The 288,358-nt window shown below is 42.1% G+C and overlaps 3 protein-coding genes across 7 annotated transcripts; all 3 read left to right on the plus strand.

The window, feature by feature from the left end:
- Nucleotides 1-47,224: 47,224 nt before the first annotated feature.
- On the plus strand, nt 47,225-207,015 carry LOC119646766 (diuretic hormone receptor). Of its 4 annotated transcripts, XM_038047345.1 has the most exons (13): nt 47,225-47,572; nt 133,531-133,774; nt 142,784-142,982; nt 143,215-143,308; nt 153,053-153,146; nt 153,336-153,416; nt 161,954-162,027; nt 162,149-162,259; nt 162,782-162,967; nt 163,088-163,212; nt 191,080-191,145; nt 206,499-206,658; nt 206,887-207,015. In XM_038047345.1, the coding sequence occupies exons 1-13, from the start codon at nt 47,552-47,554 to the stop codon at nt 206,911-206,913; spliced, it is 1,482 nt and encodes a 493-aa protein (XP_037903273.1). In that variant the 5' UTR covers nt 47,225-47,551; the 3' UTR covers nt 206,914-207,015. The 4 variants fall into 4 exon arrangements, with proteins under 4 accessions (XP_037903273.1, XP_037903274.1, XP_037903276.1 ...); XM_038047346.1 differs by lacking the exon at nt 191,080-191,145; XM_038047348.1 differs by lacking the exons at nt 206,499-206,658; nt 206,887-207,015 and adding an exon at nt 191,204-191,415.
- LOC119646767 (PI-stichotoxin-Hcr2e-like) lies at nt 171,612-172,230 on the plus strand. The gene is made up of 2 exons (XM_038047350.1): nt 171,612-171,796; nt 171,855-172,230. Exons 1-2 carry the CDS (start codon nt 171,727-171,729, stop codon nt 172,151-172,153), a joined length of 369 nt encoding a protein of 122 aa, XP_037903278.1. The 5' UTR covers nt 171,612-171,726; the 3' UTR covers nt 172,154-172,230.
- Nucleotides 207,016-261,385: 54,370 nt separating the features above from the next.
- LOC119646675 lies at nt 261,386-271,495 on the plus strand. Of its 2 annotated transcripts, XM_038047207.1 has the most exons (4): nt 261,386-261,593; nt 261,671-261,744; nt 261,799-261,844; nt 271,110-271,495. In XM_038047207.1, the coding sequence occupies exons 1-4, from the start codon at nt 261,401-261,403 to the stop codon at nt 271,355-271,357; spliced, it is 561 nt and encodes a 186-aa protein (XP_037903135.1). In that variant the 5' UTR covers nt 261,386-261,400; the 3' UTR covers nt 271,358-271,495. The 2 variants fall into 2 exon arrangements, with proteins under 2 accessions (XP_037903135.1, XP_037903134.1); XM_038047206.1 differs by having other exon boundaries at nt 261,671-261,844.
- The last annotated feature ends 16,863 nt before the right edge of the window (nt 271,496-288,358 follow it).

A 288,358-nucleotide genomic window follows, 5' to 3' on the forward strand; every position in this document is an offset into this window, starting at 1 on the left:
CAACAGGAAACAGCGCTACAACTACAATTCGGCATTCTCATTTGCAGAATATAAGGCACCAAAACGGTTCCTCTTCCCTCCCTCTTTCTAGTTCAATTGAAGAAAAAAATCAAAATATAAGTGAATGCCGAAATGCTGTAGACAGCATTGAAAGGCGTTGTGGTTATCTTCATTATCCAAATTGAATGCCGCCTCGCTGCCGAAACAACTGTTTGTATCAAGACTAGCGTACTCCAACACGTCCAACGAAATGGCCTATATCAGAACCAAAGCAACTCAACTTTCTCACCTCTATCATGTGTGAAGCTGACGAAGGATGGCTCTCCTGATCGAGTGATAGCTTCCTTCAAAGTGACATATCCCCACGACTTCGATACTATCGTCCAATCTTCCTTTTGGCCACAGGGGCAAGCGTTATCAGAGGACTAAGCTTCGTAAAAATTTTCGTCGCGTCCGCCTGCCTCGCTGAACTTAAATGATTCCGAGCTCTATACACTCTTTTATCAAAATGTAAGGTCTAAGGACCAAGTTGGCGGATTTCAAACTATATGCCTTCAACATCATGTCATCTGCATTTCTGAAACCTGGCTGGATGAGAGGATTTTAGATTCTAAGCTCTTCGAAGATTACTCGGTCTTTTGTAGTGACAGAGACTGCACTGCACTTAGCAAGACAACTGGCGGAGGCTCCCTCATAGCTGTTAAGTCCCCTCTCCGTGCCAAAATCATCTTTTCCTCATCCTCCTCCATCTGCGCTTCTGTCACCATACGAGTCATTCCATCAAATGGATGCCCTTTTATCATATCGTGTGTATATTTTCCCTGCCTCAGCCAGCCTTCTCTGTACGAGGATTTCTTCGACAGATTATTAGAGGTCCTAATTGTTTTGTTTCCTTCATTTCCTTTTTCCGTGCTCTCCTGGCCCATTACTCTTGGCCTTCCCTGAATCCCTAATAACACCACCCACCCTTCCCTTCCTCTATCCACTTTCATGGACACCTGTGGCGCCTTCCAGTTTAACCTTCTCTCCATTTACGTGTGAGCAAGCACTCAACACCTTTTATACTATTTTATCTGATCTTCTTCCTTGTTATATTCCCTCCACTCCTAAGTGCTTACGCTCTTACCGAGCCTGGTTCACCACTGAAGTCAACAAACCATTACGTCGAAAACAGATTGCGAGGAAGAAGTTCCTGTCTTCTTGAACCTATGCTAGTTTAGTTTTTTTTCAAATTTCTACGCTGCTCGGTCAAATCCTTAATACGTTAGTCCAGAAACGAATATTAGACCAGTGTGGAAGACGCATTAAAGCGCGGACACCTCAAACCTTTCTGGCCCGACATTCGCAACTCCGACGAAGTTCAAGTAGGATTTCCGGTGACTTCAACTCTTAAGTCCTCCAGTAGGGAAGTAGAGAGAATAACACAAGAGCCGAAACCTAGAAGAGGCTTTTGCTTAGTTGATTTTGGCAAGTGAAGGTTCCGGAAAGGGGGTCTTCGTTAATCGTAGACTTTGTCAGCCCTTTTCTGCTACGTGACACGTCCTGGCACGTTAGCGGGGACTATTTCTGTAGTAACTAGCAATCAATTATCTTCGAACTATGGAGATAGCCACACGGCAGGCAAACAGCATAGCCAAAGCCGACAAGGCCATCAGGCTGCTCTGTAAAACCATTGGACTAGCAACCTTCATGTTAATTCGCTAGTTTAGCCTACCAAGGTATATGGCCGTCCGTGTCACAATATATTGTCAACGCACATGCATGATGCGTCCAAAACTGGGAGTTGCACTTTCCCTGTAGAAGACCTAACTTGTGAAGAAATTGTGAAGTTGCCACCGAGCTAAACGAAGTGGGCTGTGTGTTGGTGCTAAGGCCAGTAAATGAGCCATCCTCCTATAGGCCCATATGACTTATAGACACTATGGGGGAAATATTCGAGCGGGTAAACTATTATATAATTGGTTGTTTTTGGTTGGTCAGAAGTAAGGATGCCTTTTAGCTTGACCAGATCCACCATTGATGCCATCAAATTGGTTATTGGCTTGACCGCGAACATGATTCACGGAAAGTGTACTTCCTGGAAATACTGCGTGTTGGTAATCTAGAACACGGGACATGCAGTCAATTCGACTAGTTCCCACGACCTTCGCTAGTGTTGATAGCTATTTAGCAGAAAGGAGATTTATATGGAAAACATTATCTCTGTGAAGTCCCACAGAGGTCTGTCTAGGCCCACTATTGTGGAAAATCATGTACAACATATATTGTGGTTTCCGATTCGGAAGGGGTCGTGGTGGTGAGTTACTCTGATGATACAGCATTAGCTCTAATCGCAAAGTATCTGGAGGATGCTGAGTTAAACACTCGCAAAGCAATCAGCGCGGTTAAGGCTTAGTTAGAATGCGCGAGACTTGCGGAGCAGAAAACTCGGGTCCATATTTCTAAGAGCGGAAAGCGAAATTACGTCCACATTAGAATTGGCAATCATATCATCACTTCCATTCCATTAAATATTTGGGAATGCGGATAGACACGAGGTTAAGTTTTAAACAACATGGGCAGTATGCTTGTGATAAGCATTCACAATAAACTTGAAATCTACTGATAGCCGGGGTGGTCAGCTCGATCTTGCGTTATGCGGCCCCAATTGAGTTAAGGGCATTTCACATTACTAGCAATGCTTATAAACTGAGTGTGGTCTATACGAAGACAAGACATTTGTCTTCTCAGCAATGATGCAGGGTGACGTCTTGGATAAGATGACGAGCTTATATAATCTGAAGTCTCTCTCTTTTTGACCGCAGAAGAAGAATGCCAAAAGGGAGAGATCTGTAAATAGATGGCAGGAGCGTTGAGAGCGCTGGAAAGACAGCGTGGAGAAATTGATTTTAATCTCACCCAGTTTCTTACGAGGCATTGAGGATATCGCTAGGACATATATTGGTTTAAATTGACAATCGTCCAAACTGCGAGCGAGTCCTCGAAAACCCTGAACACGTATTTTTCTATTGTCAGAGATTCATGAACGAGCGAAAAAACCAAGAGGAGACTACAGGTGAAGCGCTGATATTGGGAAACGTGGTGAAGGGAATGATAGCATCCCCGGAGGATTGGGATGCAATCAATACGAAGATCGCATCGATCCAAGGTAAACTGCGCAAATAAAAATAAATAGGTCTGAAAGGTTGTTGTTATTAAAGGCGTTAACCCCGCCCCGTGATGGTGGTGGTACCACGAGTCAGTTGTGGGTGTCAGAGTAGTTATAGTGGATAAAAATCCCTGGTGTATGCAGGCCAGTGTCTTTTGATCACTCCTCAAAAAAAAAATGCTGCACAGCCGCAGCACTAAGTACTCACGTCTTTTATTAGATCCGTTGTACCCATTGTATTATCCCCACCTATTCAACGTGAATGTATGAATCTGAGGTAGTGAGTATGGAAGTTTTTCGTTGAAGAAAGCTTTCCCGAGGTGACTTCGTCTAAAGTTTAAGTAGTCCAGGGGCAGTTTCATATGAACCATCTCCATCTCTTCCTCATATAGCCCACCCCGCCTTTTTCAAGCCTTGTTTCAAGAAGTAGAGAACCACTTAAGATTATAGTTTTTATGGAGATACAACCTGGAATATTTTCTAAAAACTGTTAATTCTGGAATTGATTGTGAGCCTTGGCAGGCGATCAGGACGCTTCATCATTTTGGCGAGGACAACGCTTTTGATGAAGCAATGCAATAGGTGATGATAACTTATAGGACTTATAGGTGATGATAACTTTTGGTGCGGCCAAGGAGCTGATTCAAAAGGATTCTGAGATGCCCTCAACAAAGTGGTCCGTCAACCGGCCGGAATTACCGTCTAAGGCCAATTTCATTAAAAAGCACAGCTAATACCGATTCGAAGTCGACTCTAGCCTGGGTCCGGAAATTTCCCCCGAATCCGAAATTTTCTAGAGAGCCCCAAACAGACATTTCAATGAAAAAGGGTTACTATGGAAGCCCATCTAATTTACTCCACAGATCCATACAATTTTTTTTCCGGGTCTGGATTTTTTCTCTAAAGCCCCGATCGCAACTGCTCGGAGGATACTAGCTCCTTCCAACTTTAATTATGTGCGGACGAAATGGAACTTGGTTGACTGGGTGGAATCAGACTTCCTTTTGTCATTGGAATTGCAGCAAGCGGAAGTCGCGCTCAACTCTCTTGTGAAGACATCCGCAAGTGAAAGGACGATTGAGCAGCGCTTTGATTCCATTTGAGCAATGACATTCTTTAATTTTAGGGAAATGTAATTTAGTGGGCCTCATTGATCATTGCCGAGTGGGGTACCTGCCCTACAACAAATGGTTAAAAGATGGTTAAGAGGGTGCACCGAATGTACTCCCTCCCCCCAACTGATTATATATTTGAGAAAGTGGGGATTGATCTTGACGATCATTCCTTTCTTCCACACTTTGGGAAGGTCTCAGATTTTTGTACGAATGGAAGTAGCAGATCTGTAGTAACTGCAGGAGCAGCGATAAATAATTCTACTGGGAAATCATCGAGTTTTATTCCGTTTGAGTATATTGATGGCCGAAATGATTTCAATTTTGCTTGGAGGAAGCTCTTTCGTGATGCGGTATGCCCTTCTGAAATCATTGCGTTCTGCAGTATCTTCCCCTTCCCTGGCCAGCGCAATAGCAAATTCTCTCTTGTCAAGGCATTATGAAATCGGAAAACGATATAGACGCACGTGGAGATTTGTTCCGACTTTAACGCGTACCTCGTGGCCCTCTGAATATTCGTGGCTGTCGAGGTGAGTTCCATCAGATAATCACATAAACTTGGTTGGATGGGATAAGATGTTGAAGGATGCTTGGCAGCAGGCCGAGTTGATCGGTTAGAGTAGAAGTGAATTGTATGACATCATAATCCTCATTTCGGAATATTGTTTGAAGCAGCAGTGGGAAGCTTCATGCCTCTTGCCTTCCCTACAAAAAAAGAAAAGAGATAATCTAACTTTTCTTATTTGAAGCCCGAAATGTCACCGGATGGGAGTTAGCGATGACAGGGGAGACAGCCTTATTTTACATTTCTAATCTAACTCTTCTCACCAATCAACCTCCAATTGTGAACTGGAAAACAAGCGAGGTCTTTAGTCTGGAGGCAATGACAAATGGCCAGGAACGAAATTGATGGCTGATATTCTCTCTATCTGACAATCCAAAAAAGTTTTTAATCACAGTAGAGTATTAAGATACTTTACTATCACTTTTTTACCTTAGCAATTGCTTAGTATTGGTCGCCTTTATAGCGAAGGCGGTTTAATATGAACCCCCACGAAGATGGAGCTATTGAATGTACTGAACAATTGACAAATTTGAATGGCTCAAGTCTGCTTGGACCTAAGGGCAGCCTGAACAAATTACCCGTCAAAACGCCGCTGATTGCCTTGCCCCTGCTAACCGTGAAGAAGCTGTATTATGGGAACAGTGATAGATCCTTCAGATCGTACTGCGCTGATTCCTTTTTGGCCTGGTTATTTTCGTTAGAGCCTTGCGGGAGTTTCTTTTTGGTTGCGGTTATGCCAATATTGCCGAAAGGGTCATTATGAGGTCAATGTTCGATACATTGAGCATATAGCTCGGGAGTTGTGTTCCTTAGTTCCGGCTGTTGTTGGCCGCACACAATAAATTATTTTTTTCTCAACCACGAAACCTTGCATCGAGCTGATCAATAGTAGGAGTAACATGATTGGTGTATGATATCTTTAGGAGTTGACTTCCGAAAAGTAACTAGCAAGGAGTTGAAGAAAAGCTGGTAGTAACGGTGGGACAGTTCTTAAACAGGTCACTGGTTCCATAGGCGGATGCTGATTATTGAGAAATGTATTGAATAAAAGCAGTAAATTATCTCTTAATACACTTTTTTACGGGGCATGGTGGTTGTATGAATTATTTCGATCACATTCGATCCCGGGGCATGAGGAGGTTGGAAGATTTATGTTAAAACAAATTGGCATCGCGATCACAATAACAAAAATTATACAGTTCTTACGAAAAACAAACCATATTTTGTTGAGGATGCTGGGAGACAACGTCAAACCGCACAGGTGAAACGGGAAGAATAAAGATAGGAGAATACAACTTTGAGACCGTTGATAATTTCTTCTATCTAGGGTCGAAAATCACAACCGATAACAGCTACGATGATGAAATCCGCGCACGGTTGTTGTCAGCCAACAGAGCCTATTTCAGCTTACAAAAACTGTTCCGCTCGAAACGTCTCACCATAGGGTCAAAGCTCTTACTGTAGAAGACTATGATCTTGCCAGTCCTCATGTATTCCTCGGAAACTTGGGTTCTTAGCAAGAAAAATTACGAACTTTTGGCTGCGTTCGAGAGAAGAATCCTTCGAAGAATTTTTGGCCCCCTACATGAGGATGGACGATTCCATAGCCTACACAATGACGAAATCTATGAGCGATATCATGACCGTGGGGTTGTGGATAAAATCCGGCTCAATAGGTTACGGTGGGCGGGTCACTTAATCCGTATGGATGAGGATGATCCAGCCCGGAAAGTCTATAAGGGCAATATTTATGGTAGAAAAAGAAGACGAGGCAGACCCTGCCTAAGATGGAGCAATGGCGTAGGCCAGGACGCCAGACAGCTTTTACGGATATCGAATTGGTGGACCTCGGCGGAAAACCGGGATGTCTAGAGTTGCTTATTAAGGCAGGCCTAGACCGGATACCGGTTGTTGCGCCGTTGATGATGATGATGATGATGATGCTGGGAGTCTTGAGTCCGTACCCACTTGATGACGGACCGGACCACTTGGGAAGCAACTTACTGCCTCCACGGACTCATCTTTTTTGGGTTAAACACCCAAGTTTTCCAAAAAAATTGACTCATGGTCACGTTGCTCCCAGGGCAGAGGTGAGGCAGCGTCTGATGGGTCGCCTCTGCCCTGAACGAAACCGTCAGTCAACTTTTTTTAATAAACCATATACCATGAAATATTATTTTTTTACAAATACCTTAAGAAGGCTGATTATTGGTGCAAAATCAGTTGGCATGGAAAGGCAAGAAATATTTTTTATTGATTAGAACAATAAAATTATCACTCTTTTGAAAAGACATCTAACATACTTAATATCTATAGAACGTATTTACGGAAGCAAGGCCTCACTCAATGCGCCTTTAGGTAATATTTTCTACTAATAAAATCAAACATAAAAATATCATAAGAGAACAGCTAAGAAAAAACTCATGTATCGAATTACCGATTTGGATACACAACACCAAGTCTGAGCCTAAGCGCAAACAAAAGCTTCGACATTTTGGATACTCCTCTTCAACCTTATCAGATAGACACCAAATGAACACTCAAACAAGTAGACAAAAAGCGAAAGGCTCGCATCTGCTAACAATACAAACCTGAACCAGTATAAGACCAAACGGAAACTTTCACAAAGGGGCTTGTTTGTCAAGGAGATTAATTTCTAGGAAAATCCTTTCATTCCGCAACAAAGCTGAGGAGTGTCGAAAAGCATGCTACGACTGTTTGCAAATTGGAGCCGCGTTAACCCCTAAACATTGCTAACATGTTAAGCGGGGTCGAGTCTAAGGAAGATAAATATCAATCAGATAAGCGACTTAGAAGGGAATTCATGCTAATCAGATACAAGATATTGTGGTACAACAGGACACTTGTTGAGTTAGAAACTATTATTCTTCAATGTTAGCGATACTATGCAGGAAGTGGAAAATCAATTCAGTGCCTATGTATTTTGCATGCTTTGTTTCTTCGTTTAAATTTGGATTAGACTGCAATGAGATGACTTGGTTGATGAGATGGAAATATTCTGAATTTGACGCAATGAATATATACCAGTTTTCGATTGACTAGAATATTGAATTAAAAATTGTTTCCTGTCTTGCCTGAGGATAAAAACGAGTTTATATTGGGGTATGATATAATTGAAAACTTCTCGAAATTACTATCGTGCGAGCATAGCGTGTCTACCATACCTAAGCGTTATTATTGCCGATTCGCTAAGAATTCCTCCCCGGTCTTCCCAACAACGCCATCGAGTTAGGCAAATTGATGAACATCTTCAATGTTTTGTCCATTAATGCAAGGGAGACTACGTTGCCCAATCAGACCGAGAACCTGGGTTTGGTTGGTGTTTATTAAGTATTCATCCCGACTTTGCTTGCCTCCTTCTACAAATCCAGATTTATTTGGCCAAAGTTCATGACTCGGTGTGAGAACAAACAGATATTATCAGGGTAGTAGAGGTTTTTGAGGAAAAATTTAATGGAGCATTGAATACCTCCATGTCTTCCAGAGAAGGCAGCACGCAGAACGTCACTGAGGATGAGAAAGAGTAGTAAAGGCGATAGAATACAGCTCTGACGAACTCCGCTTTGAACTTCAAATTTTTTTACCGCGATGCAGCACGTGGTATGATTTCGAGAAGGCTTTCGGCAGCGTCAACGGGGAGCTTATCTTGAGTGTTCTACGCAGAAGGGCATTCCGGAGAAGCTAATAGCGTATGGAAGTGTGAAATGTCAGCCGTAAGTTTGTAACATTCGTTGTTGGCATTCCCTTCAATTCCAGCCTGACAGCTATGAAAGTTACGCGATCTGCCTGTGTGATTTTCTTCAAAGCTTTACAATTAAAAAAAAACCAGTTTATATTAAATTTTCACAAAAGATATGATTCATATATATCATATCAAATGTTCATTATTGGGACGAGATGAGGATTTATGATAACGATGTACAAACCTGACATGGTCACAAAATATAATTTATAATTCCACTTGTCTAGAAAGCATCTTGGAACCTTATACTGTATTATAGATGGCGAAGATTTCAGAAGGTCAGAAGAAAGCGTTGACGATATGTAGATTGAACAAATAGGAGGGGTGCTATTTCATAGCACCTCGGCCTCATTTCTCCTTTTTGCTTGTGCATCTATGCAGACGTTTTACCTATCTTAATCGTACATCACCAGAGCAACCTGCTGGTTTTGCTAGTGCTATTGGGTGTCAAAACATTAATTTAATTAACAATAATTAATAATTAAAACTTGGAGATAATATGCTTCATATTATATTTTATACTACTGCCAACTCTGGGATAAACTTAAGGGGGGTTTTTACTCAATTTCCCTAAAAATATGGAAATATACTGTTATTAACTTAATTTGAGCTGATATCGATATGGAGAGGATACACACCATACAGAGGCAGCTTCATGATTTCAGATTTTTCGGTTGGTTAGTTTCTGAGAATGGGTCCGTTAAACAAATCATTACTTTCCACCCCTCCCACTCCCCGCCTTTGTAATGAATGTCTAAACTAAGACCAGTTTGGAAAAGAACTCATCGAGACCTTTCATTTGATACTCCACATGACTACATTTGGTGGAAAAATTTTTAAACCCCCCTCTTACATGTATGGGGAACCCCCACCCCTAAATCTCAAAGTATTATAGAAGGATACCACTCACTGCATATTAGGGGGTTCACAATTCCCATCTTCTCACCACATTTCGCGTCAATCGGTATAGCCGTTTCTGAGAAAAGTGCGGGTGACAAACAAACAGACAGGCAGACATTGAACCGATTTTAATAAGGTTTTGTTTTGCAAACAAAACCTTAAAAATAGCTGGTCACCAGAACACACATGTCAATTATATTGGTTACTACTGGCAAGCTTTATTAGCATATATGTCGTCATACATGCCTTGGGTGTCATAAATTTACCTGAAATGCGAAACTTTGACCTCCTGTAACTTTGTTAATAATAGTCGGATTGCCTTCAAACTTTTCAGGACTATGTCATATATTATTGTCTAGGCTGATGTTTTGTAGTCCTGGGATGAACTTAAGGGGGGTTTCCGGTAAATTTCCAAAAAATATGCTAATATACAATTATTAACTTTATTTGTGCAGATATCAGAATGGGATGATATTGAGGTCTTGGCTTTATATAGTTGCATCACTGTGATTTTTTTCAGATTTTTCGATTGGTTAGGTTCTGAGAACGAGACCTGTTTTACTTTTTGGAGCATACATTTTCTGCCCTTCCTCCCCAAGGTTTCACTCAATATCGGAAAAGTGCTAATTGAGTTCTTTTATTTGATACCCTACATGACTATGCTCTGTGAAAAAACAATTTATACCCTCCTTTCGTATGTATGGGCAGAATTCAACACAAAACGGCGGACTCCCTGTATGTAAAGGGACATACAGATCACATGTTCTTACCAAATTTCGTAACAATTAGTTCAGTGATTTCTGAGTAAATCGGGTGTGACAGACAGGCATTGAACCGATTATAAGAAGGTTTTGTGCTGTATTTAAGTTTATGAAATGTCGACATAAGAGTTTCAAAGTGAGTATAGCTCAGAGGGCCTCCAGTATACCATATTAGATTCAATGGAGGAAAAGGAACCTTCAACTTCAAGTGAACTTAGTTGTAGATCTGATGGAAGATAGGAATACCAGATTCTTTTAGATTCGGGCCGACATAATCCACTTCAGTCTCCCGATTAGGTCTTCTTCAGGTTACTTCCTCCATGTTCTGTTGTATCGGTCCTGGGTCTCGTCCCGAAATCATCTCTTCTAATTCCTACTTTCGAACAGAGATCAACTTGTCTGATCAGTTAAGTCTGGCTATCGATTTAGAAATTTTTTGGCTACATGCCCGTGTACCCAAATTTCTACCGAAATAAGGCACCTGTGTCCGCATGAAATTTCCAGTAGGGGCTAACCGCAAATAACCAGGTTGTGTTTACACAAAACCTTAAAAAGGAAAGGAGTTTAAAAGAATGGTTAAATTAACGTCCGATCCGGTTACGGCTATGCGAATCAAGTCGGACTGCGGAACTACTGGCACAATATACGCTGCCCGGTTACAAATGGAGAATCACCGTGAGAAACATATTCTTTTTGTGCGCTGGGTTCAATTGCTCTACCACGATCTGAAAAATAACGTTGGAAGTGTGGTGGGTGGATCAAAACCGTGAAAAAGAAACGAACAAGATCTCCTTATTTTCTCACCATATCATCAAATGGACAGAACGTCTTTAATAGTAAAGTCAAGCTTTTTGGTTGGCATTGATAATTGAATAATTGAGGGCATTGATCAATTTGAATACTTGAGAGAGCCTTAGCACATTTCTTGTAATTAGAAGCTTTGGCATTCAAACTTGCCTATATGTAGCAGTATAGATTCTCTTGCTAGAGTTTCTTTTCACATCTGTGTAGGTTTAAACATATTGTGACAATCACTTTGGGAAAATAATGTGTGATGTCAATGTAAATCGTAGTAATGACAATTAGTCGGGACACGAAAATTATATAACAGTAGGGCGAATATTTAGTTAGGATAATTGTGAACAGATAGCTCTGATGCCAGCAAGGAGATCAAAGGCGCAAAGTAGTTTTTGAGTAAAGTGGAATGTCCCGCGGGGTATAAAAGGGCCGGAAGTTCACCCATGAAGTCAGTCTAGTTCTCGAGTTAGAACAGGTCGTGTCAGTTATAAATACGCCTCGAATTGTACTCGTTGAAGGAATCGTTCTATAATTAATTATGCAGTATGGTGGTATAATTTAGTGTAAAATAAACGCTTATATTAAAGTTATAGAACGGGGTTTTGTCTAGTGCTACGCAACCCAGTGATACAAGTTTGCGTAAAGCAAGTAACGTAACAAATGGTGACAGCGGTGGGATTACGTAAAGAAGTGACGTAACAATATGTTAGCTATCTAAGTGATTTAGATAGTCGGTAGTTAACAACACCTTTTCTCAGCTTAGACATCTTATTGGGAATTCTTCAGGAATTTGTTCTCTTCAGCTTTTCATCACTACTACAAAGCCATCATTCATGCGCTAACCTAATTAAATTCCGACGGGATCGAGTATAATATTATTAGAGTTCTTCGCATTAACTTGTTGCTCCTTCTCTCGGACCAGGTTTTTATTTCAAACCTTAATGTAAAATAATCTTATATATGGGTAACAGTACTCCTCATTATAATTTATACAGCGCTCTCTTTTAATTTATACACTTCTCCCTAATTCCATATTATTTATCAAATACAATTATTTAGAGTAATAAAATTGGATTCTCGAGATTTTTTTGAAGGATTTGCCAGTTTATTCAACAATAAAGATACATTCTAACTTCGTTTTCAAAAAGCTTTACAAGGTTATACACACTTACTGAATCTAGTATTCAAATTGCGTAAACATGGAAAAGTCCAATTCTCGGTGTCAAGCTAGCTCTTATCTTGTTGAAAATGACACAAAGTCCTAGATTCAAGCATAATCTCATTGTATTTCTGTTTGTTTGTATTGTCCATAACGAAAAATCCCACTTGAACACATTTCAAAGCAAGCAAAGTGTGAGAACCTCACAATGCAACGAGGCATTTTATGCTTTACACACATTCAGTGAGTGTCACGTTGGAAATCCTTCTACACCATAGATCCTATTACACTGCAAAATCCAACAGAATATGCTGAGAGGAAGTGGTAGTTTCAGATTGCCTTCTTCAATTCTTTGGCTTCGGATTCCAAGGGATTGCCACTCGACGTCTTCATAAATCTCCTCTTTCCAGTGAACGGTTGCTTTCTTCGTTGTGCAGTTGAGATACTCACAAGTACTGAGTGATGAAATAAAGAAAACATGAAAATCCATAAAGTTATGAGCACAATTGACGGGATGTAAACTTGATTTTTCTTTGCACCATCAATACAATGTTTCATGTAGAGATGCGGATTTCAGAATTTGCATGTTTGACCACCAAAATTCATATTCCATTATAATTAACCTATAGCAGGGACAAATTTGGGGATGTCTACTCTACTTTACCTGTTTACTAACTATTCAGACCTAGAAAGACTGGGTCGGGCTTCCGTAATGGACAGCACGGTGTCGAAACCGCTAGTCGTGGGGCGGTTCGACGTCTAGGCGCCACGACGACCAGGAGCGTTGCTCCGCCTGCTGCAGTTGTTACGCCATAATTTGTGGCAACCACTTAAGGAAGTTCGCGTAGGCAGTGGATGAAATGGACTGAAGAAATGAACCTATTCATCGTCCGCTCCTACCACGAAATAACGGCGGGGGCAGGTATAATGTTTTACTGCCCTTTGTTGTATCAAATATTCCTCGAGCATTTCCCGCAATTCGCGCACGTGACTGTGCAGCGAGTCGCAGATCAGTACCGCCGGGCCATCATCAGGGAGCTCATCGGGGAAAGTTTTAGTACTCACCGAAGCACTTTTCTCCACCATCGAGCTGAAGTTTCTGCTGATGTTCGGGACGAATTCCAAAGGTCGTGTACATAATTCTCGAAAATGGATCCTTTGCATAGACCAGGTATACCCAGGCTCTATGCACCTCCAGCAACTCCGAGAGTTCTATCTGAAACCAATGATGAGATTGCACCTTGGCTGTGTGCTGATACGTCACTTCTGTAACTATAATCACTTGTGTATTGTGGTGCAGTTACGGCTGTCAGATTGCACGGTAAGAAGATTCGCTTTCGCGTTGTTGGTTTGAGTGACCGGAGAGATCCACCATCGAAAATGGACATTGCTAGACTGATTCAGATCACTGGCAATACCAGCAGACGGGTGTGAAATAAAGTGCAAAGTGTTTATAGGAACTATGCCATCCTCAGTCAGCCTACCCGTAGTTGAAATTCTGGACACACTAAAGCAGAACCTTTCTGTCATTTGCAGTCGATTACGACGGTATCGCGAAAGTCACTCCAGACGTGTCCAGAATGCAAATTAAGCCAGGGTCCAGCGGAGTTTTTTCAGATCACTCAAAGAATCCCAACAGAGCATCCAGACAGAACAGTTTTCGATGACCGAAGCGAGAGACTGTTGGGGTGGGCTTTGGGGGTTACCCGCCCAGCTTGCTGAGTGGTTCACCGCGAAAGGCGCCCGTCATCCCACTACGTCTGGCACGAATTTTGCATATGTTACCGAAGAGAAAGTTCGACAAGCCATAAACAGCTCGAAGAACTGCAGGAGCCCAGGTCTGGATCTGGTGCAGAATTTCTAGTATAAAAAATTACCAGTATAGACAGTCGGTTGGCACATAGCATAAATGGGGTCATGAGTCGGCCGGAGGAATTTTCACCCTTCCTCACTGCGGGAATTACCTACCTTGTCCCAAAAAAGGATACGGTGCAGGGCCCCGCGGATACAAGACCGGTTGCTTGCTTACCAATCCTTTACAAATTAATAACGCCCATTATTAGTGGAAGGGTCAATGCCCACCTCGAGACTAACAACATTCTACCCCTAGGTTAAGGGGTTGCGACTCGATCGTTACAGGACAAGCAACTAGAGGCCAAAAAAACCTATTTAGTTGCTATATCGATTATGCCAGGGCTTCCGACAGCGTCCTGCATACCTGGCTAATCGATGTCCTACATCTGTATCGTATTGATCGCAAACTAATAAAGTTCTTGACGACAGTCATGGAAGGGTGGCATACCACCTTATCAGTGCCTTCATATGAGGGTGCTAATGCCTCAGAGCCCATCCGTATACGGAGAGGCGTCTTCCAGGGGGATTCGTTGAGTCCCTCTTGGTTTTGCATGGTACTGAACCCCCTTTCATGGCTACTGAATGATGCTAGAGGACACGGTTTCCCAATCAAATATGGCCTACGTGCTAAGTGTGAGCTGACACACTTGATGTACTTAGAGGACATCAAGCAGAATGCTGGTACTGATGACAAGCTTAGAAGTCTGTTGCGAATAATTGACATGTACAGCTGTGATATTCGGATGGAATTTGGATTAGACAAGTGTCGAATCCAAGCCATCCGCAAAGTTCATCACGAAATGCATGCCGGACATAGCATTGGTGACTTCCACATCGCAGCTATGATCGAGACAGACTTCTACAAGTACCTAGGAATTCTACAAGGAACCCATGCTCGAGTTGGTGATCTGAAGGATGCTCTGCTGTCCGAATTTCTGCGATGTGTAAAGCTGGCGGGAAAGAATAGGATAAGCGCATTGAATGTATTCGCTATCCCTTCACTAGCATATGAATTCGGAATATTGTCGGGGATGAAAATGGATCTGAAAATGTCGAGCCATGTCCGGACCACTAAGTCCAAATTCCGAATGCATTATCCAAACTCTGCCGTGGGGCGACGTGGCAGCACAACATCATCGTCAAATCGACTCGTTGCTAGCTTATTTTTACAGCAAAGAGCAGACGAGTCCCTTGCATGCGGCTGTCTGTAAAGCAGACTGTGGGCTGACTCCACTTAACTTGAAGGATCGATCTTTCAATCCTCTGAGTGGGGTGAAGTCAGACCAAGAGCGGATCGATGAATAGAAGTTGAAGGCAAAGCACGGTCAATACGTGAATTGTTCTTATCAGCTATTTGTCGATTTGCATTTGTCGAACAAATGGCTGTGCGCTGAGGAGCTTTTTCCTGAGACGAAGGTATGTGTGGCATTCAGGACGGCGTGGTCGCCGCCCGAGCTTATAAAAATCATAATGAAAGAACGGTTGGAAAATGAACAGTACAGATTGTGTGGTTTGGCGTTAGAGACGTCATTTCCGGCTGCACTGTTATGGCACCGGTGCAATACATCACCAGGCATAATGCTGTCTGTAAGCTGATTGATCATAACCTCGCATACAAGCATGGGCTGATCAGGGAACATGTCTGGTTTACCGATATGAGCCGCAAGCAGTACTTGATAGTTCTGCTTACAGCGTGTATTGGGACCGGCAAGTTCTAACTGATCGCTGTTAGTTGGCCATACGGGTCGCTCCGCGTATATTATTGATGTTGCCTCCCCCATATTAGCAACATTGAACGGAAATACGTCGAAGGTGAACTATGAGTCGCGGGATTAGGAAATCAAAGAAATTTGGCGTCTCGAGCGGATGGTTGTAGTTCCCATAATATTGTCAGCTACAGGTATTGTACCTAAATCCCTCACGGCTTCCCTTGATGTCCTGGGACTCTCAGACAGTCTGGTTTCAAACCATGCAGAAGTACACCATTCTGCATACATGCTCGATATTGCGGGGAGTTCTCGACGGATTCTCCCACTGACCTACACTGGCCGTCACTACCAGCTCCGGTAAGACCGTCCGAGCCTAAATGTTTGGCACTTAGCGCTAGTATTATGTAAAATCCGGCATCTGCCGAGATTGTGACAACTCGGAAAATAATAGTAATATTGGTTAAGGGAAGTCGCACTGCATCCTAGAAGAAATATTGTGTCCCTTTAATGGCTATAGTATACCAGTTAAATATAGTATGTTGTTTAGATCTATAAGTGACAACAACTTTATTATGCTTCCCACTTCTAAGTGTTTCAACGATTTAGAGGTTTCGTCACGCTCCGTATATATCCCTAGCTTCCTCAAGTGATAAATTAACCAGCAATAATGCTTACTCATTCGTTTTGAGTACGTTTTCTTTGGACCATTGTTTCTGAAGCCTGCTTATTCTGCAGTGAAGGATCCATTAGTGTGCCAGATAATCAGTTATTGGTCTAAGCGGTAGGTGATCACGATCCCACTTCAGTCCTGTTGCTTAGCGTGTTCTTCTTATCGAAATTAAACCTCGTTTTCATGTTACTTCTTGCTATCAGTGATTTGGGATACCACCTAGAAAGAATATCAATTTTCCTTCTTTTTAAGCAGCTCCACGCCCCAATGCTACCGGCCATTCTGAAGATTGCCCTCCTTGCCTGTATCTCTATCTGCAGATGTCGATGAGCCAATTCCGGAAAGATCTCTGAGGATCCCATTGGGTATGTTCTCCTTGCTCCACTGATACACACGTAAGTTTGTGTAACCCCCTGGCTGTTATGCTGAGTTTATAGGCTTTATTAATGCAGTGTGTATTCAGTGCAGTATTTTCCGGGTGTATCCCCATTTTTTTTCTGCTATGGACTTCCAAATTATCAAAGATTCTGTCACATATAGTATCCTCATAGTTGCCCCTACAGATTAAAACAATGTCGACAGCGTAACGCTGGGCCTGAATTCCAGTGTTTGTTTCATCTCCTAGGAATTCGCCAACTACAAGTGGCGTTCCACAACTGGTGTTCTTTGTGATCGACGTATCAACGAACGTCTCAAGTCTAAAATTTACCGCAATGTCGTCCGTCCAGTCACTCTCTATGGTTCTGAGTGTTGGCCGACTATAAAAGACAATGAACGGCGTCTTGCGGTAATGGAGACGAAGATGCTACTTTGGACTAGTGGCGTCACACGTTTAGATCACATCCGAAATGAGGATATCCGCGATCGTTATGGGTTTGCACCGATCGTGGAAAAGTTGCGAGAGAGGCGTCTTCGATGGTATGGTCACGCAATTCGTGCAAACGAGAATTCACTTGCAAAGATTGGTCTGAACATCGAAGTCGATGGTAAACGACCAAAAGGCAGACCTAAGCAACGGTGGCTTGATACGCTGGATGGGGATTTGAAAGCCTCGAAATTGCACCCAGATCAGGCATTCGATAGAGCCAAATGGCGCAGCCGATCACGACGAGCCGACCCCGCTTCTGAACGGGACAAAGGCTGAAGAAAAAGAAGAAGAGAATGAGAAAACAATTTACGGGCACACATATATTGGTCCTCTTTGAATGCAACTTTCAGTTCGTTCAAACTTATCCTGAAGTAAATGTTTGTATGTATATCCCGTGGTTCCCTGTCGGTCATATCCGTTTGCATATTTTCTCTCTAGCGTCCAATATCCATTACTCACACACATGGACAGACACATTTCCCGGCCTAATTAAGGACCTCATTTAAAAATGTACTAAATAGAATAACTAAATTAGCAAATAGCAATTCCTTTCGAAATCCCAATGTAATGAATTTTGAATTTCGCTCACCAAATGACCAACTAGGGATTACCCCTAATGAAATTCGATGGCTTAACCTACATATCCACATTTTCCGTAAGAAGATTTGCCTGCCTAACGCGCAAAACACACTTTTTTTGTGTGTCTTAATTGAAGAATGACGAGTCCCTTGATTTGGGGAGTTTAATTCTCCTGCAGACGAATGTATTTTTAATTTGATTAAAGTTGGTTAACATTAATGTGAATTTCATAATTTATTCTGCTTGTTTTGACGTGAATTTAACAAGAAGCGGTGGGCGTTTTTCGTTCACATTTTACCTTGTAGATTTACGATTCAGATGAAAGCGAAGCGATACCTGTTTTCCATGAAGAGATACTTAACCTTGTGATGAAATGATGCATGAACATAAAAATCTGCGTAAAACATTCTCTACTACTTTATTACTTATCTTAACACGGGGGCTAGAAAGGACTGCTCAGGGAAATGAAAAACTTGACAGAATTTTCCATGGCTTTGAGTTGAAAACAAAGTTGTTAAAAGCAAAGTTGGTAAAATTAAAACCTACCTATTGTCCTTGTTCGGTGTATGATTGACATTTCGTTGCGATAGACTCAACCAGTTTACTTCGTATCGAATATCCTGCCTTCAGCTATAAAATATCTTCCCTCATTTCTTACTTAATTGTTAGGGCGTTTTTATCTTTTTTTCCTGAATAAACAGTTTTATTTGAAAGTTTAAACTTATAAAGGAACTGTGTTCATCTTTTGTGAGAAATTTCTGAGAATGAGACCTACTACACTATCAGAAATAAGATCAGCTTCGAAAAGTGCTAAGCACTATATTATATTATATATTCTGCGAAAAAATGGTACACTTACCTTTTGTATGATGGGGGACCTTAAACTTAACGCAAAGTGTTGCGACTCGGTGTATATATAATAAAAGAACTCAAAAACCACATGTTTTCACCAAATTTCGTGACAATAGCTTCAGCCGTTCCGAGTAAATCGATTATAATGGTCGGACAGAGGGAGAGGTAGACAGAAGGACCTGTGAGGAGTTGCCAGATCTCCCATCAGACGCAACCCCAGATGGTGGATCACGGTATACTTACCGATGTGTAAATATGTGTTCATGCAATTTCTTTCCAGACTGTTCATGGTTATGGGAAGGATACCCAGCACATAAAACCACTATGGTAGACGTGAGAAGGAGTAAACTTCCGGCGCAGGGGTTCGGAATCCCATACCTCGACTGAAGTGCCTCGGTGGTGGACAACTTGGAAACCGTGGCATATAATGCAGCAAGTGATTTGGATTTGGAGAAGAAGGTGGCCATGCGAAGTACAGAAAACACCGGTAACAAAAGCAAACAAAGATAAAGGCAGCCAGCAAGTGGTACTCCAGGAACAAGAAAGAGACACATTCAGAAAAAGCTCATTAGCTCTGAGATGTCAATGTCAAAGATTGTAAAGGGTAAGGTACAGGGAAGACCAACACATGCCAAAGGTGAAGCAGCTCTTACTAGGAGTAATCTCGTTGGGACTCATAGAGAACAGAGTCCTGACCCGCAGGAGGGGATCCTCTATGTAATCAATAGGCGCCTAGGAGAAAAGAAAACATCGATAGGCGATTCCCAAAATCGGTATTAAAAGTCCAGCAGAAGGAAAAGATGCACTCAAAGTACGAGCGTCGGCCAGTGTTGCAAAGACCAACGCGAACGAAAACAATGGATGGACTAAAGTCACCAACAAAAAAATGAAAAGAGAAGCAAAAGTATTATTTCGCTCAGGGCAATCTGTCCTACGCGAAGATGCTCAAAAAAGTCTAAGTTAATCCCGACCTGAAAGACCTGGGCGGAAATATGAACCGAATCCGAGGCACGCGGAAAGTGCTGTTCGAATTGAGAACATCCAGCTAATGGCTCTCGACGAAGTGACATCGAATGGAGAAATTTCTACTGCCTTGAAGAAACAATTCAATTTGGAAGAACTTACGGAGGAGTCCATTGTGAGCTCACGAAAAGCCAATGGCAGCACTCAAACGGTCACAACACGAGTACCAGCGGAAACAGTACAGAAGTTGCTGGCGGCGGAAAAAGTTCGGATGGGATGGGTAGTATCATCATTATCATCAACGACGCAACAACCGGGATCCGGTCTAGGCCTACCTTAATAAGGAACTACAGACATCCCCGTTTTGCGCCGCGGTCCACCAATTCGATATTCCTTAAACCTGCCTGGTATTCCGTCTAAGGCAGAGTCTGCCTCGTCTTCTTTTTCTACCATAGATGTTGCCCTTATAGACTTTCCGAGCTTTCCTGACAGTTATGGTATCGCTCATAAATTTCGTCGTTATGTAGGCTACGGAATCGTCCATTCTTGTGTAGAGGGCCAAAAATTCTTCGGAGGATTCTTCTCCTGAACTTTGAATCTATGATGACGCGTTTCGAGCGAAACAGTTTTTGAAAGCTGAAATAGGTTCTGTTGGCACCCAACAATCGTGCGTGAATTTTCGACTCTAGATAGAAGAAATTATCAACGGTCTCAAAGTTGTAGTCTCCTATCTTTATTCTTCCCGTTTGACAAGTGGGATTTGATGTTGTTGGTTGGTTGTTTTTCGGTGCTGACGTTGCCCCCATATATTTTATCTTGCCTTCATTGATGTACAGCCCAAGATGTCATGCCGCCTGCTCGATCTGGATGAAAGCAGTTTGTACGTCTCGGGTGGTTCTTCCCATGATGTCGATATCGTCAGCATAGGCCAGTAGTTGGGTGGACTTAAAGACGATCGTGCACTCGCATTTACGTCAGCATCATGAATGTGTCCGGATAGCTGAGTGGTTAGAGCGCAAGGCTATCGTACGGAAGGTCACGGTTCGAATCTCACTGGTGGCAATGGAATTTGTATCGTGATTTGACGTCAGATACCAGTCGACTCAGCTGTGAATGAGTACCTGAGTCAAATCAGGGTAATAATCTCGGGCGAGCACAATGCTGACCACATTTCCTCCCACAGTATACTGTAGTGTACCGTTACGGTCTTGAATGAAGTGCTCTAACACACTTCAAGGCCCTGATCCAATATGGACTGTTGCGCCAATGATATATTGGCCTCCCTATATATTTTCACATTCATCATGGCTGATAGTTGGCGCTGTTCGATCAGCACGTGGTCAATTTGGTTGAAAGTGGGCCTGTCTGGAGAAGCCCAAGTATGTTTGTGAACCGCTTTTCACCCAAACCAGGTACTTTCAACAGCCATTTGAATAATCGTTATCATTTGTATATTTATGTAAGCTATGGGAGCCAACGCATTGCCTGAATATGGGTTCCGTCCCTACTTGGCTGTTAAAATGCCCAAGTATGGTTTTGATATCATATTTGGGACAGGCTTCGAGGGTTCGTTCTACTGCCTCGTAGAAGGTATCCTTCTCCGACTCTGCAGTCTCCTCTGTAGGGACGTGAACGTTAATGATGCTTATATTTCTAAATTTGCATAACCGTTCGATAACAACAGGTTTCATATTTTTGCTGACTAAGAAACCTACTCCGAGCACATGGTTTACTGGATGGCCACTATAATATATGGTGTAGTGACTCTTCTCCAGGAAACCGGTCCCTGTCCAACACATATCCCACCACACATGTGTAGTATGTCGTTTAATAAAACAGATTTCACCAAAGAGATCCTTTAAATGCCTCATGTTTGGGCACTTCCTGAAGACATGCCTCAGCGACATTGATCGATCATACCAATGTAAAAGGTGTGGGGAAAAAGGCTATATTTCCAGGGACCCCAAATGCCTACTGTGCGAAGTAAAGGAGGGGCGTAATAACCGGCATATTGGCGGAAGTAGTAAATGCCCAGAGTTTAAAAAAGCGGAAGGGGCAATAAGAAAATGAGGTTTATTCTAATAAGCCTCAATCATTGGAGGGTCGCTCAGGAGTTGATAAGAACTGAAATGGAAACTGGAAATCATAAGTGCATAGAAATCGTCACGGTGCCGTATAGGTCATAGTTTGGACCGGTGGAACGACGATATGGGGTTGCGGTTGACAAGCCGGTTAACGAGGCGCTAGGACACGATGGTTTTCCAACAGATGTATACAAACTGGCATTCCAACACCGGCCAGACCTACTGCTCGGCGCATTCAACGCTTGCCTTACAGAGGGCATTTTCTCTGTTCGTGGGAAGATGACGAGGCTTACACTGATCAGCAAATGGAAAGGCGACCCCGAGTTGCCGTCTTCATACCGCCCACTTTGCATGCTTGCTACTGTTAGAAATGTGTTCGAAAAGCTCATCAGAAATAGACTCGCTGAAGCGGTATGGGCTGCCGGGGATTTATCTCCGCGGTTGTTCGGTTTTAGAGCAAAACGAGCGGCGGCACATGGCCGCCAAACTTAACGGGTGGTGCTCCTCGTAACGCTTGACCTTAGAAATGCCTTTAATTCCGAAAGATGGGAAGACATTTTAGGCACACTAGACAATAATTTCCAGGTACCGGACTATCTCTTATGGATATTGAGGGACTATCTGAGGAAATGCTCCCTGTTCTATGAAACGCTTGAGGGTCAGGGGAGGATGGAGGTCACGTCGGGGGTAGCACAGGTATTCATCCTGGGGCCGGACCCCTGGAATGCTACCTATGATAGTCTACTTAAATTCGATATGCCAGAAGACATGCAGATGATATCGCGGCGCTTGTTGCTGCATGCACTGTCAGGCGCAAAGCAGGCTCGGCATATTGATGCGACGGGTAAGAAGATGAATAACTACTCATGGTTTCAACCTTGCACTGGAAAAAAACCGAAGTAGTCATCCTGACTAAAAAGAGTGTGGCGCGGCAGGATTCGCAGCATTCGAAATTTATTTCGAATGTTGCGAGCGAATAGATGGCGCGGATCTATCCACTTTGCGTGACACCAAGGGAGTGGAAGATCGCAGTAATCATGTTTTTCAGACCTGTCACTGAATTTAATTAGTAAGTTGAAAATTGCTAAAGAATATGGAAGTCCTTTTTAAAAATAGAATTTGAGTTGAGTTTACTGTATAGAATTCGCGTTGAGTTTGCTGTATAAAATTCGCATTGAGTTCGCTTAAATATTTCAATAAAAATAATAAGTAATCATAATTACTTAATTGGATTACTTAATTGGTGACCCCGGAACTCGCACCAACAGCATCAACAACTAGGATCCCGAATTCCCAGAACCTGCAAAATTGAAAAACTCAAGCACATCATCATCCCCATCAACAAATCGCAGTCTGCGCAAGCACAATCGCCCAGCAGGCAGCCGCAACAACCGATTGGAGATAAATAAGAGTTCCGCAGCCGCAGCCGCCATCGCTGCCGCAGCCACTTTCGCCGCCGCACTCAACTCCACCATCGCCGACATTGGTGAAGTTCTATTAACGACAAAAATTCGTCCGAACAACACGGCAGAAATAGAACTTCCAAGGACTGAGAAATCCTTCCAAAACATCAGTAGACCGTACGGCAAGCGATTTTCACGCGTTCGCATCTACAGTTGAGTGTGGAGTGCCGTGGTAAACATCACGAAAACGTGTCACATCTCCACATCCCGAGTCGGAGCAGAGGCAAGAAAGAAAAACGCGAGAAAACCTTCTCTACACAGTGTACTGCGCGACACACGTCGGACCCTCACCAGAAGTGGATTTTCACGCGACTTCCCGTACGCACGCCCTCCTGCACAACACCTTTCACGCACCGAACTAGTCATCATTGCCACAACGATCAACAACGGCAACAAACGGACGTCCCCAGCACCGCCAACGCCGCAGCTACAGCCGACAAACAACGAGGAGTTATTCTTAAGAGAAGTTATTATTCATTTATATATAATATATTATTTATTCAGTTAAAAAAAAAAAATAGTAATAAAAAAATTGAAATCGCTGCAAGAGACGGCGTGCAGGTGTTTAGCATCGCGAGTCCTCCATTCTCATTGGTGGTGTTTTTGGTCTGCGCTGGATAGCGTCCGCTTCGTTTTTTCTCGTTTCGTGCGTGCATTTGTGGGTGCGGCCTGCCGTGTCGGTGTAAAGTTCACCGCGTTTCAGAATAAACTCACCGCGTTTGCATTTCAATCTCGTACTTTTCGTGAAACAAGATGTCTTTTGACAATAAAGACGCAGCAGGCCCATCGAACCCGCAAGTGACCGCCCTCGCCGTACGCGTTCCTCCGTTTTGGCGGCGGAACCCCGAACTGTGGTTCGTGCATCTGGAAGCACAGTTCCAAATGTCCGGCATCACATCGGACGCGACCCGTTTCAACTACGCGGTGATCGGCCTGGACGAAGAGTCCATACTTCTGGTGTCCGACGTGGTGAAGTCGACATCGTATGTGCATCGCGGTGCAGGCGCCTGTCGGCAAGCGAGTCGGCAAAATTAGACCACTTGCTGGCAGGTTTAACCTTAGGTGATCGAACTCCCAGCCAATTGCTTCGTGAAATGAGGCAATTGGGTGGGAGTAAGATCGGCGAAGACCTGATCAAGTCGCTCTGGCTGCGTCGGCTCCCGGAGGGCACCCAGGCGATCCTCGCTTGCGTCTCCGGTTCCTTGGAGGAACTGGCAGCGACGGCCGACCAGGTTCAGGAGGTGTACGTACGCCCAACCTTGGCGGCCGTTCAACCACCGTCGGATGAGGTGGGTGAATTGAGGCGCGAGATTGCTGCATTAACAGCCAGTATGGCCGAGATGCGGGCGACGTTGGACGCTCAGCGTTCGGGCGCCAGATCGCGAGCACGCTCGCGGTCTGCCATCCGAAAAGGGCGATCAGGTAGCAGGTCGTCAAGACAGTCCACGGACCCAGGGATTTGCTGGTACCACCGCAGATTCGGGGATAAAGCGACAAGATGTACGCTACCGTGTAGATTCTCTTCTACCGCAAAAAACTAGGTCCGCGGGGGGTTTTGGCGGCGGCCACCCAGAACGCAGCACCACGTCGCCTAACTATTTTTGACCCCCTCAGCAGGCGCAACTACCTCGTCGACACGGGTGCGGAGGTTTCGGTTCTTCCCGTACCCCAGCATCATCAACTTTTCCCTCAACCGCTCAAACTTGCGGCAGCAAATTCCTCCCGCATAAACACGTACGGGTATAGGCAAGTGGACGTGAGTCTTGGCTTGCGTAGGACGTTTTCGTGGCGTTTCATCCTGGCGGATGTCAGCTTCCCCATACTAGGCGCAGACTTCCTGTGTCACTGGATTGCTGGTGGACTTGCAAAACAAGTCTCTTATAGATTCCACGACCAACCTTAATACGTCGGGACATATGGTATCTCACCCAGGCAATAATCTTTCCGTTCTTTTAGAAGACATTACCGACTCTCGTGTTCGGGCACTTCTCCAAAAGTTCAGCCAGATTACTACCAACTGTAGTCTCTCCAAACCAGTGAAGCACAATGTGCAGCACCACATTATCACTACTGGTTCCCCGATCTTCTCGAAGGTGCGTCCTCTACCATCTCAGAAACTGGCAATTGCACGGAAAGAGTTTGAACAACTCGTTCAACAGGGTATCTGCAGGCCCTCAAACAGCTGTTGGTCTTCCCCACTGCATATGGTCCCTAAGCCAAACGGCGAATGGCGCCCATGTGGGGATTACAGAAGGCTAAATGCACAGACTGTTCCTGACCGATATCCAATTCCACTCATCCACGACTTTCCGCATCACCTCGCGAATTGCCGCATCTTTTCGACCTTGGACTTAACCAAGGCTTATCACCAAATTCCAGTAGCTCCTGAAGACATTCCAAAGACGGCAATATGCACACCCTTTGGACTCTTCGAGTTCACCCGGATGACTTTCGGATTGTGCAACGCGGCGCAAACCTTTCAAAGGTTCATTCACTCACTCACTCACTCAGTCCTGCGAAACCTCGAATTCTGTTTCGTATATTTGGATGATGTTTTGGTCGCTTCTTCCACTGAGTCTGAGCACTTAGCCCATCTCGAGTGCATTTTTCAACGTCTCCTTGAGGCCGGTTTAGTCCTAAACGTTGAGAAATGCAAATTCCTTCAACAACAGGTGAGATTCCTCGGCCATTTCATTTCCCCTGAAGGAATACAGCCCGACCCAGACAAGGTGCAAGCAATCACAAGCTTCCCGCGTCCAAAGACAGTGAGGGAGTTGAGGAGGTTCTTGGGCATGCTAAACTTCTACCGTCGTTTCCTGCCCAAGGCCGCCCATCTCCAGTCCATTTTGAACGCGTACTTGTCTGGCCCCAAAACTAAGGACACACGAGAGATCGTGTGGTCTGAAGAGGCTATCTGCGCGTTTGACAAATCTCGTCAACAACTGGCTGACGCTACACTCTTGGCATTCCCTCTGCAAGATGCACCCCTAGCCGTTTTTGTTGATGCCTCTGACATCGCAGTAGGTGCTGCCCTTCACCAAAAGGTGGACCAAGTTTGGCAGCCGTTGAGCTTCTTCTCGAAGCAGTTGAATCCCGCTCAACGGAACTACAGCACCTACGATCGCGAACTGCTCGCCGCATACCTGTCCATCAAATACTTCCGTTTCTCCCTAGAAGGCAGGCCGTTCACAGTGTTCACGGACCATAAGCCTCTCATGTTCGCTTTGAAACAGAAGCCCGACAAAGCGTCCCCTCGTCAGCTTCGACACCTGAGCTTCATAAGCCAGTTTACGTCGGACATCCAGCACGTGTCCGGGAAGGACAACATTGTTGCTGACGCTTTGTCTCGTGTCTCCGAAGTTAACATCCCCGCCTCACTCGATTTCTCGGCTATTGCCAAGGCGCAAGTGGATGACGCAGCACTTCAGAGCCTCAAGTCCAACCCCAAATACAAATTTCGGGAGTTGCCCATCTTCGGCTCAAACCTCTCGCTCTGCTGCGAAGACTCGGAAAAGGGACCTCGGCCATACATTCCGGCCACATTTCGCAAGGAAGTGTTCCACGCAGTTCACGACTTGGCGCACCCCGGCATCAGGACAACAAACCGGTTAGTCACCGGAAAATACTTCTGGCCCTCCATGAACAAGGATATTAATTCCTGGGCCAGAGAGTGCATCGCATGCCAAAAATGTAAGGTCTCCAGGCATGTTAGGAAAGAAGTGGGCTCATTCCCCCGCACTACCAAGCGTTTCCACACCATACACCTCGACATTATAGGGCCTTTGCGAGACTCGCATGGTTATAAGTATTGCCTCACAATCATCGACAGGTTCACGCGGTGGCCTGAGGCAATACCTCTGAAAGACATCACGGCGCAATCATGTGCTGAAGCCCTCTGTCGAGAGTGGATACCTCGCTTTGGCGTCCCTGCAGTGGTCATCACTGACCAGGGAATGCAATTTGAGTCCACCCTTTTCTCCGAGTTAGGCAAACTCCTTGGTTTTAAACGCCAGCGGACTACGGCATACCACCCACAATCCAATGGGATGTTGGAACGTTGGCACCGGACGCTGAAAGCCGCCATTATGGCACGCGACGACCCGTCCTGGACGCAAGTCTTGCCTCTCGTCCTACTCGGCCTTCGTACAACCCGCCGAGAGGAATTTGCTGCCAGCCCCGCGGAGCTGGTTTACGGGGAGAACCCAAGACTCCCAAGCGATCCGGTCTTCGACAAGAGATCGGGTCTCACGGAGTCGGGGTTGGTGCGTCTGCTGAGGGACAATCTCCGGCGCATCAAGGCGACACCACCCACTCGACACTCGTCCATACCTGCTTGTTCGCCCAAGGAACTGGACACATGCACGCATGTGCTGATCAGGACGGATGCCGTCCGGAAGCCGCTGCAGCCTCCATATGAGGGCCCGTACCGCGTTCTCGAGCGGGGAGAACATTTCTTCCAGCTCGAGATCGGTGGTCACAAAAAGGCGGTCTCTTTGTCCAGGCTGAAACCCGCGTGCGCCCCGAAGCAACGTCGTGTCCGCTTTGTGGATTAACGGCGAACGAAGTTCGGGGATCAGTCGCTGAAACCCCCTAGGTTTCATCTGGGGGCGGAGTGATGTGGCGCGGCAGGATTCGCAGCATTCGAAATTTATTTCGAATGTTGCGAGCGAATAGATGGCGCGGATCTATCCACTTTGCGTGACACCAAGGGAGTGGAAGATCGCAGTAATCATGTTTTTCAGACCTGTCACTGAATTTAATTAGTAAGTTGAAAATTGCTAAAGAATATGGAAGTCCTTTTTAAAAATAGAATTTGAGTTGAGTTTACTGTATAGAATTCGCGTTGAGTTTGCTGTATAAAATTCGCATTGAGTTCGCTTAAATATTTCAATAAAAATAATAAGTAATCATAATTACTTAATTGGATTACTTAAAGAGAATTCCGACCCTACGGTACCTCGGGCCAACTCTTGATTCAAATGTGAGCTTTTTTAAGCAAACCAAAGCAGCAGCGAAGAAGGCTGCAACTGGAGTTTCGTCGTTAAATAGGCTAAGGGCAAATATTGGGGATCCAACGTCTAGCAGACGACGTCTCCTGATGATGTTTAGGATCTGCGAGATCCTAAGTCCTCATCCACTTGATGGTGGACCGGACTAAATGAGGAGCAACTCACTCCTTCGTTTTTTAGTCCATGGATCCCTAGTTTGGAGCGTAGCACCCCAAGCATTAAAAATCGAAAAAAATCAAAATCATCAAAAATCACCTGTTGGCACTTTCAGTCAGGCTGCTCCCAGGGCAGAGGTGAGGCAGCGTCTGATGAGTTTCCTTTGCCCTGGACGGAACCGTCAGTCAAATTTTTGATTTTTTTCGGTCTCCTGATGAGTTCAACGCAATCTGCTCTGCTCTACGGCGCAGAGGTTTGGGCTAACGCTTTTGGCAAGGAGGTATATCGTAAGGGTTCCGCGCAAATACAGAGACGGGGAGTTTTGCGGGTGGCGTCTGCGTACTGTTGGCAAAATGAAATCAGAGGCAGGTGGAGTGCGCGGCTCATTGGCAACTTAGGTCCGTGGCTGAATCGGAAGCATGGTGAGACTGAATATTTCCTTGCCCAGTTTCCAAGTGGGCATGGAGGTTGTCAGTCTTACTTACACAAGATTTTAAAGGCACGATCTCCGGATTGTGAGTTTAGCAGTGGCGTTGTGGACGTCACCCATCACACTTTTTTTTGTGGAAGGTGGGATGGGATTTGTCAGCAGCTCTATTTCAACACAAGGGATCTCTCTCCAGACAACATTGTCGAGGGGATGCTCACTGCTAAGAAGATAGAGTTCGACCGGTGGAGGAGTCGGATGGCAGGGGTTCCTCGAACTGATAGTTCCCTTCCCCCTCTCCCCTCCTGTTGGTGAAAGGAATTCCCTGATTTGAAGGCTCCGCAAGGCAGGAGAGTCCGAGGACTAGCCCGAAGTAATCTGAAAAGCAGCTCCAGGTTACGTGTCTGACGATGGGGAGGCGTTTAGTTGGTAGTCCGACGACGTACCGTTGCGGGAGTCTAACACTCTGTGTATTCACTTACCCTACCCCCCAAAAAGCACTGTTGGGAATGGTCTTGCATACTAGAAAAGTTAATATACAGTACTATTTTGAAAATGTAGTTTGAGAGCACCCTACTATTAAGAGAATCTTTCTGTCATTACAAGCGACATGAGGGTTGAAAATTAGTCCAATGTTTTCTTCATACGAAAACAACAAAATCTTTCATTTTTTGTGTGGCCAATTTCCGGCTTGCAATGGCCTTCAACGGAATACAAATTGTTGATAAAGTGTGAACTGTGCACGGACCGGACTGTGTTTTACAACAATATAAACACATGTACTGAACAGTCACCAATAGCAGTCATCAGTATCACTTTTCTTACTTCTTAATCAATCTCTTTTATGTAGGCTCCCTGGCGATGAATTTGACGTGGGGTGGCTTCAGTTAACAATTCCCAATTCCTGCCCGTTCAAACTTTTGTTTAGGTGCTTTTGAGAGTCCTCATTCTGCCTTACTGAAAAGCTTTTCCACTGATTTTTTTCAGAAACATTTACACATGGCTCCGTAGTTTCAATATGACGAAGCGCATTCAGAATTTATGAAATTATTGTTTAATTTCCTGTTACTAAGTGATTTTTTTCTTTTGGGGTTGATATATGCTTTTGCCTTTCCTCAAGTAATTTTACCTCTCACTGTTCTTTGTGCGCTGCCACCGTATACCTACCAACGTCCACGAGTCGGGAGAACGGCTTCAGTTAAGTGAGGGTCCTGTTTTCCCAGTCCCGTTTACGCACACGAGACCAGGATTTCCCAAAGGCAAAGTATTTCACCTGAGCGCTGGCCATGAGGTTGTTTACCGAGTTGTGCAATTGAGTAAAGAGAAGTTCCCTCACCATTTTCTCCGAATTTCACTGTTGAGTATATTCACCGGGAGTGCTAATATGTCAATTCCCTTGAAATTAATCGCAATGTGATATCCGTAAAGTGCTTTTTCGTGCATACCTATGCATATGTATGAGTCCCTACTGCAGGTCTGGCACAAAACTTTTTTCCGCTTTTGGCAGACATGGCTGAAACCCAAAAGACCCCAAAGAAAAGGCAAACCATCCCGTCCGTTCGAAATTGCCTGTTTTAAAATTAAAAGTAAACCTTCCGCCATGCTTTCTTTCTAGTTTACATCAGCTTTAAAATCCCAGGACATAGAACACAGCTCACGGGTAAAAATTGTAACGAAAAATACAAACAAAACATGTATCGGGACGAGAACAAGAAAAACATGCTTCAATAACAGAGCGCTTGCAGGCTGTAGGGAAAGAAGGATCCTTGGCAGGAGAGCGCTCGAGAAATAGCGCAGAGCGTATGAAAAATTGGAAGGAATGTCGGTCGAGGTGCTCCTCATATCAGCTCGGCTTCAAGGATATTCGGAGCCTAACATATTCTTGAGTGATACAAATTTACAATTTACATGCAAACTCAATGGATGGCATCATGACGACTACGGTGAGGACGATGACGGCAACGATAAGGACGATGATGATTCATGACAATAAAATGCTTTGTGTTTCGGCGACAGATGCTCTTTTCAGGTAATAAATTATTTATTTTGTTATGATAGTGACATTTCAATGTTAGCATGTAAGTAAGTGTAAGTATCCTTAACGTGTTCGTTTGACATCTCCTTCTTTGATTATACATCAACATTGGTTTCCTGCCAGTCAAAAGCAGAATTCGCAGGAAATATTCCAATTTGAAGGAAATGTGTTCATATGATATGTTTTTTACGCGGATTTTTTTTTTGAATTTTTACATATTAACGACATGATTTCATCAGAGAATTTCAAGACGGATTTTTTTTTCGAATATTTGGATTAGATTCATACATTTCGTTTGCAGTAAGCACGAGTACAGAATTCCCAAGGTAGTCGATTTTATTCTCTTATGGATTCATTAATGATTTTCATGGATATGAGTTGTTGTTTTTGGCATTTAAAAACGGTCGACCTTCAGAAAAAATCTCGGGTACGGTTATAGTGGGGAAGGTTTTCTTATAAAGACAATGGACTTTGGTTTCGTTAAAATGTCAACTCCACTACGGACGGAACTCGGTTGCAAAGGAAGAGAGGAAGTAGGTAGTTAGGTAGTAAGAGGATTGATTGAACATCAATGGATCAATCTACCTATGTTAGTTAATGTATTATGACTTCCTGGAGAATTCAAGGCTTTATATGTGGAATCCGTTTCTGATGAAAATAGTCAAAAATCTGTCACGCCCAAATAATTTTCCTGGTCGCTTTTGAAGTACTAATATTCCAATTTGAAATTAAAGTTCTAAATTTCAAGTTTAAGTCTTCGGCCTTCTGCGACAGAAGGGAAATTTGTCCGTGTGGCGCCTCACTCTGCTTTGCGTGCTACATGGCTGGGGCATTGGGTTTTTAGGGAAGAAAAAAGAAAACAAGTCGGGAAACCGGAAGCTGGGCGCTTCAGGTATGAAAGGTTTTGTTTGCTTCTTGTGTGAGTATATTTGAGTGTAGAACTATCCCATTTGTACGTAGCCCGTTAAGAATATGCATTTAGCATATCAGATTTAGTACTTCGGGTTGTAAATTTACACGGTAAAGACAACTTTGAGCTACTGTAACTTTGTTACTTATAGTGCGATTTTGATCAAACTTGGAGATACTATGCTTCATATTATATTTTATACTACTACCAGCTTTTATAACTATGAGATAAACTTAAGGGGGTTTCACTCAATTTTCCCAAAAATATGGTAATATACTATTATTAACTTAATTTGAATAGATATCGATATGGGGAGTATTTTGGGGCCTGGACATCGTATAGAGGCAGCTTCATGATTTTGTTCAGAGGTTTCGGTTGTGTAGTTTCTGAGAATGGCTCCGTTAAAGAAATCATCGCTTTGTACCCCTCCCACTCCCCGCCTTTGTAACAAATCTCAAAACTAAGATCGGCTTCGAAAAGTACTAAACGAGACCTTTAATTTGATGCCCCAAATGCCTATATTTGGTGAAAAAAAATTGTACACCCCCGTTTTACATGTATGGGGACCCCCACTAAATCTCAACGTAGGAGGATATCACTCACTGCATGTCTGGGGGTCGACAGTTCCCACCTTCTTACCAAATTTCGTATCAATCGGTATAGCCGTTTCTGAGAAAAGTGCCTGTGACAGACAGACAGACAGAGACTTGGAGTGGCGTGTCAGCGAGGAGTACACACACAGCGATCATCAGGCTATCATCTCGCAAAGGAATAATTTGAAGCCATTCAAACGAATAACGATGAGGTGGGTAACGAAGAAATTCGACGCAGAAATGTTCAAGGAGGTACTTCTGGAAGATACATTGTTATCGGGAAGCGCACAAAACAAAGTTTCACAGGTCGTGGAAAAATTGCAGCGGGCATGCGATACCGCTATGCCTCGACGTAGCACTTTCCGAAGACGAAATCTTAATTTTTGGTGGAATTCCGAAATTGAGGAATGCCGGAAAAAGTGCCTCAAAGCTAGGAGACGCTCCCAGCGCAGAAGAAACCGACTTGAGTTCGAGGAGCTACACGTGTAATATAAAAATGCGAGGAAAAAATTGCAAGTAGCTATCGCGAAGAGCAAATCCGAACATTTCAAGCGGATGTGTACTGAAGCTGACTCTGACCCATGAGGTGGCGCATACAGGTCGGTGATGTCATCACTAAAAGGCGAGCGCTCCCCACCGATTACTTGCCCAGAGTTGTTGCAGAATATAGTGAACACTCTTTTCCCAGTGAATGTGAATGGTACAAGCCTGCCTGCAGTACATTTAAATCCCGACGACGTTTCGATAGTGGTAAATGAGGAGGTTCTAGACGCAGCAAAAAGATTGACTGAAAAAAGACTCCAGGACCGGATGGAATCCCTAACATTGCCCTGAAAGTAGCCGCCAGGACAGCACCAGGTATGTTTGCCCAAGTTTCCACGGCATGCCTTAGGGAAGGAGAATTCCCCGAGCAATGGAAGGTACAAAAGCTGATACTCATTCCGAACGCAGGTAAACCATTGGGTGACCCCTCCTCATATAGGCCGATATGTCTGGTCAATACCATTGGCAAACTATTTGAACGAGTAATATATAACAGACTGCTCGCTGTTGCGTAAAAAATGCGTTCAATAGTGCAAAATGGAAAAAAATCATCGAGGCACTCGACAAGATACAGGCCCCGAAGTACATTGTACGCATTGTGGTCGAGTTTCTCCTTGGGAGAAGACTTTACTGCAACTCGGACGATGGGCTAAAGATATTCCCGACAACTTGCTGAGTGCCACAGGATTCTGTCCTGGGTCCCTTGCTGTGGTTAGTTATGTACGGTGGAGTGTTGACGCTACGCGTACCGGACAACGTGACAACTATTGGCTTCGCCGATGATATCGGAATAACAGTGGTTGCAAAGCACCAAGACGAGATCGAGATCTATGCAAATGAAGTGAAATGGGAGACAATTCCTGGTTGAGAAATTCTGGCCTTTCACTTGCCGAACATAAAACAGAAGTAGTTCTCATTAGCAAGAGAAGAAAGAACACAACTGTGAAAATCAAAGTTGGCGGAAAAACAATTTACTCCCAACCATCGCTCAAATACTTGGGAGTAATTATTGACAGAAGACTCAACTTCCAAAGACACATTGAGTACGCCGCAACTAAAGCGTCTTCCGTCGCTACAACGATCTCGTGGATACTACCGAACATTGGTGGGCCAAGACAAAGTCGACGTCTTCTGCTCCCCAGGGTAGTCAGCTCCGTGCTACTCTACGCAGCTCCAGTTTGGGCAACTGCTCTGAAGAACAAAGTGAACTGCCCAAAATTGGGAATGGCGTATCGGCTAAGTGCACTCCACGTATGCAGTGCATATCGGACAACATCAGGAGAAGCAGCATATGTACTAGCAGGGATGATCCCCAGAGACATCTTGGCGAAAGAAAGTTGGCGACTCTACGACAAAACGTATGCAGCTGGAGAGTCTAGCGCATTTCGACGACAGCTGGCACGGTGGGAATCTATCGAACGGTGGCAACAGCGATGGGACGAGCCCCAAACTGGTCGTTGGACATACCGCATCATTCCGGATATTCGGAGATGGTTTGAACGAAACCATGGGGAATTAAGCTACGAGTTAACACAATTCTTAAGTGGGCATGGAGGTTATCGTGCTTATTTACATCGATTTGGTCACGACGAATCACCAAGCTGCCCAAGATGTGGTAACGTGGCTGAGAATGCGGAGCATGTCATATTTAATTGCCCCAGGTTCACCGCGCACCGAACAAGAATGGAAGCGGTCGCAGACAGGCGTTTATCACCCGAAAACATTGTGGAGTTTATGCTGGAGTCAACGGATGCCTGGAACCAGGTTGTAAGGAAGAACTACGACGAAAACAAGGAAGGGAGAGAACCATAATGAGCCGCAGTTAAAAGCTGATCCAGCCCCGCGACGCAATACTTGATAGGAGTTCCGTGGGGAGAGTGGAATGAGAAGGAGGTGGTTTTAGCGAGTAGAAGTCCCACATAACTGCGTGGCAGGAGGCAGCAGTAGGTTTTGAACCTTTCCACCTTCCCACACCGAAAAAAAAAAGACAGACAGACGGACAGACGGACAGACGGACAGATGGACAGACGGACAGACGGACAGACGGACAGACGGACAGACGGACAGACGGACAGACGGACAGACGGACAGACGGACAGACGGACAGACGGACAGACGGACAGACGGACAGACGGACAGACGGACAGACGGACAGACGGACAGACGGACAGACGGACAGATGGACAGACGGACAGACAGACAGACGAACAGACAGACAGACAGACATACAAACATTGAACCGATTTGAATAAGGTTTTGTTTTACAAACAAAACCTTAAAAAGAAGAAGTTGACAAATGGAGATATGGTCATTATCCATTCTTGTTCCCGGATAAGTGTTGATAAGGTGTGCGTTAGGAGCAAATAATTGTGCCTCGTGCAGGAGAGCACTCTTACCACTTAAAAAAGTGTCCGGCAATTTCCAGTACTAAACTCAAAAAAAATCGGGAAATTCACGCTAATCGATAAAGGTCTGCGAATCCCTTTTTAAGGTTTTATGTAAAACAAAAAGAAAGTTGCAGGACTGTCTTTATATACTTCTGGTTCAAGAGCCTTTTAACAGAATCTGTGGTATTGGATCAGTCAAGGGGACCAGGATCTTCTTCGATGAAAGATCCTCGAAACCGAGGGCCTGTGTTCTGATGTCAAAATTGTTAGAGGCAACCATGCTGAGACAATTCTGTTCACAGAACCTTGCTGCGGTTAACTTACAATACCAGGTTAATGGTAAGAGGAGAAACATTATAGTTGCCTCTGCCTATTTACCCTATGATTCTTTGTGCCCTTCGCCGACGCAAGAACTAAGGGATCTGGTAGTGTATGCAGAATCAAGTGGCCTTGAACTTTTAGTAGGTTGTGATGCGAACGCTCAGCATATTGGTTGGGACAGTAGCAAATGCAATTCTAGAGAAGAGAAACTGATTGATTTTATCACTTCAGCAGGTCTGATGACCGCGAACGTGGGGTGCGCCCCTACGATTAAATTCTGTTCAATATGGTGGATGTACTCTGGGTACCTGGTCATTGTGGTGTAGAGGGATCGGACCGGAACCAGCAGTTGGGGTGTCGGTAGCATAGCATGCTGCTATCAAAAACTGGGAACAAGCTTCTCACAATGACAGGTGACGAACCCTTAATGCTGCTAAACAGACCAAACATACTGCAAAGTTTATTCTGTCGAAAAGCAGGAAGACTTGCAGAAGTATTGTGGGCATTCTAACTGGCCATAATTCACTGGCTGGGCATATGTTCAGAATAGGAATTATCCAAGATGATACGTGTCCATTCTGTAATGAGTAAGCGGAATCCACGGAACATTTACTTTGTGAGTGCCCCGCTTACGGACGCATCAGACATCAGATTTTTGGTGCTGATGTGCTTCAACTGCAGCGGATAGCATCACATCCACTAACGGAAATCCCGCGATACATAAACGAATCCGGGATATTCCTTTAGCCGGGGGAATCGAGTACAATGGACCACTAAGGTCTGAGTGCTCAAAGGCTTTGCCTCTCCCCCACCTCAAACATACACACACACACACCGACTTAAGTTCTTGGTAGACGAGAGGCTTGATTTTTGGGGAGCCACACATCAACCACAAGAGAGGCAGGTTGGCTCCCAGAGGTTTGTATTCCTCATCAGTCTATTCTGCAGTCTACTCTTTGACCTCAATTTTGATGATGTAGTTACCGAAAGAGTAGTTGCTAAGGAATTCAGCATCTCATAGTCCAATTTTATTACACGAACTGCGTTGAAAGAAAGAAATATAGCGAACGTTCGAGGAAATCAACTGTGAACCAGGACCGTCTGCTTGTCCGTATTAAGTGAAAAGATTCGTTTAAAATGGCGTCTTCATGTCGCAGGTTAGGCCGACAATTTGTACAAGTTGGGAGGCACGATAGACGCGGCTAGAAATGTTTTGCGTTGGACAATATGATTTGTTTTTTAGGTCTTCTTTATGTTACATTATGTTGTTGTATGTGTGGGCATTGAAAATCGATTGCTTATCGACCCACTCGAAAGCGATTAACATTGGAAAGAAGCTGTTACGCAAGATTATGATTCGAAAGAGCACGTTGAATGAAGTGTCAATGGCTAGGCCACCGTGTTATGATTCGGCTAATCAATATTTATGCTCCTCTCGATTAGTTTTTGGAAAACGTTAATACGTCAAACATCAAGTCTTGGATGTAATGAATGCAGCTGTAATTTATTATCGGGATCTATGATACTTGATTCTCGCAACAAATTGGTCGTTGGATTTAGCTGGAATGACGAAGAGTTAGATGGCTGACAACCATGTAAACGCCCTTCAATGAGCTACACAGACCCCTGACTTGAATCCCATCAAACATCTATGCGAAAACGAAAACGCCAGGGAATGTAATTACCAATGTTAATGAGTAAAAGTGGGCGAGACTTGGATGGATCTGGTTTGCTGGCTTGTTGAATATATGCTTCCGCACTGTCACGCCATTATTACTGCTAAACAATATTTGACAAACTATTCATCTTTTAATTTGTAACCTAAAAAAATCGTCCTTTAATTGAGTAACACCATTGACGGAAGCGACAAAAAGTTGTTACTTTATAATAACTTTTCTCAAAAATTTAAATTACATATCGTATTCTATATAAAACGTGCTACAAAATTATATTTAAATATATAATATAAAGATTAAAAATATATTCGTCCTTGAGTGCAAAACATCATTAAAAGGTCTGAGCACGTTTTTTCCGGCACTGTAATAACAGGATAGCCTATTTGCTGGTCTACTGACATCAGAAAAAAACTGAGTCTCATCGACTCTGGAGTTCCAAAAAGAAGCCGGCACAAACAATCCAAGAGCTATCCTTGGAACATTTTCAACGTAATCATCACGGTACACACAGTATAAAAATATCTTTAGAAAAGAAATAAAATATTGTTCTAGGAGGAGGAGGAAATGCTATGAGCAAGATTTAAATGCATTTGTTATGGGACCAAAGAACAGGACGAGGGGATTGTGTGACCCCTTTACGGCCAGACGGCAACAGCTACATTCTGGTGCTAAGTTTTTCAACTTTAAACACGCGAACTTCTAACCCTTAAATAAAGTAGGGAAGGGAACTCAGCTCGTATATGATATAAGACAATTATTTATCAACTTCAAGCCTTAAGTATCGGACCGTCTTTGTGGGACGGACCAGATTTTGGTGAAACCCCCGACACGCTGACCTTCGTAACTGAATGAAATATATAGAACATCAATTTCGAATAGTGATTCCTTAAAACCCTATACCGAAAACATTTTACAGGATTATATCGTATTTTTTCCCTAAATCTAGCAACATATTGAAATTCACCTTTTCCCATTCATACTCATTTGTCGTGCTCTGAACCTATCCGAATACGACTACCCCAGATTACCCTTATAAATTTACGACCTTGTTCATTCCGAAGTGATTCCTAAGTAACATATTTGGATCTTTATCATTGGGGCAGGCATCATTTCCTTTAGTTTTCTCATGATATTCATCAACTAGTGCAGGCCAAATTACGCTTAAAAGAGTCATTGAAGGGTGAAGGTTTTCACATTTCGAACTGAAGCGTTCTTGTTGCTACTATTCCCTTTCATTCATTGTCGGACAACCTCTGGTGCAGTTGGGACAGTATCCACAAGGATAAGGAATGCAAGGCAGCAGTGTGTAGAATGCAACTGACATATTGCTGAAAAGTTCCTTCCTACTCTAGAAATCAATGTTTCTTAGCAACGAATGCCATTGTCGTATATGTATACATGCATTGTCCTTCTGCTAGTTCCTTCAAACTTGACTCTATTCCGGTTGAATCTCGTCGTTCATCCAATTCAGGCGATTCTCTGCATGAATAGCCGCATACTATGTTCAGATTGAACTTCACAATGCGGGTTTTTTGCTGGAGTGTATTCAAGTGGAGCTTTACATGGTTGCAGGGTTACACACTGAAGTTATGACATTCTAAGATGGTAACCTTCTGACGGCCATTGAAAACGATGTGAATGTGCCGAGAAAATGTAGCAAGTCCTGTATCACATATTTTGCTTGGAAGGAATAAACTGCAGCCGCAAACGGAAAATTCCTTATTCTTTATAAGAAGAAATTCAATGGAAGCAATGAAGAGCTTAGTGTCGTAGATATATTGACGTTTTTATAGGATTTATTTCATATTTCGATGAAGGATAAGTTGCAGGTATTATTGTTCTCATGCATGGTATCATTTCAGCTTGAAAGCATTCCTATTCGTTCTAAGTCATAGCCAATGTTACGTCAGCGAAATTTGGCGGAAATTAATTGACTCTAAGGCGCGGGTTATAGCCTTTCTAAAGAATGATCAGATAACAAGGGTTTAATTGTTACCAAACTTAACCGGGGAAAGATCAAAATCGGGTAAATTTTCTTCTGAAATTTAATGGGTATAATAAGCCAGATGGCTCAGCGATTAGAGCACTACATAGGTTGTTGTACGGAAGGTTGCGGTTCCCATTGGTGGTAGTGGGAGCTCACGATCATAAGTGCTGTAATTCCGTTGAGTGAGATTCAGCTGTTTGGAGAAGAAGCTCAGCGGCTCCCAGATTGGATTCACTTTTTGGTGAAGAGCAGCAACTACGGCAACGCCTGAGACATCGACCAATACGGTTAGGGGTGCATCTTGCTGAGGGAATGCTAGAAGTGTAGTATCCACCAGTTGTTACTGGGTGGTCTCAAATGCCTGGAGAGCCTCTGGGAACCACACAATCAATCAAGAGTGTTTGGTTTTTGGACCAGACAAGAAAGCGTTAAGGATCGATGGATGGATGGTGGGCAGCCTTGGGCAAGAAACGACGATAGAGGTTTAACATGTCCGAGAATCTTCTCAGATCCTTAAAAGTTTATGGAAGCTGGAAATCGTTTGCATCTTGACTGGGTCCGGTTGGATGACTTCGGGGGCAATCAGGTGGCCGAGAAATCTCACCTGCGATTGTAGGAATTTGCACTTTTCAACGTTAAGTACTAGACCGGCCTCAAGGAGACGCTGAGAAATGCACTCAAGGTGCTCTAAATGCTCGGACTCAGAGGAAGACGCGACCAGAACATCATCCTAGTACATGAAACAAAAATCAAGGTTTCGCAGCACAGAGTGGATGAATCTTAGAAAGGTTAGCGTGTCGTTACACAGTTCAAAAGTCATCCTAGTGCCTAGTGCATAATGCCTTTTTCGGAATATCTTTAGGAGTTGTAAGGATGTGAATAAGTCGAAAGTGGAGAAAATACGGCAGTTTGCGATAGGGTACGCAAAATTGTGAATGAGTTGGATGGGATATCGGTCTGGAATGGTTAAGCATTTAGACGTCCGTAGTCGCCACAAGGTCGCGATTCACCTTTGGATTTAGGGACCATGTGAAGTGGGGCAGACTAACAACTGTCTGAAGGTTTGCAAATACTCTGCTTAAGAAGTTCTTCGAACTCTTTCTGCGCAACTGCGAACTTCCGCGGTGGTAATGCATGCCCCAGTACTTGCCGAAGGTCCTGACGACCTACTAACCGATCGCTCATTTCGGGAGGCAGATCTAGCCCTTGATCTAGTCCTATTTCCCGACGGGGGCTGTTAATGCTGCCATCATCTGCTGCAGCTAAGCAACCTGGCTTGAGTTGTCGCGAGACACCTCACCAACTATGGGTCGCAAGTGGACCTCGTGAACTTTGTAAGCGATGACGCCTACAGTATCCAGAAACCACGAATCCGCACATGCCAGGATATCCTATGTGTTACAGAAGTATGACTACGAAACTCTTGTTTATCCTCAAGTTCTTTGTATTCCTCGAGTAATTTTGTAGATTGGCGACGAGAAACCATTTGCCAAAGTCGTCAACAGGGTCCTTACTAAATTTCCTATCGACACCAGTGATTACTGCGGATGAGATGGGGGTTGTTTTGTACCTGTGATCATGAATGGTGCGTCGTGGCTGTTGAGATGAAGGCTGTTGTGAATGCTCCACCTGCTGATTGCCGGGCGATTGTACTTGTTCAGACTGTGATTTTGTTAAAGGCGATTTTATAAAATAAAACCTTATTAAAATCGACTCACTGTCTGTCTGTCTGTCTGTCACACGCACTTTTCTCCAAAGCGGCTAAAACGATTCGAACGAAATTTGGTGAACAGATGGGAACTATGGAATCCCACGCATACAGCGAGTGGCATAAATTTAGGTGGAGTTGAAAGGGAGCTCCCTATACATGCAAAGGGAGATTCAAAAATCATTACAGGGTTGCTTAGGATTTACTTGAGCAGGCCACGTACGAATTTGAGATGGAAATTGCCATCAGAAGTGAACCGCGAAAAAATCGTCTCGATGGCACTGGGGTCACAGATTCGACTGGTGGAGCAGCGATATGGGCTCGCCAGGTCATACAATGTACCGCAAGTCAAGCAGACAGTGGCTAGTATATATATATACAGCTGCTACGCCCCAGCGAGTTTGACACTGTCTGAATTCCAGAAAATGCTTGATAACCTTGTTGTCGCAAGGGGCTTGGGCCCTTGAGTGAGGTAACAGAGAATCAAATGCACGGTGCAGTTTATTAGAAGCTTCGGTGCAGATGGACATATTGTTGGTTAACGAAGGTGTTGTTAACGCATTTCAGAAAGGGGGGTTTGGCTCGGTTGTAGACCGGACCTTTGCCAGCCCTGCACCGACGCGTGGTATGTCCTCGTGCACCAGCGAACGCTACACCCGACGCGATCACCACGCTATCTACTTTGATGTATGTGGGGAACTACAGGACAAAGAACCATCATGCCCGAAACCGAGAAGGATTTCAAGCTGGTCTGCAAAAGCTCTCGATTTTAATAAGGTTTTGTTTTACACAAATATTTGGAAAAACGGGGTCGTTTTCGAAATGTTATAAAACTTTAGTTTTAACCTTGAAAATATTAAAATAAATTTTAAGGTTTTGTGGGAAGTTACAAGCTGTGGATGCTGGGTTGAGGAAATATAATATAGTGGAGTGTAATGAAGTCGCTAAGGGGGTCACACATGAGAAAGAATTATGTTGCACCTTAGTAAAGGGATTTTTTCGTTCGAAATGATACGGATGCTGCGAAGAAGTGAACATTACAAATTTGAAACAAGTCGGAATACCTGAAGCTCCGCGCTTCAGGTGAAAGGTTTTGTGTTTATCTTATGTGAGCAACTCACTGTGCACGTTTTTCATTCGTACATACATTTGTAGCTAAGAAAAAAAAAATTTCCACAATATTTTTCCAAACTCTAAGATACATATATGTGTATCCATATCAACAACATAAAAACTGTGTTCATTCTAAATAAGCAAACATTTTCTATTATCGCATTGATAAATTGATCTAACGCATCTTCATGCATTTCCATGTACGTAAATTAAAAACTGCTGCTAACCAGGTACACACATGTCTATTATATTGGTTACTACCAGCACATGCCTCCCTCGAGTAATTGACACTAATGTGAAAATAATTAAAAAAAGCCACAAAAGGAACCTAAAATCTCCCCAAGGACTCCGCCCCTCATATAAGTTCACTTTATATGATGATGATGTAATACATGTCTTAGGAAATGCGAAACTTTAACCTTCCATAACTTTGTTAATAATATTTGGATTGGCTTCGAAATTTTCAAAATTATGTCCTATATTATCGCCTAAGCTGTTGAAACATTTTTGTAATTCTAGCATGAACTTAAGAGGGTATAAATTTCTAAAACATGGTAATATACTGTTATTATCTTCATTTGTCAAGATATCGGAATGGGATGTAGTTTGAGGCCTAGATTTTATTTAGATGCATCACTGTGTTTTTTTTTCATATTTTTCAGTTGGATAGGTTCTGAGAACGAGACCTGTTTCACTTTTTGGGGCTCACATGTTGAGTTTTCACTCTCAAATGTTTTAGTCAATACTAGAAATAATCAGTTTGGGAAAGTACTATTCGAGCCCTGTCATTCGATATCCCCCATAACATTCTTCTCTGAAAAAAAATTTGCACGCCCCTTTCACATGTATGGGGACAAACTGCATGTAAAGGGGCATACAGATCACATGTTTTCAACAAATTTCGTGACAATCGGTTCAGCCGCTTCGGAGTAAATCGGGCGTGACATACTGACAAACGGACAGACGTGGGTCATCGAGTGGGGCAGCAAAGATACTAACGCAAGGGGGCGGTGCTCATTAGAAGCATTCGCCCAGTTGGATGTAGTTCTAGCCAATGAAGGTGAAGGTTTCACTTATCAGAAAGGGGGATCTGGTTTAATTGTAGATCTGACTTTTGTCAGCCTTGCGCTAGTACGTGACATATCCTGGCAGTTAGCAAGCACTTCACGTACAGCGAAAACAAGGCAATCACCTTTAAACTAAGGACGGAGTCACAAGGCAGAAGACTTGCACCCCGGAAGCCGAAATCCAAAAGAACACCAGGATGGTCTGTAAAAGCGATGTGTGTTTAAACTTGCCTAGCAAAGTAGGCACCTCCACGGATAGAGCTTTCAATGTCACACAAAGCATCTCTAAAGCATGCGACGTGTCGATGCCAAGGAGATGCTTATTTCCTACTAGAAGACCCAATTATTGGTGGAATAGTGAACTTGCCAGCCTTCGATCGGTTTGCCACAGAGCCAGACGAACGGCTCAGAGGGCAATAGGTAGTATCAATCAAGGTAAAAAAAAGCATGCCTATAGAGAAGCCTGCAAGAACCTCAAGCTCGCCATCCTGCAGAGTAAGAGGGAATGATTTAAGCAGCTCTGTTCGGAAGTAGACATAAATCCGTGGGGAAGAGCCTATAAAATCGGGACAGGATGATTCAGAGGCCGATCATCACCGCAGATTACGTGCCCCAGCAAGAGCAGCAGAGCTGTTCGAACCGTGCATTTCCGAGGGTATCTTTTCTGCACCATGAAACCGGCAGAAGCTGGTTCTGCTGCCTAAGGCTGGCAAACCTCCAGGGGAACCGTCCTCCTATAGACCCATATATCTTCTAGACACTATGGGGAAAATGTTGGAGCAGGTTATTTATAATAGATTACTCCCCATCGTCGAGAGCCAGGGGGGCCTTTCAGATAGGCAGTATTGGTTCCGTAAAGTCAGATCCACCATTGATGCCATCAAAATGGTGATTGGTTTGGCCGAAAATGCAATTCATAAAAGGGGTACTACCAGCAAATATTGTGTGGTGGTGACACTGAATGTGAGGAATGCATTCAACTCGGCCAATTGAAACCTTATACAAACGTCTCTGGGAACAATGGGTTCTCCCACCTACTTCGCCGTTATTATCGATAGCTCCGCAAGAGTGGACACTCTGGTATAATACCGATGATGGAACCAAGGGATACGTTGTCTCTGTGGGTGTCCCACAGAGCTCTGTACTGGACCCACTATTGTGGAACTTAATCTTCCGGTTCCGGAGAAGGCCACGGTGGTGCGTTACTCCGACGATATAGCACTGGATTTCGTTGCAAAGCATCTGGAGGAGTGTTGTTAAAGCTTGGTTAAAGAGTGCTGGGCTGGCACTCGCGGAGGAAAAGACGGAAGCGGTCCTCATCACTAAGCGCTGCAAGAGAAATTACGCCTGCATTAGAATCGGGAATCGTATTATCACTATTAAGTCGGCCATCAATACTTGAGGATGATGATAGACCAAAAACTCAATTTTAAGCAGCGCATAGAACATACTTGCGAAAAAGCATCCACCAATAATGGCTTTGGCAAGGATGATGCCGAACATAGGAGGACCGCGGCATACTTGCAGGCTGCTGATAGCCAGGATGGTGAGTTCTATCTTATTGCAAGCAATCCCAGTTTGGGGAAAAGCGCTGCATGTTTTAGGCAATGCACATAAACTGAGTACGGTCTACAGAAGAACAGCCTTAAGGGTGTGTTCTGCCTTCAGGACCGTCTCGGGAACCGAGATGATGAACATTGATAACACAAGGTCCACCTTTCCCTTATCGCAGGTGAAAAAAGCCGATAGGGAGAGATCCATAAGCAGATGGCAACAGCGATGGGACCAGTCAGAAAAGGGTCGTTGGACTTACAGGTTGATCTCTTCCATCGGGGAGTGGCTGGAGAGAAAGCATGGGAAGATCAATTATAATCTCACCCAGCTTCTCACCGTCCATGGAGGATACCGTCAATACCTGTACACTTTTAAATTGGACACTTCACCTAATTGTCCGAACTGCAACGGGGTCCCAGAGGACCGAGCGTATGTGTTCTTCCAATGTCCTAGGTTCCTAGAAGAAAAGAGGAATCTAGAGGAAACTCTAGGTGAAGTTCTATCACCGGAAAATTTTGTCTGGAGAATGGTAGCTTGCCAGGAGGACTGGGATGCCATCAATTCCAGGATAAACTGCAAAAGCAGACGAAGTGAGGAAGGCGCGATTACGAACCCGCGGGTAGGCGGAAGGAGACTTAGCTAAAGTAAACTAACTCCGCCTTGTGATGTAACACCTAAGGGTGGTTCTACGGGGTAGGGAGGCAGTCGGAGGTGGTTTTAGTGGGTAAAAATCCCACACTCTGGCGTGCCCAGGCCAAAGTCTTTTGAAAATTTCCACCTCCTTAAACAAAAAAAAAGACAGACGGATAGACAGGTATTGAATCGGTTTTAATAAGGTTTTGTGTCACACAGAAAGAATGAAAATGATCGTTTATAAAAATAATATTTAAAATATGAATATCTTTTTGTGAAATATGAAGGTGAAACCACTGATATTACAAGGCTAGGCCTTAATTAGGATTGGATCGCCACGATCGTGATTTTGCTCGCGTTTAGATTTGGCTTTTTTCTTTAATATTTCATGATTGGCCGCATGGCTTTTACCTCTTTACAGAGACGGGTATTTCATGGAAATGGAGATAAATTCTAGATCAGCGATTTTCAGAGGTATTTAGGGTATGTAAAGAAAAATAAAATCATTTTTGATCGGAGTTGTCTACCTTGCTATTGAAAAGTATCCAATTTGAACGCATTTTCCATCCCATCTTATTTTTTAAGGCAATGAATGTTGTTTTTCTCAGAATACTTCACTATCATGGATAAGTCATATTTTGAATTTGTCTTTTGTGCATTTGAAGTTTTTCTACTCCTCATTGCCAAACCCCTTCCCACCAGATATGTGCGGATATTAAATTTCCAGATGAAATTTGGAATCATGAACCGGAGAATTTATTCTTCTGGAAAATACACAGTTACCGCATGTAAAATGTTAACTCAGCTAAATACGTAATGCAAATTTGGTACATTTGCTTCTAAAGGAGGTCCTCCCTTACACTTCCCACTGGAATCCTACACAATATAATCGAAAGCCTGTAACAATAATTTTGTGGTATTACATCACACTACCTCCCCATTTGTCCTTATTACAGATAACACATTTTACCTCAAATTAGCTGACGCCCGCATCTAAAATTTCATGGGCTCTTTGTCGCTCATTCTTGTGGAAATTCTTCTTCACGACTAACTGGTTACATCCTCTAAGCGCCCCCAATCCTTACTTATTTACTTAATTTCACATTTCTTAAGGTACTACAATTCACACGATACTGTCTCCATTCACCTCCTTCCCAAACCTGCTATAATGTGGTATCAGCACCAATCAATCAGCGCTACCTAGGCTGTAATGGAGCCTTCCCCTTCAGCCCCAGAATCGTATGCATGTAATAAGTCTGATTCGATTTTATTCTGGGGTGATAGGAAGACCGCTCCGTTCTTCATTTTAAGGAAGCATTTACAAAGCAGCCGCCGTAAATTTGTTGAACAAACGTTTTTCTGGAAAAGCTCCACCGCGAAAATCACTCAAGAATTTCACTCAAAAGCAACAGGAGGTTATTCTATTCACCACGATTTCTTGTGTAAATATTAGACAGCGGCGTTGCGAATGGGCGTGTGTTGGCCTATACAAAGTTCTAAAAGCCAAAAAATGTTTCCAAAAGGACTAAGAGATCTGCACTAAGAGAGGTCCTTAAAAAAACGTGAATGGTTCAAAGCGTAGGCTCCCATCTGACTGGGTATAAATATGCTAAAGAACCCTTAGAAGTCTAAAAACAAAGTGACTAATGATATTCAAGGTTTTTATGAAATCAGGATCCTTGAAAGCTAATTGACATCATTTCCCAAAGGAATCACAACTGGCTCAACGGTTCACTCGGGCCGCCACGCCACTGCTTTGAACTTGTCCCCAAAATAAGCTTCCATGGATTCCTCCGCATTGAGCACCGACATCCGACAGACAACAATTCCATTTCAGTCGATGACCCATCTGCAAGGAATTCGGTCTTCTCCTTAGCTGGGAGGAAGTTCACGCGTTTAACGTTCCCGGGAAAGTGCGCCATCACGCGGTGAAAGTTTAGTAACAATCGGAAAACGGTTACAATTGCATTGAATTACTCTATGTGCAAATATTGGTGGTTGTTTCATTGAAAGCATGTGGGGGTGTTTCAGGTGTTTCTTTGAAGAGTTCACATAGTATGTGGTCCTTGTGCAGAAGTGTGCCTAAAGAATTTATAGTGAAACTACAATGGACGACACACAGAGGAAGGTGGTAGAGTTGAATACAATCTGCAAGGCAGCTGTTCCGTGAGCGGTTTCACCACAATGCAAAAGGATACAATGAATGTAAAGGATAGCTTTTGTTGTCGGTGAAGATTTATTTGATATTTCTGTAGATGGATGACGTTAAATTTTAAATATTTCTATTCAAAGATGCCAAATATTTGAATAATAGAAATAAATCACGTCGAACATTTTATTAGAATTTTTGAGATTTTTTTTACTGCTCCACATTTTTCTTCTTAGTGTACAAGTCAGCATCTGCCAAAACCTTCACAATTACGACTCAGTTATTTCAAGACACTTCAAAATATTACAGGTCAAGTTGGATTTAGCGATGATCAGCTGGACCTTAATCCTAGGCCATCCGGTGAGCTGGGGCTCATTTGTACCTTTGAATAACTTAATTGAGGGCGATATAAATAACTTAAGGGTCAGACCGTAATTATCCTTTAGTATGGACACTTTTAGAAAAGTGCTTTGTCATTCCACGTTGAATGTTGATCAAAGATGTTTTCCATGGAGTTATTAATCTTTCAATGGTGAATTAAAAATAAATGAGATTTTTACTTTTGGGCGAACTGGTTTAATGGAAATAACCACTGGTAGATGATGGCAGTGGGGATACCTTAAATGGAGAGAACCAATTGTACTACTACTCCTATGCAACAGGTTCTCTTTTGTTTTATATAATCCCTCAACATTGAATTTTTTGCTCGTAAAGGTACACAACTAATTGAACTTCTGAAAATATTTTCACAAAATATAAGTATTTCCTCGTATGAAGGATTCGCAATCATTTGGTGGACATTCCCTGTGAAAGTAATAGAAGCCAACTTTGATAATTAATCTATAGGGGATGGGATGTATTTGAGAAGATATCAACTGTAAAATGAAAAGTTGTATATTTGTTACAAAATTTATTGACCTTAAATACCTCCACAGCAAAATAATTGGTAGGCTGAACAATTATTCAATAAAAACATCTTTGGCGTTAATTCAGTTCTTTGTCGGGGGCGTCTGAATGCGTGAGCCAAGTGGTCCTCGTTCATTTATGGTATTGCTGTGGTAACAGCTGCTTTCATTAATTCGAGGTTATTTTAAGGACTTTTATTGATCTCATGTTCAACAACTTCCCACGCGCAATAATCTAAACGATTAGTGAACACCCAATTTTCTGTCTTCTTGGCCTTGTTTAAAGGAGCGGAATTTTTTTCAAATGAATATGGTCTTCCGCCATTCATACTACTTACCCAGCATTTTACAACTTTTGCCAGAAGTTGATGAGGAAAGAATGAGAGTGGAGCAACGTGCCCTCCTTGCCTAACTACTCCGAGAACTATCATAATGGACTACTCTCGGGTTGTATTCACTAATGGTGAAAACAATTTCTTTAGAGCAATCTACCAAAACCTACAAAATAGTTTTCGAAAAATATTATAACCACCGTTTTTAAACAATCAGGATTTTTGAAACGCACTGAAAAAGGCGCACACAGTATGTGAGGCAACAAATTTCGCTGAGAAATGTCAATAACCCGATCATTTGGGGTTACTATGTCATCTTCACAGGTTTTTTTTGGATCTGCAAACTAATTCTTATCCAAAGGCGGTGAGGCACGTTTTACGGGCAGACCTTCACCGTAAATTTGTGTAAAACAAAACCTTCTTAAAATCGGTTTACTGTCTGTCTGTCTGTCGCAGGCACGTTCCTCGAAAACGGTTACAGTGATTGGCATCAAATTTGGTAGAAACATGGGAACTGTGAACGCCCACGCATACAGTGAGTTATATCATTCTATGTCGAACTTAAGGGGAGTCCCCATATATGCAAAAATGTAGTGCAATTTTTGTTGCTACCAAATATAGTCATGCGGGGTATAAATTTAGTACGTTCCAAAGCTGGCCTTAGTTTTGACATTTGTCGGAAAGTGAGGGAGTGCGGGGGGTGGAAAGGGATCAATTTTTAGTAGTATACTACTATAATTTTTAGTAGTTGACTGCAAAACCTCGTTAAGTTCATCCTAGAATTACGAATGTCGGCTGTAACACAGAGCATGATTTTACTAACTGATGGTAAGTTTGGTAGAAATCGCACTATTACTAACGAAGTTATAAAGGGTCAAAGTTGTCTCTTCTGTGCAAATTCAAGGCTTTGAATATCAGTATCACACGAAAGTGGATATTCTTTCATAATATATGCATATATTACGTGCTATGCCTACCCAAATGTGTTTATAAAAGAAATACACAAAACCTTTTATACCTGAAACGTCCAGCTTCCGGTTTCCGGACTTGTTGAGAACTAAAGATGCCAAGGAGGAGTGGGAACCACAAACGCCCAGTAAAGATCAAGACAGGACGAATTGAGGATACGATCCGTCGTGGATTTTCCCTCTCGATCACGGCACTCGGGTGTTCATGGTTCTGAATCCACCCCCGGTCGAGTGGTTTATGTTATTTCAAATTTAGCATCGCGGTGATTTTTGCTACATTGCCGCGATATCACCGTGTTGTATTGCTGGTTTTGGTGCGGCCCCAACGTACTGAATTAAGGATACATGAAATTTGGATAATAACATGAGAAGCGCTGAAGCTCCTTACATTCCTGAACTTGGCTAGTATAACACTGCGTGCAAGCGTTGTCGTTACAATTTATGGAGCTGCATTATTTGCGGGCCAACCCTCACGTGAAATTTGGCCATTTCTTCAAATTTTTGGAATAGTTCTTCTCTCTTAGTTGACCTTGATAAACTTCATTGATTATCATAAGGCATTACATAAGTTTCAAAAACTCTTCAGGATTTTTTAAGGGTTATATCGTCCCAAAAAGGTTTTTCCCGAGGTTTTTCTCTGAGCACATTTTTTAATTATAGTCCACAAGTAATATACCAATCGAAAAAGCAACTCTTCGTTAGTATGGAAAACTTGTTCACAATTTTTACAAAATAGTGGCAAGACAAGATTTTTTGGAAGTCCTCCGCGGCAAGCAGTAAAACTCCCTAAGATCACTATCTAGAAGTCTAATCAATTCTTGCATGTAGGTAAAGATTATAACTTTAGATTTTTTTCACTGAATGGCGAGGTTTAGAAAAAAAATTAGTTTTTTCAACAACGGTCTTAAATGTTTAATAAAAAAAATTCTCTTCACCAATTGTTAAAATCATGTGTACTTTACTATATAATTAAATGAAGAAAATGCACTTAAATTTTCACGTCATCGTCATCATCGAATGAAAACTCTTCGAGTTCTAGTTTGAGGTGGGGAGGAGTGTATCCTCTGAGCACTCAGATCGTAGTGGTCAATTATGTTCGACCCTCCTGTCCAACAAAATACATCAGATAGGTTTATGTATTGCAGGATTTCCGTTAGTGGATGTGATGCTACCCATTGCAACTTAATTACATCACCATCAAAGATTCTATATTTGATGCACCCGTAAGCGGGACATTCACATAGAAAATTCTCCGTGGATCTTGTTTCCTCAGAAGAAACACACATCATCTTGTACAATTCTACAATTCCTATGATTAATAAGTACATGTCCAACTAGTGAATTATGGCCAGCCAGAATGCCCACAGTACCCCGGTAAGTTTTCCTGCTTTTCGACAGAATAAACCACCTGTCATTATGGGAAGCTACTGACGCCCCATCGCTGGTTCCGGTCAGGGTATGGGGAAAATTGAACCCTTTTTTGTTAAGGCATCCGAGATTTAATTTCCCTTTACACCACAGTGACCAGGCACCCAGAATATTTTCACTGTATTAAATCTAGAAATAGAATTCAATTGGTTTCTGCATTCCTGAATGATTTCCGTCGTGATCAAAGGACTACTCAACGCCCTCAGGACAGTCTGGATGTCGCTGCAGATTCCGTTATACCTACCCTTCAACCACTCGTTGATAACTTAGGTTGCCGCCCTTTGAATCGCATACACTTCAACCTGAAAAACCTCCTTTTGATTTTTACTCCAAAGGAAGACCCCGACTCGACCGCTCGACCGCGCGCGTTAAGCCGTAAGTCTCCGGACCCGAATGCCGCGATCAAGGAGGGTTTTTTTTTTCCTCTTTTCTATTTTCCAATTTAGTTCGCGTTCTGTTTTTCATTCGATAGGCCGTCGCGAAATCCTAATTAGTGTCGAGTTTAGAATCCGTTGCGGACCCACGCATCGGAATAGACACGTTGGTTTTTAGTAATGAAGCGTGAGGGATCAAAGCGCTCAAAGGACCCCCCCCACATTCCCGAGCCTGGCTAGCACAGAGGCGTGCAAGAACGTGTCGACCGAGTACTTTGATAGAGCTTCAATCTTTGTGGGCGGACCTTCACGGTCAATTTAGCCAATTTGTTTAGATTTTTGGGATAGCTCTGCCCTCTAGGTCGTTATCGGCCACTCAGGATGATCGACCTGATCTCCTATTTCCACTCATATCATTACAATCTGATGGAGATAGTCTAAGAGCCATCTAGAGCTGCGCCGGGTATTGTATTCATGGTACCGGAAATACCCAGACACACAGTTGTTTGCAGTGTGGCTAGTTTACAGTGACAATTTTTTATCTCACCTTAATCCACCACACTATGGACCTATAAGCGAACAGAGGCCAAGGGGCATCTAATCTAGAAAGACACCCAGATATTTCACTTCCTCGGAGAGTTGAAGGGTTGTAACTTTCATCTTTAGGAGGAAAAGTCTAACTGCCAATCAAACTAACGCCACATTGTATTCTTCCACATACCGCTCCAAGATTCTGATTAACAGCTAGTCATTAGCATGGGTGTATATTGACAGATTTTGCTGTTCGCATAATTAGTGAGTCGGTCAGCATACTGCATAGAAGCGGAGGTAGCACGGGACAGCTTTCCGTTGTTTTTGCTGTTAGGTTGCGATCGATACCCACATCACCACTCAACAATCTCTGCACTAGCATAGCATCCACTTATCATCAATACCATGCTCTCCGGCGGGATGACAAAGTTTTTGGGACGGTGCGCATTCAAACGCCCTTTCAATGTCAACGAACACCTTTTAGAGTTGCATCCTCTTTCGTTGAAACCAAAGAATGAAGAACAGACTCACAGGGTTTTCCACGTTGGTGAACATATTGGCTCTCATTTAGTGGGGCGACTTTAAGCGTTTTCACGAATGTGACGGTTCAGCAAGAATGTAATCAAGTTGATCTGTCTGAAGTTTTGTGAGTTTGAATAGTTATCTTTTCCAGGTTTCGATATGAAGACTACCTTAACCTTCTACCAAGAGGTAGGCACTTAATCCAAGCAACATAACCTTTTTAGCTTATCTTAAATATTTCTTAGCAGTCGCTCTAAGTGCTCTATACCCTACATTGCTGGATAGATGCCATCCATGCAAGGTGCTTTCAAATATCAAAGGGCTGGAGCTCTCGCTTTTTCATTGGTAACAACCGCTCTTGCATTGTTCCAATTCCCGTTGCAGCACTTACGTTGCAAGGGTTTGCAGGAACCGGCAACTCTTCCGCTTCTACTTCTCTTACCTGTTCGCCCAGATGGTGTACTTCCAAGAGGGTTTGTACTGATTCCAATCTGGAGTTCGTAAAAGTACTATTCGGTTTTTTAAAACAATCTAACTTGGCCAACTCTTCTTTTTTAAGTACTCTACAAAGCCTTCACGTCTCTATTTCACCTTCAAATACTTAGTTCTGGAAGTTTAACCAGTCATTCTAATTGCCGTTCAAACACGATTCAAAAGTCGCAGTTCGTGGTTCCACCAAGGAACTGTTTTATCACTTCTTCATAGCACTCTAAAAATGTGCAGTTCAGAGTTTCCAATTAATCTTCTGGCGGCAAAGGAGCTCTGAGCCGCCTAGGTAGCTGCACTTCATTGCCAAGAAATTCATTTTACTTCGTCTAATCCGTTTTCCTAGGATTCCGTCAGACTGAATTCTAGGTATCGGCGATCTGTCAACGAAACTTTATATAGCAACCGCCAGTCTGTAATAAACTCTAACACATTTGAAGTGTAAATTGTTAAGTCATTTACTTCACTTCTTCTCGGTCCCAAGTTTGCAGTCATGAGACCGACTGAAGTGATGAATTCAAATAACTTCTTCCCTTAAGATTGCATTTGGAGCATTAACTCCAACAAATATGTTTGGCCTTCGTATCGCAAACTATTAAGAGTATGACACCATCCCCCCTTTTGCATGTAAAATTCAAGATAGAACGATCCTACTTACTGCGTGCAAGGGGTTTCAGAGTTTCTACCTGTCAACCAAATTTCGTACCAATAGGAGTAACTTTTCTGACGTGTTACAGATAGAGAAACAGACATACGGAGAGATAAACAGTAAACCAATTTTGACAATGTTTTGTTGTCAACAAATCTTTAAAAACGGTAAGAGAATTATAAGCAATTATTGCAATTATCCTCTTGTCAGTAACCTGATATTATAGGATCACCAGGTCCTTATTACAGAATTGTTTCAGCATGGTTACTTCTAACAAATTTGACATTAGGATGCCAATGCTCCACCTTCAGCCCTTCGATCTTGTGGATCTACCATCATAGAAGATGTTATCTGATAACTGATTTTGTGAAACTGAACCTTCTGGCCGCAAGACATTAGGGCAATCCTGTAATTTTGCCAGCTTTTCAGGCAGTAGACGCAAAGAAACTTCGGCATGATATTCGTTAATTTGACCAACTTTAACGATTTCCGACACAAGCCTAATTTTTTAAGTGATGAATAACCGCCGCTGGCGGAAGAGTCTTCTGTATCTAGTGCGGGTCTTACCTGGATTACCACCTTGTTCCCAAATCTGACCGAGATTTCGATATTGTGCATTAGATTTGTCTTGATTATTGTAAACTTGGTCTTGTTGCAATGCTCATGACTCCTTACTCAAAGATCTTCACCTTATTTTGCAGTGCCTCCTTGTGTTATCGAATGGGGGTTTGACTTTGTCCGGTTCAGGTTCAGTTTCACTTTATCGGGTCTACTTGGATCCATTTTCAAACTTAAGTATTAGGCCAACTATGTACATATCACCAATTTGTCTTTCTTCCGCTTTTCCAGGTGATGGCGAAGGAGAAGGTTCTTACAGGAAAAATTTAGTTTGGATTCCCTTCCCCCTCTAATGGCTGAAGTTTCACCCGTCCGTGCCTCCTCTTTTCTTCTGAATGATTCAAATAATAACGTCGAGAGCAGACCGGCCTATTCGGGTGTCTAGTTTCTCTCGTTATGCTGTACTCTTTCTGGTTGACTGGGCTGCAAGCACTAAGTACGAGCTTTCCACTGAATCAGAGGGCATACCATCTACAGATTTTCAGGGAGTGAGTGCACGCGCTTATATGGCACTTAGGAATCTGGGAGGGTTTCCTTAAACACAGTCAATCCTCATTATATCATAGACGAAATTTTACGTTGCATTAGGTTAGCACCAGGATAGCACCGATGGGAAGTTAAAAAGAAATAAAAAAAATATCGCCGTCCGATGTTTTTTCTGCCTTAGATGTCGGTAACCCGCAAGCTGTGGGACTTCCACCTCACCGTGAATGTTGACATCACCAGGCCTAACTTTAGGAATACACCAAAGTATATTGGGGACCCCATAGATTGCACTTTTTTGTTTTTGGGATAGATTAGCCCTCGTGATTGACCATAGTCAGCATAAATGATCCATTCCTAACTATCACAGTCATTACAAATGACATGTCGTTGGCATGCATGCATTTCCAGTTCTGTGGGAGGCTAGCTTGGCGATTTATCCTTTTTGAGAGCGCAGATCTTCTAGCTCACAAGATATATTTTTTTTCAGATTTTCTGGTAAACTGTAACATCTAGCATTTATTGCTATATTCTTTTCTCTGGACTCCCTTCTTTTAAGAGAGTTGCTGCCATTTTTGGATTTCGGGCATAAACACATAGTGGAAGGCTGAGTCGTGTATTCTTGTAGTCTGTCGTCCTCACATAACTACTGCTAATCAATATCGATAGAATTGTCATATTGAATCTGCCCCTGTTCCACCTACACTACCTTATTGTAGTGTTCTATGATTTTGTAAATATGTTTCATGCTTTGATGGAGGATCCTGGTAGGTCTTGGGAGGGATTTCAGTTGGCCTGATGCGCATGGGGTCGAAAAGCTCCCAAATCACTATCTAGCGTATCAACTTATTGCCATTTCCGTTGGCCTTCGATGTTTAGGCCTATTTCAGCTAGTGAGTTCCCTTTAGCACAAATTATATGACCGTCTCATCGAAGACGCCTCGCAATTTCTCCACGATGGATGTAACCCAATATTGATAGCAAATGTTGTCAGTTTGAACGTGATCATAATGTACTGTGCTACTGATCCAACGCAACATCTTTTTCTTCGTTACCACGAGGCGGTGTACATTTTTTTGGCACCCAACCGGCAATCAGATTCATAGAAGTTGGCTGGGCGGATCTGAATTTGTGAAATTTATTGATATCTCAACTGCAAATAACGTCAGCTGTGTGGCGTCGCGTCATCTAGGTTGTGTTGAAGCGTGAAGCAATTTAATGGCACAATTCACCATTGATCCGAGATATTTTAATCGCTCAGTTCTGTCAGTGATAGTGATAGTGCCGGTTTCAATGCGTGAGGCGAGCATTTCGCTTCTGGACAAGTTGCTCGAAATCAGTTTGTAAAATGTAACAGGGCGCTTCCTTGATAAACACCACACAGCATGTATCAGTGTCAGTAGTTTTGCAGTTCTTGGTGAACTTGGTCCACAGTTGACAAATCATGATAAAAGATAATTACCGAATTGGACAGTAAGTTTAATTAATTCGGCGGGCTGCCTGTCTTTTTCCATATTGGAGTGGTTGTGTTTTTTGGCAGTTAGACGCCGTTTTATCTTCTTCAACAACCTAGTTGTCAAGCTCAATGAGCCAGCTCTTTGTTTTCTAAAACCGTGAGGTTTTTGCAAATGTCGGCAGTACCTGTGGAAGTGGAGGGCGACAAAATTCTCCGTCGCAGCTCCTTGATGGGTAAGTAAAGCGCCATTCTTTTCATTAGAAGTGCTTCGTGCCCTGTGTGCCCAAGTGTCGGCTTTTGACAACTCGAAGATTTTTCATTTTCTCTGCTTCATGGTTTGTATTCTTATAAATTTGTCAATTGCTCAGCATGTTCTTCATTCCTTGGATATCGTCATTGCAAAGCTTGGTATCTCGGTTGATGAATTGCTTACCAAGAGTGTTGACTTTAAGGGTTGTTTAGGTCGTTTTGTGGCTCGTATTTTGGTTTGATTTCATGTTCCTTCGACACTCGTAATGGTTGGTCGCGTGTATAAGATAGTTTCTCCTCTTTTTTCACGAAATCGTCACCGTAAAATTCGCTGTGGGTTACTGCCTTCCTCCTGTTGTTACAGCGGTGGTTTGATCTGCAGAACAGCAATCAATGGCCGATATTAATTTGCATGGTCTTGTAGGGGACGATGAAGCAACCTTTTAATAAACCGCTTATTGAGAATTAGAAAGTAATAGGTGTTTGCAATTTCAACGCCTACCTCATTTCCAAAGCTTTTACCCCTCAATAGCACCGGTTGCCGTCTGCCTTTTGCCGACATGACAAACCAGAAATGGTAATGCCGGCACCATATCGACTTCGTGGATCACTAAGAAGAATTTATAATAACGTTTACTGCGTTAACATTGTATGTTGAGGCTCCTGCCTCCTGGCTCCATACCTTCGGAGCTCTGTCAGTGAGGATGCCAATATTTAGCACAGAGGCACGATCAACCTATTTCGATTTTTAGAAATGGATAATGATAATAAGCATGAGCTTTTCATTCCATTAGCTAAAAATGAAATTACTATTCCAGTAGCGGACATGCTATATACGTACGGGAAATGTGTATTGCCACGTCATCCAATTTCCAAAATAGATAATCTGATTATTTGCCCCTTTTGCTGAATATTGGCAGAAAATATTTTCCCATCTTCTATAATTGCATAGCAGCACCCACAAAAAGATGCTGATTGAATATACATACATAGGTGATCCCTTTGTCATCACAGTTCCTTTTTCCGGTAACGATTGACAGAGGACTTTCTGAATTCGAAATTCTATTGTATGTACATGGCTTCGGGCGATTTCTATTATAGTGGAAACTTGCTATTCTGTGCACACAACATTCTACATGTATATTTACATTTCTACTATATGACTGAACAAAATCAAACCCATCCCTTCCTATGGTTTGCTCCACTGGGATATTCAGAGAAGCCTGATATTATACTGTGGAGCAGGTGATTGAATAGGGACGATTTTATAGAGTTTCATATTATGAATGAGAAAATGCATATTGTTTGAGAAACTTCCGGATCCTTCCTTCCTAGATAATCAGATATGTCAATGCATGTCCATTTGCTATTCGCTGAAATTTAGGACCGTAGTGTATTTTTGAAATGGTTCATGTTACGAGTGTGAGCAAATATGGCATTATAAATGATTGATGTTATATAATAATAATAATGGTTGGCGCAACAATAAAATTGGGTCTGGGCCATGAAATGTGTTAGAGCACTTTCTTCAACACCGTAACCGTACACTACAGGATTATAGTACCCTGTAGAAGGCAATTTGGTCAGCATTGCGCTCGCCCGAGTTTATTACCCTGATTTTTTTTAGGTACTCATTCACAGCTGAGTCGACTGGTATCCGACGTCAAATCACGACACAATTTCCACTGCTACCCATGGGATTTGAACCGAAACTTTCCGTACGACAGCCTTGTGCTCTAACCACTCACCTATCCTGACATACGTTGGTGTTATATCCTTTAGCTTATTTCATTAGTTTCGATTGGTGAACATATTTCCAATTATCAGAAGTCGGAACTTTCTGCTATCAACAGAACCTCCACTATGATGCAGCCATAAAATCGCTATTACAATAATGTGTAATAGTGCCTTTATCGTCACTTTTGTTCTACCAGTTTAATTTTCTCAATTATCCCTTTCTACTTCACAATGACCATCCCATCCTTCATTTAAATACAATGCTTAATATTTCAACTAATTAATTTTCGTTATAATTTTAAAACAATCCAACAACTGGTTTTTTTTATTTTAATCAATTTTTTTAAAACATATAATTTTTTTTTAAAACAATTCAACAACTGGCCCGTTTCCCTTAAGTTTCACATTCCAATTCCATTTAGACAATTCTAATTTCTATTTTTTCGTAATTTTCCAATAGTGGATGCCAGAATTGACCGGGCCCACCGTTCGTTGACCCTCACAAACGTGCTCATATTGTACATTATTGGAGGCAGGCAGGCGATTGATCGTAGTTGAAGGGAATGACCTGCGGCACACTTCAACACAACAGTGTACGTTACTGTTGACGCTGAGCAGGCATGGATTTTTAAGTTCGAAGCCATGGATTTTCAAGTTCGAAGCCATGGGCCGGGAAAGAAAATTTGTGGGACCGGCTGATCGATTGACAGCGGAACAGCTAAATCGGGGAGTTAAGGTTGTGCAGTGCAAGAGGGTAAAAGTGTTACTAAAGTGAAATGGTCCAAGAAATTCTGTTGACGCTTTTTCCTGGAATCCTCTCGTAAAATAAAGAGGATTTAAGTTGAGAGTAGGACGGCGTACTGGTGGGTGCAGACTCAGGCGGGATGACAAAATCCTGTTTCAGTTGATTATATTTCGTGCAGATGATGAGGTAGCGGTTTCATAGAGATCCTCCTACGTCTTATATTTAACAACGGGCGGCATATTTGAGCAAGTGGGCGCAGGGACATCTCTGAATTCGATGGAAGTTTTCTAAATTGCCGAGGGAAGACTAGCAAAAGATAGATGGATAATATTGAGGCGGACTATTCTGAAAGGACGGATTCGCAGTTTGCTTCATGATAGGATCGTTCATCGAATACACTGAACGCCCATTTTTTACCAATGAGGACCTAGTTAATTTGGTTGATATATGTGTGGCGACTTCCAGGTCTGTTTGTGAATGCACCATTTCTACTGTTGGCGAAGTCAATTAATCGTTGACCGTTATGATTGCATTCTCCCCGATGCCAGCTTTCGTTTCCGATTTTCGACATAAAATTCCGCAACAGTATTTGACATCGTTTGTTGGGAGTGAGTCAAACAATGTCTCCAGGCGTGCATAAAACTCGTCTTTTATTGTATCTTAGTTGATTTCAGTCGGGGCGTCCACGTTGATAATCCAGAGGTTGAAAAAACGAGTCCTGATGCGAATCGGAAACAACCTTTCGTTGATAGATTTGAAGTTGCTGACGTGTGACTTGAGCTGTTTGCCCACTACTCCTTGTGATGCAATGGTTTGCCACTTTTGAAAATTGTGTGCGAATTCATATCGCTTATTTCGTTAACAATCCAATTTGCTTCCTGGATTGCAATGCTCAAAATCTCGACCTGTTGAAGGATAGTCTTGGCGGCCCCCGTTTTGTTCAGGGAACATACATTCCAGGATCCGAAAGAATAGTTCGTTAGACGTTTGCTTGGAAGTCGTTTATCCGTCCAACCCGCGTCAAATGTTCCAGGTTTCTTGACATGGAGTAGTTTTTACATGAATGGGTTGTCGGCCCATCGCAAAATCCTATCCATGGGTGGCTTCGGTGATCGCTGCTTCAGGTGGGTAGGAGCGTGCCAGAGTTCACACAACTATGTTGCAGGTATGGGTACGTAATTCGTAACACCCTACTCTCCGCAGACGCTTAGGTGTAACTGAGTCATTCACGCTACAGCTATCCCTCCCTCTTCCTTTTTTAGCCATGGCTTGGGCGGAGTTTATATTAACTTCATTTACTTGGGCAATTCAGCTCCTTATGTATGCCGGACTGAATAACTCTTATATTTCTTATATCTATAGCGGTTACTTGCCTCCACCTACAATGTGCCGATCGTTTACACTCTCCTTCCCCTCGCACAATATATATGTATCGTGGATCTCCAGTGCAAACCGTGATGAGGTGACGGTTCTCTCTGAACTTTTTTCACATTTTTGACTGATCACATTGGTAGTAGTTTGCGATACGCCCAAAGTATTCCTTGCTTGCCGTAAAACGCAACTAAAAAGGATAGAAATTGGTGGGCTGGATACCTGCAAATTTCGATCAGGGACTACGACCTTTGGATATAGAAAGCAGTTTATGATTGGTTTTTAACGTTTTGTGGAAAGCAAAACTTTATTAAAATCGATTGACTGTCTGCCACACGCACCTTTCTCCAAAACGGATAAACCGATTCGAAAAACATTTGGTGGACAAATGGGAACCATAAATCCCACGCATACAGCGAGTGACATAAATTTAGGTGGAGTTTAAAGGGGGGCTCACCATACATGCAAAGGGTGGATTTCAAAATTATTTTTACGGGATATTGGCGTGTGGTTAGTACTTTCCGAAAAACTGATATTAGTTTCGACGTGAATTGTAAAGTGTGCGAGTAAGGAGTCAAAATGCACAGATTTAAAGTGAAACAGGACTCATTTTCGGAAACTACCAAATCCAAACCCAAACCCCGCTTAGATGAAATCTAGGCCTCAAAATATTCGATATCAGCTCAAATAAATTTACTAAAAGTGTATTACTAACTTTTACAAATTAACTGAACTCCCCCCCCCCTCCCCTTAAGTTCTTCCTAGGAGTACTAAATACACCAACATAGAAGACAGTATCATACATATGCATGACAAGTTTCATGAAAATCCGACTGTTAGTGTCAAAGTTATAACAGTTCAAACTTTTCAATTTTGGACGAATTTACCAGATCCTAAACCATACAAATAAGATTACAGATAATTGACGAAAATAATTGACGTTCGAGGAAAATATTAGAATTCCATTCCTGAAGAATCTACTTCTCCCCAGCCCTTTTGAAGGTTTCGTTTTACGCAAAAAAATTAAAAATCGGTTTACTGTCTGTTTGTCTGTCCGTTACACGCATTTTCTTCGAGACTATTATAGCGATAGACACCAAATTTAGTGAAAAGGTAAGAACTGTGAACGCTCACGCATACAGTCGGCTACATAATTGAACATCGAATTTAAATGGGGTCCTCAAACATGGAAAAGGGTGGTGTTTGTTGTCGGATAGCTAATCCCAGCAAGTTTGGTGGAAAACGCACTACTACTGACAAAGTTATAATAGGTCAATTTGTTGCTTCTTTACAAATTCGATACTGACTGTGGATATTCTTACGTAATGTATGCATATATTGCTTGCTATGTACTAATGGGACAAATGCACACTCAAATGTCTTTATCAAAGAAATACACAAAATCTTTCATACCTGACGCGTCCAGCTTCCGGTTTCTCCACTTGTTGGCATATGTGGACGCTCCTCGACAACGATATAGAGCCGACCAGAATGCTCGCTTTCTTCAGATTGTCCCGACAATAAAAGCTGGACATTCTAGGCCCAATCGAAATTACTTTGTGGCACTCTGGAATATACTGCTTTCCCTCTTGCGGATCTGTGGTTTTATACTAAAGCCTAGTGGTAGTAGACCCGAATCTTACGTTAGATTGTTGCTGATAACTACCGCAAATTGCGTTCTCATGACTTGGGAACTAGTTTTTGATAGGATGTTAGCTGCGAAATATCGGCCAAAGTCAAAGGAGTATCACAATTGTGAGTAGGGCACCAATGGGAATTTCCGATATAGATAAGAAGGATGTTTTCTATGAGAAATTACACATTATCATGCGTTATAGGGGCCTCTACAACCCTTTGCTCGAGTATGTGATGGTAGCAAAATGCCATATCCTATGTCGAGGTAATATGTTAGAGATATTTAAAGTCTCTTTATCGATGATGTTCTCCATGTTGTCTTGGTTGGAGAACGTGGAGAGGTTTTTGCGGAAGATGTCATCTTTCCACTGTCTGAAATCTGGAAATACAACTACCTCAACATTAACATTGACGTTGAAACAATTCTACAAAAATTTTCTTGGCGTGACAACTTCAGAACTATACTCCCCGGATTTACGATCCTTCCTTGCTACTGGTTCAGTCTCCTTCTGTCCTTGGCGTATCCTCCGGTTTGCCATCAAGATAATTAGGCAAATCGCCCAACCCAAACCGGTGCAGATGGTGCCTGTAGCAACGAAAGTGGCTCGTGGCGGACTAGATAGTGTGATAGCGCGGAAGTCACACTCTAATGTTGGGAGTGAGTCTGTGTGACCACAGACCCTTCCAAGCATCCCAACTACGTTGCTAGATTATGCGACTTTGGCCTTGCCGCATTCCTACGTCTTGCATGGTAGAGCATAATCACTTTTATCGCCAAAATGTTCACTGGAATCATCCCCGTCACGAGTAGTACTGCCTAACCGCTTCCGCTTCCGTCTCTGAGAACCTGTAAGTGTCACACAGGTGAATGCATCACACCATTATGGCTACAAGCTATCTTATATGTATATTCGGAAACACTTTTGCAAATGCTTTGATGGCACCAACTACCTTTTTTTATGCATAATCTAGGTGCTCCCTGAAGCTCGGTTTGGAGTCAACCATCAATCCCAGGTATTTTATAGTCGGCTGGGACGAGAAGCACAAGCACGCCATTACACATGACACAGCAGGGGACCAGTGCCGAACCCTGGGGCATCCCAGCTGCGTGTGTTTCCGCCCTGTATCAGAAAATTCCCTTTGTGAGGTAATTCTCGACCGGACTCGCCAAACATCCAGGAACACCTATGTCAGCCAATGTGCACTTACACTCGGATCCAGTTGGGGGAGTTGAATGCGTTTCTGACATCCAGTACTAACACGGCATAACAGCCTTTAGAATTCAGTCCCTTTTTTGTCAGGCTCACCACCGTGCTTATTCCATCCAGCATAAAGTGGATGTATCGGAACGTATACTGGAAGTTCGACAGGCCATTGCCCTTTTTCTCGATTGGTGACAATCTGTTGTAGATGACTCCTACATCATCTTTACTATTGTATCCAACAGGCAGATCGGACTACATAATGTTCGATCTTCAGCTGGCTTGTTAGGTGTTGGAAGCTGCACCAACTGGTTTAGTTTTTCACTGGGCAGGAAATACTTACTTACTGGTCTTTACTGCCAGCTTCGAAGCTCTGTTAAGATGGTATTCTTAACTTGGGTGCCTTATTGACACCGATGCTACGACATACCTTCCGTTCCTCCTCGGTGATTAGAGATTGCATGGCTTCGATGACCTGGACTACCGTTTGCCTTTCGCTGTTTTTGTGGTGAGGAAATAGCGTAGCAATTGCTTTCAGAGGGCACGGGCAGGTCAACGTACAAGAAGCAATCCCTTTTGCTTTTGCGAATCATCTCTTTTAAGTGGCCTTGGAGTTCCCAGCGATCCTCATGTCGAAGATCGCTAACGGGTTTGACATTGATATTGGGGGTTCCTCTATTTTTTTTTAAATTGAGTAAGATTTCAAAATACAACGTCTGGAATGATTTGGTCTTGCTGCTATAAAGAAGTTTTTGTGAATAAGAGTTAAATTTATTCGAGCGTTAGCAACGGCATTTGGAAATTTACTCATTACTTGCCCACAAACCTCTATCGATTTCAGTTGTTTGTTGCTACAAGCAGAGAATACAAATTCTTTGCTCCCAGGAGAGGCACTATGTTGGGATAATTCCTGGATTATATACAGGACTATCATACGCATGCATTCCAAACGTTCTAGACACATCTCAATCCTCCAGACAGTAATGAATATTCTCTTGCCCCACGGAATGGAATAGTCGTTTCTGTGGAACATTGTATTTGCTCCTGTGATGATCTAATATTCTAAAGCTGAGTACCCAATTTTTCGCAACCATGTTCAAACATTTTCTCTTCCATTAAATATTTCGCCTTCATTATTTCTCTCGGTATTACTTTGGTACGTTGCCACAAAATGCATTTTCCACTCGACACTGACATGTTGGCGTAGGAAACTGTTTTACAGCGCAACTTTTATGTCTGCACTAAAACTACTTTTCATTTTAATATCCCGTCATCTGAACAGTGACTCGCACTCGTCATTATGTTTCGTCTCCCAAAGGACTTCCGTTCATTGTCGCAATTGCTATATTCTCTCAACTCATTAACTAGAGGAGTGTCAGCGCAATTCCACCAGACACTTTGAGTGTTTTTCCCGTGGAAAAGAAAAAAATCCATGAAAGTAGATTGCTACAGGTTTACCAACGAATGAGTTCCTGTTTCATTTGCATTCGCACCATTTCTTGAAAAATGCACAACATTAAAGGACAAGAGGGGATGAAATTGCTGAGGAGAGACAATCAAGACTCGAAGCTATCACCAGAGCAAAGTAAATAATTCCGTGAAACCGCAGTAGCACGACGTCTCTGATTGTAAATGGGGCGTTGACTCTGTCCTTGCGCTTGTGTCCGGAAGGCTAGCCGGTCAAGGGGTGGCGAATATAAAGGGTAAACTATTCATTGAATGTGTCTTTCTGGACTCGTAAATACTGAAAATTTATTACTTCGCCTGGAAGTAAGCTTTGGAAGCGGTCACTGACGATTGCGTAGTCTCGCTACTCGTACATGCGGAAGGAGATAAGGTCAGCGATTGCAAAACTAACAGAAAGGAACGTAAAGGGTTTGATTAAGAGGGCGATATCCATTGAACTTTATTTGCTGCTCCCGGTTGGGATGATTGCCATACCATGCTTCTCTGACAGAGTTCAATAGGAGCAAATGTCCCTCCGGATAAATGCTGACCAGTTCTTACCAATTGGGTCTATTCCGACTGAAATAACTTGAAATGGCTTTCAAAATTATTGGAACCGATTATCAAATTGTTGCTTCCGATTGAATTATCAATTTCCTGACCTATCAAACCTTTTGTTGAATGTTCTTTTGGGATTAGCCAGGTTCCACGAAGGGACAATTCTCAAATGACAAAAATATCATTTTTTCCACCATCCATTATTCGCAGCACACAAGGAAAAATGAGTAATGGCATGGGCAAGTAAAGCACTTAAATTCGAGATTTTATGTTGGGCTTCTTTCACCATAACCTCAGGCTGCTTCCAAGCCGACAAGCTTGCGTGGGCTACTCTCAGGAGAACAATTCGAAATTTACAGTTATAGATATCAGTCATAAATTTTATAGGACGATAAAAAAGTATGTACACTCCAGATATCAAGAAATTCGATCAGGAGCACGCTTGTTATGGAATTATGATTCATAGAAAATCAAAAGGAGTGTTTTCAGTAAACTCAACAAGCGAATATATCCTTTTATAGTCCTATTTTATCATTGACCATAGATTTCGCCGTAAAATATATATTAAAACATCACGAAAATAAATCGGAAAGTACAGAGGAATGAAATAAAACCGGCCCATTTTGATGTTTCCTAGTATATTTTATATTTAAGGGAGTGGTATGAGCTTTGATGGAGGGCAGGCCCTCGTGAAGTTATGGTTGGACAAAGTAAATTTAAATGCCAGCAATAAAGAAAGCAATCAGTTAATTGAGTCAATATATTAAATTAACTAAATCGTCTACACAACATGATAAGAAGTAAAGATATGTAGTGAATAATTCTATATGGGGCTGTCAAATCTTCCACTAGGCGCCTTTGTTTGCGCGTTTAAAGGAATGAATAAATGTGCACAGGCACACAAGATATGCGTGAGCGGGCAGGATTGTACACATACCAGGTACATGGAGCAAATCTCACTTCTGGACAAAAAGTGGTTCTGAGGTAGAATACAGAGAAACCCAGTACCGACTTCTTTTTTGGGGGTGGGCTAGTGGACTTACAGTCGTCAATTTCTTTGCAGTGTCTCAGTAGAGGGAATCTTGGCAACTGCGATATCAAATGTTACAAGTGCTAGGAAGCAGAACTGGCTCCATTGATGGATCCGTTCAGAAGAAGTTCAATTCTTTACCGTAGGGTAGATAGGTATCAGTGGCCGCTCCGAGGAGCCCAATTAGCGCTTTGGTGCGCCGTTTTTATGCCACAAACTCCTAAGACCGTGACTGTTGTTATAGGAACAGGGAAGCAGAGTCCATCTGGCTCGGATCTTCAGAGCCAGCTCGTAGCATTCACGAAGGAAAGCAGCTCTCCGACCCTGCAGCTAGAAATCTCACTGAGGTCCCCAAAGAATGGTTTACCCAGTGTCCGCAGCCTGACTCGAGCCAGAACTGGGCAATCGGAGAGAAAGTACCGTATTGAGTAATAAGATGATGGAACTCGGCGAATTTATTGAGAATTGCAGAGTATCCTCTCCGATATCCTTCTCCTACTGTCTTGGTGGACAACCCCTTCCACTATTGACCTCTTTCAAGATCTGGGTGTAATATCCATGACAATCGAGCTTTCAAAATGATTGGTTCTATCCTACGTGCCGGCTAGGATTCTTGAAGCTGTACAAAATAAATTCACTAGCACCCTCTTTTTCAAAAAGAGCCTTCTCCCTTTCCTGTAAAAACGCTGCATTTTCCTTAATGTGGGCACCCATTCGATATTATTTTTCATATTGTCCTCGTAACTATCAAAACGAGCATGAATCCGATGTGAAACTAATATTTACGCAACCGCAAGGCGCGCCCTTATTACTTGGGATCCAGGTCCCTATTAAGAAAGACTTCAACAGTACACTCCACCAAAGGGGGCTTAAAATACAGAGAAGAAGGAAGCTTTCTATGAGCAACTGACTACAATCCAGTAGAGTCTTCCTACATTCCTGGCATTGCGATTGTGTAGGGTGATCTTCATGTCAAGGTAGGCTCTGATAACCCTTTGATGTAGATGAAGGGAAAACATGGTCCTGATGGCCGTAATGTTATCGAAGAGTGGTTTGTGGATTTCTGCAGCTGCCACCGTTTTTTTATAGGCAACGCATTGTTCGAGGACAGAGTTTACCACAAAGCCAGTTGTCGAATCGATCCATAAGAGATGTTGTGAGTTTCGGCTATCTCCCTAATGCTAACAAGACGATTTTTCAGCATAATTTCCTCAATTTTTTCAATGCCGTTGGCAATGGTAGACGAATGGCTTGGATGAGGCAAGTTTTCGATGACCTCAAAATTCGTCTTGAATGTCTTACGCCACCCATTTTCAATAAGTTCATGGCCGTAATTCCATTGGAAACACAAAATTTCGAGCAAACTCGTTGTTTAATTTTCTTTTATAGTATCCATGGATGAAGTGGCTAGTCACCGTAGTATGCGGATATAGGCCCTTCTTCTAAAAGGAAGTGATATCATCATGGTCATCAATCTCCTAACTTTTATTTGCTTGCAAATCTGGGTGGTTCGACGATAAATGTAAGCTAGCAACGAGTAATGATGCATTCTTAAAGAATGCGGGCATGCTTATCACGGAGTTTGGCAAACGGAGAAGCGACTTCACAGACGGAAAAGGACGCCTGGGAGAACCAACAGATCTGTGAATTCCAAAAGCACAGAGAGCAACCGCACCAGGCGCGCAAGTTTTACCAATAAGTCAGCAAGATGAAGCCTTACACACCTCGATGCTCATCCTGCCGAGATACTGAGAGAAATCTCATTTCCGACACAATGGGCATATTGGAGCGATGATTTCATTATTTTGATGATCTCATCGTCATCAACGGCGCAACAACCGATACCCGGTCTAGGCTTGCCTTAATAAGGAACTCTAGACATCCCGGTTTTGCACCGAGGTTCACCAATTCTATATCCCTAAAAGCTGTCCGGCTCAACAACCAAAATATCGGTGAGTTGGAGGTCCCGCCAACTGATGGAATTACAGCCGAATTAATTAAATATGGACGCGACCAACTACACCAACCGGTTCATCAACTGATGCTCAAAATATGGGACAGGGAATCAATGCCTGACAACTGACATTATCTAATCCATGCATGAAAAGGGGAATATCACGTAGTGCAGCAATTATAGAGGTACTATCTATAAGATATTCTCCGACGCTTCAGGCTCCAGGCAAATCAAGAACAGATCATTTTCTTTGTGCTGCAGCAACGGAAAAACTGTTGGAATGTGACCATCAGTTTACACCATATTTTCATCGACTTTAAAGCCGCTAGTTAAAACGTCAGCGCCAAAACTAAAGAACGCACAACATCGAATTGCACTGGTCAAACCAAAACAATAAAAATAGGAGACTTCAACTTTGAGACAGTTGAAAGTTTCTCGTATTTAGGGTCGAAAATCACAACCGATAGCAGTTATGATGATGAACCTCGCGCACGGTTGTTGGCTGTTAAAGAGAGTCTATTTCAGCTTGTAAAAACTGTTTCGCTGGAAACGTCTCAGAATAGGGTCCAAGCTCTTACTGTATAAGACTATGATCTTGCCAGTTCTTATATATTCCTCGGAGACCTGGGTTATTAGCAAGAAAAATTGCGAACTCTTGGCCACATTCGTGAGAAGAGTCATTTTAGGTATGGTAGAAAACGAAGGCGAGGCAGACCCTGCCAGAGGTGGAATGAAGGTGTAGGCGAGACATCTTTAAGGGATATCGAATCGGCGGAGCTCAGCGCACAACCGCGATGTCTGGTTGATTGTATCACTCAACCAGATGGCATCAGTGCCAGGTATATTAGCATACCATCATGATCAACTCCTATCTCGGTACTGCTGATCGAGGACCCAGCTCTTTTTTCCCTGCATCACCTGTCCCCACCAGATCATGAGCTGCTACATTCCAATGGATGTTCACTTGTTAAATGTGGATCATGGTGCTCTATTTTTCACTTTTCGCCACTGCAATGGCTCGATGTCTTCTCATTTTTGTCATCTGGAACTGACAGATATAACTCCTATCTTAAGGTTGTTCTGATGCTGGGTTATTTGTTCATTTCTATTGAACATCTTACTATTTTACTGCGGCTTATTGTCCTGTTGCAGGATCATGTAATATTGTAAATGTGGGAACTGTTTCCGCTACGATGAGTACCAGCTAAATTTCCGCATCATTTCTTTTCTCGCTTCAATTTTACTTCGTTTTTTTGCTTTTCCTGCGCTTCGCTGGTATAAATAATATTGTGGAGAATTCCAAAGGCTCCAGAAGCTTTGAATGATTTCTATGCTGAAAAGGACGAGCTCCGCTGCAGGAAGATTGGAACGTTCGACCTGTAGAATAATATTGCAGTTGACACTGTTATCACCCAATCATTCCGTCGGTCTGCAACCTTGACTGGTCTGAGCACCTATTATTTTGTTTGTTTGAGGCAAACAATTAAATTTTGAGTCGATATATGTTGAGCCAACCACATCCGTAGCAGCTTGTGGCCACGCTGTTCCTTAGGGCAGAGGCATGAGGCACTGTCTGATGAGATTGCCTTTAGCTTGAGATTGAAACCGTGAGCCAGTATTGGGTATTTGCTCAACAAAAAGAGTCGCACTAAATTAGAGTGGTCCGTCATTTGGCAAATGACGGCCTCATTACCACTTTTTTCCCTAAAATGAAGTTTGGAGTCGAAGAAGGATATTTACTTGACTTTCGCCTTCTCTTACATTGTGATTCAAGGATCATACTTTGGTCAACATTTGTAATTAACATGAGAGCGCAGGATTGGCAAAAAACGTCATCCCTGACTATTGCCAACCACAAAAATAGAGCTATTCAATGAAGTGAAAGAATTGGCGGAAATTTCGCTCTTCCAGCGAAACACATCTTAACATGCCTTTCATTGCCTCTTTGCCTCTTTGGTTGTCAGTTTGCGAGTAGACTGAATCCTCGATACTTACGTCTATCAAAAGTTGCCTTATCTGACATCCCTTTCTGTCTCAGTTGCTATTGAGCCTTGACAACTCATGACTTACCTAAAGCAGGACACCGATTGTGTGTAGTGTGAGTCTTTAAAAAGGTTTAGGTGGAGGAGATGAGCAGACCGACAGTTCAAAGAAGGATTTTTTTCAAACAATTCGAAGATGAAAATGTAATAAATGCCAATTTGACTAGACGCAGATATAGAACACAAAATATAGAAACTTGGGGAATTGGAAGAAGAATTGAATATGGAAATTAGATCCACCCTATGACAGCACCGAAAACAGCGGGCATTGCAATGGCTTTCTGATTGCTCCTCACCCTATCGGTCTAGCCGACTGAAAACTTTCTCTTTGGCCACCTTATAGATAAAAATATTAATTATTAAATAATCAGCTCTTCCAAAGTGGTATAAAAAATATGCACTTTGATTTAATGTATGGCGTCAAGAGGTATACCAGATTGACAGGTATTATCAGGAGTCCTCTACTCCTTCATCATTCACTTTAACTAAGCACTTCAAAGGCACAATGTCCTCGTGGCACAATCATCTTCGCAGCTAGGATACAGGAAATAAATCATCCACATGTTATTTATGGAATATGCTAATCGGATAACTCTTTTCCATTCATCCTGGGGAATACAGGATAAATGCACGTACTTATACTTTGTATAACCGAACTTTGATCTGCACGAGCAAGGATACTCTAATCCAAAACAAAACCAACATTTCGAACCAAACGGGACACTGAATAATCTTGATTTCCAAAAACAAAGGATATGACGAATGTTCATTTGAGAAATTGCTAGGATTCGTTTGAATGCCAGCACAGCCACAAGACATGAAATCATAAATAACGAGCCAGCAGGCGCGTCATTTGTAATCTGTCTATGACAAACGATAGGAAAGCAGCAGCAGCCATCGGATTTCAAGTGTTGCTCAAGATTCCTACAATAATTCCAAATGGAAAATCGACGTTTATAAATCCAATTTTTTAATGGAAGAAGACAAAGTTAAAGAGAACTTTCTATCAACGTCAGACATAAGCAGCTATTTTTCACGGGAAACTTCTTCCGTAAAATGATGAAAACTCTCCAGTTCACTTATTTCAAGCTTAGGAGGATAAAGAAAGATGGGAACCGTCGTAAAAAACTTTTTGCTTGGATACATCCGAAACTTGGGTAAGCCATGCATTTTTCAATCTTCCCTTCCGATTGGCCAACCCGTCCCTATTTACCAGCCATGCAAATAATTCATTCTCTTTGAAGCTTACACATAGTATAATCCGCGCAAAAACTGCGCTCGCTCAAATACTAGGTCATCGTTTCTATGCGGTGTTCAACTATACAAAGTACTCGTAAACTTGTCTCCTGGAGGTTGGCAATGAAAAACCTACTTTCGAATTCCCTGTTTGTATTTTAACCGCAGATGCACGCTTCCCTTTTCTGAAAAGGTGCAAATACAAAGATAGGTAAAGTTCTACTTGGAAGCGTTCAGAAAATGCACTTTCCTGGTACCTTTTTATATTTTATCGGATTAGGGGCTTGTGTCGACTGGGAAACTTGCCTTTCGCTGGAAAGATACTTGTTTTATGCTCTTTCAGTCAATAATAGGTAAATCGATTAGTCTTGAAAGAATAAGTGGAATATCGTATACTTAAGTGGAATATAGTGTTCTCAGGAGTTGTGAATAATGGAGCAACTGATTTGCCGGAGAAACTTCTTCCCCGAAGGCCGTTTGATAAAGGTTGATGAGCATCCACTCTTCGGAAAAAATGGGGGTAAAAATAACATTGTCTATTAATATCGGAAACTATTAAACTTGATGCAATTAATATCACACCGTGGGCAGCCTAATGAGTAGAAGATTGGGTAGCAATTCACTCAAAGTATTCCGATTAAATCGTGTAGAAACTTTCCGTGGACACTCAGTAGATTGTGGGAAATAAGTATCCTTGGCTAACGAAATGCATTTACCACTTCGAAAAAACGGAACTGAAGGGATGTGATTTTCAAATACAATTGAAGGACCAGAACATTCTTTCACACCCATTTTGTGGTGCTCAGAGGTGGCGCTGAGGAAGACGGGCGGCAGCCCTGTCGGCTGAACCAAAACCAAGTGGCCGAGGAGAACCTCCATAGTGGTGGCACCGGGAGACGCTGTACTCACTTTGGTTTGCCTGCCGTGATGCAGTAGGCGAATGCTACAAAGGCCTAATTAGGGCGATCAGACCCGAGTCTGCACGGGGACTCATCTGAAGTGGCAAATTGGTCACGAAACCTTACCAGGGGTATACTGGTACCATGGGAACCGGGATAGCCCCTGGACTCTCATACTTCGGGTGAACTCCCGTTGTATGTGAGTCCACCTCGGTTGTTTGCGGTTGGCCGCCTAGTGGGAGTTTCATAGGGGTTGTTGGTGATGCTCAAGCGAGAAGACCCCTTCGGACCTCGGCGTGGTGTTGCGTTTCAATACGGATGCCGTACTCCTTAGTTCGATAGAGATTTAGGTAGATCTTGCATGCACCAGTATGAATGCTAAGCCATGCACTTGGTATAGACTGGTACCGTTGTTGCTTGTCTCAGCGGGGCTCTGATTGTGGTCACAAAATCAATCCGTGTCTTAAGAAGACCGTGGGATTAAGTCGCAAGACAGGTGCTCACGTTAAACCCTCAAAGACTAAACACCCATTTTGTGTGTGGGACTATGATTTTATGTTGCACTAGAACTTGACTTTGACTTGAGGATTTGAAGGGTTCCTGGAAGATGACCATTTGGGCTAACCAGTACTAAGTACGATGGTAAAGCTATCTTAAAATCCGAGGCCGAAAATTTAACGTACTGGTCTACTGGAGTTTGAATTGAGCTCAACCGAAGCGGTTTTTGACGGCTCGAAAATATGGTTGGGATGCTTTGAACCTTCAGCCCCTCAAATACAAAATCCCGAGTTTTGATTGGCGGTACGTTTAGGGCTTGCACAGAAGTGAATTTAGCATTCCTTATTGTATGTGTAAGCATAGCGCTCCTAATGAAAGGACATAGTGGAAATGAGCAACAAGATAATAAGTATAATATCAACTGATGAGTTAGGAAGAACTGCTCCTGTTGATCTTCCTACATTAAATAGGAAGGAAAACTACAGTTTACACCGCGTGCAGAGCCGAATTCGGGGCCACCCGACGAATTACATTTTCAACTTTATTTTTCTTCAAACCGCAGGGGGCTATGAGCATCTCTTCCAATCTCGACATTACCTGATCCTTTTCTTTCCTTATAGTCTAATGATGGAGAAAGCAGATTTGAAAGGGGATCCTCACATTAAATCGAACTCAGCGTATGCACTTCATTATTATTTCACTACATAGTTCACATATATAATTATTATAACTGCAAAAAGAAAAAAAATAAACAATGCCACTTATTCCGAAGACGCTGATCTGGACACGTCAGTCGGTGGGATTTTTATCCACTAAAATTAACTCCGACTACGATCTGCCTCGTGGAACCATCGCAACGTACAAAATCACATGGCGGAATTAGCTCACTCTAGCTTATTCTCCTTTGTTCTATATGCAACGCCCGTAACCGCGCTTCCCTGGTCGATATAACCGATAATAGAGTTGATCGCATGAAATCCTCCTGCACCAAATTTGCTGGTACCAGCACCAAAAGTTGCAAATCTTGGACAACGGAGAAATACGTCCTTTGGGTCCTCTGGAAGTCCGTCGCAATTTAGACAATCGACTGACGTATCTAGTTAAAACTGTACAAGTACTGGCAGTGTCCTCCATGCCCCATTAGAAACTGGGCAAAGTTATAATTGATCTCACGATGCTATTTCTGCAACCATTCTTTGATGGTAAATATCAATCTTTTTGTTTGCCGCTCCCGTCCCGACCATTCAGCGACTTCACATTGCATGTGTTCTTGTATCATCTGCCAAGATGTCAATCAGCATCACACCCAGATGACTAACGGTACATCATCTGAGATAGTCCTAAATGCAGAGCACACCTTTAAGACTTTTTTTCTGTGGAGTATGCGGAGTTTATGAGCGTGAGAAGAGTTCTGCAATGCTTTTCCTTAAACTGGGGCTACGCAGAGCAAGATTCTTGCCTGAGGCTCAACCATATTGCACGTATTCTCCATAACTCAGATGCTTGTCTATTAATACTTCCAAACATTTGATGGTCTGCTTGGAAATGATGGTATGATTCCCAATTTTAATGCAGACGTTATTTCTTTGACGCACACTGATGATAGGGAGTGCTTCCGCTTTTCCCAGCAAGTGTCAGTCCAAAATTTTCCAAGCATTGCTTAACAATGGTATTGTGTGTTGCGTCCGGCGTATTTACATTAACGGAATTCATGTCCGAACAAACAAACTGATTCAACTTTGTTTTTTGTCAATGATTCTAGTTTATTTCCCCGAATACGTATTTCGACAACCATTTGCTGCCTTGAATGCATTTCTCGCGTCTAGGGTGACCATGCAATGTTTGCAGGAACCACGTTTTTCATGAATTCGGCCAAGACAGTAACCAATTTGATCGCATCCATAGTTGGTCTAGCTTTACGGAGGCCATACTGTCGACCTGACCGGCTTCCTTGGCTCTCAACAACCAGGAGCAATCCATTGTTGATTACCCGGTCTAGTGTTTTCACTATAGTGTCCAGAAGACACATGGGTCGGTAGGAGGATTGTTTCTCTTGAAAGCTTAGCGGCAATGCATTCACTGCCTGTTTCGTTATAAACCTGTACTTTTTGATCGAGCCTACCTACCGCTCTTTGAGCCACTCGTCTGGCTCTTCTACTAGGGAATTTACATCTTCGAGATACCCGTCATATGTTTTGATTATACATTATGTTATATGGAGAGTTCTTTCTGTAGAGGCAAATGGACTTCGCGCATGCAGAGCCACTGGCCGCCTGGTTGATGGCCACCGGCCATATTACATTATGCTGGTTTATATAACGTTCACTTACGATGCCTATTGCTATCTCAGATGCTTACGTGGTCTGCTCACGTAAATCCTGAGTGCAATGACTAAGGTTTATTTGAACAAATTTTATTTTTTCATTGCACTCAGAGCCCTTTTAAATTCCAGGCATTTACCACTTTCGGCAATATGCCGGTTTTGCCGTTCCTTCTTTACTTCGGACAACAGGCATTTGGAGGCCCAATTGCATCGCTGGCAATACGGCCTTTCGCTCCACACCGCTAGTGTCCAAAAATGAGGCATTAGAAATACCTCTTTTGTAGAATCTGTTGTATTAAACGGACCCATCCAATCCTGGCTTTTACGTTAATTTCGTTCCACTTGGGTGTCGTTACGCTAGCCGACGTTCGCACTTCGGCCATACGCTTTCCCTTTGCGAGCTTCAGTTCCTTTTTCGGAGATGCCTTTTTGCCTTTTTTCTTGGGCGACTATTGCTTCCCCCTCCTTTTCTCGCACCCTCTTAGTTGACCGTAATTCGACGGCAGGACGATTATGTCTCATTTCGATCTTTTGGAACGCTATTGGGGCAACAGGTTTCGGCTTCTATTTGGAATTTCTTTCTTCCTCATGCAATCTGTTAACAGCTAATAGCTTTCATCACATTCTTGGTGTACATTGTGCTTGTCCTTAATTAACTTGGAAAGCTGAACTATTTGTTGTCTCAAGCTAGGTGAAGGGTAAATATTCCATATCAGGACTCTTTTCCCTATGGGACTACGATGGGATTATCCCTTTTATACGCTCCTTCATCTTTTGCATGCATTGATCTTCCTCAGAGTTAACGAACTTCTCCTGAATACGTCTTTTTCTTGGTCCTTGAGTACCTACTGCTCTCGCTCCTTTTGAATAAATGCTGTTGATGTTGAATAAAATTAACTAGCAATTAAGGCTTGGATTTAGGTATGTAAGGATAAGCAGTGCAGACAAATACTCAGTAAGAAAGAGGATAACTGGTCGATTAAAAGGGAGGAGAGAACTGGTCGATTAAGAGAATTTGCAAATTGGTGGAAGATTTGTAGACTTTTGCGACTTTACTACAAAGCCACATGTATTTGAATTGATTCACAACTACTAATGAATTAAACTACCCACATTACAATCCGCTGAGGTTTTTATCATGCTGCAATCACCGGGGAGCTCCCAAGATCATTAATTCCTCCATTTGGAGTAATCTTGCGTATCTTGAAAGACTGTACGACTCGGTTACATTGTGCGCATCGGAGAATACACTCTCTTTGATTCAGCGGACATCCACTACACAATAGAACCCTACGTTAGGGTAGGATTAACCATGGCTGTCTACATCGAAAGAACCACCCGCGGCCGGAAACTCCATTCCCTAATGAAGATCTTCTTTTAGGCTTAGAGAGCCTCATTAACCGTTCTTCAGTCTCTAATTTAGCTTAGGATCCAGGATCACACCCTCATACATACTTTACATTTGGATAAAGGGACAATCATTTTAAGGCAGTTCTTCTAGAGCCCTGACTTCCTTCGTAGCAAAAGTGTGTACTTCATATCATAGTCATTTTTGAATATGCGGGTATAATGGCAGAGGATCTGCGTTACCTGCTGCTCTTCATTTCATTCCGAGAGTTATCGGTCTATAAGATGAAAATTTGAAACCTTTGTGATTTGGAGCTAGTTTTCACTTATCGTTAGAGCTCGTCTTTATGCCATTCTGATCCTGTTAAGCATAGGATCATTGCCATATTGTGGGATTGATTGTTTTCATTGCGGAAGCAGTTTTTCAAATATCCGCTACAAAAAACAGAGGAGAATCTCGATTTCAGCTAGAATGGGTTTGGAAGCTTTGTTTGTGTGACAACTGCCGCTAACTGAAGAGTCTGCTGCGACCAGTGTGGATTTCACCCAGGTTAGCAGCTTGTCCTTAACTTCCCACGAAAGTTCCTCATTTAATTTCTCCGAATATTCCCACGCTTGTTGGTGTAACAACGCCTATGTCCTCATTCTCAGTAAGCTCTGCCTTCTTTGGCAGTACCTTTCGTTGTGGTCAGCTGGGAGCCTTCCCAGGTTCACGGTGTCCGGGCTGCATGGATCCGTATCTACACACCGGTATTATATCAGTTGCGTCCACATCACCACACCCCCTTCTTCCCTTTCTTCCGCTTCTTCTGGAAAAGGTATAAGAGAAAGTTCTGACAGACAAAGTTTAGCCTGTTGCCCTCTCCTTAGCGGCTGAAATTTTCTTTTATCGAGCCTTCCTCTTCCGTTTTCTAGAAGAATGAGGCAACAGTTTCACTGAGAGGTTGGCCGTATTCTCCGGCCGTTCTTCTCATAAAGCCGTTTTTCTATCTTTTCTGGCTGATCGTGCCGTAAACACTGGATGAATCTGATAAGGTCTCTGAAATTCACCAATGACTTGATTTCTCAAAATCGCGAGTGGATTCGAAGTCTCTGACTCCTTACAACTTGGAGAGTTACAATCCGCTAAATGTGTTTTGGACACCTAATGCAGTATTAAACTACCATAGGCTCCCCGACCATGACCAGGTGGTGTCTGAGGAGAGAGATGAAACGCGACGAACAGTTTGGTCAAACATCTATGTATGTATGTATTTGCACGCACAACTAAATGGGTAGAAAGTATGTACATACCCATGTCTGTACATAAAGGCAAATATTTTCATGATTCCCATATGTACAATGAAATTTGATTCTTTTCTATATTTGAGTTTATCCGATTCTATCATACATATGTACATACTACATAAACAGATAACACAGATTCTTATCTTGATCGTTTCCAGGACCAATTTCGTCTATCTAAGCTTCTTTGGAGATGGACAAACTTCAACTTTTATAATTTTTGTCTCATCTCTTTTCTGAAAAAAAAAAAACTTTTCACCAACATTTTGCGTCATTGCTGAGGGCTCCTTGAAGACAAAAAGATAACTTATATGGCTATCTATCCCAGTGAAAATAAATTGGGAATTCAGCTTGTCTGCAGTAATACCTACACTCGTATGTGAATCTGAACAAAGAAAATAAATGAGATATCATCAAAACATTGCCAAGCCATAACAATTTGATGTTCATTTTGTTCGTCCATCATTTCATTTTATCTTTTACAAAAACCACAAAAGTAATAGAATGAGAAGTATTTTTCCATAAGACGATATCGTAGCCACCCAAATATATATCCATGTATGGTTATGTATCCGTGTAAGCTATAAGAAAAATTTTACCAAATGATTTCGAAAGATACTCGTATGTGGTAATCTTTCTAATACAAGGAGACAGGGAAGGACCATGGACAGTAACAAATGAAATTCACCTAAATTGATGGCGGTAAAGATGTGAAATATACTTCATACATATCCATATATACAGATCAATCTATGCAGGCTTTGCCGTGTTAAAATCAATGATTTATTTGTCTGGATATAGATATGTAGAAACATAGGCACAACAACTATTAATCTTTGAGTTTCGTTTTGTGGCGAAAGTCAAGGGCGGGTGTTGCTAATCAAATCCTTGCAGGATGACCCCCTTTTCCACTTTTCGAGCCTATATAAGGATCAACCAGAACACATGTTGCTCAAAGTGTCAAAATTTATCTCAAAGGAGGATGGAGAACAAGGAAGAAAATGAGCTGAGTTGACATTAGCAGGTTAGATTTCAGGAGGCCTTCAACACAGGAACACTAGTTGTCATTTCTTAATATTCATAATATAGTATTCAATATTTTGGTTGATAATGTAGCCAGGAACAGGGTGATAATTTGTAAAATTGATGCTCTTAATTTTGATAGTATAAATCTGAAGCCCAGCCTGACTCTTAATACCTTCGCTTCCACATCTAGGTTTTGCCAAGAGCCAGTACAGGGGGATGTAGCAGAAAGCGCATCGAAATAATTCTCCTAAATGGCCGCCAGTTCCTTTACTAATTAATTGCCAATACGGTTTCGTCCAAGTTTAGTGCTCACTGTATATCCCGGTACTAACTATATTATTACCCAGGATGGAATTCCCTCGACCGTAAGAGAACTTAAAATAACCGTGAACAATAATATTGTTGTTCCGGGGTTCTCCAAATTTATAGCGACGTCTTGCCCTGCCTTACTCCTTTGTAGTGCTCCCTCTGCCGGGGGCCGTTCCAAGTCCGCTATATTCGAATGCTCCGAAGGATGTTCTAAAACCTAAACGCTTTAATTAATTACTGACACGTTCCCAAGCTCCAATTCCAACCGTTTCGAAGAAAGTGAAAAACACTACTTCAAATTAATTCATTGAATTTCTTGGGAAACAATCACGCTCGAAGGTCCTGTAAACTCGGTAATGCTTTGCACTCGAACTCTAAAAGATGTTTCAATGCTAACCACCTTGTACTAACCAGCGGGTTGTTGTTGTTGTTGGATGATAGTTAATGGGTAGCGAATTCCTTCAAACAATTGCTTATCAGGACATCGAAAAATGTTTGATTGAACTTATCATCATCATCATCATCAACGGCGCAACAACCGGTATCCGGTCTAGGCCTGCCTTAATAAGGAACTCCAGACATCCCGGTTTTGCGCCGAGGTCCACCAATTCGATATCCCTAAAAGCTGTCTGGCGTCCTGACCCACGCCATCGCTCCATCTTAGGCAGGGTCTGCCTCGTCTTCTTTTTCTACCATAGATATTGCCCTTATAGACTTTCCGGGCGCGATCATCCTCATCCATACGGATTAAGTGACCCGCCCACCGTAACCTATTGAGCCGGATTTTATCCACAACCGGACGGTCATGGTATCGCTCATAGATTTCGTCATTGTGTAGGCTACGGAATCGTCCATCCTCATGTAGGGGGCCAAAAATTCTTCGGAGGATTCTTCTCTCGAACGCGGCCAAGAGTTCGAAATTTTTCTTGCTAAGAACCCAAGTTTCCGAGGAATACATGAGGACTGGCAAGATCATAGTCTTGTACAGTAAGAGCTTTGACCCTATGGTGAGACGTTTCGAGCGGAACAGTCTTTGTAAGCTGAAATAGGCTCTGTTGGCTGACAACAACCGTGCGCGGATTTCATCATCGTAGTTGTTATCGGTTGTGATTTTTGACCCTAGATAGGAGAAATTGTCAACGGTCTCAAAGTTGTATTCTCCTATCCTTATTCTTCTTCGTGTTTGACCAGTGCAGTTTGATGTTGTTGGTTGATTCGTCTTCGGTGCTGACGTTGTCACCATATATTTTGTCTTGCCTTCATTGATGTGTAGCCCAAGATCTCGCGCCGCCTGCTCGATCTGGATGAAGGCAGTTTGTACTTCTCGGGTCGTTCTTCCCATGATGTCGATATCGTCAGCATAGGCCAGTAGTTGGGTGGACTTGGAGAGGATCGTACCTCTTGCATTTACCTCGGCATCACGGATCACTTTCTCGAGGGCCAGGTTAAAGAGGACGCATGATAGCGCATCCCCTTGTCGTAGACCGTTGTTGATGTCGAATGGTCTTGAGAGTGATCCTGCTGCTTTTATCTGGTCTCGCACATTGGTCAGGGTCAGCCTAGTCAGTCTTATTAATTTCGTCGGGATACCGAATTCTCTCATGGCCGTGTACAGTTTTACCCTGGCTATGCTATCATAGGCGGCTTTAAAGTCGATGAACAGATGGTGCAACTGTTGTCCATATTCCAACAGTTTTTCCATCGCTTGCCGCAGAGAGAAAATCTGATCTGTTGCTGATTTGCCTGGAGTGAAGCCTCTTTGGTATGGGCCAATGATGTTCTGGGCGTATGGGGCTATCCGGCCTAGTAAGATAGTGGAGAATACCTTATAGATGGTACTCAGCAACGTGATACCTCTATAATTGCTGCACTGTGTGATATCTCCCTTTTTATGTATGAGACAGATAATGCCTCGTTGCCAATCGTCAGGCATTGATTCACTGTCCCATACCTTGAGCACAAGTTGATGAACCACTTGGTGTAACTGGTCGCCTTCATATTTAACCAATTCGGCTGTAATTCCATCGGCTCCTGGCGACTTATGATTTTTTAGCCGATGAATTGCACGGGCTGTTTCTCCTAAACTTGGTGGTGGCAGTATTTGTCCGTCGTCTTCAGTTGGTGGGACCTCCAACTCGCCGATGTTCTGGTTGTTCAGTAGCTCATCAAAGTACTCAATCCATCGCTCTAATATGCCCATTCTGTCGGAAATCAGACTTCCCTCTTTGTCTCGGCAGGATGAGCATCGAGGTGTATAAGGCTTCATCCTGCTGACTTGTTGGTAAAACTTCCGCGCCTGGTGCGGTTGCTCCCTGTACTTTTCTAGTTCATAGACTTGTTGGTTCTCCCAGGCTTCCTTTTTCCGTCTGTGAAGTCGCTTCTCCACTCGTCGGAGTTCGTGATAAGTCTCTGCGCGTGCCCGCGTTCTTTGCGAATGCAACATTACTCGGTATGCGGCATTCTTCCGTTCCGTTGCTAGCTTACATTCATCGTCAAACCAGCCGTTCCGACTCCTTTTGCGACTGGGGCCAAGTATGTTTGTGGTCGTATCCATGATAACGTTCTTCAGGTGATTGTGAAGATCATTTGTTGATGCTTCATCTCCAGATCCTCTGTTGACTGCGATTATTGCAGCATCCATTTCCTTCTTATAGGTGTCACGGAGGGTTGTGTTGTGGATGGCTTCAGTGTTCACTCTCACCTGATTGTCAGAGGGGATTCTAGGTGGTATTGTTATTCGAGCTCGGAGCACCATGCCAACGAGATAGTGATCCGAGTCTATATTGGCCCCCCTATATGTTCTGACATTCATCAAGGTTGAGAGGTGGCGGCGTTCGATCAACACGTGGTCAATTTGGTTGAAAGTGGTCCCGTCTGGAGAGGCCCACGTATGTTTGTGGACCGCTTTCCGCGCAAACCAGGTACTTCCAACAACCATTTCGTGTGACCCTGCTAATTGAATAGTCCGCAGTCCGTTATCATTTGTTTTTTCGTGTAAGCTATGGGAGCCAACGTATCGCCTGAATACGGGCTCCTTCCCTACTTGGCTGTTAAAATCCCCAAGTATGATTTTGATATCATATCTGGGACAGGCTTCGAGGGTTCGTTCTACTGCCTCGTAGAAGGTATCCTTCTCCGACTCTGCAGTCTCCTCTGTAGGGGCGTGAACGTTTATGAGGCTTATATTTCTAAACTTGCCTCGCAAGCGCAGAGTGCATAGCCGTTCGCTTATGTTTTCAAAGCCGATAACAGCAGGTTTCATTTTTTGGCTGACTAAGAAACCTACTCCGAGCACATGGTTTACTGGATGACCGCTATAATATATGGTAGTGGCTCTTCTCCAGGAAACCGGTCCCTGTTCATCGCATCTCTTGCAACGCTGCTATATCAGCCCTATATTGGGACAGGGTATCGGCTAGCTGCTGGTCAGCTTCATCTCTGTACAGGGAGCGCACGTTCCATGAGAAAATGCGCAAATCTTTATTCCGTGTTCGTTGCCGGGTCCGTCGTTTTAAAATCCGTCCTGTCCCAGGCTCCTGTTGTGGCTTCGTAACGAGTTGTTTTCCGTGTAGGGTTGTCAGCCCTACCCAACCCCCAACCTGGAGGACTAGTTGGTACAATTTGTCCCGTTTTTAGGCGTCCGTCTGCAGCTTTTCGTTAAGAAAGAGCTCCCAGCGGTCACCACGTGGAGGTGGAGATAGGGTTTGGTAGTAGAGCTGTTGGTGTTGGTTCAGCAGACATTTCCCAGGTATTATGCTCCATCGTGGGTACCAATCCACGTTTCGCCCTGGGACCTATACTACCCATTTGACCACCAATTGAACTCAATTTATTCCTATTTATAATAACTTCCATTTCCTTGCCCAACCCAAAGACAAATTGTCGCAAGGCATTCTATTTTTGGGCACTTGCCATGGTAGTGGGGTTTCAACACATTCTCGCGCGCATCAATATAATTCCAAGACCTTTTGAAAAGGGCAGTAGTTTGAATAGTCTAGAAACACCTAAGTAGATGTTTGGTCAAAAACATGGTAAACACATGTGGGAGAACCTTGTCAGTAGCAATGTGCAGGATTCACTCACACTAAAACCGCCCCATTTTCTTCTTGACCCCAATTCCCGCAGAACCACCGCTAAACGCATTCATGTTAGTGACTTCTACTTTGATTTCGTTCATATTTCAACTGGTTGGCGTGTTCCAATCTTCATCAATGTGCAAACTTTCCATACTTAGGGTTCTCAAGTACATCCCTGCACTGATGACTGTTGAGAGAAATATAACCCAAAGTGATGTCATCGTATGCCAGAAAGAAATTGCTTCAGGTGGGTTATCTACTTACCTGTGGTTTCACTAGACTCATGTTTCAATATATAAGATTAGGATATGGATCCAATGGGCTTTTCCGGAGTTACACCAAAGTTCCTGCCATTGTTCCATAATGATTTTTCGTTATAATCATACAGTAAGATGCGCTTTCCGTGCCTCGCAAAGATAATGCACCTCATTCATTACAAGATCAATAGAATCACTCCCTAAATGGCTCGCACTTCCTCATCCGCTATTGTTCTACAGGCACTGCAAACTCCCAGCGTATGCCGAACCCACTCTGGTTGATGGTGCTGATCACTGCTATCACCTGGAGAGGAGCCATATATGGCAGAGTGCTTAGGACCACCTCAATCAAGAATAGCACGTAACTGCATTTCGGCTCCATATTATACATCGCCTTTCCCATCTGGGAGGGTTACCCCTTGTCACCTTCTATCGTGTAAAATCTAAGTGCGTTTTGACATTTAGACCAACGCGAATCGTACCTTCCAGGGACTTAATCATCGATTTCCAAGTGACCTGATATTCATCAACCTGGATCACTATATCGTGTGATTGTTTGTACTTGTTCAAAGCCTTATGTCCTCAGTGCCCTTCGCGATTATAACCCCCACCAGGTCGACCATCGTTATCTCCTCCGGGAATCCTTTCTTATACAAAAGCTTGAAAAATTTCTACTTTGAAACGGCTGCTTTTTCAGCCTTTCCTCCGCGTTATATCATACATAGGAATTTCTTTGGAAAGTAACTCTTGATTAGCAGAGGTAAACGGTCAGAAAAACTTTTCCTTGTCGGAGTTCCTTTAATCGAATTGTTGACACCACCATAGTCACCCGTTCACCGAAATCTATATTGTTGCTCTGGGAAACCGCTTGCTTCCTCATTAAACAGGAGCAATCTAAATGATTTTTACGCTGCACGTCAAAGCTTCTCTATATGCCGTGCTTCGAAAACCATTTGATCTTATCCTTAGATTCGATTTATAGTGATAACTAAAAGCGATAGGATCCTAAAATTAAGGGAAGGTCGAAAGATTCCCAAAGACGGCATATGTATCTTAATAGACCACAACGGAAAAAATACTATTCTTTTTATTTTGATTCAAAGAGAGGCTAAAAAGCATACTCCTGACTGAACAAAGCGGACGGTAACTAAAAGATAGTGATTCGAAAGGGTAGGCTAGGTAATTTCTAGAATTTCTCTCGTTTGCCTTTCCGGATTTCCATTCAATCACGGCGCCTTGTTGTTCTCAATGCGTCGCAGGCTTCGCCAGTTTCACTGATAATATCAAGGATGTAAAGTTGAAAGCTTTATATTTTGGAGATGCGCCGCAATACATTATTTTCGCTCACGTGCCTTGTAGGCGTAGAGAGTGCCTTCTCCCTTATTATTTTGGACAACAAACCTGTCCGGATAACTGAGTGATTAGAGCATAAGGCTGTCGTACGGAAGGTCGCGGTTCAAATCTCACTAGTGGCAGCGGAATTTATATCGTGATTTGACGTCGGATACCAGTCGATTCAGCTGTGAATGAGTACTTGAGTCAAATCAGGGTAATAATCTCGGGCGAGCGCAACGCTGACCACATTGCTTCCTACTAGGTCTTGATTGAAGGGCTCTAACACTTCAAGACCCTGATCCAATGGGATTGTTGCGCCAACAATTATTATTACTCTTCGCACTTAGAGCACTCAACACGGTAGCGTCACTCGCCTCTGTTCGGGGTTGAGAAAACTGTCCCCACTTTTTCATCGCCATTTTTTCGGGTTAACACCTTCTTCTCAAGCCAGCATAAAAAGAATGCTAACCGAAATTTTCGGCGAGCCAAGTACAGATATTTTTTTTTCGTCCGGTGTGAACCATCGGTTTTTGCCTTCATTGTCGTTGAGAGGGTCCTAATGGCTACAATAGGGGCAGTGTTCACTCGCCCTAGGCAAGAAGTTCAGTTTAAGTTACTGACGGAAGCCGCTGCTCCGAACCCTTAGGCCTTTGTTTGGCCCATTGTACTATCCCCGTTAATCGGCTATTCAATGGCTTCCCTCTTACGGAGTTTGCAAGGTTTAGCAAATTTGAGAACATTCTCTATGTGCAGAAAATGTGCAGATTCTTCATTAAAGAAAACCTTATCAAGGTGTCTTTATCTGAGATCTGAGGAGACCGGGCATCCACTTGCGAAGGGCTGGGCCGTCTTCTCCCCGTCCTTACATTGGTTGCACGTAGCCGAAACCACCACCCCGATCGTTTCCACATTGTAGTTCAAGGAGCAGTGTCCCGTTAAAAGCTCTGCTAGGGTTTTCACGTCCCACTTGATGAAGGACAATAAAAATGCCGCTTTAGCCACTACAGGTTCTCTCATAAGGATTTGCGGCTGTCGGCAAAAACTGGTTCTGATCCCATCATTGTGGATCGAGACCCTTGGCTAGCTAGTCTGGCAACCTCTTCATTACCAGCGGTGTTTGTGTGCCCTGGCACCCACATTAGGAATATTTCATTCAGTCGGCCACGTTTAAACAGCAACTGATGACAACTCCACACCAACTACTAACCGACTATTCTTCTCTGTTGGTAATTACAACAGGGTGTGTCTTTTCAAAGACGAATTTGGAAATCATATAACCGGCCGACATCAGAGCTACCGGATGTTTATTCAAGAATTTCCGGATGGACGCATGACGCTCCAATGGTATCTAGTCTATCTGAATCATTGGCTGCTTTCCGTTCACCTCAAAATGAAGGAGGGTAGATTTAGGATAGCTTCGAGTGCTGCAGTCGGTGTAGTACTCGTTGCTCTAGTAATGCTTAGGCAAGTGAGCCTTTGAATTTGCCTTAGCAGCTTCCCGCTCTTAGCAAAGTTCAGTCTTGGCCACCAGGCCATGCATGCATACATCAGAATGGGTTTCATTTTGAATGTGTACATCCAGTCAATGTGTTGCGTTGAAAATCCCCAAATCCTGGTCCTACAGCAGCGGAGCAATCTTCAGGATTTCATATATTGTTCCTGAATATGGTGCTTCCACGTTAACTTGGAGTCGAAATGTACTTCTAAATACTTGACTGTGTGTACCAGCTAGATGTTCACCCCTGCTAAGGTGGGCGGCCCAACCTGTCATCTCTAGTGGAAATTGCTAGCCCAACCTTCCTGACGTTCACAGTGAGTTCATTGCGGAGGCACCAACAGTGGATTTCTGGCTGAGTTGCATTCAAGCGGTCACATACTGTGTCGGCAAACTTATCGAAAATTATTACTGGTCGTTTTTCCGTAAATGCTTGTGCGAAGACTTTTTGTTCTGGAGGAGCCATAGTTAAGTATCCATTACGAGGAACCATAACAGTGGGGAAAAAACCCTCTCTATCCCAGCATTGGAAGGACGTAACTGATTACAAGGGTTTCGATTCCATGCTATCTTGCCGCCTCACAGATTGCCGGGGATGAAGTGTAACTGAAGGTGCCTTCGATGGACACTTAGAAATGTGTGTATCCCTTATGAACCGATCTACTAGTCATTGTACTCCTTTTAGTGGAAAAGAAGTCAGACTGATCCGTCGGAAGCTTTTTGTGTCTATGTAGGTAGGTTTAGCTTATTTGGGAATAAATATCACCTTCATATCATGCCAGGTAATTGGCACATAAGCGTGTGCTGGGCATGCACGGTATATATTCCGATACTGTAGACCCAGGGTATCCATTCCCTCTATTACTAGCGTAGGAATGATGCCATCCGGATCAGCAGACTCCAGTGATTCCACTTTGCATGCCAGATTCCATTTTCACAGTTGAGGGCTGTGTGCACCTGTCGTACCCGAAATGAGATTTTGAATGCTGCCTGGGAAGTACACTTCATGCAAATGGTTTGCCATTTCATCATCGCTCTTTAAGCTCCTGGCTACGTTCTTTAACAAGTATCTGCTTCAGCTTTGAGGATGCCTGAAGGGAATTAATCTCTTCGCAAAAGAGTCTCCAAATGCGGGCTCCCCCGTGGTGTTTTACTCTTCTTAGGCGTCTTGAGCTTTCTTCAGAAGCTTCTCTCATGCTATTTATGATCGTCTGGGTTTTTTTCTTAATTCCTGCAATGCATTTGAAGTGCCTCCCAGGGATCGTATCCCGGGCGCTCAGTTCTACTCGCACAATCTGTCTTCCGCGGATTACAGAAAGGAGTGGGTGGAGGTGGATCTATACTCTTTACGAAATCAATGCGCCTGTGATCTCTCCACTCTACGACTAGTACCGTAATGTCAGCGGATGCCACCGTCATATCAGTAACCTCCCATCTGACCATGTTGAAGAAAGTGGCTCCATAACCCAAATTGAGGATCTGCAGATAGGTTCCTATATAGATATTCTAATGGTCTCGATCCTCTCGTATAAATGTTGGAACTTCCCCAACATACGTGATGGACATTGGCATCACATCCTGCATTACGGCCATGCCTTTACTTTTGGCATACTAGATAGCTGTGATGAATATTCTACAGGGAATTTCTTCTGAGAGAGTTATTGACATCTGTTATGTTCAAAATCGAACCTAACTGTCTCAATCGGAAAATATTTACGTTAGCTCGGGCAGCGTTCTAGTTCTCTAAAGTCTTCGAGTAGAATTTATCCACGTATGCTTGTTAATCGACTATCACACATCACTTTCTGCACCTACACCTTACATTCCATCTACATTCTCCTGTCCTGTTGACATGTTTTCTCGATGTATTCCTTAACGAAATGACCCCCAGACTTCTTAGACTTTTCGACTTGCCTTGCTCGCTCTCGCATATGCGTGTGTAAAACAAAACCTTATTAAAATCGGTTTACTGTCTATCTGGCTTCCTTTCAAAAGCTAACATTTCATCCATGATATTTTCGTGTGACAACCGCGCCCCGGGTTCAATTTCCGCCTCTGCTCTGTGTGCGGCAAACCTCGGGTAGTTAAAAACAACATGCTCCGCATTCTCCTGAGTCATCTCGTATGTCGGGCAATATGGCACTCCGGAAGCGATAAAGGTATGCACGGTACCCTCCGTCTCCGCTTAGGAATAGAGTCAGGTCGTAGCTGACTTTACCGTGACTTGAATCATTCCATTTTTTTTCCACTCCAAAATAGCTTGATTTCGTGATAATTCCTGACGATAGGTACAAGACTCGCCGATTGCATATGATGGGTCATAGAGACGTCGACCCCCGTTCGCCAAGATGTATGATAAATGGGGACAATGCCTGCTATCGCACATATTGCTTTGTCTAATGTTGTACGGTAAATGCACGACGTTCGCAATGCACTAAATCGATAGGGGATTGCGATTTGCCTTTTATTTGCTTCTAGGTTTGGTGCCGATATCCACACTGGTGATGCGTAAAGCGAGATAGAACTGAGAACGCTTGAGATAAGGAGGCCACGACTCTTCCTAGGACCGCCTACATTTAGTAATATTCTTGCCAACAATGTTGTAACCCTGGAAGCCTGTTGCTAAATTCTCAAGATGAGACTTGAATTTCAGCGTTTGATCAACCATGACTTCTAGATATTTGAGCGTTGGTTGCGAATATATTATATGTTCGCCAATTGTGATCTTTATCGACGTTTGTTTCCTTCGCTTGGTGATCAAAACTACTTCAGTTTTATGCTCTGCGAGTGTCAGATCAGCGTCTTCTAGCCAAGACTTTATTTCAAAAATTGCCTCGTTCGTTGCGGTTAGTATGATACTTTCTGAAGCCGGTCTGCGTTTTAACATTTGTTGGAAAGGTGACTGGATGACTGGATATTTTGGTGGATATTCAATGTTCAATTAACATAGTTCAATATTATCGTCGTCAACCAAGAGAAACGTTGATCAACTTGGTACTTCCTTCTGTCGCGTCCTCCATCGAAAACGCCAATGGCAATCCACCTATTATGCGTGTTTTTCTTCGACCACCTCGACTATTAAATAAGAATGAATCTCCTCCTAAATGGATCTGATATTGGCCTGAGGTTCATTTCTCAATAATCTATTGTAGGATGACGTGCTGCAATAGCCCAGTGTTCATAGCAGTTTCCGACCATTGAAACACTACAATCGTTGGATATCGATGTCCGGGTACCCTATTGCTGACAGCCAAAAACGTGCGGTACGGGGTTTTCAATGTCCTCATAAGCCTCTCCTGACCATACTCCAATACGCCCCAGGGAAGAGGTTTGGTGCACCTCTGACAAGCCCTCTGTAAGCAAGCGTGACTTCGGAGGCAGGAGGTGTATCAAGGTAAATATGGGAAAAAAGGCTTATAGATAGATAGATACATTGAAGAGAGGGGGAAAGCGGGGGATTATTCCTAGACTGGAAGTTTTCCCGGGAGCTCGAAATAGGAAATAGGCTCGCATGACTTTCAGTCCCGAGTTTTCTTACCTACGACTCTCCTTTAAAGATTCCCTCAAGGCGAAATTGTGATGCTAACTGATAGTTTCAGTGCGAGGAAGGGGTTTTGTTAACTCCTTGTTAGAACATCTGATAAAGAATCTCCTGAAAATATGTTTCGCAAAAAGCAGATTGGTTTCCGTTAAAGACATTTATGCAGTGACCGTAAAGGCATGGGTAACGCTTTCTTGTTTATTTGATTTCGAAACTTACAGGTTGTTATCCTACAAATTTGGTCACTCTTTCCTCCAAAGGGATTGTAACAGAATTCATTGTAGGATGCGATTGTCATGCCTGTATAAATGACGATATCAGTTCGATTAATGTACAGTTATTCATTGATAAATTCGATACAGCAATGGGGGGGGGGGGGGGCAGGAGGTCAGTTGCTAGAGATGTCCAGATAAATCCAGCATTTGGATGCCGAGATAACCACTGTCTTCGTTGAAACGGTGCAATATGCCAGTACGCTAAGAATTTGTTGAGAGAGACGAACTGAATGACCTTGTCGCGAGGCCGGGGCATTTGGAACTTTCAATTGTAACATACCTTGACTGGGCACCGGTTGTAGCGCCGTTGATGATGATGACGATTCATGGGTTCAGCTACAAAAGTTGAAGGAAGTCGAAGCATGTTCACGTCCTAGACTTTCAATCTGAAATCTTTTGTTAGTATCAAGCTAAATTTTGGAAAGAGTAAAGTTAAGGTAGACATAAATTCAAATTTGTTACTTTGATGTTCATTGTCCCGATTTGGATTGTAATGGTATCAATCTTTGACATCATTTAGCTAGAATGGTGAATGAACTGCTGTTGTTTCTATGGTTTTGTGGACCGAAAATTCAATTAAAATCGGTTCATTGACTATTCGTCTCCTGTTACACAAACTTTCTCCGTAACTCTTGAATCTATTCCAGTCAAATTCACTGGGAATACAAAATTTATAAAATCTAACCTCCTGGTTAATTGGTTCAATTTTGATTTGCACATAAAACAGATTCTCAACAAACATAAAGGAAATATAATTTTCCCAATTATCCTGAGTATCGCTCTTGACTGTAAGGGTGTCTCCCACAAATCTATCCACCTTGAAAATATTGTTGAATAGCAACCTCATCATAGTCGATATTGGGAGTTATTTTTTAACAAAATTTTCTAATTTGAATGCACAGAAATAGAAAAGGTTGACTAGGAATCAGTTGTGTAATAAAACATTATTTTTATTGGACATCGTTTCCGAAATTGTTCGCATAGGTAACCTACAAAAACTTCCACTTTACGACAAGTCTTCTATTAATATCAAGACAGATATGAATAAATTACTGCGGGCAATAAATACAATGTTTACTTGCGCTAGCATTAATCTACATACATGAATTTCAATATATATATACATATGAACCTATGTGCATATACGGGTGCTCATGCATATGCATTCATTCGGGGCTCCAGAGAATATATCTATCATACAATATAAATCAATTCTAGGAAACGCTTTGTAGGAAAATGGTTTAGTGATTTACACTAATTCCATGAATAATTTCTCCTTCAGGCGAAACAAGCCTTAATGAAATGTAACAGGTCTTCAATAGATATGTAACCTTGAATGTTAACGCAATTAATTTTCAGATGAATTCAAATTATATGAAATATGTAGGTATTAAATTTCGCTTTATAGTATGTATCAGGGAGGAGACTTGCTTATGACTTCCTAATGTTCGATAGAGGAATATCGGGTCCCTGAAGTGTTTGTTTCATAAGAATACTTGATATTGTATTCTTACAAATATATATATATATATATATTATACAAGGAGATCTCGGAAAAAAATCCACAGAATCTTCTGTTAAGATTCAGTCTTTATTTTATTTGCAACGTTTAAAAACAACTAGAGAAAGGCATCTCCCTTCTCTCCCGTTAAAGAGCGGAAGCCTATTCAAAAAGCTATTATGTCCTGTGAAGAAGGTACTTAGCAGAAGGGGAAGTTTTCCCGCTCTCTAACTCCGTTGAAGAATTGTGGCATGCATCCATTCCGTTAATAAGTTCTGGTACCACAAATTGGGGATATTCTCATATTATAGCGCAGCGAGAAAGGAGGTTATACAAGAAGAAAAAGGAGGACCAGCTGCCAAAGAGTGTATGAGGGGAAAAGAAGACAGGCACTGTTTTTATCCCCGCCAAAAACCTTTAGCATTCGCCACTAGTTAAAAACTTACAGTGCTCCGAAAAGGGATATTTTCGTATCACTAATAAGCTTATACGGGGGGCAATCAATGTTGGGATACGCAAAGAGGTTACAGAAGGGGCCCTTGTGTCCCACGCGTACTCGCGCGGGTGTCGACGATTGTCCTACTAATAATCTTGATAACATGAGCATAGCCCTTTTCGGAGCACCGTAAGCTTTTAATGGAGGAATAACCGCCACGGAGAGGGCGTACCTTCTTTTTCCTCCTACATTTCCTCTTTATTCCCTCAAATTTTTTCATGACGGTTGGACGGTTGGCGAAATTGGCCGTGAAAGACCGCCTGCAAATGTTGAAGCTCCATCAAAATGCTGTGTTGACACGTACATGCACGCCGCTGTGCTAGCCAGGCTCGGGAATGTGGGGAGGTCTTTTGAGCGCTTTGATCCCTCACGTCTCATTGGTACAAAACTAATGTGTCTATACCAATGCGTGAGTCCGCACCTGATCTAAAAATGAGCCAACGGACAAAGGAAGGCGTAACGAAAAAAACCAGAACGCGAGCTAAACCTGGAAAATGAAAAAAAAAACGACTCGACCGCGCGCGTGAACCGTAAGTCTCCGGACCCGAGTGTTGCGATCGAGAGGGAAGATCCACGACGGATCACAGTCCCGACAATTGCTTCCTCTGCTTCAGATTAAGGCTCCTTGACATCCTCAGGCCCTTATTTAGAGGATGTTCCTACTAAGGTTCTGCGGGATCAAGGAGGAAGAGAAAGGGAGGAAGTGCTCAAATTAATAAAAAATTTAACTCGAATTCGTGTTATCCTATATTATAAATTCAGTATGAGCGAAAACAAATCGGGAGAAAAATAATTATGAACCAAGAGCTTAATTTCAACGCTAAAAAAAATAAATCATAAAATAAAATGCTTTAAGAAGGATAAATATAAACAAAAAAACAAAAAGAAAAATATAAAAAAATAAAATGAAAGAAAAATTTTCTCGTTTTTTTTTACACTCAGAACTGGCCGTAGCGTGTATCTTTGTATTTTAAATAAGAAGGAAATTACTTGTCTTAAAATATATGTATACGGAAATAAAAGAAGATACGGAATTTAAAGCACAAATATACCGAAATACTTCTTTTTCCTAGCGACGCACATACGAACGGGGAAATGTCGCGCACAGACTTCGTCCAGAAATTCTTGGAGGCAACAAATGCAATATTCTCTAGATGTCGCACACTTAATGGGGAAGGTCTCTCGCAGCTCGAAACTAAAACTGCACGACAAAATCACTACAAGATTGTTCCAGCGAGAAACTAAGGGAGTTCACATCAGCGGCAGCAAAGCAAGCTCCTCTTCCTATCCACCGCTAGCTTATAAAACTAGTTCCGCGACTTTCCGACTATGTCTTCACGACATACTATTTAGAAGAATTTTGAAAAGAAAACCTACCTGGTAACCAACCAATGCACGAAGCTGAAATTCGGGAGACAATGCAACCACTTCAAACATAAGCGATTGGTCAAAGTCTACTCTAAACGGCAAAGCAAAAACGACGAAATTTTTAAATGCCAGCATTCATTTCTTTTTTCTCTCCAAAATTCATTCGAATGGTGTAATGATATTTATGGGGATAAGAGATCAAGTCGATCCCTTGAGTGGCCGATAACGACCTAGAGGGCAGAGCTATCCCAAAAAGATAAAAAGTGGCAAAATTTGACCGTGAAGGTCCGCCCACAAAGATTGCAGCTCTATCAAAGCTCTCGGTCGACACGTTCTTGCACGCCTCTGTGCTAGCCAGGCTCGGGAATGTGGGGGGGTCCTTTGAGCGCTTTGATCCCTCACGCTTCATTACTAAAAACAACGTGCCTTTTCCGATGCGTGGGTCCGCACCGGATTTTAAAATCGATTTTAGGTAGGAATTCGCGACGGCCTATCGAATGAAAACCAGAACGCGAGCTAAATTGGAAAATAAAAAAAAACCGGCTCGACCGCGCGAGTTATGGTAACGTGGTCGTTACCGGTGAAAAAAAATAAAGAAAAATACAACTTAATTTGAACTAAACCGATTTATTCGAGCATAGCTTTCGCTGGCTGATTGATTATAACAAGTTGCTGTACTTATATTCGATCTACTATTTATATTAAAATTATGCTTATGCAATAGCACGTGTTAAGCTAGGTAATACAAAGTGCAAATTCCGGAAAATGTGTAGTAAGCAATTGTTAAGTTCAATGAAATAACATTAATTGTATTTATGCAAGTAAGTAGTTTGAATTTAGGATGAATGTGCCGACGATGGCTAAACGTTAGGGTAATGATCCCGTAACTCGCGCGTGGAGCCGTTTGTCTCCGGACCCGAGTGCCGCGATCAAGTAGGGGAAGATCCACAACGGATCACCGTCCCGATTGCCGTCCCTTCCGCCTCAGATCTTGTACGAGGCGCGGCCGGTGAGGTTCCCACCCTTCCTCGACATCCTCCAGCCAGTTATTCGTTTAGAGGATGTCCCTTTCATATGAATTCCGCGGGAGTAAGGAGGAACTAAGGGGAGGAAGTCTTCAAACTACTTCATATTATTCACACATTATTTATAAGGGTTCAAGATCATAACAATAAAAAAAAATAAATTGAAAAAAAAAAAAATTATGGTAAAATTTAAAGAAAGAAAAATTCAAAATTCAAAATTCAATTCAAAAAGAAAAAAAAAATATGGTAAAATTCAACTAATAATAATAAAAAAAACAACAAAAAAAAAAGAAAAATAAATGATAGAAAAATGATAACCAGGACTCACCCAGTTCGTCCCTCCGAGCTCGGCTGGCGGCTGGTGTAACAGGTTCTAAAAAAAAAGATTTATATCAAAAGAAAAACAATTAAGTACTATTAATCATTAATAATAACATGTTCGAACTCGCACGTTTCGCAGCCTTATTGTTCCTTTTGTTTTTCTTCTCACAAACTCGCACGTTTCCCAGCCTTATTGTTCCTTTTGTTTTTCTTCTCACAAACTCGCACGTTTCCCAGCCTTATTGTTCCTTTTGTTTTTCTTCTCACAAACTGGTCACTTTCCGAAAAACCACCTCCGAAACATCCAAAAATTCTCCGTCACCACCAAAACTTCTTGACACAGCCCGATGAGCAACCTTCTCTTGATATTCCTCCTCAGAATTTTCCTCCGAATTCTCCGCCAAGACCAAAACTTCTAGCCACCGTCCTCCAGCTCCCAAACCAAACTCCTCTTTCTTCCCGCCAAAAACCTTCTCCCCAGCAACATTCTCGCTGCCTTTGTTCGTGCACCGCTTTTATTCCCGCTACATAGCCTTTCTCACTCGGCAATGTTGCGGCAACATGCGCATGCGCCTGCAGATGCGGCAAATCATTCCCCTCCTGTCAAGATCAATTCGCTTGAATACATTGAATAATGTGCAATCTGCGGCGAACTTTAAGGCAATTGCACACTATTAAATGCATTGTTTAAGCAAATTAATTAAGAAAGAGCCGAATGAAATTCCGCTCCCGTCGCGCAGCCGCGGTCACTACAGGGCAGCTTGGTTTCCGCGACCCGCTCGAGGAAAGAAAGCTGAAGACCAGTGAGGGCCTCACTGCTGATAGCGGCTGAGTGTTGGCGCTTACGAGGAAAGGTAGACCGAGATCCAAACCCACATTAGGCCTTGAGGCCCTTAGCGTGAGCTATGCCCAGGTTACGACCCTCCATGTCCTCCAGCTCGTATTGAACCGTTCCGACTCGACCGATGACCTTCGCCTTCACGAACTTCCGATCCAATTTGGCATTATATCGTTTTGCTGCACTGCTTAAGTTGAAGAGCCGCTTATACACGATATCTCCGACCTGAAATTCACGAGCTCGGGATCGCAAGTTGTAACCCCTTTCCTGTGTCTCTCTTGCCTGGAGGATTCGCCCTTGAACCTCTGCTCTCAGAATAGCAAGTTTATCCTGGGAACAGATCTCCAAGGTCACATCAGGTAAGGCGTTCAGGAGTCGTAAAAGGGCGTAGGTACTCCCATGGGTGACCATGCTTTGCCCAAAAACGACGTGATAGGGTGATGTCCCTATCGAGACGTGTTTCGCTGAACGCAAGGCACAGTTGATGGATGACAACTTGTTATCCCAATCTCTTTGATCAGGACCGATATAAGCGCGTATGGCAGCCAACAGTGAGCGATTTACTCGCTCCGAGGCGCTTGCCTGCGGGGAGTATAAAGCGGTGTAAATGTGTTGAATGCCATACTGGTTCAGAAGATCGTTGAAAGCCACGGATTTGAACTGTACCCCATTATCAGATGTGATCGACTCAGGGATTCCAAACACATGAAAGATTCTCTTCTCCAAGTATTCGGTCAGCACGTTTGCGGTAAACCGTTTAATCGGCTCCACAAATGAAAACTTTGAGAGAGAATCGAGAACGACTATTGCTCCGATATTTCCGGCGCGAGATCTGGGGTATGGGCCGATCAAATCGATATACAAACGTTGAAATACCCGATCGGAGATGAGCGCTTTTCCCATTAGAGGTTGGAGCGTTTGGTTGGGAGCTTTGGACGTCTTGCACGTTTCACAATTGCGGATATAGTCCTTGACCTGTGAAACCATTTTAGGCCAATAAAACCACAACCGCAGTCTACCCAAGGTTTTACCAACCCCCCCATGTGCACTCAAAGGATGATCATGGGCACGGGTGATCACCTCCATCGTCAGCTCCTCCGGAATCCAAAGCTTCCAGGCCTGTTGTTCCTGCATCTCATCTCCTGAAGCATGATTGGTTCGTTTGTATACCAATCCGTCGCATACCTGCAGATCAGGGAGTTTGTTGGAATTCTCCCTAACACGCTCTATTAATTGCAAATAGTTCGCAGACCGAAAATGTGGTGAATTAAAATCCACGTCTGCGTTGTTCCCACTTCTCTCCAGAGCATCCACCTCCGCTGGTGAATACATTCGAGATAGAGAATCCGGGACCAGATGTTGTGATCCCTTTCTGTGTTTAATGATGAACGAGAATCCTTGAAGCTTCAATGCCCACCTGGCCAGTCTGCCGTGAAGGTCGGACTGGTTCATCAGCCATTTGAGCGAAGCGTGGTCAGTTACCACTTCGAATGTGGTGCCTTCAACATACGCTCGGAATTTGCGCACTGCCTCCACCGCTGCCAGACATTCTTGCTCAGTGACAGTGTAGTTTCGCTGAGGCTGTGTAAGCTTCTTCGACATATACGCTATAGGAACTTCATGTCCCTCCTCTGTCTTCTGCATCAGCACCGCTCCTATGCCATGTTGACTTGCGTCACAATGTATGGCGAAAGGCTTGGAGAAGTCGGGGCTGTGCAGAACTGGAGCCGAGGAGAGACTCGTTTTCAGAGCGTCGAAGGCCGAGATAACTTCCTCAGACCAGCAAAACTGACGCTTCTTCTGAAGCATGTCTGTCAACGGTGCAGTCAGCGAAGCGTAATTTGGCACAAATCGCTGATACCACCCACACATCCCAAGAAACCGCCGCAGTTGCCTGACGGTTTTCGGCCGCGGAAAATCTTTGATGGCGTGTACCTTGTCGGGATCGGTACAAATCGTCCCGTTACCGATGATGTGCCCCAAGTATCGAACTTCCTTCATGACAAACTTGCTCTTCCGGATGTTCAACGTCAAGCCAGCGCGTCTCATACAGAGAGCCACTTCGCTTAAGAGCAGCAGGTGCTGGTCGAAGGTCTCTGTAATAAGCAGCAAGTCATCTAAATATACAAAGACTTGATGACGCAAGTGAGCAGGGATGACCTTATCCATCAGTCGCTGCATGGTTTGAGGTGCATTGCAGAGCCCAAACGGCATCGTCACAAACTGATAGAGTGGCCGACCTGGGACGGTGAAGGCAGTCTTATCCTTGGACGCCTCATCCAGAGGAATTTGCCAGAACGCATCCTTCAGATCTAGACTCGTAATGAATCTAGCCTTCGGGAGACGACTGAAAATCCCCTCGATGAGAGGTAAAGGATAAGCGTCCTTCACTGTTACACTATTCACTTTACGTGCATCAAGGCAAAGTCGCACTTTACCAGGTTTCACCACAAGGGTAACTGGTGAAGACCAGGCGCTTTGCGATTCTTCGATGACTCCCAAAGCCAGCATCCTATCAATCTCTTCGTAGAGGAGCTTTTCGATGGCGGGAGAGACTGAGAAGTGTCTCTGTTTAATCGGTTTGTTACCGCCGACATCGATGACGTGTGTCGTGAGACTTGTACGTCCTAAGCCCTCCGACTCGAAAGATGGAAAACTGCCAATGACAGCCTCGAGCCTTGCTCGCTGGTGTGTCGTCAACTGGTGTTGATTGACGTTCTCAACATTTTCGATAGAACAAATGGAAGGTACAAATAAGTCTTGTGCGAGATCGAACTTGCGCACAAAATCAGCTCCAAGGTAAAGATTTTGTGTTAACGACGGGATAAGGAGGAACGACATCGATTCCGTCCGATCACGAAACTTGATGTCAGCTGACACTCTGCCTACTGTCGAGTGGCTAGTCCCGTCAGCTGTCCTGAGATCGATGCGTAATCTCTCCCACTTGTACCGACCGTCGTTAATAATTTTCCGGGCGAAATCCGAAGCTAAGCAACTTACAGTGGCTCCGGTATCAATCAGTCCTGAAACACGCTCACCCAAGACTGTGACATCCGCATACGGGCGAATATCATTATTGGGCCGACTCGTGAGAATGGCAGAGTAGTAAAGACGACGGTTGCGCATTATTCGCATCCAATAGTGGCGTAAGTGAAGAGTTGAGCGCTTCGGTTTTTTCGTCGCCATCTCTGCTACTCCGAAGATCCGTTCTCTGGCCGCTTGATATTGTTGCAGTCTTACGTGCAACGGCCTCAGAACCGAAAGCATCGGTTTCCTTGAAACTATTGGTGGTGGGGTCAAATCCGGGTAGGTCATGTTTAAGTTATCGGACCGCTTCAACACGGTAACTTTCGGAGTTACTGTGGAAGACGTTGTCGTAACGCCTGCGCAGTCACGTGCGTCCAATGCAGGAACGCCCTGATGACTGGGGCTGGGCTCTGGAACTCGACAATTTGGACATACGGGCTTACGAGTGTTCGGGCGCCCGCAACCGAAACAAAAGACTTTGGGATCCTCCCAACAGTCCTCAAACAAATGTCCAATCTGCCGACAATTCCAGCAGACCAAGTCCAAATCACGATCTTGAATCTCAGACTGAGGATTTCCTGAGATGTTCTTTATGTCAACACCCTCTTCAGATTCAGCAGAATAGCTGTGTAATTGGTGAGAGAGCCTGCTTGAGAGACGCTCCTCTAAAATTTCGCTTTGCTGTACTAACTTACGCAGCTCGCGAACCGTACTAGCCGGAAAATAGAGAAGTTGCCTCTGAACGTCGGGTCTCAACCCACGACGTAGCAACTCTACCAATTTGTCTTCCGTTAAGGACTTTTCTAGCCTATTGGCTAGAGAACGCACAGCTTTATAGTAACTGTCGAAATCTTCGGATGGACCTTGCATGCGCTCCCTCATCAGTTGAAGGATATCCCAGTCATCTAGAGAATCCTTAAACTCATGGCGAAGAGCCTCACGAAAAGAGGTCCACTCGATTCGTCCGACAGACTGGTGGTAGTCCCAGTACCAATCTGCTGCTCTGTCTCTGAAAAGGGTGTGTACATAAGTACACAGCAGGCCAAAATCCCCCTGTAAGGTTGTGTTGGTCAAAGCCTCCACGCGGAACAAGAATTGGTTGATGGGCAAAGTTTTCGATGTGCCATCAAAAACCAAGTTCCAGGATGCCAAAATTGAATAAACACGATCCGCTGACATGGTACTAAGCGGTCGTGCCTGGCATCCATCGTCGTCGTTAGAATCAGGAAAATTGTACATATAGTCGAGTCCGGATCTGTCATCATGTCGTTGAATGTTCTCGGATCCGGACTTGTTGTCAAGTCCGTCAAAACCAACGTCACGTCTATGGTCATGTATATAAAAATTATCTTTATTCTGTCCATAGTCACGTCTGTCTTCAAAATGCACTGCACGAGTTGAAGCAGGCTGATGTTGAGCTGCCTGATGCACTGAGTGCGTGTTCGGGTTCGAGTCTCGAAGCGCAACAAATTGCTCTCAAACCAATCCTTCAACTCGTGAAGCGTCTGTCGCCCTAGCATCCCGCGTGGAAGGATCAACCCAACCCACAGGATCTCTCCTCGCCGCCTCATGCCACCGTCAGTCATCACGGCGTGCTGGCAGGTCAAGCTCAGCGGAGCTCCATTGACCTGGAGGTAGCGTGGAAGGAAGACGATAAAGGTCGCGAGACCCGTGATCTCGTTGATGGGACATGTTGGTTAATAAAATTTAAAAAAAATAAAATTGGAATCGACCAAAAGGAAGTCCAAGAGAAAAAAATAAAGAAAAACAAAAGAAACGAAATTATAAGTTGCAAAACCGAAAAGAAGAAAAACGAAGTATATATAAAAAAAGAGTAAAATGAGCAAATCAAGCGAAAAGAAAAAACACGAAGGAAAAAAGAAAAAAAAAAAAATAAGGCTAAGGAAAGGAAATACAAAAAAGTTAACTAATATAATAATCTAAATCGAACGATAAGAAAAGAAAAAAAAAAATAATAATTACGAGGACTCCTCTCTCTCCAAATTTTCAACTCCATATTCAACTCCCGCAGAACTCTCGAATGACTAAAATGCCATCCCAACCTCATAAATTTTCTCATCTGTGTGCAGAACTTCCACACACAGTGTTTTCCAAGAAGAGACAACAATCGAGTTGCTCCCCGTCGTAGAATATTAAATAAAAATAACAAGCAAAAAGGGAACGCGAGAATTCAATCTTCCTCGTCTGGAGTCAGAGAACAAAGTGAAGATGAATCATTGAGGACGGAATGGCACAGCATATAGCCGACTACCTCCGTATTCCATCAAGGATCCATCTGACCCGTCACTTCCTCCCTACGAAGAAGAAAGAATATTTAATTTTCTTTAAAATTCCGAAACGAAGAGATAGTCGTTTCACATAAAGGTAGGGAAGGACACTCCTCAGAAGCTCGGACGGCAATACCTTTCAGCTTATAGCCGCAAAGGCCCGTAGATCCAGAGACTTCTGGGAGGCAATCACCTACGAGACGTTAAGTCTCAAGACAAACACAACAAACGACTAGCTCTTATGGTATTCTACCAAGGATAGAGCAGGAAACTCTACGTTACAAGGTGGGAAAGGAAATTGAGGCTTAGAAACACTTGTTTCCGGGAAAAAGGCGTGAAACCTAAAACTAGAAATCTGAAGACAGGTGTACGTGGAGCCTAGCCGGGAACAATATTGAGAATCTATTGATTCTCTATCCGACACCACCAAACGAAGTTGTGAGCCGGAATAGGCTATCTTCCACATGATTCAGGAAACCTGTAAATAATAATTAAATAGGCTTGAATCCAGGATATGTTGGCCCCACGTTGGGCGCCATTTGTAATGATATTTATGGGGATAAGAGATCAAGTCGATCCCTTGAGTGGCCGATAACGACCTAGGCAGAGCTATCCCAAAAAGATAAAAAGTGGCAAAATTTGACCGTGAAGGTCCGCCCACAAAGATTGCAGCTCTATCAAAGCTCTCGGTCGACACGTTCTTGCACGCCTCTGTGCTAGCCAGGCTCGGGAATGTGGGGGGGTCCTTTGAGCGCTTTGATCCCTCACGCTTCATTACTAAAAACAACGTGCCTTTTCCGATGCGTGGGTCCGCACCGGATTTTAAAATCGATTTTAGGTAGGAATTCGCGACGGCCTATCGAATGAAAACCAGAACGCGAGCTAAATTGGAAAATAAAAAAAAACCGGCTCGACCGCGCGCGTGGAGCCGTTTGTCTCCGGACCCGAGTGCCGCGATCAAGTAGGGGAAGATCCACAACGGATCACCGTCCCGATTGCCGTCCCTTCCGCCTCAGATCTTGTACGAGGCGCGGCCGGTGAGGTTCCCACCCTTCCTCGACATCCTCCAGCCAGTTATTCGTTTAGAGGATGTCCCTTTCATATGAATTCCGCGGGAGTAAGGAGGAACTAAGGGGAGGAAGTCTTCAAACTAGTTCATATTATTCACACATTATTTATAAGGGTTCAAGATCATAACAATAAAAAAAAATAAATTGAAAAAAAAAAATTATGGTAAAATTTAAAGAAAGAAAAATTCAAAATTGTCTCTTGATATTCCTCCTCAGAATTTTCCTCCGAATTCTCCGCCAAGACCAAAACTTCTAGCCACAGCCCGATGAATCACCTTCTCTTGATCTTTTTTCCTCCGAATTCTCCGCCAAGACCAAAACTTCTAGCCACCGTCCTCCAGCTCCCAAACCAAACTCCTCTTTCTTCCCGCCAAAAACCTTCTCCCCAGCAACATTCTCGCTGCCTTTGTTCGTGCACCGCTTTTATTCCCGCTACATAGCCTTTCTCACTCGGCAATGTTGCGGCAACATGCGCATGCGCCTGCAGATGCGGCAAATCATTCCCCTCCTGTCAAGATCAATTCGCTTGAATACATTGAATAATGTGCAATCTGCGGCGAACTTTAAGGCAATTGCACACTATTAAATGCATTGTTTAAGCAAATTAATTAAGAAAGAGCCGAATGAAATTCCGCTCCCGTCGCGCAGCCGCGGTCACTACAATGGAAACATCGATATATCATGACATTTTCGAGACAACTTCCATTTGCTAAGAAAAAATATGATCCAATCCTAAATCTTGGAAGTCTCCTGTCATCCATCGCCTCGGCCACGAAAAAATTTTCAACCCCACAGGCCGTTGATCAGCTGTTCACCCACGAACCGGTCCTCACGCCGCTACGGCTGCTTTGAACTCGATTGAACTCCGAGAGTTCATGTTGCAGCAAAATGCGCGTGCGCTTACGGATGCGGCAAATCATTCCCCTCTGTCAAGATCAATTCGCCCGAAAGTATTCAATAGTGCGAAGCCGCTGTCACTACAATTTTGTTTATTGTGGCCTCTTTAATGATATGTGGATTCCGCATTAGCTGACTGAGCAAAACATGGCTCTCGGAAGAAAATTTTGCTGTTATCTACTCTTCTGCGACAGGAAGGATTCTTTTCTGCATAGAATAGCGACATTGTGATGCAAAGTTGGTATTGTACATGGGCTATAAGCCGATGAGGCTCCAAAACATATGATAAAACAAAGCCTTCACCCGAATAAAGTAATAGTGACTGTCTGGTGTTTTGGAGGTATTACATTTAAGGCTAGGTTATTCATTCAGATCACTTCAAGTTTCTATATAAAACCAATCGATTTTGGAAGAAGATATTAACACTTCTGTATATTTTCAATGCCTATTCTTCTTCTTTTCTTCAGCCTTTGTCCCGTTCAAAAGCGGGGCCGGCTTGTCGTGATCGGTTGCGCCGTTGACGTTGCCACCATATATTTTGTCTTACCTTCATTGATGCGCAGCCCAAGATCTAGCGCCAATTGCCGCCTGCTCGATCTGGATGAATGCAGTTTGCACGTCTCGGGTGGTTCTTTCCATGATGTCGATATCGTCAGCATAGGCCAGTAGTTGGGTGGACTTGAAGAGGATCGTACCTCTTGCATTTACCTCAGCATCACGGATCAGTTACTCGAGGGCCAGGTTAAAGAGGACGCATGCTAGGGCATCCCCTTATCGTAGACCGTTGTTGATGTCGAATTGTCTTGAGAGTGACCCTGCTGCTTTTATCTGGCCTCGCACATTGGCCAGGGTCAGCCTAGTCAGTCTTATTAGTTTCGTCGGGATACCGAACTCTCTCATGCCCATGTACAGTTTTACCCTGGCTATACTATCATTGGCGGCTTTAAAGTCGGTGAAAAGATGGTGCAACTGTTGTCCATATTCCAACAGTTTTTCCATCGCTTGCCGCAGAGAGAAAATCTGATCTGTTGCTGATTTGCCTGAGTGAAGCCATCGCTCCCATGTGCTCATTACATCGGAAATCAGATTTAGCTCTTTGCCTCGGCAGGATGAGGTGTGTAAGGTTTCATCCTGCTGACTTGTTGGTAAAGCTTCCGCGCCTATTGCGGTTACTCATTTTTCTTTTCGAGTTCACAGACCTGTTGGTTCTCCCAGACTTCATTTTCCCGTGCCATGTGCTTGATAGACTCGATCGATTGTGTTCTCTAGTCTTTGCCAGATTGCTACTTTTGCATACTTATTCACTACAAAGGGCGTTGATTGAGCTCTTCTGAATTTTATCTTTGGCCACTTATACCTTTGGAGAAACTTTAGAATTAATGAGCTTCTTCTAAATGGGCCTATATTTTGGCCCTCATTTGGCCGACCCTTTTAATAAATACGGTCGATGTCGAAATCAAGCTTGGTCGTCAGAAGTTCCCTCTCAGTTTATCCGTTACCTTTATTATTGCTGTTGTTCATAGGGTCGTCCTTTGTTTGAACATCTCCTTCTCCAAATCTAAATGACTCGCAACATTAGCTGCAATGGCCACAGCATCCACTGCTGGCAAGGGATGTTGTCATCAAGGGATATCGAGCTTAATTTTTTTTAAAAGTTGAGGTAACGTATCTTCATGACATCTAACTTTCAAAATACAAAATAAATTCACAATGCACCAGGAGCTAGGCGCTCGTATATTCCTACATACTAGATATACAGAACCTGTAATACCTGAAAACTCTGAACTGCACACTTTTAGAGTGCTATGAAGAGGCTTGTCCTATTTCCCGGAGCAAAAGCGATAAAACGGTTCCTTGGTGGAACGGGGAACTGAAAAAACTCAGGAAATCAACCAGGCGACTTCTGAACCTGCTTACAAAAGTAATAAGAACGAAGACTGGTTAAATTTCAGGAACTCACAGCGTGAATATAAGAGGCTCGTTAGGTGTTCGAGACTCCTTTAGAGCGTACTGTGAGGAACTGGAAGGTGAAAGGGAGATTTCAAGGCTGTGCAGAGTCCTCAAAAGGGATGAGTCGGTCAAGTTGGATTCTCTTAGAAAACCCGACGGTACCTTCACGAGCTCCAGACTGGATTCAGTACAGACCCTGCTGGAAGTACACCCGGGAGAACGGGTGAGAGAAGTGACAGGCGGAGAGTTGACGGTTCTTGCAACCCCTTCAACACGAAATTCTTGCAAGGGGAACTGGAACACTGCGAAAGGGGTTGTCATCCATAAAAAGATAAGAGGTGCCATTCTGTCCTTTGAACATTTCAATGCACCTGGCATGGATGTCATCTATCCGGCAATACTAAAGGAGGGTCTGGAGCATTTAGAGCGACCTCTAAGAAATATTTTTCGACGATGTCTTGCTCTAGACTACGTGCCTTCCTCTTGGCAACAGGTTAAGGTAGCCTTCATACCGAAACCTGGGAAAGATGACTATTCTAATCCAAAGAACTTCAGACAGATCAGCTTGACTTCATTCTTGCTGAAAGGTATGGAGATACTGTTGGAGCGTCACATTCGTGAAAACGCACTTAGGTCGCACCTACTTAATGAAAACCAACATTCTTACCAACGTGGAAAGTCCTGTAAGTCTGCTCTTCATTCTTTGGTCACAAATATAGAGGATGCAACTTTGAATGGTGAGTATGCGATGGTGGTGTTCGTGGACATTGAAGGGGCTTTTGACTGTGCGCATTTCCGCCAGAGAGCATGGTGTTGATGATACTTTAATTAAGTGGATCCATGCTATGCTAACGCAGAGATTTCTGTGCGCTGAGGTGGGTGTTGATTGCTATCTGACTTCAGAAGCAACGAAGAGCTGCCCCCAAGGAGATGTGCTTTCGCCACTTCTGTGGAGTATGCTGATCGACTCACTACTATGCGAACTGCAAAATTTGCCAATACACGTTAGCTTTTGCTGATGACGTGGCTGTGCGTGCTGTTGATCGGGATCTTGGAACGGCGTGTAGGAACATATAACGTGCCGTTGATTTGATAGACAGTTAGTGCCTCAGACATGGTCTTTCAAACAAAACTACAAGGGTATTATTCACAAAAAGGAGAAACTGGATGGACTTTGTCTCCCTGAGGTGAGGGGTACTACCCTTCAACTTTCCAAGAAGTGAAATATCTGCGAGTCACTCTTCTTCTTTGGAACAAACATGTGGAGGTAAAGATGGAACGAGCTCTCACAGCTTATGGGCTGTGCAGACGGACCTTTGCTTCGACATGGGGACTCAGGCCTCATGTGGTAATGTGGATATACGTTGCCATCATTAGGCCGATGTTCGTATATGCATCCGCAGTGTGGTGGGTTAAGGTGAGACGAAAAGGTTTTCACCGTAAACTAGCCGCACTGCAAAGAACTGTGTGTCTGGGTATCACTGCGGCCATGAGTACGACATCCGGCGCAGCTCTGAATGCACTATTCAATTGTAACCTCTGGATATATTAATTCAAAGCACTGCAATGAGAGCAGCTCATAGACTAATTCGATTAGATCTATGGAGAAACAATGGATGTGGGGGGCACAGAGCATTGGAAGAGTTACTGAAAGGACTGAGTCCAGTTCTTACAATGCCTTCCGATTCTCGTGTCCCCATACATCTGTCTGGTAGAAGATATGAAATTACTCTGAAGCGTCGAGAGAGCTGGGAAGTCCCAGTAGTGCGTAGTGGGAGATATGGAAGTCTTCTACACCGATGGCTCAAAAACAGAAGAGGGTTCTAGAGCCCTAGTCTACCTCTCGAATAAAACGGGAAGTGGGCTTTTCCTTTCGGACAATATGCAACGGTTTTTCAAGCCGAAGTTTATACGACCCTAAGGGCGGCAAACTGGGTGATTGACGAGCGGTTGAAGGGCAGGCGCATCGCAACCTGCAGTGATAGCCAAGCTACATTGAGGGCGTTGAGTAGTCCTTTGAGCACTTCGAAAATCGTTCAGGAATGCAGAAACCGTTTGAACTCTATCTCTAGATTCAATACGGTGGAACTACTCTGGGTACTTGGTCACTGTGGTGTCTCCCCTACGCCGGGATCGGAACCAACAATTGTAGTATCAGTACTATTGGCTAAGTCTGTTTTCAAAAACTGGGAACAAGCTTCCCACAATGACAGGTGACAGAGCCTAAATACTACTCGATACACCAAACTTTTTCTGCCAGAACCGAAAATGCGTACCGCAAAGTTTATCCTGTCGAAAAGCAGGAGGACTTGCAGGTGTATTGTGGGCATTCTGACAGGGCATAATTTACTAGCTGGGCATATGTTCGGAATAGGAATTACTGAAGATGATACGTGTCCCTCCTGTAATGAGGAAGCGGAATCCACGGAGCATTTCCTGTGTGAATGCTCCGCCTATGGACGCATCAGGCATCAGATCTTTGGTGCCGGTGTTCACCAGTTGCGATGAATAGCATCACATCCACTAACGGAAATCCTGCGGTACGTTAACGAATCCGGAATATTCCGTTAGACGAGGGTGGCAAGAACAAAGGGCCAACACAGCTTGAGTGCTCAGAAGATGAGGCTTCTCCCCTACCACACACATACACACTCACACCTGTAACACTGCTCAGCCCTTGATTTATTAAAAATCCATTAACGTTTCGAATCCTTGTATTCAGTTGATTCTCAATTTCGCTCTAGAGAATCCTTTTTAATCGGGTCTGAAATCATTTTTGCGGAAATATTCCTACATTTTTGAAAAGGTAACTTTTCAAAAAGAACTTAATTCAGGTCAGATATTGTAAAATAGGCCAAAGTAATATTGTCTTTGATGTTTTTTTCAATTTTGAGCTGTTACTGGCTGAAAGTTATGTTCAGACCAGACTTTCATTGCTGTAACATTACCTTAAACACCACCGGAAAGTTGATAATAATCAATAGTTTAGAAAATATGTACTGTTAGTATGTTAGGCCATTTAAGGTTTATAATTGACCAGCATCCCACTCGCACCTAAACTTCGCCGTAATGAATGTTAGTGTGGGATTTCGCTCCAACAAATCGTTCATACAATTTTGATTTCCATCTGATTTCCATGGGAAATTAAACATCCACGCACAATCACACCATATTATGTTTCTAATGTAAAGTGCCAGCGGTTAAACCAGAAAGCTCGATTTTACGACTACCCGCCTACTCCCATGTTTACAACCTTAAAAGAAATTTACTTGACATAATTGCAAGCATCTGTTTCCAAAATTCAACAATATTTAATTACTTTGTCGTACCTGTTTGCCCTTATCAAATTCTAAACTAATTTCGCTTGCGGTTGCCTCTCTGTTTAGGGGAGAAATGGTGCCATGTTGCTGGCTATGCTTCCATAGTAGTGCACCCTTTGTCTTTCGGCCCCCGAGAACTTCGTTATGGCTCTTCATCTTCGGAATTAGCAAGTGTTGTGCGGTCAACATTCCTGACTGCCATAAGTAGACTCTTGCCACTAATTAGTGAAGTACGCAATTATTTAGAATTAGATAAAATTCCAAAAGGCGCTGTCGTAAAAATTATGCCAATTGGATGGAAATGAATTGAAAGGCATTAAAGTGAAAATACTCGAGGGTAATTATACTTTCAGATGGATTTATCTTAGTCCCCGGTCAGGATCCCTCAAGAGCTCTACGGGCTTGATAATGTCCTTCGTCTGAACGCCTCCCTTTTCAAAGGAATCCTATTACTTTTTCGTTCATTCTCATTTTTTCAGAATTTCCTTCCCATTTTGCCGCAAAAAGGATAACACTATAAGTCCCTTGATGAGCTATTCTGACAGAACCATCATGAAACAGTGGAGCCCGAGTACTTTTATAGAGCTTCTTCCAGTTCGCCTTTTGTGGTATCTACATTTGTTCTCGGTCTCAGGTGAGCACCCCAATATCGGATCCGAACATTTTCATTTAATGAATCTGCACCGCTGTATGTACATATTATCACCTGCAGTTTTGTAGTTTAGCACAACTACTGAGTGGGAACCCAATAAAATGGATTTTGTTGTTACATTATCTCATGGTTCCTGCGATCGGCAGAATGTGCCCGCGAAGTTTGCATCCGCTAGAACAGAATTACACCCTTGTAGTTTGCGTTCTCGTCACCACCAGGGAATAGTTTGTATCGGTATCGGGGTACAAAGCATAGTTTCACTCTGAGTTTGTTCAGAGCCTGTCCAACAACAAAGGGACGGGATAGTACTGCGAAAAGGATATTTGCATTGAAATTCTATTGCAAGACAAAGTTCCATGAATAATTTAGGGAAAATGATAAAATATGCAGTGGAGTTACCCGAAGCGAAAGTTTGACCCGAAGGCAACAGAAAAATGGTTGATTTAAAACTTTTGATTCAACATGTTGCAAGTTATTTGAGTTGATTATTCCAATTAATATTAAGTGCTCACTTAAACTTAAATAGAATTTTAATACGTTTCTCACCCTCGGGGGAAAGTTTATTAAATTTCATAATAATTTGCAACTGAAAATGGTGTGTATTATGTCGGGGAACTAGGGCTGCTAGTTTGACTGCGAGGCATTTGTGATGAACTGAAGTAACCAAGTTACGATGGGTTTTATCATAAGAGGTGTAAATGGGGTTTGTTACTGGTAATTTCTTCACCTTGTACTTATCTTTCCTTGAAATAATAAACGTTTTGATTACACATAAGTAGAATAACATGTTCTCCAAGAAAGGACATAGTGATATCACAAAGGCGTACAATGAAGGAACGCTTCCTAATTGTCATGTGTAATGGTTAAATGTGGTTGGCGTTGGTCTAAAGACCATCATGGGTGGTCAAAAACGACCAAGATGGGAGATCTATCCTCAAAATCGAAACAAGTCGGAAAAGCGGAAGCTTGGCCTTTCAGGTATAAAAGGTTTTGTGTTTCTCTATGTGCGGAGCAAAACGTAGTTCTCCATTGGCTGATAGCATTGACTCGATATATTTAAATCGCTCAATTCTGTCAATAGTAGCAACCCGCCCAGAACAGAGCGATTTAAGTAACCTGGGTCAATGCTATCAGCCAATGGAGAACTGAGAATGAAATTGCTTTACGCATTAACGCAACCTGGATGATGTGGCATTCCACAACTGGTCTTGTTTGTGATCGACATATCAGTGAACGTCTCAAATCTTAAATTTACCGCAATGTCGTCTGTCTACCGCTCTCTATAGTTTTGAGTGTTGGCCGACTATAAAAGACAATGAACGCCGTTTTGCGTAGCGTGATACGCTTTGATCACATCCAAAATGAGGATATCCGCGATCGATATGGGGTTGCACCGATCGTGGAAAAACTTCGAGTGAGGCGTTTTCGATGGTGTGGTCACATAATTCATGCTAACGAGAATTCACTTACCAATATTGGTTTGAACATCGAAGTCAATGTCAAGCAACCAAAAAGCCGGCCGAAACAATGGTGGCTTGATATGCTGGATGGGGATTTAAAGGCGGCGATTACATCCTGATCAGGCATTTGATAAAATAAAATTGCGAAATCGATCATGACGAGCCAACCTCCCTTGTGACCGGGACAAAGGCTGAAGAAGATGTGAAGAGCGACGAGTGCATGACAGTTCCGTGTCACATAGCTAAAAAATCCATTGCCCCCTAGTTTTTAGAAAGCGATTTAAAGAGAAGTAAATTCTTCATAAATGCGACTTTAATATTTCACGTGAATGTCAATTATTCCCGTTAATTATGACGTCAGCATCTCATTTGCATGGCTTTTGAAGCAGTTAATTCGGGCAAAATTGCTAAGTTTGAACTGCTATAACATTGGAACGTATATACCAAATATTATCCTCTATGCTGATACAAAATTCGTAAGTCCTAGGATGAATTTAAGGGAGGTTTTCTAGTAAATTTCTAAAAGTTGGTAATATACTATTAGTAAATTTACTTGAACAGATATTGGAATGGGACATATTTCGAGGCCTAGATTTCATCTTAGCGCACCAGTCTGATTTTTTTCGGATTTTTAGGTTCTGTAGTTTCCGAAAATGAGTCCTGTCTCAATTTAAGTCTGTATATTTCATCACAACTAAGCTAATATCAGTTTCGGAAGGTATTGATTGAGACCAGCCAGCCAGGCTCGGAAATGTGGGCGGTCCTTCGAACAGTTCGATTCCACATGTGGTATTGCTAAAAAAGTCACGAGTCCTTTCCGATACGTGGGTCCACACCGGATCCTGAAAAATAAACAAACACGAGGATTCGCGCGAGCTTATCGACAGATCAGCAATAAAACCGAAGTAGTTAGTTAGTTTAGTTTACTAGGGGGAGCCGCAGCTCCGAGCACTCAGGCCTTTGTTAGGCCCATTATACTATCCCCGTAAATCGCCTATTCAATGGCTTCTCGCCTATGCCGTTCACACGCTTTAGCGAATTTGAGAACATTCTCCAGAGACAGAGAGTGTGCAGATTCTTCATAGAAAAAAACGTTTCCAAGATGTCTTCGTCTGAGATGTGACGATGCCGGGCAGCTGACGACGCCGGTTCAAGGAGCAGTGTCTATTTCCTACTTTTTAAGGGATTACAAAAATGCCACTCTGGCGACCCCACACTTTCTCCACTCGGCTGTGTGATTGCAATTGCGCCCTTCATTCACAATTTGACCCGAGTTACCAGAAATCAAAGCACAAACTAGCAGCCACTTTCAGGTAGCTTCATCAGTGCGCACCAAATGAGGAAGTCCATCGTGAAAACCTTGATTATTGAGCCTTAGCTCCAGTCCAGGCTGCAACCTTTTTTTCCGCAGGCATTCCCGGAGGATGGTAAATGATCCCTTTAATATTTTGTCATCTTTTTCAATACAGTGGCGAGAAAAGGGCCTGCAACTTGTGCATATGTCCTCGTCTTTCCCGAATTTATGTTCGCATTCCTATGGGAGGGATTGGCTTCGTTCAGATGTCTCTGTTTGGTTTAATCACTTCCCAGCACGCCGGTGCTAGCATTTGCGAGATGAATGTAAGCAGGCCCTTGTGTGGTGCACAATAAAGCGTTATCCACCATAGATGTATTGACTTACGCACGTTCCGCCGAAGATTCCCTCCTTGCGTCTAATTTCTTTATACATTACCACACTTAATATTGCAGCTACATCCATGTCCTCATTCCCACGTGTCCAGTCCGCATGGCTAAATTTTCATATACGTACAATAAACCAATAGCTTCCCTGTCACCATCCTTCCTTTCTTCTGTTCTTCTTGCATAACTCCACAATATCCAGTTAGTAGCGCAAGAAAAAGGTGGAGAAATGGAGCGTATTTCGTAACTCCGCTCAGGTCTTCATGAAAACTTGCCACCTGCTCTACTGTCAGCCTTTCAATCATTTTTAAAGAAGTAGCGGACTCTCATTTTCGCGCGCTTCTTCAAAAATAGAGCAACATAACTACCGCCAGTATATCTGTCGCAGCCAGGTAAGCATGATGTACAGCACCACATCCGCACTACTGGTTCTCATATCTTCCCGAAGGTACGTCGATTACCATCCCAGAAATTCGCTAATGCTAAGAAACAATTCGACACACCTTTAAAGCGGGATATTTGCAGATCATCAAATAGCTCCTGGTCTTCTCCACTGCACATGATGCGAAAGTACAACGGCCAATGGAGACCACGTTCCGATTCCAGACGTCTCAATGCTCATCATTTCAGACCGCTAACTGCGCGTTTTCACAACCTTGGACTTAGCTAAGTCATACCATCAAATCCCGGCAGCTCTAGTAAATATTCCTGAAATGGCACTCTACGGGCTCTCCGAGTCCACCCGGATGCCTGATCTGTGCAATGCGGCGCAAACTTTTCAGAGGTTCATCCACTCTGGCCTGCGAAATCTTAATTTTTGTGTCGTGTATTTGGATGATGTTTTGGTCGACACTTCTTCAGAGTCTGAGCATTTGCAACATCCCAAATGCATTTTTCCACGTCTCTTTGAAACCGGTTTCGTGCTTAACATTCAAAAGTGCAGATTAACATTCAAAATTGCAAATTGTTGGGAAACCAACCGGATGTAAACAAGGTTCAGGCCGGCATAGACGTTCCACAACCTAAAACTGTCAAGGATCTATGCATGATTGCCTGGTCTACAGAGGAAGTCCTGGTATTTAAGCTAGCCAAACGACAGCTAGCGGACGCTAACTTCTCATATTCCCTCAATCAAATGCACCCCCACCCGTGTTTGTTGTTGCCTCAGACATCGCAGAGGGGCCTGCCCTTCATCATAAGGTGAACCCAATTTGGCAGCCGTTGAACTTCTTTTCTAAGAAATTGAATACAGCTCAACAGAACTATAGCGCCTACGGTCGCGAGCTATTAGCCGCGTACATGGCAATAAAATACTTCCGATACTCCCTAGAAGACAGGCCAGAAACCTGTTACTTTCGCTTTTAAGCAGAAGCCCGACAAAACGTCCCCTCTCCAACTACGGTACCTAAACTTCATAAGCCAGTTTATTTCGGATATCCAACATATGCCCGCAAAGACAATGTAGTTGCAGAGACTTTGTCAAGCATTTCAGAGGTTAAAACCCCTGCCACGGTCGATTTTTCGGTAATCGCCGAAGCACAGAGTGATGACGCAGTGCTTCAGAGCCTCAGGAACAACTCCAAATACAAATTTTGGGAGTTTCCCCTCTTCGGCTCAACCTCCGAAATACCCTGCGAGACCTTTGAAAAAGGACCTAGGCCATATATTCCGAAGTATTTTATGCAGTACACGATCTTGCCAAGGAATTCGGACAACGAATCGGCTGGTCTCAAGCACATATTTCTGGGCCTCAATGAATAAGGATGTTAACTCCTAGGCCAAATAGTGGATCGCGTGCCAGAAATGTAAGCGTTCTCGGAGTTAGCAAACTCCTAGGGTTCAAACGCCCTCGGACGACTGCATACCACCCGCAATCCAAAGGACTCTGAAGGCCGCTATAACGCGCTCCTATCATGAGGAGTTTGCCGCCAGCTCCGCCAAGTTAGTATACGGGGAGAATTTGAGACTCCCCAGCAACTCTAAGTTCGGTAACAGATCAGTCATTTCCACCACTGGGCTCTTGCGCTTGTTCAGGGACACCGTGCCTACATTAAAATCCCCCCCGCCATCCCGTCATTCTGCAATGAAGGCTAGCACCCCCAAGGACCTAGACATTTGCAGGCACGTGTTGGTTCACGTGGATGCTTCTCGAATGGAACCACCATATGAATGGCCTTATGAAGTGTTGAACATGGGGGAGCAATTCTTTTGACTTAATGTCGACGGCAGGCTAAAGACCGTCTCCGTGTCTAGGCTAAAGTCTTTTGTTCCCGGGGCTGAGGTTTCGAAGAAGAAAGATGCACGGCGCGTGCGATTTGATTTGATCGTTCCACTTTAAGAGTTTTTTTGATTTGCATGTTTAGCGACTGTTTGTCACTTTATTTAGGACTTTGAAGATAAGCAAACGCTGGGACGACCAGCTCAGATTACCTTTCCCCCTCCCTGAAAGGAACCGCTCTCGCTGAAAGAATCGCATTCAACCCCGCCAAATGGAGCCTCATTGGCTTACATCGGAGTTGCTAAATATTTGCAGAATATAGTCGAAAATTACTTCTCATGAAGAACTCTCTGGTACCGAACGGATAAGGATTCCAAAGAGTACATTGTCACAGCGGAAGTACTACAGGGCTCAGTGCTGGGTCCCTTTTTGTGCAATGTCATGTATAATAGGGTGGAAAGATTGCTTTAAACCGGAGTGATCTGTTCTTCTTTACACCTCACCTATGTAGACGGAGGCGCCTGCAAACTCTATGAGAAGGAAGCAGATGCAGTTTATCGGCTGATTGCTCTGACGTTTTGCAACGTTTTTAGAACCACCTCAGATGGAGCAATATTGGTGGTGGCGGGCGCGACTCCAGTCGACATTCTGGCGAAAGAAATTAGTGTGCCGTATCATCCAACATGTATGGTGGGGCGCACAAAATTCCGGAACCCGGTAAGGTCAGAGTCGCGTGATGTTGCCAGAAATGGGTGGAGCCCTCGAAGGGTGGACGCACAGGCATTCCCAACATTGGAGTGTGGATTGAGTGGATACGTTGGTTGTTGCAGACAGTGTCTCCACCACTTTGCGGCATGAATTGCCGCATTGCCTTATCTGCGGTGGCATACCGGAAGATGCAGAGCATCTAACGTTTGACTGCACAGGTTTTGCGATGAGGAGAAGGAATCTGCATCAGCCGTTGATGCAGAAGGAGCGTGAGTCCGTAAAGTATAGTTAAGTAAAAGCTGACATCAGAGTAAAACTGTTTTACGGCTTCCTTCCCAATTGCAAAAATGGATAACGAGTTGGTGAAGGATATGAGGAGGAGGGAAGCTCAAAGGATGAGGAACCTTCGCGCCTAAAGGCAAACGCACCCCGCGAAATAACGTCTAAATGGTAGTTCCGCGGGTCTTCGACTGAAGAAACTTGAGGTGGTTCGCGTGGCTCAGCTGGAGCAGACGAGTCTTTCTTTGCCTCACTGAATCGGTCTTCTTTAGAATTACATGAGTGAAAACCATATATATGTAATGATTTAAGTTTTCAAGAATTATTTGTTTTACATAAAAAGCACTGTCCTTTGCTGGAATCAGTTCCGACTGAATAGACCGAAGGGATGAATACCGTAATACTGGCCCCATAATAAGATTTCATTTGAATGGCTTTCTATGCCTTCCAAACAGACCCAATGGTTTTCGTCCAAAGGTTTTCTTTATTGAAAATCGATATTATCATCGCTTAATCTCACCTTCTCCAATTCATCTCTAATTGATATCCCTTTGGAAAGCAATTCTCTTTTTTCTATGTCAGCAATGTCACTTCTTCAATTAATCAATCGGATAAGATCTGACCATTTTCACTTTAATTTCGCGCTTCAATCCTATTCGTTCTTTTATTTATGAGATAATCGAAGCTTTCCATTAATATTTATTACCTTAGTCCGGTTACAGATATTGTGCGCATTATATCCCCACGAAACCGCAAAGAATCCACTTTCGGTATTCGTTTAAACCACTTGAAATACGCGTTCACATACTTATATTATAATTATATATTCCAGCCTTGGTGGGAACTTTCGTAACGAGATACATTTAATATTCTTACCCGGAAGAGCCCTCCAACTCAATTTGAATTGCTGTCAACCTAATTCCATCCCTGCTTAGAGAAGGATCAAAGGAGTCAATCCATCTCGTTTACGGCTAATTAGCCATTCTGTTAAAATCCTCCGTCATCGCATCTAATAAATATATACTCGTACAATATAAACATAACAATTTGCTTAGTCCTTACAAATTGTTGATTATTGCTCGTATTATTTTTGCTGTGGGGCGTACTCGGAAGGAAATCTCGAACCCTCAATTTGCGCCTGAGTTCGCTTATTAATTATTAAAGCTAATGATGGACCCGAGGGATACTCAGCCGCTTCATTTATTATTGGCAGAGGGTTTGTGTTATTTTTCTGTTTACTTCCCGTCGACGTGGGTGCAACCAATCTGTTGACCGGGGATTGTTCATTACAGGAACCGTTTTCTTCTTCTTGTGGATTTTGCCCAAACGTGTACCCTTTTTTATTCGAGATGATTTCATCCGCCTTCAAGAAAGTGGTAGATTTACGAAACCCATTCCTATGAGGTACAAATAGAAATATCTACGGAAATCCCGCTGTTGACTTTATAATTACTTCGCTGCAACAGGAACCCATTATACTTTCAAAGGACCGCTCTGGCCCTTCATTTTGTTGGAGCTTATCCGGTCTGGTGTATATAAATTTTGTTGCTTTGCAGCCTTCCATTGTAAAAATAGTTACCTCAGCCTTAAGGATAACCCAGAGTGAGGAATGGTCGCTGTGTACATGGTGGGAACATTTTTCGGGAAACACTCGTTTGCTTCATTGCTGGGGAAAGAACATGTTCATTAATGTTGGATCCAGGCGGTAGGTCTGAACCTAGTTTCTGGCAGAATTTAATTTGGAAACCCGATTCTGTGGTAGGAAAATCGTATCCTGAAAAGGATCAAGCAAAAGTTTCCTCATTATTTACCCAAAGAATTTATATTGTTTGATTTCAGTATAATTTTATTGACCATTCACTCAATATTAGAACTTCAAATAGGCAAAATTATCGCTAACTCAATAAGGCCATGGCAGGAATATTTTGCAATCCAATAAAAATCTGACTTTTGTGGAATTCTTTCCATCGTTTCTCTCATATCAAAAGTTTTTCCAGCCCGGGAGAATCCCTACTTCTTTCAGCATATTACTATCGCAACCCTTCGAACCATCCCCACTGTATCATATAAAGGTTAAAGCGATATTTTATGGGGATGAGAGTTAATCGACTTTTGGGGGTTTGCTTAGCATATTATTGCAAAGTTTATCATTAAAGGCTAAGACCAGATTTCCTTCGCCAGCAGTTTCAACATAGCCTTATATCCTGCAACTCTTTTTAGCAGGAGAGGATTTTTCTCGAGTGCCAAAAGTTTTAGGTGATGTTATGGACTTAGCTCAGGGTGCCCATTTTCAATATTTTCCCAACCTACAATTCATAAAAAATGCTTTGAAGAAAACTATAAATTAGATGTTTTGCGAATGGTAGCAAAGTAAAATTCAGTCAGATATGCTGCTGACTATTTTCCATTTCTGAAGTCATTCTAAAGGACTTTCTTTTCAGGGGAGTAAACCTTTTTAAGATATTCATAATTCAGAATGAAGAAACTGAACCAGCAATCGAGAGAATCGCAGGGACAACATATTGTACTTCAATGGCTCCCCTCTAGATGTCTTCCCTACTTTTGGAGATGACCATGGGATACTGCAATATTGGGTTTCTGTTACAAAGCTGGCTGCTTCTTCATTACACGTCGGAACAAAATCCAAAATTTGTTTAATCTTCTCGGGAATCCCAGAGACGGGGGCGCAGCAGGTACTTGGAGTACATTAGATCCCTGAAAGCAAATCTCAGATGACGTTGATGTAAATCAGATCATCCGCGAGAAAGACGTCAATGCGGTTACAATTAGTGAACCATATCCGAACCAGTGTGGTGGCATTTGGGTCAAAGATTAAAAGCCGCGCATAAGTTTGCGGAAATAATGGAATACCCGGAACAGAATTTCATCAGTTATAACATATACCGCTGTTATCCTCCACTTAGCACTACATTTACGGTTTGGGCCGAAAATCATAATCGGGAATTCTAAGGCGTGATTTCTTGACTGGGTCAACCCAACAACGAACGTGAATGCATTTTCAGAAAAACGGGTCTGAGGTTTATAGACAGTCTGACATACATACTTTAGCGAGAAGGAGAGTTGCTTGGCATGTTAGTGAGGAGTATGCTAACTGTATTGAGATCAAAGTCAAATTGAGCTCGAAGTAGAGCTGTTGCAAAATGTTAGATGGTTTACGTTTTTCAAGCCCGATATATTCGTAAATCATATCGCCCAAGAAATAGTCGCCCAGATTACTCAGTGGTTAGTGAAAGCATGCCTAGAAGGCGACTGCTCTCTACTAAGTAACCCAACTACTGGTGGAACAACGAAATCCCAACATTGGAAGCTACACGTTTTCGGGCAAGAAGACTTTACCAGAGACATAAAGGAAAATCTAGTTGCGTCCATTGAGAGCAGCTATGCATTCAATCGAGAGACCGCTTAAAAGAGGTGATTCGAGGATTTAAAAGGAACTACTGCAAATAGCTGTGCAATGATGCCCATATAAACCCCGAGACTGGAGCTTGAAGGATAGTAATGAAAGTAGAAAACAAAAGGGGGTTAATTTAACCAGTGTGAGATACCTTCAGTTACTGCGCAGCATGGCTAACAGAATTATGAAACTAGTTGTGAATGCTGGGCCCAACCTATTCACCAATACCTTTTACTCTATTCCCTACTCAGTGGGAAAGCAAAAGTAGGTGTTGTTTCCTTCCTTCTACTTGAAATGTCTTGCACCTGTAAGAGCCGTGGTGCATTCTCGCTGAATGTCAAAAATGCATTGGCTTGGCTGAAATAGGTGTTCATGGATAATTTACTTCACTCTATTTTGCTCCTCTCGGAGAAGGTTCTGTTGCGCGGAATGAATGAATGCCCACGAGAGAACATCGTTACAACAGGGGTACCACAAGGCTCGATACTGCACCCTCTGCTATCGAATGTGATATACGAGTATGATGAAGTTCTGCTATCAGAGGAAACTCCATGGGTGACTTGACTGTGGTTTCTAGAACAAAGTAACCAGAAGATGTGGAGCCACGAAGAACGACGGACAGAGTGTACATGCTAAAGGGCAGTTGATACCACCACGGTGCTTGCAAGAATATTGCTGATTGTTGGCGGGCAAAAATACTGTCAGCGAAGATCATATAAGCAACTCCTTACATGCTGGTTGTTACAAACAATACCTACACTCATCATCATCATCAACGGCGCAACAACCGGTATCCGGTCTAGGCCTGCCTTAATAAGGAACTTCAAACATCCCGCTTTTGCGCTGAGGTCCACTAATTAGATATCCTTAAAAGCTGTCTGGCGTCCTGACCTACGCCATCGCTCTTAGGCAGGATCTGCCTCGTCTTCTTTTTCTACCATAAATATTGCCCTTATAGACTTTCCGGGCTGGATCATCCTCATCCGTACGGGTTAAATGACCCGCCCACCGTAACCTATTGAGCCAGATTGTATCCACAATACTTACATTACTTTGAACTATGTAAATGATTCGCCAAATTACCCTAAATATAGTGGTGCACTGGAGTACCCTTATGATATGAGGTTTCACAAATCGATATTCATAATCAAGCGCTAAAATATGAGCTAGACATTGGGAACGAGCGTGATCCCATAGAGGAGAGGAGACTAGCAGCTTCCTTTGAAATTGTGACAATACAAGATGCGCTGCCGAAGGGGAATTTAAGTTAACAATAATTTGAACTGTCGATTGAATACGTTGACAAAATTATTATTCATATACGTTTACCTTCCTGCTTTCTTCGACTTTCTTTAGCACTGCTAATTGGTTTCTACAGATATGGTGTCTTCCACCCAGGATGTACTTGGTCACTCCCAATTTTATCAAGTTGGACTTCCAATGGTGGAATATGGAGTGATCGTTTGACTTGCAAGTTGAGCGAGAAGAGGAATCGTGCAGTATTCGATGCCCCTATATGGAGCATAGTATTTTACCTCAGTGGTTTCACCGCCTCCCGGACTTTCCGAGTGCTAGCAATTTTTTCCCAATGTTCTGCACCACGTAACTCTAGAAAGCCCTGTTTTTCAGCTATTCTTCTATTCCATGATATGGAATCCACTGATTCCATTTCATGGTATAGTGGCAAGAAAGTTGTCCCCTGTTTTAGGAAGCTTGAGAAGAGCGAATCCTCTTGCTAATAATATGCCAGAAATTTCCTATTGAATTGAGATTTGGACTATTTCGAGGCCAAGGAAGAGAATCTATGCCCAAACTTCCTTTGTGATTTTGGACCTAAAAAATATAAAATGAGAATAGTTTAGAAGATTTGTGAAGAACGCTTACAATCCGAACGCGATTGGAAGGAAAAGAATTGCCTTGAAATGAAGCGTTATTAATATTGTTAATGTATTTTATGGCATTAACGGATGACCTCAAGAAATTTTTCGACCCAACTCCCGTCAACTTTATGCATCCGAATATCATAACAGTGCTGAAAGTCTTACCAGCTTTTCATCTAACTTCCAAGGTGCCATCCAAGTCAAACAAATTAAATTTAGATTCATCCGAAGAGATGACTCGTTTCTTTTTTGTGATGTTTTTTTCTGGTAGGCTTCCGCAACTTTCAATCAAGGTCTTTTGTACTGCACGGACGCTACATGGTTTTAGTAGAGATTTTACCAATTCGCTATGGAATTCAGCTGAAAGTTTACAATAGTCACCTCTGTGCATAACCCCATTAAGTGATTCCCATCCCGTTCCGATCCTCCCCTTTTAAGATCTATTTTGCGTCTCTGTCTGCCACATCGAATTTATTCGGAAACGGTTGAACCAATTTATTGAGAACTTTTGGCCTCCTTTGCATTCAATGAGTGACACCATTTTGCACTGGGTTTAAGCAGAGCTCCCCCTACATACTAAAATGGGTGTAAAATTTTTTTTAGGGAATGGTCATGTGGAGTATCAAGGAGGAGGGCCTACGATTGCAATACAAAAACACGAGGAATAAATTGCAAATAGCTGCCATAAAAAGCAAGTAGCGGACATTTGAAGCCGGCATATATCCAAAACCGGGTCTAATCTAGAGATCGGTAGGTGATTTACGTAACGCCACAAAAATAATATCGCCTTAAAGTGTAATATCAAGTTACATCACCGAGCTCAATCCAAACATTACCAAAAATTACAATTTTAAATTACATAATAATATTACAAAACAGTATCACACTTGCTAATACTGTCGCATCACTTATCATCACCGCATTACCTAATATCACCGTACGATCTAACATCATTGCATTACTTAACTTCACCAAGCTACCTCAAAACACCATATTACCTAACATCACCGCATTACTAACGCAGTGATGATGTTATTGAAGATGTTATTTCGGTGATAGGTGAGATTTTGTAATGTGTGGAGAGAAAACTGAAGTCAGCGGAGGCTTGGAAACAAATCCAAAAGGTATCGCCAGCTATTCATGAACGGACTAAGCAAGAAGAATTCCGGAAAAAGGGCTTAATGACAAGAAAGGTACTTTGCTTACCAGTCGACGAGTTGTGATGGACAGAGCAAGAATGTTTTGCGCAGATCTCAACGGCACCTGTCAGCACCACTGAAGTCGAGGAAGCAATCAAACGAATGAAATCAGTGAAAGCACCAGGACCTCCAACATCCCATCTGAGATCTTGAAAGCGAAGATCTGGGACTCAACACAATGGTTCAGTGAGTTCTTTAATGGGATGATGGAGGAGAGCAGAGCACCGTCTGACTGGCAAGAAAGTCCAGCAGGACTTTCAAATTACCATCCGATTCGCTTGCTGTCCCATAATAATACGAAGGTTTTTGAATGCACTTTTGATAATCGTATTCGCGACATCGTTGAAATAATAGTGAACCAAACTGGGTTTGGCAAGAACAAGTGACATAATACACGCTACACTGTCATTGTGAAATTCCCTGAAAAGAAGCAATCGTTTGAGATTGCTTTTCTGGGTGTAGAGAAGGCATTTTACAGTGCGTCAAAACTCATCCGGTATGCTTGGCGGTAACACCTAGTATCAGAGGAACCAGGAAGTAAAGTTGGAAGTGTGGCAGGTATACTGCTGCTTCATGTCTCCGTTAGTGGTCATCACACCTCGCGGAAAGGGAGAAGAAGATTTTTCTTTGGACCAGTGGCGCAGCACGCTTTGATGACTTCCGAAATAATGATATCCACGATCGATACGCAAGCACATGTGATTCGCACTCACGAGAACTCACTCGCCAAAATTGGTCTAAACATGGAAGTGGCGATGGCAAACGACCAAAAGTCAGTTCGAAACTGTGATGGCTTGATACGCTCGACGGCGATTTGAGAGCCTCGCGACTCCATCTAGGTCAGTAGTTTAACTAATAAAAATAGCGCAACCGATCAACATCGGCTGATTGCGTTTCTGTACGGGGCAAATGCCGAAAAAGAATATATGGAGAAGCAGCATGCGGTTCCTGTAGACATCCTGTCGAACGTAGACCGACGTCTCGATGATTAGAGGGAGTCTTACGCATTTCGACGGCAGCTAGCATGGTATGAATGTATCTCAAAATGGTAAAAGAGGCAAATATGTCGTTGGAAATACCACATCTATCCGAAAATTGGAAGACGAAAAAGAAGTCCCGGGGAATTAAACAACCTGATATAATTGTTGAGTGGACAACGGGGTTATCGTGCATATCTATCATACATCGATTTGTCCCCGACGATCCACTATGGAGCGTATTGTTCATTGCTTCAGCTTCACATCACATCGAACCAGTTTAGAGACCATCGCATAAAGGTGCTTAATAGCAATAAATGCTGTGGATTTCATGCAGGAGTCAACGGATCTTTGGAAGGCATCGCAAGCTATTTACTAAAAGTTTCGGTAGGTCGAATCCCTAAGCAAACAAAAAAGGGGGGAAACCATGGGTTCCACGGGGATACTGGAAGGATAAGAAAGTGGTTTTAATGAGCAGGAGCCCCTCATTACTGCATGACAGGAGCCAGCAGTAGGGTTTGAAATTTTCCACCTTCTAACCATGAAGAAAAAGCAGACATTGAATCGACTTTAATTACGTTTTGTTTTAGGGTGAGGTGGCTCTCAAAAGTCTTATAATTTTATTTCATTCACATGCAGGATGCTCAGTTGATGTCGACCAAATTCTCGCTCAAGTAAGAGAAATTGAACATTCTGGGATCCACGAGGACGTTGGAGAGGATCGGGCGCACATTCCGGAGGATGTTGTCATGAAGTCCGCTTCTGCCGGAGTGTTTTTTCTTCGTAGGAAAATAATTTCCAAATGTTAGGTCGCAAGCCTACGTACATATTTCTATCCTGTCTAGTCACCTTTTACAACTGCAGAAGATACTACTATCCTTTATGCTCAGCTTTACAATCGACAGAATATATTAAGCTTGAATCTTTAATTCAAAGCTCAGAGTATTTTATTATTAGCGCAGAATTAATTATACTACGAAAAAATTAACACTAACTACTGAACTGCATATCAATCGCTCATGTTACGCTATGTGTTCCCTTTTTACTCCTTTGAAGAGCATACTACATAATCTCTTCCTTTTAACTACTAGTTGTTTGCCCACTTTATTACTGATGCGAGTGGGCCTCGGGTTCATTATCACCTCGCTTAATACAATGGAAATAACAAGTCTTTAACATCAGGATAATCATAAATACTAGCACAAACACCGCGACCAGGCTTCGGACCTGTGGCTCAAAAATGAGAGACTGAATGCCTTGACCATCTTTCTATCGTATAAATATTTTTTGAGCGTTCAGGCGGCATTGACTGGTCCTACCAATTTTGCAACCAGACGTGGAACGAACTTTAGATTTTACAAAATGGGAGGATGTACATAAATATTTCCATCTTCCGATGATATATAAAAAGTGACAGTTTCGTGATTCATACCGTAACATAGTGCGATGTAATTTCTGATGATCATTTTATTATAGTATTAGTTATCTAGTCAAGAGAGAAAGAGAGAGAGAAACAAGCTCAATTCTTGCTGTACTCAGCATTTACTAGAGGATTCACACACTTCTTCACAAGCGCAAAAGCAAATCACTATCCAGCGTTTCAATCCACCGTTGCTTCGACCGGCCTTTTGGTGGCTTACTCGATATCGGATGCGGATATCCTCATTTCGGATGCGATCAAGGGATGTCACGCCACACAACGCAAAATCTTCGCCTCCATTACCGCAAGACGCCGTTCATTTTCTTTTATAGTTGGCCAAGACTCAGAACCATAGAGGACGACAGGGCAGATAGCTCAGACACTCCTTTCGAAATTTATCCGCAAATCAATTTCTCTTACAACTTTAGATGTGGGAACTGCTTCCATTTATGCATTCCATTATCATCATATAGTATTTTCTGCGTTTAACTCTTACTCCATCAACTTTTCCTCTGAAGACGCTCTCGTGTTTGTCTTGTGAAAAATCTACCGTTCGTTACAATATTGAATTTGATTGCAGGTTCTATGAAAAGTATTACATTTCTGAATATGGTGGAACATTTTAGCGGTATTGACGCTAATAAACAGCAATCTCCCATACAAAAGTTTTCTTTCTATCATCAGCTCATACTGTTTTCTTATTTGATTACTTCCCTCCAAAAGCAGCAACACAGATGAAATAATCTAAACTTGTATAATAGACTTTCCTCATTTTCCGTGTCCTGTCGAAAACTTTCTGATAGGCTGAGGAGTGGATAGGATTTCAAAGGATTAGCTTGGGAATCTACTTAAGCATGAGAAAGATACTTCTTAGAAGGAATGCTTCGACGACACCTTCAATTATTACTGCTCCAATTAAAAACTGTTATTCGTATAGAATCTTTGGAATTTCCCAAAATTCTTTAGTGTATGGAGATTCAATTTTATCGTCAACATCCCGGGTGATTTTCACTTCATACCAGTGCATCAATTGCCATCGAAATATTTTTCTTTCACATCCCCAGCCAGCTGCTGGGTAATGGAGAGGGTCGGAAATGTATTGGCTTCTATCTCCGTAAATTGATTTTCCTCAGTTTGGCTTGAACGAATTTCCGCTCTGTTTATTTTAAAAGAAAGTTTACCTCATTTTCCCAACCGACTCTGGACGTCGTCACTCACACCCACTGGGGATTGGTTTTATTGTCGCTTGGTGCTATGCTGGAAGCCAGGAGGAAATGTGAGCATGACATTGCTCAGCAGCAGGATGTTCGCTCCTCTTTAAAGCGAAGCACACTCAACTGGTCACAGAAACTTTAGGTCAATTATGGCAACCATCAAGGTGACGCTATCTGCGGCTTTTGCGTAATATAAGGATGGCTGATTCTTTCAAGCTGAAAACTATTTTGAATTACGCTAAAAATCCCTCAGTGTGAAAATCCCTAAGCAACAGCAAAAAACCAACCTTCACCATTTCTGTTGATCTTTTAAAGGTTAATCCTGATGATACCCGCCCGTCTTTGGCTTGAAAAGCCTACATTAGTGCGAAAATAGCTTTATGCTGGGCGGCCATAAGCGTTGCTCTTCGATTGTTGGTCCTTTACCAAACGATTCTACCGTAAATATGTGCACATATAGGCTAACGCGGCACATTTCCCTGCCAAAATGGAAAATGGTAAAAGCAAGCGAAATACCTTCTGGCATAATCGGATCCGCTACATTTCCATATCTACCCGTACGACGATTTCTGAGGGCATACATATGTATACGTTTGAAACAGGATTCGGGTCGCTTGCAGCAAGCCGTAAATAATTCGATTGAGGTATATATATCCAAAATTGTGGATGTCATTGGACACAGATTAATTGGGTATATGCTCACACATGACCGCTTTGAATAGCCGTATTTCCAATGTGTCTGGTGACCCCCAATTACGACGATAATGGGCCATTTAACATATCCTTTCATATGAGAAATTTCGATGCAACAATTTGGAGCCATGCATCCTAAATGGAGAAATGATGTCGTTAATTTGGTGACAAATTTTATGCGCTGTGTAAATCAATATTTACGATTCAATCGGAAAATGGAAATTTTCAAAATCTGAATAACCAGTAAAATGGGAATTTTCATTGCATCTTTTAACTTGCCTTCTACTATATAGAGGCATATGTAAATTGTGACGGTTGAATATGGTTTTAGCCCATCGGTTTTTTATCAGTTCCATGTCTCTCAGTTCATACTGCCCGGCCACATTTGGAGACATTTATGTCCTGCCGCAAAGTTTGCAATTCAAAAAATGATTTAGTTATTGACCAAGCTATTTCTATACATTTGGCCCAACAAAAATATTCCTGCTTATTTTGAAGATGCCCTTGAGGACTCAAGTTTGTTTTAAAGAGCTAAGTTATTTCACGACTTCAATTTGTTAAACTGCTCGCAAAATTTTCGTCATCGTTTATATAAGACACAATTGACCCAAGCAATAATGCCAGAAAAGAACACCGCCCACAGGACCTTTGTCGATTATAGGTCAAAATTTTGCTTGCAATCTGTGAAACTTTGTATAATATTTGCTCCTAGTCTTTGTTGAGTCGTTAGATTATGAACATCAACAGAGGAGATAGATAATAAGTTTTTGTAAAACTTTGATTTTTTGGATTGTCGGTGAAATATCAACCTGGCCTTAATAACCTTCGTGTAAACTCATTCTGTGGACCGTGACATCTAGCAGCAAAAGGCATCATCTCCGCCGGTCCTCGTAAGGAGCCGCGGTCAACCCTTTCCAAATACCTTGACTATGAAGGATATTGTGAGAAACCACTCCACACTAAGTACCTAGGCCTTCCTACCACGTTTATTGAGATTAACGCCCCGTCTATTCTGCACCTGTTGCGTCGCACAACTTCTCTCTATTTCCTCATAGCGCGACAGTGTTTTCTCGGCCAATGAGATGCCTTCGTGTTGCTCCTCATTTGCAACCCACCATGTTAATATTAGCACTACACCTAATTTTTGCCGAATAACAGACGCTCTGTTCTTGCTCACTCCAAGTGTCCAATCAAGCAGCCTGTTCAAATCAAGCTTCCACGTTGACGTCGAACCGAATCCTATGTCCCATGACGGCGGATTCCGCTTCTACTTATGTATATCTTCGACGACAGCAGCAACCAGTTGATCTCTGACGCCTCTCTTGTATGTCAAGCTGACGAATGATGGGACCACAGACCGTATAATAGTTTCCGTCAAGGTAACGTATCCCCACAACCAACCTTCTTTTTACACGCATGGGGTTTTCTTAATGAACCTTACCTGAGAAACATATCAAAAAAATTCCTTTTAGTAGGCCTACCTTGAATACCTACAAAAACAACCCGTTCATTAGCTTTAAACTCTTTTATTAAAATATGAGAAATCTGACAACTAAGCTGTGTTTCAATTTTCAATATTCCTGGTCCTACTAGCACCACCTCGTCTGCATTTCTAAAACCTGATGATCATAAGATTTAGAATTCTGAACTCCTCGAAAGCTACTCGATCTTTTGCTGTAAACCAGATCGCCGAGGATCAAGAATGGTGATGAGCAGAGGCGCTGATACTACTACTGAATACTTCCTTCCATGCCGAACCTCTCTCTTATGCTTATGGCTGTATTACCCTGCACATTTCTTCACCGATGGCAAAACCATTCTTTATTTCTTGTGTATATTTCTCCTGTCTTAGGCCCTCTCACTTGTATAGTACGTGGAGTTCTTCGATAGCTTTTTGGACATTCTAACGGTAGTTTTCCCCTCCTTCAGTGATCATGGTCAATTTAATCTTCCCGTACTCCCTTGGTTTACGGCTCCCAGCCATCCCCAGTAACTCCTTCCACTCTTCTCCTCCCTTATGTACCTTTATGAATACTTGTGTTGTTCTTCAGTCCACCCTTACAAGATATCACTTAAACCTTCTCTCTTAAACCTCTTGATATTGTTCTTTCCTACTTGCTTTTGATGTTTATCACTTAGCTCTTGAATTCGATGCACAAATCGCTCGTGTTAACTTCCATACTATGCGCATCCCTGCTAAGTTAAATTTTCGAAAGACCAATTTCGAAGATCTGAGTTTAGCCCTCGACTAGTAACTAAGGTCTCGTTCTCAGTTCTTTAACTCGTAAGTAACCCTTCGTCTAATGTATAATGATATCATCTCTTTCGACCTTGTTACGCCAACTTCCCCCCCCCCCCCCCCCCATGTCTTTTCCCTCTTACTTATTCTAGTTCATAGCCGGGATCCATAAGAAACTCCGTCGGAAATGCGCTGCAAGGAAAAGCCAGAAACAATATAGATCTTAATTACATTAAAGTTCTGCGAGCTCCAATGAGGTCACTGATATTATAGTCCAGGGGAGGCACTGTATTGGCATGCGGAAACTTCAAATCCTTTTGGTTTTACATCCACAATATCAATAGTCCCACCCAGCTTTCTTCCACTTTCAAGCGTCCTTGCTCTTCTGCAGGCTCGCCACAACTTTCCTCCCCTCCTTCTTCCACCCTCCTCAGACTGGGTGACCCCTACTCCGCATTATATGGACTATATCTCGTTGCCCCTTCCTTAGCCGAATGTCCTATTGGCAACATAACCTCTTTTTCGTAAAAAGGAAAAAGCTTTGGGAGTTGTAATTTTCCTAGTTTATGAAAATATGCTGCCATTACACACTCACTTACTCTACACACAAAAGTGATCATCTACATTCGGAAAGAATTATCCTCCTATTTTTCTCTTCTTCTCTTGTTTAAAAAACTCTGAGAAATGTGTTCACTTTAGCCTCCTTATAGCTAAAGGGCAATGTGGCTTTGTTAAAGGTTGGTCCACTGTAGGATGTGCAGGTCCCCCATACGGATTTTTTAGGGACCTTTGACCCTTTTAATTAAATGGCTCCCTTCCTCCCTCTCCAACCGTTCTTGCAGCGTATCATTTAATAGTTCCTTTTTCCCACCACCTCGTGTACCACGAGAGTCCAATCTGAGTCCACTACCATTCTATTCTTTACCAACGATTTTCCATCTCCCCTGACAATCTCTTGCTTACTGTACCCCGGTGATCTTAAGGTTTGTTTTATATAGCCTCTTCTGTAAACTATGGGTTCCAACTTAGAGGTTGTGATTTGTCGGTAGTAGTAGTAGTTTCCCAAGTGCCCACCATTGAACATTTCGCAAGTGTTGCTTCCACTTTTTCCTTTTTTATGGTCTTTCGTAAAATGTAGCCGTGTCTTTAGTAAGTACTGTCTGCTGGCCGCTGTACCCTCCTACCAAAGTTTCCTCAGTATATTGCTAACGCCTTGACTCATCCCCGAGTGTGTGATCGCGACCCTCTTATTTGGTTCTCTGTTCCTTTCCATGAATACGGGGAGCTCTTCTTTTTGTTTTTTTTTTTGGTGCCTTCGCTTTTATTCTTTGCTATATGAGATTTTTCAGGAATCCCTTTTTCGATAACGGGTCGCTTACTTATTACCTTTGTACTTTTCATCGGCATCGCAACCATCCTACGTATCGTGGCATTGCAACCTGCCATTTTTTGGTTGTGATCGTGGTTGGAGTTGGAGGGAATGACATACATATTATTTTTCTGAAGAGTTGAGTTGAGTTGAGTTGAGTTTAACATACATATACACTTCTGAAATTATTGCGTTCTGGGTTATGCTCCGCTTCCCTGACCAGTGCATGGTCGACGAATTGCGTCCTACTCGAGAAAAGAATATTTTTAATCGATGTTCTCATTCGGATTAATGAGGTCCGATCAGCAAGATAGTTTCGCACTGATGTTGAACTTGGGAAGTCGCAGCTCTACAATTTTGGGAGACGTGACGTGTGCAACACGTAAGCAAAGGTAACCAACCATCAGATGGTGATCTCTTTTCAAGCCAACGTCAGCGTCTCTCTTATTACACACATCCAGAAGATAATTTCTAAATCTACTGCTGGTCGCAAAGTGGTCAATCTGATTGCGCGTACAGTACCGAACCCATCATTTTCGTTACAGTCAGAAAGACCGTGTTTCCTCATCACATGTCTGAGCAAGGTGTTGTCAGATCCCATCTTGGGATCACCCATCACAATCAGAATGTCGTCTTTAGGAAGGCTGCGCTGAACTGTGCGTAATTATTCATATAATAGAATAGCATCCTTCTTCGCATTCCGTGGGGAATGCTTAGATTTCCCATGGTACTTCGTCGCTGTTCAGCTGATGGCGTTAGTGCTAACATTGTTGAATACTCCCTCTATATCCAAGAAGGCAGCTAGGGTATTCTCGTGGATAGCGGTGGAAAGTGCGTCTGAACAAACAGCTGCAAGGTTTCTCTAGACGATTCCTTCCAGGAGCGTTCCTACTTTTTAAGAAAGGATGGACTCCTATGTTCCTTGGATAGAATCTTACTGAGCCTTGCTGGATAGACGACTTGTACTTCTTCAGGCAGTTCTCGTATGGCTGCCAATATTTATGCCTGTAGTAAATGTTGAATATCTCCCAGGCCAGCTTCCTAAGACTGGAGAGATCTTCATTCTACCACGACGCCAATGTCTTCTTGCTGAGACAAAAGATTTTAAAGGCGGTATCAAATCGCTTTTCCAGACCAAACTTCGTCCAAATGATTCCCCTGGAGTCTCTCAAAAGGTTTGGAGACCTCGGCGGCGAGATCTAGACCGAAAAGTATCCAACTATGATCTGAGAAGAATCTCTGATCAAACGCTGTCCAGTTCTCCAACCTAAGAATCCCATTGTCGATTAGTAGGGTGATATAAAGGACCTCCTCCCAACCATCACAATTCTCTGACCTGGGAAAGTGGAAGATCGGTGTACTGCCCTGTTACGCATCGATAGATTTGCATTAATAATAAGAAAGAAGAATGATTCACCTCTTTCGTTGAATTTCTGAGGAACCTATCAACAGGTTGACCTTCTCTGTTGCTGTCGTCCTCGTCAAATGTTGTAGTTCTTCTAGTGGAGCTGATTCGTCATGAGCCATGTAAGCCGAAGAAATATACGCGTTCTCTGCCCCCGCTTGCTCCAGTTTGACCACGACTGCATCGCTGGGATTCAGGTTCGAACACAGAAAAGCGTGCTTTGCCATCTGTTTGTCTGCCAGGCATTTGCTGTTATATTCTTCATCAATCGTCTGGTATTTAACGAGGCCCTTTAACCCCGCTCGATAGTACGAGCCTCTTTATTCTTAGCAGAATATACATGGTCTTCTGGTACTAGATCTTGAGCAGGACTGCAGGACCTTCGCTTCTTACCGATTCCGGTCTTTGTTTTTGAGGGGCTCCCCGGCGTCGACGGATTCGGCAGGTACTCGCTATACCCAGTTTGACGGTAGTGAATTCCAAGCTGGAAACCAATAGTCCGTCTGTCGCCACGCTCCGGGAAGACCCTGCGGTTGGTTTCGGCATAGCGGTGCTAAAGCTGGCACTGATTGTAATGCTCTCGGCGGCTACTGTCTTTTGACTGGATGCCAGCAGCTCATCCATGTCCATGCCTTGGTCCCACGAGTATTCCGAGAAGAATACCCACCCTGACTAGCCCGTCCACCAGGTTAAGGATCTTATTCGAAACTAAAGGTGTCCAAAGTATTCCTAGTTTGGATACTAAAGACTAAGTTCCCCATTGGCCACGCAATCCTCGGCGTATGGTGTTCCACCTTAGCTTGGGGTTCTATTATATTCTCCAGTGCAGGAAGGACGATCCCCGGGCTATTACACGTTTTGAGTCCTTTTTAGGGGGTGTTTTAGAATAAGAATAAAATATATGTATATATGCAGTAGACATTTCGAAAGTGATTCTGGTAGTCCATGTCCTAATTATAAACTAAGAAGATGTGTGAATTACGGATCTAGTGTCATACAATATTGAACAGCGATATTATTTTTTGATTTTGGTTTTGTGTACTTTTCATTTCTAACATTTTTTAAGTACTGCATATTCAAGTGCTTCCAGATTCATGCATCCTTGAGCATATATTTCCGAACCTCAAATTCTGCTACAAACTCAAAAAAGTCTTCCCACTTAAACTTCCGGTGGCCAGGACTGTAGTATGATATGAAATGAAAAATCAAGTAATTTTGCTAAATGAATCCCCAAATCAACTTGGGTAACATCACTTTGAACTTGTTACATCCCATGCAGGATGAACATTTCCAAATAAAAATATCCGCAGAGCCTCCGCTGTTTTTCTTCCATATTTTGTTGAAATTTTCCCCAAGCTTTCTGTTGAGCACTTAAATCTAAAATGAACCAAGCATGATGGAACAACATGTTCGGAAAAGCCATTAGAAATTTATTAGGCTCGACGTCGTTCAGTAAATAACATTTTGCGTGTTAAAAGCTCGTCTCCACATGGACAATTAACAAGGAACATATCAAATAGGCGAAGAGGCGGTACTTTCCGCCTGTTTTCCAACAAACACGATGAATACTTTCCCATGTTTGTGGCAAAGTTTCGCAACTCTGTTGCTGAACACTCCAGAATTTTCCGGTGATGGATTTTGGATTTTCCTCAAAAAGTAAAAGTTTTTGTTTAGCAAGTCAAAAAGTATCAGATTTCCAAAACATAAATTAAATTATGAAGACTTATGGCCACGATAGATGATAAATATTTAAACAGGCGCATTACAAGTCAATACGGGTACTGTGGAATTTTGGATAATTGCTGTCGACGCGAAGGATATCTGATTTGTAACTGACGGAATCGAGGGAGTTTTTTCGCCGAAATCAAACAAGGCAGCTCGCCTTCGTCCTGTGGACTTATCAAACAATTCCGTTATTTCTGGAAACTTTTTTTATAGATCAATTTCAGGGAATTTAAAGAGAAGGCTCTACGCGGATGAGGGTGTACGTATCAAATTACATTGGCGTTCAAGGACTGTAGGTGGTTCCGAATTGTTTGGCCGCAAGGCTATAAAAAACAGCATAAATTGAAAGTGAAAAGATCTCGACCTTCTAACGAATACTAAACAGAAGTTCGCCACTCAAAAGGACATTATTAGGGCTTCATTGGAAACACAAACCTCATTAGTAATTAAATTTAATGTTCTGTATATATTGCCGGGTCTCAGAAGTAGGCAATGCTAAATGGAATGTAAATAGAATACGTTTTGATTGCAAATTGCTTGTTAGGAGATGAAAAAAGAAAATATCACCTGGGTAACACCTGATTCATTAAAATGTTTGAATACGATGACATGCCCAAGAAATCATCCTCCCCATTCGTCGTTACAATATTCACGTGATTGAATTATGAGCGGAAAATATGTTTACAATTTAAAAACGGAAAATTACTTTTCCATACTTAGTTTAAACAATTTCAGTAAAGAAAATTATTCTTTTTCAGACGAATACACTAACTCCCCTGGAAGATCACAACTTACTGACGCATCAGGATCTCTTGGCGGCCCTAAATCAAAGCATTGAGCTAAAATGTCTCCTAAAAAGCCAACTCGAGGAAGCCGACCCCACAGGCGAATACTGTCCGACGTCGTTCGATTCGATATTATGTTGGCCAAGGACACCGAGAGCAACCCTTGCCGTACTACCTTGCCTAGAGGAATTACAAGGAGTTCACTACGATAGTTCACGTAAGTATATACAAAATTTCTTTTTCCTCCGTTTGCACATGCCGGTAGTTCTTCGAACCTGAAGCTTGATGTATTGTTCAAGGACTCCCAAATCTAACCTTCTTGGAATCGACTAATTTCTCCAAAAGTTCTCATGCTAAAACAAGAAGGTTTGAGAATCCAGAAAATCTCAAAACCTACTCACTCGCTCATGGACATTCTTTGCTCTGGACAAACCTTTGAGTGCGTAGAATTTCCTCAAAAATATCCATTCCATAGAGTAGTTCTCTATTAGAGCGCATGGACATTATTCATGATTGTCGAATGGTTTCTGGTGCTCGCATTGAGCACCCCCTTTCTCTGGAAACTTACCCCCTTCTCGTGATTCAAAAATTTAACGAAAGATTTGAAAAGGAATGTCGTAGGAAATTCATTTCACGTTTTCCGCCAGCACGTTCTCGAATTTTGTGGGTTTTATTCTATTATCTTTGGCGTATGTCTGGGATCTCCGATGTCCTTAAAACTTAATTTTGTTTTGCCGGGATTAATTTTTAGTTGATTTTCGAATGGAATTTGAGGTACGTGTCCAGTTTCTCGTTATGTTGTAGGGCTAGATATCCACTTCTGTCCCAAATAAAAATAAACGAAGGGACTGAATCCAATTGACAGGCACTTTATGAGAATACGAGTTTGTTAGAAAATATTTTAACCTGAGAGAAAACCTTCAAAGATATGTCACTAACGAAGCAAACAGAATAACAGCGTCATTTCTGAGTGGATTCTGTGACAATGGTGTCATATTCTCACCTCTAGTATGAACGACACACCAACAAAATTTTATATTTGTAACCTTACACCAATTTATATCCCTGAAAATGGCCAAGTATGTTGAAATGCAAGGACCATGTACATCTTCAAACTTGTCACGTAGCTTAAAATGATTGCCGTAACATTTCAAGAAATAAGAGCTTTAAATCGGCGAATAGGGAGCTGAAACGCATTGGCATGTCAGTACAAACTATACCACCTCCTACAGCTAATAAGAGACAAACCTAGAGCCACGATACAATAAGTTCAATATACTCTTTTGAATAAATAATCCTCGCAGTTCTCGTCATTCTGAATAACTCAATATGCTATACCTTGGGGAAGACGACTCCGCATACCCATTCCCACACGCTCTCTTATAATTCGGTAATAAGATCCACACCGGGTCCTTTCAAGAAGAGCTCCAAGCTAGGGAGGTCTCCAAAGGGGATAACAACGGTCTTGAGTAATCGAGATTCGTCGCGGGACCCGGAAATAGATGCGGATAGTCCCTCTATAGAAATAATCATTTTTGGTGCAAAGCGTGAGAATAAAAGAGACGAAACCGGAGCAGTGTTTCCCCCTCTTACGGAGCGTATAAATGAACTATATGAGCCCATTAAGGAGAGGCAGAATATCCACCAAAACATTCGGGTTTTAGTAAGGGACATTAATCTGTCTTATTTAGGGCACCGAAAAAGAAAAACGCCCAAACACTAAATGGCAAAATCATGCGGAAAACTCGAGTGACCCCTTCTCGTGACAAAGCAAACAAGCGAAATAGGAACGGTACCAGTGCACCCTGGTAGGTAGTTTCTCCACAGTGCAGGAACAGCAAGAACATGAGAAGTCAGAAGCTGGAAGCTTGGCGCTTCAGGTATGAGAGGTTTCGTTGATTTTTTATGAAAGAATATTTGGGTATACGATGTTTCCATTTATACATAGCTCATAGTGTATATACGTTGAATATACCTGATACTGAGTTAAATGTGAAACTGGCATTCTATCCCTTTGGGAGTAGTAATTTGGCGCCCAGAAGACAAATTTGACCTACTATGCTATAGCTACTATTGCTTTTGTTTGCTCTCTCACCGGATAATGGACTTTGGTCAAATTAATAGCAATTTGATTTGAAAAGAGAGGCAAGTAAAGTTCTCAGTCGCACCGGTCATAGCACTCTCCCTATCTGCATTAATGGACAGAGCATCAAAAGCGATCAATTTGTATACCTGGGAAGCGTGGTTTCTGCGGACGGTGGCACCGAACTAGATGTTGCCCGACGCATTAACAACGCTGGATTCGCTTTCGCTGTCTCGTCTAAAATCTGGAAAACCAAAATCAATTTGAGATTGATCTGCATTAGAGTTCTTTCTGTGTTGTTATATGGGAGTGGCACATCGAAAGTGAACTCCACTGTTACCCAAAAGCCCCAATAATAATAATAATGCAGTAGAATCTACTCCCCCAAGATGGGCGACGAGTGGGTCGTCCCAAGGCAATATCTTATGGGCCTCTTCGAAAAGTGACAGCCTCTTGACTGGTACCAGATGAAAGGAAACTTTTGGTGGACGCATAGTACTCATGCGTAAACTACGGTCAAATGACCAACGTGTCCATCATCTTGTTTGAATCCAGGCTGCCGAACCACAGCCTTATTACGAAACCAGACAGTGGTGAACATGAGAATCCGAGATGATGATTGCCAGCAACCTGAAAGCTGACCGAGCTTATGACAAAACTGTTTTTTCCGACCACAATTTTATTACAATCTACCTTGGCAATAATTGATACGACAATCTCACTTTTAGGAAGCTCTGCATTAATTTGTTCATAAGGAAATGTCATAGCAGGACTTTACCAGCACCTTCCTCCTCTTTCGATTAATTTTAGGAAATATCGAATATCGACATATTTATTCAATGAGGCTCCTCTTCCTCCCACATATCCTCTCCAGGGGATGGCCAAATCAAAAAAAAATTCAAATATCGCCATGATGATATGAACAAGTTGGAAACCAGAAGCTCAGAGTTTCAGGTTTTGTGTATATGGAAGAATATTCGAATGCATAGCTGATTCACGTATTCATAATGTATATGCATTTAATATGTCAGGGACACAAGGTACTTAAAGACCAAGAAAGTGGCCCATTCAAGAAAAGCTCCTTACTACAGCATTAAACGCTAAGCGCGAAGGAGTGTTTAAAAGGAGTAATCCGGCCAAGGCTCATAGAGAACAGAGCCCTGACACCGAGGAACTAGCTTACATGCAGCTTGGATAAAAAGTAATTGAGTTGTCCGACTTTATCAAGGACAAACACACGTGCACAAAGTTGTCAAAAACGTGGAAAAGCCATTAAGGCCCTCTATAATAGTGGGAGGTAAAGTGAAAACTAAGGAAAGCAAAAAGGCTGGATGGACCAAGGTCGTTAACAAGAAGGTCAAGAAAAAGGCAAAGGCAAGAATTCGCCCAAAGGCAATTGTTATCTCTAGCAATTGCAATCTGTCTTACGCGGAAATACTGAAAAATGTCAAAGCTAAAAGATCTAGGCGGGAATGTCAGAAAATCTGCAAGACCCAGTAAGGCTGACATTTGTTTGTTGAAAGAATCCAGCTTGGACAAAAATAACGGCTTTCGTAGTCAAGTTAAGAATGTCACAATACGGACCCAAAAACATAAAATCTATACACAGTACAAGGATCTAGACGAGGAGACATCCAGAAGAGGGATCTCCACTGCATTGAAAGAACAATTTTGCTTGGATGCGGATGTAAATATGTGGAAGAGCGCCTATAGAGTTGTGATGGGACGACTCAGAAGCCGGCCATCTCCACAGTTCATGTGCCCTACTCTCCCCCACAAGAGAGGGGCACTGACACATTTTAGAGATCTGTGAATGTGACGGGAATTTCAGTAACGCCATCTATAATATTTTGCTCCCGCTTGCCGAGAGCCAAGATAAAACCACATCAACCATTGATGTTATCAGCTTGGTGACTGGCTCAGCCGGAGATGCAATTCACGGAAAGTATAGTATCAGCAAATATTCCGTGCTGGTAACCCTGGACGTGAGAAATGCATTCAATTCGGCCAGTTGGAATCTAATACAGGAATTTTTGGCGAATATTGGTATTCGCACCTATCTCGCTGCTATTGTCGATAGCAACTTGCAATAACGGAGGCTCTGATATAACGCTGATGTTGAACCCAAGGAGTACGTTATGTATAAACTACTCCAAGCAATCAGCGCAGTTAAGGCTTGGTTAGGGAGCGCTGGAAAGGCACTTGTAGAGGAACGAACGGAATTAAGCGCCGTAAAAGAAACATTATTCGCATTAGAATTGGCAATGATATGGAAAGTCGCCGCCAAAAGAGTCAAACTTTTTGGTATATAGTAGAAGAAAAGTACTATTCTGAAGATCCCATGCAGCTCTCAACCATAAAGAATATTTATTTCCCAAAACGGTAGTTGGAATAGTACTACGTAGTATTCCTAGGGTTTAAAGATTTAGTGGAAGATAATAATAAGAATCTTTCACGGCTTTTGCAGAATAAATTTTTGGAAGCAGCTTTCAATAGTTTCACTGAGGTATCAAACACTTTCTAGTGCTATCTAGAAACAATCAGTTTCGCAAGATTTGTTGAACTTACTACTAGCACCATAGGGTTCCCAGCAGAAAGAACTCTTCTCAGGTAGCATCTAGGGTGATCCCCAACACTGTAGCCAAACTAACTGGTTTTGTGGTTATAGGAGCAGCTGACGCTATACCCGGTCAAGGTCTACGTATCCGAATAATTGCCAGCCCTTCGAAATCAGAACCAACCGAAGACCACAACTCTCCTACCGCCAACGATCGGCCCTCGTCTAATATCAGTCATCATATTAACCCAATATCAGGCCCGACATCCCCCACTCTGGCAAAATTCGCAGGTAAGTGAAATGAAGGGCTGGCAACATAGAAGAGGCTGGAATGTACCAAGGGCTAAGATGACCCCTTGGTGACACGTCCGGATCCCGAGGTTCTCCAGGAAATAGATTTGGCAATCAGAGCTGTGTTAAAATAAAAATAAAGAACACTGCAAAAATATATTGTTCTTTTAATTGATTTACAAACAGCGACAACATACTGAGTAAACCCACAGGAGACTGGGGACTACCCAAACATACTGAGTAAACCTAGAGGATACTGGGGGCTACCCATGCAAACACATAAGCTAGAGAAACTAGCAAAAAATAAATGTACTCTTGCACTTTGGGAAAGAGATTCCAAGGTGCATGGTTGTAGTACACATATAAAATGCTGGCGCAGTCAGCAGGATCGGCTTTCCACATAACAGTAATCATACCTTCCTAGCGGCCATTAAGTCCTTGGTGTTGATAAATACAAAACTGAATTTCTACTAGCACGTAGAATTTGCTTGCGAAAAGGCATTCATCAGGAGTATAGCTCTAGCAACAATGATGTCAAATGTAGAAGGATTTAGGGGATAAAAATTCCACACCCACACCCTCCAGGCTTGTATTTTTTTGTTAGATTTTCTCATTATTATGTCGATGGCATCATGGAGTAGTTTGATTTGCCAATTCCAACTCGGGAGAGAGGATAACAAATGCATGCAGAAGAAAAAGGGAGGTATCTCCTTCCTCTACCCGTTATAAACACGTAGCAGTCGCAACCCCTAAACATTTACGGCGATTTACAGAAGTGATATTTGCATGCAATTAATAATTGCGCAATTATTACCGCGAATTTCAAGGGCATGGGGGTGGAGAAGGGGAAAGACTGAGGATCCCTCCAGTCCCCCTTGGCAAATCGTGACGATATTTGCCTTATTAATAAGCTCATCACAGACATGAAAATTGTCCGTATTTGACGCGCCATAACTTTGTAAGACGAGGTGCGACCGAACCAATTCTTTAACGGACTTGTCTTCATCTTACCCTCCTTAACACTTCTTTTCCCCACACCATTTTAAGGGAGGGCGATGGCCGCAATTTTTTTTCAACAGAGATGGGGGAGGGGGGGGGGAAGGCAACCCGTTTCTTTCCCCATATTCTTCTTCTCCCATCCGGGAGTGGGGTTTCAAATTAAACGCTACCATTATAACACTTAAATAGCGCAATTTTGAGACACCACAACTTTTTAAATGGGGAGACCTTCCTTCTTTTACATATCCCCCTGTAGAAATAGGGCTACAAATTCAAACCATGATGACATACAACAAGTCGGAAAACCGGAAGCTCGGCGCCCCAAGTATGAAAGGTTTTGTTTTTTCTGTGAGTATATTTGAGTACAGAACTATCCCATTTGTACGTATCCCGTAATGTACATATATGCATTTAGCCTGTCAGACTAACCACTTTAGTATATTTATTTTTAGTACTTTGAGTTGCAGTAAATTTAAATAGTAAAGACAACTTTAAGCTGTAACTTTGTTAGTAAGAGCATAATTTGGGGATAATATGCTCCATACTATAATCTATATTACTACATATTGTTATAGCTCTAGAATAGAGGGTTTCTACCAATTTCCCCAAAAATACAGTAATATACTATTATTAACTTAATTTGAGCAGATATCGATATAGAGAGTATTTTGAGGGCTGGATACTGTATAGAGGCAGCGTTAGGATATTTTTTTTCAGATTTTTCGTCTGGGTAGTTTCTGAGAATATGTCCGTTAAAAAAATCCTCACTTTCGACCCCCCTTACTTCTCGCATTTCCAACAAATATCAAAACTAAGACTGGCATCAACAAGTAGTAATCAAGATCTTTTATTTGATACTCACTATAACTATATTCGGTGGAAAAATGTTGCAACCCACTTTTGCATGTGTGAAGACTCCCCTTAATCTCAAAGAAGAAAGATGTTACTCACAACACGTCTAGGCATTTACAGTTCCCACCTTCTAACCATTTCGTGTCAATCGGTATAGCAGTTTCTGAGAAAAGTGCGTGTGACAGATAAACAGACAAACAAACGAACAGACAGCCCTACCTTAAAGAAGGGGTTTTCCCGGAAAAGTGGAGGAAACAGAAGCTTGTGCTAATCCCGAAGCGAAATAAACCTTTGGGTGATCCTTCGTTTTATAGATCCATTTGCCTATTAAACGGTGTTGGAAAACTTTTCGAACCGGTCATTTACAATAGGCTTGTACTGATCACAGAAAGGAAGGGTGGCCTCTCAGATAGACAGTTCGGATTCCAAAAGACAAGATATACTATCACTGCCATCAGTACGGTGGTGAAAATTGCTGGGGAAGCAGTAGAGGCCAATAAATCTTACGCGATAGATACAAATAAGCAAAATAATGCAGGTTTAGCCAAACACTTGGTGCGAATAGTCATAGAATTCCTCCAAGAGAGGCTATTATGTTACGATTCGGACGATGGACCTAATACATATGCAACAACTTACGCGGTTCCACAAGGATCAGTCCTCGGTCCTCTCCTGTGGATAATAATGTGTGCTGGAAGTGGGTGACTTCCGTGGCAAAGGATATTGCGGAGATCGAGGTCCTCACAAACGAGGCAATTTTTGAAAAAAGGTTGTTGATCTGATGCTCGCGAAGCATAAAACCGAAGTGGTTCTGATTACTAAGCGAAGGAAGGAAGCGTCGATAAAAAAACAGAATTGGTAAACACATTATACATTTGCAACCAAATGTTAAATATTTAGTAGTCATTGTTGACCAAATGCTAAAATTCAAGCCCCATCTTGAGAATTTAGCAACAAAGACCTCTGGGGATGCTACATTGTTGACAAGAATGTTACCAAATGTAGGTGGCCTTAGGCAAAGCCAAAAGCTCCTTATTTTGAGAGTTGTCAGCTCCATCTTGCTTTATGTAGCTCCAGCCTGGGCATCGGCATTGAAGCTAAAAGCAAATAGAAGAAAAATCGCAACCACATATAGATACCGTACAACATCAGACGAAGCATGTGTGATAGCAGCCATTGTCACCATCGACATCTTGGCGAACGAGGATCGCAATTTTGGAATGGCAAAAAATAAGGGATGATTAAATTAATGGATGCAGGAGTCATGGGATTATTCCAGATGTCTCAAGCTGGATCAAACGAGGGCATTGTGAAGTTAGCTATCATCATCATCATCAACGGCGCAACAACCGGTATCCGGTCTAGACCTGCCTTAATAAGGAAGCTATAACCTGACTCAATTCCTAAGCGGGTAGGGAGGACACCATGCATACTTTATGGCCTCGGCGTGACGACTCTCCATATTGCCCATCATACGAGATGATTCCGGAGGATATGGAGTATATTGTTTTTAACTGCCCGAGATTCGCCGCACACAGAGTGGAGGTGGCAACTGACGTCGCGGCGCGATTGTCATCCGAGAACATCGGGAATGAAATGTTAACTCTTGAAAAAACTTGGAGGTAGAAAGATTCATGAAAGCGATCCACAATAGGCTGAGGAAGGACACGTTTCGGAAAAAGTAGTAAATAACGACACGAGCCGCAGTTCGTAACTCATCCTGTCTCGCGACGTAACACCAAAATGGCAGTCCCCCGGAGTAAACGAAGGAGAAGAAGCTTCTTTTAGTTGGTAAAAGTCTAACATGACCGTATGACAGGAGCTAGCGGTAGGTTTTGAATCTTTCCACTTTCCAACGCCAAAAAGAAAACGGACAGACATTGAACTTTACAAACAAAATCTTAAAAAACTACGTCGGAACGGCGTTGACCGCGACGAGTTTTCATCGAAATTGAAGAGGGGCGCTCTGCTAATTCAATCTTTACTTTAAAGGAATCGTTATAAATGGCATCATAGAAAATATGCCTCTTTCATAAATTCCGGTGCCCCCTTTTCATATCCAAATTTACGTTTGCATATTACACTTAGTGTGCCATATTTAGAAGACAGATCACAGTAAATTGACTACACATTTCCTGTGAAAGGAAATGTAAAAGCTTTTCACCGCGAGCAATTGTTGTAAAGGAACTCTTTTGCATATGAATTCCATTCGACCTACATACATTCCCCACATCCCTAAACACTTTTCTCCATAATGATGTGGTGGAAGCAAATCGTACAAAGTACTCGTAAGCGGATTGTATTTATTTCCGGAAATTCAATTTCGGAGAAAATGCCTAAACCACAAAAGTCTTGGGAAAAGAATCAGTTTTAGAAATAAGAACAAACATGTCTGAGTGTTTGTGGAAATGATTTACATCCTTTCTTTCTTTTGTATTTTTCAGAGAATGCAACACGTTACTGCACTGCTGAAGGAGTTTGGGACAACTACACAAATTACGGCCAGTGCCTGCATCTGCCCGAGTCCTCCGTCGTTCCTGAATTCGAGCCAAACATCGAACTACCCACGTTCATCTACTACGTCGGTTACACAATTAGTCTTATTTCGCTAACTCTGGCGGTTCTAGTGTTTTCTTACTTCAAGTAAGTACTCTTCACATTATTCCCGATCCTCCACGAGCTGTCGCAAGTAGATGGATGCATCAGAATTCCTCAGCGTGTGATGGAAATTCGCCACGAAGAAGTATTGGGAAAGTTTGTAGACCCCAAGCTCATAACCCCCATCTGACTGCATCCTTCTAACCTCCAGGAGCGATGTTAGCCTGTAGTTGTAGTCATTCGATGACGAATTTCATGTTGTTTTCTTTTACCGCAGGGAATTGCGATGTCTGCGAAACACAATTCATGGAAATTTATTTCTAACGTACATCATGTCGGGATTGCTCTGGATTTTGACGTTGTCGGTGCAGGTGAGTGTATTATGTGGGCCAAAAACTCGTGGAAACTTACGTACGTGTTCGGTGATGTGTTAAAAGTATCTCACAAAGAAAATGTATTTAAGTTGGCTTTCAGTATTCAGATGGTGAGAAACTTTATTTCTTCCCACCACTACCTCCTATGCATCGCAAGATGGTCCCATTTAAATTAATTGCAGGACGAAATGAGGACATCATCTTACTTGTTCGAGAGCTCTATGATCTGAAAATAAAAAATAATGGTCGATTCCTCTGGAGGAAATTCAAGGCGAGCATTTTCGGTTCAGAATAATTTAGAGTGGAAGGGGGTGATAGCTCCGCCATTCAACCCTCTGGTTGGGTGCTTGTTGCTTATTTGCATTCCGCCAGACTGCATATTTAAGTGAAATTTGTTCAACATGTCCCCGCCGCCGTCTCGGCTCGCCTTTATTTACGCTGCGAATCTAAAGTGCGAGGGCCACGGTATTATTTATGTTTAATTTCGCAAGTGCGGGCGGAAAAATAATTTTCTCTGCTCCAGAAAGCGTAAGAAACTGAGAGGCACGACGACGAAAATAGCTGGCGCGCGCGAAATGCAAAAGAAGAAGGACCGTCCTCTGATGAGTTTATTCTGCACGTAAATCTGACTTTCCTTTCAATCCAGATTGTTTATGATATTTTGCTCTAGGATTACAAACGACTTCTTCAACGGCAACATTGTTTATTTCAAGTCTAGTTTGTGTTGTTTGCCGAATGAAAATATAATCCGCATTTGTTTGTAATCAGGAAGCAGGATTCAAGACTTGAGCCAGCGCTGAATGCCTTTTGGATGTGCAAATAAATTTGAATAGTCAACGTCGACATGATTAAATTTCTGCAATTAGTTTTCCTTCTTTCGTGAGACTAGTTGCGGGTGTTCGTGGTTTCTGGGAGATAAAAGGCATGTCCAGGAATAAGGCAGACTTCATCGCTTAACCTGAATGGGAGATAATTGATTTAATCCATAATGAAGAACGAGGTGCTAACTGCGGTGTTAGTCAGATACTTTGCGCAAATATAAATTATTTCATTATTTTCAAACTTGGTGAATAGAAATGGACTGCAAGCAAACTAAAAGACTAAAAGTTATTATTAATGCCGCGAGAAAGATTTGAGAGAGACTTTCCAAAAGAAAAAACCCTTGTTCGACCATTGAAGTTAAGTTTTGCTGAATGTCGATGGTACAGGTATTTATGCAGAGGAATTTTTTTTTTTGCTTGTCGTTTTGTCCAACATGTTTACAGTTAGAAAATCAAGCAAGCCGGGAAGCTAGAAGCTAAACGCTTCAGATATTGTATTGTGTATTGCTTCCATTGAGTTCAGGAAAAAGAAATGTCGTATTCGAGATCGAACTTCGACCCTTTATTTAACATACTTAGAATTAACGGATTTAAATCAAATATGCGCCGTTTTGTTCTCAAACTTGTTGCGATTTAGAAGGCAACTTATATCCCACTCATAAAAGCTCCCCTCCTTATTTGCAAAAAACTCAGACAGCCAGTTTTCGCAATCCTGTTTTGAGGCGAACTTAGTAGCACCAAGAGTGTTTTGTATGGATCGGAAGAGATGGTAATCACTTGGTGCCAAGTGTGGACTATACGGTAGATGCGATAGGATATCCCATCCGAGCTGCCGTAGCTTCTGGCGGGTCATCAAAGATGTGTGAGGCCGAGCGTTGTCCTGGTGGAACACAACACCATTCCTATTGACCAATTCTGGCCACTTCTGGTCAATCGCCTGCTTCAAAGGGTTGAGTTGCTCACAGTAGAGGACCGAATTGAGGGTCTGGCCATAGTTGAACAGCTCATAGTGGATGATTCCCTTCCAATCCCACCAAACACATAGCAAAACCATCCTGGCCGTCAATCCGGGCTTGGCGATAGGTTAGGCCGGCTCGCCACGCTTCGACCATGATCTTTTTCACTTGAGGTTGTCGTACGTGATCCACTTTTCATCACCAGTCACCATCCGCTTCAAAAATGGGTCGAATTCGTTCCGCTTTAGCTGTGCATCCCAGACGTTGATTCGGTCCAGGAGGGAGCTTTTTTTGGAATCCAATCTTCTGCAAATGGTTCCAAACGACTTTGTGGTCTATATCCAGTTCTTGGCCAATCGAGCAAATGCTCACATGCCGGTCTACTTAGATGATTTCGACGATTTTATCGGTTTCTACGACGATTGGCCTACCAGTACGGGGTGTATCTTCGACATCCACTACACCAGAACGAAATCGATCAAACCAAGGCTGCACTGTGCGAATCGTTACAATATCGGGCCCATAAACTTCACAAATTTTTTCGGCCGCCTTCGCTGCATTTCTACCTCTCAGGTAGTAAAAACGTAAAATATAACGAATTTCTTGCTTGGTGGACTCCATCTTTGACGCGCTAAACTTGAGACTGAAACGTACGATCATAAAACTGTCAAAGAGACACCTGTAGCCCAGATTGTCGTCTTCAAATCGCCGTATAGTGTGACCCGATGCGATAAGTACAACACAAGATATGTTTAAGTGTCGCTATCTATTGACAAAATACGACATTTCTTTTTTCCCAACCCAATATAAGCATATTTGAGTGGTCATTTGCCCCATTTGTACATAGCTCGTAATGTTCGTGCATTTAGTTTATCAGACCATTCACTTTAGTATGACACTGACATTCAAAGTTTTGGAATGCTGGAAATTTCCACAAAAGGAACAACTTTATCCTATTATAATTCTGTTAGTAATAGTGCGACGTACACTAAATTTGATAGTTTCATGCTCTACAGAATAGCGTATATGATTGCGGTTGATGATTTCGAGACAGACCTGAGAGGAATTCGCAGTCAATTTCTAAAAAATATAATGAACTTGGTAATATACTATTATTAACTTTACTTAAACAGAAATCGGTATGGAGAGTATTTTGAGGAAAATTTACCATGTGCATCGGCCACCATATTTAATTTCAGATATTTGGACTGGGTTGTTTCTGAGAAGTAATAACTGACCTTTGTCGGACCCCTGCAACCAATGTTAAAACTACTAATTGAGACTTTTAATTTGATACCCCACATGACCATATTTGGCGAAAAAAAATGTGTACACCCTTTTCGCATATATGGGGACCTTACTTAAACTCAACGTGGAACTATGTTACTCACGGCAGGCAAGGGAATTCACAGGTCCCAACTTTCTATCGAAATTCGTATCAATAGGAGTTGCTGTTTCTGAGATAATAGGTGCTACAGACAAGCAGACAGACACATAGATAGGGGAACGAACAAACAGAGAGTAAACCGATTTTCATCATCATCATCAACGGCACAACAACCGGTATCCGGTCTAGGCCTGCCTTAGTAAGGACCTGCAGACATCCCGTTTTTATGACGAGGTCCACCAATCCGATATCCCTTAAAGCTGTTTGGCATCCTGGCCTACGCCATGGCTCCATCTCAGGCAGGGTCTCCCTCGTCTTCTTTTTCTATCATAGATATTGCCCTTATAGACTTTCCGGACTGGATCATCCCCACCCATACGGATTAGGTGACCCGCCCATCGCCCATCGCACCCAACATTACGGTCATGGTATCGCTCATAGATTTCGTCGTTATGTAGGCTACGGAATCGTCCATCCTCATGTAGGGGGCCAAAAATTCTTCGGAGGATTCTTCTTTCGAATGCAGCCAAGAGATCGCAATTTCCTCTCGGCATGATGAGTATCGAGGTTGCGCACCTGATGCGGTTGCTCCCTGTACTTTTCGAGTTTACAGACCTATGGGTTCTCTCAGGCTTCCTTTTTCTCTCTGTGAAATCACTTCTTCGCTCGCCGAAGTTCGTGAAAAGTCTCTGTGCGTGCCCGCGTCCTTTGAGAATGCAACTTTACTCGGTATGCAGCATTCTTCCGTTCCGTAGCTAGCTTACAGTCATCGTCAAAACAGCCGTTCCGACTTTTCTTGCGGCTGGAGCCAAGTATCTTTGTGGCCGTATCAATGATAATGTTCTTCAGGTGATTGTGAAGATCATTTGTTGATGCTTCATCTCCAGGATCTCTGTTAACTGCGGTTAATGCGGCATCCATTTCGCCCTTATAGGTGTTGCGAAAGGCCGTGTTGTGAATGGCTTCAGTATTCAGTCTCACCTGATTGTCAAAGGGGATTGTAGATGGTGTCGTAATTCAAACTCGGAGCACCATGCCAACGAGATAGTGGTCCGAGTCTATATTAGTCCCCCTATATGTTCTGACATTCATCAAGGCTGAGAGGTGGCGGCACGTGGTCAATTTGGTTGGAAGTGGTCCCATCTGGCGAGGCCCACGTATATTTGTGGACCGCTTTTCTCGCAAACCAGGTACTTCCAACAACCATTTCATGCGATACTTCTAACTGAATAATCTGCAGTCCGTTATCATTGGTATCCCTATGTAAGCTATGGGAGCCAACGTATCGCCTGAATACGGGCTCCGTCTCAACTTCACTGTTGAAATCTCCAAGTATGATTTTGATATCATACTTGGGACAGGCTTCGAGGGTCCGCTCAACTGCCTCGTAGGAGGTATCCTTCTCCGATTCTGCAGTCTCCTCTGTAGGGACGTGAACATTTATTAGGCTTATATTTGTAAACTTGCCTCGCAAACGCAGAGTGCATAGCTTTTAGCTTATATTTTCAAAGCCGATAACAGCAGGTTTCATTTTTTGGCTGACTACACACAACACATGGTTTACTGGACGGCCGCTATAATATATGGTGTAGCGACTCTTCTCCAAGAAACGGTCCCTGTCCATCGCATCTCTCGCAACGCTGTTACATCAACCTTGTATTGGGTATCGGCTAGCTGCTCAGCAGCATTCGATCTGTACAGGAAGCGCACGTTCTATGTCCTTGCAGGGTTCATTGTTTTGAAATCCATCCGGTCAGAGGCTCGTTCCGTGGCTTCGTAACACCGGTTTTCCGTGTAGGGTTGTCAGCCCTACCCAACCCCCAACCTGGAGGACCAGTTGGTACATTTTGTCCCGTTTTTAGGCGCGGGAAACTCGCCATCATCCTTCTCCGTCTGCAGTTTTTCATGAAGAAAGAAGTCCCAGCGATCACGACGTGGAGATGGAGATAGGGTTTGGTAGTAGAGCTGTTGGTGTTGGTTCAGCAGGCGTTTCCTAAGTTTTATGCTCCATCGTGGGTACCAATCCACGTTTCGCCCTGGGACCTATACCACACTTTGACCGCCAAAAACCGATTTTAATAAGGTTTTAAAAACAAGTCGGGATACGGGAAGTTGGGCGCTTCGAGTATAAAGGTTTTATGTTCATCTTATATGAGAAAGTCTCTATACACGATTGTCTGTTCGTACATAGTGGCCTGACACGGTTTGATTACATCCGAAATGAGGATCTTCGCGATCGATATGGATTTGCACCGATCATGGAAAAAGTGCGAGCGAGGTGTCCTCGATGGTATGGTCACGTAATTTGCGCTAACAACGAGCCGAACCGAAGGCTGAAAAAAAAGAAAGACATAGCTAAGTATGCAAAATATTCCGTCATATTTTGCCAAACTACAACGACATAAATACTGTGCTCATTCTAAATAGACAAACATTGTCTATTACCGAATGACGCTGCATACATATATATGTGCACATGGAAATTGATCTAACGCATTTCCACCTCACTCCTTGCACAAAAGCGTACATATATATGTTATGTACACAAATTAAAAACCGCTGGAAACCAGGTACCCGCAAGCTTTATTATCACTTACATATCCATACACATGTCTACCTCGAGTAATTGACACTGATATGCAAATAACAAAAAAAGGCAAGAAATTGAAGCTAAAATGTCCCCATGGACCCCGCCGTTCATATAAGTTCACTTTATATATATAATGATGACTTCAGCTTCATTTTGCCGATTTCAAATCTTGTACTTCTGGGATGAAGTTAAGGAGGGTTTTCCGGTAAATTTCTATTATAAAACACGGTGATGTACTATTATTAACTTTATTTGTGCAGATATCGGAATGGTATGTATTTTGAGGCCCAGATTTCATATAGTGGCAGCGGCTTCGCGACGAGAGGGGGATTTCAATCGCCTTTTTCGGGATTAATTGCATTGCAATTGTCTTACATTTCGGCGCATATTGCATATTATTAAATGCCTTCGAGCAAATTGATCGTGACAGAGAGGCATGATCTGCTGCATTCGGCAACGCTACTGAGTATGTTGCTGGCAACATGGACTCTGGCGGACCGGCTGATCGACAGACAGCTGATGGGCATGGGAGAACAAAGAGAGAACGTGGGTTTTTGGCAATGCAGTCACATCGAACGTCGAGGTAATGGAATAATTTCTTTTCTATGACAGACAAGGAAAATGAGGAAGCAACGGCGTGAGGCGAGTCAGCGGCGGGAGACTCCAGTTGGAATTATTTTTAGATGAGATGTCAAAGTTGGGATGGTGAAATATACGCAAACGGTCCGACGAAATCGGAACAATAGCAGCTTGGAGATTACAGTCTCTAATATTGGAAGTGCTGTTGGTCACTGCTACCGGAAGCTCATAAGAGCAAGGACAGGGAGTTCGTTTTTAAAGTTATTAAACCTTATTAAAATCGGTTCAATGTTTGTCTGTTTGTCTGTTTTCATATGAGGTCCTCTCTATTCCTGATGACTTTTACAGCGGGTAGTCCTCCTAGTTACTTAGACTCATTCAACAACCACTTGGCGATATTTTGTGTGGGTGAGTTTATGGCTTTATAATTTCCCGGAATTCGTTGCCGGCTTTGTGGATCTTTGGTAGACCCTTTATTCCTGGCAGTACAAGGTGGGGTTGGCATCCAAAGTTTGGTTAGATTGTCAGTTATGTGGCGGCATTTCTTTAATACTTTTTCCGCCCGAACAATGCCGTCTTCTCCACTATTACGCATTTCCTACACTATTACGCATTTCCTTTGTCTGGTTTTAAATAAAATAACGCTTTTTCCTTTAGTTCTTTCATAACTTAATATAATAATATATTTAGAGATCAGAATAGCAATTAATGACTTAGTTGATCAGGTACTGAGGAAAGGCATATATATCCCATTTCAAGAAAAAGTCAATCGTATTTTATTTAGATTTTAGGAGAGAATTTGTTATGATTTCAGAAGTGAATACTGCTATCATGTGGTCGCAAAATCTTTCGATGGGCCCGTGAAGCACGTCAAGGGTCGGCTTCTCATCCACGATGACGATTAACTGAAGAGTTTGAGAGAACACTTCACCTTGGTTCTTAACCATATCATATCCGGTAATGTTCCTCCTCTTGTGGATGAAATGACTAGTCACCATACTATACGGATACGGACTGTTCTCTAAGCAGAAGAGAAATAATTTCGACCATCAAAGCAATCAAACGGATTAAAGCTGCTGGGCTTGACGGTCTTCTCCCAGAGTTATTTATCGCTTCGCCCGCAGTTACTGTAGATCTGCTACCCCCACGTACGGAAATCTTGGGTATCCAAGACCTTTCCTAGATAGTAGAGAAAAGGCATGATCGTTAAAATTCCGAAAAAGGGTGCCCGTTTTGAGTGTGACATATTTAGGGGTATCTACGGGCTCCCTGCTTTGTAAAGATAATAGCTAAAATACTCCTGCAACGTATCAGAAGATATCTCGGAAGCTTGATCGACAGGGAGCAGTCCGGTTCCCGTTATGGATCCTTTTGCATTGACCACATAAGCGCCCTATGTATAGCTTTGAGGCAGTGAACGCAGTTCAGATCTCCGCTCCACCAGCTCTTCATTGATTTGGAAAAAGCTTTCGATAGTGTGAGCAGTAAGTGTATCTGGAGTGCTTTAGGCAGGAGGGGCATTCCTGAGAAACTAATAGCAACTATCAGAGCAACATACGATGGCGTAAAATGTCACGTGCAGCACCAAGGTAAAATCTCAGATGATTTTGCGATCCAAACCGGAGCCCGCTAGAGTTACATCCTGTGGTCGATTTTACTTCTTCTTGTTATCGGTGACGTTCTTCATCCTGCCATGCCAGGAGACGTAGAGGAATGGACTTAATGGGCTATGCATCTTTCCTCGAACGCCTCGGCTACACTGATGACTTCTGTTTGCTCTCTTAGCAGTTATGGACTTTAGTCAAATGGCTCTGGGTTTGGAAAGAGGGGCTCGTAGAGTTGGACTGAAGATAAACATAAAAAAAACTAAGATTGTCAGTCTGATGGGTCACAGTACTCTATCTACAAAGCATCAGAGGTATCGATTCATTTATATATCTAGAAATCATGTTGTCTGCCGACAGTGGTACCGAACTGGATGTTACCTAACCCATTAACAGCGTTATATCCGTTTTCGCTGCCCTATCTAAAATATGGAAATGCAGTTATCTCACCACCACCAAGATCAATTTGAGAATGTTGTGTGCTACTGTTGTTTTTGTGTTGCTATATTCGAGTAGCACATGAAAGGTGAACTCCATTGTTACTCAAGCTCTCCAAGCCTTCGTAAACACCATCAAAGCCTGATATTATCTCAAACGAAGAACTAGGTCTGCGTCTGGAACTCGTGCGCATTGTGATCAGAAGGTCACGCATTAAGGAGGGGCGACAATTGCATTGCTGACTACACTGCAGGGTGTAGATGATCCTAAGATGGGCCACAAGTGAGTCGCCCCAAGGTCACTTGGCGCAGAATAGTAGAGGAGGAATGTCAGCATCTCGAGAAGTTTAGAGGGAGGTGGAAACCTTTCAGGGAACCGCGAATGATGCTGCCTCGTCGACACATCATTTTCCAAATGATGTCTATCATCATCTTGGCAGACTAAATGTCATATGTGTACGATAGAAGCACTAAATTCTTAGACTGACCCATGGAAGGAGGTAAAAGCAAGGCATTGTCAAATGAGTAGTGCTCTCACAAAAAATTGGTAAGCCAGGCTGATTGCATCGTAAAAAGTAACTAAATATCACTGAAAAACCAATGACAGTAAAGTAATTTTCCATAGAAAATAAAGAACGCGGAAATGTTTAAATTTTGATACCAGAGGGGGATAACCCGAAAAATGGGTCTGCAAATACAGCTCACAATAGAAAAGCAGCTTTGGCGATACTCCTTCTGTTTAATCCCAAAAGGACTCACTGAGTAACCGTAACATCTTCAGAAAGAAGAATTCGACCATAGTATGAAGGCTAAGGTAACGTAGATCATATGAAGCTATCCTAGCAATCAAAGCAATCAAGAGGAACATCAACATTCAAGATGCATTGTTAATAATAATTTAAATCAACTGAATACGACCATCAAGTTTGAGCTGCTTACAATGCCTTAGTTTCAGGTTTTATTTAAAAATACCCATAATCAGCTACCGTTTCACAGGCACAAGTTCTACTAGGCGCTTCTATTCACTGATACATATTTAAGCTGTCCAATTCGGAAAACATCTAAATTACATGTTGAACCCAACAACTTCCTTAATTTTTTGCTGAAAGATACTGAAAACTAACCTTTTCCAACTTTTAGGAAGTTACTACACATCAGAACACCAACTTTTTCACCCCAGATAGATCCTAATCTAATATTCTGAGCACTGCTCTTGTCTCTCTCAAACCCTAGCACATCAATCATGTATGCTTGGCTAAAACCTTTCAGACATCATTAATCCTAAATGCTCAGCAATGTTCAAATAGTCGTAAAAATATCCATCTAAATTTTTCACAAACATTACTTTTCTTTTTTCCTCTCCACAGATATCCATTCGTACTGGCCTTGGGGGTTGCATTATCCTTGTAACACTATTTCACTATTTTAGCCTGACAAACTTTTTTTGGATGCTCGTAGAAGGTAAGAGATAGGGTTTCAAAGACGTGTCACGTCGGAGGGTAGTCGAGAGTGTATGAAGTTTTTGTAGTGGATCATTAGCGTGTGTAACATGAACTAACATATAGTATATTATATATTCCTACATTCTCGCATATCCTTACAAACATAGCCAAGAGTTTCTCTACTATAATGCGCATTTTGCCTTTACAGGACTTTACCTCTATATGCTGGTGGTGAAAACGTTCTCAGGAGACAACATACGGTTCACAATATACGCTATAATTGGCTGGGGTAAGCACAAGTTGACTCACCGCTTTTTCTGAATTCCCCGAGCACACTCGTATTGTTTGTTTAAAATTACATGGAAAATGTATTTTGTTCGCTGATTGAACACCCCCTTATAACGTATTTCACTGCAGTCAGGGCATATAGTCGATAGCATGCATCACTACACTTTTTATAAAATAAATAAAATAATTTCCCCACCTACGAAAGTATCCTCCTTCAACATATCAAATAATATATCTACGGACATACGAGTACGTACACATATCCATAAGAGCGAATGCCTGTTCCCACATTTTACGCCAGGTGAAAAATTATGAAGACGCCCTAAGGAACGGACGTTTTCTTGTGCTTATTGAAGTGGTTAATGATAATTATAAGTGACAGAAAGGAAAACAACACCCTTGTTATGTAAGAAACAAACACTCACTGAAGGAAAACAACACGGAACGATGGAATTTAACACCACTAAGCCTTGTCAAAATGTCCCCACACCGATACAGAGGGAGGAAGCAAAAATTCCTTTCCTTCCAGAGGTTTTTCGGTCACCAAAAATAGGATAACTTTCACAATTACGCATAATTATCACTTTGGGCACTGTGTTCCTCCCTGTGACCGTCAGCAACTGTGATCCCAGCTTTTAAAACTAGGACTCAAGAATGAATTGTTTTTAGACCACATTTCAATATCGCAGCATACTTCACACGGTAAGCCACAGAAAATCTTTAACGAATACCATAAAGCTAGAAAAATATAGGTGATCGTTATTTTACGCCTGACATTCTCAAAGCTAATTTAAGAAACAAGACAGATACCCAGAAGGGAAGCTCGCTATATGCAAAAATGCGTTGGCATTTACCTTGGGGGGTTGGTAATAAAAGAGGTAAGTCGCCGATAAAGTAGCTTTGAGTGTGTCCTCAAAAAACCAGCACCTGCTAACAATAGAAATTACTCACGTGGTTAAGGTATGTATTTAAGGCAAGATGCTATTAAAAACTGATCCACATCCTCCGGAAAAACAAGACTACTTACCTGGCCAACGCAACATGACATTTAGTTTCATCAATACGCACATTGTCCGGATGGCTCAGCGGTTAGAGCGCTCTACGGAAGGTCGCGGTATAACCCTCACTGGTGGCAGAGGGATTTGTATCGTGACTGGATGTCGGATGTAAGTCAACTCAATTGCAAATGAGCACTTGAGTGAAATCAGGGTAATAATCACGTGCGCAATACTGACCACATTGCCTCCTACAGGGCTCCGTAATTCTGCAGTGTACCGTTACGATCTTGAATGAAGTGCTCTTACATATTTCAAGGCCCTGATCCAATTGGATTGTCCTGCCAATGATTATTATTAATACCAGAAGACATACCTTACGCTAGACTTCAAAAACTTTATTGCAATATCTAAGATCTAGTGTATTTACCCGCTGTCACTTACGTTCAAATAATGACGTTCATCTAAGAAGATATCAACATTGCTTTCGTCATGCTCGGCTAATTAATAGGCCCAAACCGCCTTCACTGTGAGAACTGCAGTTGCATATACCACCACCAACATCAAGTCGAAGGCATCCTATTCCAATTCTCAATGTTCTTCCTGTACTGCTATAATGAAAACGTTAAATTTAAGTTCCATTATCACTAGAAAGTTCCAGAATTTTATCAACTTCCGTCTGCAATGCGTCAGCGGGATACCTTATATGGTTGCTCTTCGCCCGTTGGAGGGGTACAGCACATCAACCACACCTACGCACTATCGCTCGCAATTACCTGAAATTCGCTTCAGCCCCTCCCCCCACACGACTTCCCGAGACGGTCGCACTCTTCCTCTACTGTTTGGTGCCAAGTGCTTTTGGGGCGACCCAATTGTCGGCCATCTTCAGAGAGTGGATTCCATTGCATGACATAACCCGCAATGAATATGTCGTCCCTTCTTGATGTGTAACCTATCTACTGCCACTTCCGTCTTCCGATCACATCGCAAACGAGTGCCAAGCCTGTGCGTCGACTAAATTCTTCATTTGCGAGAGTGTCTGGCCAGGGTACTCCGATGATACGACACAGACAAGTATTGACGAAAGCTTGAAACTTTTGAGTAACAGTAGAATTCACCGTCTATGTGCCACTTCCATATAGCAACACAGAAAGAACAATAGCGTCGAACAGTCTCAACTTGATCGTGATGTTGAGATAACTACATTTCCAGATTTTATACAGGCAGCGAAAGTGAATCTAGCGCTGTTAATGGGTCGGGCAACATCTAGTTCGGTGCACAGTCCGAAGAAACCACACTACCTAAATATACAAATTGAATTAATGCAGATGTGGAGATTTCGTTGACTCGTCAGACTGAGAACCTTAGTTTTGTTGGCGTTTATCTCCAGTCCCACACTACTTGCCTCTCCTTAGAAATCCAAAGTCATTTGGTCATGACCCGATGAGTCCAGGTGTTTTTTGGAAGATGTCATCGTCCATATAATTTCTCCACGTCCTCCGGACAAAGCAGGATGAAGAACGTCACCGATAACAAAAAAAAATAATATCGGCCAGAGATGCAATCCTTACGGACTTCGCTTTGGACCCCAAAATCTTCAGAGATTTTACTTTGGTGCGGCACGCGACATTTTGCGCCATCATATGTTACTCTGATAATAACTATTAGCTTCCGCTTCTGCGTAGAGCACTCCAAATGCACTCTGCCTTCACGCTATCGAAAACTTCCTCGAAATCAATGAAGAACTAGCACATCGAAGATTTACGCACTGTTCCAAAGTGATTTGTAAGATATTGATGTGGTCAATTCAAGAGGATCCGAAGTGGAAACCAACCTGTTCTCCGTCGATCAAGCTTTCGGGATGTTCTTTGATGCGTTCCAGGACTATTTTAGCTATTGTCTTTGTGTGCCTGTTTTTTAGAATCTTAACAATCTTTCCCCTCTTCCACTCTCTGGGAAAGGTCCCAAATTCTCAAGATTCTCGTATGAGGGGATATCGAATCTGCAGTAACTGCGGGCGCAGCGATAAATAATTCTGCGGGGATACTGTCAAATCCAGCGGTTTTACTCCATTTGAGCGCATTGATAGCCGAAATGATTTGTCTTATGCTTGGAGGTTCATCATCGTGGAGGGGAAGCCGATCTTTGGCATCCTTCACAGGACTATCGAAAAATTGAAATCATGGCGATCTGTGGCATCCTCCGCTTTTCTCACTAGCATAATAGCAAATCTCTCTTGTCTCGACGTACACTACGCTGAACTTCTCCTGAATTCGCTCCTTATCGTATTTCGTGCGCTTCATGTCTGCGATCACTCGCAGCGATCATTAGAGCCTTCTAACTCTTCCGTCCACCGATTCGCTTTCACGACTCCGCGAACCGTCAAATCTTACGACGCCCCTTCGGGACGTGGCCGATGACCTGTGTAGCACCCGAGAAAAAAGCACTTTTGGCGGTCCATTGCTCATCGATATTCTCGGGCGGGTTACTCTATAGATTTGTTGTTCGATCAGCAAAATAGCTCTCCCACTGTCAAGCGACAGCTGGGTCGCACAAGCGATCGATATTAAACTTAGGGGGTCGCAGCTCCCCAACTCTGCGGGAACTGGCGGGCGCAATACCCAAACGAAAATAAGCGACCTTTAGATCAATTCCGAGACCGATGCCAACGGTTTCTTGTTACGCACATCTACGGGAATACTCTAAAATCTACTGTTGATGTGGTGGTTGATCTGATTGCTCGTACGGTGTTGGTCAGTTGGAACACAACTAACCTTATGACAAGCTCTCTGCTCGAACGATGTGCCACCAATGACGAGACGGTGGAAGTTGCAGAAATCCACGAACCTCCCACTATTATCGTTACGGTCGCCAAGACCGTATTCCGTGGTGTCAGATCCCATCTTGGCATTCAGATCACCCATAATGATTACAATGTCACTTTTTAGGAAGCCGCCTATGAACCAGGCTTAATTGCTCATAGAAAGCATCCTCCTCCACTGTATCGGAAGTCTCCATAGGTGCCTAGCATTATACAATTGTGATGCCCCTTAACCTGGACCAAATTATTGCAGTCAGGAGCCTGTCAGAAACCAGCTCCCAGGTCAAGAGAGCTGCAGCTGGTGAGCGGTAGCCTTTAGAAGCAACCCGACGCATCTGCTTCCACTTGGCTTTCCAGAGTACAAAAGCACATTGCCGCAAGAGGGGGGAATACTTTCTAGAGTCCCACCATCTTACATATTATTTCACTTAGGCCCAAAATTGTCAGTTTATATCGCTGGAATTCCTGTTCCAGTTGGAGAAAGCGAGCATTCTGACTCTCGCTGAGGTTGTCAAGGAGTGTATGCATATTCCAGAAACCAATCATAGTCCGGTTTCGGTAGCCAAAATTTTGTAGATTGCTAGCCCACAAATTTCTATACCTTTTTGTTGTCTCTTACGGCAAGCAGGGAAGGCTTTGGGTATATTCTTAAGTCCCAACTCATAAGGCGGACCTTAACCTATGACAATTTAAAAAGGAACATTATATAGACACACGGGCGTTTCGATTAAAGAGCGGAAATGGCAGTAAAGAGATCGCAAATACTACATTTCTATTGCTGACTATCTCTTGCATTGAAATTCGCAATGTTAGGATGGCGCACAAGTCTAGGAGTGGCGTAATCAAAGTTGATAATGGAGAATGAAGGAGCTTGTATACCATTGACAATCGCAGCAAAAAAGATTAGGTTGTTGCATTAAAAATTGTAGTGTTGTAGTAAAACTGTAACTCTCGCGAAAATTGATTATGTTAGTCAAAATGAGCGCCAACGGGAGACACTTCCGCCAAACGTAATACAAGACCAGAAGTTCGACTTTCTAGTGTTAAAAAATCCGTCAGTATAATTTTCATGGTAACTTCATACACACTAAATTGTTTTTCTACCAAAAAGTGGTCCAGATGTTTAAAAAGTTATAGTTCGTTGGCAAAAAATCAGGTGAATATGGTGGATGTGGCAAAGCCTTATATAGAAATTTGATTAATTTTTTGGCCATTATTTTGGGTCGTCAGTTGTCATGGAGCCGTATCATTCCAGTCTAGACATTATGGAATATGCAGCTTAGTAGTCAGAGCACTAGACTGTCGTACCGAAGGTCATGATTCAAATCTTACCGGTGGCAGTGGGATTTGTATCGTAACCTGACATCGGATACCAGTCGACCCAGCTGTGAATGTGAGTGATTTCAGGGTAATAATCACAAGCGAGCATATTAATAATTTCTCCTATCTAGGGTCGAAAATCACAACCGATAACAACTACGATGATGAAATCCGCGAACAGTTGTTGTCAGCCAAAAGAGCCTATTTCGGTTTATAAAAATTGTTCCGCTCGAAACGTCTCTCCATAAGGTCAAAGCTCTTACTGTACAAGACTATGATCTTGCCGGTCCTCATGTATTCCTCGGAGACTTGGGTTCTTACCAAGAAGAATTGCGAACTCTTGGTCGCGTTCGAGAGAAGAATCCTCCGAAGAATTTTTGACCCCCTACATGAGGATGGACGATTCCGTAGCCTACACAATGACGAAATCTATGAGCGATACCATGACCATCAGGTTGTGGATAAACTCCGGCTCAATAGGTTACGGTGGGCGGGTTACTTGATCCGTATGGATGAGGATGATCCAGCCCGGAAAGTCTATAAGGGCAATATCTATGGTAAAAAAAGAAGACGAGGAAGACCCTGCCTAAGATGAAGCGATGGCGTAGGTCAGGATGCCAGACAGCTTTTAGGGATATCGATTTGGTGGACCTCGGCGCAAAACCGGGATGTCTGGAGTTCCTTATTAAGCCAGGCCTAGACCGGATACCGGTTGTTGCGCCGTTGATGATGATGATGAGCAAAATGCTGACCACATTACTTTTTACAGTGTACTATAATCCTGTACACTTCAAGTCCCTGATCCAATTGGATTGTCACCCCAACGATTATTACTGTTAGTAACGGGCAGCAGATCGGAATATACAACAATCACCCGCGGTTTATTGGCATCTGAGCTGGATGGAAATGGCACGAATGATTGCTAGTTTCAACAGAATGGCGCAATATACCAAGCTGCTGGTGAAACAATGGATTTATTGAAGGTAATGTTCCTCACACAATTGAGTTTGAGTGGCCACCACGCTCACCTGATTTGACTCCACCTGACTTTTTCTTTTGGGAATACTTAAAAACCAAGTTATATTCCAACAGTCAAGAATCTGGCGAATTCCTATATCGAATGTTAACGTTTGCAGATCGTACATATCGATGCTGGTCGATGTTCTTTTTCTTTACCCTTGGTCCCGTTCACGAGCGGGGTCGGCTCGGTGTACCAATGCTGGTGCTATTGATGGCGTACAATAGAAATCATACTTATTGGCATTTGTAAGGCTGATTTTTCCTCGAGTTGACAGATAGGTTAACGCCAGTATCAAAAGTTTAAGATGATGATTTGCTGCCAACTGCTGAATTTGACAGCACTCGAACTAGTCCCTTTTTTGATCGGTTCCAATCCAAACGCATTGTGATAAAAGCACCACGAAGGCTGTTTTGCTCTTATCCTCTGACTGGCTCACTGAATGATTTGCTGCGGTGGAACTTGTTCGGCCTCCGTATACTTGTTAGTTTCTCCTTAATATCGATTTGAGAAGGCTATGGTGGGGGCGAAACGGCAGATATCCCACGGGGTTCTCCCATGTGAAGTATCTGATCTGCAATTTTCGACAGCTTAGCTAGATCCGTCGTATCTTCAGGAAGTTCTTGGTCAGTCGATTCGTAACATCCAATTGCATCGCGCAAAAGAGCTGGAGCAGCTTCTGATCCCCCATCATGAGACCGGTTAGCAACTACAGATTTTTTGTGCGGTGAACGCGCCCAATGATTCTCCCCTTAAACGTATCAAATTTCCTGGTGAGGAAGGGACGGATGAGGCTGAACGATGTCTGATACCTGCCCCAAAATTTCCGAGTCCAACTTGCGATAACCTTATCAAATCGAAGATCGTCCTTCATAATCCGAAGCGTCCGGAAATGGGGCTCCAATCGAGGAACCCAGAATGCCGGTCTACTTCTCGAGAATTCAGAATGCATTCCGCCTGCGAAGAAATTATGGAAAATTCACAAGAACAAAAAGTGTGTTTAAAATTGGTTTGCTATTTGAAAAATCGGCAATGGAGGCTTACCAAATGCCTGATTGCTTTAAAGCCTCCGGGGGGTGATTTAGCGTTGGAACATACATCGAGGTGCCCTTCATCATCTCAAAATTTTGAAAAAGTCAGACAAAAACAGCCACGAGGTTTGTCGTTTAACGATCGACGTAAAAAACTAGTTGGAGCTCATGAATGAAATGAAATATGTAACTACTAAATTTGTTGAATGCCTTTACAAGCTGAATCAAAAAATAAACGATTAACTTTGAGCCACATTTCGGAAAAATAGATACAAAGTGATCCAAACTTTTTGTTCAAAGTCACCGCAAGTCATAAAAGTTGGCGCTCCAGATATGACACAGAACCAAGCAAGTCTCAAATCAGCGGAAGACTCCCAACTCCCCCGATCGAAAAAAAGTAAGACTAATGAGATCGAATGTCAAAACGAAGATCTTTATCTTTTCTGATGTTGATATTGCGCAGAGAGTTTTTTTTCTTGGCTAAACTGCAGCAGCTTTATTTGGTACTTTTAGGACGTCTACCATACAATGCGCGAATGAAACACCCGGAATTTGAGCCATCAGGGGATGGGTCCCTTCATCACGTGAATGCCCCTACAAACGGGGCCTTATGAGTGAATCGCTAGTTGGCCTCTCAGAGGTACTCTGCCCTTCCCTAATTTCCACATTCAGCGGACCTAACTCCGTGTGTCTTTCATCTGCTACAAGAATATAGAAAAGTCTGAAAGGGACTCGTTCAGATGGGTGAAGTGGTCTAAACAGTTTCGTAACGGGCGCTGGACGATACCAGCGCACCTCTGGAAAATAGGCAGGTGCATCTATTTGACAGTGTGTGGTACAGGACGAAGGAATTTTGATTTTTGAAATTGATTTTGATGAAATTCCGTATAGCAAAAAACCGATTATTTTTGGGTCCTCCATAGTACAGGAGAAGTTACTCGGCTTTCGGTTTCAGCTTTGGAATAAGCTTTGAATTTCCCATAAAACTATTTTTATGGACAACTGAAACTTATGTTAAGGCTGGAAGAGAAAGGAAAATCTGTCAAGTTATGAAAATATGTACATTACCCGCGCACCTTGCAATTTTCAAAATTGTGCTTGTCAAGATTTCTTTCAAGTAGACCAACACACAGAAAAACAGTCTCGACATTAAACCCTGAGAAATGCCATAACAATACAATAATAGCAATCCTGCCATAATTGGTTCTGCCATTTATCTAATGAAAAAGGACATACCCTACGCTCTGAAGTAGGTCATATCAAGATTATTTCAAATTACAGCACAAACGACACACTCATTACTCCAAGATGGATATCAATCTACCGAAACTAATCTATTTTATATACTTTCAGGTGGTCCTGCTGTGTTTGTATTCATTTGGGTAATTGCAAAAGGATTAACCACAGCACAGTTTTCGTCTGAGAAGGTAACAATACCATTGAGTGGCATTAACAGTAAATGACATCAACTAACAGCTTGATATGAATAGATGTATTTTCGTCCTTTGTTAAAACGTTTCTATGTTTTCTTTTGCTTGTCTGGCCCAGCTAAATATTGAGTGTCCATGGATGCATGACACTCCAGTTGATTGGATCTTCCAGGGACCTGCGTGTACGGTGCTCATCATAAACTTAATTTTCTTATTGCGAATAATGTGGGTACGTATCCTTAAATAGTGTGTCGTCTATCATTAACATCTTTCTAGCAAGCACTCCACGAGGAACTTGTGAACATTCTGTTTTCACACTTCTCCGAACATCTTTCGTTAATTACTTCTCAATTCATTATGATAATTTGCTGCGGTTGCACTACTTTTGGATTCCAAGTAGGAGTTCGGTAATTGAGTGGATTTTCGGAGATAAAACTGGAGTTCTGCGGAAGAAGTGTTTGTTTGGAATCTGGTTTTGTGTAAAGCTTTCGTGAACACTTTAAATTAGTTTACTTGGTAAATTCTTCTGTCAAAGATAATATTAGAGTTTCAGCCTTTACCTTGAATTCAATTGATTTTAAATTCAAAGGGAAACATTGTTATAAGACACGTTGGGTAGACATTGTAGACAAGTGTTTGTCAAAGATGTCTTTCATAGTCTTATCTCAGTCAATTCTGGCTTTAAATTTAAAGTTTGTTGAAAAAAAAACCCAAAAGTCATCAATCACTTTCAATCTTTATTCCTCCACAGGTCCTAATTACAAAACTTCGTTCGGCCAACACCGTGGAAACGCGTCAGTACAGAAAAGCGGCGAAAGCCCTCTTAGTTCTCATCCCCCTATTCGGCATCACGTATCTTGTCGTCTTAACAGGGCCCAACGAGGGTGTCGGAAGCTATATATTCGCGATTGCCAGGTCCGTTCTTTTAAGCACACAGGTAGGTTCCTAGTCTTTATTGAATTGTAGGAAAAATGTAGGTTGAACCCCGGAGAACACCTCCGAAGGGGATTACTTTTTTGATTTGAAGTGATTCTGAAGTAATTTCCTCTCCGTCTAGGGATTTTCCGTTTCGCTATTTTATTGCTTCCTGAATTCCGAAGTAAGGACTGCTCTACGCCACCACGTCGTCCGGTGGCATGACGAACGCAATATCCGCCTAGGACAGCTACGACGAAGTAGAAGGTCAGTTTATTTCGAAACCATGCAGGTACATTCGTTCATTGTTGTTTTGTTCATTTTCAATATTGTCACGTTAGTTAACAGCTCAGTTTTCACAAGTCCTTCTCGTTAGCGGGAATTTAGTAGAAATTGAAAATACTCGTCGAAATGATGGAGTTTGTCACGTTGTCTACCCTTACTGGGGGAGGCGAATGGTTGTACTCGTATAAACCCAGCGAGTCCGCTACGATGAGCAATTCTCTAAAATATTCAACAACGTCAATATTTGGTTCCATTCGGTTATCAACCTAAAGGACGAATGTTCTGTGTGGAATTTAAAGAGTCCGCAGGGAATGAAATTTCTTGGAAGTGAAAATCTGAAAAAGGGAATCTTTCCATATATTCAATCTGAAAGATTTTATAGCTAAATTTACAAACATTCAGAAATATTTGCATAATTATTCCAACATTCTATTTTAGACTGCATTCATGAAAGTTTACTTTTTTCACGAATATCAAATGACTTTCAATTTGAATCGACCAAGGCGTGGGAAAGGAGTTCATTTGTTCGTTTGTTTGGTAACCTCGACCGTACTCACATCGTTTCACCCCATACTCTTTGCATTCATTCTTGAAACTGACATGTTATAATTTCAAAGCCTTTTCCTCTCCAGTCCTTTCTTTCCTCTAATATATGTACTTTGTTCAACCACCATATACATATATAAATATTGCTGGGTACACAATTTATACGTTAAAATGCTGAATAACTTTTCTAAAAAGGTTCGTCTTCATTTATTAAAATAATTCCGATTCCGCTGTTTTCTAGCTCCACCATTTACTATTTCTAAACTAGATTTGAAACTCTTTTAAATGGATGAATGTTTTACATCACCGCTCTACAAATCCTTGTGCAGGCTTAATTGCCGTCATCTTAAAAGCACAAACTTCGTTGATCCACGTGTAAAATACGAAATGGTGACAAGAAAATGATAGCCTTCAAGGAAAATTCTGCTCCTTGTCCAATTTCTGTCACCCGCTAAAACCAGGTAATTTGATAAAAAGTGTCCAAGGGTTTCTCCCTCTCCCGTTATGAAATGAGTTCACTTCCACAGCATAATCCCTCATGAACCAATGCCGTGCACATATAGCCTTGACTACGCATATATTATTGGGTAGTATTGTTGTGAGCCCTTGGTTTTTAAGGTTTTGTGCTAATCAAGAACTTATTAAAATCAGCTCTGTCTACCTGTATGTCCGACTTTTTTTTAATTTTCGTTACAGAGGTAGGAAAAGACACTGGTCTAGTTGCGCCAGTGTGTTGGATTTTCATCCAATAAAACCACCATCTGTCGCTTGAAACAGTCATAAAGTAGTACATCATGTTTTCCTCGTCTCCTCAGCTTCAAGTTTACGCTGAATAAATGCGATAATAGAGTTGATCTCATCCTAAGCTCCTTAAAGTGCCAGCTTCATTGGCACCAAATTTTTCGATACTAGCGCCTCAATGTTTCTCCTCTCTGCCATGAATCTTATACATATATACGTACAACGGGTGAATTGTCCAATATAATCTTGCTGAGGGACTGGTAACATCTTGTAGGTCTCATGAGAAACTGGGTGAGATTATTATAAACGTCGTGTGACGCCAACAACCTCTTGCAAAAGATCAGTCTGTATGTCAACCGACTAATTCCTGAGCGTCCCCAACGCTCGTTTCAACTATTTATAGATCTTTCTCTTTCGGAGTTCTTCAACTGCGTTAAAGTAGACATGGACTTGTTTATGCTTATTATTTCATCAACAAAGATGTCAGTCGACAGCATCCCCGAGGTGCTGCACCATCTGGGATAGTCTTGTAGGCAGGCAATCTCTAAAGTTCTGCTTCTCTAGATCAAACTGGGTTTATGCATATTAGCTAAGATCTGACTCAGACTTCTCCAAATTACGGCGGCATACATCAGGACCGAACTGGGAATAAAAGTACCCTAAATTATACCATGGCTTCCTACTTTCGATATCTATCAACAGTATGATACTACACATGTGGTTCAAAACTGAACTTCATATTTATCACCACTTCCAAGTATTTGATGGCCGGTTGGACACGTTGATATAATTCCCAGTTCTAAGGCGAGCGTAATTACTCTAACAACGCTTGGTCTTAAGAACAAGTTCTATTTTCCCTTTGGAAACGTCAGTCCAGAACTACCCCACCAAACCTTAACAGCAGTTATTGCTGTAAGAGTATAACTCAGCATCTTCTAGATATTGGAGGCCCAAGGAAGCAGAGTACCCCTGGGGTGCGCTATCATTGCCATACCAGAACCTTCTTTCTGTTGAATTGCTGCCAACAATAGTAGCGAGATTGCTAAGAATACCAATCGCCGTCAGAGATTTCTGAATTAGGCTCCAATTGGCCATCCATGATCACGACGACGCAACATTTAATACTACCCTTTCAGTGAATCACATTCCCGCCCAAGGCAGTAATCAATTAGACGGTATCTCCAGTTGATACTTGTGATCTGAAAGGTCTCCTTGGCTCTGAAGAGTTGGTAACAATTTATTGTAGATTAGCCGCCCAAACAGTTTTCCCATATTTGCCATGCAATTCATTCCCAGAACTTTATTATTGCTTGATCACAGCGGAAATTGCTGTCACATTTAAAGATCTCTGAGAGGTGTCAGTGCTACTTTCTTGCCTCTTCTTTTTGAATGAATGAATAATCGCCACATGATTTTAATCAAGAGAATATATCACGTGATCTATGGCGAATGTGCATTTACAAGGCATAGACGCATCAGCTCAAGGCATCCCTCTTATTGATTTAATCTAATGAAGCATCTGTGAAGGTTTGCTCAAACAATGCTTTTATAGTGCAGCCCGATGTTAGTTTTCTGCGATTTGGCATTCTCTATAGTTCGAAAGTAATTGTCTGGTAATCATTGTGGGTACAGTCTTCGCCGACATACCAGGGCATATCAGACGCCAGTACGGGGCTGACAAAGGCAAGTCGACGATTGAGTTAGATTTACCTTTCCAAAAGGTGTTTACATCACTTTCGTTGGTCAAACTAGGTCCAACTACAAAAAAAATCAAATAGACTTCGGCCCTTTGCATTGACCTCCCTAAAGCTCCTACTCAATAGCCTTTCGTCAAGAACAGTGTTGTTTAGTATATCTTCAAATTCAGATGGGGTGGGGTAGCAGCTGTACATACCGTGCTTATTTTCTCTCAAACAGAGCCGCTGACCGACTAACCCATCGCACATTATATCGCTAGGCAACCACATGCCTATATCGCTTCCCAATCGATAAAACTGTGACTCATACACTGTTAAAGCTTCTGTGGGGCGCTTTTATGATGGCAATTTCCACTTATTTGATTAAATTTCATTTGCAGTTAACGCCTTTCTGAATTCCGGATATTTACCACTTCCGGCAATACATCGATTATCGCCTTCCCTCCCACAGAATGTATTTTGGTTCCCAATTGGACTCCTTGGCAATACGGCTTTTAGGGTGGACGATCACACAGTTTGCATTGGGAGCACTAATCGTTGGATAATATATAAGCTCCCAATGAATCGTTGTTTTTTCCTAAAATGGGAGATTGTGATTAAGAGCACACTCCAAGTCTTTCCTACTTGTCGTAAAAGGCGACTAAAATGAATAGAAATTTGTGGGCTAACAATCTACAATTACCAAAATTTCAAAAAAAAACTGAAACATCAAAAGCATCACCGATAAGGACTGACCTTACGCCAATGACCTTTGGCTAATGACAACAGTTTATGACTGGTTTCCGGAATGTGCGCATACTCCCCGGCAAATATATTTAAAACTCCCAGAATACTCACTCTCTCAACTTTCCAGCGATATAAACTGGACATTCTAGGCCTAGGGGAAGTAAAATGGTGGAACTCTGGAGAGTGATCTTCTCCCTTTCAGAGCAATGTGCTTTTATACTCTGAAAAGCCAAGTGCTAGCAAAAGCCAATCCGGTGTCGGCTGTTTCTGTCGGCTATCGCAAGGCACACCCTTTTCAGCTGGGAGCCGGTTTCTGAGAAGATTTCCAATTGCAAGGTTCCGGTACAGATTAGGGAGCATCACAATTGTACACTGCTATGTACCAACGAGGCTGATGTAGCAATGGGTAGATCACACATTAAGGACGGGCAATAATTCCACTGCTGATTACGCTGGCTGGAGAGTAGGTTCCCCGTCCCAAGAACATTTGTCGTAAAACCGTATAGGACGAGTGCGAGTGTCTCGTGAAATCCTGAAAAGCGTTGAAACCTATTTCAGGGAACCTTGAACGATGGTGCATAGGCGTGGTAGACTCGTTATGCCCCACTTAGGAGTGATTGGCGGCCATAATAACTGCCATGTGATTATTGCCAGGTGTCTCATTTACTATAGTGATGAACAACTTCGACTGAAAACAACTCTTGTCATATATGATTACCATTCATCCCTTAATGGAGCATAGCGCGTCAACTACGCCTACGAATAGTCCTCCACAGTTTGTTGGTATGCGCTAAAGGGGTTAGCCCCATTGGTTGCGCAAAAAATAGGTAATTTTCATTTTTGCATTTTTATTTTTAAGAAAAGTTCGAACCATTTTTGAACCATCATTATATCATGTTAAAGTGCATACATTGAACATCTTTCAGTAATTTTTTTTTATTGAAAAATATTACACAGTTACGTTAGTTTAGTGTAATGGGGGACCCATAGCTCCGTGCATTCAGGCCTTTGTTGGGCCCATTGTACTATCCCCGTAAATCATCTATTCAATGGCATCCCCCCTACGGCGTTCACAGGCTTTTGCGAATCTGAGAACATTCTCCAGAGGCAGATAGTGTGCAGATTCTTCATTAAATAAAACCTTATCGAGGTGTCTTCGCCTGAGATCTAAGGCGGCCGGCATGTGAAATGCAGGGGCGTCTCTTCTTCCTCCTCACACTCGTTGCATATAACCGGTACCACCATCCCCATCTTTCTTATATAGTAATTTAAGGAGCGGTGTTCCGTTAAAAGCCCTACTAGGGTTTTCATGTCCCACTTCTTAAAGGACAACAAAAATGCCGCTCTAGTGGCCCCGACTTCCATCACAAAGATTTTCACCTGTCAGCAAGAGTTCAAATTTCCCCACTCCGCAAGGATTCACGCGAATCATTGCAATTTCACCCTTCAAAGTAGACTTGACAGTGGATGGCCGGATGCAAAAAGCTGGCCCCACAATTGTAGATCCAAACCCTTGGCGATCCAGTCTGTCAGCCTTCTCATTACCAGGGATGTTTGAATGCCCCGGCACCCATATCGAAATTATTTCGTTCAGTCGGCCAAGCTTCAGCAATACCTGAAGACCACTCCACACAAATTGGCTTGATATGCTGATGCTGTTTAGCACTGATAATGCTGCTGTCAGAACAGATTCTAATGGTGCGACCTCTCCATTTTTTTCACAAACATTCTTTTGCTGCCAATGAAAAAGCATATATCTCCCCCTGAAATATAGTCTTCATTTTCCGAGAGGTCGGGCCAGTTCCATTATCGGATTACCCGAGAACACCCCTGCGCCTGATCGCCTTCCATGGTCGGTGAAGATTATTAAGTCTGTAATCAAAGCAACTCATGGCAATTTATCTACCATTGTTCTCTTTTGGTGATTATGACAGAGTATGTCTTTTCAAAGACGAATCTGGAAACCGTACGATCGGCCGGCATCAGAAATACCAGCTGTTTGTCAATTAATTTCCAGAAGGATGCATGACCGTATGATTAGCCGCCTTTTCACGCCCCAATTGTATCGAAGAGTAACCCCTAAGACATTCTACCTCAGTGGACTCCTGGCCATAATATATGAATTTTTTTAGACCCCAGCATGTGAATGTGGATCAATTCCATGTTATCTTGCAGTGTCACACATTCCCGTGAATGAAGCATAACTCAAGGCGGCTTCGATGTCCATGAATGCGTTTAAGGCGTATTCTTTTTCGGATATCGGTTTTTCAATTTTTGCCGTGAGCTCATGACGTGATGCCTCCGTGGATTTGCCTTCCTGGCGTATTGCCTATACTGAAGTGGCCACTTAGGGATGTGTGTATTTCGTATGAACCGGTCTACTAGTCCTTTTAGTAAGTAGTCCTTTTAGTAAGAAGGACGGAAGCCTTTTGCGCCCGTCGCTTGAGAATAAATATCATCTTCACATCACACTAGTTAATTGGAATATAAGCGTGTGCTTAGCATGCACAGTACATACTCCAAATATGTAGACCCAAGGTATCCATTAAGTCTGTTATTAGCGCAGGAATGATGCCACCCGGACCTGCAGACTTGTATTTTATGTATGGAACGAGTCAAATGCTCATTTTACATTTGCATGCCAGATTTCAGCTTGACGGCAAGTTGTTCTAAAACAAGCCAGAAGAAACATTTTTAAAGCGATGACAGCTCGGGAACCCTTTTCAGAATTGGTCGCGCACGCTCCCACACATCGTTGAGAGAGGAACAGTACTGCCTGAGCCCCCCGTTCGTGTTTCTGTTCGCCAAGTTTAGCCTTAATATTTTACGATATTCGACTACTAATTCAAAGCGAAATTTGGTTTGGCATAAGCCGCAGGTGCCCCGGATTCTTCTTTCCTCTCAACCTCGGTGCAGCCTATGGGATGTGATGTTGGAGGCGGTTTATCCGGAGGCAGTTTGCCCGAATCCCGTTTACCCAAATGCGGTTTGCCCAGAGATTAATCGAGATTTAATTTTAGTTTCTTAAATTTTTTTTTTGTTTTTTAGTTATTTTATATTTGACTGTCATGGTCCCAGTTTTATCGGGGAGAGAAAGTGAATCTCGGCAGGGCCCCTTTTTGCTGAGACAAAGTTAGATGAAATTGAGGGTCGCCTGGTACCCAAAGTTCCCAGTTCACGGCCATTCATCCCTCGCATGGTAGTCACACCTTAGTTTGGGTTTTGATTACCTCTTGGCTTCAGATGTCACCTCTTGTTCCATGGAGAATCTTCCTTACTGAGCCATACTTCATACCCTCACTATAACAAAGTAGGTAATCGCCAAGGGGGTACAGTTATATTACATATTTTATTTTAATATTTTGGGTGACGAAAATTTTGGTTAACAGGCTGATTTGAACCAGATTAGTTAAATTACAATGCAAGCTAAGAATATATGCATCTTTTGCAAAATTTTTTGATTTTTCGCTAAAAAAAACCGTTGTTTTTGGGCTATAAAATGATAATATCGTAAAAAATTTAACTATTAAGATTGCGATGACCCGCCAGACTGAGAAGCTTTGATTTAGTGGTGTTTATCTTCAGTCCGACTCTACTTGCCTCTCTTTCAAAATCTTTGCGCCACCATATGTCGCTCTAACAATAGCTAGTAATTCACACTCCTGATAATCGTTCTATTCAAGCTGTCGAAAGCCTTCTTGAAATCAATGCACAACAAGTAAAACGAAGATCTGAACTCCGTGCACTGCTCCAAAATTATCCGCAGGGTGCTAATGTAGTCACTGCAGGAGTATGGAGGGCGGAAACAAGCGTGCCTTTGTAGATCAATGTTCAAGATGGTGCAGAATTATTTCAGCTATTATCTTTGGGATCCCTAAATGTCAGGTAACTCTTTATTATTATTATTCTGGAAAGTTTCATGAGCGTAGACTCTGGAAGATCGACTAGAAAAAGGGAAAACCTCATCACCAAAATAGAGAATGTTTGGTTTACGTCTTCGGATGAAAGAATGGTGTCACTCGACATGAAAGCACTGTTTCAGCGAGCCTTTATCTGGAGGAGCAATCACTAAGGAAAAATTCTGCATCCTTGACATGGAAACGGGAAACCGTAATGAGCATGAAACTTACCGACATGACAGAGAGTTACCTAACATTCATGAAAAAATTTACAAAGGAATCGGAAGTGTGGCAATTGGCAGCCGCCTATTAGTCGACCCCATATACGCTAACAGCTCTTTTCTAAAAAAGTAATTTGAATATTAATTTCATATTATATTATGAAAACTCACTTACTGTACATTCATACCAGTGTATGAATGTTTTCGCTAGAAACTGTTTGTGGGTACGTAAATCCATCAGCACTAACCGAATTAATCTGATATAATTCCATCGTTCAACAATATCTACAAGTAATTTTCAATATCATACATGTAGTCATTAAACGGAAACTACCCAATAAATATGGAATATTTCATTTTCATTGCATATACAAAATTCTGATATTCTGGAATATTTGCAGTAGCGAAACAACACCCACATACAAGTCTAAATATGTGGGCATTATTTGAACAATTGTTTTTTTACCGATAAATAGTAATATCTGGAATTTTAACCTTCCTATTATACTTTCAAAAGAAATTTATTAGCATTTAGTGGGAAAATATGGAAATGCAAATTCATTTACGGTTCGCAATCGAACGCAGATACGTCCATAGTCTCTGCAGCAGAAAGAAATCGTTCTTCCTTGCAGAAAGTCCGGAAAAATAATCGATTAATTGGTGGAAATGAAATATTTGTTGCTTTTGGGTTTGGTAGTTGGTTTGGGGACTGCCTTCGTTTCGGCTGCTAACAAAGGTGAGAACAGTGACCACTGATCCAAAATACTTTTCAAAAAGATAGATTAATTTTCCAGACATTTGTTATCAGAAGAAAGAAGTTGGACCGTGTCGAGCAAGTCAGCCCCAATTTTTCTACAATCCTGAAATTCAAGATTGTGATTTCTTTTTATATGGCGGTTGTCGTGGAAATGATAACCGCTTTTCTGATATTGGCGAATGTCGTAAAGTTTGTCTGGACTTAGATACCGGTGGAGAACAGGACAATGAGGAAAGTGTTATCTCAGAAGAAAGTGAAGATGAGACACCAGAAAAGGAGGATCAAGCAGAGTCTGAAGATAGTGACAATGGAAGTGACGACAAAGATTCAAAATAATCACGTCAATTAATTAGTGATTTGCGTGGCCTGCAATGATGTAGCGCAGCTTTCGAAAATAAAATGCAATAATGGTATCTATATGTATCTTATTTATAGAGAGGTGGTGACTCCATTCCATAAGATCCATCCAGCAAACAAGTTTCTCACTTATTTCTATTATTGAAGTTTTCTTCCCAGAATAGAAAACAATCTAAAAATATATGGACCAACTTTATCGATATTTTTAGCTAATTCACAAATTCCGTTTTTAAGGTTTTGTGTAAACACAAAACCTTATCAAAATCGGTTTACTGTCTGTCTGTCTGGCTATCTGTCCGTCACACGCATTTTTCTCGGAGACGGTTATAGCGATTGAGACCAAATTTGGTAGAAAGGTGGGAACTGTGAACGCTCATGCATATAGTGAGTTACATCCCTTTACGACGAATTTAAGGGGGGGGGGGGGGGGTCCTCATACATGCAAAAGGGGGGTGGAAATTTTTTTTTCATCAAATATAGTTAAATAAAGTCTCGGTTAGTACTTTTCGAAGCCGGTCTTAGTTTTGAATTTCGTTGACAAGGTAGGGAGTGCGGGGGGTTGAAAGTAGTCATTTTTTTAACGAACCCATTCTCAGGAACTGCCAAACCGAAAAATCTGAAAAAAATCAGGGGGCTGCTACTATATGGTGCCTAGGCTCCGAAATACCCTCCATACCGATACCTGTTCAAATAAAGTTAATGATAGTATATTACTATAAATTTTAGTAATTGACAGGAAAACCTCCCTTAAGTTCATCTCAGAATCACAAAATTTTGCAGCAATGTAGGCTATAGTATAGAGCATGATCTTACCAAATTTGGTGAAAATCTCACTATTACTAACAAAGTTATACTAGGTCAAAGCTGTCGCTCCTCTGCAAATTCAAGACTATGAATGTCAATATCACTTGAAAGTGGCTATTTTCACATAATATATGCTTTCACATATATATTTTACGTGCTACATGCTAATGGGACAAATGCATACTCAAATCTCTTTATAAAAGAAATACACAGAACCTTTCATACCTGAAGCGTCTAGTTTCCGGTGTCCCGACTTGTTGTATGAAAGCCTAGGCAAGGCAAAGCACCCGCTAAGGCACTTTTTATCTTGTAAAGAGCTGAAAGCAGCCTGAAAATAAAGATCCAGTCCAGAATCTGCAAAAAAGTTTTGCCGGTGTGAAGAATATAGAATACAACTGATCTACTTCTGATCCAAAAACCGGATGTGACCTTTTGAGCAGAAATTTTTGGATTTGGAATTTGGACTCACCGGTTTACTGTCTGTCTATATATTTTTTTGTAGTCGTTGCTAGTTTGAAAAATTCAAAGCCTACCATTTGCTCCTGTGAAACAATTATCTCAGACTTTCACTATCTAAATCATCAGCCCATATGGAATTATCTCGTGGTACAAACTCCTCCTTCCTCAGCATATTGTGGGTCACCTTCATGAATTTTTCCACCGCACTACTAGTTGCTTCTGGAACTAGCATTCTGACTCAGGTGATAAGAGTGTCCCGGTGCCACCTCGGCTCTAAGCACGGCAAATCTTGGCCAACCAAAAGCAGCATCCTTCACATCCTCCGCAATGTCTGAAACAATACGTTAGGTTGTAGCTTACTCCTCCACGTTATCGTTTATGGTTACCAGTTCGTTGAGAAGCGATTAGTTTTAGTAGAGTTTATCTTCAATTCAAATATCTTCTCTCTTCCCAAAGGCCAAGGTCCATGACTCGGTGGAAGAGCAAACAGATGTCATCAGCGTAGTCGAGGTGCTTGATGACAGATGTCGGACTCCATTTTGGACTTTAAATTCCTATGATATTTTCCTTCGGTGTCGCACGTGACTCTTATGCCATCATATATCACATTTATAGTTTCTCCAGAATGCTCTTCTGTCGTGAAGCGTTTCAGATACACCACCGGTTGACATTGTCGAAAGCTTTCTCGAAATCAATGAAGAGTGGGTAGACCAGAGTCTTGATGCGGTCATGCAGGAGGGTCCAGACCGGAAATCAGCCTGCGCTCTGTTGATCAAACATTCGAGGCATTCGTTAATGCATTCCAGGATTATAGCAGCTATTACCTTTAGAACTTCAGAGAGCACGCCAATAAGCCATGACGTATCGCACTCAAAACAGATTCCCTTCTTTGGAATTTTAACGATCATCCCCTTCTTCCACTCATTAGAAAAGGTTTCGAATTTCCCGCAGGAACTGTAGGAGCAACAACGGATAGTTCTGATGCGAGACCGTCAAGTCCAGCGACTTTACTCTATTTAACTACATTGATGACCAAAATGATTTCTCATCTAATTGGAGAAACAGATGTGGACTGTTCCTGCTATGGTGACTAGTCATTTCACCTTCATCTGATATCATACGGTTAAGAACAGTAGTGAAGTGTTCCTTGAACCTCTTCAACCACGCATTCGTAGGAGTATCGAAAGATTTGCCATCACGTGCAAAAGTTTTTTGGTGCTGCAGTATACGGTTCTGAAGTCACTGTGATCTGCAGCAAATTCTGCTTCCTTGACAAGCGCGAAAAAAATCCCCTTTTTATGGCGACCCAATGCTCATCAAAATTATCGGGTGAGTTACACAGGGTATTTGCCATACAATCACTCAGATAGCTTTGCCACTGTTGACAGCCGGATCATTCAAGAGGTCGATATTGAGCTGGAGGCAGCACCATTATCGTTACGGTCGCCAAGGCTCTGTGGGTCCATCCCATGTTAGAACTTGGTGTTGCCAGAGCCCACCTTAGCATTAAGATCACCCATCATGGTAACAATATCATCTTTAGAAAACCTCTCGTAAACTATGTGTAACCGCTCATTGAAATTTCCTTCTCCACTATATCGTACAGTTATTGCGCTATCTCTGCGATTTTTGGTTTGTCAAGCACGCCGTAAATGTTGAAACGAAACAATTTTTTACAGCCGTCACTGCCACTAACTGAGCTTTGACCGGGGTATTGTCATAGGCTGGAACTTTATATCCGGTAGCCCTATTCGAAAACCAAATTTGTAATTGGGATCTTATCGCGATTTACCTGACAGTAGGTAGGTTTGCTGCGCTCCGCACTTGTGCTGAAATAATGTTAAATAACATCCGACTTGTATGCAACGTTGGATAACTCTGCTCTGAGGTCATCAAATAGCGTTACTCCAGTGAAATACATTGATGACCGAATTGATTTCTTTTCTATGTGAAGTAGCAACCCATAGTCGTATAAGAGGCAAGCTTCCTCTGATGTGATATAATTAAAAAACGTGGTGAAGTATTCCTTCCAGACCACATGCAAGTTTTTGCGTGATGCAATATATACTTCTGGAATCACTGCGAAACTCGAGCGTGTCACTCTATCAGCTGCAGCGATCAATAGATTCGATCGTCACCTTTTATGTGGGTCCATCCGCTTCCATCATCTTATGACAAGCCTTTGGGACCAAATGTTGTAAACACCTCCTAAATCTACTCGGCCAATGACGAGACGGTGAAGCTGCAGAAACCACCAAACCATCCCACTTTATCCTTGCAGTTACCAAAACCATGTTTCCTCAGCACATATATGAACGAAGTGTTGTCAGAGCGTCGACGGCGCGATGGTCGAGGAAGTAAAGCGTCAGTGTCTTAATCTCGCTGCTCTGGGTTCGAATCGCAGTCGTGATGGGTGCCTGTGTTCGTCTTGCGTTTGTCTCGCTTGTATCGCTGGAATTCTCATTCCAGTTGTAGAAAACAAACATTCTGCGAACCGTCGATTCCGTTGTCGAAGAACGTAAGCACATTCCAGAAAATCAATCATTGAGGAAGCCTTGAATCCGCCGCCGAGAAGCTTCCTCACACTTTTTGAAGGATCTTCACTTCCAAGCAAAAAGTTATTCGGCTTCGACCAACTAAGGCAAAAGTCACTGCCAGCTTTTCGAATGAACATAATTCGCACTAATGACGTGTTCCCGGATTAATATAAGGGAGCAAAAAACGTCTAATGGCTCTAGATAGCGTGTGATAAGTTGCCCTTGCTTTGGAACTTTGGGTGTTAGCCTCAAAAAGGGGGTCCATGGACCAAAGAAGTGGGAGCAAGTTTGTCTCAATTTGATCTGCTTCTAGTGGATAGCGAACTCACATGGTGCAAACCTAACTTCCGAACGTAGAACCTTTAACCTACAATAAATTTGTGAGTAACGGTAGGATTTGCACCAAACTTTCTATTACCGTGCTTTATATTATGCCCCATGTTACTACGATGTATTCCTAGGATGAACTTAAGGAATACTTTCAATAAATTTCCAAAATTTAATAATAAATTGTTATTACTTTACTTGGGGATGATGAGTATATTGGCAAGCCGGAGACTCTGACCTGTAAAACGCAATACAAAAAACCTTTCATCCTTCAAGTATATCATTTAAATGAATCTAGCGCCAATGAAACCTATTAGATTTTACCACTTTGTACTACTCCATTGAAAATTTAAAGGAATCCTATAGTAATCCCCATCAATGCAGCAGAAGCTAGGTCACCATCACCGCAATCTTCTGCTTCTCAGCGCAGATTGAGAAGGTAAACTAGTAGAACTTCACTTTGAATAACATTTTCTGTAGATTTTATATCGGCACGACGCATAAGATATTAAAGCTTCATAGGCAATTCGTCTTAACACTAACTACTTTGACCGAAATTCCAGGCATTGTCCTCCAAATCCAATTAAAAATAGAAAAATTATAAAAAGCTAAACTAAGCTATAATTTTCTCCTACCTAGTCTCTGAGGTACTTGGATGTGGTTCTTTTCTACTTCCTCCTTCTTTTCCACTGAGCTTGGGGTAATTTTGATCGAAATTACCCCCGGCCGGCTAATGATATGCTTAAAAGTAAATTTTTTTGAAAGCAATTTTCTCAAACCATCATTTTTCTAAACGAAAATCATTTTCAGGCACCCACATATGTATCTTTTTTTTCGTATGTTCCGCCGTTCATTCTTCCATTCTACATAATATCAAGGTGAAAAACACAAGCAACATCCTTGAATCGCTTTAGTAAAAGCCGAAAAGTTTCTTTAAGAGGATACAGAACTCAAATTTCACTTTGTCCTATTCTCCAGCATTTCCACTTTTAGGTTACATGCAGACATATGCAGTAGTAGGTCTTTCGGGACGAGGAAGACTTAAAATATAATATTTACATCTAATCCAAAAGAACTTCAATGTCTATGAAGCATTCTCACATTCCAGTATCATGTTCGGATTAGATTATTTTAGCAGCAATTTCAGCCACGGAAGTGGATACCATGGAGATAGGAAAACGTGCCCGAGCAATTAAACTGGCTTTAACCTGGAATTTAACTGAAGGCAAGTGACATTTGAGGTCATTCCTTTGCAAATTTCAAGAAAGATACAATCCTTAAATACCTATTTCGTTCGAAAATTGCTAGTAGTGTCATTTGCATCTTTTTAGGAATCGAAATTAAACAAATTTCCAAACGAAAGATTTTAGTATGACATCTTGCTGCCTTGACATTATTCTATTCTTAGTGTTGCTCAGGAAATTCAATTTTGTCAGAGTAGAGAGAGTTTTTGCAACTGTTGACCTTCTCAGTCAACCTACCTACCTTAATCTTTCAGAAATTTCAGATAAACGTCGCGCGACATTGAAAAATTCTCATACCTGAAAATTGATCATTCCATCCCTAGTAGGACGCACTAGATTCTGGGTGATGGCGGCATTGAGTTGTTACTAGTTTAGTTAGTTTTTTTCCAGCAGAAAAGGAAGATGTAAAGAAAGATAGAAATCTTGAAAAGAAGCTTCTGATTCCACCCCCACTTCCTCGTCCATAATAACGCGCGACCACCTTGAATTATTACTTCGCGTGAAGGGCTCTAGTTTACAATAAAACGGTCAAATTTCTCGACCATCCCGCGACCCGATACAGTTATTGAGGCTTCTATTACATAGTGATTATTGTTACGTTTGCCGCGCTCCAATTCGCTTTAGACTTCAGCACCTACTTCACGAGATTGTAGAGTCCATCATTCAACCTCCCTCTTTCATTAGAGAATTTCGGACGACGGAGCGTAACATGCTCCGGGTCCTGGGGCGTAGCGACGCATTCAGCACAGTCGGGGAATTCATCCAAACCGAAGCGATACAAATACTTCATCATCATCAACGGCGCAACAACCGGTATCCGGTCTAGGCCTGCCTTAATAAGGAACTCCAGACATCCCGGTTTTGCGCCGAGGTCCACTAATTCGATATCCCTAAAAGCTGTCTGGCGTCCTGGCCCACGCCATCGCTCCATCTTAGGCAGGGTCTGCCTCGTCTTCTTTTCCTACCATAGATATTGCCCTTATAGACTTTCCGGGTGGGATCATCTTCATCCATACGGATTAAGTGACCCGCCCACCGTAACCTATTGAGCCGGATTTTATCCACAACCGGACGGTCATGGTATCGCTCATAGATTTCGTCATTGTGTAGGCTACGGAATCGTCTATCCTCATGTAGGGGGCCAAAAATTCTTCGGAGGATTCTTCTCTCGAACGCGGCCAAGAGTTCGCAATTTCTCTTGCTAAGAACCCAAGTTTTCGAGGAATACATGAGGACTGGCAAGATCATAGTCTTGTACAGTAAGAGCTTTGACCCTATGGTGAGACGTTTCGAGCGGAACAGTCTTTGTAAGCTGAAATAGGCTCTGTTGGCTGACAACAACCGTGCGCGGATTTCATCATCGTAGTTGTTATCGGTTGTGATTTTCGACCCTAGATAGGAGAAATTGTCAACGGTCTCAAAGTTGTATTCTCCTATCCTTATTCTTCTTCGTGTTTGTGTTTGACCAGTGCGGTTTGATGTTGTTGGTTGATTCGTCTTCGGTGCTGACGTTGCCACCATATATTTGGTCTTGCCTTCATTGATGTGCAGCCCAAGATCTCGCGCCGCCTGCTCGATCTGGATGAAAGCAGTTTGTACGTCTCGGGTGGTTCTTCCCATGATGTCGATATCGTCAGCATAAGCCAGTAGTTGGGTGGACTTGAAGAGGATCGTACCTCTTGCATTCACCTCAGCATCACGGATCACTTTCTCGAGGGCCAGGTTAAAGAGGACGCATGATAGCGCATCCCCTTGTCGTAGACCGTTGTTGATGTCGAATGGTCTTGAGAGTGATCCTGCTGCTTTTATCTGGCCTCGCACATTGGTCAGGGTCAGCCTAGTCAGTCTTATTAATTTCGTCGGGATACCGAATTCTCGCATGGCCGTGTACAGTTTTACCCTGGCTATGCTATCATAGGCGGCTTTAAAGTCGATGAACAGATGGTGCAACTGTTGTCCATATTCCAACAGTTTTTCCATCGCTTGCCGCAGAGAGAAAATCTGATCTGTTGCTGATTTGCCTGGAGTGAAGCCTCTTTGGTATGGGCCAATGATGTTCTGGGCGTATGGGGCTATCCGGCCTAGCAAGATAGTGGAGAATATCTTATAGATGGTACTCAGCAACGTGATACCTCTATAATTGCTGCACTGTGTGATATCTCCCTTTTTATGTATGAGACAGATTATGCCCCGTTGCCAATCGTCAGGCATTGATTCGCTGTCCCATACCTTGAGCACAAGTTGATGAACCACTTGGTGTAACTGGTCGCCTCCATATTTAACCAATTCGGCTGTAATTCCATCGGCTCCTGGCGACTTATGATTTTGTACCCGATGAATTTTTGATACAAATACTTCCGGTTACTAATGTGCCCTGCACAGGTGGTAAAATGGTAACTTAATTCTCAGTGTTTTCGCTTGACCTATTTCTCAATACAAGGGATTAGTGTATGGGTCCAGCGGCCATATCCAAATTTATCCCTGCGTTGTTGCCATCTCCTTGGCAGTGGTTTTTCGGAAGTCCGCAGTCACCGTGGCTGAGTTCGCCTTCCTTTTCGGGTAGAGGTAATGCGCCTCATTCGCTAGAAGACACATTCAAGAGTGATTCCTGGATAACACACACTGCCTCCCCAGATACTGTCCTATACGCCTTGAGCACTCCTAGCATGGTTGACCGGTGTACACCCTCCTTTAGTTTATCACGTTGTCCAGTGCTTCCTCTTGGATATGAGCCGCGCATAGGATGATGGATTCCACCACTCCTGTAATAACCTTCCAGCGACTGCATTTTAGTCCTCCGATATTAGACATCATTCTTACTGGAGATGAACTAGCCTTTTCTCGGACACTGTTGAAGTGCCCTTTGAAGCTTAACTTGACGTTGATCATTACCCCCATGTATCTAATGATCGATTTCGAAACAATCTCGTAAATACCATCCTGGATTTTTTTATCCTGTCAGTGTTGATAAGGTTCGCCCCCGTTTTTTCGTCGCCCAAGTCCAGGCATGAATTGTTTGACTTCCATAAAATTCCACGTCCCCGGGTGTACAACTAGCGCCAGGTCGTCTAAAAAACCCAATCAATGTTGCCTCCTCTGGCACGCGAAGAATAAACATCCCATCATATATTATATTCCACAGCAATGAGGAAACGAAAAACGGTTCCTTCTGATGAATATTTTTATGGATCCAAGACCGTGGAGCGAAACTCCGGGACCTGAATCCCCCCCACTTTTTTCCACACCCGCTTGTTGGACGTAGATAGATTTCACAATGTCAGCGCAACTGACGACTGGCTGATTATTTGTTATTATGATTGATATTCTTTTAGTTCTAGATATTCTGGTAGGATACAGGTGTGGCGTGATGTCCAATTTCTAGCATCGTCATTCGTTTCCCTCACCAGGTCACCGATGTCGAGGAGTGGATCGTTTATAATTCAACTAAATCAGCCCCTTTCCTCAAAAATAATCTTTCCTACTGTTGTTATTCTGAATATCTTAGTTTCCGTAGTCTGACCTCTTTACACACCAAACAATGGTTGTTGCGTCCCCTTTAAAATTTATAACGGCTTTATAGGCCGCTCTATAGCCTCCGAAATGCAATAGGGGGGCACATAATATCACGTGCGCAACCTTAATATTTTTCCAATGCAATTCGCAGAACTCTTGTGCTACTTTCACTTCACACCCATGCCTATGATTTCATCACTGACTTCACCCAAACATGACAACATCACTCAACAACATAGAATAGGCAATGGTAGAGAAGATAACTTTTTAGTCTGGGGATCCCCTGCAATAACAAAATAGCATAAAATGCATATAATTCTAAGTGATAAGTAATGCTCGTTCGCGAGAATCATGATTGCTTGTTCTTTGTATGTGAAAATATCTTATAAAAGCATATGACAAAGTTTTTCCTTATATTTGTTCTCTTTCATGAAAGGGTTCATTCTTCGTTTATTCCTACTTGGCGGTGCCATACATTTTAGGCTACGAATGTGAAAAATATAGGCCAAATATCACTCTAGTGATAAGTAATATTTGATGATATTGGTTGCCGAGTGTAACATGTGAATTTAATGATATTACATCATGTAAGTGGTTATTACATCACATGTACGATTGGAGTAATGAATGATGATGATTGTTATATCACTGATGTGATATCACATCACCTACTAAAGTGATGTTTCAAGCATCTCTAATGGCTATATACATATAATTGATCACTAACTATTACCGTTTCAACGGCATGATTTCAAAACTGGGAGCCAGAGCTTTGGGGAATGTTTATCAAAAATACGCTTTCCTTCAAATAATTCTAATTATTTTCCCAACATTTCTCACATGTAGTACATATCTTGAATTCACTTCAATGTATATATTTTTAAAAAAAATGGCTGTTTTCATATCAACATCAATGCACTGCTGCTGCTCTAAATATTGTGTAAACGTGTACAAGGATCCTCGTCATGTGTATATCCTCGATTCGTTTCCCAATGCAAATCTGACTCTTCCTTATTTATTTTACCAATCATACATGAACATATTTATTTATGTACCCATAGCGTTCCCAAATAGAATTTACTGTAAATATCATATTATATATATTATGCTATAGCCTCGACTTGCCAAGTATCTTGTTTAAGAAAATCCTTATTTCTAGGAAACGGAAACATACTGGAGTTTGTTTTCCTTTCATGCCACTAGTTCCCGGGAATACTTTGCTATCTGAGAAAACAAAAACTGAACAGAAACACAGCGATGAAAGGAAAATGCATGGAACTATCAGATATTTTCAAAACCGGGGAAGATATTTATTTTAAATTGAAAGCAAAATTCAATTTCCTGAAAGTACTGCAAATAGAAATTTCCATTTGGGCATCCAGATGGTCATTCAATTTCCGGAAAGAATTTGAGGCTATCTAGCTGAAGGGCACTTTCCTTATTACTTTACCTGCAGTTTCCATATGGATGGATGAATCAGAAACACACATAGCTTATATTTTTATGCATGGATGATCCTAAATGTCTATCATTCGCATTTGATACTTGCATCTGCAACCCACGTCAGGTACCATCCTAGTGCTGGTTATTGTAAGGGCTTGTTCTACAAATACTTAAAAAAAAATATAAATTGGTACTTCCTTTTCAATCAGATTGTATTTCTTTTCCATTGTATAGTATGTTTAATCAACGGAAATCATAAAATAAAAACAATATATGGTTACCATAAACTTCTACGTAAGGCATAGCATCCCTCACCATTTTTCGAGAAGTTTGCACTCTTCCTCCACTGTTCCGCACCATGTAGTCCTGGGGCGACTCTGGGGCAATGGGCCACACATTCGACGACATAACCAACAAACCAACAACAAAAATTTAGTGACCTATCCACTGCACTGAAGCACGCAAGTATCCTTCCAAATATAGACTTTAAAACGGATGCTCTTCTTTGGGATCTTAACAATCGGCGCTTTCTTCCCTTGGGGAATATCTCAGAATCCCAAGATTTCCACGGAGACTGCTGGGTTGCACGTGACAGTTCCACATTCATCAAAGTCGGCGGGTCACTGCAGTTTAAACGCTTTGGTGGCAAGTGGTGTAATGATCATTTATGAGAATGTATTTTTAAATCTCAGCTTCAAAAATGTATGGAAAACGCTGACGACCGGACTGGAAGTAATATCACGAAAATTCTTGCAGTGGGAGAAACTGACTTGCTTGCATTGGTAGGGATTGATAGAAAGCTGTATATTGCCTGATGCTACCACGCAAAAGGGAGTTTCCCCAAATATTAGCCTGACGTAAAGAGCCCAGTTCAAAAGATAGCTGAATGCGCATGTAGCTTGAACGCAATTCCAGCCCAGAATTTTAAACAGTCATAGGAGGAGCGTTGCTTGATCAACAGCTAGTTCCTTAGGGTTGTGGAAGACGACCATTATTATCATCGGTTCGCTACCAGCCAGAACAACATCAAAGGCATTGGCCACCTCTTCCCCCATTGTACAATAAAACCATCTCTCAAGGCCCTTTTTCTCTGTGGAACTATCTCAAAATATTACGTTTTGAGAACGAGAACCTCGACTACGATACTGCCAACTAAGCAAAGTTGAAAACTGGTGTTCCGCTGCAAGGTTCTGACTCTATATCTTTTAGCGATGGATTAAAACTTGGATGTGAAGTTCGAGCGGAGTTTTCTGACAAAGTCGTGATACATCTGAAATGCATAGTCTTCCTAAATGTGCCAACGTATTCTGGATGAAGATATTGGAAACCCCAAGGTATATCGGCTGATAGACCAGCCACCATCAAAGCCTCAAGGTCAGTGGTAACATCCTCTAAGGTGATGAATCAATGTAGAGCCAAAGTTAGTGATTTGGACGGCTCCATTAAGGTCACTTTATTTTCAGTAAAGGACATAGAACCAATGAAAGACCGCACCAACTAGCCAGCGTGACCCCACTGGGAGCAGTGAGGGACGAAAATTGTGCACTGCAATTGCCTTAGTGTTCGTGCTAAGAAAGGGAATCATGGCAAAGTGAAATTTATCCATTTCACTTTGAAAATGAAGGCAGTAGTTACATCAAATTAAAGTTATTTAGGATCCGTTTACCAATGATCTCCAAAGAATTCCTATCAACATCCGTGGAATTTAACTCCTGCAGTTTCTGCAGATAAGCAACGGGTCTTCTTTGCCTTTCAAAGTCCTACCGAGAATGTAATAGTGACTTAAGTAATTTACTGACTTAAGTAATTAACTGACTTAAGTAATTTTAGAGGCAACGAATTAAGGCAAGTGAATTTTTTAATAAGGACCTAGAGTGGCGAAAATGTCAATGCCCCCCCCCCCTCACCATATAGAACTGACTAACATAGTGTTGCCGAGACACGTGATAACGACCACTTCTGTGGGCCTGGGGCTGAATACCACTCACGTAAGGTACTAATCACATAAGAATTCCCCTTTGACCACATCACTTAACCCTTACAAGATAAATACCGTCCTAAGTAGTGTCGCCGGTTGATTTTGTTTATGGAAAAATACAGAAGATAAGCCGCATCAACAGAAAATATTTCTGAAACTTTATTATCATCATCATCAACGGCGCAACAACCGGTATCCGGTCTAGGCCTGCCTTAATAAGGAAATCCAGACATTCCGGTTTTGCGTCTGGGGTGCCTACGCCATCGCTCCATCTTAGGCAGGGTCTGCCTCGTCTTCTTTTTCTACCATAGATATTGCCCTTATAGACTTTCCGGGCGGGATCATCCTCATCCATACGGATTAAGTGACCCGCCCACCGTAACCTATTGAGCCGAATTTTATCCACAACCGGACGATCATGGTATCGCTCATAGATTTCGTCATTGTGTAGTTTACGCAATCGTCTATCCTCATGTAGGGGGCCAACAATTTTTCGGAGGATTCTTCTCTCGAACGCGGCCAAGAGTTCGCAATTTTTCTTGCTAAGAACCCAAGTTTCCGAGGAATACATGAGGACTGGCAAGATCATAGTCTTGTACAGTAAGAGCTTTTACCCTATGGTGAGAAGTTTCAAGCGGAACAGTTTTTGTAAGCTGAAATAGGGTCTGTTGGCTGAAAACAACCGCGGGTGGATTTCATCATGGTAGCTGTTATCGGTTGTGATTTTCGACCCTAGATAGGAGAAATTGTCAACAGTCTCAAAGTTGTATTCTCCTATCCTTATTCTTCTTCGTGTTTGTGTTTGACCAGTGCGGTTTGATGTTGTTGGTTGGTTCGTCTTCGGTGCTGACGTTGCCACCATATATTTTGTCTTGCCTTCATTGATGTGCAGCCCAAGATCTCGCGCCGCCTGGTCGATCTGGATGAAAGCAGTTTGTACGTCTCGGGTGGTTCTTCCCATGATGTCGATATCGTCAGCATAGGCCAGTAGTTTGGTGGACATTCATTATACAATAATAAACTTTGGACTAAAATAGTCTCCAACGGAAAATCACGTTGGAATCCGAATAAGATACTTCTGCACATGCCGTGATCGGCAATAGATAACTGATAAATAAAATGTATGAGTCTTCCAGGTTATGTTGTAAAATATAACCTACTCCAACAAACTTGATGAATAAGTGACACTAAAAATAAGTACCGCACAACAGCTATAAGCGACAGTGAAAATTCAAAAAAATTACAGAAATACGCTGCCAGAAACAATCAAAGATATCCCACGTAATGGTCCAAGGTATGGCCACACTATCGAGCCCTTCGAAGAACCGCTTTGATTTTACTATGTCATCCACAACTGCAAACAAGTATAGTGAAATAGTAGTTTTTATTCTTTCTGCGGTAGTCAAGATATCTGATTTTTTAACGTTATTCTCTGGGATAGCCGGTTCCATTGAATGGCATAGAGCTTTTACGCTTTCTCAGAATGTGACCTAACTAGTACTACTACTGATCAGCACGCCTACGAATATCTGGCCGCCGACGAACTTCTCCATTTGATATTATCTCAGGACAAAATACCCTGGTGGCACTTTCCAGATAACTATTATCTTTGCGTCATCAGAAAACGAGCAAGTACTCCTTCAATTATTGCACTCAACACAGGTACATTCTTCGGAATCTTAACGATCATCCCTTCCTTGGAGAAGATCTCGGAGCCTCAAGATTTACATATAAAAGGAAGTAGCAACTCTGCAAAAAGTTTAAGGCTCTGAGGTATATTTTCACAAGGAGACGATCGAAACTGGCGGCTTTACTCAATTGAGCCCATTGATGGTAAAGATGGTTTCGTTTCTGTTTGAATTCCTTCATCTGTAAGTTAAGGTGACTTGCCACAAGAAATGAGACTATCCCGTATGTTATGTAATGAGAATCTTTAAAACAGTTTAATTCACTAATGCTTACATGTTTGCTCCCCTCCATTACCGACCAGACCATATCTAATCCGAGTCTGCTAAACATTCAATAGGCAGTGACTCAACTTATCTTACTGGAGAGTAACTATTTAGATCCGTGTCGATAAAACTCCTTAAATACTTATGCTCTGATAAAATTTCCTGAATATATTATAAATAAAAATCCAAAACAGTTTTCTTTAACTTTATTAAAAAAATATTAATATGCACATTTGCAAATTATTAAAAAAAAAAAATAAGGAAAATTAAAGGAAATTGTTTTGGATTTTTATTTATATCAACACCCGTTAATTCTACTGGGTACTTACTACCTCTCAGCAGAGAGCTCCGGTGAGACTTTAAATGCTGGTGCCAATTCAATTGACCAACTAAATCAAGCTTGAATCCGCATTTATGCTTCATCAATGAGGCACCATTTTCACCCGAAGATAGTAGTGCCACGCAGTGCCAAAAGTGATCCTGAAGAACAGGCTCCAACGCGCCTTCCTTCCAACGTATTGCCGATGAAACTACAACTGCCATCATCCACCAACCGGCTGCGACAAGTGACTTCACCACCTCCGTAACTTTTCGTATTCAGGTTGACTTATTCTACCATCTCGGAAAACATCCTCGACTATATCAGGACCAAAATTTGCTCATCGCTTGCGTCTCTCTCGTCTGTGAGGCTGACTGAACATGATACCCCGAGCATGTAATAGCTTCTTTCAAGGTAACGTATCCCTATGATTTCGACGCCGCCACTCAAAGTACGAAGTTTTCATTATACGTTACTAAAGGAACAAATCAAAAGGAAATTTCGATGCCTTGTCGTCCAGCATAAACAAATAATCCATTGGCTTTAAATTCTTCTGTCAAAATGTAAGAGACCTAAAAAGCAAGCTTTGCACTTAAATCTATCCCCCCTGCCGTACCAGCATCATATCATGAGCATTTCTGAAATTGGCCGGATGATAAAATTCTGAGCTCCTCTACTAGCTTCCTCTAAGCCTTCTAGGTCACTTGCAGTAACAGGGATCTCGCGACTTTGAATCGGGCCCCAGACGAAGGTGTCCTAATCGCTGTAAAGTCTGGCTTCTGTGATGCATCCATTTTATCACTGACTCTTTTCATGTGACTATATTGTCGTAGGAATGTTTTCACCCAATGCATCCGTTTATCATTTCCTGTGTATGTCTCCCTGACAATCGGATAAATTAACTGTAGTTTTCCCCTTTCTACCCTTCATTGTTAGTGGTGACTTTATTATATTGGCTTCTCTCCCTTTGTGAACTTTTAAAGGTATCTATGCTGCTTTTAATTTCAACCTAACCAGAAATTAGTTGAACTGCCCTCTTAATCTTGTTCTATCTAACTGATCTGTGCGTTGCTTTTCCTAACTCTCAGATGCTCTTCCTTACGCGGCTCTTGATGCTCTTTATATTGTTCTTCAATTCGACGGACAAACCGATTGTATCAATTCCAATTTGTTCGCAAATCTGCCAAGCTCAACTGTCGAAAGACTAATTTTGAATGAGGATTTCACTCCTTTGAGTGAGTGAGGCCCTCGATTCCTTTTATACCACTTACCTGCTTCCTTGTTACGTCTCTTTTTCTCGCACGTCCCTGCCCGCTTACCTCTTCTGATTCACCATTGCGATCCATAAGAAGCTTCCTTTGAAACACGCTGCAACAAAAAAAAAAAAATAAAACTTCCGGAAACCATGCTCTGCAAGCTTCAGTAAAGTAACTGATTGTTGTCGTCCCTTTTGGTCTTACATCAGCAACACCCGCCATTAAACTGCCGTCTTCTCCCACTTTTGTCACATTTGCGAACCCCCGTGCTGACTCGTCGCAATTGCCATGTGACTCTCTTTGTAATTAGGTTTCCTCGGTGTATAGCTCCTCTCCTCTTTCATCCTCTCTTCCTCGAATTGGCGCAGACTGCCCCGGATATTCTACGTCACTCCTGGTTACCCCTCCTTTAGTCCATATCTCATTAGCAACTTTGATTTCAATGCTAATCTTTCCCCTACAAACAATTCGTTTTCTTCATCCAGCGTTTATACACAAAAGTGGTGGCCATGCACTCGCATTTCACTCCTCTCCTCCGGTTGCATAATCCGTGAGAGATATGCCCACAATTGGTTAAGTATTCAATTTGGCCCTATTATACCAAAAGAGCAACTCGTATTTGTGAAACGTCAATTCATTGCTACTAATCTACAACACTTAATCAACTCCTGGGCCAATTTTCTACATTCTCGACACTGAGGGCAAGTCATCTACTCTGCTTTTTGCAAAGCCTTTGACTCTGTTACCTCTCTAACTGCTCCGCGTTGCTTTTGAGATATTAATATCCCGTTCGTTTCTCCCTCCTCTGGTGAACTGCTGTCCTGAAGCTTTTTGCACCTGTAGCTTAATTTTGTAGACCGTATGTCCTTTCAGTCAAGCTTAGATACTGTAATTAGCTGGTATTCTACAAATAAGTTGACGCTAAATTTTATCAAGTACCTTTCGATGTGCAACTCCGTAAAATCCTCTCCCAGTCTGTATTCCTACTCTTGGCGACCTCCTTTGACGTACCGGAGGTCTATCCGAGACCCCTCTCTAACTTGCAATGAGAAGCTCTACTTTAACAGACAAAGTCTCAAATCACGCTTATAGAATGTCTGACTTCATATTTGATATCTCCTTAACCTGGCTCCGATCCTGCTTTACACTTTTCAACTCGTGCATAGGATTCTTGGACATAGCTGCGTTATCTGGTCCCCCTTCCGTTTGTCATAGGAAAAACCAAAAGCAATTTCACACGGTCTCTCTTCTTTAAAAAGAACTTGCACGTGTAGACCACCCTACCAGACTTTATTCACTTTACCTGCCTTACTTAAAACTACGTAGAACCTCCCACGATAAGTGTACTTTCCTTAGACTTTCCATTGGCCTTATGGCCTGTTCAGCCTCTGCTGCCATCACTTCATATAGCACGTACAACGCTGAAACTTTCGAAGCGCCTTTCGCGGAGTTCAGCCTTTATTTTTACTCCACGATTCCGAATCTATGTCAGTACTATTACACGTTACAGGTTGATCCTTTAGACTCTTGCTTCGTCTCTGATTTGCAGAGTAGGTTAAGCTTTATTTTTTCTTCTGGAGACAATATCTAATTGTAGGCACTAAATCAATCAGTATCTGAAGAGTACTGTGGGATTATCTCTACACGGCAGATACTAGGGGTAAACCCCAACCCTTCATTCAGTAGATATAGACGATAAATGACTTGACTACTTAGAATAAATTTGATGTAGACAAGGCGCGAATAAAAACGAGTAGGGTTTTTGTCCACCATAGAATGAATTTGTATGAAGCAAAAAGATATATTGTACTATTTGAGCAGTGCGTAGTTCTGTTGGTCATTCGTCAGCCTTCCAAATCACTCCAATAACTCCAGTTCTAATTCTGGTAGCAGTAAGGAAGTAAGTCTGCGTCTTTGTGTTTATCCCGCCCCTTTAGGCGTGTTGGGTGCTCAGCATTGAGTGTGATGATAATGATACTCAGGCAGAGCCTCTTTAAAAATGAAGTTGAAAAAAAAACAGTAAGAAAGAGCGAACTGTGTAGATGCCCTTCGCTCCAAAAAGGAGTGAATAGAAGACATAATAATCCCACGTTCTTATATTTTTCTGACTAGAAAGAAAAAATCCTTATGTAACTATGTCAAGTTTTGCAGAATTCAGCAAGGTTTCAACATATTTTTGAGCTATTTGACTAATTTCATCATTGTTTCGACTATCAGACGTAATACTAAACAGTATTGACTGGCCGAAAGAAGCAACAAAATGCACACATTAAGATAACAATTCCCACCCCTTGCTAGGTATCGTAATTCAAATAGAAACAACCTACTAATAAGCCCCAAGTCTAACATTCTCTCCCTGCATTGAACATTTTACTATAGCCCAACAAGTGAACAGTAATATATCGACAGAGTTCAAATTTCAACCACTTTCACTCTGATTCCTTGCTCCTTGAATTGCCGTCAGGAATAGTTGTCCATGAATTACTCTCTCTGCTTTTAGGTATAATTTTCCACGAATTTGCTGTGTATCCATCAAAATGACTGTGTGCATCCTCAGCGTTTCATTGCTCCAGTCGTCTAGGATTTGTTTGTGCTTTAGCTTTCAATCAACGCTTCCAATGATTTCTGAATAGAGCAGAATATTCCCTAGAGTAATATAAGTATCAATTAGCCGTTCATTACATAATTAGTCCCATCTGATTCAGTTGCCCAAAATGTTGTAATAGGGCTCATAATTACATTCCATCTCTTCGCTCGAAGCCTTCAAACGGACATGTTGTGGGTTAGCTTGGCGTAGAAGACACGGTTGAAATAATTAAATTGCAAGGTCCAATGCCAGGCAAATTTCACAAATTCCCATGCTCTTAAAGTGGACCACTATGCGCTGGAGGATATACACACCGTCCTTTTGTGGCTAGGTCAAAATATTTGTACTCCCAAAGAGATACACATTTAGGATCCTGATTATCTGCAATTAGATTTCGCATGTACACGTAGTCCTCCCCGTTGTCGCCCTGAAACTCTGACTGGATTTCAACCTTTCACATAGTCCGCATAATGATTCTCATTACAGATACACAGCCAAAGGTTACGGTCAGACGAAGGATTATTCGCCCAGGTCAAGAACTGAAAGCATACGGTACGTACATATGAGATCTTTCCATTCAAAATTCAGATTTACTCGTATTTCCTTGTAGCATGACGGAAACCTGTCTTTTTAGTCTTCAATGAGAATGATTGGCATCTTGATCGTTAAGCACTCGTATCTGATTTTACATTTTTAATAAGAATATAGATATCGTGAAGCTCTTTCTAAGTCAACAATGTATGTCACGTGTCATGTAAGAATGAAAGTTATAACTAAATGTATGAAATAAGAAAAAATCGCGAAATACAAGGAATATTTACATAAAAGGAGAAAACGTCTAATTTCATTTTACACGTAGTTAGTAGATAGTAGATACTTAGTAATGCAATTTATATGTGAAATTTCAATCGCTATTACAAACAGACTTCTTACCTTGGTTATGTCCAATTCCAAGTTTATCTTGCCTAAAAATCACTTTCTGTTGACAATTTAGGTGGCCGTTGGTGCACAGCCGGTTTAAAAATTAAAGATCTAAAACATCAAGTGCTGAATTCATGAGTTTTTACGTAGTGGGAAAAATTGAAATCACGCTTAAAACTCACAATTTTATTACTTTATTTTTGTCTTAAACTAACGTTTCAGAAACAATGAACTTTATAATATTTTATCAGGCCCCCTAACCCCCCTGGAATTGCCTATTCAACGGAATGTCGGGTTTACAGGCTTTTGTGAATCTGAGAACGCCTCCCAAAGGTAGAGAGTAGTTAAATTCTTCGTTGAGGAAAACCTTTCTGAGGTATCTTCATCTAAGATTACATTGCGCGTTGTTTCATAAAGATTTTTGACTGCTGGCCGCAACCCAAGGTTTCCATTCGGCTGGATAGATCCTTCCAACCTCAGAGTTTACTTGACAGTAGCCTTAGAAATGTGTGTATGTGTGTTTGAGGTGGGGTAGAGGCAAAGCCTCTAAGCACTCAGACTCTAGTGGTCCATTGTACTCGTTTCCCCCGTCTAACGGAATATCCCTGATTCGTTTATGTATCGCAAGATTGCCGTTAGTGGTTGAGAGACTGCCCGCTGTGATTGCAGCGCATCACCATCAAAAATCTGTTGTCTGATGTGTCCATAGGCGGGGCACTAACATAGAAAATAGTTCCGTGTATTTCGCTTCCTCATTACAGGAAGGACACGTGTCATCTTGGAAAATTCCTATCCTGAACATATGGCCGGTCAGAATGCCTACAATATTTCTGCAAGTCTTCTTGCTTTTCGACAGGATAAACTTTTCCATATATTTGTTTAGATCTGACAGGAAAAGTGCCAGGCCCAGCCACGTGTCATTATGGGAAACTTGTTCCCAGCATTAGCCAATGCTACTGACACTACCAATTGCTGGTTCCGGTCTAGGCATGGGGGAAATTGAACCCTCTTTTCGTAAAGCATCCGAGATTTCATTTCCCTCTACACCACAATGACCGTGTACCCAGAGTAGTTCCACCATATTGAATCTAGAAACAGAGTTCAATCGGTTTCTACATTCCTGAACGATTTTCGAAGTAATCAAAGGACTGCTCAACGCCCTCAATGCAGCTGCAGCAGACCGTTGTATATTGTCCCAAGGGAAAACCCCTAATATCTACTACCAAGCAGATGTATGAGGATTCGAAAATCAAAAACCTTGCGAAAACTGAATTCAGTTCTCCCAATAAATCTTCCAATGCTCTGTGCACCGCACGTTCATTCTATCCCTATAGATCTAATAGAATTAGTCTATAAGCTGCTCTTATTGTAGTACTTTGAAAAATTAATACCTAGGGCTGCAAATTGAGTAACGCATGCAGAGATACGCCGGATGTGGTGCTCATGGCACCGGTGATACCCAGACACACATTTTTTTTGCAGTGTGACTAGTTTACTCCGAAAACTCTTTTACTTCACCTTAACCTATCACACTACCGGTGCAAGACAGTACATCAGCCTAATAATAGCGACATATATCCACATTACTACCTGAGACCTAAGTCCCCATGTCGAGACAAAGGCCCACCTGCACAGCTTATAAATTGTGAGAGCTCGATTCACCTTTATCTCTACATGTTTGTTCCAAAGAAGCTTCTTATCTAGGATAACATCCAGATATTTAACTTCTTCAGAGAGTTGAAGGAAGGTCCTGGAAGGCAAATACTATTCAGTTCCCTCCTTTTTGTAAATAGTACCTTTGTGGCTTTATTTGGATTTACTGAAAGTCCATGCCTGTATTTCTAGACACCGTTTCGAGATCTCGACCTACAATCTGCACAGCCATATCATCCGCATAAGATTGTATACGTATTGCCAGATTTTGCAGTTCGCTTACTAGTGAGTCGATCAGCATACCCTAAATGCCAATAGCACACCTCTTGAGGGCAGCCTTTCCTCGCTTCTGTTGTTACGTAGCAATTAACCGACAACAGCACACAGCAATCTCTGCGTCAGCATAGCGTAGATCCACTTAATTAAAATTTCATCAACACCATGCTCTCTGTCGGCATCGCAGAACTTTTGGAAGGGCGTACAGTCAAACGTCCTTTCAATGTCCACACACACCCCCATCGCATACCCGCCTTTCCTTGTAACCAAAGAATGAAGAGCAGATTCACAGGACTTTCCACCTTGGTAAGCATGTTGGCTTTCTTTTAGTGGGTGCAACCTTACCACCTTCCCGGGAATATGACGCCCAATCAGTCCCTACAAACAAATGATGTTAAACTGATTTGCCTGAAGTTCTTTGGATTTGAATAGTCAAGCTTAAGTAAGAAGACTGCATTCATTTTCTGCCAAGAGGAAGACACGTAGCCCAAAGCAAGATATCCTCGACAAATGTTTCTTAGAAGTTTCTCTAAGTCTTTTATAACCTCCTTTAGCATAGCTGGGTAGATGCCCTCGATGCCAGGTGCTTTAAAGTGTTCGAATGATAGTATAGCGCAGCTCTCGCCTTTTCGCAGTGTCCCTACTCCCCTTGCAACACCTTCATGCTGAAAAGTTTGCAGAAACCGCCAATTCTCTTCCTCCCACTTTTGTGATCTATTCTCCCGGGTGGTGTACTTCCAAGAGAGACTGAATAGAGTCAACTCTGGAGTTCGTGAAAGTACCATCCACTTTTCTAAGGGAGTCCAACTTAGCCTACTAATCCTTATTAAGGTCCCTTCACAGCCTGGAAGTCTCCCTTTCATCTTCCAGTTCCTCGCAGTATGCTCTAAAGGAGTCTCGTTTCGAATGAGTCTCTTATATTCACGCTGTGAGTTCCGGAAGTTTAACCAGTCTTCGTTCTTATTGCAAGCACGATTTAGAAGCCGTCTGGATTTCCTGAGTTCACGGTTCCACCATGGATTCGTTCTACGGCTTTGGCCTCGTGAAAAAAACAAGCCTATCCAAAGCACTCTAAAAAGTGTACGATTCATAGTTTCCAATTGATCTGCTATCGGAAAAAAGAGTCCTTAGTCGCCTAGGGAACTCTACTTTGTCGACAAGCGTATTTATCGGTCTGAATGACTTCGCTAAAATCATAAGATTTAAAGCCAAGGCTTTATATGTGTTTCTTCTAGAAACCTCTAAGGATTATGGACTAAGTGCAGCAGATTAGCCATCAGTTAAAATTTTATGGTTAAAAATAGCATTCTACTTTTTAAATACGTTTTTCTCCAAACTACAAGTTGCTGCCACCATAACCTAAAATCTATCCAACGAAATTCTTTGAAATTTTCACGAGTTATTCAGAACTTATTTCTACAGCCCGCAGAATAGAATAACTGCGATTCATTGGGTAGTTCTTTTTTTGCATTAAAAAAGCGTTGAAAAAACACCAAAATTTACAAAAAAATTTAACGAGGCACCAAAAATTTACCTTTGAATATTTCTTAATAATCCTAGTTTGCGGACTGTGGTTAAGTGTTGAGCTTAAATATACAATGGATATCACGTAAAGTTAAAACCAAAGCGTACGCAAAGCTAAAAATAGAAAATGAAAAAAAAAATTCCGGCTGGATCTCGCGGATGGAGCCAGAAGGTTCGAGACTCGATTGTAGAGGAAAGTTCACGACGGATCGCATTCTCAATCCATGTTTCCCCTGACTCAAATTTTTATTAGAAGCAAATTTTTAGGTGCTTACTCTTCCTTGGCATCTTCAAACTATAAAAAGAGAGGATGCTCCTTTGACATTATACAACATAACAACAAAATAGAAACAATAATAAAGAAACACTAATAAAATAATAAGGAAACATTTTTCCTAATAAGGAAACATTTTCCCACCAAAACCCCTCTATGTTTCGTCTGACTCTAACAGCTTGGCATTTAGTGCTAGTGTTAGATAAAATCCAGCATCTGCTTCGCATAACTAATAAAAAACATAAATGAGGAAATAACGTAAAATACATTAACACTAAAATTGAATTCTAAAGGTGTCACCCTTCTTTCACAGCTGTTATAGGGCCCATACACTATCAAACACACAATTCTTGTTCGCAACAGAAACGTTTGGGCAACGCATTGTGTTGCGTATGAGCATTTTGCGCTTCATTACACAATATTTTTGAGCTGACTGCTGAATTATAAATTTGGTAACGCCTATCCTTGGAGGGAGTGAAAAGTTTATGGAAGCGGATTGTACCCCCTTTTAAAATCCGGTAAAACCCCCTTACAAAGTGGTCAGGTTTGAATTCTCAAGCCTATCCCAAGAGGGAGATAGGATGGAGAGGATATGTAAAAGAAAGAGAAAGCCTCCCTGCTTTTAGTCCCATTAAATCATTGCGGCCGTCACTATCCCTTTAAACACCATGGCTTCTAAAAGTAGACCTATATTCATGTCATCCCTCAAAAAGTTATGGCAACTCAAATGGGGATAAAGAGATAAAGATAAAGAGGTTATGTCATCATCATCATCATCAACGGCGCAACAACCGGTATCCGGTCTAGGCCTGCCTTAATAAGGAACTCCAGACATCCCGGTTTTGCGCCGAGGTCCACCAATTCGATATCCCTAAAAGCTGTCTGGCGTCCTGGCCCACACAATCGCTCCATCTTAGGCAGGGTCTGCCTCGTCTTCTTTTTCTACCATAGATATTGCCCTTATAGACTTTCCGGGTGGGATCATCCTCATCCATACGGATTAAGTGACCCGCCCACCGTAACCTATTGAGCCGGATTTTATCCACAACCGGACGGTCACGGTATCGCTCATAGATTTCGTCCTTGTGTAGGCTACGGAATCGTCCATCCTCATGTAGGGGGCCAAAAATTCTTCGGAGGATTCTTCTCTCGAACGCGGCCAAGAGTTCGCAATTTTTCTTGCTAAGAACCCAAGTTTCCGAGGAATACATGAGGACTGGCAAGATCATAGTCTTGTACAGTAAGAGCTTTGACCCTATGGTGAGACGTTTCGAGCGGAACAGTCTTTGTAAGCTGAAATAGGCTCTGTTGGCTGACAACAACCGTGCGCGGATTTCATCATCGTAGTTGTTATCGGTTGTGATTTTCGACCCTAGATAGGAGAAATTGTCAACGGTCTCAAAGTTGTATTCTCCTATCCTTATTCTTCTTCGTGTTTGTGTTTGACCAGTGCGGTTTGATGTTGTTGGTTGATTCGTCTTCGGTGCTGACGTTGCCACCATATATTTTGAGAGGTTATGTCGCCAAAGGAAAAAGGTGCCGCCTTTCTACTGTTGCTAAAAACCCTAGCGATCACTGCTCGTTAACAAGTCACGCGCCCCAAAAAAGGGTTATTTTGGTATCATAAACACTCCGGGGATGGAGTTGAGAATTCAACATTTACCATAATTTTTCCTAGTATTTGAGCGGTAATTAAATACTTTTTCGATTTTTAAAGCTACATGCTTAAGTCCAGATACCAGATATCGAAAAGTAGCAAACAACTTTTGTTTAGGGAATATTCCATCCCTTAATTGTGTTTTGTTTATATACATATATGCAGACATGCTATTTGCAAAATATCTCCGATAGTATTTGAGTCCATCCTTAGATAGTTTTTATAATCAAGTGGAAAAGATAAGTGGAATTTTTTAACCAGATTAGCTAACAGTCTCATGCGATAGTAATAGATATAATTCCGACAAGTTACTCATACAACCTCCAGCTTGTAACTGCACAACGTAACGTTGCGCATGGCGCTGTTGCGCAATTTGTTTGACAGTATATGGACCCTATTAGAATCAGGTCCCAATTCATTACTATACAATCGTACATATATTGTGTGTAATTCAAATAAAGCAATTCCGATAATATCAACAAGTGCCTCCGTACCATACACCTCGACATTGTAAGCCCTTTGCATGACTCGCACGGTCACAAGTATTTCGATCATTTATCGGTTTATACGGTAGCCTAAGGCAATACGTCTGAAAGACATTACAGCACACTCATATGCTGAGGCACCTTGTGGAATCGCATTTTGGTGGTTCCCTCGAAATCATCACAGACCAAGGAATGCAATTCCCATCCACTATTTCCTCAGTGCTTGGAAAGCTCCTTGGATTCAAATGGCGGGGGACAACCGCATACCATCCGTGGGCTAATGGGATGGTATAACGTATAGCGTCCGTGAAAAGTCTGCTAATCTACTGTACGAAGAGAACCTACGGCTCCCCGGCGACCTAGTCCGCGACAAGAGAGACGGGCTTGGGAGACTGTCTAAATATCCTTGCTACGGGAGTCCGTCGGAAATTGAAGCCACCACCGCCATTTCATCACGGGCAACCAGCGTTCCATACCCAGCTTGGAGTTTGCACCCGCGTTCTGGTGAAGGCTGATGTCACTCGAAGGCCGCTGCCACCATTCGAGGGGTGGGGAGCTTGTGTTCAATTGATAAATCAGTGGTAAACCCAAGACAGTCTCCATAGACGGGCTGCAGCCTTTCTTAGATCAGGCATTGGAGAATGGTCGAGTAGCCATTTTTCAAAGTCAGGTAGAAAAAACGGAACATACTAAAATGTGTGAACAAAATTTAATAAAAATGAAATTATTGTAGTTTTACAATTTAACAAATAAATCCATTTTATCTGGGTGCACTCCATATTCTCCTTCTCGAGACCTGTCCTGATTTAAGGATTCTCGTCACGTTCTCAGTGGCAACTGTCGATCTCACCTAAGTCGTTTCGACCATGGATGATGATTTTTCACGATCTATTTTTTCAAATTGTATCTGTTATCTGAGTTCATATAGCTTTGATGACGCACATTCCGACCAAAGAATATTGTTAGTTATTTATAAGTTTAAAGACTATTATCCTGCTCGGGTAGCATCAGAATAAATTTCGACAGAACCGTTAATCGTTGTTCTTCATTTTTTGAATACTTCTGCGCGATGCCCAAAACGAGGGTTCCGTAGAGCAAAAAAAGTGAGAGTAAATTGCTCCCCATTTGGTCCAGTCTAACATCAAGTAGATGTGGACTTAGGATTCCTCATATGCCAAACAAACAAAAAAATTGTACCATTGTACTATTCTATCATTCGACGAGCATCACTTTGACTGCTAAACTTCACATTCCTAAAATTAAAAAACATTTTGTAAATCTACTGCTGATATGCAATTATTAAAGTTTTAGTGCTTAAAAACTTTGTCTAGACAAATCACACACAGTGAAATGATTTCACCAAAAGAACACAGCGTACCAAATTGGTAAATGATTCAGAGAAATCCCTACACCACTGCGTCTGCTTGAGGGAAACTAATTAGTTTCATCTACATATTTTGATATTCTGGAATACTCATTTCAAATTGCGCCAGCATCCCTAATGAACCGTTGCGTCGCCCATATATCGTATTTATTTAACTACTCTGTGGACTGAGCTAATTACTAATCGTATCCTTGCGGATGTGGAGATAATTTCATTCGTCTGAAATTCCCCAAGAACTCAGAAGATATTATCTACAACAGAAATGAGAATGCACGCCGAACATAGGGAATTCTTTGATTACACAAATAACTATTCACCCAGTTATTGAAGTTAATATTCATGAGTCCTCATCTCGTGGTAGGAGCCCGACAACGGCTTCAATCTGGGAATGGAGGAGTCTCGCTCAATTTCTCTGAATATAGGCAGACCATGAATATCGATTCACATGTCATCACCAATTGATTCTCCCATGTTCCATATTTAGGCCATTGTTATTTCATTCGTGCCTAGTCAAATTTTCCAAAGGACCTTTCTGCATCTCTTCATGAAATTTGAAGTTGAAGTGAATCTCATGAATCCCACTTATTTGAATTGTGTGTATTCGGAGGGTTTTATAAATTGATTCGAAATATCTGGGTGGGGAGAATTTATCGAGCTTTTTTCTGTTGATTTGGTTTTGAAATATGACTTTAAAACGATTAATTGTATCTGGGAAGGGAGGGAGTAAAAAAGGAAAGTATAAGGGTCAGGGAAAATTTATGCGGCTCATGATGAAGGAACCCATTCGGAGGCTGTTGTCAAAAGGTGATTCACTTGCTTTTGTTCCAGGCATTGCGACGTAAAAGATATACATAATCTCCCCTAAGCTTAACAGGAGGGTAGTAAACAATAATGATGCCTAAAAAAATTCAAATTACCTACGAAAGAGCTTTAATCCAAACGAGTCTATTACAAAAGGACGTTTGAGTATCCCCTGAACTGAGGGAAAAAAATTGTGAACCTGATTTCCATATGCGAATCGCCGAAACGGAATGAAATGGAGCCGTTTTTGAAGCGAATAACGTGGATGATATAAAATGGGTCACATGCGACAAGGTTGTGTGAAAACAAGACTGGACAACGAGAGGGGCTATATGTATGTGGTGAAATCGTATCAATCACAAACTACAAAATGATTGATTCGATTAGCTACTGTTAACCATAAATAAGAATAGGATCGAGGAAACAGATCCTCAAAAAGTATGTTAACCTATTGGCATCGACAATAAGCATCAAACTACAAGGCCAACCACGAAATTTAGAAAGAATCTTGCGCCAATTATGCCTCGTATAGGGACTGACCTCACGGCGAAGTCTTTTGGCTTTCGCTGTGTCGATTCGAGGTGAATTCCAACTACATAAACTAGACATTCACAGACAGACTTAAGCGCTGAGTGATGCAATGGCGTATTTTCTTTGAATAAGTTACAAGTATGGAAAGAGTCTGAAATAATAGCAACCTTCACCTCACTCATCCTGAAAGCCATCTTGATAGCTTGAAGCATGACAAAAAGTTCAGCCGCTAAATCCAAACTGACATCTAAGGAAAAACGGAGTCCTGCCTCCCATCCGGACCAACCATCGCACAGTCAGACCCACCATGCATGATCGCAACATCAAACGCCAAACCCTTAATTTGAGGCACCAGGGCTCTGCCACAAATGCCCCCCAAATCATACGACAGAAAAACCTAAATCCTATTAGAGGTTGCGGGAATAAGATGGGGAATCACCGTGTCAAGCAAGCTCCGGAACGACTTATAGATCACGGAGAGACAATTTTCAGCTTCCAGGTTCTGAACTACCAAATGATGGAATTGGGGATTTATTTTTAATTTTGGAATTTTTTTGCCCGCCGAGAAAGACCTTCTGAAACAGAGAGGCGACTCCTTGGCTCTGGTCAGCCCCAAGCAGGATTCTCAGAATATAAGCAGGTATTGAGTTGAACTTGGTTTCAAGGTATTTTGGCGGATTCAAAGTAGAGGTAGCGGCATACTCTATAATGGACATTACCACAGGTCTGTAGACATTACAGAATGTGAGACCCCAAGAAAAACCAGTTGAAAAATTAATCAACCTGCCTTTAGGATTTTAGGTTCAAGTGGTCTCTGCCCCAGCACGTCCTCGTCATCTCACTACCTAAAAAGGTGATAGATATAGCATGGGCAAGGGTAAGATTATTAATTTCAAGGAGCAGGGGTATAACCCTACTTCTCTTGAAGGACATAGGTTGGGATTTGGTTATGTTGATTGGTTGGTCCAATTTTCGGGATTCATCAACAAATGCATTTACACTACCTTTGCAAACATTTGGAAGCCTACAAGCAATCGTCTTCAATGACCACAATGAGGAAATCGTCTGCATATTGGAAGATATTGGTTGTGACAGCATTTATTGTATAGACATTAAACAACATTGGACTTGAAAGGCTTCCTTGGGAAATGCCATTTTCAACAGCGAAATTATTACGAACCTTGATAATAGAATTAAGCGGTTTGGCAAACAAATTAATGAGAGCAATAGGGCGGCAATTGGCTAAAAGTTCTGCGTCCTTAAGTGTTCTTGGGATGGGTACCACCCGAATAATGGACCAGTCACAGGAGAACTCAACTTGCACCAGATGAGGTTCATATTGAATAATCTGAAAATCAAGATAAGCTCTGGCAAAACATTGGTCGACCAGGGATATGGGGACGTTATCCCCTCTTGTGCGACTACAAAAAATCATCAGCCTTATTAACCAACACAACAGAGATTTTCATCAAAAGAAGAACTTCGTCCTTCGGTAGGGCAACTATGGGTTATAATATACGCGGAGGAATTTAAATTTGAACATAAAAAAATAACGACTCAACCGGGTGCGCAGCGGAAAAACTCTAACCTAGTGGCAAGGGATAGAAGATCCACGATGGATCAGATCCATACCGGAAATACGCACCTAGCGTTGAAGCGTGGCCTTCCTCGACTCCCTATCCTACCTCTGCATTTCAAGGCCTAATTGTTTCTTATTTGTTTACTCATATCAGGCTCCTGCATGGCATAGCGGAATTTACATAGATTTATCCTTAGTCCAAATGTATCATTCACTTGATTCTCTCGGATTCAATCCTTCGCCATTTCAACCCAAACCATTCGCGTATAGCTCCGGTCCGATGCCAAGTAGGCTCCTCTTCCTCTCCTTCACTTTCACACTTCTCCCAGAATAATGTCAATCCTGCCTCCCAGATCTTCATATTTTCGTCTTAGACAAATTTGAATAAAAATAAGTAATAATAAAAAAAATTTTCAATGTTCGCGGAAATATTTGGATACAAAATAAAACATTCAAATAATTTTTCCAAACCAATTTTCCCATGGCTTCTTAAACAGCCCGCCCAAGCTGTGGATCAATACATTTTTGTGGTCGATATAGCACACCACCGTGCTCCTCCAAACAAGTTCAGAATCAATGCACTCAATCATAGTAAAGCCACCCTTGATACGGAGTAGTGTGCCGAACAACAAGGTTTTTGCAAGATTCTGCCGCCGGAAAGGTAATATAATAGTTAAAATAATTGCAAAACATGATCGACCGAAAGCACTTTCATTTCCATTTAGATGGTTCTGTGACGACCACATTAACGCCGTTCGGATAATTTTAAGACAGGGAATTCAAATTTTCATTCTTTCTAATTTTCATCTATTTCGACAAAGCTTTCGATAGCACCAACAGGGATCATATCTATAATGCTCTAAACAAGGAGAACATCCCGGAGAAACTTATGAGAGGAGACGGGGCGGGTCTCTATTTAGGATGTCATTTCTCTTCACCCCGACTCTATTAACGATATCTACTTTTTTCTCATCAAGTCATACGCACTAGCCAATTGACATGGTTTTATCCAAAATCTGGAAAAGTAGTTATCTCAGCGCCAAAATCAAATTAGGGCTCTTCCACGGCAAAGTTCTCCCTGTGGTGTTGACTAGAAGTAGTGCATGGAAATGATGATGATGGTAATCTGGCTTTAAACAATAACAAACCAAATACCCGATACTCGTGGTTGTGTTGATCAGAAACTAACTATCCCAAGATGATCGTCGAGTAGGTTGCCCTATAACTAAATGATGTGGGACAGTGGAGGAAGAATGCAAGCTTGTGGGGAATTGTTGGTGAGCTGAAATACATTGTCAGAAGCCAATAGAGAGATAACGATAGCGGGTAGGTTTATTTGACGTGCTTTGCCCCACACAAAGATTTATGAGAATTATATACAATGCAGTGTACTATACCAATGATAGAGGTCGCGATTGGGATTTTTCGCGGTTAATGTTGCCAAAACCCACCGACTTGCGACCAAAAGTGGTATCATTTTGGAGGAGCTGGTTCAGAAGTCCGCCCCATGGCGGCCAAAATGTTAGTACTTTACGTCTTGACAGAATACAGTGTTGCTGAGGCAATAAGGTGTGGTTCGGAGTGACTTGGTTACCTTTGGTGATGAATGCATTTTGCTTAGACTGTGTGTAGCTTACGTGTGAGGGGAGGTGCGTCTTGAAAGAACGCGGTGGAGCTGATCTGTGGACACTCCGAGCTTCGCCATCTTGCGCCGAACAAATCTGCCACCACTCACCTCTGCGATCAGCTATCTTGCTTTCAGGTACCCGCCACTACCTCCACCCCAAGTGCGCGGAGGGGACGGCTGTCTTCATAAATAAACACTCTCTCCCCACCTTACTCGGCCACGTATTTCCATAGGAATACCCACCCAGGGCAAGACCTACCAATATCCTTGGCCAAAATAGTAGCACCTTCGCCGGCCTTCAGCAAGTGGATGGAGTTTAGCAACATCACCCATGAAAATGCTACCACTTTGGCATCAAAAGTGTGACCCTTACTACTTACAATCGAGATATATGACAAAACGTTCGCCGTTAGTTAACGGTCCCAACAGCTGATTTTTGAGGATTCGAAGGAGGATTTTTGACAATTCAAAAATTGTCATCAGCTGTCAGTGTGAATGAAAAAGCCATGCACCGAACCGTCAAAGAGGACCTCCACTTACAAGTCAGACAAGTGCTTTGCGAAGCCACCAAGACAAAGCAAGTCGAACATTGCAACTTGATTTTGTCGAGTTTGTGTTCCTTAAGAAAGAACGCTAACCACGAATCAGATTTTGAATATGGCCCCATTGTCGGAAGAACGAGAGTCCCGACGAATATTCACTTGGTAATGAAGGTGATATGATTCCATCGCATTTTTTTTAGCAAAGAGGAAAATGTTGCAAAAGAAGTTGGGTTTATAAAAAAATAAATAAAATTCCCAAGCAAAGGTCCAAGTAATCGTTGTTGCTACTCGTATACAGTGAGCGAAAGGCGCGGCGGAAGACTTGCCCTCATTTGAGACATGAAAATCGTTCAGTTTAGATTTCTACCCCATCCGCGGGTCGGATAAGGGATCTCTGAAGGGAGAAGAGGGAGGTCACGCCTTTCCACTCTGGCGAAATCTCGTAGCATTCACCCCTCTTAAGTTAATCGGGATAAATTTATCCCAAACCCCAAAGAGAAAGGGATTAAGAAGGCTATGTAGAAAGAAGAAATACCCTCTGCTTTCTAGCCCCTTGAAGAATTTTGAGCTAGAGTTTATTTTTGTTCCTCCAGTATGGGAATGTATGAGGAGAAAGCGGAACGTCTTCTCTCTTCTGAAAAATTGAAAAATCGCTCCCGTCAGTCCTTAAGAAGTCGTAGAGCTTCAAAGGGAGAGGGGAGTTATTTTGATGCCATCATGGTAGATCTTAATTTGCGAACTCAAACTTTAGGGGCGAATGGAGTAAAAAAAAGTACGCAGGAGAAAGAAAGAAGTCCCACTTTTCCAGGCTCGCTAAAAAATTGTAGCAGTCACCTTCTGCTTATAAAGTTACGCCAGACTACATAGGCAGTATTAAATGGCTTATTGGCAACGTAATTTTTCTTTTCAACCCCGTTAAGGAATTGCGGTCACCTTTTCTTAAAAAACCCATGGCGTCTCAAAAAGCAGTGACTTTCACGTCAAAACGGTTGGGTTTAATTTTGAATCCTACCCCGAAGAAGTAAAGGAGGATATGAAGAGAAAGGTGGAAGCCCCTCTCTCTCAAACCCCCTTTAAAAATCGGCGGTCTGCCCCCACTCAAAAATTATGACGCTTCAAATGTGGAGTATTTTGATATTGGGTTTGCCAACTCCACTTCCAGATGGGATGATAAAGAGGATAAAGGAGATGATAAAGATGATATCTAGGAGGGAGAAAAAGGTCCCGCTTTTCTACCTCCATTAAAAACTTATGGTTATTTTCGGTTCATTGTCATTATCATTAATAACCTTACTGGTAGGGCAATCAGGGCCGATGTACAAGAGGGATTACAGAGAGGAGCCGTCCTCTCCACTCCCACCCTCCCGCACCCGACCCGTTCATAACTTTTTAAGTGCGCTGACTGCCACGACTGTCCATCGGGTTTGAAGTGGATTAGCTTCGCACCCAAACATTGTATATTACAAGTATACCATTGCTTCCATTCCCCAAAAAATGAAACCATATATGACAAGAAAATGATCTTTAAATTCAATTCACCCATAATTCACAGCAGTAGCAAGGTATACAGCGCCCTTCATGCAATATCGACTGTCCTTGCAGCCATTTAATATATTCATAAACACTTGTATTCATTCAGAAAGCACCAGAAAACTGGAGCACATGATCAATTATTAAAACCATCCATTCCATGGATGGTCAAAGTCAGTCGAGCATTGAAAACATCCAAAGGCGGTAATATTTTCCTGTAGCCCATGCAATCTATGTAGTTAACGAATCATGAAAAATGCCATATGATAGGCTCTTGATTTATCCAATTAGTTGAACATCTGTAGGACATCCCAAGCTTCTCTACCCTCGAATCGAGAGTTGGAAATCTCTGCGGGCGTTCTATGCTTGCCTTTTGCATAATTACAGTTCTCAAAGTCAATTAAACCTCAAACTGTCATATGTTTCCGCTAGTTTCACCACAATGCTGTGCCTCATATCTACATGTCTCTATACAGAACCATGACGAATAATGAAAACCATGGGAAAGATTTTCCGGTGAATGAATGTACGTAGTTTGTAGGAAAATGTATCCTGAGGTGGAACTGAATCAACATTTCAGACTAGATATCTTTGCCAGTGGAAAGTAATAAGTAAGAGAAAGGGATAGGGTTCGAAAACCTATTTGATCCTACGAGAGAAGTTATGTAGCTCATTCAATGCAACATCCACCACATCGTTTACATGCAAAACCAAAGAAAGGACTGATTTTTTCTCTTCTCTGATTTTACTTTTTTGGGGACAATCTTCTTGAATGTTATCAGATATTTTCGTCCGTGGTGGTAACTCGGTTCATTTGAATCTTTTTTACGATTTAATTACCAACTACCGCAATAGTGGCTATAATATCCTGTGCAATGTTTGCTGTCGTAATCTCTGTATTTCTCGTGCTATCTTTATTTGATTCTGCACATTAGATTATCATCTTTTCAACCTTCCTCGGCACTCTGATAACACTTTCACAAGTAGTCGCACCTTTTCTTCTTTCTTCGCCTTCAAGTTAGCAAATTTTCCGAGATAAACTGTGTCCACTTTCATACTTACTGACTATCAACAGAGACACAATAGAATATTAATTTCGATCCTTCTCCGTTATTACATAGGCCACAGACAACGACATATAGCAGGTGGGAGTCTTGCACGTCAACTGGAACCACAACCACACTTTTGGGGCCTCCTGCAACTTTCGGGTATCAACAACGAGGCTCCAATGGACTCTTAAGTATGCAGGACACGACTGGAGTAATTAATTCCCTTATCGAGGTAATATCGCACCGTCCCTTGATTCAAGTCAAGAATGCACAGTACAAACATACAGCCCACAAATTGCACACAATGCCTCCTAATCCAGCTAAATTTCATTTATCCACCTAATGTTTGTCTTGACTCCTATTATTTTCCTTTTATCTTTCATGCTTTTATTCCGGTTGGATTTATGTGGGTATGTGAATGCGGGATGACTTCACCACGATGTCGGTTTCAACTTGATAGCAAGGAGTCGAGGAGAATTCCGTTTGAGATGGCATATAAATAAATCATTCAGTTATTATCATGTGCTTTGCTGGAATCCAGCTTCTTTGTAAATTTATGTAAAATAAATGTAAGAAGTATCTCTAATCTTAGATTTATCATGAATCATTTACCCGTGAAGTGTGTTGTAGCGAGTGAATCAATCGTATCTGAAAAGACAATGGAACCTCTGTCTTGTTATGAAATTGAATTAGTTCTTTCGATTAACCAAGAATATTTCGAATCTTCTCCTTGCATACCACGAAAATTAATACTGAAGCCTAGAATTTGGTTTAATTTCCCTATCCTTTTGCAGGAACTCAAAAGAAAAGTGTATAGATCATAGCAAATTCTTGTAATTTTATTGGTTGCTTTTCCATGTAAAAGGGGAGCACCAATGTAAGCAGGGCTATCGTGTAGAAATCGGACCTATTAACGGCTAATTCAGTTGATTTTGCAGTGGTAACGAATACCACTTCCGTAGCAAAGTCACTCATGATACACGTGCCTCATGGACGTTCATAAGGACAAACATTTTTGACCACCTTCGTGGTCAATCAAAGCTGGTGATAGCCGAAAATGACACGATGAACTGTGTGTGAAATCCTCACAGATCAACCAAAACCTTCATTCGAGCTGATGGAAATGGAAGCAAACATCTTCAAAACATCAATTTATTACATTTGGAACCAAAATTTAGTCGTTCCAGAAATCTCCTCACGCTTTGTTCCATACGAGGCTCTACAGCCATTTCTAACCTTAGCCTTCAGAATCTCCCTTCTCCAATCATCTCGATCTATAGTGATGCGCTATCTACGTCAACCGAATCCGCTCAACGTTTCCCAGATTTTCTTTCTTCTTTTTCTACCATAGAAACAGCCCTTATAGACTTTTCGGGTGGAATCATTCTCATCCCTACGGATTAAATGACCCCCCCACCGTAACCTATTGAGCCGGATTTTATTCACACCTGACTGTCATGCTATCGCTCATAGATTTCATCGTTATGTAGGCTACGGAATCGTCCATCCTCATGGAAGGTAGGGGGCCAAAAATTCTTCGGAGGATTCTTCTCTCGAACGCGGTCAAGAGTTCGCAATTTTTCTTGCTAAGAACTCAAGTTTCCGAGGAATACATAAGGACTGGCAAGATCAAGTCTTGTAGAGTAAGAGCTTTGAGAGGAGCAGCTTTTGTAAGCTAAAATAGGCTTTGTTGGCTGCCAATAACCGTGCGCGGATTTCATCGTCGTAGCTGTTATCGGTTGTGATTTTAGACCCTAGATAGAAGAAAATAATCAAGGGTCAAAGTTGTAGTCTCCTATCTTTATTCTTTCCGTTTAACCAGTGCGGTTTAATGTTGTTGGTTGTTTGGTTTTTAGTGCTAACGTTACCACTATACATTTTGACTTGCCTTCATTGATATGCATTCCAAGATCTCGCGCCGCCTGCTCGATCTGTATGAAGGCAGTTTGTATGTCTCGGGTCATTCTGCCCATCATGCCGATATCGTCAGCGTAGGCCTTAAAGAGGATCGTACCCCTTAGCATTTACCTCAGTATCGCGGATTACTTTCTCCAGGGCAGGTTGAAGAGGACGCATGATAGGACATCCCCTTGTCTTAGACCATTGTTAATATTAAATGGTCTTGAGAGTGATCCTTCTGCTTTTATCTGGTCTCGCACATTGGTCAGGGCCAGCCTAGTGATTCTTATTAATTTCATCGGGATACCGAATTCTCTCATGGCCGTGTACAGTTTTACCCCGGCTATGCTATCATAAGCGGCTTTGTCCATATTCCAACAGTTTTTCTATCGCTTGGCGCAGAGAGAAAATCTGATCTGTTGCTGATTTGCCTGGAGTGAAGCCTCTTTGTTATGGGCCAATGCTATTCTGAGAGTATGAGGCTATCCGGCCCAGCAAAATAGCGGAGAATATCTTATAGATGGTACTCAGCAACGTGATACTTATATAATTGCTGGACTGCGTGATATTTCCCTTTTTATATGTATATGAGACAGATAAGGCATCTTTGTCAGTCGTCAGGCATTGATTCGCTGTCTCATACCTTGGGCACAAATTGATGAACCACTTGGTATAATTGGTTGCCTCCATATCTAACCAATTCGGCTGTAATTCCATCGGCTCCTGGCGACTTATGATTTTTTAGCCAATGAATTGCACGGACTGTTTCTCCTGGACTTGGTGGTGGCAGTATTTGTCCGTCGTCTTCAGTTGGCGGGACCTCCAACTCGCCGATGTTCTTGTTGTTCAGTAGCTCATCAAAGTATTCAACCCATCGCTCTAATATGCCCATTCTGTCGGAAATCAGATTTCCCTCTTTGTCTCGGCAGAATGAACATCGAGGTGTATAAGGCTTCATCCTGCTGACTTGTTGGTAAAACTTCCGCGCCTGGTGCGGTTGTCCCTGTACTTTTCTAGTTCACGGACTTGTTGGTTCTCCCAGGCTTCCTTTTTCCGTCTGTGAAGTCGCTTCTCCGCTCGACGGAGTTCGTGATAAGTCTCTGCGCGTGCCCGCGTTCTTTGAGAATGCAACATTACTCGGTATGCGGCATTTTTCCGTTCTGTTGCTAGCTTACATTCATCGTCAAACCAGCCGTTCCGACTCCTTTTGCGGCTAGGGCCAAGTATGTTTGTGGCCGTATCCATGATAACGTTCTTCAGGTGATTGTGAAGATCATTTGTAGATGATTCATCTCCAGGTCCTCTGTTGACTGCAGTTATTGCGGCATCCATTTAGCTCTTATAGGTGTCGCGGAGGACTGTGTTGTGGATGGCTTCAGTATTCACTCTCACCAGATTGTCAGAGGGGATTCTAGGTGGTATTGTTATTCGAACTCGGAGCACCATGCCAACGAGATAGTGATCCGAGTCTATATTGGCCCCCCTAGATGTCTTGACATTCATCAAGGCTGAGAGGTGGCGGCGTTCAATCAACACGTGGCCAATTTGGTTGAAAGTGGTCCCGTCTGGAGTGGCCCACGTATGCTTGTGGACCGCTTTCCTCGCAAACCAGGTACTTCCAACCACCATCTCGTGTGACCCTGCTAATTGAATAATCCGCAGTCCCTTATCATTTGTCTTTTCGTGTAAGCTATGGGAGCCAACGTATCGCCTGAATACGGCTAATTGAGTTGATTTTGTAGTGGTAATGAATGTTACTTCCGTAGCAAAGACACTCATGATACATGTGCCTCATGGGCGTTCGTAAGGGCAGAAATTTTGACCAACTTCATGGGCAATAAAATATGGTGATAGCCGAAAATGACACGATTAATTGTATGTGAAATCCTCACAGATCAACCAAAATCTTCATTCAAGCTGATGGAAATGGAAGTGAACATCTTCAAAACATCAATTTATTACATTTGGAACCAAAATTTAGTCGTTCCAGAAATCTTCTCACACTTTGTTCTATACGAGGCTCTACAACCATTTCTAAGCTTGGCCGTCAGGATCTCACTTCTCCAATCATCTCGACCTATCGATCGCATCCTTTGATTTCGAAATCCGAGCAGTGATGCGCTGTCTTCGTTAAGCGAGTCCACTCAACGTTTCCGGGGTTTTCGCTCATAGATTTCATCATTATGTAAGCTACGGCAGCCAAAAATTCTTCGGAGGATTGGAACGCGACCAAGAGTTCGCAATTTTTCTTGATAAGAACTCAAGTCTCCGTGGAATACATGAGAAGAGCTTTGAGAGGAACAGTTTTTGTAAGCTAAAATAGGCTCTGTTGGTTGCCAATAACCGTGCGCGGATTTCATCGTCGTAGCTGTTATCGGTTGTGATTTTAGACCCTAGTTAGGAGAAATTATCAACGGTCTCAAAGTTGTAGCCTCCTTTCTTTATTCTTCACGTTTGACTAGTACGGTTTGACGTTTTGGGTTGGTTGGTTTCTAGTGCTGACCTTACCACTATATATTTTGTCTTGCCTTTATTAACATGCAGCCCAAGATCTCGCGGCGCCTAGTCGATCTGGATGAAGGCAGTTTGTAAGTCTCGGATTGTTCGGCCCATGATGTCGATATCGTCAGCGTAGGCCAGTAGTTGGACGGACTTAAAGAGAATCGTACCCCTCGCATTTACCTCAGTTTCACGGATTACTTTCTCCAGCGCCAGGTTAAAAAGAAAGCATGATATCATGTTGCTGATTTGCCTGGCGTGAAGCCTCTTTGGTATGGGCCAATGATGTTCTGGGCGTATGGGGCTATCCGGCCTAGCAAGATAGAGGAGAATATCTTATAGATGGTACTCAGCAACGTGATACTTATATAATTGCTGGACTGCGTGATATTTCCCTTTTTATATATGAGACAGATAATGCATCCTTGCTAGTCGTCAGGCATTGATTCGCTGTCCCATGCCTGGAGCACAAGTTGATAAACCGCTTGGTGTAATTGGTTGCCTCCATATTTAACCAATTCGGCTGTAATTCCATCGGCTCCTGGCGACTTATGATTATTAAGCCGATGAATTGCACGAACTGTTTCTCCTGGACTTGGTGGTGGTAGTATTTATCCGTCGTGTCTGCAGAATGAACATCGAGGTGTGTAAGGCTTCATCCTGCTGACTTGTTGGTAAAACTTCCGCGCCTGATGCGATTGTCCTTTCTTTTAGCTCCTAATATTCTCCTCAGGAAGTTTGGAAATTTATGTTATGCTTTATGTTTCACATCCGAAGGATAACACAGGCCTTATTATCGTTTTGTATACTCGGTGCTTTGCTTTCTAGTTTTCAAAATCGGCAGTACCGCGTAGAAAACGAGTTAAGTTCAACGTTTTATTTGGCTCACTTCATCCCCATCTTTCGTAAATGACACGCCTAGGTTCGTATATAATCTTTCGCCAGGTCGTATTCATCAATCACTACATTATGTGTGATGGGCGTCCTTTTTCTCGTTTGCGTCTTATTTTTCTGTTTGTTTGTTTTCGTTAGTTGGTAGATCAACTTCGTTTGCTGTTTTATCGAGGTTTATAAAAATACCTTTTGCTGATATGAAAGGTCTTTCCATGATACTGTTCGCATTTCGATATTTGGCATGGCTTATAAAGCAGCTTGCCTTTTGTGTCCACAGGCAACTTTCCTTTAAGTGGCTTTAGTACCAAATTGAACAGTAGAGATACCAGCAAATCTCCTTGCTTTAATCCGACCTCAGTCTCAAATGCATTTCTGAGGCTATTATTGACGCTAACCTGCCTTGTTGCCATTCTGGTAAGGCTTACTAATTGTACTGCAAATTCCAAGTCAAAAATTACTTTTTACAGTACGTTTCGGTCAATACTGTGATATCTTTGCTAAGTCAACGAATATTCGATGGACATCTTTGCAGCAGTTTTGCCTTTGACAGTACATAGCTGATCAATTATCGATCTTCCAGACTGGAAATCTCACCAGTTCACTATACTAATGCTACTCTCTAGTGTTTTTGAAATGAGTCTTTTGTAGATCAGCCATTTACTATACACCACTCTTGCGGAATAGTCCGTGGGCCGCCTGATTTGACGAGTTTTGCTGGGATGTTATCTGTGCCCGGCGCCTTGCCCATTTGTCGACATTTAATGGTTGACTCTATTTCTTCCAATGTTGGCTGTTCAATGTTGCCATTATGCTCGACCATAATTCTTGTAGATTTCGGTGATGACTTGTATGCGAGGAATTCTTTGAAATAAGACGCCCTTCTCTCACGTGTTTCACTTCCGCCCCACAGATTGCCCCATTTTAGCCTTTACAAAGGGAGATTTTGGATTTATATCCATGCCTCAGACTCCTCACTACTTTGTAGGCTTTGTAGTGACATAAGATAACTGGACTACTGTCATACGACCATCCTGAATGCCGGAGACCACTGAGACATGACCCCGAAGTTCCGCTTGCAAATATTGAAGCTTCACTGAAGTCCTCCGGGGACGTGCGCTTACTTGCTTCTTTGGAAAGCTCCGGAAAGTTAGAGGGGTTTAAACACTTTAGCCCGACACGTGGGTTCATATCGCAATCTGAAAATCAAGCGAACAATGCGAACCTAACGAAAGTATGACATGCGAGCTTAAGCTGGAAATCAATGCAAAAGAATAACGGCTCAGTCGCACGCGTGGAGTAAAACCCCGGACCCTACCGTCGCGGTCAAGAGGAGGAGATCCTCGACAGATCGCATTTTCAATCACTGCTTCTCCTGCTTCAGATGTTTGCTCCTCGATTTTATCTCACCATCTTTTAGTGATGAGAACGTGGTCTAGCTAGTTAAAGGTAATGACATCTTGGGGGACCCATGTCCTTTTTTGAATGCGCTTGTATACGAAGAATGTCAATTTTATCACTAAATTCCAGCTACTTGCAAAGTCAATTAGTCGTTGGCCAAAGTAATTTGATATATCATACAGAATGTACCCCCTCATGCATTCTTCGATGTGTTTCCTCGTTCCCAACCTTTGTGTTGAAATCATCGACCAATATCTTGGGGCAATGAATTGTATAGCCTCATAAAACTATTCTTTGACGTCGTCAACTTTTTCTTCAGTTGGAGCGAGTATGTTCTTTGATATGAAACCCACACAATCTTCCGTGCATAGGTTTGAAGTCGGTAACATTTTCCTATCGACGATGAAAGCAACTCCAAACTGATGTTTCCTGATAGCTTTCCGCTTTGGAAAGATTACATGTGACATTGTATCGGCTGTCTCGTAACCATTGCAATTCGTTTCCTGGGCTGCTAGAAACCTGAGCTGTACCATACTTGCAAGCCTGTTGCGGTAGGTATTTCACAGCAACAGAGTAGTTTAGCGATCTAACATTCCATGATCCACGAACGTAGTCATTCATTTGTTTCTCTGGTATCAATCCTATCCGAGGTTGTTCGCCATCTCTCTGTACATAATGTTTTCTGATGGATGATAGGTTGTAACCTCTAGGAGCAGGTCAATCGCTTAGACTCCTTTGAGGAAAGGGTGTGATCATGTAGAATGTGGTATAGTAAAGTTATTCCAACCATGCTGGACGTCCACCTCTGTAGTTTTCTCACTTTCCCTGATCACGAAAGCACTAATCGAGACTTTTCCTTCGATATCCGACATGACTATATTCGCTGAAAAAAATTATCCGACACCCCCGATATATAATGATGACATAATGGCTTACAGTTCGAACACCCCCACCAAAATTCGTGTTAATAGGTATGACGGTTTCCGTATAAACCGCGTGTGACAGATGAGGACCAAACTTCCAACCTTCACTGCATAAGTAACGATGACGGCTAATCTGAAAGGAAGTGGGACGCCACAGACCAAGTGCCCAGCTTTATTACGAATGATAAAGCCCGCTGTGTTTCGACTACAAAACAAATTTTTTGTTGAGATCTAAAAAAAGCACTTCTTCAGGATATTCCTTTAACAAGGCTCTCGTGACCAGCGCGCGAAGAGCGTCGGCGGGACGTGAAGACGGACACAACTAGGATATGGTAGATATGTTGCGATCACTCAAATAAAAGGAAGTGGATGATTCTAAGTAGCCAGTTTTGCCCAGCCATGGTGATGCGCACTACCAATTGCCCTCCGATATTTATGTGACATGATGCCCGGTGAATTTGGGCTTAAGAATACACTCAAAATCTTCCCTGCTTGTTGTAAGAGGCAACTAAAAAAAGATAGAAATCTGTTGGCCAGCAACCTGCAAATTTCGAAACGTCATTGTCACCGGAAAGTCAACAGTGCCTTGGATAAAGACTGTCTTCACACCGAATATCTTTGGCTATCAAAAATGGATTATGATTGGTTTCTGGAATGTGCGCAACAGTAGCATTGGTCCTCAGAATACTCGCATTTTCGAACTGGAACGGGAACCGAACGATATAATCTAAACGTTCTTGGCCTAAGCGAAGTAAGATGGTTGTACTCTGGAGAGTATTCCTCTCCCTCTTGCCACACTAATGACAATGTGTTTGTGTACTCTGACAAGCCAAGTTGTGAATCAAATGTCAAGTTTGTTTGTGACGGCTACCGCAAGTCGCACTCTTTGACACTCTTCTGACAGACTAATGACTGCAAGATTTCGGTCTAGGTTAAGAAGCAACACAACTGTGTAGTGGTATGCACAACAGAGATATAGTGTAGAAGGATATCTTTTCAAGCAATTACATGTAGTTTAGGGAAGGATCCTTAAAGGTAGCATTGTGATCGTGATGGATGATTTGAATGGCCAGGTGGCAAGGTGACAAGGAAACACGGTCTTGGCAGCGGAAATGATAATGGTGGGGAGTTTGTAGGTTTCTGCAGCGTCCACCGCCTCGTCATTTGTGACACATAGTTCGAGCACAAAGCCTGCCATAAAGTCAGTTAAGTTTCAACTAACCGACTCCGTACGACCAATCAAATCGACTATTATGCGATCAACAGCAAATGTAAGAGTTGTAACCTGGATATACCTAACAAGAGAAGAGCTGACATCGATGCGACAGCCACTTCTTGCAAGGTTGAAGAACTGCAACCCCCAAGTTCAACATCGACCGCTTCTGTGATCCAGCGGTCGCTCGAAAGATGAACAGGTATCTTGCTGATCGGATAGCAAATACACCCCCATAAGAATATCGATGAGCATTGGTTCGCCATCAAAAATGCTTTTTTTCGGGTGCTGCGCGGATTGTCGGCTACGTCCCGAATGCGCGTAATAAGATTTGGCTGACTGCGGAATCGTGGAACGAATCAATGAACAGAAGGGATTGAAGGCTCTTTTAACTATGGCGAGTGATGGCAGACGTGACGCGTTCTAACTTTGATACTGAGTGAAATCCCGAAAAATCTGTTTACTTCATCACGAAATTACTTGCATATGGTTGCAAATCGTTCGATGGTCCTTTGAACTGTCGATTTCTCATCCACGATAACGAACAACTGGAGGGGTGGGAAGAACATTTCACCGTATCACATCCGGTGAGGTTCCTCGTCTTTTGGATGAAATATCTAGTCAACGTAACATGCTAATACGGACTGTTCTTCAAACAGAAATTATTTCGGTCATCAATACACTCAAACGGAGTAGAGCCTCTGGGCCTCCTCGCAGAGTTATTTATCGCTGCATCTGCTGTTACTGTAGATCTGCTTTTTCGCCATACGATCATCTTGGTATTCCGAGGCCTTTCCCAGAGAGTGGAAGAAAGGGATGATTAATGAGATTCCTAAAGAAGGCAAGCATTTTCAGTAATAACAATTGGAGGGCTATCTGGGGTATCTGTTCTCGCAAAGCTAAGATAATCCTGAAACGAATCAAAGAACGTCTCGAAAACTTGATCGACAGAGAGCGAGCTGATTTCTGCTCCGGATCCCTCCTGCATTGACCACGTCAACACCCTACAAATCATTTTAGAACACTGCGCGGAGTTCAGATCTTCGCTTCATCTACTCTTCATCGATTTCGAGAAGCTTTCGATAGTGTTAACAAAGAGTGTATATCATGCTTAATTCCCTTTTACATTGAATGTCTAAGGGAATATGAAGATCCGAGATTTGCTCGAATCTCAATCCTCCTAAAAAGAATGCAATTGGCTCTGTACAAAGGGTCAATAAAGTGTCACAAATTGATATGTCCATCACAAAAGACTTACTCAAAACCCCGCAAGAAACAAGTCCGCGCCGAGCTTCCGGTTTCCCGACTTCTTTAAAGAATGCGGAGAACCTTAGTCCGCATCCACTTAGTGGTGGATTTTAGACCGCGCACCCAAGAAAAGATCCTGGGTTTATCATACGAATGCAAAAAAGGCGACTGGCGGTTTCATAGGAGTTACCTATTGCCCTACACGAAACCGTCAATCAAATAAGGTGGGAATAATAAACTAACCAAGATACAATTAAGGAAAAATTATTTCTGAGTTTGTGAATATTATTTTATTTATTGTAAGTGTGAACACGTAAGTTAATAAATTAATAAGCAAAATAAAGATAAATTCAAAGATATTTTATGGCTGTAGATAATCATTAAAAGCAAAGAAGAAGAGAAAGGTAAGTCAACATTGCTGGAAAAAAGTTTATAAGCTCCGATAGTTGGTTCAACAACTCCGATTTGCACCACAATTAAGAAAAGAAAAAATTAGGGGCAAATGATGGTGTCGTCCTCGAAATATCTATACACGATCCATAGTTGCATTAATACAAGCAAACTTTTTGAATTCATAGATATATGACTGAGGTCTTTTCTGTACTCCATTATTTCTCTGTTCTTGCCGTTTGCGTTTGTTTTCAGTTAAAATATCTCATAACATTCGATGCGCTTAGATTTTTTGGAAAACGCCGCATTGCTGGAATTTTCCAATGGCGTGAAAGATACAGCTCGCAATTCTTCTATGAAACAAAAATCAAGTAGTTTTCATTTTTACGCTTTTTCCTTCAGTGAACTAAAAATATGGAAGAAATCAAAAAACTTTCAACTTTTTGTAAGTTTGAAAAGAAAAATGTGTAAATATGTGGTAAAAAAATCATAAAACTATTTAGTTGAAGTAGAATATAATTTCATACTGAAGAAGATAAGTTATAATTTTTTTCTAAAGGTTTATTAGATTTTTCGAATTACTCCCGCGAATTTAGAGAAATCATAAAAATTAAAAGTGTAAAAACCGAGCTTCAAAGTTTTCGTTAAGAAAAGGCACTATTTTTCGCATAATTTCAGTAGTTATCCGCTAATGGGTTCATCCTGATACATATAAGAGTCCATTATATTTTCAAGTGAGGAATTCCTAGACACTCACAAGGAGGCGAGCGTGCGGCATGGTCACACCGTAATTGCTATTTGCTCGACCTAACCTAGCACAATATTCGCTAGTACTAACCTCTCCGTGAGTTGCAGCTTCGGCCAAGCCAACTACCAATTTGGTGGCATCAATAGTTGATTTGGCTTTCAGAACCCATACTACCAATCTGAGAGGTTTCCTTGCCTTTCAACAACTGGGGGTCATCTTTTGTAGGTCAGTCGCTCTGCGGAGATGAACGACTTCGGAATCGTACCATCACACTATAAGCGCTCGCTCAAGGGTCTACGGCCGCTTCCGATTTTGATGGCGCTCTCGGGGGATTTTGCCAGCTTCCTTATAAACCTTTTTGCCCCTGGTCGCTCCTACCACCCGCCCTCTGAGCCGTTTGGCTGACTCGATGGTAGACTGATCGAGGGCTGACCAGTTCACTATTCCACCAATTGTTTGGTCTTCTACTGGGGAATAAACGCTTCCTAGGAATGGGCATTGTGCCACGTGGACAGCCCTTTCGTTAGAAGGGCCTGCTTTATTAGCCTAACCACACCTCCATGAAGGTCTGCTCATTCAAAGCACTTGCAGACCAGCCTGAAATTTCTCTCAATTTCGAGCATGCTAGTACTCTGCCCTGTGACTCCACCCATACTTCAAAGAATCGTTGTGCTTTACCCCCTCCGGGCCAATCAGGATGAGTGCCATTGTAGAGCTGACTAAAATTAGTTCTACGATTGATGTAGACCCCGCTTCCCGAAAGGTGTTTATGTTACCTTCCTGGGGCACAACTATATCCAACTGCACAAAAGCATTTAATAGACTGCTCCTCCTTACATTTCTTTCTCTGCTATCCCGCTCAAAAGATTAGGAAGTCACCAGCAATCACCTTTGGAATACGTTCTTTTGCGCCGAAAACAGTATTGTCAAGCATTTCCTTGAATTCATACAGTGTCACACTCGGTGAGGAGTAGCAGTTGTATACATATCGCCCACACAAAGTCACTAGCTGCATGACTCACAGTATACTTATCGACCGCACACTCTTGCACCAGTCGAATCCATAACCCATACGCCACCATGACGGTTTGCACAGGATTCGCTTAAGATAGCTTCAAGCACCACTTTTATGAGATCTGCTCTCTCAGACGGCAGACAACCCATCCTTTGGATATCATTTCGTCGAGATCCTTGCATTATATATAAACCTTATATTTTTAGGTCCGTACTGCGACATTCTCCCTAAGTGAGTTCTTAACTTAAGCGCGAAAGCCATCAGTTTTGCACAAACTGGACTTTTTCAGCTCAAACATGAAGTCTATCTTCTGGCTCCTTCGAGTTTTGCTGACATTTCCACCTAAATCTTTTAGGTCTGGGTCAGCTTTGATATTTTCCAACATCTCCGCCTAGGATAGATTGCACTTGCTGAAGATCACATCTGCCCTGAGCGGATTCTCAACTTCTTCTTCGCCTCTTTATTGTTTATGCCCTTGGTTGATATATGCGTCCTCTCTGAACTTCGCTTCGATTGTCAGAGTTCACACTTGGGGGATTTATTTTTTCCCTTTTTCGGAACTGTTGGTATTCCTTTTCTACACTTAGGCGCCTGCTGATTTCCCAGAGGGTCCACATCTTTTTCCCACACTCTTTTGATTGGTGGCAGATTGATGACGATACCATTAGGTATCCAGAACCGGACGGTCATGGTATCGCTCATAGATTTCGTCATTATGTAGACTACGGAATCGTCCATCCTCATGTAGGGGGCCAAAAATTCCTCGGAGGATTCTTCTCTCGAACGCGGACAAGAGTTTGCAATTTTTCTTAGGAAGAACCCGTCTCCGAGGAATACATGAGGACTGACAAAATCATTGTTTTATATAGTAAGAGCTTTGACCCTATGATGAGACGTTTCGAGCGGAACAGATTTTGTAAGCTGAAATATGCTCTGTTGGCTGCCAACAACCGTGCGCAGATTTCCTTATCGTAGCTGTCATCGTATGATTTTCGATCCTAAATAGGAGAAATTATCAACGTGTAAACGTGTAAACACAAAACCTTATTAATATCGGTTTACTGTCTGTCTGTCCGTCACACGTATTTTTTCTCGGAGACGGTTATAGCGATTGACATCAAATTTGGTAGAAAGGTGGGAACTGTGAACATCATCATCAACGGCGCAACAACCGGTATCCGGTCTAGGCCTGCCTTAATAAGGAACTCCAGACATCCCGGTTTTGTGCCGAGGTCCACCAATTCGATATCCCTAAAAGCTGTCTGGCATCCTGGCCCACGCCATCGCTCCATCTTAGGCAGGGTCTGCCTCGTTTTCTTTTCCTACCATAGATATTGCCCTTATAGACTTTCCGGGTGGGATCATCTTCATCCATACGGATTAAGTGACCCGCCCACCGTAACCTATTGAGCCGGATTTTATCCACAACCGGACGATCATGGTATCGCTCATAGATTTCATCGTTATGTAGGCTACGAAATCGTCCATCCTCATGTAGGGGGCCAAAAATTCTTCGGAGGATTCTTCTCTCGAACGTGGTCAAGAGTTCGCAATTCTTCTTGCTAAGAACCCAGGTCTCCGAGGAATACATGAGGACTGGCACAATCATAGTCTTGTACAGTAAGAGCTTTGACCCTATGGTGAGACGTTTCGAGCGGAACAGTCTTTGTAAGCTGAAGTAGGCTCTGTTGGCTGACAACAACCATGCGCGGATTTCAACATCGTAGTTGTTATCGGTTGTGATTTTCGACCCTAGATAGGAGAAATTGTCAACGGTCTCAAAGTTGTATTCCCCTATCCTTATTCTTGTTCGTGCTTGTGTTTGACCAGTGCGGTTTGATGTTGTTGGTTGATTCGTCTTCGGTGCTGACGTTGCCACCATGTATTTTGTCTTGCCTTCATTGATGTGCAGCCCCAGATCTCGCGCCGCCTGATCGATCTGGATGAAGGCAGTTTGAACGTCTCGGGTGGTTCTTCCCATGATGTCGATATCGTGAGCATAGGCCAGTAGTTGGGTGGACTTGAAGAGGATCGTACCTCTTGCATTTACCTCAGCATCACGGATCACCTTCTCGAGGGCCAGGTTAAAGAGGACGCATGATAGCGCATCCCCTTGTCGTAGACCGTTGTTGATGTCGAATGGTCTTGAGAGTGATCCTGCTGCTTTTATCTGGCCTCGCACATTGGTCAGGGTCAGCCTAGTCAGTCTTATTAATTTCGTCGGGATACCGAATTCTCTCATGGCCGTGTACAGTTTTACCCTGGCAATGCTATCATAGGCGGCTTTAAAGTCGATGAACAGATGGTGCAACTGTTGTCCATATTCCAACAGTTTTTCCATCGCTTGCCGCAGAGAGAAAATCTGATCTGTTGCTGATTTGCCTGGAGTGAAGCCTCTTTGGTATGGGCCAATGATGTTCTGGGCGTATGGGGCTATCCGGCCTAGCAAGATAGTGGAGAATATCTTATAGATGGTACTCAGCAACGTGATACCTCTATAATTGCTGCACTGCGTGATATCTCCCTTTTTATGTATGAGACAGATTATGCCTCGCTGCCAATCGTCAGGCATTGATTCGCTGTCCCATACCTTGAGCACAAGTTGGTGAACCACTTGGTGTAACTGGTCGCCTCCATATTTAACCAATTCGGCTGTAATTCCATCGGCTCCTGGCGACTTATGATTTTTTAGCCGATGAATTGCACGGACTGTTTCTCCTAAACTTGGTGGTGGCAGTATTTGTCCGTCGTCTTCAGTTGGCGGGACCTCCAACTCGCCGATGTTCTGGTTGTTCAGTAGCTCATCAAAGTACTCAACCCATCGCTCTAATATGCCCATTCTGTCGGAAATCAGATTTCCCTCTTTGTCTCGGCAGGATGAGCATCGAGGTGTATAAGGCTTCATCCTGCTGACTTGTTGGTAAAACTTCCGCGCCTGGTGCGGTTGCTCCCTGTACTTTTCTAGTTCACAGACTTGTTGGTTCTCCCAGGCTTCCTTTTTCCGTCTGTGAAGTCGCTTCTCCGCTCGACGGAGTTCGTGATAAGTCTCTGCGCGTGCCCGCGTTCTTTGAGAATGCAACATTACTCGGTATGCGGCATTCTTCCGTTCCGTTGCTAGCTTACATTCATCGTCAAACCAGCCGTTCCGACTCCTTTTGCGGCTGGGGCCAAGTATATTTGTGGCCGTATCCATGATAACGTTCTTCAGGTGGTTGTGAAGATCATTAGTTGATGTTCATCTCCAGGTCCTCTATTGACTGCGGTTATTGCGGCATCCATTTCCCTCTTATAGGTGTCGCGGAGGGTTGTGTTGTGGATGGCTTCAGTGTTCACTCTCACCTGATTGTCAGAGGGGATTCTAGGTGGTATTGTTATTCGAGCTCGGAGCACCATGCCAACGAGATAGTGATCCGAGTCTATATTGGCCCCCCTATATGTTCTGACATTCATCAAGGCTGAGAGGTGGCGGCGTTCGATCAACACGTGGTCAATTTGGTTGAAAGTGGTCCCGTCTGGAGAGGCCCACATATGTTTGTGGACCGCTTTCCGCGCAAACCAGGTACTTCCAACAACCATTTCGTGTGACCCTGCTAATTGAATAGTCCGCAGTCCTTTATCATTTGTTTTTTCGTGTAAGCTATGGGAGCCAACGTATCGCCTGAATACGGGCTCCTTCCCTACTTGGCTGTTAAAATCCCCAAGTATGATTTTGATATCATATCTGGGACAGGCTTCGAGGGTTCTTTCTACTGCCTCGTAGAAGGTATCCTTCTCCGACTCTGCAGTCTCCTCTGTAGGGGCGTGAACGTTTATGAGGTTTATATTTCTAAACTTGCCTCGCAAGCGCAGAGTGCATAGCCGTTCACTTATACTTTCAAAGTCGATAACAGCAGGTTTCATTTTTTGGCTGACTAAGAAACCTACTCCGAGCACATGGTTTACTGGATGGCCGCTATAATATATGGTGTAGTGGCTCTTCTCCAGGAAACCGGTCCCTGTCCATCGCATCTCTTGCAACGCTGTTACATCAGCCCTATATTGGGACAGGGTATCGGCTAGCTGCTTATCAGCTTCATCTCTGTACAGGGAGCGCACGTTCCATGAGAAAATGCGCAACTCGTTGTTCCTTTGTCGTTGAAGGGTCCGTCGTTTTAAAATCCGTCCTATCCGAGGCTCCTGTTGTGGCTTCGTAGCAGGTTGTTTTCCGTGTAGGGTTGTCAGCCCTACCCAACCCCCAACCTGGAGGACCAGTTGGTACAATTTGTCCCGTTTTTAGGCGCGGGAGACTCGCCTTCATCCTTCTCCGTCTGCAGCTTTTCGTCATGAAAGAGCTCCCAGCGGTCACCACGTGGAGGTGGAGATAGGGTTTGGTAGTAGAGCTGTTGGTGTTGGTTCAGCAGGCATTTCCCAGGTTTTATGCCCCATCGTGGGTACCAATCCACGTTTCGCCCCGGGAGCTATACTACCCTTTGACCACCGGGAACTGTGAACGCTCATGCATATAGTGAGTTACATCCTTTTACAACGAATTTAAGGGGGGGTCCCCATACATGCAAAAGGGTGCTGTAAATTTTTTTTTTATCAAATATAGTCATGTAGGGTATCAAATTAAAGGTTTGGTTTTTGGTTTTTGAAGCCGGTCTTAGTTTTGACTTTTATTGAAAATATGGGGAGTGCGGGGGGTTGAAAGTGGTCATTTTTTTAACGAACCCATTCTCAGGAACTACCAAACCGAAAAATCAGAAAAAAATCAGGGGGCTGCCACTATATGGTGCCTAGGCTCCGAAATACCCTCCATACCGATACCTGTTCAAATAAAGTTAATAATAGTATATTACTATAATTTTTAGTAATTGACAGGAAAGCCCACCTTAAGTTCACCCTAGAATCACAAAATTTTGCAACAATGTAGGACAGTATGAAGCATGATCCTGCCAAATTTGGTGAAAATCGCACTATTACTAACAAAGTTATACTAGGTCAAAACTGCCGCTCCTCTACAAATTCAAGACTATGAATGTCAATATCACTTGAAAGTGGCTATTTTCACATAATCTATGCGTATTTTACGTGCTACCTGCTAATGGGACAAACGCATAAATCTCTTTATAAAAGAAATACACAAAACCTTTCATACCTGAAGCGCCTAGCTTCCGGTTTCCCGACTTGTTATATGTAAAATGAAAGCTAACATAATGAGGAAACTTTTATCAACTTTGCGGATTTGTAAGTTTAAAGTACCGTGACAATATTGTATTTTGAAATTTAGATAAAAAATCGATTTTCAATTCTTTTAAAGTGTGAACAGTTGTATCACCGTATGGTGATGAACTTTGCAATTAAAAAAATATCTATTTATAAGAAATTTCATATAGTTTCCGAAAGTGGTATCAAATCTGGGATTAAATGATTGACCAAGTGGGAAATTGTGATTTTTTTGTGAAGGTCACGTTTTTTGACAGTATGCTCGGCAACGGTAAAAGATAGAGTACCGATTCCTGGACCAATTTTCCTCAAACAAGTGGTACTATCTACTATTAAAATTTGTACCATTATAAATGGAACACATTGTATAATGATCCGGTATTCCTTCCTCGTCTTAGATGAAGTAAGCAAAAATTAGTATACTTTGCTTTTATCCTTCCTGACTATTTACGGTCTATTTGCATGCTAAGGTGTCGTCATCTCATAGGCTGTCCATTGCTACTTCCTTTGCTACAACTTTTTTTTAACTGCTGTACAACAATTCCTCCCTCCGCCTCCACCTTAAGCCCACTCATGCTATAGTCCAGAGCAGTTGGTAGAGTTTCTGATGTCTATATTCGACGCTAAAATGCACAAGGGAACTATGGTCTCTTTCTCAAGCCTCCCACCTCCTACCTAAAGGAAAAAAATGCTTGCAACTTTCTGTGGCCATTTACCATTCGGCAGCACTCCAGCTGAGGGAAAAATGTAGCCCCTTCAAGTTTCCACTTCTCCATCGGTAACTTCTGAAAGTGAAGTCCTTCAATGCTTCATGTTTGGACGATGTGGAAATGGCATTGACATCCTCGGAATGACAGTGTCGTAAATTGTATATGCACCTATATTCTCAGAAAGTGAAATATTTTATCTCATGACGTTATTTTATTCAGTTGTCTATTAAAGACATTCCGACTATAATTCAACGTAATCTAGGAGCCTTACAATGTCCTGCATTCCTTAGTAACATTAGAAACACGTCTCATTCCTCCACAAAAGAAAACTAAGTTCAATTTTAAATGATGAGCACAAAACATTGAATCCTTCGGTGAACAATACGTGCTCTCCAAAATAACTTATCAACATCACCAGCAAACAATGGTGTCGTAAGTATCCTGGAAGATAAACAATTATCCAGAAAACGTGCGCCTTTTGCAGGACACCGTATACACGTGACAAAACTGTAAACTGACTTACTTATATATGTGCGAGCACACTAGACAAATGCTAAAGTGCAAGAAGCGAGAGCTGTAAATGGGGTTAACACAACTTGTTAATCTTGAACGAGTCTCTTTCTGTCTCCTATTGAGACCGATTTATTTATTGAAGTAACGTGATCTTGTTCTTCAAGATTATTTTCGTATTATCTTAATTTGATGTCTTTTTTTCGTCCCTATGAAAAAATGGCGAAGCATCAATTTCCTCCCACACTTTTTCGCAGAAAAATGTTTTATCCGGAAAATTGTGAAAGTGGGGATACGATTTCGATTTAAAAACGAGTGCCCTTCCCTCACCACGATCCCATATTAGTTGTTTGTATTTAGTAGAATAGGGGATGACAGATTATTCCCTTGTTTGTGCAAGTTTGAAACTGCTGAATCAGTAATACTTCCAGAAACATCCAATTGTAACCCAATGCATTTTCTCCCCCACCTTCAGATGGTCTAAAAGGCGTTTTCCCGTTGAGAATGGCTCTCAACAGGATATTGCTAAGTTTCCGTTTCGTCAAAATTGTTGGAAATTCCTTTCGTTTTTCCTATAGTTTTTCATTTTTCGCTGAAGATAGACAGCAGAGCAGAGAAAATAAAATATCATAGCTAAGAGTATATTGATTACTGTCTTCTGCTTGGCAAAACGATTTAAATCAAATTTCCTTTCGTCAATGTACAGAAAAAAATAGGGAAGAGAGCGCAAATCGGTCGTCGTCGCCATTTCTGTTCAGGACACAGGGACTTGAGAAAGTAGCATATTGATTTAGTTGAGTGGATTTGAGAGTCATCGCCCAACAGGTTGCTGGGATATGAAAGGCACAATACCTTCCAAGAATGTAGTCATGCATATATTGTCGTAATGCGGAAAGCTAGTGCTGGCACATTTCAGGGGATTCTATTTCAGTAAATTTGATTATGTGGAGAGCTCTTTTGAGGAGCTTAGTGTCTGAAGCAGAGGAATTTTTTGGATTTTTCATAGGTTGAGCTTGGGAATTGGTGCTAACTGTAATATAAATATAACGACTTATTAGTTGGTTTATTTTAGTCAAGGGTCCTAAAAATCCCTTTGATCCCTAATCCTTTTGTCAAAGCAACATATGATGACGCAAAATGTTAACTAGGGCTTTGGCTTGTTGGCTCTATTAACCAAGACGAGGTTTTTGATAGTTTTATAGGCAATTATTTAGAAAATCAAAACCAATAACAACGATGATGACTAAATCTGCGCACAGTTATTGGCAGCCAATAAAGCCCATTTCAACTTACAAAAACTGTTCCGCCCGAAACGTCTCACTATAGGATCAAAGCTATTACTGTGCAGAACAATAATCTTGCAAAACCTCATGAATTTGTCGGGGGCTTGGGTATTTAGCTCGAGAAAGAGAGGTCCGTGGACCTCAAATGTGGAAGAAAGTTTCTTCCCAATCAGTCCGATCCTACTTCAACTGGATGCGGACTTAGCACTCCCTCAATCCTCAAACAAAAATGATTTCGCTCGGCTTAGTTTGGGTCTGAATATATAGGACGGATTTCATTTGGATATAATTCGCACTCATTGCGTGTTTGCGATTATACATAAAGGATCGATTACCACCTGTAGCCACTTTCGGTCATGGTGCTCCCGGGACAGAGATGACGCAGTATCTAATTAGTTGCCTCTGCCATGGACGAAACTATCCCTCAATTTTTGAAGTTGTTACCAAGAGACCATGTGAATTCTTAACCGCATTCGAGAGGAGAAGCATGCGTAGAATTTTCGACCCCTACATGGACAATTCCATAGCCTATGAAACAAAAGAATTTAAGAACGGTATCACGATGACATGATTGTGGATACGTTCCATGCCAACAGGCTGCAGCGAGCGGGTCAATTGATCTGTATGGATTAGGATGATATATCCTAGTATAGGGGCAATATCTATGGTGGAAAAAAAGAGGTGCTAGACCCTGCCTCTGATGGACCAATGACATAAGTCAGGAAACCAGAAAGCTACTGGGGATATCGAATTGGTGAACGTCAATGCGAAATGACATAATGTACTAGATGAAGTTTTATTGTATTTCTAACAAAATGCCGCAGTCGATCGAGATCAGCGGACCCCACTTCTGAATGGGCTAAAAGATAAAGATGAAGAAGAATGGTGTTATGGACGACTTTATTATAGATAGCTTCAGTGTTCGCCCTCACCTGACCTGAAGAAAGGGGACAAAATTATTCGAGTCCGATCGATGATGAGCCCAATAGACTCGTCCAGACGCACAAGCGCATGGGTGGATCTGTTGGCGTCCGAAGTAACTACCGCCAATGCAAACTGTGCCTCCATTTAGAACAACCAACCTTGCGGGTTCAATTGGTGTCAATTGGCACAGTTTGCTGCGTTTTGGACGCCGGAGACTCGCCTCGATCCTTCTCCGTATGCAGTTTTCCATAAAGTAAGAACTCCCAGCGATCTCAACGTGGAGGTGGAGATAAGGTTTGGTAACAAAGCTGTTGGTGTCGGTTTAGTTGGCGTTTCCCAGGTTTCGTACTTCAACTCACGATTTCGCCATGGAAACTGCCACACATTACCTTTTGACCGCCAAAAAACTACTTTTATTTCAGAAATCCAGCGATCAAGCATCTTAACTGAACCTACTCTTACACAATGTATGTGTCTTCGCAAATGGTCATTAGCTCGAATTTGGACTGACGTTAGACATAATTTTCGAAATGGGATTTTCATCACACTATTCTGAATACAAAAAGAGTTTATGAGTAATATAATCGTAAAGGAAGGAAACTCCGGACACTCCACCATAATATTCCTAACGTTTTAATGCAATGAATTTTGACTGCATTCACATGACATTTCATTCACCAGAATTGAAACTTTACCGAAAGTTATATAATTTACAATTATGGTAAGATGCTCCTTCAACCTTTTAGGTCTAATGAGCATTAGAATCCTCGACCAGACTACTAAAAAGCTTGCAACGAGATTCCAACGAGATTCCAGTTTATGAATTCCATCCTTGAAGTGAGAATCTGGAAGAGCTGAAAAGTATGCTTCCACAGCTGTTATAACCTCATCATTTGATAAAAAACGCTTAAACGCATGAATTTTTCAGGACTGGAAACAGATGGAAGTCGCTAGGTGTGAATACGGTGGATGCTCCAATAATTCGAACTTGAATTCATGGATTTTAGCCATTGTCAAAATATTCTTGTGACACGGTGCATTGTCCTGATGAAAAAGAATTTTCTTCTGCTAATCTGATCTTTTTTCACGAATTTTTTCCTTCAGCTCGTCTAAAAGATTACATTAATATTCATAATTTTTTGTTTTACGAGTTTGCAAGTAGCCCACAAACAAAATTCCTTTCGCATTCCAAAAAACTGATGCTAACACCTCCATGGACGATTTCTGGACACGAACTCGGTCCGGAGCCTGAGAACCAGATTCACTTCACTCTTTGCCTCTTGGTTTTATTCAGGATCATGGTTATAGACTTAAGTCTCATCCATAGTGATGAATAGACCCACAAACTCCACTTTATCCCTTCGAAAACCCTCTAAATGTCGCTAAGAAAGTCACATTCGAATGTGCTTTTGTTCCATTATTAGCGAATGCGGCACCCATTGCGCATTGCTGTTTTTAGACGTCCTTGACGTGGATCATTTTCAAGGCTTGTACGACCACGTCTAAATTCAGCAACCATCTTTATACTGTACTAATTGAAGGCAAAGAGTCCTTATACACTTTCAACATTCGTTCATAAATTTCCTTTGCCTTTAAACCTTCCAAAAATAAAAATTCATTCACTGCAAGATACTTGTTTTTTTCAATAGTAAGAACTACTGTGACCCCTCGCTTGTAAACAAGGAATGAATTGACAGATTGAAATAAAACTTCACATACGTTCATATGAAGAGTGTACCAACTAACAAAAAAAAAATGGGCTAGTAGCAACGCCCTATCTTATCGACCCGCAAAACTTATTGAGCAACCTAGCATGCGATGTGATCAATATGATTAGATGTTCGTAGTCAGTCAGTTGAAACGGTTCTGACCTTAAGACAAGATCTGTGCTTGGAAAATGTACTACGAATAACAAAGTGTTGGAAACAACAGAAAGTCACAAACCTCTGACCATTATCGTTATGTGTCCGATAGCTGAGTGGTTGGAGCATAAGGCTCTCGTACGGAAGGTCGCGGTTCAAATCTGTATGGTGGCAGTGGAATTTGTATCGTGATTTGACGTCGGATACCAATCGACTCAGCTGTGAATGAGTACCTGAGTCAAATCACGGTAATAATCTCGGACGAGTGCAATGCTGACCACATTGCCTCCAACAGTGTACTGTCGTGTATCGTTACGATCTTGAATGAAGTGCTCTAACACACTTGAAGGCCTTGATCCAATTTGGATTGTTGTTATTATGATCGTTATGGTCACCATTATTATCCGAGAAGAGTGTTATCGGAATGCACGTTGCCTTTCAAATGACTCTTCACAAAAGCAATGTCACTTTAATTTGATCTCTCTTATATGGCATTAAGTTGCTAATAGAAAATCTTCTACTTCTCTGCACCATGGAACTTTGTTTTCCAGTATATGACAGTGCACCTCCCAGATCTATGATAGTAAGCATTGATTCAGAGTACAATGCAGCACACATGAAGCAGAGGAGTAGTCACAAAAGTCTCATAATTTTACCTCACTTAACTCCAGAATATCCTGGGTACAAGGTTGATATTTTCGCTTATTTGGAGAACTTTCATTCCGATATTTAGGAGCGTTAGCACATTCCGGAATCCAGAATTTTAATATGTTGTCAAAAGCAAAGCATGATTATCTCTTGCGTATCATAAATGTTATACCAGATTTATTATTATTATTAGCCTACAAGACCTCTTTCCCCTTTTAGTCGCCTTTTACGTCAAGCAGGGAATACTTTAAGTGAATTTTTAATCTCCTTTACCCCAGCTTGATGTTGAATAGTATTAGCACGGATGAAGTTTTTCCCAGCTACAACTTAAGATGGCTAGAAGCTACAGAGTCATTCTCTCTACAGTGACTCTTCCATTCCCCTCTATTAAACAGGCTTGGCATGGTCTACCGCGGAGTTATTGCACGGCTGACCGATGTCTGATTTCATGAAAACTGCATAACCATCTTTTTCTATGCTTAGAGGCAGTTTAACTTTTTCTAATGTTTCCGTCACATCCTGGGGTATTGATCTTGTAGCCCAGTATTTGACAAGAGATGATCCATGTCGAAGCATTTCTTATCGGCCACGTTGTGTTTTCGTCAAGGAGTATATCTTCAACAAGAAGGTTTTGAGGAAATACTTCATAATACGCTGCTCAGGCTTACCTCATGACAGAATCGACAGGTGCAGCAGAATTTGGCATACTCGAATTTACGAACACAGATAGGATGTGGATTTGATGTGAGCATGTAGCTTTGGGCTCGCAGCATCAGATCTTTGGAATCTGACTTCAGATTTGAAGTCCAACGAACCATATCGAGAGCCGTTTATTGCACAAGGGAAGGACAAGTTCGTTTTTTGAGGCAGAAGTGATCTAAATCTTGCCTCGATAGTTCGAGGCTAAAATCATCCAAACGGTACCAGAGCGCGGACATGAAAATCAGAAAAATGCCATGAATCAGAGTATTAAACTGCACTCGGCAGTATGGTACACTGACCCTCTTCGGTCTATGAACCCCTCAGTAACTTCAGTTCCATCCAAAGAGGCTGGGTCCTAACAATATTGGGCCGTGATATACCTGCTCCTTGACCGAGTTAGCCAACATCTCTACTTGGAAACAAAGAGCTCACTTTTGTGATACGCGAATAAAACTCCATTTAGTTACGTGTTTTAGAACGACAGCCTTCGTCTCAACCTTTGTATCATTTTCTAATTGAAGACTCAGGTCGACATTTGAGGAAGCCTTAATTTCTCTAGGTCTTGTCTTACTATAAAAATTTGGCTAATTATTGTTGCGTCTTGCCTCAGTTTTCACAAATTCTGACGCTATCTCGTCAACTTCCAGTACTGACAGCATTTATCCTTTACAGTTTGAACGTGTAGGAGCAGATGATTTCCACTTACACCATAAACCATCAGTTCGTCAATTGAAGGTCCTTCTTCCTGAAGCAATTTGGAAGATTAACCAATTTTCCAAACGTACCACTCATCATTTACTTATTCCTGCTTTATAACCGGTGATGCCTCCATCATATCCTCGCATTAACATTATGCCAGATTAGAAACCGTCTTATTTTGTTTGATTTATCATTTTCGTTAGCGCGTACCTCTCATCATGACAAATTTTGACCGCTCAGCTAAACCCAGAATATGAGCCCTGAATGTTGGTTTTATGTCCGTCACAACGTTCATTCCTGGTTGATTTGCCACTCTCTCCCGCATTTGTTTCAACCTTTTCACTGCCCACAAAAAAATTCAATGCTGGGTCATAACCATCCATTGCTATAAAAATCCCCACCATCCATATAGTTACCCATAGAAGGCGGCTCTAATGATCTGGAAAACTAAGGGATGACCAAGGTGATAATCAGGGCTGAGGAATCTTAACCCCGAAAACGAAACTGTAATAAGGGTGCTGGCAGACCTACTCGGTCTACTTCGAATTTTTTTAGATTTTGGATACTTCAAACCAAACCAACATCGTCACTCTGTTTTCCTAGATCATAGCAAATGACGCCTAATGTTGGAAGAAACGTTAATTAGATTCAAACAAAAAGAACCTATGTCTTTTCGGACTTTCAACTTCATTTTGTGTCGGATAGAGTTGCATTAGCGTCTCAGTTTTGTTTTCGACTAGGCGCCACGTGCACTCACTTCATTAGGGGATATATTTCCTTTCTGATCCTTCATTAGCATACTTCAAGAGCTTCTTATTTTTGTATTCGTCTTGAGACTTATCGTCTCGAGGGTAATTACCTTCATGATATCTCTGAATTTATGGGTCTTGGCAACTATATGTTCAAAGGTATTGCCATCCAAGCTTCTAAGGAGAGTCCTTCCTTACCTGTGCGTTAAGTGTTCAATTGATTTGAAGAACAATCTTGGCAACCTCTTTTCTTTGTTAGAATGATAAGACATGTAAGATGTATCTCCGGATAGCTGAGTGGGTGGCAAAAGGCTATCGTACAGAAGGTCGCGGTTCAAATCTCACTGGTGGCAGCAGGATTTGTATTGTGATTTGACGGGCGAGCGCAATGCTGACCACATTGCTTCCTACAGTGTACTGTAGTGTACCGTTACGGTCTAGAATGAAGTGCTCTAACACACTTCAAGGCCCTGATCCAATATGGATTGTTGCGCCAACGATTATTATTATTAATTAATTTTATAGGAGGGCAATCCTCGGATATATAGGCCGAGCTTATTCTTTCAAGAGTTTTTGCAAAAAAACCTTCGCCTCCCCAAAAAAAAACCGCCAAACATGGACTAACCCCCGACCAGTTCCGGTACGGACCCTCGCATTGATAAATGAACATGGGAATTTTGTATAATAACATGTGAGAGGCTCAAGTGCTCAAAAGAATCCCCACATGCCTCAGAGGCATGCAAACCCATGTTAACAGGTTCTTGGGAAAGCTCTGCGCTCCAGGTCGACTCCGGCCAATAAGGATGGTCTCAGTATCAATGAAAAAGCCTTCCCAGAATTCGGATATCGGGACGTTTACAAACTCATGTTCAAAGTAACCACTTCGAGTAGAAACCTTGCGCCAGAGTTTGCGACCCGAAATCATGCAAGCCCTTTTCATCGCCCAAATTTCCACAGTACGGAAGCTACATGGGTGCGTCCAACCAGCAGGACCATTTAACTACTCGTTAGTCACAGGAACGCCCGCTCCAAAATACCAACTGTCGGAACTGCACACTAAAATGATGATACCGGAAATTGACGACCTGGACATCTCCGTAACCCTGGAGATCCGGCTGGAAGCTATCCACCCACATAGCTGCTGGAACTGCATAGAAACGAGGTACCGTCAGAGAACGTGAGTTTAACCACATAAGATCACAGGCCGGTCACCGTAGTCAGTCTAGTTTTTCATTGACCACCAGAGGCTAGCCCTAGTACCGATGGTTTTGAGGCTACCAACGCTTTCGGTTTTAAGTCCGTAGCACATGAGATGGCAACAATATCAAACGGCTAAAGAATCTATCTTCGGGGTAGCAGAGGTGATAACATACAAATACAACGCGGTTACTGATGAGACACTTCAGTAGGTCAGGCCTACCTACATAGTCTTCTTCACCAATTTTTTTAGGTTTTACGATAGCACAGTCCTAGTGGTTGGCTATAGTTGGATTGGTAATTTTGGTCATTTTCCAGAACATGAACAGAAAAGCAATGAAAAATAAATAATTTTTTGTAAGACACTAAGGACTAATGGATTTAAAAATGTTGGCCGAGTTATTAGAATTTCATTTTTAAAATAAATGTTCAAAAATGTAAATTTTACTAACTAATTATTCCGAATGAACATGGAAGAACAGGGAATTTGAGATAAGGAGAAGAGGAAGAGAGAAGGAGGGCAAAAAGGCTTTATAGGAGACAAAGGAGGGACCGAAGTAAGAAAGAGGATCCTGTACAGCTCCCTGCTGTGAGTACTAGGTGTGCTAGGTGCTCCACCTGGACCAAGCCTATGACTGTGAAAAACGACGTATTCAATCCCAACGAGCCAACCCGGCTACTAAGCGGGGCAATGGTTACAGAAGAAGAATAATTATAACATTATGACAACCAGCTAACTTAAGGGAGTCATCCCGTGTGTCGGGTAGGAGAAATCGATTTTTTTTGCATGAATTGTATCTATATATAGTGGAGAATATGTGGGCAAAGGGATTTCCCGATATTCCGAGTCCTTCAGAAATTACAGTGTTAAACAGGTAAGAAATTTGCAGCCGCGGCTAGAGTACTCGATGAGAAAGAGCATCGAATCTTTTTTTAACTGTTAGTTTTTTAGTTGAGCCTTATAAATTCGAACACAGGTATAAATCTAAAAAGATGGAAAACCAATCAAATGTCGAAACTTATTTGCTGTTTGGAATCAAAAGGATAATCCAGTCTAGAGTGAGCACTGAAAGGCTTTCAAGCTATACTCAGTTATATTTTGTTGTAAGTATTGTGCTGTTTGTGTGTTCAGTGATTTTTTTAAATGGATCGTACGAAGGGAGATCGCTTTAACGTTCAACGTCATGCTCGGATTAAAAAACGAGTATTTCATGGGAATCGATACTTATCAGAGAAGAAAAAGGACTTCGTATCAACGTCAGCAAAGAAACTTTTAGCAAGCATGAACATGAATGTTCCAATTGCGACAAGTTTTGTATATTGTATATTGGATTTTGCTGGAGTTTTCTCCGGTATTTCTGCAAATAATAAAATATACGTAGTAGTAAAAAAGGAATGCGTAGGACATGTCGAGAAAAGAATGGGAACGCGGCTTAGAAATATAAAGAAGAATCACAAAGGTATTGGTGGAAAAGGGGCTGGAAAACTTACTGATAAGGTTATTAACGACCTCACTACATTTTTTGGGCTAGCTATTCGTCGACACGCAAATTCGATAGAAGGAATGAAGCAAGAAATTAACTTTATTCCATAAATGTTCTACAGACGAAAATCCTCAGCATCAAAATTGTCCAGCAGGCGAGGACATTGGCGCAAAGCGGAAGCTAAAGGAGAACTGGATAGTTTTCACCACGAGAAGGCACCTTTGACTGAAGAAGTTCAAACAGTCATCAAACCAATCTACGAACATTTGTCACGAGATAATCTCTTGAACAGATGTTTACGAGCAGAGACCCAGAATAACAATGAGTCGTTAAATGCATTGATCTGGACTTTCGGTTCTAAACACCTTCATTCTGGGGCCAAGGTCATAGAAATAGCCACTTTTCTTGCTGTAATTATTTTCAATGCAGGATTCAATGGCATTCTCAAAATCCTAGTGACAATGGGATGTCAAGTTGGTCACATATGTCAGGTTTATACCGACCGCCGTAATGAAACGCGAATTTGGCAGTCCGAACGACGATCGACTGACCTCGCTAAAAGAGCCAGAATTGAAACCAGAGAGCAACAATCGGCCTTACAATACTTTTTTGAAGAAACGGAGGGTGCTCTCTATGGACCAGGTATAGTAGATTAATGGTGAGTTAAAATTTTACTGTTGATAATCACATTTAAATTTTCAAATGCGTTTTTCTCGAAACTGCATCTTGAAAATCGGCGGCCACCATAGCTCAAAATCTATCCAACCAAATTCTTTGAAATTTTCACGACTTCTTTAATATAATACATATTTCCACGGTCCGCAAACTAGGATAATTGCAATCGGACAGTTCTTTTTTTTTTATTCATAAAAAAAGCCGTAAAAAACACCAAAATCCAAAAAATTAAGTTTAAAAGCCCACCAAAAATTTACCTTTTAATATTTTTTTAATTATCCTAGTTTGCGGACTGTGGAATATTGTCCACATTAAAATGCCATTTAGTTTTTTTCCTCAGATGAACACGGCGCCCTCCAGCGTGGCAGCAGAAAAACACCTTTTTTTGGAGATGGGTGCATAAATTGACACGTATTCTAAAAACTAGCTACGATATCAAGCTGAAAAATTTACCATATATACTAGAGATATCAATAAACATATGGTAGAAAAATCACGGTTCTATCTTTATCCAGGCCTCCAAAATAATTTTTCAAAAAAAGGCAAAAGAACGGCCTTCACGCGGAGTGACCCCCTTAAAAAAGCAGAAATGGCCAGTTGGCCCTGAAAACTCAACAATTTGCTCTTCTAATTCCTTCTATTAAATTTCATTTTAGAACAATTCGATAAAAAAGCAAACTTGATAAATTTAATAAAAGCATCTTATTTTCAAATCCAGGGCATCTATGTAGGTCACAATATAAGCAATAACCTTCTCTCAAAGGGAAAACCTGGAGACAATATGCACTACTTTGTGTCAGTCAAGCAAGTGACGGTATAAACACCTTTGGTATACAGAAAGTAGACATTATCCCCTTGCATGGGCTCCTGAGGGAAAAATCAAAGCACTCGGTAAGAAGAAAAGTCACTTAAATCAACTTGTTCGAACGACAGGTGCTATCAACACAAGGAAGTACGAGGAAGAAGATGTCGTTTGATGCTAAAATGATGTGCGGGTACATAAGGAAAATTCTTACCATGAATGAAGTCATATCCTTTAAAAATACTTTTACATACTAGGAATTCTAAACATCATAAAGAACCTCGCTATTCAATTTTGAGCTTATTATTTTGATTTCCCTTTGATGGAAAACAAATCGGCTTAAAAATTTGCCGAAAGCTGAATTTAACATTAACAATTAGATTCGTATTAAATCTCAAACTAGGCCAAGACCTAAATATTTCCCTCAATCAAATCGAATGTGTGTTGAAAAGCCAATTCGCTGAAGGCGTACAAGTATGTTTCCGAATCTACCCAATTATACGACAAACAGCAACAACTACAAAGATTTCTTATTACGGGAAATATATCTTGGAGATTCAGTAATAGCACTTCCAGATTTCTTCATATATTCTGAAACTTTTTCCCATTAACGAAACTGATGAATCCCTGAAAGCCTTTGTAGGGATTATACATACAGATGTGTGTACATACCGACACATACATATATATTTATCTATATTGTCACTGCAAGGACTCGATGTAGTGACGGAAGTAGAGATGAATGAATTTATTCGCAATTTATCTCACGCTGATATAAGCGTTACAGCCCCCTATAGATGTCGGGATGTTAAGTCATTATCTGAACGATTTTAGATTTTTCTCTAGGAGCAATATTTGAAGCATAGGCTGTAGCCACTCCAAAAATATATTTGTGTCATGTCCTTCTGGTCGAGTCATCTCTCAACTGCTGTGGAGATTTGTAGGTCCACGAAACTGGAGTGTAATAACTATTTTTAGGATTTTCAACTCATCATCCACAGAATAAGATGAAAATCCTTAAAATGTCTCCACAGGACAAGAGAGCATTTGAAGAGGGAATGATTTTAGGTTCTGCAGCGCAATAATATTACCCGGGATGGTTCATTCACGGCAGAATTCCGGTTTTGGACATTTAATTATTTTGTAATAATAACGGTAGGAATACCTTTTTCTATTTTACAAATCTTTTCAAGCAGAAATTTTATTACTCCTTTATATTCTCAGTCAAAAATTGGTTTTTAGAAATCAATAGGTTAGGCCAATACTCATCGGGACAATAATATCGTCAAGGGATTTCGCACTGCGTCCTAAAAGAACTATTGTGCTCCTTTACTTGTTATAACATGGCATACCTATAAACTATAGTATCATCGTTTAAAGCTATGACCGGCAGAAACTTTATTATGTTCCCAACTTCCAAGTGTTTTAACCTGGCATCTAGTATTGAGTGTTGAGTCCCAGTGCCTGAATGTACTTTGCACAAGTGCCGAACACTGCCCCAGAATATGTGTGGAGGTTTCATCCTCACAGAATCCACAGACAGTGTTCCTAGATATCCCTAACTTCCCCAAGTGATAGTTTGGCTTTCAGTTTCCAGTGAATATTCCCACTATGGTCCGGAGGCTCTTCTTGGTAAAGTTTAAAAATCTTTCGAGCACTTGGGTTCGTTACCCCCGATTAGCACCCTGAGCTGTTCTATTCCTAGTAAGCTCGGCCGGTAAAGTTCCCTCAGCCGTCCCTCTTCATTTTTCAGCCATGAACCCCAGCCCTGGAATAGTACTGGGAAAATGGCATCTACTCCGGGTGATTCCAGTGGTTCAAAGTCTCCCACTGTCGTACTCTAGCTTCTGAGCTGGAGAGCTGAATCCCCCCAACAACAACGACCACTTATATGATCCAGCTGTTATTCGGCAGTAGGAGAGACATTTTGTTGATCGAATGCCGAAGATACTGAGTAACTCGCCTAAGAAGAGACACTTCAGCACGTTTTTTAACCGTATGAAATCCAGTCAAGTTCCGCCTCTCATGGATGAAACAACTAGTACTAGTATCATGTGAATACGGAGAAACAAATGGAAAAGAAATCATCTCGGCCATGAATGCATTTATGCGGAGTAAAGCCGCTGGGCTTGACGGTCTCCCTGCAGAGCTATTCACCGCGGCTCCAGCAATTTCAGCAGGTTTGCTACTTTCACTTATTCGTAAATCCTGACAATATGAGATGTTTCCCAGTGAGTGGAAGAATGTAACCGTTGTTAACAGAAAGAAAAGAAAGGTAACTTTGTACACTACGAAGATATTAACTAAAATCAACATACAATACATCAAGAAACTCATCGAAAGTTTGTTCGACAAAGAACAGGCTGATTTTCGTACTGGATCCTCTAACCCGGACACTTTTAAAGGGCTTGGTGTCATTATCAGCACTACAGGGTGGAAGTTACTCCACTTGCTCCTGATCGATTTCAAAGAAACTTTTGACAGTGTGAACAAGGAGTGTATCTGAAATGTTCAAGCAGAAGGGGCATTACAAAGGAACTAATACCTGTTATGAGAGCAGCATTGCAAATTACTAGAGCGCGACAAGCAGGTTCATGTAGGCAGCGGGTGAAGTGGACTGAGGAGATGAACCTCTTTATCTTCCTCTCCTATTACCAAATAACGTAAAACATCTTATTGCTCCTTATTGTACCAGAAATTCGTCGAGCGCTCCCCGCAAAACGCGCACATGACTTTGGGGTCGCAGACCAGTACCGCTTCACTACTCGCATCGACACAATCCCGACTGTCATCAGAAAACGTGTTCAACTTGAGGTCACCGTGGAAACTGGTGACTAAAAATCGATGGAAGCAGAAGCGGTGGCATTAACAACAGCGCGCCGTAGTTTCAGTGCTGGCCCAAGCACTCTCCTTCACCGTCCGGCTGAAATCTCCGCTGTGGTTCGGGACGGATTCCAAAGACCGTGTATAGAATTGAGGCTGTCAGATTGCACGAACTGAAAATTCGATTTTGAGCGACCAAAAAGATCCACTATAGAAAATTCGTCTAGAACGTTGGCGTTGCCTGCTAAGGTAAGACATTGTTAGGCTAACCCAAATCAACTCTGGCAATGCTATAAGAAGGGTGAAAAATTAAATACAAACCGTTTACCGGAACTATGCCATCCCCAGTGAGACACCCGTAGTTGAATTTCTGGACACACTAAAATAGAAACTTTCTGTCGTGTGCCATCGGTTGCAACGGTATGACGAAAGTCACTCCAGGCGTGTCGTGAATGTAACGTACGCGGGGAACCAGCAGAGATATTTTAGATCACTCAACGAATTCCAACAGTGCGTTCAGACAGTGTAGTTTTTGGTAAGGAAAGTTAAAGTATATTGGGGTGGACTTTTGAGGTTATCCGCCCAGCATGCTGAACATACTGACTGGATTATCGCCAAAAGCACCCGTTATGCTGCTTTGCCGGGCATGAATTTTGCAGATGCTACTAAGGTTCGACGAGCCATAAATAGCTCGAAAAACTGCAGGGATCAGGGTCCGGATCGGGTGTAGAACTTCTGGTACACAAAGTTTACCAATACACACAATCGGTTGGCACACAGGATAAATCAGGTCATGAGTCGGCCGTTGATAATTTCTCCTGTCTAGGGTCGAAAATCACAACCGATAACAGCTACGATGATGAAATCCGCGCACGATTGTTGTCAGCCAACAGAGCCTATTTCAGCTTACAAAAACTGTTCCGCTCGAAACGTCTCTCCATAAGGTCAAAGCTCTTACTGTACAAGACTATGATCGTGCCAGTCCTCATGTATTCCACGGAGACCTGGGTTCTTAGCAAGAAGAATTGCGAACTCTTGACCGCGTTCGAGAGAAGAATCCTCCGAAGAATTTTTGGCCCCCTACATGAGGATGGACGATTCCGTAGCTTACACAATGACGAAATCTATGAGCGATACCATGACCGTCCGGTTGTGGATAAAATCCGGCTCAATAGGTTACGGTGGGTAGGTCACTTAATCCGTATGGATGAGGATGATGCAGCCCGAAAAGTCTATAAGGGCTATATCTATGGTAGAAAAAGAAGACGAGGCAGACCCTGCCTAAGATGGAGCGATGGCGTGGGTCAGGACGCCAGACATCTTTTAGGAATATCGAATTGGTGGACCTCGGCGCAAAACCGGGATGTCTGGAGTTCCTTATTAAGGCAGGCCTAGACCGGATACCGGTTGTTGCGCCGTTGATGATGATGATAATTAGTTGGCCGGAGGAATTTCCACCTTTCCTCACTGCGGAATTCACCTACCTTATCACTAAGAGGGATACGTTGCAGGAGTCTGTAGACACAAGACCGATTACTTGCTTACCAACTCTCCACAAATTAATAAAGTCCATTATTAGTGGAAGGGTCAAAAGGCACCTCGAAACCAATAACATTCTGCCCGAGGAACAGAAGGGCTGCGAATGGGTCAAGGGGTTGCAAAGAGTAACTCATTGTCAACTTGGTAGTTGTAGGATAAGCAACTGAAGGCCAAGGAAATCTCTTTAGTTGCTATATCGATTATGCCAACGCTTTCGACAGCATCTCGGATACTGGCTAGTCGATGTCCTACATCTGTGCCGCATTGATCCGAAACTAATAAAGTTTTTGACGACGGTGATGGCAGGGTAGCATACTACCTTATCAATGCATTTATCTGAGATCGCCAACACCTCAGAGGCCATCCTTATCTTCCAGGGGAATTCGTTGAGTCCCATTTGATTTTGCATGACCCCCTTTCATCGCTGCTGTATGATGCTGGATGGAATGTTCTACATGCGAAGTGCGAGCTGATACATTTGATGTACTTAGATGACAACAACCTGTATACTAATACTGGCGACCACCTTAGAAGTCTGTTACGAATGTTAGACATATTTAGCCGTGATATCCGAATGGAATTTGGATTAGAGAAGTGTCGAATACAAGCCATCAGAGAATGTAATCACGAGCCTATCTGACAAACGTGCATCTGTGAATACTATATTCCAAATTCTGCATTGGAACTGATGAACCTGCCTCGTGACATCGGAGGAAGGGGCGTGATTGGTGTGACAGCACAACATTACCGGCAAATCGATTCGCTCGCTTATTTTTACAGCAAATAGCAGGTGACTCCATATATGCAGCTGTTTGTAAGCCAAATGGCGGGCAAAATTCTCTTAACTTGAGGGATTGATCTTTCAATCCTCCGGGTGAGGTGAAGTCAAACCAAGACTAGATCGATAAATGGAAGTCGAGGGGAATACACGGTAAACACGTCAAATGTCTCTGTCATCTGTCTATCTGCATCTGTCGAACAGGTGGCTGTTTGCTGGGCAAGTCTTTGCTGAGACGGAGAGATTTATGTGTGCCATGCAGGACGGCGTGGTCGCCACCCAAGCTTATAAAAAGCTCATAATGAAAGAGCGGATGGAGAACGTCCAGTGCAGAGTGTGTAGTTCAGTGTTAGAGACGTGGGGTTATCTCGTTTCTGGCTACACTGTAATGGCGCCAGTACAATGCACGAATAGGTATAATGCAGTATGTAAGGGGATTCACCAAAATCTTGCATACAAACACGGGCTGATGACGGGAACATATTCGGTTTACCGATATGAGCCGCAGTCAGTACTTGATAGCGCTGCTTACCGGGGACCGACAAGTTCTACCTGAGCGCCACATACCGTACAACAAACATAACATGCTGTTAGCTGACCATACGGATCGCTTCGCCTATATCATTCATGTCGCTTTCCCCCATAATAGCAACATTAAACAAAAATACGTCGAGGAGAAGGTGAACTATAACCCACTGACTCATAAAATCATAGAAATTTGGCGTCTCGACCGCGTGGTTGTAGTTCGCTACAAGCATTCAACCCAAATCTCTCACGGCTTCCCTTGATGTCCTGGGGCTCTCACATAGTTTGGTTCAAACCATGCCTGGAAACATACTCGGACAGTTCTCGGCGAATTAGCTTACCACGGACCACTGGTCTGCCCTTATATATTTTAAGTAGGTAGGATCGTCCAACCCTTAGTACTAGTATTAGATAAAATCCGTCATCTACCGAGTTTGTTACAACTCGTAAATAATGATAATAATCGTTGGCGCAATGATCCAATTGGATCCGGGCCTCGAAATTTGGAAAAGCACTTCATTCAAGACCGTAACGGCACAGTGCAGGTCTACAGTACAGATGGCCGACGAGAGGATCGTCCAAAAGCTACGTGTCGTAGAACAGTGAAGAAGAAGTGCAGGCCTGTCGGAAAATCGTATAGGCATTTATAGTACATTGCCAGGAACCAACAACCATGGCAAGTAGCTGTGGTTGGCCTATGAAGCAGTGAGTCCTTGAGGGTTTAACGTGAGCACCTGTCTGGATCCCACGGTTTTCTTAAGACACGGATTGATTTTATGACCACAATCAGAGCCCCGCTGAGACAAGCAACAACGGTATCAGTCTATACGTAGTGCATGGCTTAGCATTCATACTGGTGCATGCAAGACCTACCTAAATCTCTACCGAACTAAGGAGTACGCCACCCGTGTTGAAACGCAACACCACGCCGAGGCCCGAAGGTCTCTTCTCGCTTGAGTATAACTAGCAACCCCCATGAAGCTCCCACTACGAGGCCAACCGCAAATAACTGAGCTGTACTCACATACAACGGGAGTTCACCCGAAGTATGAGAGTTCAGGGGCTATCTCGGTTCCCATGGTACCAGTATACCCCTGGTGAAGTTTCGTGACCAATGTGCCATTTCAGATGAGTCCCCGTGCAGACTCGGGTCTGATCGCCCTGATTAGGCCTTTGGAGCATTCGCCTACTGCATCACGGCAGGCAAACCAAAGTGAGTACAGCGTCTCCCGGTGCCACCATATGGAGGTTCTCCTCGGCCACTTGGTTTTGGTTTGGCCGACAGAGTTGCAGCCCCGTCTTCATCACCGCCACCTCTGAGCACCTGCCCTGAGCAGCAATCAAAGTAAACATTCCATGACGTTATCGACTAACATGTTTTCATTTTAAAGCCAACCGACATCTCTTTAAGTGACTGGTTGATGGCCAACCAAAAATGTCTAGGCAGTAAATTTTCTTAGAAGGCACATTTACATATGTATACATCTGTTAGCTATAAAAATCATGGACTAAAAAAATGTTTTCCATGTAGATCCGACATTTCAACAAATTAAGCAGCAAATATAAAGTACTAAAGCAGCAAATCCCCACGTCCCAAAACACATATCCATGCATACATGGAAGCCAGAATGTAATGAGCCCCAAAATGCTTCAAAGTTCCTCGCTACCGAGAACGAAATGAATATAAGCGAAGCAGCCCTCAGTTTCGTACGTTGCAAACAAACGGCTTGCCTAAAAGGTTAACTTCGGTTTGAATTTCACAAGAAAAAGTTTTCCATTGCATCCTAACCCTTATGGCCTTTTTGCTTCTCATAATTCCAGTAACCTGTTCAGTTTCAAATTAACATCTCTGCACTTGCTATTCATTATTGACAAAATTTTAAAATCTTTCAATGAATTTCAAAGGACGTCATCAACATAATCAACGCCACCCTCCCGTCATCTTTGCATTTCTAATTAGCGAAATCATCAAATCAGCAAATTAACATTCATTCAAGTTCAGTCATTAATATTTAAACAGAGCATCCTCTTCGCAGGAATTAACTTAATTTTCCAAAAAAGGTGGGTTCACCTTGTTCAACTTTCAACTGAAGAAGTTAATCAATTATCAAAGGGGGACGGACTAATCGGTGAAAGTTGATGCCGACTGATTCAAAAACGTTGAGAACTTTTGAAAGGACCTTGTGCTACATGTGTTTTATTGAAGGATGAGGAAACAAACTATTAGGGAGAGCTCCAACACACAATAATGTTACTCACTTTTAAACTTTCTGCAAAACTGGAGGGCAGAACAGGTGAGGGGTCCGACTACCCATAATAGCATACAACACGTACTAACAAACTAAAAGTTTCCCTGGATCCTTAGGCTAATTTAACGGATGCTTTAGTGTACATTGTTCGGAAATTGTTCGACTCAGAGGAAGTTCGGTGTTGTTTAACAAATGTACATACATATGTGCCGAACAAAGGTGAAATTACATTCGAAACTTTCATTGTAAACTTTTATTGATGTGCACTTATGTATTTGTGCGCACATCCATGCATACAAAGCGGATTTCCTGGCCTTTGAGGCAAGTGAACCGAACTTTCTGATAATTTGTTCAGAAGATCAAAAGAGAGGAAATGCTTCAGATAAGCATTGATATTCCCCATTCATATCTTGAAGGGGATTTCCAAGGAGCACGTCCAATTAATTTTGATTTAAGACAATACTTAGCTTACCTTGTAAACCCATTTTCCGTAGTAATTACGTGGGGGATCGCATTTGAAATATGACTCATAATTTTCTCCTTTATCTGAAAACATAAATATGTAATGAAATTCATTACCTTCTGCAAGCTGCCGTTATTACATCTCCTGAAAGTGATTACCATGAATACAGAACGGAGAATGAAATCGTTTTCTAAATTTTTATTAGATACGCCTTTGGGGCTGAAAACATGTGTGAAGAGAAAGGAACGTACTTTTTGGGAAAAAAAAGTTTTGTGGAATAACAACAGCCATAAACATTCGTCTTTTCTATTACATTTACGATTTATTACAATAGAAAACAGGCAACTTTACAGATGTTTGTACGCACAATAGCTATGGTTACCACAGGTAATCGGATTTTGTTCTACTCTAGGAAACGCTGGGAATGTGATAATAAATTCATCGTAATGGTGCCATAGTAGATGACAAAACCAAACGATTATGTTTTCTTAGAAGCCTTTGATGGTAAGGGAAATCCAAGGATAATGTTAAGATAACTTTGTGATTTAAGATATGTTAGAGATGTGAACAAACAATTAATGACAACAAGTTGTCATACACTGGATTATAGACCCCGTGCTAGCTACATATGTAAGTTATTGCTCTTAATAAAGAAGGTAGAATGGTATGAATATAGCCCATGGTTCACGCAATAGAACTTACTTTCTACGACCGCATAAAGAGCATTGAACAAACCACCTCTGGATAACTGACCCCTTTTCTTTCTTGTTATTTTCATTATGCATTACATGGCGCCGGCCACATACGTGATCATGGTGTGTATTAGCAAATGCACTTTCAACGTTTTTCTCCGGCTAATCGAAAACATTCTATATGCAAATATTGCTGCGAAAACAGATGACGATACGGCCTGAAGTGGTGGGTATGCCTAAATGCTGGTTCGCCATAGGAACTGTTGGAGGTTTCGCGCTTTCGTTTTGGGCAGCTCATCAAGTGTGAACCGGTAAATCAACTGATTCCACGCGAGAATTAAAAATTTGGATCTCGTGGGGAGGGGTGGTGTTCTAGTTTTCTTAGTGCAAGCGTTATAGAAATTGTTTAGGCAATACATTTACAACTGGAAAGTATATCTTTACCTTCGATAAAAGTCGGTTCTACGCTTCTAATAGAGAATAAGTGAAAAATACATGAGATGTACAAACTGCCTTCATCCAGATCGAGCAGACGGCGCGAGATCTTGGGCTGCACATCAATGAAGGCAAGACAAAATATATGGTGGTAACGTCAGCACCGAAGACGAATCAACCAACAACATCAAACCGCACTGGTCAAACACAAACACGAAGAAGAATAAGGATAGGAGAATACAACTTTGAGACCGTTGACAATTTCTCCTATCTAGGGTCGAAAATCACAACCGATAACAACTACGATGATGAAATCCGTGCACAAAGACTGTACAAAGACTGTTCCGCTCGAAACGTCTCACCATAGGGTCAAAGCTCTTACTGTACAAGACTATGATCTTGCCAGTCCTCATGTATTCCTCGGAAACTTGGGTTCTTAGCAAGAAAAATTGCGAACTCTTGGCCGCGTTCGAGAGAAGAATCCTCCGAAGAATTTTTGGCCCCCTACATGAGGATGGACGATTCCGTAGCCTACACAATGACGAAATCTATGAGCGATACCATGACCTTCCGGTTGTGGATAAAATCCGGCTCAATAGGTTACGGTGGGCGGGTCACTTAATCCGTATGGATGAGGATGATCCCACCCGGAAAGTCTATAAGGGAACTATCTATATTAGAAAAAGAAGACGAGGCAGACCCTGCCTAAGATGGAGCGATGGCGTGGGTCAGAACGCCAGACAGCTTTTAGGGATATCGAATTGGTGGTCCTCGGCGCAAAACCGGAATGTCTGGAGTTCCTTATTAAGGCAGGCCTAGACCGGATACCGGTTTTTGCGCCGTTGATGATGATGATGATGATGAAAAATACATGAAGTAACTGCAGTAAAAAAGTAACTCTAAATTAATGGATTTCCAGACTACTTTTGGGAATTTCAACGCGAGCAAAACGAGCTAAATTTTAGAATTCATTCTCCAAATAGGAATTCGTTATCATCACTAACGGGAAAAATGGTAGAACCAGTCAGCAGAAATTATATAAAAGTATAACTCCTGCTGATTTGAGTGCCACCATTTTTTATGGACTTTGTTAGGTCTCAGATCAGATCAGAGGATCATAGGCCACCAAACCATAATCCATAACACTTCTTAAGAAGGAAAGGTTTATAAGCAATGTAAGAAAGTGCTTTACGCGGGTTTTTCTTTTCTTTGATTTTGGGCTAGGAGAGTACATGCAGGAGGAGTAGATCGAGTTTCTAGGCAGCACGAAATGTAATGGCGTATATACGGGTTAGATTCCCTTAGGTCATCATGAAAAATCTCATCCTGCTCAGCAGCAGCTAGCACTCTCTCCATCGTGTCTGAAGGCGTTGCCGACACACGTATTCGCGTGCTTCTTCAAAGATTCCGCAACGTCACTAGGAGCGTAGTCTCTTTGAGCCCGTTAATAATGATATTCAGCACCACATCAACACTACTGGCTCCCCGTATTTCTGTAACGTGCATCCATTACCACCACAGAAGTTCGCAGCTGCGCGGAAAGTATTCGAAGAACTTCTTAAGCAAGATATTTGCAGACCTTCTGAGAGTTGTTTGTCTTGGCCACTTCAAATGGTCCCTAAATCCAATGGTGAATGGAGACCTTGTGGGGACTATAGACGTCTAAATTCTCAGACGATACAATACCGAGACCCCATCCCACTCATCCACGATTTTGCGTACTCTATCGCAAACTGCCGTATTTTCTCAACTTTTGACTTAGTCATGACATACCATCAGACCCCTGTAGCTCCCAAAGACATTCCGCAAACGGCAATATGGACACCTTTCGGACCCTTCGAGTTCACTAGGATGACTTTTGGACTGTGCAACAAGGCACAAACCTTTCAGAAGTTCATCCACTTTGGGCTGTGAAATCTCTACTTCTGTTTCGTGTTTGGATGATGTTCTGATCGCGTCTTTTTTTGAGTTCGAGCATTTAGAACACCTCGAGTGCATTTTTAAACGTCTCCTTCAGGACGGTCTAGTTCTTAACATGGAGATTAAACCTGAAGGCATCCAACCGGACCCAGTCAAAACTGCAAGCGTTTTCGAGCTTCCCGCTTCCGAAAACTGTTACAGATCTGAGAAAGTTCTTAAGCATGTTAAACTTCAATCGTTGTTTCTTGCCCAAGGCCGCCCACCATCAATTGACCTTAATGCCTTCTTTTCTGAGCCGGAATCCAAAGATTTCCGTCTGATTGTGTATGCGCGTTCAAAGATAGCACACCACAAAGTGGGCAGATGTAGTAAAACACAAATTTCTACCTGAAAATAATTAGGGCGAATTTTCTGATTTACCTAAAAAACTAAAAACAGGCATGTTGCTGATTATCTGCGGCACCCGAAACTAAGGTGACTAGATTAAAAACCTCATGTAAAAGAACGTTCAAGGCCAGTAAACTATAGAAAAGAAAAAATAAATAAGTAAAGTAAAATATATATAATATAAAGAAAAAAAATATATAATCAAAAATGATCATCAATGAAGCCAAGCGTCGGTCTTCCCGTTTGATTAGGGTTCCCCACATTACGTTTGAAGCAGCAGGGGGCGAACGATTAGGGTGGGATGGGCCTTGTTGATTTCTGAGACAAGGACATGATTAAATCTCTAAGGAGATAATATGTGAGAAACAAGAACACCTACCCGCATATCGCCGAACTGCTAGAATTTAAGTTAGCTCTGGCACGTGCCGTTCGGTTCCATATATTATCTCACGCAGTCGGTGTTCACGACCGGCAAAGCTATTAGGGAAATTTGGTTAGCTGACAGCCTTGGCGACCGTGTTGGTGCCAAGGAGATGAATACGTAACACATTCAGCACGTCTCTGGAAAAAATAACGTAGTTTCTGACGCATTGTCACGTGTTGCGGAGGCCAAAATCCCCACAACCGTCAATTTTCCGGCAATCGCCGAGTCGCAGAATGAACTTCAGGATGACTCAACATCAATATATACTGCGAGACCTCAGACAAGGAAACAAGGCCATATATTCTGGCCGATTTCCGAAAGGAAGTATTTCACGCCGTTCATGATATGTCGCACCCAGGCATTCGGACAACGAATCGGTTAGTCATCGCAAAGTACTTCTGGCCGACCATGAACAAGAGCATTAATTTTTGGGACAAACAGTGCGTCGCATGTCAGAAGTGCAAAAGTAAAAAGCATGTGAGAAAAGAGGTAGAAGTGTTCCCTCGGTCCACCAAACGTTTCCACACAAATCACCTCGACATCATTGGCCCTTTGCGAGACTCGCACGGTTTCAGGTATTGCCTCCAAATCATTGATGTATTCACGCGGTGACCCGAGGCGATATCTCTGAAAGATATTACTCCTCAATCTTGCGTAGCGCCCCTCTGTCGAGAATGGGTTTCAAGCTTTGGCTTGCCGGTAATTATAATCACCGACCAGGGAATGCACTATAAGCCCTCCTTTTCTCTGAGTTGGAAAAACTCCTAGACTTTAAACCCCACCGCAAAACTGCGTACCACCGGCATTCCAATCATCATCATCATCAACGGCGCAACAACCGGTATCCGGTCTAGGCCTGCCTTAATAAGGAACTCCAGACATTCCGGTTTTGCGCCGAGGTCCACCAATTCGATATCCCTAAAAGCTGTCTGGCGTCCTGACTTACGCCATCGCTCCATCTTAGGCAGGGTCTGCCTCGTCTTCCTTTTCTACCATAGATATTGCCCTTATAGACTTTCCGGGTGGGATTATCCTCATCCATACGGATTAAGTGACCCGCCCACCGTAACCTATTGAGCCGAATTTTATCCACAACCGGACGGTCATGGTATCGCTCATAGATTTCATCATTGTGTAGGCTACGGAATCGTCCATCCTCATGTAGGGGGCCAAAAATTCTTCGGAGGATTCTTCTCTCGAAAGCGGCCAAGAGTTCGCAATTTTTCTTGCTAAGAACCCAAGTTTCCGAGGAATACATGTGGACTGACAAGATCATAGTCTTGTACAGTAAGAGCTTTGACCCTACGGTGAGACGTTTCGAGCGGAACAGTCTTTGTAAGCTGAAATAGGCTCTGTTGGCTGACAACAACCGTACGCGAATTTCATCATCGTAGTTGCTATCGGTTGTGATTTTCGACCCTAGATAGGAGAAATTGTCAACGGTCTCAAAGTTGTATTCTCCTATCCTTATTCTTCTTCGTATTTGTGTTTGACCAGTGCGGTTTGATGTTGTTGGTTGATTCGTCTTCGGTGCTAACGTTGCCACCATATATTTTGTCTTGCCTTCATTGATGTGCCGCCCAAGATCTCGCGCCGCCTGCTCGATCTGGATGAAGGCAGTTTGTACGTCTCGGGTGGTTCTTCCCATGATGTCGATATCGTCAGCATAGGCCAGTAGTTGGGTGGACTTGAAGAGGATCGTACCTCTTGCATTCACCTCAGCATCACGGATCACTTTCTCTAGGGCCAGGTTAAAGAGGACGCATGATAGCGCATCCCCTTGTCGTAGACCGTTGTTGATGTCGAATGGTCTTGAGAGTGATCCTGCTGCTTTTATCTGGCCTCGCACATTGGTCAGGGTCAGCCTAGTCAGTCTTATTAATTTCGTTGGGATACCGAATTCTCTCATGGCCGTGTACAGTTTTACCCTGGCTATGCTATCATAGGCGGCTTTAAAGTCGATGAACAGATGGTGCAACTGTTGTCCATATTCCAACAGTTTTTCCATCGCCTGCCGCAGAGAGAAAATCTGATCTGTTGCTGATTTGCCTGGAGTGAAGCCTCTTTGGTATGGGCCAATGATGTTCTGGGCGTATGGGGCTATCCGGCCTAGCAAGATAGTGGAGAATATCTTATAGATGGTACTCAGCAACGTGATACCTCTATAATTGCTGCGCTGTGTGGCATTCCAATGGGATACTCGAAAGGTGGCACAGAACGCTGAAGGTGGTTATAATGGCCCAAGACGGCCCTTTTTGATAGCAGGTCCTGCCATTCGTTTTACTTGGCCTCCGGAGATCCAATCGAGAAGAATTTGCTGCAAGCCCCGCCAAGCTGGTATACGGGGAGAACCTGAGACTCCCCAGCGACACTGTTCTCAACATCACGCCGGCACTCAATGCTACCGCTCCATTGCCTCTGCTCAAGGACACAATGCCATGCTGAAGTCGCCACCAACCACGTGAAAACCGTGGCTGGCCTTCCCAGGAATCTCAAATCCTGTACGCATGTTTTAATTAGGACGGACGCTCCTCGAAGCCAGCTGCAGCCGCCTTATCAGGGCCCCTTCAAAATACTCGAGCGAGGCCGACATCCTTATAGCCTCAACGTCGGGGGCACGGTCAAACGAGTCTCCTTGGCTCGTCTAAAGCCCTTCGTCTAACAAGAAAACGCAACCAAGACGACAGGCGCGACACGTCCGTTTTGCCTTGGCCTTGCGGCGGCCGAGTTTAGGGAGCCATGCATCTGGTTCTTCCCTGAAACCCCCATTAGTTTCAGCTGGGGGTGAGTGTTGTGGCGGAGTGAGCAACGTACGTGTCGGACACTCAAGTGCGAATCGCAGCCGCCTTGACATCGAAAAGCAGCTTATTATTCGGGGTTATGTCAGAATTTAGTAGAGATTCAAGTATGGAAGCGAACAGTTGAGTCTGCAGACTAAGATTAAAAAAAATAATATGTGTAAATAATTTAATAATAAATTTAAATATTTTAATATATATAGATATAAGTAACTTTAATTACCTGTATGGCGCTTGTTATTAATGAAGCCTAGATTTTCTTGTATATGTTTACATCAAAACGATGCGCAGAATTCTCCAAGTACAAGTGATTGAAAAATGTCGAATATGTGCAATGTCAATTTCCACCAAAGAAATGTAAGCAATACGAATGAATGATATTGAAATGAGTGCACGTGAGGGGACTTTACCCGTAATAACCCTGACGGAACAGCTTCTCAATTTGTTGGTTTTGCAGGTTTCCTACAGGCTCCCTCCGGAGCTGCATTAAAATTACCTAGTGGTCACTGTAAGGCCAATCCTCAAAAGTGCCAAGGACCGCTGTGCACTAGCGCGGCGCTTACGAATATCAGCGCGACAAATAAAACTGACCCTCTATTTTAGTACGTAGTGTGCAGTTTTTCGAAACCTTACAACGAACTACTCTTTCTTGAGTATTTGCTAGTCATCAGCAATGCAAAACTTAGGAGAACTATCAAAAAAAGGCTTGGTACATATATGTACACGTTCCCTGATTCATACATTATTGAAAACATTCGTTCAAGATCTACTGCGACCGTACAATCATATCGTCTCAGTTTGAACTGATCATTTTGGACTGAAGGCCGAAATGATAATCTGCTGCTGATCATCTCATCTCATTTGAAGATGACAATAACCTCCGATCGCATCCTCTTCCTATCTCCCTATTCAAAATGGCCACTTTGTTTGCTGCTGTGTTGATTCGTTCAACCGTTCACACAGGCTCTTCCCTGGTTTCTTCTCTTCTGTGCTGTGACGGGCGAACCTAGTGTTGCCTGAGTAACGCCCCATGCCTTCACTCCTCTTGCATGCTGGGTCTTGCCATAAGCCAACCTCATACCTCTTATCATAGCCCTTATATTCTGACAAATATTCCCGCGTTCCTTGATAAATGAAAAAACTATCTTTTATTTTCAATTGTTGCTGATATTTAATCGTAATTAATTATTCATTATAATTCTAAAAGGAGAATGTTAATCATACATTACAAAGCACAGTAGAGCTCTTTACCAGTTATGAATACTAATTTGACAAGGTTAAGCCTCGCAGGCTCATATGCAGATATGAGCAATATCAGGTAAAAGTCGAAATTTTCCTGATTTTAAATGAAAAATTATTAAACTGAATTATGTAGCCTGTGAAGTCAGGAAAATAGCTGCATGGTTCTGCACTTATCCACATACGAGTTGTGTATCTGTCATACTGTGTCCTGGCACTCGTGCCTGCAGCTTTAATTTTTATCAGAATTATTACAGCGATTTAAAGCAACCAAGTATATCCAAAGCAGCTCCCCTAATTATTCATATTTTCCAACAACCGTACTAAGCTCCGGATAAGTCCATGTGTTTGTATGCGTAGTAGCACATTAAACAGCCGATTTTCACTCGAAAAATTATTCGAATGATGTCAACAATTTAAGTTCGCTCAAGTGATATGTTGGTGGTATGACGTAGGAAGCAATAAAAAAGCCGGTAACGAACAAGACGCAAAAACGTCTTTCATCATGAAGATGCTGGGAATGGTGGTAATGGTGGTGGCGCCCTGATTGATAATGTGTGGCTTCCAACATACTCGTGGAACGCCTTCCGAATTAATTTGTTCGATGACTCTTTAAAATTCGATGACAAAGGAAGAAATACGGAAGAAAAATTGAGAGAGATATCGTTTCTGTAAAGTGAAAGGAAATATTTAGGGAGACCCTAATAAATCATAAAATTGAATTGGGTGTCATAGGCAGCATATACAATATTGAATTATCAATTCATCGTTTTGCATTGTGTAAGTAAATTAGTCCTGTCTAGAAGGGAGGCGTTGAGATATCAAACATCCATTTGTCTGTTGTGATGCATAAAACCGGCTGCATCATGGTGTATTCATTGCTATCTCTGACATAAATTTATACTTTTACTGTCCATAGTTTCCTCCGACACAAAGGATTAATTAATTCCTTATCAGCAAGTAGACTCCGCCGCACTCTAAATATAGATATCCATTCACTTCCAGCGCAAACTTGCATAGATTTTTTTATACATAGATCCCTGCCGGGAAAGTTATTACGCTTCCGGCAGATATGTGTCATTGATAAGAAAGTATAATCGTATGGTGCTTACTCGCTGAAATGTATCCATCGGGCTCTAAATGCACAGCAGGAAAACCTCCTTTTATCATGTTATGTATTCCCCACACCCTATTTGCGGTATAGTGAACGACCACAGGATCATTGAACTCCAGCATGCATGATATGATTATTATCAAGTGAATTTTGAATTGCGCTTCATTAAGTTTTCATTGCAGGTAATAATGCAAATGAATATTAAGTCTAGGATGCATTGTGGTGACTGAAAGATTCCGTTACTGATAATAACTTTCTTGTTTTCTGACTGTAAGTTTTTTCAACATCTTTCATTGGATGTGTGCAATCTTATTTTGGAACTGAAGCTGGTTGATTATTCTTGCCAAACTAACAATACGTGTGGTCAAAGTGTTAATTAGGTCCCAGGGCGGGACGTGGATTGGTACCCACAATGGAGCATAAAACCTGGGGAACACCTGCTGAACCAACACCAACAGTTCTACTACCAACCCATGTCTCCACCTCGACATGCTGACCGCTGGGAGCTCTATCTTAGCGAAAAGCTGCAGACGAAGAAGGATGAACGGGACGGGAACACTTTCAACCAAGTTGACCACGCGCTGATCGAATGCTGCCACCTCTCAGTCTTGATGAATGTCAGAACATATAGGGGGCCAATATTGACGCGGATCCCTATCTCGTTGGATGGCGCAATAACCACAACCAACAGGGATCCTGGAAATGAAGCATGAACAAATGAACTTCATAATCACCTGAAGAACGTTATCATAAATATGGCCACAAATACACTTGGAGCCAGCCGCAAAAGGAGTCAAAACGGCTGGTTTGTCCATGAATGTAAGCTAACAACGAAACGAAAGAATGCCGCATACCGAGTACTGTTGGATTCTCAAAGGTCGCGGGCACGCTCGGAGACTTATCACGAACTTCGGCGAGCGGAGAAGCAACTGCACAGACGGAAAAGGAAACCTGGGAGAACCAAGAGGTCTGTGAACTCGAAAAGTACAGGGAGCAACTGTACCAGGCGCGGAAGTTTTACCAACAAGTCCTGCCGAGACAACCAGGGAAATCTACTTTCCGTCAGAATGGGCATATTAGAGCGATGGGAAAAGTACCTTGATGAACTGCTCAACAACTAGAACATCGGCGAGATAGAGGTCCCGTCAACTGAAGACGGCGGCCATATACTGCCACCACCAAGTATCATCATCGGCTTAAAAATCATAAGTCGCCTGGAGTCGATGGAATTATAGCTGAATTGTTTAATATGGAGGCGACCAAATTCACCAAGCGGTTCAGCGGGTTAGCGGATGGGTCAGCGAATCAATGCCTGACGATTGGCAACGAGACACTATCTGTCCCATACATAAAAAGGGAGGTATCAGGCAGTGCAGCAATTATAGAGGTTGCTGAGTACCATCTATAAGATATTCTCCGCTATTTTGCTAGGCTGGATAGCTTCATATGCCCAGAACAACATTGGTCCATACCAAAGAGACTTCACTCCAGGCAAATCAGCAATAGATCAGATTTTCTCTGTGCGGCAAGCTATGAAAAAACTGTTGGAATATGGACATCAGTTGCACCATCTTTTCATCAATTTTAAAGGTAACTATGGTAGCATAGCCAGGGTAAAACTATATACGGCCATGAGAGAATTCGGTAACCCGGCGAAATTAATAAGACTTATTAGGCTGACCCTGACCAATGTGCGAGGCCAGATAAAAGCAGCAGGATCACCCTCGAGACCATTCGACATCAACAACGGTCTAAGACAAGCGTCCTTTCTAACCTGACCCTGGAAAAAGTGATCCTCGATGTTGAAATAAAGATAAGATATGATCCTCTTTAGGTCCACCCAACTACTGGCCTATGCTTACAATATCGACATCGTGGGAGGAACGACCCGAAACTTACAAACTACCTTCATCCAGATCGAGCACTAGACAAATGACGCGATATCTTGGGCTGCACACCAATGAAGGCAAGACAAAATATATGGCAACGTCAGCACCAAAACCCAACCAACCAACAACATCAAACCGCACTGCTCAAACAGGAAGAATAAAAATAGGAGACTACAACTTTGAGAAATTGGTGGCAGCCAAGCGAGCCTATTTCAGCTTACAAAACCAATTTCTCTCGAAACATCCTACCATAGGGTCAAAGCTCTTACTGTACAAGACAATGATCTTGCCAGGATCCCCTACATGAGGTTGGACGATTCCATAACCTACATAGCAATGAAATCTAGGAGCGTTAAAATGACCGTCAGGTTGTGGATAAAATTTCGCTCAATAGGTTGCGATGGGCGGGTCACTTAATCCGTATTGATGAGGATGATCCAGCCCGAAAAGTCTTTAACGGCAATATCTATGGTCGAAAAAGAAGACGCGGTAGACCCAGCGTGAGATGGAACAATAGCGTAAGCCGGGACGCCAGAGAGCTTTTAGGGATGTCAAAGTAGTGGACCTTGACGCAAAACCGGGATGTGTGAAGTTCTTTATTAAAGCAGGCCTAGACCAGATACCAGGTGTTGCGCCGTTGATGATCATGATGATATAACTAACAATATGTGGCTTCGCCGGGTTGAACTCATAATTGTAACTTCCGCGCCCAACATGGGGCTACAACTATGTAATGTCGGTATGGTTCATACTTTGTCATGAAATCATAATGAAAACTTGTAAGTAACGCAATTTATGTTAGGTTTACGTATCTCCTTCGTAATAAGAACTATTTATGCATCAATCCTTAACTCAGATTTGCATTCACTTCTTATAGACAGTTAAAGAAGTAGCCTTTAGCTACTTCATCAAATTGATTGCTAGATTTTAAGATTTTATTGAGTGGCTGAACCAATACCGGATACTCAAAGAAAAAAACGGTTAGATGATTTTTTACCGACTTTAGTGTATATCTTATTGATCTTAACTTGCTTTTACATTGCACTCACAAATCTCTTGCTTCACAAAATCAGAGTCAAGGGTCTTGTCTTCAGCCACTGTCTTTCCATAGTGTTTTTACAAAAAATTCAGATGCTTTAAAACCCAAAAATACCAACCACAACATTCTCATCAATTCCATATGAAACGTTGGGCTCACTGCCTGTGCCTCTGGGTCTCATATAAAGGATTTTTTTACATTTCCTTCTGTTTTTAAATTCGTGGACATTATTGTGGACATCAATAAGCTAAATTGGCAAACACTTTTGAACATTGTGATAGTCGCGCCGGATTTGATCTCCTTGACTCGGAAAGTCAGATGCGCATCTGGGATTTCACAGTATCCAGATCATTTCGTTTAACCTTTGTCCTACACCAAGCGGGCGACTTTGCTTGTAGGCAGTATTATTCCCTTTCTTATTATTTAGCATGCTCGTGCGCCCCCATTATCCCAGATTCAAATTTCTAATTCCCAAATAGACTTCATATTACATAAAATAATAAATAAAATATACCTTATCAATCAAAAAAACCTTTGAATTTCCCGAAACCCTAAAACCTATTTAAACATTATTCAATTATAATACATAAATTTTCAAATATCCAAAAATGATCATTAACCATTTTTCTGGAAAGTACGGCTGATGGCTGTTTTTGTATTTTTAAGGAGGTGCGCACATTTGGAAGAAAGTGAAAACTGAGTTGGAGAAAAGATGTGAGTTTAGCAAAAAAAAATCCATGAAAAAACCGAAGAACAGGGTGCTCCGCTACAAAGTGTGCTAGGTTTACTCTGTAACGTTCCACGTACTTTTCCTAAATTAATATTCTGATCATACCGACTCGAATGTTTGATGAATGAAACATCTTAGGATAATCTGGAAATGTCGTTGTTATCTCTTGGCAATCTAAGAGAAGCTAAGAACAGATTGGTGATTGATCTGCCATTTACCACGAAACTGGATAATTCGGCAGTAAAATACAGTTTTCCAACTCATATCGACGGTGCATGCTTGAGAACCTTAGCTTTCCCGCTTAAAAGTGATGTTGGCTCGTCTTGATCGGTTGCGCCATTTTGCTCTGTCAAAAGCCTCAATTGTATGGAATCGATAGGCTTTGAAATCACGACCTAGCGTATCGTTGTTTGGTATGGCCTTTTAGTCATTTACCATCGGCTTTAGGGTTTAAATCAGTCTCAGACCTCGTCAGCGCAACTTACATGCCAATATCATAGAAGACGCCTCTCTCGCAATTTTTCGACGATCACCACAACCTCATATCAATCGCAGATGTTCTCATTTGAAATGTGATCATAGGATCGCTGGTCCAACATATCATCTTTGTTTCCAACTCCGCGAGTCGGCGGTCATTGTTTTTTATAGTCAGCCAACACAGAGAATCACAGAGGCTAACAGAGCCGATGACACTGCGCTAGATTTTGGATTTAAGACGTTCCCTGGTGACTCGATCACATAGAACGCCAGTTGTGACCGCCATTTGATTCAAATTGCTCAATTTGCGGGGAGCAATTTCATAACACAATCCTCCATTGGCTGCTAGCATTTATCCGAAATATTTAAATCGCTCAGTTCTGGACACGTCACTGCCACTGAGAGCAATAGTACCTATTTCATTGGGGTCAGTCGTCCAATTCGTGTTCAATGTCGCAGCTTTTCACATCTCACCATCTATAGAGTGCAAATATCAATGCGCCCCCTTCCAAAGGGCTCATTCCAGTAAGAGTACCAATATTTGACTTGCAGACACATATCTGTTTAGCTTGTACTAATTCCATCCTGCCGGGTCGACTGATATGAATGCCCTAGAATTTCTCTGAGGCTTTTCATTAAATGCGATCATTCGTGTTAACGACGTTAATGCGTTTTCTTAGGCGACTTGTCGCGCGACGTAACACTCGGAGAGTAGGCAAGATTAACCATTGCGGAATAACTACAACTATACTTTATTTATCTCTTTCATCTCAGCATTTTATTTTTGTTTTACTGAGGATAGTATAAAGTACGTTGCCTCAAACCCTCCTCCTTTATCATTGCTTGACAACATGACGGAGTATAGTAATCTCAGTTTTGTGTCGAATATAGTTTTGAATCGAGTTCAAATTTTTCCTAAAAGGAGATTGCCATTAAAACTCTGTAAGAAAAAAGGATGAAATGGCACAAGGGTTCTCATTAATTCCATAGTCTTCACTTAAACTAATTTTTCTTCTACTTCTTTATTATTTGTTTTTTCTAGAAGAGATGGAGATTTGTGGGGTAACAATCTGAATCTGTATTCTGGAAACCATAACGGTGCAAATATGAATCCAACTTTGAACTAATGATTACGGCAACGACAAGGTCTTCATACCGTGAGAACCGGCTTCTGACAAAATGATTCGGAATGAGGAACATTCCAACAGTATGGGGTTGCGCACAAAAGGAGATTTCCTCTGCACAGGGAAGAAAAGCTTTCTACCTACAATTCAATGCAGTAACGGAGAGGTTTCTTAAAAGTGTGTTCTGACAACTTACTCGGACATATGATGGGGAAATCCCATCTCCAGGACCGTTCGTAAGACGTTTATGACCACGATGACCATGAGTCATTTGAGGATTTCTTCAGCTTCTACCGCTTAATCATCGGTGGCACTTGGTTCGAGCATAGGGCGTACCATAAGGTCAGTTGTGGTTCGAGCATAGGGCGTACCATAAGGTCAGTTGGATTCCTACTGACTTACAATGAATGTTAGAATATTAGGAGTTGTCTTGCTGATGTGCGCAACAAGAAAGGAATCGAAAATGATCTGCAAGGAGGTCATCACTTCATGTCACTTATCTTCGTTTGATTGTCATATCTGCAGGCAATCACAGGGTTGAAGAAGCTGCGACACCTCGAGTTCAAAGCCGACCGTTTACACGAACAGGCTCTCGTTGGGAGAACTAGAAGAGCTGGTTTGTTGATTTGATCGTGTTTGTCTTGAAGAATCCACCACCACCAATCAAAACTCCACCAAGTCCTTAAAACTGGTCATAAGACTTAGCTGACTGTAAAGACATGAAAACGGATAAATGAATGAATACAAATTATGGTGAGCGTAACGGGCTCGAGCTCCGAACCGATTTCAAAAATTTACCACTACGCTAGTCAAGAAGTACCCCAAACATAGTAAGAAGCAGTTGATGAGGTGGAGGAAGTATTGCACTGCAATTTTTAATCGTATAATATTAGTCAAAGTTCCGTTTTTTTGTTCGACAGGAAAGTCACCAGACCTTCGAACTGCATTTTTGGATTATGCCATAAAGATATCCACGCGCTACCCTAAAACTCCATGGCACACAACAGATAAGGAGGAATATAACATTTGAAGGAGAAGAAAACATTGAAAAAATGACATATATACAAGTCTAAACCAACGAAATAAAAAAAGCGTTGGCAGCTCCTCCATCTATAACCATGAGGTTATTCACGTTTTGAAAACAGGAAGATGTCCTGAATGAACCACGTCCCGGAAAGAAGAAATTATGTCTTAGCTCGAAACTCAATGCATTTTCACAAGGCCCAAGTTTAGCATCACAGCGACCTGCAGTATCAATGTTTTCCAGATTTATAACCATTATCTAGCTCAGACGACAATATCCTTGACTACTACGTGTGGGGTATTGTTCTAGTAATACTCAATGCAACACCTCATAATATCAACGTCACGCTAGAGACCATCATTTGCCGTGTAGGACAAAGAGGAGTTAAAACGAGCGGTGACTCAGTTCCGCTCTAGACTTGCATAGTTCGATGAAGCTGACACCGGTACCATTTAATAATTTCAGTAAGCAACACACTTCAGGATTTTCTTCGACGATCATCATATTTTTTCATTAGTCAATAACTAGATCGACAGCGAAAGTTATCTTTGAAGAATAACCAATAATTATGCTTGGTTTCCCGAAAGTAACAAGAAATGTAATGAACACGTGCATTACGAAATGACTAAAAAAATCCGGATGAACTGTTTTGACTTCTAACTACGAGGCCCGCTTTCCCGTTTCTCTACTAGCCTTGTTGTGATTCTTGGTACTTCGGTCTCTCACATGTCATCAACAAAATTCGGGAGTAGTAAACTTTGTGCACTTCGGAATTGCTCCAAAATTAGCCTTAAACTCAAATAAAAGATTGACCGCTAAACAACAAAAGAGAATAGGAGAAACAAATAACGCCTCAATGGTACGTGGAAGTCGCATTCAGATAATGCCAGCCACACCTCCTCAAAAGGTAAAATTCTTTTTATTTCGTGGGATTACAGTCCCATGTCGGCCCCTAGCCCCTCAAAGCCTGCGTCTCTGTTGTTCTCAGTCAACGACCGCGTCATCCCATATCACAAACCAAGTACACAACAATTGGTCATGTGAGTCCTCACATCAGTTTCGAGGCCGTTCTACCCAACCTTTGAAAAGACATCTAGGATATCTTGTCGTTCATCTGCTCTATGTGATCCAATTACCGGAACTTTCAAATTTTGATGTCGATTTTGACTTCCCGTTTGTCATATAAAAAGTACAAGGCCAGTCTATATCTGGCTCGTGAGCATCTTCGATTAACGTCCTCCAGAGCGATGTTTAATAATGCCTCTGTTAATTCGAAGTCTGATCCAAAATAATATATGTACTTTGTTAGCTGATTCTACAATTTTTCTTATTATCTTCTTATCATTCTGATGAACATTACTAATTTAATGGAGACTCGGGAAATTTTCAAAGAACCAGATACAAATTACCAAGAACCAGCTGGTCAAATTATTCTAAGTGAATGTCTGCTAACCACATCGAATAGATTCATAAATGTTAAATGTGATATTCTTTATACCTTCAATAGCAATAATGAACTGAGAGTTACTAGGGTTAATCGAGCAAAAATCCATCATTCCAGTATAAAGCTATAAAAAGGACGTCGCCACCGGCAATGCGTACCAATTCGTTCATGTAGAAATAAAAATATGTTTCGTTCCGGAATTCCGCTCATTTTACTTTTAATCCTACTCGTCCAAGGAAAGTCCTTTTCATCGGTCGTCAGTGCAACCAGTGGCGAAACCCATAAACTGAAATTTCATCTTCGGTCAGAGCGTAGCATAGTCTCCAAGGAGCAATTACTTCAGACGCGGAACTTTTTCCAGCTATTCAACATACCCTGTAAGTTTCCCTTACCGAATCCTTGCCAATATATCTTTATAGCGAAAATTATTAATAGCCTTCTTTATTGCTTCCAGATATCATCTGCTTCTTTGCGGCCACAGGCAAATGGCCATTCATTCCGCCCTTACTTCAAGTCAAAGTCAATCAGGTCAGCCGTTCGCTATTTATTCAAAACGATGAATATATAAAGAATTATTGCCAGGAATGGATTACAATCGTTCAGTGCCACAGGCCATTCCCCACAACTGGTGAGTAAGCTCCGTCTTTGATGGGCATTTGTAAATGGCGTCAGATGCTAACAGTACTAAAAAATGAATAATATATAAGATGCTCTTTGGAAAGCAATAACACTTATAAATATTAAAAATTTGAAAGCAAGTCCTTTGTATTTGTACACAAACATTTCTCGCGGGTGAATTTGTTAAGTTCGTCATTCTCTCGAACACCACCTTCAAGAGGCCGTGGGTGCTGCGTCATTTCAGAACTACCCATGGTGAAGGTGCTCGGGGCTTTTTCCCTAGAAGCTAGCATTTGTTGTATCCTTAGATTATTTGGAAGCTGGATGAACTTGAAATTTTAATATTGGGCTGAAACGGTAAAATGGTACAATGTTTTTACGTCGTCCTGGTTAATATGCTTTAGGGTATTTTTATTTTACTTGGATGGTGCATCCCCCCGAATTGTGGGAAGCAACTACAGGCATTGACCCCTAAGGAGCTCAGACTGTGATGTGGGAATAGCGGCAACCGATATAAAATACGCATCAAAGAGAGCAGTCATTAATAACTGACCCGAGGGCAAAAGCCCTCAGAAAAGTACCCAATAACAATAGAAAAGTAAATAGTGAAAGTGCCGGTCTATTCCAAGTGCAAGTTAACATTATTATCTGCGCCATTCTTTAATATCAGCATCCAGTCAGAAGACAGAACTCAGCTCCTCTAATGGTCCAGGCTAATGGTAGATCTCGGTTTTGATTGTGAGTGATCCATGGCTAACATTAAGTTATGACAAAAAGGTCAATGGAAACATAACCCTGAAACCAATTACTGAGAAAGTTAGTAACCGATAGGATACTGAAAAGACTATTCGTGAAGTGGCGGATGTTTATTTCCCCATTTTTGAACGTTTTTGAGAGAAAGCATTCATATGCATGCCTTCAACAAAAGTATGAAGATGGATGGAATTGTCAAACTGGACCATATTTCCGAGCATCACGAAACCCTCGGGTTCCACCAGTGCCTGTGACAGTCAACTAAAGTGAATAAATCAACCGATACCAAAGAAAATGCGGAGTGATTAAGGATTCATTTATTACCAAGGCTATGGAAGCCATTGGAAGGGTATTTAGACTAATGTAGACTAATATAGCTACGAACTATTCAGCCCAACTATAATATTGCAATGAAATAACAATAACAATTAACAACTATAATATTGCAATTAAAATAATAACGAAGGAATTACTTGGTGCATCGGGCAATATGCTTTTCCCTCAATGATCCGTACGTCAGTTTCAAAAGGGACATTCAACTAAATATTTTCAAGAATTGCTTCCTATAGCTTTTAGATGAAGAATGAACTGACTCAACTCGAGCTCTGAGCCAGCTCGAAATCTAGAACAATCTCAACATGACTTGTTAAAATTCGTTAGACATTAGACTGATAGATAAAACCGATAAACTTGAAGTTTTTCTCACTATTGATATTGTTACCATTTACCCCTCAGTGGATCCTGGTGCTTCGACCACGCTCACGCACAATTATACACCGTTTGCTGAAATACGCCTCAGCTGTATACAAGACTTCTCGGGAACCTTGCGGTCCACCTCGGCTCACTCATCGGCCATCTCGGGATAATAGATTACACTGCAATGCGTAGCCAACCATGGAGTTGTTGCCCTTCTTTAGTGTGTGACCTAATCACTGCCACTTCCATCTTCAAATTACATCGTCCATGAGAAACTTGCCTTGTTTGAAATAGTATTAGGCCAACATGCTCCGATAACAAGTCACAGCCAAGCGTTCACGAAGGCTTGGAGCTTTTATTGATTGGCACCTTCGATGCTTTACCGATTAATGCAGATAAGAAGGGTGCGATAACCAGTTACACTGAGAACCTTGGTTTAGCAGGTATTTATCTTCAGTTCAACTCTATTTTCCTCTTTTACCAAATCTAGAACCACTTGGCCAAACCCATGCCAATCAAATATCATCTGCGCAGTGGGTGTGTTTGAGAAAAAATCCCATGGTCCATTGAACTCCTCCACGTTCTCTGAACAATGCAGCGTAATAAAAGTCCCCAATAATAAGAAAAAATAATATCGGTAACAGAATGCAACCTGACGGACTCCTGTGTACTTCAAATTCCTCTAAGATTTTACCTCCATGCAGTACGTGACATTTTGCGCCATCATTGGTCCCTCTGATAACAGCTATTAATTTCCCCGGAATGCCTTTCTCTCCACGCCAAATGCACTCATTGTTGACGTTGTCGAAAGTTTTCTCCAAATTGATGAAAAACAAGTGAAGCGAAGATCTGATTGCAGTAGAATCTAGAACAAAAACCAGTTTGTTCTTAGTCGATCAAATTTTCGAGGTGTAGTACCAACTCTGTAGAAACTACAGGAGCAGCGATGAATGGCTCTGTGAGGAGACCGCCGAACCCAACGGCTTTACTCCGTTTGAGTGACTTCTCTTCTCTTCAGAGGAACGGTAACCAACCATTTCAAGAAAGGCAAAATTTCACTAAAAGTCATATTATTGAGAACCGTGATGAAATGTTCGTCATCAGGAATGATGAGTCGACCGTTAACGTCCCTCACAAGACCATCAAAAGGCTTGCGACCACATGCAAGTTCTTTCGTCTTTTCTCCCTCGAATCAGTTTGTTACGCGCATCCAGAAGATAACCCCCAAATCAACTGCTGATCGAAAAGCGGTCAATTTGACTGTTCCACCAGTGGCGAAGCGGTAGAACATATGGAAATTCACAAACCTACCACCATTATCGTTCCGGCCGTCAAGACCGTGTTTCCCCATCACATGTCCGAGCAAGGTCTTGTCAGAACCCACCTTCGCATTCAGATCACTCATCACAGTTACAATATTACCTTTAGGGAACCTCTCATCCTCTATATCGAAAATCTCCGTTACGGCATAGCACTGAACAACTGTAATACTCCTTAACCTGAACCAATATCCTGCTTGACTTTCCAGAGTACAGAAGCAATATGCTACAAGAAGGAGAAGAGTACTCTGTAGAGTCCCACTATCTCACACGCTTAGGCTCAGAATGCCTACCTAATATCGCTGGAATTCCTGGGGGAGGACCCTCAATACCTTTGTCAAGAAACGTACACACATTCCAGAAATCCGTCATAATTCGTTTTCGATGGTTCAGGGTCGTACCGTGAGGCCTATCCCTATACGGGGCATTGTTGACGTTTCGGTAGCAGTCAAGATTCAAAGCTCGCAGGTTACTAGCTCACCTTTTACAAAAAACAGCGAACAATTTTTCAACCCCAACTCACAAGGCTTGAGAAAGGAGCTGATGAAACTAGAAAAGCTATTGGACTGCATTTTCTTCTACAAAGGAACATCGAAAGGAGAAAAAATACGGAAAAAGCGAAAACAGTCGCAGTACCAACTGAAAGTACCGTAAACACCAAACACCTTGCAAAGCGAACTAGAAAAAGCAAAAACAGGGACACGCCTCTGAAGGAACCTTTATCCAAGCAGTGTCGAAGGCCCCGATAAAAAGCCGTGTGCTCGAGACAGTAGAAAAAACTGTCTGCCATACGAAGACTGCTCATTGAATTAGATTCGAAGAAAACTGCCAAGGGTACGTTCTGTGAAGCGGCCAAGGAGGAATGCAAAGAGAAGGCGTTGATTTCTAGCCTGAAGCCTATATGGAAATTCGAAGTTAGAACAGAAAAGGCTAAAGTGATGCAACCGACACCCGGATACACACCATCTCTTCTAAATATTCACTGCCGTGGATCCTGGAAATAGTGGCACTGCTTGGAGTTTTGAACATCGAAATCATTTCCAATGAAATCTGCTCGTCGGAATCACTAGTGTCATCGGAGGAGAAGTTGCGAGTTCTGGAAAAACGCTGGCCTAAAATAGATGGCTAAAAGTAGTAAAGCTCGCACTGATCAGCAAAAGCAAAACAGACCCATCGTCTGCATACGCCTATGTGCTCAGTTAGCTTATAAAAATTAGATTTGCCCAAACGAGAAGGGATGCCAGGGACTTATATCCAAGACGGTTTGGTTTCAGAGTAAGGGAATCCAACTTAGATGCAGTCATGGAAGTCATGGGTGTGGTTTACCGAACTGAGGATTAGTACAACCATCGATCTTGATAGGTAGTGCTCCTCGTAACGGTCAATGTTAAAAACGCCATCAATTCTATCATATAAGATGGGAAAAGATGCTAGAGTGACCACTCTCTGCTCTATGTATCGCTGGATGACCAGGGGAGTAGTAGCACATGGATCCTTGCTAGAGCCAAATCTTTGGAACACTTTCTATGATAGTCAGCTTGAACTCAGCCTGCCAGAATTATCGCGCATGGTTGGTTATGTAGATGATGTTGCGGCGCAAAGACGCAAAGCAAATTTGGCATATTGACGCGACGGGTAAGCGGATTGATAACTGTCGACAGTCAAACACCTTGGACTGACGCCTAAATCGAAGATGAGCTTTTTTGAACAATTCAAAATAACGGCGAACAAGGCTACGGATGGATTTCCGACCTTAAGTCGGTTTGTGGTAAATGTTGGAACCGTACCTCTAAGAAGGGCCACCGTCTCGTGAGCGCGATTTATTGCGTTCTGCTCCAGGGTACGGAAATATGAACTCATGCGCTTAGCAAAAAGGTGTATAATAAGCGCATTGGGCAAATATAGAGACGGGAGACAGGTGATGTTTATCTACCAAATCGCCTCACAGCAAACTGTGATGGTGACTGCGGAATAGTCTCCGTGGCCTTTCTTGCTAAGGGACTAATAAGCGCAAAGTAGAGGCCTTAAGAGGGGTAGTACCTCGCGAGAAACGGCGTCGTAACCGCTTAATGAGTGCCAAGGTAGATCGACCCGCGGCTCATCGGCAACTTTAGTCCGTGGCTTGACTGAAAATATGGTGAGATTGATTATTTCGTCATCCAACTTCTATGTGAGCATGGAGGTTTTCAATCTTAATAATAATAATCGGTGGCGCAACAATCCATATTGGGCTTTGAAGTGTGTTAGAGCACTTCATTTAAGATCGTAACGGTACACTACAGTACACTGTAGGAGGCAATGTGGTCTACATTGCGCTTACCCGAGAGTGTTATTATTATTGTTATCCAGTCAGGATAACAAATCCATCTACCACCAGTGAGATTTGAACCGCGACCTTCCGACAGCCCAGCACTCTAACCACTTGAGCCATCCGGACACTTTTTCAGCCTTACCTGCACAAGATCGGCAAGGCACAATTCTCCGACCGTGTGTTCTTACCTTATGAAAATCAATTCACTGTCTGTCTGTATATCTGTCATACGCACTTTTCTTCAAAACAGCTAAACCGATTCGAATGAAATTTGTTGGACATATGGGAACTATGAAATCCCACGCATACAACGAATGACATAAATTTACGTGGAGTTTAAAGGGGCTCCCCACACATGCAAAGGGAAGGTGAAAATTTTTTCCCCGAATATAGTCATGTGGAGAATCAAATGAAAGTTCCCGATTAGTATTTTCCGATTCAATGTCTGTATGTGCGTCCGTCTACCTGTCTGTATGTCATACCCGATTTACATGGAGACGGCTGAGCCAATTGTCACGAAATTTGGTGAAAACACGTGGTGTGTGGATCCCTTTACCTGCAACAGGTGGCATCATTTTGTACTGGGTTTAAGTGGGAGTCCGCCATTTATGCAAAAGCGGGGTATACATTTTTTTTTCGCAGATCGTGTGGTATTAAACGAAAGGGCTTGATTATTACTTTCCTATTTTTGATACTGACTGAAACATAGAAGTGTGAGGGTTCAAAATGTGCAATAGGCCTCGTTTTCAGGACCTTTCCAACCGAAAAATCAGGAAAAATCACGATGGAGAACCGATACCAAATCTAGGCCTCAAACACATCTCATGACGATATCTGCTCATATAAAGTTAAAAATAGCATATTATGATATTTTAGAAATTTTCCCGAAACCTCCCTTTAGCTCATCCTGGAAGTACAAAATGGTACTGTTATGAGTAATAATATAATAAACAATTTCGGAAAGTTTGGCGAAAGAACTATTTTCAACAAAGTTATAGAAGGTCAAAATTATGTATTTCACGGGGATTTATCGCGTGTATGAGATTATTATCATTTAAAGTGAACTCATATGAGCGGCGGAGTTGGAGTTTGGGAACACATATATCAGGGAATATTTTGAATTTTTTTATTATCTACAAATGGAAAACGTGCATAGGATCTAGCACAAACAAGATCGACACAAAACCTTTTTATCGAAACGTCCAGCTTCCGGTATACCGACTTGTTTGTAAGTCAACTTCTTCACATTTACTAAAAATCTCGAACTCCTGTTGTGAAGCGTATGAGGTTGACTATTATCAATACAATCCTTTCCAGATCAAATTATTTGTGTAAATGGATTTTTAAAAAAATTGAGGGCAATTGAATTTTTAACTATTATATATATATACGCGGAACTGTCACGCGAATTATATGATAAGCTTTAGCTTATCTTAAGAAAAACTATATCTTTTGTTTTAATAACTTTATTTTAAGTAATGGTTCTTCGAACCGAATCGAACAGTGGCGGTCTTAAAACTAACTTAATCTAATTGAATTCAAACCAAGATCCAAGAGAATCCAAATGTGCTGAAAATGCATAAAATGCATTTTCTGAATTGTGGAAATTTTACACTTGCAGACTAAACATCTGCCAGTCTGGAATGTTGCAACCTGATTCTTTGGTCACGTTGCTGACACAAGTGTGAGAATTAATTTTTGTTGGGTCAGGCGTTTCAGGTAACGTAACTCGCGCTCATCGTTCCTCACATAAGGAAACACAAAACCTTTTATACATGAAGCATCTAGCTTCCGGTTTTCCGACTTGTTTTATAATGGAATATGGGAGGTAATTCGTCAGCAACTCTGTGCAGACGCAGGGGAGCTTTCTCCGGACAACATTGTCAAAGAGATACTGAAGAGAGCTGACAAAAGGAGCTATTTTGCAAATTACGTTCGGATTTTTCTTCTCACGAAAAAGATTGTTTCGATCGGCGAAGGGAGTAGATTTGAATTAACAGTGTCCCCTACCTTCAATGAAAGAAATTTTCTAACCTCAAGGCTTCGTAAGGCGGAAAAGGGAGAAGACTTACCTGATATAATTTACCAAACGATTCGACCGACCGATGTCAGACCGAATGTCCTTACCAAACAAAACTTTATGTGTACTTTACCTGGAAATGATGTATAAAGTGCATTTAAACTACTGCCGTAAAAAACCACAACAGTTTTTTTAGAGGTACCACCCACAGCAGGTTGCGAATGGATCCTTAAACCGTTTTATTTTTTTTTTGTTTCTATTGAAATGAATGATAAGGAACAACGATTTCTCCCTTTCCGGCAAGTATCTTTTCTTCTACTGTAAAGAAACATCAACCAACAGGCAGAGGATAAATGCACACGGATACATGTGCGTATTATTGAACAACAATTTCACACCACACAGAACCTATCAACGCTAGTCACTTTCGAAGCTCACGCGAGAACTCATTTGATAACAAACGTGCCGGGTCTTCTGAGTCACTCAATCAATCAGAATAATGTAACTAACCCTCTATTTGTAAGCGAGTATTTGAGTGACGATGCAATGATCGAGTAGGTTGAAGGTCGTGGACGTTTATGTTCGTCTTTATGCTGTTTCGCTACTGTAGGCTTATAACTTCCTCAGCATTAAATAATACTGAAACTAAAGCAAAGTGTATGAATGCCCTATACTCCACAAATGAGTGAGGACGAGACATACAAATTGAAGAAGAACATAGGATTCACCAACTGAGCAATGATATTTCATTGCGTTCAAAGCTAACGCCGTACTGAGTGACATTCAAACTTTATTCTGCTTTATCTGAGGAGACTGAACTACCCGCATTGCGTCGTTTACAGCCTGGGCTTAGCCATGCCTACAATTTCTCCAGCTAATTTTACACATCAAATTCACGAGAGAATGCTGTATTCCTCTCATGGCAAATACTCATTTCTGTGTGTGTGTTGTGATTTTGAATTATCTTAAACTATAACTATAAAACGAAATTTAAAGAGTCTTAAGAAAGGAGTACTTCATTCCTCAAACTCCGACTTCTCACTCCTTCAATTGTTTTCTCAAAACTTTTTAAAAATCAATTAAACCGGCAAGGCCTACTTCACACGACAACGTGACGTAGCCCCGCTCTTTCAAATCGGCCTTGACAGATTGCGCTCTCTGCCAATTCGACCGGTAACGCTCCGCCCACAGCTGAAACCTAGGGATCCCGGCGAGGATACCTGGTTGCGCCCGACTAGCGGATGTCACAACGAATGCGGCGCTCTCGCTTCCTTCCATTGCCGTCTGCTTCCTGGAAGTAAGGTTTCAGTCTGCCCAAGTAAATTCTCTTGGGCCTGCCACCGAGGTCCACACTGAACGAGTGTTCCCTCCCCCCTTGAGTGACTGTAGCGGCTTCCGGAGGGCATTAGTCCTCACCAGAACGTGGATACAAACTTCAAGTTTCCCAGGGGTGTGGACCGCCGGCTAGGTGTGACAAGATGGCAGATGGCTTTCATTTGGGCACGGCCTCTCGTATTAGGTACAACAATCCGGTCTCTCCAACACCGTCTCTTTTGTCGAAGGGTCGCCAGGGAGTCAAAGGTTCTCCCCGTACACCAGCTCAGCAGGCTGGCAGCAAACTCTTCGCGGACTGCTCTTTCAAATCGGCTGAGTGGCAGATTACGACCTCTTCCAATGCGCCTGGTATCGTTTCGCCTCAAAACAACAACTGCTTCGTAACCAAATTGTTTGAGGAAATTTATTCATTAAAATAAATGAAATAATTTTTTGAAAAACTAATTCAACTCCACAACGAACGAATGCATGTTAATGGATAGGAACAGAAATCACGACCTAACTTGTATTTATTATTTTATTTGGAACTATTGCAACCTAATAAGATACTTATCCGATCAATTTCATCTCTACCTTATTTAATGGATGTTTCCCATTTACCGATTTGTCAGTCAGCTCTGACGCTAAAAGGCTATTATGTCGAATCACAGAATAATAAGCTTCATTGTCCTGAACACGCCTGACGTGGGAATTTTATTTTATGGATGCTTGGGGACGAACGAATTGGCTGCGAATCTCATTCACAGGAACTTTCGCTTATTTTTATTGCGTCAATTCCATTATCTGTTTGCTCGATGTTATGTACAACTATAAAAAGTAAATGCATTGTTATCCGCTACAGAGGCACCAACGTCAACCATGTCTACTACAACTATGGAAGCAACTGAACCAGAACCGGAGGAAACGACAACTGAATGCGTTTGCGGAAGACGAAGTATTGCTCGAGTTCCTAACAATGAAATCGTCTTCCTTGATAGAACGTTCGTGGGAAATGTAAGTGTCGAGACAATTCAAGCAACTATTCAGTTCCTCAGGAGCTTGCTGCCATTGAAGAGGAAGAAGCGACCAAGCAACAAAAACAGGGGCTAGACTACAATAGCTGCAAGATGATAACAAGATTGAGCGAGGACTCAGCAAATATTTAGATGTTAGAATTTTCACCAGATAACCAAGTTTTCTAAAAATAACAGCTTTTAAATTTTCACTTTTATGATGTATATGCATATGTTTGTGCGATTAAACTCACATAGTATAAAGCACCGAAATGTGGTCCTATTATTCACTTACTCCGAAGAAACATCCCTTCAGACTTTCAACCACTCTTCCTATCAAAATCCAGCGAAAATAAATGGAATCAATTTCCGAACCGTCACACATCTCCCAGAAGTAATGATTCAGCTCATTTTCTTTTTAGGCGTATTAAGATGAAATGAATCAGACTTTCACACATACAAACATACACGCAGAAACAATACATTGTGCTGTGAATGTATTTTAAGCACATAAAGCTCATAAAGTGTATTTAATAGCAATCCATTTGGGAGCCAATCTAAGATATCTTTCCATTTGCCAGCAAAGCACGAGTATTACTACTATTAATGGTTCAAGTGATTTGTTCGAGAAGTAAACCTAAATATTTGTGTAGGAGTCCTTGTTGTAACTCCTTCTCCTGCTGTTTAAAAATGCAACAAATTTTCCATCAAGCAAGCTAATAAAAATGATGTTTTATATCTGGTGTAAATTTTCGCGAAAAGATTTATGCTCGGTCAAACATTAAGAGCAATTAGATGATCGTTTCAGTTAAAATCGGTTCAGGATAATTCTTATGAAAGGAACGAAATGAGAACAAAAGTGCACACACTGGAAGTAATTAACCCTGATTTGCTTTTTATGGACCAATTCGGTCAGTTCAGCCGAATTGAGTGGAAATAGGAGCAGGAGAAAAGATTTTTGATGGTAGGAACCCAAATGGCCAATCAACAGCTAGCGTCCTAAGTAATAATAAAATTATAATAGATGCTATTAACATCTCAATGCATAAATTTGGCACCTAAGAAAATGACTCCTCCGGAGATTTGGGGTTTGGATTTCATTCCTATTATTATCTACCGCCTATCGTAGGTCAGACGTTATGTATGATTTATAACCCCTCAACTCCTTAGCAGACCTAAGCATCACCTTACCAAAATTTAGACGACTTGCTGTTTCGTCCTGGACAAAAATCGTCACCAGACGTCTATTTTTTAAAAAATTTGGTACGAACCCAAAACATAGGGGTCCATGGACGAAAAACAGTAGGAAATTGATAGACCGGTAGCTTACTCCAAACTACAATTTTATTTTATTATGTATAAATATTTCGGGAGCAACTTACTCCCTTCATCAGTACAAAGCTTTGTACTGGAGTAAGCTAGTGGTCTATCAATTTTAAACTTAACTACAAATAGAAGACAATATCTAACCATACAGTAGGAAAGTGTCTTCCCAATTGACCCGCTCCCCCATCAAATCAATTCCCAAACAAAATTTAGATCACCTTGCCATTTTCCAGCAATGTGTTTCAACTCTCCCGGAGGCTTGCGAGAAGTCCACGATTCACCTTCCCAATATAGTTTTGAAGTCTGCTGAACTTCCACCATATGGTAGAACAAGTTATCACCAACTTCCGCTATATATTCTGACGCATTGCAGACTAGTGTCAATGAAAATGGAGAGCACATGAAATAAGATTCGACTGCACTCACGGGCCGCAACAGGGACCTCCTCTAAATCCTACTTCTTTGGAGGTGATTTCAACTCAAGATTTTATGCAAAATATCGAAAACAAATTTTTAAAATGTTGGTTTTTGTTGGTGTTATTTGATCCAACAGTATTTAATGTGGATATGTTGATAGTCAAAAGACCATCCTGTTTGGCTGGAGTCAACTTAGAGAGGATAGCTATCCACAAAACCTAGAAAATGGCCAAATTGACCGTGAAGATGTGCCCGCAAATATTGAAGCTAAAATCTTACGTCAACACGCGATTGCAAGGTCTGCAATCTGTGCTAGCCAAGGTCGGGAGTTTTGGAAGAGGGGAGGACACTTCTGAACAATTAAGTTCCTCACGTGTGTTTGTACAAAACTTTACGTGACCTTAAACCGGTGCGTGGGTGTGCACCAGAACCTAGCAAACAAGCAGGAGGAACAAGCGCGAACCTATTGGAAGCAAACACACGAAATAAAACTCAAAATAACAAATTGCTAAATTTAAAATAGCAAAACGTAGTAAATTTTGAACTTTCCAAACAATCTCCACGAAACTCATGGATGGTCGAAACACCATCCCAACCCCAAAACTTGTTTACAACATACGAGCAGAAAAAATCCTGCTCAATGCATTGTGAAAGGGGGAGCATCAATTGAGTTGCTTCACACATCACAGTACCAGAAAGCAATGCAAACAAAAGGTCGCGATTCCTTCAATCTTCGTATGAAATAAAGCGCGAATGAAGCATTGAGAACGGAATGGCTCAGCTTTGGTCGACCGCCTCCATGTTCCATTGGCACTTCATCTCAGATTATTAAGTTCTGCAAACGAAGAAATTGTGGATTCACATAAAGGTAGGCAAAGACACTCCTCAAAAGCATGAGGTCTCAAGGTCCGTAGATCCAAAAACTTCTGAAAAGCAATCACCTACGAAACAATCAGTCGCAAGGCAAACACAAGGAATGACAAGCTTTTAAGTAATGCTATCAAAGAAAGGCTATGAGACCCTATTCCATAAGGTGGGATTTACAAAGAAGGTTTGAAACTCTTCCTAGCACGTAGGGTGTGTAATCTGAAACTGAAAAAATAAAGTCAAACACCGTCGGAAAAAACTATTATTTTTCTATCTAGCACACTAAAACTAAGTTAGGAAGCGGTAATATTTCTCATTCTTATATATTGAAACGTAGGGCTCTACGTTGCGTACTATTTGAAATGACTTAATGGGATTTGACGAAGGTCTAAAAACCATCGTCAGTGGCCGGAATTGATCTAAAGGAGAAGGGATACACGAAGTTCTGTACAATAACACGTGAGGGACTGAAGTGTCCAAAAAGGCACATCTTCTGACCTGTATAGTACAGAGGCGTGCAAGCGCGTGTCTATGGAACACTTCAACTTCAATATTTAGGGGAACACCCAGAAAACCAGCAGGTACCTAAAAAATTAAAACGTTCAGGAACTAACTCTCCACCAAGGAAATATTTAAACCGAGCGCATCGCTCCCTAAAACACCCACAAAAAAGCGCAAAAGGATATGCCCAGAGAAAAACGGTGGGCGTTAAAAGCAATAGTGAAACCAAACGCAACCGAGCGTAAGGAGTTGGGGCTCAGGATCGAAAGCCAGATTCGTTTAGGAGAAGCTCAACGGTTATAAGATCTCCTCCCATATCCAAGGCGGAAAACGGCCTGAGCCGAAAGAACCAAGTTAATGTCTCAGAGTGCGCAGGAAGAAGAATGGAGGCTATAGAACAGAGGTCCGACCTGGAAGAATCATCCTTCACTTTGCTTGGAGCGAAAATTGTTGATTATCGGAATTTATTAAAACTAAAAACACAACGTGCATCTAGCAATCAAGCATATGATGAGAGCCATCAGGGTTCTATATAACAAACCGCGGGAAGATGCCAAAGAATCGAAGAAGAGCCCTAAAATTACTCCTTCAACGCTAACGCAGTCAACGGAGGTGACACCGAATCGTATACTCGTGGATGGGCAGAGAAAAAAGAGGGTTCGGGAAAAGGAAGAAGGAAGGGAAACATCCAGGAACTCAGCAGGTTCACAAATAACAAAAAATCGGATACCCGCTTTGAGGAAGGGGAGAGCACGCAGAAGTGCGGTTGATCGATCCAACCGATGCAGACGTTGTGGGGAAACTGTTCACCTTACCCGTGAATGTAGTAAGGATCCCGATAGAAATGACTGCCAAGACAGCAAGTGGAGCGTCGTTATTGGCGTACAAACAAGCCAAGTTTTTGCGCTAAATTAGACATTACATTGGTTAACGAACGTAAAATGAATACCTACTGGAGACAAGATCTGCTTCTGCTATATATTCAATTTTCGTTAATCCTATATTAGCAGTCGATATGTTATATAACGTCAGCGAAATCTGCACCCGAAGCAATTACCTAGCAATGAGCTTCGATGTGAAAAGCAAGTCAAGTGTCTTCGGTCCTATATGCCTAGAAAAAAAAACAAAAGAAAGTAGGCTTATGTGTAAAAACAATAGCAGAGGAAATATATATAGAGGTTTGGTTAGACCACAACAGCATACCGGACTCAATCTCCAAGGAGGGGAATAATTAATTATCTGTGCTTCAGACGTTGTGTCAACGATCGCATTCAAAAGCAATAAGTAGGACTAATCAAGACGTGAAAGAACCTACGGTCAAGAAAGCGGATGTAGAAAAAGTTTGCAACCGAGTGGATCACAGCAAAGAGCCGGGCCTCTATAGTATATCCAAAGAAGCTTATAAGCTGCCTGTTGAGTTGAAACCTTCCATATTTCGCGAGTTCTTTCAGTTACGTTTAGTGGATGGACTATTCCCTGTGTGGAAACGCCAGAACCTAGAATTGGGGAAACGCTAGAACCTAGTGCTGATTTTGAAGCTTACAGGCTTCGAGAGCTCGTTCCACTGCGCATCTCAAAATGCGACGACGTCCAAATCCATTGTAATATAAAGTGAAAGATCATACTGGTCACAAATCTGACGAGGCAATGAGCTTCAGTGATAGCTAAGAAATAGTTTCTTGAAAAGGATCATTCTCAGTGATCTCAATAGAAGCCACTATATATGCCACCGCTTGCAAAACAAAACTATGTTATTGAACATTGAAGATAAAATTAAATCCGAAAATATCTCCTATCACTCTCCCACCCTGCTCTAGCTAGAGCTGGGAATCAAAGGAAATACAAGAGGGTTTCTCACCCCTCTTCGCAGTTTCGGCGTATGTTCCATTCGAATCGGTTCATTTTCAGTTCAGTTTAGGTCACTGCCGATAAGCAAAAGGACATTCAGCATTTGGTGCTATACGGTTTCAATTAGGTACAGAATAGACACCAAATTGAAGCCGAAGCATCGTCTTATACTTGTCGGGAGCAACCGAGTGAAACGGGCCCAACAGGTTGCTTACGATACGGAGAAATGCTGTCCCCCCGGTACTTGAACAAGTAGTTCTCAACACAAGGTAATAAATAGGCTTGAGAAAGTTCCTTGGTGAATAGCGAACCGCTAATAACCGACATACTTCAGAACACACTGGAAGCCCACGGGGCTCTCGACAACTCTTTGCCGATGCCGATAGATTGATATAGACCTAGCTCTGCCAATTGTCCTCCCTTTTCCTTGCACATGATGCGTCAGTACAATTACCATGGAGGCGAAAAAAATATAAAGCTGGGAGATAGTAAGGACAGAATAAGAGTTGATTGCTTTAAGAGCAGCACAAAAATGCGTCGTCCAGTGCAAGAGGGAGCAAGTACGAAGCACGACGAGCCAAGGGATATGGCAGCCGGGATGAGAGCAGCAACTCCGGTACCCTGCAGTGCTGCTATTCCGGAAAGAGCCACAAGAGAAATTGCTGAAACTGGGTAGATGGCTTTTTATGTAAGCCGACTGTCATTACGAAAGCCGAAAAGGCAAGGCTTATCAGAAAATGCGCGGTTGTTGTGAAGCCAATACTGTCTGCAACCTTCTTCTAGAAAAAACGTTACTAAAGACGTGAAAAGCGGGCTGATGGAACTGGAGCAACTCCTGGATCGCATTTCATTCTGGACATAGAGGGCAAAAATAGATGCGCAGAAAGCAAAAGCAACCATGCTTCCCGCTGAGAACACCGTAGGCGCTAAACGAATCGCAAATAGTCCGCTGCAGGGTGAATTGGGTAAAAGGAGCAAGGCACGTCTAAAGGAGACTTCATCCAGGTAGTCCCCAGGGCTGAAAAGGACAAAGCGAAGAAAGATAAAGGGAAACAACACAACACAAAACCATGCCATTTTGTTTGGTTGGAAGATCATACTGGGCGTGGGAATGACAACCTATGTAGGGCTAGTTTCCACTTGATGAAATATCCGTAGAAGTTCTACGCTCTAAATACGAATTCAAACGACCACTGCCGCATACTAAGCCCATTGTGGCTTCCAGCTGGATTAGTGTAAGTAAAGGACAATAGCTGCTGAACCTTTACTTGGAATTGCCGTCCTTCTACAAAGCTAAAAATTAGCTTACAAAAATGCTGATGGTTTTAAAAAATATTTTGTAGCTTATAAACGTATTGTCCGTATTGCCATAAGGAGTCAAAAGCTTTCCTTATGTTAAGAAGACAAGTTATTGTAAGTCGCTTGCGGTTAATTCCGAGGAAGACGTCATTTTTCAGAACAAGGAGGACTTGTTTATTCGAATGTCTCGTTCGTTTGGATAACTGCCAGTCCAGAATAGGTTTGTTTCTACCGCAATGCTCATCTATCATTCACTTGATGGTCCCCTCGAAAATTTTCGCGGAGGATGAAAAGAGTGGGAAAGGGCTGTAGTTCTCTGAGACTAGAGGATTTCCGTTTTTCTTCGGGATAGATGTGGTCTGGGTGGACTTCCAGCTCGAGGGACAATCGGCGTTCAACAAGCAATGATTGAATAATATTGACTTTTTGTCAGGAATTGATGGATACAGAACACATTTTTAAGGACTGTGGAAGAGATTTTGTCAAACTCCAGCGACTTTTTGTTCATGCTCTATTTGATAAACATTTTGGTCTTGATCAAATTTATTTATCTGAATTGAACCAGAAATCTTGGAAGATAGGGTATTGGAACAGTCCAGTCGGCTGATCGTTTGGGAGAAGGACCGCGCAGATCAAAAAAAGTTATTTGATACATTGACATCAATTTCATAGGTTTGGTCAAGCATGTGGAGAGTAGAATGGTAGACTTTCACGGAATCATTGGACGTTTGCTTTTTCATTACGGCTGGCAGTTTTGGCAAGTACCTGCGATATTTGCTTGAGCTCCCTGTCTGTTTTTGAGCTCGATGTTGGAAACGCGGCTCTGGAAACGGTTAATATCCAGGGTCAAGTTCCTTTGCGAATTGAAGTACCGAGATAATCAATGTCATTCTTTTGGAAAGAATACTATGCAGAATATCTATTCCTACATAGGGGGTAAGTGGGGTTCTCCGGTAGTAAATTTTTTGCAAGACTTCGCCCGGGTGAGAGATGAGGTTGCGGAAATCGACGAAGGGTGTTAGCACGCATTCGTCACATGCCGTCTAGATTGCTTTAGTATATTCCCGAACCACACGATCAAACTTTCTAGTACAGAAGTACAATTAAAGTTTTTTTGTAATTAATAATAATAATAATCGTTGGCATAACAATCCATATTGGATCACGGCCTTAATGTGTGTTAGAGCACTTCAATCAAGACCGTAACGGTACACTAACGGAGGCAACGTGGTCAGCATTGCGCTTGCCCGAGATTATTAATCTGATTTGACTTAGGTACTCATTCACAGCTAAGTCGACTGGTATCCGACATCCAGTAAAAAGTCTGCAATCATTTGGATATAACGGTCAAAATTAACTGTAATTGCCCTGTCATTTTCTTCAAAGGTGTGAGGGTCCAATAAAGCCAGCCCTCGATAATACATACCAAACAGCAACATGTTCTGCATGCAGGGGCTGCTCGTTAAATTCTGGGGGTTCGTTTATTACCGCATCCTGACAGATGAAAATGTGCCTCATCGCTGAAGAACATAAGCGCATCATGAAGCAGATTTTCGACAAAAGTTTCAGAAGCCCTTTTTGGTGAATTGAAATGAATTCAAATAGGTCTTCATGAAGAATTCCTCTTACTGTGCGATCAGAAATCCTAAGAGCAAGTGAATGTTTGTGTACAGATCGCTTAGGGGATTTCAAAATCGCCTTCCGTACCTTTTCGACGTTCTCTGGAGTCCTGATGGTTTTTGAGGGTCCTGGTTTTTTTTACACACCCTTCCAGTATTCATAAACGCGTTCACCCACTAAGTTATTGATTTCCGGTCAGGAACAGGACTTGCAGACGTGATTTTAATTTTTTTTCTATATGCACGTTCACTTACAATAATTGAACAATTGTTAGAAAAGTAAGTCGGCACGGCGAAAGCACGCTCTTCTCTTATCCACTGCATGGTTGTTACTAAACTAACCGTACAAAAAACGTTAGACTACACCAAATAAGCAGGTTCCCGCGCCGCACCGTGTATTATGGTTCCTCAGGACAATTGATCATTTCAGTAGGACATTTGATTTATTTTTTTCAGTGCGTTCTGGAAATGTGCGCTCAGAATATCATTTTATGGACCTTACTTTACGCGAAATGGACATGACCCATATTTTCGCTCTTTCCCCTGATGAGGATTTCCTCAAAATTACAATGTTCTCCAATTGTACAATTACTTCCAGGTTTTTTAGAAAAATCAGATATTCGGCTGTCTTCAGAATGACATCTTTTCTTGAAACACTGCAACTTACTGTAAATTCTTGAATCAATTGAGTTATGTATGCATAAGGCCCAATTCTTCCAAAACAATTTGTGAAATTAAAGTCATGCAAGAGCCCATTTCTGTTACTGTGCTTTCAGTATGAATACTAATAATATGGAACGGAATAAGTTATCACCCAATTTAAAGCACAACTCTGATTATCCCTACGGCAACATTGGTGGATAGTTATATATATAGTATATCACAAAAGCCTAGTTGTAAATCGTCCCTTCATATTTTCCTGAAAAATTTTAAGAGATTTTAGGTACACTTTGAAAAGGTAAAAAGGCAAAGACTGAGGAAGTCATAAAACTGAAGGTTGACACGTAATACCCTACGACACATAAGCCATTATAAAAATGCCCCAACCATGGAAACAGAGTAATTAGATACAAAACACCGTTCTCACAACCATGTCGGGAAGTATCCTTTCAAAATTATAACTCCCCAAGAGCTCTGACACACAGAGACAGTACCATCAAACGCCCTTCCTCAAAGCGACCTTCCAATCATAATCGTCTTTGTGGAGTACTTTCGCTCATTCTCTTGTCCCTGACACTAGCAGACAAGACATTTTAAATAACATCAAAAAGAACCCACATCAACCGGCATTCTCTGCGCTGAGCACTCTGTGACTGAAGGATTCATTATATGCTCCTATCATTCCGCACACTCCTGAAAAGAGAAACTTTTTTTAGCTTTTTGTGCGGGTTTCGGAATGTTTTCGCAACATATTTATTTATCGGTCCATCGTACCATACATTCTTACCCAATATGGCCAGAGGACTCACGCTAACTTTATAACAACAGATAAGGGGCTCGATTAATGATAAGCGCAAATAGCGGTTATATTGGTGAATCGGCAAGGATACCGATATGTATATTCATCTTATGGAGTTTTTACGACTTCAGCTTGAACGGTTCTAGTAAACATGTTCCGTCTGAAAACAATGTAGTGATTTTATTACGAGTCACCGCTTGTGAGGCTGAAGGACGAGCTGCCGAGGAGCAGGAAAAACTCATCGAGCCTACAAGCATATCAAATTATAGCTGTTTTATTATTAAGGATTCGGCCGTAATAATGTTGAATTACTTTTGCGAGGATTCATCTTCTCTTACGGCTGAACCATGCATGAAATCTTTTTTCGGAGCATGGCCGGTCTATAAAGTTGCGAAATGTTTCCTCATCATTTGTGATGGCCTTTAAAGAACTTTTTCTGTAATAATATAATCTTTATGGAGTGCTAATATTTTTATATTCCGTAGGAAGCAATTTCTTTCATTGCATTCGAGTCTCAGTTATGACCGATGTTTGCTCAGAAAACATGAAACATGACCTGCAAACAACTTCACAACGGAATTACCTTAAACTCAGTCGATAAACACAATTACGTCTGCCTAAAACCTTCTTCTGATCCACTTCTTTCACCGTTTAGGGCTGGTACTCGAAAAGAACTTTCCATGGAAGAATTATTGTCAATTACGGTTCAGACGACGTGGCTGGGGCACCCTTCCAAAAGAGGATTTACCTAGCTCCTTAGCACGATATGAAAGAGCAATGTTCCTAGTTTCAAGATGAGCTTTCGACAGAATCTCAAACTTTTATCCTAATTGATTTAATCAATGGCTCACACCGGATTTCATCAGAATTTTCTGACACCAAGAATGGAGAATGTTTTTGGTGCTGGTAAATAAATTGGGTTAGGATTTTCTCCTCAAATTTCAGCCAAAAGCTGATTGATTGATTGATTAAACGATATTGATGTTGAGATATGTACTTACTTCGTATCTGATGAGTCTAAGTTTAATCCATAGCGTGAGAGTGAAAGTTGGTAATTCAATCAATTAGAGGAGGTCTGCTGTTCTTTGTGAAGCTGACCGTTTTTCCATTCTTTATAAGAAGCGGCAACCCAAATAATTTCAATTTGGTTTAGGATTTAAAACACATGAATTCTCATGCAATGAGGCCTGTACATTTTTCTAAGGCATACACATTGCCCCGGAGGCTATGGATAATATCCACAAAATACTCCATGTTACTCTGCGATTCTGTAATTTCGTGGTAAGCTCCTTTTTTCCATAAACACAATGGCAGACTGTTACCAGACACTTATAAGTTAGCATATTTATGAGCGGAACAAACAAAACTTTATCAGTGGTTTTCTCTCAAATAGAACAAATAAAAATCCTCTTTCGTTATTGAGCAAGGTGTCTTGGCAGTGCTAGGAGAGTAGTCCTGAAACAACATAACCGAGCAGAAATGGCACACAAAAAATGGGACAACATATCTCTATTTCATAACATAGCCATCCACTGCAGTTCCGGCAATACATCACTAGTAAAACTGTTACCAGCGAACCATTTTGAAGGTTATAAACCTTATTAAAATCTCCTTAAGTAGGATATCTTTCCATCTATTGCAGGCGAACAGACTGCAATATAAAGACAGAATCATAGAAAAATGGATTGGACAAAGTTTGGTGAACCTATACCAGTAAAATAAAATCTTCCTACGCAGCTAAGGACTCCTTTAGGGATAAAAATCAATTGCGAACGCTGAAAAGAACACTTTTAGAATGCTTATCCTATTACCCAAGGCAAACGCAACATAAGGGTTCCCCGGTGAAACCGAGAACTACAAAAATAGAGAAAATGAACCAAATGACTTCTGAATCGCACTTCTAAAAGAATAAATAATAATAAAGACTGGTCAAACTTCAAAAATTCATAATAATTGTTGACGCAACAACCCATACTGGTTCAGGGTCTCGAAATGTGTTAGAACACTTCATTCAAGACGGTAACGATACACTACGTACACTGTAGGAGGCAATGAGGTCAGCATTGCGCTCGCGCCAGATTATTACCCTGATTTGACTCAGGTACTCATCCACAGCTGAGTCAACAGGTATCCAACATCCAGTTACGATAACAAATCCCTCTGCTACCACTGAGATTTGAACCGCAACCTTCGCTACGTCAGCCCAGCGCTCTAACCATTTGAGCCATCCTGACATTTACAAACTCATAGCGTGAAAATAAGAGGTCCACACAACGTTTTAAGTATGACTCTTTTAAAATATATGGTGAGCCGCTAGAAGACGAAAGAGAGACTTCAAGACTGTATAGAGTCCTTAAAATGGATGGGTCGGTACTCTTAGAGAACTGGATCGAACTTTCACAAACTCGATAATTGGTTCGGTTCAGACTATCTTGGAAGTATAACATTCAGGAGAATAAATGACAAAAGTGGAAGCGACACATCTGATGGTTTCCGCAAACCAAACACCAAAGTTTCGCAATGGAATTGGAACACTGCGAGAGCCAATGAAAAAGCGAAAGCTACCATAGTATCCTCTGTATACTTTAAAGCACCTGGTAAGGGTGGCATCTATCTAGCAATGCTAAAGGAGAGTTCCAAATACTTAGAGCGACTTCTTTCAGCATATCTTGCTTTGGGCTCCTACCTCTTGGCAAATGTATAAGATGATCTTTATATCTAGCCCTGTGAAAGATGATTATTCAGATCCAAAGAGCTTCTGACAGATCAGCTAAACATAATTAACGCTGAAATATCTGGAGAAACTAGTTAGACATCACGTTCACGTGAAGCACTACGGTCATATGGATTAAATGAAAACGAATATGCTAATCAACGTGGAAAGTCCTGTGACTTTGATCTTCACTGTTTGGGGGTATTCGTGGGTCTTTGACTGCGCGCCAAAAACTTTGTGATGTCGCCAGAGAGCATATTGTCAATGAAATTTTAATGAAGTGGATCTAGGCTATGCTGGAGGCGATTGTTGATCGCTACCTGACAACAGAAGCGTCGAAAAGCTGTCCCCCAAGAGGCGTGCTATCGCTACTTTGCAGAGTATATTGAGTGACCTACAGAATCTGTCAATTCACACTCATGCGGATGACGTAGCAATACTGCCTGTGGGTTGATGTCCTGAACGACGAAATATACAAAGCGTAGTTAATTTGATTGATGGTTAGTACCTTAGGTATCACCTTTCAGTAAACTCAAATAAATTCATAATGGTATTATTTACAGACAAGTCGGAATACCGGAAGCTCGACGCTTCAGGTATAAAGCTTTTATGTTCACTGTGTGAGCCACTCTGTATACACGTTTTTCCATAGCTAACAATGCAAAACATTCCATCATAGAGACGCCAACCAAAATATATGCATATTTTCATACATATTAAGGGGGTCATCCCATGTGAAAGCCGTTTTTTTTTGGCTTTTTTTTAGAAATTCTTTGTGAAGAACTGGATAAAGATACAAATATGGATTTTTCCAGCCTGATCACATAGTTCGTTATTGAAATACAGAGCCAATTTTACATCCATCTCCAAAAAAAGATGTTTTTGTGCTGCCACGCTAGAGGGTGCTGTGATCATCTTAAAGAAAAAAAGTAAACGGCATTTTAATGTACAGACTTAACTACAGTCCACAAACTAGGATTATTAAAAAATATTAAAAGGTAAATTTTTGGTGCCGTGTTAAACTTTTTTTTGTGAATTTTGGTTTTTTTTCACGGCTTCTTTAATGAATAAAAAAAAAACTACTGAATGAATTGCAATTATCCCTAGTTTGCGAACCGTAGAAATATGTTTAAATAAGTCGTGAAAATTTCAAAGAATTTCATTAGATAGATTTCGGGCTATGATGGCAGCCGATTTTCAACATGCGGCTTCGAAAAAACCGCATTTAAAAAGTATAATGCCATTTTTAGCCATAAAACTTTAACTTACTATTAATCTGCTATACCTAATCCATAAACCTTAGATTTCTTCAAGAAACACATGTACAGCCTTGGCTTCAATCCTTGTCCTTTTAGCGAAGTCATTCTAACGTCATGCGGACCGATAAATACAAACTTTGTTACAACGATCGACATAAATCTGGCATGTGACATATCACGTGTTCAACTCTATAATTTCCAAACGACTCCAAATATCAAAAAATTCCTTTACCCATATATTCTACACTATATTTAGATACAATTGATGCCAAAAAAAAAATTGGACTCCGCGAATCCGACACACGGGATGACCCCCTTAAAAACATAAATATTGTGCTCAAAACTAATCTAACGCATCTTCACGCATTTCCACTTCACTCTCTGTACGAAAGCACACATACTTACACACACGTCCCCCTTACTTAACACTGCTTATCTCCAGTAATTCATATCGATATTCCAGTAACTAAAAAAAAGCTAAAAAAGAAAAAGGAGAGTGTCTCCATGTACCCCGTGGTTCATATAAGTTCACATATGATGATGACTCTATTAATAATAGTTTGTTTGCCTTCAAACTTTCCAGAACTATGTCCTTTATTATCGCCTACACTGATGCTGTACCTCTAGCATAAACTTAAGGGGGATTTTCGGGTAAATTTCCAAAAATATGGTAATATACTATCATTAACTTTGTGGAAATATCAAAACAGAACTAGATGCATCACTGTAATTTATTTCAGATTTTTCAATTGGATAGGTTCTGAGAACGAGAGCTGTTTCAGTTTTTGGGAAGCGCATTTTGAACCCTCACTCTCCTATGTTGCACCCAATATCAGAAATGAAACTATTTCGGAAAGTACTGATCGAGCCCTTTCATTTGCCCCATATGACTATATTATGCAAAAAAAAACATTTTCGCATGTATGGGGAGTACCCCTTCAAATTCAAGACATAAAAAGGCCCCACTCGCTGCAAGTAAAGGGACACACAAATTACATCATCATCATCAACGCGCAACAACCGGATCCGGTGTAGGCCTACCTTAACAAGAAACTCCTCATATATTTACCTCAGCATCGCGGGCCACTTTTTACACGGCCAGGTTAAAGAGGCAGAGAGAGTGTGATAGGGCATCCCCTTGTCGTAGACCGTTGTTGATGTTGAATGGTCTTGAGAGTGATCCTGCTCCTTTTATCTGGGCTCGCACATTGGTCAGGGTCAACCTAGTCAGTCTTATTAATTTCGTCGGGATACAGAATTCTCTCCATGGCCATGTTCCATTTTACCCTGGCTATGCTGTCATAGACGGCCTTAAAGTCGATGAAAAGGTGGTACAACATTGAATATGGACATTTCAACAGTTTTTCCATCCCTTGCCGCAGAGAGAAAATCTGATCTATTAGATTTGCCTGGAGAGAAGTCTCTTTGGTATGGGCCGATGATGTTCTTCGTATGGGTCTATCCCACCTAGCAAAATAGCGGAGAATATCTTATAAATGTTATTCAGCAACGTGATACCTCTATAATTGCTGCACTGCATGATATCCCCCTTTTTATGTATGGGACAGATAATGCCTCGTTGCCAGTCCTCAGGCATTGATTCTCTGTCCCACACCTTAAGCATAAGTTGATGAACCGCTTGATGAATTGGTCGCCTCTATATTTAGTCAAGAAGTCTCCGCGTATGCCTGCGTTCTTTGAGAATGCAACGTTACTCGGTGTGCAGCATTCTTCCGTTCCGTTGCTAGCTTACATTCATCGTCGAACCAGCCGTTCCGACTCCTTTTACCGCTGGGTCCAAGTATGTTTGTGGCCGCATTTATGATAACGTTCTTCAGGTGATTGTGAAAATCATTTATTCTCTGTTGACTGCGATTATTGCGGCATTCATTTCCCTCTTGTAGGTGTTACGGAGGGCTGTGTTGGGGATGGCTTCAGTATTAGCTCTCACCTGATTGTCAGAGGGGATTCTGGGTGGTGTTGTTATTCAAGATCGGAGCACCATGCCAACGAGATAGTGATTGGAGTCTATATTGGTCCCCCTATATGTTCTGACATTCATCAAGGCTGAGAGGTGGCGGCGTTTGATCAACACGTGGTCAATTTGGTTGAAAGTGGTCCCGTCTGGAGAAGCCCACGTTTGTTTGTGAACTGCTACCCGCGCAAATAAGGTACTTCCAAAATCATTTGAATAATCCGCATTCCGCAGAGGACCAGTTGGTATAATCTCTCCCATTTTTACGCGCGGCAGACTCGTCTTCATCCTTCTCGGCCTGCAGCTTTTCGTTACGAAAGAGCTGCCACCACGTGGAGATAGGGTTTGGTAGTAGAGCTGTTGTCTTGATTCAGCAGACATTTTCTAGGATTTACATTCTATCATGGATGCCAATCCACCAATTTTCACCCTGTGACCTATACTACCCTTTGACCACAGCAAATCTATATATATTAATATTGACATATTGATTGCATTTCATGGGTTTTCCTAAATCCCCAATTCTTCTGTATCACTAATAAGCTCATCGTCACATAATCCCCTTCTACCGAGGTCCTTACGCTCTCAAAATCATCAAATCTTATCTTCCCGAAATTCACGTACTGCGTGAGCATTCGATTACGTGACATTTATGTTTCAAATTAATGATAAAAACAAAAAAAAATACTTATAAATTCAAATTTAAAAGAAAAATACATAACTGGAATCGTGGATCCATTTAGACCCCGAGCGATTTGTATTTCTGCTTCTAGCAAAGACTAATCGCCCTACGTCCGGCAACCATCGCAGCACGTTACGTAATGAGATTGCTATGAAAATATTAGCGCAAAAATGTGTACGGTGGGGTCCACTAGAATGTTGAAACTCGATAGTACTAATTTATTTCCAGCAATGGACGGAAGGCCAGAGGTTGTATTCTCCTTCTCGTTCCTTATTTTTTTTAAATTCCACACGAACCTAGGTGGTTGTCGTATTTTACCTATTACAAGAATGATATTGTTTATTATGTATATCCTTCGATTTCTACTCACTTCACTCGAAGAATTCCGTAATTAAAAATAAGTTTACTCACCTGGTCGATTGTAGACTTTGTCTAATACATTTCAGAATTTCACCCATTTTCGCCCTAAGCGCCCTAAGTAGATCCTAGATGGATGTAATTATCAGCCTCAAATTTCGCTTGGATTCGAGCAGCATAAAATCCCAATCGAGATTCAATTCTTAAATTGTGAAGTTTTCTCGGTCATAGCCTTAATGTGGAAGGGGCCTATGTCACGATGCGCATCCAACTTACGGAGTCCTTTCACTTCACAATTTAAAGTCGTAAAATACGTCAGCTCAGAGTTGTCATATTCCTTCATTATTATCCTTCATCATCATTCAGTAGCCATGAAAGAGACCGATGAAAAACCTAATCATCTTATTGAATCAATAAGGTTCACAGTAATACGAAACACAAGAAAAAGGTATCCTTTGCAGACCCGTCTATCCTTGTGTGTAGAATAACCGAGTAGTATACTGAAATCGTGCCAAGTCAATCCTCCATGCCTCATGTCAAAAAGGTTATTAGAGCGGAATCGTCATGGAAAAATCCAGTTATCGAGACACTATCGAACCCAATATAGAAAAGAAACGAACTTCTTCATGGTTTATCGCTTAGGATACAACCACTTACAAACTCTCAATGGAATTTTTGCCGCTAGAATCAACTGTCGATGCTCACGATGTATATGAAGATCCTCCCAATAATAGCGAACAAACTGAACTTGATCCAAGGTAGTGGTTTATATTTAA

Source organism: Hermetia illucens, chromosome 1, assembly GCF_905115235.1.
Source record: "Hermetia illucens chromosome 1, iHerIll2.2.curated.20191125, whole genome shotgun sequence".
Classification (NCBI taxonomy): domain Eukaryota; kingdom Metazoa; phylum Arthropoda; class Insecta; order Diptera; family Stratiomyidae; genus Hermetia; species Hermetia illucens.

Excerpts from the sequence above, each read along its gene's own strand:
- LOC119646766 (XM_038047345.1), top strand. The coding sequence starts at position 47,552 with ATGCAAAAGGATACAATGAAT. Across the intron at positions 143,309-153,052 it reads TTTTGACGTTGTCGGTGCAG|ATATCCATTCGTACTGGCCT; the intron begins GTGAGTGTATTA and ends TCCTCTCCACAG. Across the intron at positions 162,028-162,148 it reads CACAGTTTTCGTCTGAGAAG|CTAAATATTGAGTGTCCATG; the intron begins GTAACAATACCA and ends TGTCTGGCCCAG.
- LOC119646767 (XM_038047350.1), top strand. The coding sequence starts at position 171,727 with ATGAAATATTTGTTGCTTTTGGGTTTGGTAGTTGGTTTGGGGACTGCC. Across the intron at positions 171,797-171,854 it reads CGTTTCGGCTGCTAACAAAG|ACATTTGTTATCAGAAGAAA; the intron begins GTGAGAACAGTG and ends TTAATTTTCCAG.
- LOC119646675 (XM_038047206.1), top strand. The coding sequence starts at position 261,401 with ATGTTTCGTTCCGGAATTCCGCTCATTTTACTTTTAATCCTACTCGTC. Across the intron at positions 261,594-261,670 it reads CCAGCTATTCAACATACCCT|ATATCATCTGCTTCTTTGCG; the intron begins GTAAGTTTCCCT and ends TATTGCTTCCAG. Across the intron at positions 261,845-271,109 it reads CAGGCCATTCCCCACAACTG|AGGCACCAACGTCAACCATG; the intron begins GTGAGTAAGCTC and ends TATCCGCTACAG.